The sequence below is a fragment of the Strix uralensis genome, chromosome 5 (assembly GCF_047716275.1).
Source record: "Strix uralensis isolate ZFMK-TIS-50842 chromosome 5, bStrUra1, whole genome shotgun sequence".
Taxonomy (NCBI): Eukaryota; Metazoa; Chordata; class Aves; order Strigiformes; family Strigidae; genus Strix; species Strix uralensis.
This window is the reverse complement of record NC_133976.1, coordinates 3,804,882-4,049,896: the sequence shown is the minus strand read 5'-3', so window position 1 is coordinate 4,049,896 and position 245,015 is coordinate 3,804,882. Positions and strand designations below refer to the sequence as shown.

The window sequence follows — 245,015 nt, the reverse complement described above, 5'->3', positions numbered from 1 at the left end:
AAGAAAGAAGAGGTTGCCTACTTCTTTTTTATTACTCTGCTTAATAAACTCGAGGTCTTTCTCTGCCCAAATGTCTGCTTTTGGAAGCTCCATATCATGTCATAAATGCTACTTGTTTGAACAAACAGAGATTTATTTACGGTGCTGAAAGGACTTTTTGTGCTCCCTGCCTCATTTGCAACATTGTTACCGATTGATTTCTGCTGTACCTATTATTGACTTGCCAACAATATTCCAAAGTAAGGTTGGGTGTATGTCAGAAAAATTTGTTGCCTTACGCTGAGCTTTTTTCGGCACCGTTTACTCAATATTGTTCCTCTACCCAGCTACTGCTCCAATAAACCAAAACAGCTAGCTGTTGTCTGAAATGAAGAATAATTGGAAACACCATGCCTGCTTCTTTCAGCGCAAGTAACAATTCGGCCATTTAGGGCTCCTCTAACACTCCTGAACAGTGAACTGCTGAAATCTTGGCTCCCATTAGATGGTAATATTCAAACTTACAAACTCCTGGCAGCATTTACCTCTGTGCTGCACAAAGACGGACTGGTCAGGCTAAAATAACACGCGGGATCTGAATTACCGCATGCAAAAAGCTGGCAGGCAAAGTTGCAGCATCTTACCTGAGTGCTTCCTAGCCAAGGATTTGCCTGGCGAGTGGCAATTAATGAAGCTTTAAAAATATTCTCTGGGAAATATTTGCAGTGAGTCCACCTGTGAGCTCTCCGGGGTTGCCTTTTGTTCACTGCGGTCATGCAGACCCATCACAGTGTGAGCTCCAGGATGCTGCTCCAGCATGAGCAGAGGATGGGGAATAACACCCCCGTTAAACCTGGGGTGCTGAAGCTCTCAGAGGGTTGGACGTGGGACCCCGGAGGACACACAGGGTGTCAGGGGTAAGGCTGGGACAGATCCCACCAGGGCTGGACTGTAGCCTCCTGCTCAAATACTCAAGTCCATATCTACAGAGAGAAGATTTCAGGACCTCGGTAGTTGATTATGCTGAGCTAGCTATAAACCCAAGTGAAGAAATCCTCTGCCTTAGACACCAAAGGGGATGCAGACCCTGCACAAAGCACACTAGTGTTGTCTCCTTCCCCAGCAGCTGGCTGTGACTCACCCTTGGTTTCCCCTCCTAACCATGACTCGTATTTGCAGAGTGATGCACCTGTGATGCCACCTTCTTCTTGGCTTTGACCACCTGTCCATGACACGTCTGATGGCAAAAGTCTCTTCCCAGCTTCTGTCTCTTTGAACTTCGAGCTCTCTTCTGTGGTCTCTGTATCACAGGGATGCTGTGCCATCAGCTCTCTTTTGCTTGGGAAAAATTATTTCTGGCTTTAAACACAAATATCTCCTGCCTTTTCAGGAAGACATGGACATGACATGCTGTTCAGATAACGCCTCTCCCTTGCTCGTCCAGTTGAGGGGGTGCAGGGCACCCTCAGCATCCTTTGATTTGAGGGGATTTTCAACCACCTTGAGTTTCAATGGGGAACCATCTGGAAATGTTTTTTCAGACACAATTCAGCTGAGGCAATTGGCAGTGAAGATCTATGAAGCTTGCCCAGAGAAAACTCCTCCAGCACAGTCTGATTCCTGGGTTTGGTTTTTTTTCAAAGATATAAGCCCAAGGTCCAGGAGGAAGATAGAGCAATAGTGACTTGCATGGTGAAAGGGTCTAAAAAAATATATATGTGGTGTTTATACTTTGCTTTTGGACCAGAAAATGTAGAGTGGCAGAACCCGTGAGTTATCCAGAGGGCTAGTGAGTGGGCAGATGGACCCCCGTGTGAAAATGGCACAAGGTTGGCACCCCTTCTAGCCATCCTCACTGGGCTAGACTACACCTGAGCCCCAGGCAGGAAAAAAGAAACACCAGACCCTCCAGGAAAAGTCACCACTGATTTCATTATTGATATTTGTTGGCCACAGAAGGTGCTTAAATACTGTAGTGATAGACAAAGCACAAGGATGGAGAGAGAGAGATGCAGGACACCATTAACAAACTGGGATGCCACTTGCAGGGCATCACATCTGATGGCACAGCACAGACTCAAGCATGCATCTGCCTCTAGCCTTTATAGCATGGGCAGATATTCAGGCAATAAAGACAATAATGAGGTTATTTTGACTCTTTCAACAGGCAATCCCCGTGCACCATGCAAATATGGGTGAATTAAACTGCCTAAGAGCCCTATGAGTAAAAAAGGTGTTTCTGTGTCCTTTTGATGGATAACATAGCAGGAGACGTTGGAGACGGACACACAACCCAGCAGAGCCAGCAGGGATTCTCAGGGGAGACGTCCTGGCTCTACCAAAATGGATGAAAATCCTGCCACCGGCTTTACTGGGATTTCAGCCCAGGACTTTTGGATGCTTTCTGCACACTTCTCTTGCTGTCTCTGCATGATATAGTGAAGCTGTAAGAGGCATCAGGTTGCATCATTGTTTGGGCATCACATGAAAAAAGCCTTGTGCAATGCTTCTCCTGTGCTACTGGAGTAATTTTTGCCATCTCATGTGGCACATCTCTTACTTTGTTTTAAAAGTATAACTGGCTGGCATTAAGGCATTTGATATTATACGATATGATATTATATTAGTCCCTGGAAGTCCAAAGTGGTACCAGGAGAGCAGTAGGGCCCAGCTGGAAAATGTGTTACAGCCCATAAAACACTGTCCTTTGAGTGTGAAAGGTTAGACTGAACTATCCAGCTATCTCTTCATTATTTAGAGTGGTTAATTACAGGATTAGATCGATGCACCGAAGGCCTTCATCCTCCACCGTGCTGGGTGGTGCCTCCAAAGAGACAGCACACAACCTGCCCGTACGGGACAGAGAGAAAATCCCCTTACCTTCCTCATGGGGACTGCAGAGAAATTGCACCTGGGTGGCCATGTATCCAAAGCACGCCTGAAGAAATGAGCAGGTCCAGCCAAGAAGATTTGGAAGAACAAGACCTTCTATAGTCCATGGCCAACACATTTCTTTCCTATCTCACCTGTAAAATGCAGCTGTTATATCTAGCACTTTTTCCTGGGAGTCACTGTACTGCTCAGGTTATGGCACCAGATTTTATAGAAAAGGAAACTGAGGCATGCACAGGGGGACAAGCATACAGATTTGCTACTACCCAACACATTGGACATAGCAAGAATGAAGTGTGTTCCCTCCACCTGACCATGACATCTCATGCTATCTCCCTCCCCTACCCCTGCTCCATAAGCTCCCACTCACACAAAAAGCATCACTTGACAGTTTATATACAGCACTTCCCAAAGCACCTGCCTTCTCCTCGAAGGTCTCCTTTCCAAGTTGTGAGGAGGCTAAATCCCACTTTGTAAGATGGACCTGCCACCATCTTCTGAGCTATCCAGTCCTTCACGCAGTGAGAGAGTCCTGGGGGAGATCACTTTGAAGAGCATCCCCCCTCCTCAGCCTGTGCTCAGACTGGAGGTGGCATGGCTCATCCCCTGCTGAGCTGCGCAGTCATGAGGAGTCATATGGCTGGCAACGAGACAGGGGCTGGCAGCACCGGTTGGGGTGTCACCACCCCAACCACAGGCTGCAAACCCCAAAGTTCACCACTGGTGTGGTCGACATCCTTCATCCCAACCACAGCAGTGCAGTACGTTGCCAAACAGATGTCGGCGTTGAAATGTCTGCAGCAGCCGCTGGCAAAAGCAGCCGGCAGGATTCAGGAAAATATTACATCTGAAGTCATAGGAGCCGAAGCTGGTGCAAGGAAAACATCCAAACCCTGAAATCACCAAGCAGTCATTAGATACACATGAGCAACGGGTCAGGGAGGCAGATGGAGTCATGCGCATGAGGTACATCCCTTCGTGAGTCAGGTCCTTGTCAGAAGCGTGTGACCGGGAGCAGGAAAATGCTAAAAAACCCAAAGTACTGGAGCAAATCCCAAAAATGAGTGGCACACAGTTGGCTCAGAGGAGGCACTGCTGGCTCCACATGGCTCGTTTTGCTGACGCAGAGCTCCCCTTCGAGGGGAGACCGGCTTGGCAAGCGCCCTGGCCCAGGGAGGCATGCGGGGAGTTCAAAGTCAGAGTCATACATGGTGCATGAGATCATCTGGTTGGACCTTTCTGAGATGACGAGCTGATGCATTTCCCTGGTTCATCCGACGTGGGAGCCATAGACGTGCCCAGCGAACGCACATGCTCCAGCCCAGAAAAGCATCACGCAGGAAAGGAGCCACCATTCCCTTCGCTACTCATTCCAGTGGTAGATCAGGTTTCCTGCTACAGTGTTGAAGCTTTTCTCTGATTTGAGTTTGTCTGGCTTCCACTTTGAGTCATCGGTTCTTGCTATGACTGTTTTGATGTTTAAAGAGCCCGTGAGAGCCTAGTATTCCACATCATGTGGAAGTACACATGAAGAGCAATCTTCTGCCTAGCTTCTGACCAGCTAAAAAGCCAGAGCTTTCTGCAACTCTCCCTCCAAAGCTTTACCTCCAGCCCCTGAGCAACACTGATCATAGAATCATAGAACCATTGATGTTGGAAAAGACCTTTAAGATCATCAAGTCCAACCGTAAACCTAACACTGCCAAGTCCACCACCATGTCCTGAAGTGCCTTGCCTACATGTCTTTTAAATACCTACATGGGTGGTGACTCAACCCTTTCCCTGGGCAGCCTGTTCCAATGCTTGACAACCCTTTTGATGAAGAAATTTTTCCTAATATCCAATCTAAAGTTGCGCCTCCCCTGGAGCAACCTGAGGCTGTTTCCTCTCATCCTATCACTTGTTACTTGGGAGGAGAGACCAACTCCCACCTCGCTACAGCCTCCTCTCAGGTAGTTGTAGAGGGCGATGAGGTCTCCCCCGAGCCTCCTTTTCTCCAGACTAAACACCCCCAGTTTTCTCAGCCGCTCCTCGTAAGACCTGTGCTCCAGACCCTTCACCAGCTTCGTTGCTCTTCTCTGGACGCGATGTTTCTCTTCTGTTCCTTTTACCCCTTTTGCAACATCCTTTCACAACCACGAGCTGGGCAGAGCTCCCCACCATGTGCAGAGAGGAGGACGTGCTTTTTACAGAAGGTTTGCATTAGCCGTTTTAACCAGTGTCACACAGGGAGATCATATTGAGTTCCTTGTCTCCTGAATGATTTCCACAGTTAATCTTTTCAGAGTACAATTCTTCAGTAGATGGGGATGACCTGCCGTCCTTCTCCCTAGGTGGAGAACTTGCCACTGGTGAGTGTTTGAATGAGCACTGTTTGCATGGGGAGACCGTGTCAGACTATTCATCCACCCACGTGTCACCTGAAAGTGGCACATCACCGACAGGGACTTTGTATTCACCATCAGACCTCCTTCTGATCCCTGTGACACCTCACCTTCAACACTGCATTTGGTGCTCACTCCCAGCTGAGGCTGGTCTTTGAGGTCTGCCAGGCAGACAGTTTTTAATCCATTTTACAAACGGTTCTTTGATAATTTAGAGTGCCAGTTTTTTAATGGAAACGTATCAGCAACAAGTACGTATGGAGTATGGGGTACGAGGACAAAAGTCTGAACATATTGTACAGTCATAACTGTCTCTATCAAACAAATCTGTAATCTCATTCAAGAATGATAAGCCAGGCTCATTTGAAAATACTGTTTTTCTATCAAAACCAACTTGATTGTCATTGATTATATTCTTGCCATTTAATTCCCTGTGGATTGAATTGTATGTAGCGCTTCCACTGTTTTGCACAGAATCTGTTGTCATGCCTATAGTTACCTGTGCTGTCCTGCTTGCCTTTTCATCAATGCATTATCCTTCTCCTGGCCTTCAGGAGCACCTCCATATGCTAAGGCTTGCAGTAGAATCAACACGAGCAGTCCAGAGGCCTAGGGTGGCAGCTCTTAAGGACCCCTTGATGCAAATTTCCTAGATGACTGATCTAAATATATTTGTCTGTAGTAGATATCCAATATCCTCCTTGGTTCTACCAACAGATGAGATTCATCTTACCTAATTTTAGCTGCCGAAAAGTCAGGTGTTCAGTGTGAGCCAAGTGTCTAGCCTCCCCCTCTCTAGTCAATGGAGGGAAGCACTTTTAGAAAGCGACTCATCCCACCCATCTCTGGAATGACTGAATCACCCTCCAGAAGAACTGTCTCTCTCCATCAACTACTTAGAAAGGCAAAATAGCTAGCTGGATCAGACGCTGATGCTTGATAGCCCTCTTCCCTTTTAGTAATGATTTAACATCCCCATTGCAAGGAACCCTTTTGCTCCTCATAGACCTCAAATACTTCTCCTTATCTTCCTTATCCTCCTCAGCCCAACCACCACCATGTTGCCTCTCACAGCTAATTAGTTTCCCTAATTATTCACCACATGACGCCTTCTACCTAGTATCTTTATCCCCTCTTTCCCCTGCTTTTTGTTCTGCCTTTTATTTCTTCTTGCTGATCTCATCTTGCTGTTCATCCAAGATGAGCACCATGATGAACACTGTAGCTTTTTGACATTCCCAGAAAACTTCTTTGCAACCTTCCCATTTCCATCCAGGGGGTTTCATCTCAAACTTTTATTCCATCTCTCTCCACAGCTTTGGGAAACCTACTGTGCTACCAGCTGCTGCATCTCTCTTTGAGTCTGTTCTCTCTTAGCTCATACCAAATGCTGTCGCAGGTGATGTTCACAAGTCTGTGAACAGCCACCAGCTTCCAGTCCAGTGATAAATATAATTTTATCTGTCATAATGAGGTTTGAACCAGTTGGCTCATATTTGGTGCAAGACCATTTATGTCAGAAATGATCTCCTTCAATTTTTAGAAGGGTTGCGGATGTTTTTTTCTGCTGGCTGCCTGAAACTTGTCACATACCTGACTCACACTGACGTTCCCCCTAACAACAGCTGTATTTTCTGAAACATATTATGAAGATGGACTCACAGAAAAGCTTATTTTACTCTGTTCTGTAACTCCATGACCTGTGTTGATTCTCAGATGCTACAAATACTTGCTCTTGAGCTTGATTACAATCACCCTGACTTGTTTTTAAAATTGAGAGGATATAGAAGGTATATGTGCCAACATGCCTCAAGACCAAGCTTCTAATCATGTTTTACTCACATAGAAACCTTGAGATACCACTTTTTCTCTCTCTGCCTCCCCATCGTTATACAGGAAACTATCAAAACTGCTTTGCAAAAAGTTCTGAATTTCTCAGATGCAAGAAGTTGCAAAAGTACAGACAGTTACTACTGCAGACTCATGCTCATAAGAGATGTTTTCAGCTTGGAGAACATTCAGATCTAGTTCCCCCTTTAAATAAACTGCCTCACATGATTGCCTCTGTAATGAGTTGGGACCCACAAAAAACACGCTATAACAACCAGAGTTCAGAAGAAGTGTTAGTACAAGAGAGCTCCCATAAATGCCCCGGAGCCAGATTTACAAATAGAGATAAGACATGGCCTGTGAAAAATCAGACATCAAGTCCAAATCTGAATTCTCCTAGGACTCATATGTATTCATTTCTCCTCCCTCTCTCCCTTTCCTCCTTCCCTGCTGCTTTTGCCAAAGTAGATGAGCTGGCTACTGCTAATGGCATCATCCTGAACGTTTCTCATGTTGCAGCACCGAGACTTGTTAAAGAAAATGACCGTGTAATGGCATTACTTTGCACTTTTATACAGTACCTTTCATCTGGGAAATCCAGCGCCTTCTACAAGCACAAATTGATTAAACCCCACAACGCGCTGCCTGGCAGGAGCTATCACCCACCTTTGCCAACCACCATGCAGAGCCTCGGTCTGCTTTGCTCACCCCATGCTGCAAACCCATGGTGGAGTCAGATGAAATCAAGGACCAGTTCTCCTTCTTCTCTGACTGGCACAACCTGGATGGAAGTGGCCAGCAAGGGTTTTTTTTGCAGTTCTAAGGTACTGGTGGGGGACAGCTACACAGTGGGGGGGAGCTTTGGCATGTTCCCTCCTCCCCTCTCCGCCCAGTCTAGTGCACTGGAAGGAATAAAAAATGATGGTCCATTAGTAGAGAAGAGCCTTCTGCATGTGCATCTCGGTGGTGGGAAGTCAACCGTGCAATGGGTTGAGGGCTGGACAGCTCCTGTGGAGGTGAAGGTGCCCGGGCTCCCCTGGGTCCCACCTCTGCACACCGAGCCTTCTGGGATGGGGGAGAAGCATCCCCCCAAGTCCTGACCCACGAGCTCCTGCTCAGGCCACCGGGCTCCTTCTCTTCCACCAAGCACCGGAGGAAATGCTTGTGCCTCGTGCAGGAAATGTTGCAGCTGAGCAAATCCTCCCTGTCCCTCCCTTAAATTATTTAGTGTCCTACAGGAGCAGATGACCCCTGCTAAGCAGACTGTCAGGAGAGCAGCAGCCTTTGATGCAGTAATTGGAAATTTCCATTCTTTGCTTGCAGCCTTGAAAAACAGAAGAGTCTAATATACTGGGAAATCTCCATGCTGAGCTAGGAAATTTCCATGATGGAAATTTTTAATATATTCTCTGGCTTTAAACTATTCAGGTTGATGAGGCTTGGGGTTTTTATTTTGTGTTTCATGTTGTGTCTGGAGGTTGTGGTTTGGTTTGTTTCTGTTTGTTTGTTTGCTTTGCAATTTGCTTAAAAGAATCAATGAATGACTGTGGGAAGGGTTGGAAAAATTAGCCAGACCAAAGGAAAGTAATGCATTTGCAGGAGAAACACGTGCAGGACTAGCAAGGCACCTGTAACACTCCTGGCCAAGTCAGAGATAATGGGAACCTGTATTTTAACGAGACGATAGCTGCCAGCGATGTGGCAGAGGACAGCAATGACTCCGCAAGAAGCTCTGCAGCACAGCTTTGAAAGGTTGGAGCTTTTGATGCTCTTTCCATGAAAAGCCCAGGAGCCCAGAGGGTGAATATGCCTTTGCCCACTTACATACTTTGCAGACCATACAAAAAAAGCAGGTAAATAATGGAGAAACAGCTCTTAAGAGGCACCTGTGTGAGCCTTTGGTCTAAATACCTGGCAGTTCTCGCTGGTGCTTTGAACAGAGAGTTCTCAGAGACAGAAAATATAGGAGGGAATTGTCAGCTGTGCTGTAAAAATTATGATGAGTTGCTCGTAGGAACGAGGGTGGGAGGACAGCAAAGGAAACACATTGGAAGCAGAGCTACCGCCTTTCCTGAATGTAATACTGAGACGCTGCACAGGCTCCCAGTTGGCTTCTGCGAACCTGTCCCGGGCTGCAGCCTCTGAGGCTCTGCCAGAACTGGACCCAGCTCCCTGCCTGTGCCTCGTCCTGTCACATACAGATGGTGGGGCTCTTCTGCTGACATCTAGCATCAAAATGCAACATGGCCTTGACATTTCAAAATAACAACGTGAAAACAAAACCCTATCAAAACCTAAGATCCCTCAGTGTGCAAAGGCCCTTCCATCCGGTGGGACAAACCAGCAGAAGTGGTCGGTCTTATCACCCACAGGGCCATTTATTTACATAAGCAGAAATTAGGGACTCATGGAGATGGAGCCATTGCAACTTCATTTTGTCAGCCAGCTTTTTGCTGACGGCCAGGACGGGGAGGAAGGGAGACAGCCTGACCTGCACCAGGGGCTCTGTCTTTGGTCCAGAGTTTGCTTGTGGGGTCGAGGCACAGGCACAAGCACCTCCACAAAGCCAGCCTAATGCAAAGGCGGTGGGAGTTTCATGGCTGGCTTCTTTCTAATGCCCCAAAGGGTGTTTTCTCCCTTTGGCCACGTGCCAAGTGCATTCAGGATGTCCCCACCCGTTCCCAGTGTGCAGGAGCTCAAAGGAGACACTGAACGGGGATGAATGGGCAGGAGACCAGTCAGTTCTTCATGTCTAAGCACACAAAACCAAAAAGCAAACTTGTGGCATGGCAGGGAACTTCACCTCTCTTCCAGCTGGAACTGCACGCTGCACAAAAATATCAAAGGCCTTATTTAACTGTGCTCCTATGGGGCCTTTTAAGCTAGGAGAAGACAGTGGCCAGGTGGCAGTGGGTGAGAAGAGGTAGGACTGGTCCCTCTGAGCACCTTTTGCCATTGGTTCAACTCATGAGAGTATCCTGAATATCTTCTTTGCTTTTCCATCACTTAAGCCCTAAATACAAATGAACCAAGACACCAAACCAAGTTTTCTCTAATGGGGAAAGAGCTAAATTGTTGAGCATCTGCCTGGGACGTGTTGACTGTAGATGACAAAATCAGAACTAAATCCTGCTCTGCTTTTGCAGTTAATGCAGAGAAGAACATACCCCTAGGGCACAATTCATCTCACCATAAAGCAGACACCACACTCAACCATAAGTAAAATTACTGAGCTTAGAGTCTGGCTCTACAACACAAGTGGGTGGATCCAAGCCTCACAGACTACAGAAGTGGGTGACTTTGGCTAGACAGATGGCTTTGTCACTGAAATCTCGTATTCATTTATCTGTCCTTAAATCTGAGTCCATCTGCTGTCTCCTGTGTTAAACACAAAAGGTAAAAGCCATCGTTGGGGTAAGGTCAGTCCTTTCGCTCTGGATTTGTACAGCTCCTTGCACAGCCGAGTCCTGGTCCGTACATACAGTCCCCAGGTACAGGAAGAGTTCGAACAATGTGCTGCTTCCCTCTGGGTTTGATTGTTCAGCTGGGATAGGGACCTTACAAAAAAACCCATAAAAACTCTGCTGGGATTTCACTGTCCTTTTCTAATGACAGTGTCTTTTTTATTTTCAAGGATTTCTTTATTATTTCCTCTTTGTCGCTGCTGCCAAAGAGTCACTTGAGTCATTTCCTCCATCCTGGAGGCGAGCCAAGCTCAGGATCAGGTCTCCAAAATCAGGACCACGTCTGAGTGGGAGATGGGCCAGAACCCAGGACCTGGTGTCCTGGAGCCCGACACGTGGCTCAGCTACTACTCCAGGATCGGGGCACTCAGAGCATGATTTCAGGCTGCTGCTTGCCGGGTTTCCCCACTTTGCAAACTCAGCTTGACCTTAGAGTTCAATTCACCGCTGGCCAGCTTAACCCAAGCCAGGTTTCCTATGAAACAGGGCTCACACCTGAACTTTTTGGGCTCGGCGTGTCGTTCAGCCCAAGCAGGGAATACTCCCCCAGGCTGGCTAATTGCTACTTCTCACACACTGCAGATGGAGAGGGCAGAGGGAGGGCGGGTCGCTGCTATACGTGATGGCATAGCAAGCAGTCTGACTTCTGGACCTCTTTCTCAGTGGTTTTATTCCTCAAAATGATTTATTAGGATGATCTGTTTGATTTAATACACGATGGAAGTGCTCTATGGGTCACAAAAGTGAAAGCTGATGAAGGACCTTCAGCAAATGCTGCCAACAGTATTTTGCCCATATTTCCTTCCATGTTCCAAGAGATTTGCTGGATTTGTGTTTGAGTGGGTGTGGGTTTTTTAGCTCATTAAGAGTTTTACTGGTCTAGGTCAAGTTTTACTGGCATATAGAAACTGTATATCAAATTTACAACCGGAATATTCACAGCCGAGGGATTTACATGGAGGCTGAAGCTGTTTAAATAATCAGTCAGTCAAGGAGCAGCCATACTTTCTGGCCAGACAAAACGAACCCATCCAAATGGGATCAGCTCCAGAGCAGCGCCGGTGCCTGGTCCGTGCAGAGTTAAACAGTTGAACCGAGCGATTGCGAATGCTGAACACCATCAGAAATTGTGATTTCTCCATGTATATTTCATGAGCATAATAAGGAGCCACATTTGTTAAAGAAGCCGATGCTTATGAATGATGCACTTTATTGCTCCGCTCTGGTTATCTTAGCACTTCTTCCAGCCGCTGGAAGATTACCCTCATTATATATTCGACAGGATTTGTTCCAGCCATTTTCCAAAGTGAATTTTCAGTGTTCCCTGTTAGCTTGGCTTCCCAAGGAAGCAAGGCTTATACGTTCGAGCACCGTGTGTTTGGGTTCATCCTTATCTACCTGTCTCTCCAACAGCTCTCGCAGCTGGTGAACCTGTTGGGCATCTTCAGCTGAATTTGACAGAGAGATGGAGAGCTCAGAAGTGCAAAATTTCTGGAATTTTAATGAAAGCAAGCAGGCAAAGGGGACCAGAAAGGAAGAGAAAGATTGAAGACTGACTGCAACTCCCCTGGGAATCTAGATAGATAGAAATAAAGTCTTGTAAGACCTTCACCCACAAGCAAGGTGAGCCTGAACCTTCACCCTACGAGGCACCAGAGAATCCACACACAGAATGCATCCTTATTGGGGACCTTATTTGTTGCTAGCAGAACCACTGGGTTTTTTTTTTATTTAGAAGTTATTATTTTAAAGGAATAGGTACCTTGTTGTTGTGGTTTAACCCCAGTCAGCCACTAAGCACCACGCAGCTGCTCGCTCACTCCTCCCCAGTCCCAGTGGGATGGGGAGGACAATCGGAAAAAAAGTAAAACTCGTGGGTTGAGATAAGAACAGTTTAATAATTGAAATAAAATAGAATAAGAACAAGAGTAATGAAAAGGAAGATAACAAAAAGAGAGGGAAATAAAACCCAAGAAAGACAAGTGATGCACAATGCAATTGCTGACCACTCAATGACCGATGCCCAGCCAGTCCCCGAGCAGCGATTGGCCCCCCTGGCCAACTCCCCCCAGTTTATATACTGAATATGACGTCCCGTGGTATGGAATATCCCTTTGGTTAGTTCAGGTCAGCTGTCCTGGCCATGCTCCCTCCCAGCTTCTTGTGTCCCTCCTCACTGGCACAGCATGGGAAATGGAAAAGTCCTTGACTTAGGACAAGCACTACTTAGCAACAACTAAAACATCAGTGTGTTATCAACATTATTCTCACACTGAATCCAAAACACTGCACTGTACCAGCTACTAAGAAGAAAATTAACTCTATCCCAGCCAAAACCAGGACACTTGTGGTGCAGCATCAGAAGGAAAACACAGCGAGAGACACCATTACCAGGTGGAGCTGAGCAGAAAGCGCTGCCTCCCATTGTGATGCTGTGCAGTACTGAGCAACGGAGAAAGAAAATATTAAACAGAAACAGGCTGTGATATTGGCTCGTGGCCTGAGCACAGGCCTGGGGGTTTGGAAATCCCAGGATCAAATCATGTCCCTGATAACAACTCCTTTTATTGCCTACAAGCACTTGGGTTTTTGGCTACCTTAGTTAAAAGAAGTGGGCATAATAGAGCCTGTCTCACAGGATTGTTCCTGTCCAGCAATATATAATCACTTGATATGCTCAGAGGATGAAATGTACCCCGCAGTGAAATAAAAGGCACCAGCTATCACTCCTGTAGGCATTCAAAGCTTCTCCCTACCTTTGACAGCTGCCATGCTACGGCAGAGATTGTTCTGCTCAGCCCCAGCCTCAGAATCCAAATTTAGAATGTGTCCTATGACAGGAATCATTTACATGACAAAATCTGCCTTTCTCCAGATTCCTCTAATTAAGTCCTGCCTCCCTCGCAGGCGAAGCAGTTATCACGCTGGTGGAGCGTTGCAGGAAACCCACTGTAGGAAAAGCAGAGTGTCCGTCTGTGGGATGCTCTCCTGAGCCCATTGAGACGTAGGTGGGGGCTGGACATCTCAGGATCAGCCCAGACAACCAGGAAGGGGGTGAGGGCTCCTCATCCTTCTGCGCTGGCCACAATCCCACCATCGAGCTGCAGGTGTGACTAGAGCTCAGGAGCCAGAGGGGAAGACTGCCCTTGGGACAATGTTTAGGGCAGATGCAGATGTTGTTGTAAAGCTGCGTGGTTATGGGTGCCTGAACGAGAATGGATGTTGGTGAATTTTCGGCATCTCCCATGTCTCCACTGAGCATCTGGGGCGGGAAGACCCACCGTCCTCAACAGCAATTGCTGTCCTCCAGTGGATGTGCTGAGCTGCTAACATGCCTGGAAGCTCGGGAATCAAAGCTACGTGGTCACACAGATGAGTATGAGGGTGTCCCTTGCAGATGATTTTAGGAAATTCCACGTATCCTTCAACCTATTCAAGAAAAAAAATCCTCCTTACATATTCATCATGGGGTCACTGAGGATGTCTGAGTTACTTGCAGCAGAGTACGGTTTCAAAGACTTCATTCTTGAATAGCTGCCGTCTTCCCTGCTGGGAAGATCTGTATGTATAACCATCAGAGGAGCTTCTTCCTCCCATGGGAGGGATGTGCGTGGAGCCTTCATGGTACTCCTCACCTTTGCAGCTCCTGAGAGGATCAGACCTCACTTCAAATCTTCCACACTGCAAAGATCCCTCTGCTGAGGCACCCAGAGCTCTCCCAAAGCCGACTTGCTGGCTGCTCTGTGTCTACACGCTCCGCACGCTGACACGGCTCGGTTACATGGCAGAGATCAAAGGGTTCAATGTGCCATCGAGACTCAAAGCACAGGGAGAGGGTGGCCACGGTCATCAGTAAAACACAAAAGGAAGGAAGGGCGGCACTGGGAGCTTCAAGTGCCACAGCTTGTCTGGCTCCAAAAAGTCTCGGTGAGGTGGGTCAGTATTTGTTATCCGCTGGTGGCACACCGCCATCCCCGCTAGGTCTGGGTGTGATTCGATATTGCCCGTATTTCTCCAGACAGGGGCACACAAGCATCTGGAGCAAGAACACCAAGGAAGCTCCAGGAACCACAAGACCATTTGCCAGTGATGCAGTTGGAGATGCTCTTCCCAGGAAGCAGCTCTTCTTCCAGCTTCCACATGCCAGGACAGATCGTCTTTCAGATGAGTCACAAACCGCATGTCCTCAAACCCAGGACCAGCTCCAGCAGTGATGTTCCCATGTTCCTTGTGAGGACAGTGTGTTCTTCCCCATCACCCATCCAGGTGGTGACCTGAGTCCTTTGCCCTCCTCTTCATCCATCCCTCCATCAACATCGTGCTGAGAGCTGTGCACAGTGCTGCAGTGGGGAGGGGACATGTGGGATGCCGTGGCCAGCAGAAACACCTGGGGCATGCTGGGTGGACACAGGGACTCCAGTGTGCTTATCCCCTTGATAAATGAGATGCTGGACCCTTGGAGGCTCAGCCACTCTACCCACCGATACGTGAGGGTTCACAGTGTATTTATTTATTGGAAAATGCCCTTGAACCTCCTTCCCATGAACCTGCTAACCCCCCAGCAGCACCTTTTCACGGTGCAAGCAGGTCTCCCCTGCCCATCAGCCCCAGCGTAGCACTTTGGGTAGCTGCCGGCACTTCCATCGACACAAATCTCCTACCAAAGGCAACCTGTTATCCCAAGTAGGAGCACATTGGCTTCACGCTCTCAGACTCTGTGCAGGAAAAGGGGTCATTTCACTCAGCTATTTGCCAGTTTCCACCAAAGTGATCACAATTCAGGGTCTGTTTCTGTGCTGGGTGCCAACCACATAATGCTCTTAATCTTGGTAACTGTAGTTTATAAAGGTTCTTAGAAACTGTCAAAATGGCTTTCAGAGGAATAAAAAAATTCCCAAACTCCAAATCGGTGAGGAAATTCCCTCAGTGGATCATGGCTGAAAACAAACATGTTTTTGTGCTTCCAGAAAATCAGCAAGACTAACAGTGCCATTGTTTGTGTAAGGGGGATTTCCACATTTCAGGGAACAGCTTGGAAGCCGATGCAGCGGCTGCCCTCGGGAGAGCCGAAGATGTGAACCAGCATCGGGAAAAATCACAGCAGGTTAAAAATCATGGGATTTTATAAAATGACTGTACAGATTTGGGTTGTGTTTTGGTTTTATTTCTTTCTGTGCCTGCTTTCTGAACCTTTAGGGGGCATATTTTCTTGCTTTCCTCATAGCATGAGGACCACAAATATACCAGTCTAATTTTGCCCCTCATAAAAGCTCCTTGTCACAAAGCCACGTGATTCCAGGCACCCTTGAGTCAAAGACAGCATGAAATATCACAAGATTTATAATAAAATTACACGAGTCAGCAACGGTGAAACCTACCATGAGAAACGAGTACGCTGCCCAGATTAAAAAACAAGCCTGGTTTTTAAAAGCTGTGCTGGGCTACACATTAGGACAACTCAATTTTCTTCTGCTGTGTACTGGAAACAAAGGGGTTCATCTGCAAAGTGTCTGCTCTCGCCATCCTTCCCACCTGAGCAAGGAGGGTCCATGCCAGGGAAGCCTGGGGGCTGCAGACCGTGTCCTCTTCTCCATCCAGCTGTTGCGTTGGAGGATGGGGCTGATCTGCCAGCAGTGTGGGTGGGTCCTGCCTCACCACAGCTGCCTGCTTTGTGGGAGCTGATTTCACCCAAAACGTGATCCCACCACAGAGGTTTTCATGGTGGGACAGTGATCTCTGAGGCACTGGTGTCTTCTGCATCTCAAGAGAGCATCCACCTCCTGCCTGGGGCTAAAGAAGGTTGAGCAGCCCAGCAAGACCCGCTGATCCCTCTGGTCTCTTGGCAGGACTTGTGGGATGAATTTTTGCTCTCCCAGTGTCTCCATGTTGCCTTTGTACTTGCTACCTGGGATTGCAGTCCCTTTCCGGGTGAAGGACCCCATGGACACCACCTGTGTGCTGTATCACCCTGTAAGTGCCAGCAGAGAGCACCAGGCTGATCCCATTAACTCTGAAAGCTCTAAAAGCAAGGATCCTCAGTATGCTGCTCTTGGTCTGGGAGACAGGGACCACATCAAATCTAGGCTTGGTCAAGGCAAACCCAAAGCTTTCTCCTATTGCTGGCCAATATTTTATTCTTTTTAAATACCACAAGACCAAAAACCATCCAAAGAGAGACTCAGCATTTCTTCAGGTCTTCAGGAGTGGAGGGGACTCAGGAGGCACTTACTGCCTTGCTGGACTCTGCCCAAGGCAAGGACTAAAGACCAGGCAGGGACAGAACCCACTGGCCAAGGACAGAGCCATGGGGATGGCAGACAGGGAATGAGGGGAGGTGAGAGGGGGCAAGGGAGCCAGAAATCTCTGTCTTGTCTTGCTGGCCTTCATCAGTCCATGCGGATGGATTCTAACACCATAAATGTTGCAGTGAGATATTCCAGCCTCAGCTGATTGCCCTGTCTGATACCATTTGGGAGATTACCATATCCCTTGGCTGGGCTGCCTGCCAGGAAAACATGACTGAGAGGGCGATAAGAAGGGTGCTCTGCGAGGAAGGTGATGGTGTCACTGCTGACAGAGATGTTACCTCATCCCCTCTGAGTAAGCACTGTGTGGCCACCCCGAAACTGGAGCAGGGGCCTGGCATGGGGTGACACAGGGGGCCCTGGGGAGTGAGGGCAGGGTCACATTAGTCCTGCCACTGTGGATGAACTTGTGACAAATATTGGATGGGATGAGGCAGGTGCTTGGGATGTGCTGCTGGGACATTTGCTCTGTGAGGAGTGAGGAGTGTGGTTGTTCTTGGGTTGACAGCATGAAACCTCTGCCCAGCTCTGTACAGTGTTTCCGGGTGACACAAGGTCCTTATGGGGCATGGGGAAGAAGAAAACATTGCTTACTATCACTTGATACTTACCAATAACCAATGCCTATATTCCCTTAATTTTAGTACTTTTTTCAAAAATGATAAGAAAAACTCAGCAGATAAACTCTGAATATTCAACCCAGGCCTATTTGCAGTGCAGCATCCTAGCCAAGCAAAGATGAGCAAATGCAAGGTGGGAAGACCCTGGCTTAAAAATATCCGTGCGACCTGCAACGATGCATCTTGTGTGGGTGAGTCCTGGTAGCCCTTAATTACGCACTCCCATGCTATTTTTGCACTGAGCTGCTGCCTCGTTCAGTGCTCAGGATGTGCGGTGCTCACTTAATGAGCAGCTAATCAGTGTTGTTCTTTGGCTGCTTGCTGCCAAGCCCCACAGAGCTGGCCAGAGGACCTGACAGCCCTGACAGTACAGGGATAGTCCTGCTCTGTCTCCAGGTGGAGGAAGGGCACCTGATGTGCTCTGAGTCTGCTCAGGGTTCAGCTGCTCTCATCAAAGACATCTAACCTGAACCCTGGCCAGTGGCCATTTTTTTTATTGCATTCAAGCAGATATATTCACAGGAATCCAAAGGACAGTCCCACTCCAAAGCTTGAATCTAGAGATATTTTCTTAAAAGAGAGAAACATCTTACGTTTCTCTACCCCTGTTCTTAGAAACGGCTGAATGATTTTGGCTGAAGGTTAAGCAGAAGTAGTACAAACCAGGGTAGAAAACTTCCGCCTGAGTTTTTCAGAGTTGACAATATTAAAAGCAAGATGATGCATCTTGTAATGGGAAGTTTTGGGTGATTTACTAACCCATCCTGAAATTCTACCTAGAAGTTAAAACACATACATCTCCATCATTCAATAACATTAACTGCTCCAAAGGAGAGAGTAGTTTAGCTCAGCTTACTGCCAAACAGAAATGGGAACACTTCAAAAGACCCAATTTCCAGATTAGACTCAGGGATGTTTCCCTTGTTCTTCCCCAAAAACTCTTTTAAACAAACAGTCCATCAAAGATACCAGAAAATCATAGCATTTGGGGGTTTTTAGGGTCTCTGAAGAGTTCAGGAGATGAAAATAACTACAGAAATAACAATAAATCATGACCTCAGCCTGACGAGATGAAGAACAACAAGGCAATACTGAAATTAGAAATACCTACAGAAACACTCTGTGTCTTTCCATACCCATTATGACCACACCAGTCCAGGGTCTTAGCTCAGAGGGCGAGGCTTTCATCACGACATTAGCTAAGAAAAAGAAAACTGAATGAAAAGGGCAATTGATGTATTATAGCTTGCCTGAAGAAAGCTATTAGATCCTGACATGACATCAATGACTCTAAACAGTTGGACTAGATGATCTTCAAGGTCCCTTCCAACCTAGATGATTCTGTGATTCTGTAAAACTTGATAATACAAATCAATGTCTTCTCACACTTCCCAGCACATCGGATGTGGCCCATGAGAGTCCTGCTGGGCTCCCTCATTCAACACCACCCTGTTCCTCCCCTGTGTGATGTGGAAATGAAGAACCAACATCACTGCAATACAGAAGATGCCTTGGACAACTTGAGGGATGCCAGGAGAACATCTGCCAACAAAACCATCTTTTTTGTGATTCTCCACTGCACAGTGTAGATTGACCAACATTACGTCCACTGTGCCTGAGGCAAAAACCAAAGCTTTGAAGGATATTCAAGATCCTTAAGAACTATTTGGGGCAAAACATAAACAAAGCCATGAGCCTTGCTTTGCAGAGGTCTCTGGTGAGCCAGGGTAGAACTGGCTCGTGGACTTTCTGATTTATGGTACTATACCAACAGATTTTTGAACTGGCCATTGTCATAATATATAAGTGGAGGTACTTCCCCCAGCAATGAAAAGCTGTTTTAGAGATTATCTTGATACCATCCCCTGAGCCCGACAGGCACATGGTACCCCTTAAATGGATGCCAGACTTTGACAAATTAAAGGACCTGGATATGTTTATAGGACAAGTAGGACCATTTATGCAAAAGGTCAGGTTCCGCAGGTGGGCTGTGGAGTGTCTCACTAAAGCGCCTTTATAATTCACAAGAAACAAAGGTTGTAGCATTATAAATGCCAATCACATTAGCAGGGCTTGATCTGCTTCATTTTAAGGTTGGCATCAAAAATGACAGACCAATCTCTAGGTGCACCTGCGTCTCTCCATTAGCAGGTGGCTAAAGGGAGCTGAGGGTGATGAGCGCAGTAGATGCCTGCAGTTAACACCAAAGTTAGGGGAGATGAGTGCTGCACCTTTGCCTGGGGTCTGGTGTACTCCTCCTCGGATGGAGGAAGGACGTTGCTTCCTCATTGTGCAAAGGAAGAGGTCAACCGTCAGGCTGCAGCGGATGATGACCAACCGTGTCACCGACTGCTCCTGCACCAGGCTTCGTCCCTGTTGTCTTTGCCAAAACTCAGCCACTGCTGACTTGCAAAGAGCACCCAGAACAATCCTGTTTCATTGCCAGTCAGTCACGTCTGGACACTGAAGCTTGTCCTGGACTGGTTGCAAAGACAGAGCAGGAGTAAAGTCCTTCCCCTTGGTGTAACTCCATGACCTTGGGATCTCACCGAGAAGTTGTCTTCACATGACTGCAAGGGAAGAGCCCACCGGGGGCAAGGGGCAGTGGCTCTGCCATACAGCAGGCGCCTGGAAAACTAGCATTCCTCGTGCCGCTGTGCTGTGCCATTGGCTCGAGAAGAGCTGACGCATCGTTCAGGCGTCGCTGTCGGCGGCAGAGCGACCTTCACCGACCTTGGCTCTGCGGATGATGTGGCTCCTGTTGGTTAGTCAGCACACCTGGAATCTGCGCTTGGACGCTTTGAGGCAAAAGCCGCCAAACTTGGTCTCTGTTTCTCCTGGATGAAGACCAAAGCTCAAAACCTGGCAGCAGGACAAGTCGTGCAGAACATCCAAGTGAATAGCTGTTCTGTTGAGGGAGTTGAAGAATGTATTTATCTCAGCTTGGAGCAGAGCTCTCCAGGCAGGTGTTTGCTGGATGTGCTGTAGAGCGGTGTCCTTGATGGGCTTGCTGAGGAGGGTATGGGGATAATACAAGTTGTAACTTGACATGAAATCCAGCAGCAACAGACCTGCATCCAACTGTGCTACTATATATCTCCAAGAGAGAGATGCTACTGAAGTGACTCACAGGTGCTCAAGGTATTTCATATAAATTGCCAACATTATTTTTCTGCTGTGTTAGAATATGATTGGTTAATTGTGTGAAGTCAAGCACATTTCAGGATTTGGAAGGAGGCAGCATTATGCAGGCACTGGAGCAATGATTCACACTCTTGCACATGTGGCATGTTTGGGTGAACCCACACAGTAGACAACACCTTAAAATTCACCACTGACATCTGGCCAGGCTAGACCCAGCCTAGTCGAGAAACTGTGCTCAACCTTGCATGTGCCAGATTCCAGAAAAGAGAAGTCAGCAAAGCGTCACCTCCCCCAGTCAAAAATCTGAGAAAATACCATTCATGGAGACTGCATCGTGGCCCCATGGATCTGCCACCACAGCCAGATCTCAGCGATGGGGGTGACATGGCACACTTAATTGAAAAATAAAGAACCTGAGATGGAGACCATTTAAGCAACAAGCCCATAACCCCAGCAGAAGGTAGTTTCAGGGCTAAGTCATGGTCAGAGGGAGGCTGCTGGTCTGGTGGTTGGCATGTGTGTCCACACTTTGAGAGCATGAAGGTTCAGTTCCCTCCTCTGCTGCAGGTTGCATGGGTGCCCTCTGGGAAGCAGTCCTGCAAAGTCAAGCTTCATCATGGCTTTTGAGTCCACGGTAGGTCCTCCAAGTCTGAGAAATATGCTTTGGAGCCTGCTATGATAACAGAGAAGAGCAAAGTATCTCAGAAGGGTCCAAGCAGCTAGCTTAAAGGAGGAACTCTGCACTTCACTCAATCCATGTTCACAGCCCCAATCCTCCTGCAGAGTTAGATGCTCTCATGCATTGCCTTTATAATGCACCAGAGTACCTTGTTTTCTATTCCATGGATGGTTGGGGATGTAACTCCCTTCTTTACGTGCCCTTCCTCCCTGCTATGCAGTGGTCCAGCACCTCCTTCAGGTTGGCCACGGTCAGTGCAGTCCTCTGCCGACTTTCCCCACGTCCCAGGGGCGTGAAACTTCTTTGGCCATTTCTCTGGAGGGTACACTGCATCCCACCCAATGGTGAAGCAGTCCTACCTTGCAAATTGTGGCTAAGGCCCTTAGTCTCTCTTTGGCTCAGTTTCCCATGTGCAAAACAGGTCTTGGTATTTTCCTACCTCTGCAGAGCAGCACGAGGGTAAGTACATTAAGAGCTTGGATGTCATTCAGGTCCTAGAGTACTGGGAGACATCAAAGTGACTTAAATAGATGGTTTAAAGCCAATTAAAGGAAAATATTTGCCCTGAATGTAGAGATAGAAAAGATATAACAGGTCACCCAGTCCTGGTCCCTGCCAGTGTATGGTTGTTCCGTTTATTTACTGGTCTTCAGCCTTGTCAAAGCATACATGCTGTGAGCAACTTCCAGTACTTCCACCAGGAATTCAGCTTTTAACCTAAACACTTGCTCTCTTCATTTCACCCTTTTATTCCCATTTATCCCCTTGGCAATCCATCTTAAAGCTTATTTCCAAGCTAATAACAGGCGAGTTACAGCAGCAATGAGATAACCTCACATTAAAGGGATGACTGTGCTAATACCTCTGTTTGGCCTCTGTTTGCTAATGCCTCTGTTTACCCATCGCCTGGGTAAATTAAATGCTCTCAGGTGCCTGAGCTGATGCAGAACAGATTCCCTGCATGAGGTCCCCTCCTTCTTCACGCCTCTCTGCTCGGCCAGGGCATGCATGTAGGGTTTTCATCCATCGTTGGGTGAGGCCGGTCTCCTCTGGGTTATGCTTTAAGGTGGAAAAAGTGTGATAAACACACGCAAAAGATAAATATTTGTTGGAACGCTCACTGCCTGGAAGCCCAGAGTGAAAACACAGCACTGACTTCTTAAAGTCAAGCCCTCCCCTCGGTGACTGGGTCCCTTGGGTGTAAATCGCTCTTCAACTCAACCTGTTTATTCTCATTTGCCTTCTCATCTCATTTTTACTCTGACCGTACAGACACAAACTTATTTGTATTTCACGTCTTAACAAGTGGTGTTTTATTCAAAGCTCTCATAAGGTGGTTTTTGTTCGTGGTGTCCCTGAGGGCTGCTGGCTTCAACAGCTGAGATGATGCTCTTCCAGCACCACGAGATGCCGAGGACTTCGCTGCACTGCTTTTTTGCAGAAGATGCTTTGCTTTCCCTCCAGTGACGTGCATCTTGCACCAAGGGATGAAAGCGAATAGGATATTTTCATAGCTTTTCACTCTTGTAAAATTAATAAGCTCCCCAGCACCGCCCTGGGAAAGCATTAGCTCAAGACGCACAAGAATATACACACAGGCAAAACTTTTTATTGCAAGGAAACCTTTTTCCAAGCCCCATCTGCACGTGTATTTCTGCCAATTACTACTTTGTTTAAGCCCTGGGTAGGACTGTTACCAAAATAGCCAAATCATTGCAATCTGCATCTGTTAGGTGGGCTTTGATCGCAGTCACGGGGGGCACAGGACCAGAGGTGGGGGCAGGTTCTGAGCCTGGTGTAATATTTCTTGCTCCATGCTGTAGGCTGGATTCCCTGGGGTGCCGCTTGGCAATGTTGAAGGGGTGAATATGCTCTGAGAATTCTTGGTGCGAGGAGCCCAATTCTGCTTCTGCTGCTCCCTTTTAGCCACATTTCTATTTTGTAAACATCAATCAGTCATGGGGTTTTTTTGTTTTAATCAAAATCTTTTCATGGCAGGCTGGAGCTCTTTGTGCAGCCTTAGAAATGCCGATGCTTTTATTACCAGAAAGCATTATTTTGAGTCACTCTCCTTCAGTAGGGCTTCTGAGAGAAAGCAGTCTTCGACCGCTAAAATGGAAATAATTTTTAAAAACAATTTGACTTGTCACCGTTTTCGTTGAACTCACTGATGACTTGATCCTTTTGCCTCTATTCGACCCACCCATTCCCTCACATCTTGCGAGGCATTTCCATCAGCTCTGGTGACAACAGCAGGTCCAGCTCCTGGCAAAGACAGAATCTGGGGCTGGATGAGGCCACAGACTTCTTTGAGTGGGCTTTTCTAACACTGCCGATGCAGGCGGTGCATGTTGGGAAGCTCAGCTCATTCCCCAGTCGCACATTTATCTCAGAAATTATATTCTTCAGTCAAGCTCTAAATTCAATTCAAACGTGCAACTTCCCCTGCCTTCACCAAAAGCTGCCCTTTGGCAAGTCCAAGCTGATTTTGGCCCTTGTCTGCGGCCACACAAGCCAAGTAGAAAGACATTCCATGGACTGGTGTAGCTGTTTGCTGTGTTCCTCCATCTGAAGTGATATTCAGTCCGTCGGTCAGTCTGACAGTGACTGCTGTTGCCTCGTTGAACCCAGCGTTTCTTCGCTGGGTAATTTTTGCTGTCAGCTGCTGTTGAAGAGCACATGCTCTTGCATTGATTGGTCCTGAGCGCTGAACACAAAGGGCAAGAGGGATCCGGGAGTCTCACTCATGCTCCAGCTCCGAGCATCGGCAATTAGCGGTACAGCAGCCCAACTCAGTGAAGAAGAAGGATACAGGCTTGGCGATCTGCTCTGCCATCCAGAGCCTCCCTTGCCAGCCTGCGTGCCATTTTATTCTGATTTACGATTTGTAAAGAGGCAGCAACACAAAGGAACAAGACTCCCGTGGTGCTGCACAAAACCAGGACAAGGCAATGTCCCTTGTCACAGGCACTCAGAACCCTTCTGGGTCACATCCTGTCCCTTGAGTCTGGTCTAGCTGACCACTGCCCAGGATGAAGGATTTGCATGCACATCCCACGGTTCATAGCCTGTCCTACAGGTCTTAGTGGATAGAGGACCAGTGGGCTGGCAGAGCTACCTGTAACAGCAGAGACGGTGTGAATGTGCAAAAGCAGTATTTGATTAATTAAGGCTTACAAAGCATGTTGAAGACCATAAAAGTCTTCAAGTGCAGGCAATTTGATATTTGCAGGACATTCTGCTTCCCTTAGAATAATCCCCGTCACAATAAACTACAAGAAACCTCATGCTTTTAGGAACTGGCTTGTTGCCTCATCCCCTTGGGGGTGGTAACATGAGTACCCAAATACAGAGCAGGCACACAGGGTCCAGGTATGGGACCCAGCACATACTTCCCACTCTGGAAACACCATTTCTTGGATTCTGTACCTGAGATCCTGAACTCCAGATGTTTGGTGCAGCCAGCTCAGCATGGGCTGTGCCATGCCTCCCCTGGCAGGAGAGGAGTTGAAGCTGGTTGGGATCTGCTGCGCCTCACACTTCCCTCCCGTGCTGTTCATTTTCCAGTGCAGCTTCCAAAAAAAGATATATCATTAAAGGATGGCATGAGAATTTTGGGGACCATAACCAAGCCCGCTTCCTGACGTGGAGGTGCAAGGGTGGATGTGGGAAAGGAGCAAACAGTCTCGCTGTCTGCTGTCACCATCTCTAGCCGATCATGCTGCCTTTGGTTTTCTTCCCTTTACCTCTGCCTGGAGAGCCAACCCTCAGCTGTGGAAATTAAAGGCAGCTGGAGAGAAAGAAGCAGGCTGTGGGAGAGGGTGAGCATCCCGCCCACTGCTCCCTCGAGCCGAGCTCCTCCTTGCCTGTACCATTCTCAGAAGCAAAACTCCAGCTCCCCAGCAGGTCTCCCAGCACTGACAGACCTTGCTGCTCACAAAGCTGCACGGATGAGACTATGGATGTGGGGAAAAAAATGTGTCTAAGAGGGCAGGTGGTTTCTGTCCTCCGGCCCTAGATCTCCACCTCTTCCTCACTTCTCCCTTGTCTCCATGCCCCTGCTTTGCAGGCTCCCACCATCACCCACGAGCATCCAGTGCTGCAGAGCATCTCCACTCCGTACGGAGCAAAGCTGCTGAAACCCTGCCCTGAGCATGGGTGATGAGACATCATCTGCTCTGCTATAGCTCCATCCCTCCCCATCGCTTTTTTCCTCAGCTTCTTGGGGAGGAGGGGAATGTTTTTTTCAGTTTAGCAGTTGAGGTCGCATCTCGGCTGGCCTGGGGCTGAAGGAAATAAAAACACAGCCAAAAATGAAGTCCCAAGATCTCTATCAAGGCCCCTAACAGCACTGCACCTGCTCTGTGCCACACGTGCCCATGCTCTGCTGTCTGTAGGCTCCCAGGCTGCAGCTCCTTGTTTTCTGGACTATAAAGACCAGGAGGAGAGAAGATTTTTTCCTCTGTTTTGCTCAGCAGGGATGCTCTAACAGAGGTTTTGGGTACTCCCAAGCCATCCAGCATGCCCAACAGGAAGGTGCTGGTTTCCCAGCCCTCATTTTCAGGATGCTTTGGCGCAGGACCCACGCTTACCACAGCATTTCTCTTCCCTGGGCACAGTGGTAACAATGAGGGCGTTGGAAGTAGGCTGATGTTTCCTAGTGACTAATATGTTTTTTGAGGTCTGACCATCCTCTGTCCCTTCTCAGCAGCTCCGGCCGGTGAAGGAGGGGAAGGAAGGGCTGTTGTGCTTCGTTTGCAAGCGGCACCTCCTTGGGCCACCAGATGAATGTGCTTTACCCAGGAGAGGGGCTGTTAAGGCTGCAGAAGGGCTGACTGCCTGCCGCAGGGAGCAGGCAGGTACAGCTGCCACGTGCCCAAACATCCACGGCCGCTGTCTCAACGCCCATGTACGCAACCCGGGACAAATCTGGGGCAAACCCAGGTTCACATCCAAACCACAGGCATTGCTTTGCCCCTCTGCCCCTAACAGCACTAGCTGCCCCCGGTTATGCCTCATCCTCTGCCTTTTGCATCCCCCACCAACCCCACTCCTTGCAGTGAGGATTTTTATTTTCCAGCCTAACCTTTGTCTCGTTGAGCCAGTGAGTCATCTCACTCATTAGCTGAACTTTGAATATCTCTTTATCCGCTGGATCCCTTTCAAGCTCGTTCCCTGGCAGCGGAAGCGGCTGCTTGCCTTCACTCTGCTCTGGATTGCAGAAGAACCGCCTGCATTGCTCTTGCAGCGGCATCTGTCTCCCCAGCTAAGGCACGCTAATAAAATCAGAGGGGAGTGAGGATGGCTTTCAGCCTGAGCGTGCCTTCCTGTGCCCCAGGGGTTAATTGCTAGGAGGCAGCCCTGACCATTTAGTAAGCCCCCAGATTTTTGGCTGGTGCTCGGCCCCTGTTCTTCCACCCATCGCCTCTGTTATTGCTGCAGTTCGTGTTTGCAAAGCAACAAGGACACTCTGCAGCCTCTCTCAAAGCTGTTTGTGCTCACAGCCAGCTGCTGACAGAGCCCGACAAGAGCCACCTCGAGGACCAGTCTCCTTGCAGCCTTCTCCAGAAGGTCCAATTCCTTCCTTAGTTGCCTTCTCTGCTTTTTTCCCCCTCGCTCCATGCGCAGACCTCCCAGAGAGCAGGGATGGCCACGTGGTGAGGAGAGGAAATTTCAGCTCTTGTGGCTGAACGGCCAATCTCAGGGGAAGAGCAGGAGAGGGTATGATGGGGCATGGATGAGTTAAAGGTTTTTAAAGGTGACCTCAAATCACTGCTCCTGATGTGCCCCTGGCTGCTTCAGCATGAGTGAAGACTCGAGGAGCCTCTCACTTGATCAAATAAGAGGGAGGGTTCTCAGTCAGAGGGAGAAACCCCTTCCCCACTGCTCCCTTGAAGGTGAACAGGAGCTGACTTTATCTCCTGGAGAAGACCAGCAGCCTTCTCCGTGACCCTGCTGCCTTTCAGCCAGTGCATTTTGCCACCAATTTACTTTTTTTTCTGGTCTCATCATTCAGCAGCGCTAATTGCCTTTCCAAATTGCTGGGCATGTGACCGAGAGCATCTCCTTTGGCATCTCAGCTCTCCTGTGCCTGCTTACGTGCACGCCGGTAATTTGTGTCTCTCCAAGCCGGGGAGCTGGAGAGCTCTTCCCCACGAGGAGCTGATGATTCACGTCCCCAGAAAAGGGAATCAATAAAGCATGACTAAGGCAGCCCTACATCAGGATGGTGATTAGAGACTGCCTCCGCATCTTTGTCCGGAGTGGCAATTTACTGATTGTCTTTACGATTTTTGTCTTGCGGGGTCTTTGCCAGGCTTCCAGCAGCCCTTTTTATTTATTCATTTATTTTTGACTCCGGTGTTTCACAGGGTTTGGATTTGCTGCCTTGCGCTTTCTGGGGATGAGGAGTTGTGCCGACCTACAAATTTCTCGGCAATCCGTCGAGAACGGTAATTCACACTGCCCTAAACCAGCCCCAAACAGAGAGATGGGTGTTATTAATCACTGCTATGGGGCCTCTTGGGGATTGCTTGCCCACAAAAACGCTTTGGGGCAGAAGACTTCTTGAGAGCTTTTGATTTATGAACTTGCCACCAAATGTGCCGAACACACAGACAAGATAAGTGCACACTGGACACGAAACTAATTATATACTATCTGCAGCCAGCCGTTCACAAGAAGGTAAATTAACGCTTGGCCATGAGACAGAGGATACTTTACACCTTTTGCAGGCCAGGTCCCAGGAGTACACATACACACAGGTACTCCACAGCCTGAAGTTCAGCTCTCGTGTGGCTTCATGCTGTTTCTCAGTGCTTCTCCAATTCACCCTGTGTGGAAACCTTCTAGGAGCAACGTGTGGTTGCAGGGATGTGCCTGGTCACCAAACCAGCCCCAGTCTTAATGGCTTTGGGAGCATTTCTCTAGTAGATGTGACATCCAAGCATGGTCTGGGAAGGGTTTCTCTTTGCAAGGTCATTTTGTGCTGGATCAGTTCCCCAGCTCAGGTCGTTGCACAGTGCCACGGCAGTGAGGCAAGGGATTTGGGGACTGTTAAATAGGGTATGGCAGCCTTAGTGACAGGTGAGGTGAGGATGGGGCTTGGAGATACTGGCTGGTGTAGGAGACATCAGGAAAAGTCTTCTTGTGAGGAGGTGCTGCTTGGAAGACCCTCCATAAGGCTCCTGGAGGGGGGGCACAGAGATGGCACTTGTCACCTGATGGCATTTCGTGAGCATCCAGGCTCCAGAAACACCACGGGGAGCGGAGACCCAGTCTCGGAGCAGTCCTCAAAGCCTGCAGAAGTGATGACAGGGAAGAGGAAAGACAGGAAGGAAGAGGCACTTCCCCGTGCCCATGCCAGGAGGATGCAGCACATAATTCCTGGCACAGAGGTTGCAGTTTCCACAGCAGTCCCCGAGGCTCAGCCTGACCTCCCTAACCACATGAAACTAAAATATATCTCTAATCCATCTGCTCGTGAAGCCTGTTATTGTCGTGGTACCCAGGTGATGCCTAATGGGAGAAAATGCTCCTGGGATGGATGAGCACAGGAGGACTGGGACACGCCTTAGCTTAGACACTGGATTTAGGATCTGCCTCATCCCATCCCCAGTCTAGCATAGTCCCACTTACCTGAAAGAGCTGCTTCCACATCCCAAAAGGGTAGATTTCTCCCTGCAGCCCTTCAGACGTGTCTAAACTTCTCCATCGGCTCACCCTCACACTTGTTACTACTAGAGTCGTTTTTATTACCTCCATCAACGGTGCGAGGCGCTGCCTCCAGGGGGCAAGCCAGGATGCCTAAATTAGCTAAAGGGAACCTGTATAGGTGACTTCAGTCTGTCCAGGACCAGCCAGGTATCCCCAGCAGAGACCAAGTCTCCCTGCTCTGCTCAGCCTGCCGGAGCCCCTAGCTCTATGGGGCGCCCTGGGAGAAAGCATCTCCCTACCTGGGCATCTCCCGTGGGTAAATAAACAAATAGAGGAGGTAACGGCAGTGCTGAAGCACGATGCTGATGGACACCTGGGGTTTTGTTGGCCGCAATCCATCCCCCTCCCCTTTGCATGGGTGCTTTTCCAACAAAAAAGAAAATATAAGCCAGATTCCAGCCATGTACCACAGGTTTGGGAGCTCTGCTGCACCCGGCATTTGCTTTCCCAAGTGGGGACACGCTTTGGCTTAGCCGCCCTGGTCCTGGCTCCAGGTCCTGCTGGGGATGGCGATGCCACGGGCAAGGGTCTCGCTGGGGATGGTGATGCTGTGGGCGAGGGTTCTGCTGGGGACGGCAATGCCATGGGTGAGGGTCTCGCTGGGGATGGTGATACTGTAGGTGAGGGTCCCACTGCAGATGGTGATGCCATGGGCAAGGGTCCCACTGGAGACCCCCCTGGCCCTGGCGATGCTGCCTGCTGCTCAGACGCAGGTCCTCATCTCAGCCTGCCTGCGAGGCTCCCGTTCCTGGTCGCTTCCCAAAACCCAGTCAGATGACAGGGTTATTTACTAAGGCTGGCAGGAAGGAAAGGCCATAAATTCCCCAGATATAACGGCTGAGTCAGAGAACGAGGCGGCCGCGGCCAATTCCAGCGTGGCCTGAAAGAGCAGCTTAAAGGGAGGGGACAGGGTCAGCTGTGGCTCGTGCTGTCCCCCCCTAACCCGGGAGGCTAAGAGGGACGAGGAGGTATCAGACAGCAGGTCCCGCCAGCTCCCAGCGGTCCCAGAGCTGCTTTTGCTGGGCAGGCCACCCTGCATTTGCTTCCCGTGCTGGGAGGCAGCAGTTTTCTTTGGTCTCCTGCCCTGCTCGAGGATCATGGTTTGGTTGAAAGGCCTTGCAGACAGCCTGCCCTTCCACCCCAGGGATCACTGCTTCTCTGGCAGGAAAGCAAAAGGTTCAGTCTTCGGGGCTGAAGACCACGTATTATCTTCTGCAGGGTTTTTGCAACCCCTTGGGTTTTTTTAAAGAAAATAATTGCACATTCCTAAAATTAGCCCTGACGCGCTGCAAAAGCAAAATCAACACATTTCATTAAGAAAAAAAATAACCGCCATAAGGAGACATTTGGATCCATTCACATGCATTTCTTTTTCCTCTGTTTGTTTGGTTGTTTGGGAGCAAATTCTCCAGCAGGCTTCAAGCAGCCACAAACCAAACCGGATAAATATTGTCTCTCCAGAAGGCTTTACCCCACGCTGCCTGCTCCTGCCCCTCACAGCGTATGGCCTCCACAGTTGACCCACCCAGACCCCAACCCTGGTAATTTTGCTCCTGGTTCCCTCACCAGTTGTTGCATCCATTATTTCTTCTCTCTCCAGGTTTCTTCCTGCTCCATCTCGGGGGCACTCTAGACCTCCTGGGAAGGACTTCCAGTGGGTCATGATGGAGGGTCCTACAGTTTCCGATGCCCACCCCCCATTTAAGGCTTTACAAAAGCTCTGGGAATTGAAAAATGCACCACTTGAGGACCAGATCCCACCACATCTCCAGACCTCTCAGGTGCCACCATTGTATTGACCTCCCCCTTCAGTTCTCCTGTTCCTGGTGTGGTGCTGGTGTCTCACACACCAGCATCATGGTGCTGCAGCCCCAGGGACAACTGGTGATGCTCCGATCGTGGCATCTGCTACAGGCAGACACAGCCAGGAGAGAGGACAGGGTGCTGGGACCTGCCATAGAAACCTCAGGTGAAAACAGCCCGTCTCCTGCTGTCTCCACCTCTTCCTCCTCCCCCTTCAGCCTCAATCCCCAGCAGATCCCGAGAAGGTTGACAGATGAAGGTCTTCCTTTCCCACCGCTTCTCCTGGCTCTCTCACTGAGGGTAACACTCTTCCCATCGCCAGCCTGATTTCCTTGCACTATTGAGATTTATCTGCGAGGAAAGACAAAAAGTCATGAAATCAGCCCCAGCAATAGCCCGTGTCCTTCCAGCCTGCTTAGGGAAGACACGAATGCTCCCAGGTCTCTGTCCTCCGCTGCCCCCTCTCTCCTGACAGCCAGGAGAGCTCAGCTCAGCGCTCCAGGGACACGGCTTATGCTACTCGAGCGATTCACGGCTGTTGCTCAAGACCTCACGGATGGAAAGGTCTTGAGCAACAGCCGTGAATCGCCCAAGTAGCGTAAAGAGAAGGCGGTCAGGGAGCATTTTAGGTGCCAGGGGAGCGCGTAGGCAAGCACAGACCTGGGAGATTTCTGGTGAAACCAGTTTAAGCCACGCTAGCGAGTTGGAGAACTGAAGGTGGTGTAGAGATGGGACACACATTTGAATGCACAACGCTGTTCTCGGGTGGGCTGCCGGGCTGCTCATCACTGGCCTTTCAAGTGGTTTTTGTTGCAGGTGGGGAAAGGAAGCAGGTAGTAAACCTGGAGAAGGCGGCTATGTGCACCGGGGGACACAGCTGCCCTGTTTGCTCCAGAAACATATCTCTAAATATCAAACCAGCTAAGGATGAGGAGGGCTGGGTCTGCAGAAATACCTGTGAAAGACACCCGTAAGTATATTCAGAGGGTTAAAAAGAGACTGAGTGGGCTAAGTGGTGAGTAATGAAGATATCACTCAACAAGATGAGATGTTTCAGTGTATTCAAAACCGCTTTACATTGGATGGAAATTTCCAGGTGTTTGGAACAAAACCAGAGAAAACTCTTTATTATTTACCAAACTGCTTCAAATTTACTATTCTCTGTGTATCTCATTTTATACAGGAAGACATCGTCCTTCCAGATCATTAGCAAAGATGTTAATGAAACTTGATCTTTAGCCCTGACTCTTGTTCCACCCTGATAAATGTGCCTTGCTCAATGTAGCACACTCTTGTTTAGGATTACTTACTGCATTTCAATGTGTTTTCAGTTTGTACAAACCACATTTCAGACCAATGCATTTTTTTTCTAATTTTTTTATTTCCTAAGACAAAGAAGCAAAATACATTAGTCAAAATAAAAACACATGTTCATAAAGGCTGTGCTGTCTTTATCCTCTGGCTGTGCCATTCTCTAACAGCATTCCTCTTCGCACCAAAAAGAGCTGGAAAAGAAGAAAACCTGGCAGTTTTCTGTGCCCATCATCCCTCGATTCTGACTCTTGTCTCATGGTAATTTTATTCCTCATCTGGCTTCTGCAAAGTTTCTCCCCATGGACACTATTGTGTGGACAGAACCAAGCTCTAAATATTTCATCATGATTTTTTCTTAAATATTCATTCTATTATTTTTATAGGCTGGTGATTGCCAGAATTATATTCTCCCCCCTTTTTCTAAAATCACCACCACATTTCCTTTCTTCTTCCTCTCAGGATCATATTGCCCAAGATTTTAAAAGATAGCCACCCAAGGATCAATATGTTCATTAACTAATCCCGTTATTAGCACCTGAGAATGAGTACTGGATGATGTCTGCAACATACACAGATCGATTTCTTAAATATAAAATTTCTCAAGAACCCATTTTTTGTCTTTATCATTCACCTTTCCTTTCTCCCTGCACTTGGAGGACAAGATTTTAAGGAGTGCTTACAGTATTGGCCCTTTTGACCTGTCAGTAGTGTTGTTTTCCTCCTCATTCACCTTCCTGCGACATTTTTGGGTGAAAAAGGCCTTCTTAATCCTTCAATGAAGTCCAACTTGTTTTGCTGCCTGGCTCACTGTCCTCCTCCCAGCAATCCTGAACTGTCTCAAAAGGCTCCCGCTTGGTTACCTCCCTCTATTCTCCAGCCACGGGCAGATGTTCACCCCGCAGAGGGCTGTGCCAGCTGGAAATGTCACCGTGCCCCAGCTAATTGTTACCGTCCTCAGCTGGAAAGGACATTCTGCACCACTCTGTCAACGGCAAGTATCATTCTGACCCCAAACCCGCCGCATCCGCTCCAACGAGCGGTGCTGCTTCATGTTAAACGGGCTGGAGCAGCTGGTGGGTGGGGAGGGGCGGCTGGAGGGGGAGCACGTCCAGTGGCACAGCTGGATCCAGGAGCGCACATCTGTCCACGGCTCCCCATCCTTGAGCCTCTTGAGACTCAGCCTTGGCCAGCTTTTACATTGGACAATCTTCTGGCCTTCAGCCCTGGGTAGAGCCTTGCTTGGGATTTTCCAGCCTTTTCCCTCACTACTGGCTTTTACTCTTCCTTCAAGCACAGATTTAAAAACCTCCAAATCCCTGTTTTGCTTTCTAGTCCTATGCAATCCTCTCCGTGGCCCTGCTGAACTCCATTCACAAGCGGCGCGGCCAAGGTTTCCCATCCATTCCTAGTCGGTAAGAAGCAGATTCGGGAAGGTCTTCCAAAGCGTAACTCATCACACGAGTGCATGTGGCAGACTCTCGCCTTGGGATGAGCAGCTGAGTTGGAAAGAAGTGGAGAGGGGGTGGAGGATTGGCTGTAAAAATATGAAAGCTCAGTGCAGTCTCGAAGCAGCAAGACAGCAGGACCCAGTAGTTTTAGGGAGGCTGGGGTGGTCCTTCAGGCTTACGGCAGGAGCTGCCTCGCGCTGTCGCTGCGGCGGATGGTGCCGATTAGCCACGGGCTCCTTTTCAAAGCATCAGGCCATCCTCTAGCTCCAAGGAGCTGGCGACTCAACCTCATGCCACGCAGCCGTAACCAGCTGTGACAGCTTTGATTTCTCCTGCGCTTGCCTTGCCGCCTCCAGGCTCTGCTACAGCACCCGGAGGAATCGGCCCTTGCTGACAGCTTTGTCACCTTGGGCTGCCTGCAGCTCCGTGCCCCGACGAGAGACGCCGGCGAGGGCTGCTCCCAAAATAGCAGCGAGGCTCCTGGCTTTGGGTCAGACGTCCCCTGTGCTGGCCCTGTTGTGGGGAACGCACTTTGTACTGGCGTTTCTGCACTCACTGTCCAGGCGTTCACCTGTGGAAGGGGGAAAGGAGGAAAGTTTCAAGTGCAGAAGCATTTTGGGTGCCCCGTCTTATGCCTGAAGCATCACCCCATTCCATGGAAAGCACAAAGAATAAACCATCCCACTTTAATCACTGTCGTGATTAAACCAAGAACCCACCGGTGATTTAGTATCAGATTGCAGCCCTGCCATGGGGAATAATTGCTAAATCACAGGGACTCGATGGTCATCGCCTCGCAGGGCAAATGGGAGCGACGGCGTCAGCCTGGGAGCCTGCGTTCCCCTGTAGGCTGGCCCTCGGGTGCTTTAGCTTTCAGGTCTGTGTTCTTCCCCAGGACCAGGCTCCGAATGGATGTCCCCGAAAGCAACTTAGAAACGGGGTGTGATTTTGACTGTGTGCACCCAGCAGATCCTGGAGCACGACATGCACGAGCTAATGCAAAGCCCTTGAAGGTCTTACTATGTTATCTGCTTATTGTGTAGCTGGAGGAGACTAAGCAGTGAGGGAAGGTCACTGGCTTAGGGGATCCTGGGGCTGGCAGGGACAAGCCTGGAGGTTTGCTCACTGCCACCCTGGCCACAGCTCTGCAGAAGCCATCTCTGGGGGGAACCACCAGAAATCGCCCAAGGCAGGATCTCTACAGCCTTTTTCTCCTGAACAAAGGAGTCATTTCCCATGGAAATACCCCAGACAAACTCCAGACACCTCATCCCTTCTCCTTGCAAACTCAGCCATGGCAGGGATGCTTTATTATCTTTCAAATCACAGCGATTTGCCTTTCCTCTCCCAACTCCATAACAATAGTTGGTGTTTAGAGGGCATTTTCCTTACCTTTACCCCCTGCCAGTTTCTAGTAATTTATACAGAGGGAAACTGAAGCAGAGAGACAAGGTAAGTTCATTTTTCAGTGCTAGAGCTCTCAGGAGTTGTGGCTCCTCTGGACCTCCTCCCTTGCCAGCCTGCCAGGACTGAAATTGCTGGGAAACAGAAAACAGAGATATTTGGGCAGAACTTTCCCCAAAAAACAGTTAAATCCTCACCCTACCTTCAAAGACTTTCCTCCCCTGCCCTGGGCAAGCCACCGAGTTTATTTGTGAGTCAGAAATAATGACACCTCTTCACTTAGCAGCGTGAGGGTGCAGAAAGGAAAATAATGCTGAGCAGCGCTAAAACCCTAACACGCTCCTATTAACCACGGATTTCTGAACCTGCTTCTTCTTTGCGCGCTTTATCAACATGTTCACAGTTGCTGTTTATTTGGTAGAATTATTTAGCAGCAAAAGCTCTCCTAGTGGTGTTTTGACATCTGCCTCTCCTCCAAGAAGTTCGCATCTGAGATGCAGATGTGCCGGCTGCGACCTGCTGCAGGCAGACGTTGAATTGTGGAAGGAGGTTCAGATGAAACAGTTTTGATATGTAGAGCCCGAGGGCCCAATGTACCCCACCTGTATTCTCCAGGCTGTAACAACACCGTTATTTGTACTGAAATCAGTGGTAAAGTTTTCATCGAGTCTCACTACGCTGAATCAAGGCCTACAGATGGCACCAAGCCGAAATATGATTGATGATTTTGCAAGCGCAAGCCAAAGGTGGGTGGAAAACGCATCTTGGAAACCAGCTTGGTAGCACTTTGATGCCTTCTGAAGTCTTACCAGAATGCGAAAACGTACCTGGCATTTTGCAGCTGTAAATATGGTCTTCACAGCCACGTACAGCACTTCCAGCTGCACAGATGCTACTTATCTTTGTGTTCTCCTGGAACAAAACCTTGCTTTATTTTTCTCACTTCCAAAATAAACTTCCTTTTCTGCACTCCCACAGAGAATCGCCACCGGGAAGAAAAGCTGTGCAGAGTTTTCTATCCAGCAGATTGCCTCTCTGTTCCCTCTACCCTGAAAACCTGAAAGCAGAGCAGGGCTACTGTTTACAGAAAACCGAAGAGCATTTAAAGATGTCTTGTTTCTAAATACATCCATTTCTGATTGAAAGAAGCTGAGCTAGTCACATTGAAGGAGCTAATTAAAATGTAAACAGCATCGCTTTTAATTGCTAGCGCTAAAAATTGTCATTATTTATTTTAAAAGTCAAGGTGCATAAGAATATGTGTTTAATTGCAAAAAGAAGGAGGAGGTGAATTTTAAACGTACTTTGGAGATGCTGCAGTCTGAGCTCTGACTGGTTGCTTCCATGAGAAAATGCAGTGGGCTTTTTCACCCTGCAAATCCTTCGATGCAGACACACAGTTTGATTTTTTTTTTCTCTTTTAATGCATCTGTTTGTTTGTTTGGCCTTTTTTTTTAAAAAAAAAAAAATCCTATTTCCCATCTTCTGCAATTCTCGCTCTTGGAGGAGTCTGGAAATCAGTCCAACACTTCCAGATCAGTCATTATTGGATGTTTTTCTGTTCACGCTGTTAAATGGCTCGATTGTGTGTAATTAGTTAAAGATGTGAAGTGCCGACTAAGTGCTAAGTAATGTTACATAAGTGTAATGTATGGCAGACACACTGTGCCACAAAAAGCATAATACTATTTTGCACTTAACTAGCACCTCTTACCCCAGGTTGGCAGAGCTCCTCACTATCCCTGCTGGAGGTTGTCAGCACCCCGGAAAATTAGGTTATTGTTTTAATACGCATTTACAGCTGAGAAAACTGAGGCACAGAGCAGTTAAGTGCCTTGTCCCCATTCCTCTGGTGACTCAGCAGCTGAGGGACATCCCAAGTCCCACTGCCAGCTCTGGTTAGGGGTGACGCTCCATAACCCCTGGCTGCACGGCTGCTACCACGCTCACTTTCGGCAAAACCCTGGGGTCACAGCCCTGGGGACAAGCTGAGAGCAGAGGGGGAGGATCTTTGCAGACACTGCAGCCCGCCAGTGGGTGGGGAAAGGACCACTGGGTCGGTGCGTGGTGATGGGGGCCGGTTGTAGGTGTGCTGAGACAAGAGGCTTGTGTCCTCAGAAAGGCTCCCGTCCTAGTGAAGGATCGAGATCCCACCTCTTGTCTCTCCTCGGTCAACTGCTTGTTAGAAAGATCCATTTCCTTTGAAGGTGGCAGGCTTCTGCTTCCAGCAATGCATTTTTGTAGGGCTTGCTACATTGAGGAGGGAGAGGAAGAGCAGCTTCACCTCTTGCTGCCGAGCTTAAGTCATCCCATGGATACACACTGGACAAAGCTGCCTGTTAACTCGAGGACTTTCTGCCTGTGAAACCCAAGCAGCCATGCAGTGAGCCAGCACAGGTCGGGACGTGGTTGAGCCATGGCAGGCCACTACTCTGTGCCTAAGGTCACCAGCCACGAGCTGGGAGTTGCCACCTCGACAGATTGCTGATCCAGACCCAGCCAGATTGGCCCCGGAGGGCTTGGGGCAGGATGCGCATCATCCCTGCTGCCCGGGCACCCCCGCTCTGTCCCCTCTTGCAGCATCACTATGTTCTTCCTCTTCCTTTTTCTGGTGAGCGGAGTCCTTGCAGACTCTCTCTCCCTCCCCGGGGTGTCTTCTCCAGGCCTTGAATTGCTGTTGTAACTGTGCCCTCCTCGGATTTTTAACATCCTCTGGAAAATTTAATTTCACACCGTATTTGTATGTTTAACAAAAATAATTCCAAACACCAAAAACAAGCCATGCCCTGACTGGCATTACGTAGCATTTGTGATAATTGGATTCTCGGAAAGCCAAGCACTTTCTGGGCTTTAATGAGATTCAAACTTTAATTACTGCGTCCCTTTCCCAGGCATGCAGTGGAAGCAGGGAGGAAAATGACCATAATCAGGTCTTCGGCATGTTGCAAGAGGTGGCCTCGATGGGTCGCGTTTTGGTTCCTTAATGAGGGGCCATTCTTGCCACGCACAGTTGGAAAGCCAGTTTCTCTTGCATCGTGGCCTACATTTACATCCCTTAGGATTTTGGCCACAAACCACTGCTGCATCTTCTCAGAAGAAGGCACTTCTCCACAGATGGAAAGCCAACAGAGATGGACCTGCAGGACAGGGAGACGAGAACGTGTTGGGGGCTGGTGCAGACTTTCATTAAGGTCTTGATAATGAGTGATATAACACAGGGTGGTCCTTGGGTGGGGCCCAGGGTCCCTGCAGGACCAGCATCACCTTCCCGCAAACCCCTTGCACGGCTCTTCTCCTCCTGCACCGTGCAGATCCCAGGCAGATCTTGCCTGTAAGGCTGGGATGACTCATTTGCTGGCTTTCTCACTTCCCCGCCTCCATCCCGGAGGATGCGGTGTTTTGCCGAGTCTTATCTGCACTGAGGTTGGAGGAGGCAGATGAATGCAGTGGTTTCATGTCTGCAGAGGGATGGGCTCATTAACAGAAACACTTAAACTTTATCTGGGAGGAATCAAGATACCGCGTGGTCATCTGAGAGGACCTTTAAATTGCAACGTTCAGCCTGTGTGACGATGTTCAGATCCGAGCCAAGAGAAAATAATTACAAAAGAAAGGGCTTTGTTAGACACTGCATCAAATGCTTCATAGAGTTAATATATTGCCTTAAGGTGTTCCCACATCCACTCATTTTGTAAACTGATAAGAAATCTTTCCATCTATGTGTTCTTGATAGCCCCACAGCTTAACTTTTGTTACTCCATGATTCTTTAGATGGTCAAAGATTTATGTCGCGCCCTGCCTTTCCCCTTGCTGTGTTCGGACCAAAGTCAGAATTGCCAGGTAAAAATTTCCAAGATTGCTCTTCTTTCCATTTCCTGACCTCTTTTCCAAGTTCCCATCTATCACCCTGGTTTTCCATCACTTAAAAAAGGTCACCGCTGTTGCTTCTTTTCCTCTCTCAGCAGTCTGAGTACACGCTGTCCTTGCCTAATACATGCAAGGATTTTCTTAGAATTACCTTCTTTTTAATCGCTAGCTGGTTTTGTATTCAGTCATGTACTCTAGATGCCTACACAGCGAGACGTGACTGCTTCTTGCTGGCAGCAGGGGAAGCCAAGGTCTAAGCGGGCAGGAGCAGTGGGTGGCTTGAATCACTCTTGACATGAGACACCCCAGCAGTCACCGTGGGCAGGCGTCGTACCTCCAGTCTGCCCGTGGCCGTGATCTCCACCAGTTCCTGACATTACTCACGCCACTTTCTCTGTTGGTTGAATGTCGGCAACTCAGCCAGCTTAGGAGGAGGAAACCCTTCTTCACGGCCATGGGGTCAGCAGTGAAGGAGCTGCATGGGGAGCTGGGGCAGGTGCTTGGGGTGAAGGAGCTCAGAGGGGCTGGTGCTGCAAGGGGAAAGCCTTACACAGGGCTCAGAGCACCCCTGGGGATGTGCTTTTTGCAACCAATTCCTTCAACATTGCCCAGGGGATGTCAGGCAGAGCAGGTAGGCATCTTGCAGCCCTCCTCCTCCAGAGATAGACCTGTCTCTCTGGTACTTCTTGGTCTGGCATTTTTGCTGTCCTGCTGGAGGAGGCAGGGTTGTTCTGCCTCCCCTGGGCTCATTTTTAGGGCTCTGCAGCAGGCATGGGTGGTAGGTGCTCCCCAGACATCCAGGACAAGCAGGGAATTGGGAACTGTGAGCAAATCTGCAGCTTTGGGGTACATGTAGGGACATATTTTGTGAGGTTACGGCACACCCTTGAGCTTCTTCCAGGTTTGCGTGGAGCCAGATTCCCCATCTTTGACAGAAATGACTGGATTCATGGCAAGGGGCTGAAATAAGGGTCTTGGGGAAGATAAAAGGGTGAACTGGAGGGCTCCCATGGGCTCAGAGCCTCACCTTGCAGAAGGGCACAGGCAGCCTTAGGCCCCATTGAGACAAATCCCAGGAACAAAGTGCCCGCATAAAGGCTCTTACCCTGGGGCTTATGCAAAGCAAAGTCCTCTCCCTGCAGTGATCAAGGACCTTGAATTTCCTGTATGTAAGTCTGGACAAACATGAACACATCAGCAGGTAATGCAGGATGACCTGTGCTATGTGTCCAGGCTGGAGAAGGGCAAGGTGCTTCCTGCAGGTGTCCATCCTGTAACACCCAGGACCCGAAGTAATTGGAATCTGCTTGGCTTGTGGCATGCAGCACCACATCAGGACATGATTTGAATGTTGTCCTGTGTTCCAGTGTAAACCAGCAACGGAAAATCCATGCTGGATGGGGTTAGGAGGGAGCTTGTTTTATTCCAGCATGCATTGGGCTGATATTCTCTGGACCGTGCTTTTCCGGGTGCCCATGTTGAAGGACATGGTGAGTTGGGTCATTCTCCTATCTCTCTTCTCTGGCTTTGGGTAGGGTATCCTCCTCCTCTGGCACATCTGGAGCAGGACTCCTCACTCTCAGCTATGCGGGGAGGACCCTGAGCCCCACAGCCAATCTATGGATGTGGGAGCAGGTTGGGAAAGCAGCACGGATGGCACTCACGCAGCCCACAAACCTCTGAGCTCTGGCTGCCAAGCCCACACAGATGACTGCCCGTAAGCACGAGTCCATCCCAAGCCTTCAGCAGTCACAGGACTGTTGTCTCCCTCCTCTTCCCAGGAAGCAGATTGCAAAACCATGTAACCGCAGAGACTAGCAGTGTCTGAACGGGCTCAGGCACCAGTCCATGCCCATCTGTGGCTCCTGGGAAATTGTCTTCTACAGGGTGGGAGAAGCTGAGCTTGGTGAGAAACAAAGCCTCCTGCTGGGTATACAGCCCTTCTGTCTGCTCAGAAAATGGAAACGCTCTCCTGCAATGGACTGAAAACTTCTGGACCTATAAGAAAAAACAGCCACATCCCATGTGTCACCCCAACCTCCCCAAAACAGCCTTTCAGGGAGGGCAGCTCTTAGTGTCGGGCTCTGGACAGTGCAGAGGGGGCTATTGGGGTGGATTTGCTGCTGGGGCAACCTCTGGAAAAAATAATGCAACTTGAGATCCCCTGAATGTCTTGCACTGAGAGAATATGCTTATTCCTTCACATAATATTACTTCTCTCTTTGGTGGAAGGAAAAATCGCCCCTCTTCAGTGTGTTCCCCTTATTTTCCACTTGAGCCTGAGGGTTGAAGAGGGTCTTAAGTGGAGCATCTAGCCATGGCCCGAAGGGTGATCTTGATGAATAGGTACATCCTTCCCCAAGCCCTGCCCTTCCCAGAACTGCTGCCAGTATTTCCACCTACTTAGTACAAAACCAGGAATAGACACAACAGGAAGCGATTCTCTAGAATGAAGCAGCCTCTCTGAGACTTCAGAGATTGGGCACAACCTCTCCCCGGGGAGTGCTGGGATGGGGCGGCGGGTTTGGCACAGTCTGTCTTACAGTGGGCAACGCACCACGACAGCACGTCTGCAGATTTTCATTTCATCGGGCATGGCAAGTGAAAGGATGCTTCCTTTTCCGGAGGTCAGGCATCACTCCTCCTTATGGACCTCTCCGCAAAGATGGGGAATGCAAGTGGTGGAGAGAATCAGTTCCAGGTTATCCGTGGTTTCTTCTCTCCCTACTCCTGGCTGTGGAGATCCTGAGTCAGATGTCTGTGCAGGGCGCAGAGCAGTTGGCAGAAGCTGCTGAGACGGTTTGCGGCTGGCTAACCACCGCCGGGGAAAAGAGAAGGGAGTTGGCATCATCTCCGCGTGGCCTGTGGCTGGACACTCAACAGGAAACAGGGAGAGCCCAGCAACCTCACTGGAAAAGTCATCTTCTGCACGGATCAAAGCATGAGACTGTCTCCAGGACGAGAAAATAAGTAGAGAGCGTGAGAAACAGCGGCTCATTTAAAAAAAGAGGCAGAGGGAGAATGTGCTTCCCTGGCTTGGCTGGAAAGCAAAAGAGCCAGGCTTGCAGAGGTGGAATGGCAGATCACAGCAGCGCTACCAGGAGGGCACTGGGACAGCACTGACAGTTTAATAATTTTCATATACAACAAGAAGAGGTTAAAAATATTTGTTTGCAAAACCAGAGCATAATTAGTAGTGAGTCATGGAAAGCGTTGTTCCAGCTACTGTGAAAACAAGGTGGTGCTGAAGGGTTTGCTGGTCATTTGAAAGAGTCGAGAGCTTCAGCCCAAGATTCCTTCCTTAATTGCACCACTCTTGGCCACTCGCTCTAAATTAAGCAGACAGGAGCACAAGAGAGCTAATGCAGTGCTCTGAAAGGCAAACTATTAACCAAAGTGTCTCTCAGATGTTTAACTTCAAGGAGGCATGATTGAAATCTCATCAATTATGATCAGCGGACATGAGAAGGGCTTGAAGTTCATGCATAACGTAATTTGCAGAATAATAAAAATTAAAGATGTGAAACCTATTTTAGGTTGAGTCTACTTCAGTGCTCAGGGTGAGTTAGATAGGTCTCTGTATTATGCTTCCCGCTGTGCTGCACGCATGCAAAAATGCAGTGCAAGAAAAGTTTCCCTGATCCATTTTTGTTACTCAGAGGATGTTGCTATCTAATATTTACACTACAGTTACAGACATAAGCACTTTCTGTGCAGTCCCAGGCATATTCCCTGCTTTTGTCTTCATTGGCAGTTTTCTCTTTCCAAAACCCACCCAGTTATTCTCACAGCTCTAATCCTGGATCGCAAACAGCTCTCTGCTGTCCCTGGCATCCTCTTCCTTTAATCACTTTGCACAAGTCCCCTGCCCTCAGCAGACTTGTCAATGGGAACAATGAACTTAGGGGAGACCGTGACATTCCTGATTGAAAAACAAGATTGAGTCCTTCACTTCCCACTGTGCTGCTGACAGCAATACTACTTAGCACTCCTACCCTATGACGCATTACCCAAACATTAGCTAATTATCCTGCCTGACTCCTTAGAAAGTAGGCAATTAAGTATTTAGCTCCATTCTCCAGATGGGGAAACCCAGGCACAAAAAGAGGTTAATAGGGGAAAGGCCAATCCTACTGCGTAGGGTGGAGAGCATCCCGATGTTTGGAGGAGCAGTGTTGAGCATGGGGCTTGTCTCACCCATCTCAGCTGTCTGCGCTAAAGCTGAGCTTCTTCTAGAGTTGGCATAAAGGACCAGCACCTTGGGAGAGTGATTCATCCTCACCCAAGACGTCTCCCATTAAACTGGGCTGAATCATCCTCCAGGAAGAGCACCCAAGGCGTCCATCCATCTTCTCCATACTGCCAAGGGGAAGGGGAGCACCTGGGAAGGTTCGGGTGCCTCAAGCAGACGGTGAGAGTTGTCTCCAAACCACAGACAGCAATGTTTCCAGAATCAGTGCTCAAGAGCTCCTAGATCCTGGGAAATGTTTCGCTGGTGTCATTTAAACCAACTTTGATGTGCACCTTGGAGCACCGTGGCAGAAAGCAGGCTACAAGCTCCATCCTCCCTACTATCAGTTTGGTGACCAGTGCTCCATTGTAACCGTGAATTGGGGCTATCTTTGGAGGGAGAAAATGCTGAAATAAACTATTTTTAATGCAGACAGAAAGTGTTCAGCAGAAAGGTCTTTAAAATAAAGCAACAGAAGGAGTCCAAGCCTAATAACAAGAGTTCTAGCTATTGTGACTAAGTACTCCATAAAATGTGTAATTATGGCACTATAGCAACTATTGAATTCCAAGGCACATTTTGCATCTGAAACACAGGGCAGAGCATCCTCTTTGGGTGATTCAGAGAAATAATCACAACACCCAAGCGCGGCGTAGAAAAGGGAGAAGCACCGAACTGCAGCACACCATCAGCAGCGTGCGCCTGGCATGCAGGCGCCGTCCCCGTGGGAGCAGCCCTGCCCAGGATGAGCGCACCTGCCTGGGGGGGGGAAGAGAGGAACAAATATTTTTAGCCCGTGGCACAGCTGCGCCCGAGCATCTCGTCGTCTGCTTCCTACGAGCTCTTGCTGAATCGTGGAGCGGAGCCGAGCACGGGGGCGCGGCGCACGGGTGGGCACGGAGACGGTGGCACGGGGGTGACGTCGGAGAGCGCATTTTACCAAAGCATGGAGGGTGGGACTATGATTTGTACCACCGCTCCCATCTCACCCGCTCCTCCTGCCCTCGGGTGCCCCGTTTCAGTTCAGACGGGGCCAAGCACACAAGGGTACCAAGGAGATCTTCTTTCCTTGGCGTGGCTCAGAGCCACTTGCATCCCTTAAAAGGCATCTTCTGACTCAGATACACTCTCCTCCATTGTCTGGGGCATGTTGTTTTGCAGCTGGAGACTGGTGAATGAAGCTGAGTTACTGACCTTGATTCGAAAAAAATGCATGCTTGTGCTTTGTAAAACAAGCCTTTTAAAGCTGGCTTTTATACAAAGAATTATGCCAATGTGAGTATGGAGGCGCTGGTATTTCAGGCCCCTTTCAATCTTCTGGATTGCCAGGGAGCTCTTTCACAGATTTAAGGCTTTAACCAAAGGACGGATGCTGCAAGAGGTGGTGAAGAGGACTCAAGCAGGTATTTAAGTGCGTGGCCTAGGAGCAGATGCTTGGATCAGGGCCTAGATCAGAAGAGGTATGTTATTATGCTGAAGGAGGTATTGTTTTACTGTGTTGTAAGGAGGCACAGATGATCCTTCTCCCTAAGTGGAGGAAAAAATAAAATAACCTGTCTTTGAGGCTTGCTCTCACCCCTTTTTGGTGTGGATATGCACTGCAGCCCTGGGGAAAATGGGTCTCAAACAGCTTTGTCACTTTTTTTTTCCTTTGTGTCATCAAAATGAGAGATGATGATGAATGAGGCCAGTTTGGGGTTTTTTTTTGAATTGTCCTTGGTCCTGCTCCAGCCTTGCCCACAGGTTAGAAGCATTTTTCTTTGAAGACGCTATGGGAGGCAGCACCTTTGGCTTGGGAAGATGCTCTTCAGCCGGGGTCCAGCGCCGGCAGGCGGGTTTATCCCCCCTTGCATGGCGTACTGAGTTAAAATGAAGCCCTGGTTTTGCAGAGGGAGCTCGGTTAGGTGAGCATGGCCAAAATCTGGTACGACAATACCCCATCAGGCCAGCGCTCTGCTTCCGCTCCGAAAACAATAGGAGTTTACACAACTGCAGCCCACTTGAGGTTTTCGCCTTACTTCACAGCTAAGCAACGAGACCCCAAATGTTACAGCTCTGCCTAATGTCCTTGGCTCTGTCCTGCTTTGGAAGGAAACATGCTGTGGCCTGTGCTGCCAATGCTATTTCCTCTCGCTTGTCTTTAAAGGTCTCTTTTTCCAACAGCTGATCGGCTCTGCAGCTCCGGGGAGTACGTGAGATCCGGCTGGCCCACGATCTAGCTGGTATGGCCGCGTGCCATGTTGTTGTTTGTATTGCTTTCATTTTTTTGGCGTTACTTGGCTCTTCCACGCAACTTGTTTTCATCCTGAACTATGTGCTCATTACATATCCAAACACCCACGCAGGTTTTGCATGAGGAAACTCAAAACACACGCGCAGTAGAGGAGCAAGTTTGTGATGGGGGGGAATGAGATATTTGTCTCGAGGCAGACGCAAACAATTGTCAAATCCCCGAGCTGCCCATGACTGGATTTCAAGCTTACTGACGACAAGCACTTGAATGCCATGTGCGCATCCTCCTGGCAAAGAGATGCGGGGGACATCTCTTGTGGTCACCTTGTCCTCTCCCAGAAACTCCAGCTACTGTCCAAGACACCCATCCAGGGACCTCCTTGTTCTCTGGCAGGCTGTGCCCTGAACGCCAAAGGGACCCATTTTTGCTGCTGGGAAAGCTCTCAGTTCCCCTCCATGGCACCGTCCTCACCAAGCAGTCAGCCACAGGCAGCACAGATCTATCCGGCCAGTTCAGGTCTGGCAGGCACCAAGTCATGTTGGAGGGTTTCAGCAAGGTCCCAAGCAAGGGTGTCAGAAAAAGGACTGTTCTGCATGGTATTTGCTTCATAAATGCTCTCTTTGGGGTTTTTCTCTAAAGCAGTGGGTGTGAGTTGCTGTTGGAGGTAGCGTCGGTGCCATTGGGCCCCCCAGGTTGCATGGATCTGGTGTTGCATTAGCGCAGCAAACACAGCATGGCCCTGGACTAGCAGAGTGGGGTTCAGATACTCATGTTTTCTGAGTCTCTCCCATTTTTATGGCCCCACCAGCATCGCAGTTGAGCTCCGGCAGCCGCCCTGATCGGGATGCAGAGAGCTCAGCTGGAGGCTCCAAGCTGTCCAAATCTGCAGCATGCCGCTCCCCTGCACATCGCGCTCCTCCCCACTGTGCTCGGCCTGCTCAGAGCGTGGAAAAAACCTCTCCCAGCAACTACCGGTAACTGCACAGTGCTGGGCAGTCTGAGCCTGAGAAACTGGGGGACTCGGTTGGCAGCTCAGAATTGCTTTGCTTCCTCACAGCCTTCCCTGCTGCCTATGCTGCAGAAGAATAAAAATTTTCCAGGGCTGTCAGTACTGCGTATTTCATCAGCATTCACTTCACTTTAAGTCCAAAATGTGCTAAAAATAAGCTGTCTCGGCATTCAGGTCTTGATTCAAGTGGTAACAGGATACCGAGCAGAGAAACTCCTGGGGTGGTTTGCACTGTGCAGCGCTGAGCAGGGGGCCGTTGGCTCTCCCTCTTCCTCCTCCTCCTCCTCCTCCCGGCTGCTGCGGGGTTGTTGCCCACTGCTCGTTCATAATCCCCTAAATTTCATATTCAAAGGTCACAGGTTTTACAGCTCCCCTTGGGCTGGTTGTCAGCGAGGCTCCAAATGCTGAGGTAGCGTCTCTTCTTCTGGGGTTGGTAGTGTATTATTAGCGAGATCCTTAGTAAACTATTTCTTTTAATACTCCTGCAGTAACTTTGGGATGGGGATGCCCGCAGGCAGAAGTTTGGACAAGTGAAGTCTGAAATGCCACGGGAAGGCCACTAACTTCAAAAAGCCTCATTAGTGCAGCAGTGGAGGGAGGTGTGGACGTTTGTGCCTCCTGCATGGACTTTACTGGCTGTAGCAGAGCTGTGTGGCTTTGATACCAGTGAAAATGCTGCGAACCCCCCTCCTGGGAAGGGGTCCTGAGATGAAGCGCTTACTGCTCCCCCTCACTTTTAAAATGCCCAGTTGATGTTCAGCCTTCAAGGCTGCTGAACGAGTTTTTCATCCGCAGTCAGATTTTACTGCCACATTCTCACTCGCTTTCCTAAAATAAAGGGGAAAAAAAAAAAAAAATCCTTGTGCTAATTTAATCTAGCCAGGCATCTTGCTGTCCTGCCTGATAATATCTCTCCAATCTGTCATTTCCAACAGACAGCTGTTTATTTGTTTGGCCTTTTTTTTTTTTTTTTTGCTTGGTCTTGAAGTATCTCCTCTGCTTTCTCAAGCAGCCCAGAGCTGCCCCAGGGATGTTCCAAGCCTCCCCCTTGCTTTGGTGGGGGCTTTGGCTGGAAACATCTCCCTTCTCCAGGAAAAACCCTACAACCACCTCAGACAGAGAAACATGTCAAAGAATACGTATCTTACATGCTGGTCCCTAGTAGGTGTTTGGGGTTTCAGAGCCAGCCTCCTGGCCAGCAGCCATGCAGTGGGCCAAAGCACTGAAAACCAACCTGGTGCAAATCTGGAGATCCCGACGGGAGCTTCTCTCCAAACTGAGCGTGGCAGAGGGACCAGTGCTGCCGGCGAATTATTCAGCGGGATCAACTGCAAAGGAGGAGATGATTAATATTTTACTATCTGTTCAATATCTTCTTAAGTGATCTAGATGGTAGGATCAAGCGCACCATGATGAAGTTTGCTGACGATACCAAACTGAGTGGGGCAGTGGACACTTCGGAAGGGAGAGCCACCCTGCAGGAAGACCTGGATAGGCTGGAAGAGTGGGACAACAAGAACCTTATGAAGTACAACAAGGACAAGTGTAAGGTCTTGCACCTGGGAAAACATAATCCAGGAGTGCAGCACGGGTTGGGATCTACCTGGCTGGGGAGCAGCTCTGTGGAAAGGGACCTGGGGGACAACAAGCTCAATATGAGCAACCAGTGTGCTGCAGCAGCAAAGAAACCCAATGGGGTGCTGGGCTGCATCAACAACCGCCTCACCAGCAGAGATAAAGAAGTCATCATCCCACTCTACTCAGCGCTTGTCAGGCCACACCTGGAATACTGTGTTCAGTTTTGGCTCCTGCTATACAGAAAAGATGTGGAGAGGCTGGAGAGGGTCTAGAGAAGGGCCACAAAGATGGCCAAGGAACTGGGAAGCCTGCCACGTGAGGAAAGGCTGAGAGAACTGAGTTTGTTCAGCCTTGAGAAGAGAATGCTTAGGGGAGACCTTTTCACCATGTTCCAGTATTTAAGGGGTGGCTACAGAGAAGATGGAGACTCCCTTCTCACAAGGAGTCATGTGGAAAAGACGAGGGGTAATGGGTACAAGTTACTCCTGGGGAGATTCTGATTGGACACAAGAAGAAAAATTTTCACAATGAGAACGATCAGCCACTGGAATAATCTCCCCAGGGAAGTGGTGGATTCTCCCACACCGGACACTTTTAAGATTCATCTGGACAGGGTGCTGGGCCACCTTGTCTAGACCGTACTTTTGCTAAGAAAGGTTCGACCAGATGATCCTTGAGGTCCCTTCCAACCTGGTATTCTATGACCCTATGATTAAACACAAGTTATTTCCTAAAATCCACAGTAAAATAAAAATTATTAAATACAACAGCGTGCAAGATGTGGGAAACCACTTGGGTTCCTTCCCACAGCCCAGGCCGCCAGGTTGCCTCTCCATGAAGCACATAGACGAGCTGTTGTATGGACTGAAAAAAGGACCCCAGGAAAAAACCCTGATTAATTCTGGCACCCAGCACCCAATTTGCAATTGCTTTCAAACAGGGTTGTCGGTCAAACACTAAATCTGGGCACCACACAATCATCCGCATTTTCATTTTACTTGTTATTTACTTTTATTTATCTATTTACTGTTATTTATGATGACTTTAATAGTTTTAACTCCTTCTTGGGAAAAAAACCAAACCAGCCAGCATTTAAAAATTCTTGGGAAGTGTAAGAATACGTGGTCAAATATTCAGCTGATAAAATGGAGCAAGGGAGGATAACTGTGCTACCCATGGCAGGGATTGGTGCAGGAGACAGCATGGGATCAAACCCCACTGAGTTTTCTTAGATCCCTTTCCCAAGCACCCACCCATGGCCGCTGTGGGGTCAGGAAAGGAGACGTGCCCTTAGGCAATCAAAACCCCACTCCAGTCCCATAGGGCATCTCCCTGAGCCCCACAACCCACCTCAGTCCCATGGGCATCCCCCTAAGCACCACAGGGCATCCTCCTGAGCCCCACAGCCCCATGCAGCCCCACGGGGCAACCCCCTGAGCCTCACCTCAGTCCACCTCAGCTCCACCACTCATCCCTCTGAGTCCCACGGCCCAGTGCAGCCCAGTGGGTTATCCCTGTGAGCCCCACAGTAGCCAACACAGGGCATCCCCCTGAGCCTCCCCTCAGCCCCACGGGGCAACCCCCTGGGCCCCACAGCCCACCTCAGCCTCACAGAGCATCCCCCTGAGCCTCACCTCAGTCCCACAGGGCACCTCTCTGAGCCCCACAGCCCACCTCAGCCCCACGGGGCATCCCCCTGAGACTCACCTCAGCCCAAACGGGTCATCCCCCTGAGCCTCACAGCCCACCCCAGCCCCACGGGACATGTCCTTGAGCCCCACAGCCCATCTCAGCTCCACGGGGCTACTCCCTGAGCCTCACAGCCCACCTCAGCCCCACAGGGCATCCCCCTGAGCCCCGCAGCCCACCTCAGCCCCACAGGCCATCCCCCTGAGCCCCACGGATCATCCCCCTGAGCCTCACCTTAGCCCCACAGATCATCCCCCCGAGCCCCACCTCAGCCCCACAGATCATCCCCCTGAGCCCCACAGCCCACCTCAGCCCCACAGGGCATCCCCCTGAGCCCCACAGCCCAACGCAGCCCCATGGCACACCCCAGCCCCCCGGGTGTCACACCCCACTGTGGCCCCACGACCCGTTGTCCCGCCCAGGCCCTACCTCAGCCCATGACTCCCCCCGCGCCCCCCAGGCCCCGCCGTCCCCCCTCCCGCGCGGCCCCTTTAAGAGCGCGGCCCCGCCCCCCCGCGGTCGCTGCCGGGGCCGCGGCTGCCGCTGCTGACAACAAGATGGCGGCGGCGGGGCCGGCGGGCCCCGAGAGCCGGGTGCTGGGCTACACCCTGCACCGCTGGAGCAGCTTCTCCTCCACCTACTTGCCCGAGTGAGTCTTGGCCTCGGCTCTGGCCGCGGCCTCGGCCCTAGGCCGCTCCGCGCCGCGGCGGGCTGTCGGGCCTGCGCCGGGCCTGCTCCGTGGCCTGCGCGGGGAGGCCGCGACGGCGGCGGCTGCTCTGGGGGGGGGCGCGGGCCCGGCCACCGCCGGCGGGAGGGAGCTGGGGCGGCCTGGGCTGGCCTGAGCGCCGGGTTGGTGAGCGGAGGGTCGGCTGCGGGGGGGTATGTGTTTGTGGGGGGGAGAGGTTGGTCAGCAGGGTTTGGGGGGGGCTGTGTGGGGGAAGAAGTGATCGGTAAGGTTTGGGGGGGCTGTGTGTGGAGGAAGGGCCTGGTCAGCAGGGTTTGGGGGGGCTGTGTGTGGGAGGGATGGTCAGCAGGGTTTGGGGGGACTGAGTGGGGGAAGCAGTGATCAGCAAGGTTTTGGGGGGCTGTGTGGGGGAAGCAGTGATCAGCAAGGTTTTGGGGGGCTGTGTGTGGAGGAAGGGCCTGGTCAGCAGGGTTTGGGGGGGCTGTGTGGGGGAGGGATGGTCAGCAGGGTTTGAGGGGGCTGTGTGGGGGAGGGATGGTCAGCAGGGTTTGAGGGGGCTGTGGGTGGAGGAAGGGCTGGTCAGCAGATTTCGGGGCTTCAGTGGGGGAGGGGGTGCTCAGCAGGGCTGGGAGGATGTGTGTGGGGAGTTGAGCACCAGCACTGGGGAAGATGTGTGTGTGCTTGGTGGTTGTTGAACAGATTTAGGGGGATCTTTGGGGTAGAGGGTCTGGGTGGCAGGTTTGAGGGGTGGGGAAGTGGGGAGGGTCTGGCTGCCAGGTTGGGGTCAGGTAGGAGGGGGAGGGTTGAGCACCGGGCTTGAGGAGGAAGGGCAGTGTGCATGGGGGTGGTGATCAGCAGGTACGGGCAAGGGGAGGGGGGCACGTAAGGAGGAGCAGTTGGCCCCAGATGTGGGGGAAAAACAGGCACTGTGTGTGAGAGAGGCTGGTCACCAGGTTAAGTGGGGAGAAGGGTAAGTAAACCTTTATCCCTCCTGCCCTGCAGGTTTGGGTATGTCAGGTGCCTGTGAGCAGTGTGGTTTTTGGCAGCTGGGCTTCCTCTCCTGGCCTTGACCTCTGAAACACTGGGCCACTGTCACCTGCTCTGTGTGGTGTTGGGGGAAGGGGGTCACCTGCTGCCCTCTTCTCGTAGGGATTTGGGGTTTGGCAAAAGGAGAGTGGAGCTGTGTTTTACAGTCATCAGTTTGCGCTGCCATGCTAAGGTGAAGCCATCCTGAACTTGGCTGTGTGGCAGTCCAGCTATGGCCTGTTAAATTCCTCTTTCATAGTAAAATTTGGAGTGACTAATGTGGTCTGGGTGTGCTGTTTTTGATACACCTTTTCAATAAGTCAGCATCACTGTTGGTCGGGAGGACCATTAGGATTACAGTGCTTGGACACCTTAGTCATTGCAGGCTGTAGAGTCTTGTCTAATCATTGATTGTGCTGAATTTAATAACCTTTGATTGAAATATCTTTGTCACCCACTATCAACAAACGACAGGGATGCCTTATTTGTTAATTATTAATGTCATGAATTATCTCCACTTTCCAAAAGGAAGTGAACCTTTAAAAAAAAGTTTTTCTGACTAAACTCCTAGTCGTATCTTTCTGTATATTTGCTTTGTTAAATGTTAAAAAGAATTGGATTCTTTTATAACTGGTAATCTTTGGTGATTATTAAGTAATCCCTTTACTGTTAAAAAGACTTGACTTTAAGGTGTTTCTTTCAGGCCTGTGATCATGCTTGTAGTTAGTTCTACCAGCATTTCTGCCTTTCAACATCGTCTTAAAGTGTTGGTCCCTGAATAGAAGGGTGATGGTCCATTATTGATCTCACTGGTGCAATATAAAAAGATAATACCGTCTTTCTCCTTGATACTCCTTTTCAAGGCTCCTGTTAGTCCTTTTTGCTACAGACTCGTGTCAGGAATTAATGTTCACGTGGTATCTGCAGTGCTGCCCAAAGTCCTTAATGTCATTGGCTTCTGTGATACAATTCCCTTTCCTACAGCAGGGCTGGTGTTTTACAAAAACATGACCTTGCATTCGGCTGTTTTTTAAGATACTGTTTAAGTGGGCTTATAATCAGTAAAGACAATTTTAACGGCTTTTAAAGCGGTATTCAATAATCCCAGTGATGGGGTTATTCTCTGGCATGCTGACCTTGCTCTGAGGGATGCTGGTCCTAACGCTTGTGTGCTGTCTTCTATGAAAGTTTTGGTTTTTATTTGCTGTCTGCTAACTTTTGATTCCCTTGTTATGGGAGAGAGAGATTAAATGAGATCTGAAAAGCAAAGGGGAGGCTTTGACCTGCCATTTAAGATCAGATTCTCAAAAGGAGAAGCATATGGGAGGGTGGTTTTTTGGGGATGGAGTGAAGATGGAAAACTTTAAAATTGCTGGGACAGCAACGTAACATACTGTGGGATGAACACGCAGATAGAACTAGAAGTTGTCTTAGTATTTAATATGTGGAACAGAATGATGGTCTTCTGGAAGGATACTGGGAATTCTGGTTATACTGTTGTTTAAATAAGTTTGCTACGGTAACTAGGAAGAAACCACTTTAACCTTGAAGTTGAGGGATGCTGCCATAGTGTGTGTAGGAATACACTACTTATTTAATAACGTTGCTTGTCGTGGGGAGCTGCGGTATTGCAAGCAAAGTGCTTGTGGAAGAGGAACAGAGTAGATTGCGCGTGTTCTTGGTCAGCTAAATATAATTTAAACACACTGCTTAAGTAGTTGTATGGTTTTGAATCTAAAACAAAGCTATGAAATATAAAACTTTCATCACTGCTGTCCAGGGAAGAAATGAAATGTCTAGTAACTTACATTGCTTATGTGATGCTGAACTGATACCGAAACTTTTCGGAACACTGAAATCACCTGATAATTGCTCTTTTTAATTTAAAAACCCCAAACAACAAGTGTTTTTCAAAGACCTTTCTGGTTATGTTCTAGTTTAGGATCAGTAGTCTATTGAAAAACACCAGTTTTCTTTAAATGACAGAATTTTTTTCTGGTGAATGCCAGTGTCTTTTCTGTTGTGTATGGTGGTGGTACTAGGGGATTAGTTAGTGCTGGATCCCATTTCTGGCTGTTTTACTAGTGCTGCAGCTAGCTGCATGTTTGCAAAGACCTTTCCAAACATTAAATGAAGATTGTCCTTCTCGAGTCTGCCAAAGAATAGTTCTACTGTTTTTCAAACTGCTGGAGTTGTCCTCTATTGGCTTGTAGCTACCAGCAGGAAGACTGACTTGGATATTTATTTTAAAAACTCTGTGGGTAGAAGTGAAAGAGTTGATCTAGTAATAGTGTCTAGTTCAGTCTGCGTTGTAGGGGAGGTTGTACCTTTGGGAAGAAAACTGATCCAAGAGGAAATTTGTTCTTGAAACATCTGGTGTTTTCTGAGACACTCTGCCCGTGCAGAGGCAGCGGGGCATTGAGAGGCTTCAGCTTGTCCAACTTGGAAAATGTTCAACCCAGCACATTGCCTGAGACTCCTCCATCGGATCCCTTCCTTGCCTCTCTGAGGTTCTTCCCCAAAGGATTGGAACCGTGTGGGAGGCTGCTCCCTGATGTCTCACAAGGGACTGGCCTAGGGATTTCCCCCTCCTTCCCCCCCAGTCACTTGACATGAGCTACACAAAGGAGTAATGGTCTCTTTTGACATATGCTGAGAAAGAGAGCTGGACTTTATTCCCTTCTCTCCTCTGGCCTTCTGCAGAAAGTTATGAGCTCAGTCACTCCTGGTTTGGACAAGGCGGGAATACACAATTTATAGAAGATGTTGTAACCCTTGTTCAAACTTGGTTGGTTTGGTAAGGAAGAAAACCAAAAGTTACGGTTCTGCATTCTGAGGGAAGCACTTGCTGTTCTGATTTTGGTTTTTAATGGCCTGTTTTTGTACCTGCTTCTGTTTAAACTGCCTGCTAAGGTGACTACGAGGTGAAGTATGGCCCTCCTGTACCCTTTTCTATTGCCAAATTACACGCTAAATTACTGTATCCTAGGACCATGGTTTCTAGTGATTGCATCAGACCCGTGACTGATGATCTCTTGTAGATGGCGGTTGCGCTCGGGTCCTTCTGTCACTGTTTTATATAGCCGAAATCCGACTTCAGAGACTAACAAGAGCTTTTGACTCTGTTATGCTAGTCATGTACCTTTTGAGGAAGTTTCATCCCATTTCTATTGCTCAGATCTTCAGAGTCACTCAGGTTTTCCTGTATGGTGTCTCTGTAGAGGAAGATCAGTACATTTCCTAGATCTGACTTTAGTTTTTTCTATTGGTATTTTGTTCAGTTATTTCTTGTGTTAAGGTTGTTATTAAGAATATAAAATAAGATTGGTTTCTCAGCTGATAACTGAATGCCATTAGCAACCTGCTAATTGGTAGTCACTTTTTCATTGCAACACATTTTCATCTATCTCACCGTGGACTTCAGTAATTCTGATAATTCCAGTCTTTTCCAGTTTGACACCTTGTGTGGTATTGCATCAGATGCTGAACGCTGGAATGTTGTCTCTTCTAGAAAGCACTCTGGAACAGAGAAAGATCCAGCTGATTTGTTACAATACACTTAAAATAATTGTGTGCGTTTTTGCTGGTTTTCTGTATTTCCATCAAACAAGGGGAAGTAAACTCAGTGAAAGATATTTTGATGAGTGACTTGTAGACTTCCGAAGTGAGAATGCAGATTTTTTTTTTTTTTTTGCTTTTTAGTTAAGAGGCTGTGACAGTAATTTCCTGCCCGGTCTAACCAAACATCTGCTGCTGCACTGTGTTTACTCTGAAACAAAGGTGTACTCTCCCGTGTTTTTTTAATCTAAGGTATTGCAAAGCATTAGTAAGAAGGTACTGAGAACATTTATAACAAACTTTTTGGGGTAAAGTCCATAAGGATTTAAAAAAAAAAAAACCCGAACTGGAAAATAAGCCAAATTCCAGCTACCGTGTTCTCTGAGATTTCTGTATCAGGAAAAAAGACGCGTTTGTGGCTAGTGAAATGTTTTTCTCAGTTTCTCCTCCTACCATGTGAAGCTGATGATTCAGATCTGTACCTTATAGGTTCGCTGATGCATCCAGGTCTTGAAGAATCTCATGTTCTAATTGAGCTCAGTCATGACTACTGAAAAGGTTTGTTTTTTCTGTTCTGTTTTCTGATAGCGAGCTCTGTTTCCTTGATGAGGTGAAGATCCCTTCTGTTGAGGTCTCAGCAGTTTAAAGCTATCTAAACGAGACCAAAACGCTGGACTAGCAAAGTGTGCTTTTCAGCTTTTCTGGCAGGGTGAACTGTCTTATCATCCATATGCTAGAATCACAGAATATCACAGAGTCATAGTTTGGGTTGGAAGAGACCTTAAAGATCATCCAGTTCCTCCTCCGCTGCCATGGAGTCTTAATGATACTGCTGCTGTTCATGGTCTCTTAAATAACTTCAGTTGCATAGCAGTGATGACTTCCATTCTAGTTTTAGAACAGTGAGTTTGGGGTTCTTTTGCACATATAAGCATGAATGTAGTTTTTTCAGCTTTAATTGTCAGCATTAATAGTTTTACTTGAGTATTTTCATGTAGCCAATTCACTTTCCTTGCTCTAGCTGCTTTGCCTGTCGGTAGGGGCAGATGAACCGGCACACCTGCTGGCTATCTGTAATTATGTGCTTGTGATGTCTTTGCAATATTGATCAATACTTTTAATATTTACCAAAATGAGCTGGGAATGCAGACATTGGCTAATGAAGTATGCTGACTGACTGTTCTCCGCTGGTGAACCCTGCGGATAGAAATGGTCTTGGTTCTGCTTTTGTCCTTTTCAGTGTCCAGTGGAATTTTTTTTTTTTTTTTTTTCCCCCACTTGTTTGTGTGGATTTTCTGGATGTTTCTAGACAATCTCATGTTCTGACAGGAACTTTCCCCCTAGTTTACATCACTTCTCTAGCTTAGGATTTTTCTCTGAAAGCTGAAATTTGGTACTTAAAAATCAAAATATTTCTGTAGCAAATAGTTATCTACAGATTGCATACGTAACTATTGGGTGCTTCTCTAGTGTCTGATAAGGTGAAGTGGTGAGGAAGAAAAAGGTCAGAGAGGTAGAGGGAGTGAAAACAATCACAAAATTATGAAGTTGTTCATTCCTTACGGTATTGGCATCAGAAATCTGATAGCTCTTGCTTCCCAGGTAAAAGCATAAATGCTGTAGTATGAGAAGAAACATCTTTAAGCTCCAGTTAAAATATAGCCATTATTTAAGAGATTAGACAAGAGTCTTATTCACTGGCAGAAGGATGAAGGCGAAATGCTAATTGTTCTGGTTCCCTGGTGTGACTAACCTGGCAGAACCTGTATTCCTCCGACATTCAACCTTTTCTGGGATGGCATTTTTTGGGGAACATTAAGAATGTAAAATTTTCACAGGATGTGTTAACATCATTAGATTATGGATCATTTGTTCTGTATGTGGCTTTATATCCTGCAAGCTTAATAAAGGTTTTCTAGCTCCTGATTACTAATTACTTGCTTAAAGACTTAAACACTATTTCAAACGGAGCACGTTTTCCTTGGGATAGCTGTTGTTATTGCTCAGACAGCATGTACAGTCCGTTTGATTTTTTTTTTTAATGACAGAGAACATAGTTTCTTATTCTGCACATTCATCATCTTTTTAGCAGATCGCTGTTAGAATGCTCAGTTAGGTTTATCGCCACCATTGATTTTTATGATGTGTTCCTGATTTTCCTGTTGAGGTTAAGTGGTGTGTACAGCATTGATTCAGTCAGATATCCAGAGGTCAACATGTTCTAAACTTCCAAAGCAAGCCAGTGCTTGACTGACTTTAATTGCATGTTAATATAAACTAAAACCAAGTGTAGTTTTGCTTTTTTGACTACAGCCTGTTGAATTTTGTAGGAACAGTGGACTGTAAGTTCTGCTAGGTCTGAATTCAATAATATACTAGTTACTGGAAGGGGAGGAGGGAGCGCTGAAGATGTAGAGTGGTTTGTAACCTTAGGTAGTTGCCATTTCAGTCATTACTTGAAACTCAGTATGCATAATCTTTGAGAAATTATTTCCTGGATCAATTTAAATCAAGGAACACAACCATATATTTAAGTTGAGGATAGCAGCCTGTATGTCTGAATTTAAACTGCAAAAGCAAACTGGTTAATAGTGCTTGCTCCTCCTCTGCTGGTGTGTTCTGCAGTTCCTGGAAAATGACATGATCTCGATAATGGAGAAAAATTGTGCACTGGTCATTTTGAACTTGGTGGTGTTTTCCTCAGCCCTCTCTGCCTTTTCTTTCCAGACTGACTGCTGCGTTCATAATGTCACTCTCAACCTCTGGAAAGGTGCCTGAAAAACACTGAAACTCTGCTTAGGGGACACTGCCTGTATTTTTCTTGAATGCTTTTCTGTAGGTACATACTTTAAGCAACATTTGGATCTTAAGATAAATATTTAAATATTAATTTGCTAGCCTACTCTCCATTTTAAAATTGTATTAGTAAGGACGCGCTCTTAACACAGAGCGTTAAAATGGAAGAAGAAAATGTGGATTAGGTAAATTGACCTGTGGTAAGGAATTGCTGAATGAGTTCCCACGCCGCCGCACAAGGGCGTGCTGTTGCGAACTTATGCGTTTTGTCTCCTAAAAAACCCACTTTCTGATACAGGGTTTGGAAACTGCCAAATATCTAAGTAATGTTGGCTTGGGAACTGGTGTACCCTTTAGCATGAGTTATTTATATTGCCCCAAAATAAGGAATTATTCCATAATGTAGCTCTAGGGGCAAATGTTTCTGACTTGTAACGTAATTCCCCAAATAACTAGTACTTCATGACAGGCTGATATGTCTTTATTTTCCCAGGTCAGTATTTTGTCTTCAGGATTGCCTGAGCAGAGTTAGAGTTACAGTGAGAGAACCTTAGTTTTGAAAGGAAAGCTAATAAAGTGAAGATGGTCCCACCTGGAACCAGGAAGCATTTTCTGGAGAGTTTTGGTGAAAAAGCTCCGTACCTGGTGTCAGTTTGGGCATAAGGGGGCTTCAGTCTGTTTTATTGAACGTAGTCTGCTTTGAATTCTTTTACAAGCATCAGTTTTTTGGGTGAACATTTTACTAAGTGTGAAGTTACAGTGGTGATGAATATTAAAGATGTGTTTATGGCTTACAGTAAGAATTTATATCTTTATATGTGATCGCTTAGTCTGTTTTTATGGATTCCTTGTTGAGTGGAAATATTACTAATATCACGGCATGTAAGAGCATTGTTGCAATGCTATGAAATCATGGAAGACCTAAATCTACTCCCTGGCCTTTGTAAAATTTTTCCATGTGTGTGTTAGTCAAACAAAAATACTCCAAGTTTGTGATGCTTCCAAAATACAGCGCTGGGGACTGACTTAGATGTGTGCTGGACATTGCTTTCCTCTGGTCTCCTTGTAAAGGGTCTGTCCCTTCACAAGCAAATGCTTTTGGAAATGAGAAGTGAGAGCAGTGCAGTACTGAGGTGTGCTACACCACCAGTGCTGTGGAAGATTTGGGAAGTCTACGTTCAGTGTCTTTTCTGGTGGTTGCTGGCAGTAGAAATCCCCATGTTCACACACTGTCTAAACTCTTTTCCCACCATGAAGTGAGATTTTTTTTTTTTTTAAATGAGAACTAAACTTTGTTATAAAGTGGCTGTGGCTGGTGACGTCTTAAACTCTGACAAATTTTACTACAATATTTTATTGGCTACAAATCCAGCGAGCTGAAGAATCTAATATCTTCATTTTTTTCCTTGAATATTGAAGGGTAGAATTCATCCTATTCTTGGTCTTTTTATCGAGCCAGGTATTGATTTCTGCTCAGGGAACCTTCTGGAACCTCACATAAGCTAGGTTACAGGCATGCTGTTGCTTGAGTTAGTGCTTTGTGGATCAGTTAAAAGGCTGGATTTCAAATATGCTTGTAGAAATGAGCACTGAGTATGAAAAGAAATAGGCAAAAGAAAAGGTTCCAGATAATCTTATATTCACTAATATCAGTTCACTAAGGTGATCAGGTGAAGCAGTCTTTATAATTGCTGATTTCATCAGCATTTTAAGTTATTTTCTTTTCAAAAAAGTAGATAGACTTTAAATACATGGAAAAGATCTGTTGTTTCAGTGATCTAATAATTCTTAAATTTAAAACCAAAGCTAGTGTGGGGGGAGAACAAACCTCGATAAATTTTAAGTTTAAAGGTCACTTAACTGGTAAGTTTAAAGTAAAATTCCTAAACATTGGGACTTTAAGGCTCATAATCATATGTGATGTGTGACATTACTGTGGGTGCCAACATACCTGAATACGCCTGACTTTATTTTTTCTACAATTTGTTTTTCTGCTGTGCTAATACTGATATTACCAACCTGGAGCCAGGAGCTCTTGCTGCTAAGGATTTGGGTTGCCCAGTGCTGTGATACAGTCAAAAGTTTAATCTGTGATTTAGAGTTGTTGAGTGTCACTGGAATAGAAGTTATTTACCAGACTCTGATAACTTCCTGGGAATTCACTATACTGCTGCAGTTTTAGTCACTGTTGGTAACATTTAATTCCTGGCGTGTCAGGAGGAAGCACTGATGAATCAAAAATACCTTGTTTAAAGAAATCTTAACTAGATGGGGCGAGTGAGGAGGAGTACTTTGTTGTGTGTGTTACTGGAAATGTCTGCAACAGTGTCATTTCGTGTTTAAGGAGCGGTTTGTTTTTTAGTAAAGGCCTTTGGGTATCATTGGACTGGCAGTCATGAGAGGCAGCTTAAAAAAAAAAAGTAAATTGTTCACTGAAAGAGATAATTGAGAAACCGATTTTAATGGAGCTATTTCTAGGCCACAGCTAAGCGATACCTGTTTTGTTGTCCAGTATAGTCAGCTGTGATCTGATAAGTATATTTCTGTAAGGTGATTCTAAATTCATCAGTTTATTTTTGTATGCTGTACTTGCTTAGCTGTTTTACTTCTGATAGAATTAAATTTATAATATACTGGATGTTTGTGTGAAACTGCTGCTGAGCAGATGGAAACAAATTTGAGCAGTAAGTTGGCAAATCTTATGACAGTATAGTATTTAAAATAGCACACTTGTGTACATGTTTAACTCAAACTTTACTTCACCATGCAGGAGGTCCTCCTGTACTTTATAGTAGTGGGGTTAAGAAGTCCTGTGTTTTAAAAAAGGTAAAACCGAAAAATGACACTCAAATCCAAAAAAATTTTGTTTCCTGAATGTATCTGCATACTGCATAATAATTGTGCATGTTTTACTGTGTTTCAACCAGGAAATTTTCATGTCTTCACACCCTTATGCCATTTTAAGCAGAGAACTTTTCCAATAGAAAAGAGAGAAACGTTATAACAAAATCTAAAAAGCTTTTTTTCTTTTTTTCCCACCTGCTTTAGGGGAGAGCAATAGGTATGTGTAGCTTTCTAAACATCGCAGCCAGGCGGTTTGACATCAGCATTAGCTGCACTGAGTTTCTGGGAGTTGCAGGAGAAAAACTTCACTAGTTCTTTCCAGATCCATGGAATAGGGATTTTTGGTGGTGGTTTTGGGTTTTTTTTTTTTTTTTTGCTGTTTTTCTTGGTTAACTCTGTGTGTACATCCCAGTGTCTAGGCTGGGCAAGAGTATCTCTATTGATGGTTTGTACTGGCTGGTGTGATGGTTCCACAGGTTTGAAATAGTTGGCCCACCACATCTTACAGTTGTCTGTAAAGTGGACTTCGTGGAAATTTCAGTCCATGTATTCTAGTGGCTGTATCCTTGCCTAGTCTGTTTTGGGATGGCTGTAGGAAAAAAATGAAAAAAAAGTTGTCATATGGACAAGGCTGAAGAAAGAGCTTTGTCTGTTTTCAGTCAGACTGTGTTTTCGTAGCACTCCAAATGCTTTTTGCAGTGTAATGGCGTGGTACCTCGGCAGTTTTCTAGAAGAGCAGCATCTGAGTTCCAAGTCCTCTTGGAGACGCGTGTGCCCTTTTCTGCACAGCTGCTCTCTGAAGAGCAATCTGAATGTGCCAAGCAAAGCTAGTGTTTTGGATTTGTTTATTCTTAAGGACTTGTTCCTAAAGTCATGGGTTCCTTTAATAGCAGCCTCATGAAAATATTTAGGTTAGATGCAAATTATAGCAGCCTTAAACCTAATTTGCAGTATATTCTGCAAAGTCATCTTATTTCTCCCTCCCTCCCCCCCTGAAGGAAAGAAAGCTCTCCCTTAGTGATTATCATGCTTGAAACCACAGAGCTGTTTGCACAGAGAAGTCCTCTGGTAATACCAAGCGTGGTGACATCTCTAATTCCAGCTGAGATCAGCCAGCAGTTGGTACAACGGATATGACGGTTTCAGGGTTGGTAAAAGGAAAAATTATCTGCTTCCAGCGGTTGCAAGACCAGTGTCTGCATGGGTAATAAAAAGAAACTTCCACTGTGTTCTGCCAAGAGGGCTCTCTACGCAAAGCAGCCAGAACGATCCACTTCTCTTATTTAGTGATGGGAACGCTTACAATAAAGGCTTAGATGCTAATAGCCACGAAGGAAGCTGCTTTATGAATTTAAGGCACACCAGTACTGCCTCTGGACATGTTTGTGGTGCAAATAAAGTAGCTCCTTCTGCTTAGCAGTTAGTGTGGGGTAGGATTGCTCACAAAGTAGCAGAGGTACCATGACATCTAATTTTTTTTAGTAGTTACTTGCCAGTGGGAGAGTGGTATTGGGAGTTCACTCGAGTATGAACCCCTAGTCCAGATCCAGCTGCTCATCTTGTTTTCTCCTTTTGTGCTGGCATTAGTAGTAAGCTGAATTGGAGAACTGATCTGACTAAAGAAGTTATTTATGCTAATCTTTATTATAGCTGCTGGTGTAGGGAGGGGGAGGATCAGGCACGAGTGGGTGGAATGGTCCCTCTTGGCAGTGGTGTAGATTTATGCTAGACTAGATCTTGTATCTACAGTTTATGATTATGAGTTATCTCAAACCGCGTTTAATGGGTTGCTTTTTTTCACAGGAAAAGCTTGCGTAAAACTATTTGGTGCTTGCGGTAGCTCAAGGGCTTGCAAATACTTTTTTTTAATGCTTTGTGAGAATTACATGGAAAATCATCAAGTTAATGGAATTTTCACTTCTAGAGTTTCTCAGAGGTTTTAATCTAGGTATCGTATCGGAAAAGCCTGCCTCCAGGTACTGTGTGAGAGTGGTGTGATGTCCAGAAAAAGGGTTTTATGTGGAAAGAGGCATCTGTCACTAGGTTAGGCATTTGTTTGTTTCTTACTGTCTCGTGACTGTTGGAATGCGTGAATTCCTCCAAGCTTTTGAGCCCATAAATTTTCCTAACCATTGTGGTAAATTGACTTTGTACGTATGTACTTCTGTCTTCAGTGTTTGTTTAATCTTAATAAATTAACAACCCATGTATTTTTAAACATATTTATAACTATATGGACACTGTTACCTTCTCTTTTACATTTCTTTTTAGCCTTAATTTTGTGTGGGCTGCCCACCCCTTTTCTCTGTCTTAGCAGAAGGATTTTTAATCTTGCCTAGCTGTACTGATTGAGTTCGTCTTTGGTTGTGGCAAACTGATCTTTGACCTGGAGAAGCAAACAAATCTACTTCTAAAAATATGATCTTTGGGATCTGTCCCAGGTACAAAATGCCTCTTTCCAGCAGGGCATTATCTGACCATGTAACAGTGCCAATTCCTGCAAATGTTGCTCAACGTATGAAGGGATCATCGTCTAATGTTTAAACAAATGTAATAACATCGTAAATAAAATTTATTCTGTAGGGTAAATTGTCTTGCACACTGCAATAAAGTTTCATAAAGGAGGAAAGCTGTATGGTGTTATCTGGTTTTATCTGCCTTAGTGTCCCTTAAGTATGTAGTATAAGATACGTATCTTGTTTAAGTTTAGAAGTTTTTTTTCTCTTCAGATATTAAAAGGTATTAAGAAATTCATAAATATCCTTTTGCTTTGCCTCTGGCATGGTATAGGAGACTGCAGGTATGATTCTTCTCAAAACAAGTGTGTTTTGGTTTCTAGTGGTGACTTCGCTTTGAGACTGGCAACTTTTATTAGAAATCTGTCTCATCAGTTCCCAAATTCTCCCCTTTGGCTGGTTCGTTTTGTCTATGTTGTAATTAAAGACAGGGGCTAGGTTTTCTCTTGGAGTTGAGCCTCTTCGTGCTGCAAAGTAGATGTGTTAGTTGGATGTTTAATTATGCAGACCAATGCATGACGTTTCCTATTTTGATGGGGTTGGAGCAGGAGGGTAATGCGTGTCCGTGTGCTGTTCCAACGCGTTTTCCCCATTGGGGATGCGTGAATAAACCAGCTGCAGGCCTGGGCCGGCGCTGGCATTGCTGTGTTAATAAATGCCGTGCTACGATGGAAGCTAGTGAAAGGGACAGGGAACCTGAGTTTTGTTCCTACGCTGTGTAAAAATCATGACATGTCTCATGTAAAGCACACAGACGGACAGCCTCTAGGCCAGCTCTCTAAAATGTATATTTTAAGGGGCCACCCTGGTCTAGCTCCTTGCTGTCTCCCTTGCCATGATGCGGGACTGCTTGGATACCGTTGCTAGTGTGGTGATTTTGGTCTGCCCAATGTGGAAGGAGCAAGCTAATTTCTCTGTCTGTTAATGCTCAACCTCTGACTTAACCTCTTTCACTTCTGAGCTTTTATATGAGCGCTTGTTCCTCCAGTCCTTTGTAGTAATCCAGATGCTCGTGTCCTTTTCCTCCTACACAGCAGATGGAGATGGCATAAGCCTTTTGATGACTGCTTCCTTCTTTTTACATAAGTTTTACGAGCTGGCGAGTTCATTTGTTGGATGTGGTAGAGCTCGTAAGCCCTGTCCAGCAGGTGGTGCATCGTTACCTCACCAATAATTATATGTATTTTAGGGATTTTTATTTTTAGTTTTCAATTTAATCTGGGAGGTGAGTTTTACCACATGGTTATAGGAGAGGGGAAGGCAGATTCCTCATATGACTACCATGACAAATCTGTTTCATTTTAGCCAAAAACCTATGCTGAATTTCTGTTAATTACCTGCATGCTGTGCTATTCCAAACTGTAAGAAAGCAACTCGAGGGTAATTTTGCTGGTTGAAGAGTTGAACTGGTGCTTTTTGGTGTGTTGTTCTAGGCTTGTAGCTCGTATGAAAAATACTTGCTAAAATTTGGCGTGAGTTAGATGGTCATCTTCCACACTCCAAGAAAGCTTAAGCAGGTTAGCAGCTTGCTCTCTCCATTCCGATATCGCCTGTCTAGTAACGGGACAGTTTTTTGGCTTGCTAACTGTTTTACTGCTCATCATTTTAACCTTATTGAAAAGTTCTTACCCCGTTGAGGTGAATGAGACTGTTTTTTCCACTTCATTGCGGACTTGGGCCTACGTAAATTCATCTGGTTTACATTTATTTCACAATTTGAATTTTTTTTATTTCGCAACTTGGAGCTCCGTTTCACAACCACAAGGCTCAGAGGCATATATTGATGGGTCCCGTAAAATAGCAATGTAGAAAATTTTTAATAAAAGAGGGGGAGAACCTTAGTCTGTGTCTAGCGATTTAGGTAGTTGCATGAGAGTGTTGCTGATCTGCATGTATGAAGATCTTATTGGAAATGTGAAATAGAATGTGGCTGTTACTTAAATTACATCTGGCTTCTCACTTTTAGGAATATCTTGGTGGATAAGCCCAATGATCAGTCCTCAAGATGGTCTTCAGAAAGCAATTATCCTCCCCAGGTAAGCATCTGAATCTCTGCAACTGTACAGCTGTGTTGTACAATTTAGTATATACTGGAGTTTTTATTTTAAATGTAGGCTGCTACTATTTATATTGACAGCCTTTATAGCCTACCTTCTCTCAGTAAAATGCAGGTTATTGGTACATTAGGTGTTTACATTTCCAGCAATGTATTTATGATCTTTCAAGAAATGCTTTTTCGCGGGGGTAGTTTCACGTTTCATCCTTGACAATCATGGTTGTGCTGGAAATAATCTAACCTTATGGTTAGATTAAGCTGCTAATGAGGCATGCAGGTCTCCCTTTGTCAGCACTACTGGAAACTGTTGTAGATTGCTGGCCTTGAGTCCTAGATCTAAGGAGCTTGTATTTGTTTCCCCTAATAGCGCATTTAGAAATGTAGACTCTGTTTAAAGAGACATGAATGTCACCTCTTCTGCTGGTTAAGCAGCTTATTAAAATAAGATTTGTATTGATTTTAGCATCTAATTTGCTTTTTCACTATTAATTAGATTGTTAGATTATCCAGAAAAAATATGCTTATCCTTTTACTTTTTTTTTTTTTCTCCAATAAATGTGTTATCCTTCTCTTTATGCTGGATCTATACCTTATTACTGATACTGTTTGATTAGCTTCTATATCTCCTATGCTGGTTGTTTTAAATTCTTTTGTTTAAAACAGCGATGCACAGCAGTGTTACGCAGTTGTTTCTCCCATGCAAAGTTCTTCTGCTTATCTACTTATTTAATCCAAGTATTCCTCATGAGTTAAGTCTCACAGAATTTTTGTCTAGGTAAATTTTAATACTTTGCTTTGATAGCGTGTTAAATATCTATAGTCTAGACTGGTGGCTCCCTATAGCAGCAGGTCACCTCGTCCAGCTGACTTTCATTTTAATTTTCATGATAGTGTTCTATACTGTTGTATCTGTAAAAGTGGGGTGGGTTTTTTTTAGGATGAGAGGGAAAACCACCCTGTTTATTGCATTAACATGTTTCATAAACCTGCTTGTGAAGACTAATTTTGATCCTCTTGATGCCTCTGTGCATCTTCTGATTTTTTTTTTTTTACATATATGTATTTTGATAAACAGCATAGGAATTTAATCCATAACCTGAAGCAGTTATAGTGTATCTAGGAACTATTGATTGCAGGGTAGTGGGTATTGAGCATGTATTGTATCCCAGTCTGTGCCATCCTTTAATTCCTTTCATGTGGGAAGCACATGTTTCTCTTTACGGCTATCTTGTTCCCAAGGCAAGGCTGATCTGTGTTGTAGCTTTGGGTGGTGTTTTTCACCTGAGGTGCTCTGAGTTGTTGCTGAGTTGTAGTTCTTCAATTTTCTGAGCCACCCTGAATATTTTCTGCTTTTAAAAACCTGATTCTGGCATGGGAATGCATCTCTTGTAACTGGATGCTTTAGAATATTCCCAACCTGTGCTTAAAGCTGACAAGTGTGATATAAGTTATATTCAGGCATGTAGATTAAGCAGGGAATAGTTAGGGTGGTGGACTTCTGTACAAACCACATGAGCTTGTTAAAGAGATGTCTTCCAACAATTTAATGTGTATTGATTGTGGCCTGAATGAAGACGCTGTTGCAGAACTACTGAATCCAACCCTGGAGAACTGGGCATTGCCCTGCATGCTAAGCAGATAATTTAAACCAAACATTTTAATAGGAGAGAGATGAATTAACATTATCACATATATATACACCTACCTATCTCATAGATATCTAGAGATATCGTTCAGTTGACTTGTCTTGTGGATGTCTACAGATATATGAGGTATCCAGATTTGAGGTCTTTAGATCAGGCTTGGAAAAAGTTAGTCTTTGTAGTGGCAACTGACGTTGGCAAGACAGTATTTGAGTTTTATTCTGCGTTATTTAAAGACGAAACCAACAGCAAACCTGGCTGTCTAAGTGGAAAAGGCCATCCTGCTGGTTTCCTCTTACTTGTATCTCTGTATCCAATAGTGAGAATATAAAATGCTGCGTAGTTGCTCATGCATTCAGCAAGCCCACTCCTGAGTGCTGAGTGAGAGATGATGTATTTGCATTGTCTCTGACATGTACTTTAGCTAATTCTCATGCTTCTAACTCGGGTTTTTAATTATTCATGTAAAGCATTTTTTACTGTGTAACTTCCCTGTTGAAAAATTAACTGGAAAGAGGGAAGGGGGAATTAACATCTGCATAAGAGGCCTGTGTTCAAAGAATGCAGTTTTTGTTAATTCTCTGTGTATAGAGAGAAACAGTTCCAAATTGTGTTGTCTCATACTTGACAAAAGAACTTCAGATTTGGTTGCATTTTGCTCAAAATAGCTAGTTCTTGCACCTTGCCAATTGAAAGACTGCCACATTTTAATGCGGGTAAAACTTTTATACAGGTTTTCTGCTTCCTCATTTTTGCAGATGGCTGAAGTTCTTAAGGTGGATTCTTAGCTTGGAAAACTTCAGTTGACATAGTGGATGACCGAATTAGAAGTGTGGTGAGGAGAGAAATTAGGGGGAAATCAGTTGCTTTGTGTTAAAAGTTGGGTGCTTCATATTCCAAAAAACGATGATATATACATACGTGACTTTTAATGCCCAGAATAAACATCATGTATACTATGGAAAATGAAGTTACAGAGCATTTTATGGCCTGTGTGTTGGCATCACTTCATTGAAAAATTGGTCGCTTCTGTGGTGACGCACTTGTTAAAATGTGTGGGCGGCCATAATAGTCCAGGACAGGAAGTGAACTGAAACTTGCTGAAATAAAGCTTTCCTTGTTTCCAGCTTTGTTAGCTGAAACTAGGGCTGAGACAAGGACTAATGTCAGTCATGCTCACTTGAACATGCTGTGAGATATTTTAATAAACTCTGCAGCCCTAATTTCTAGTGTTTGTCTCATCAGAGTGTCTCACCTTTATGTAAGACTTTAGGAATTCCTTGCTGAGGTTGCAGTGCTGTGCTGGCTTAGAGGTAAAAATATGAGCGAGTCCCTAAACATAGAATTATTGCCTTCCCTTGGTGATGAAAACAAAAAAACCTCTCCAGACACCTTTTCTTTCAGAGCATTCCTCTTGCCCGGATGAGCATGAATGAGAAGAACGTAGGTAAAAATCTGAGAATGTGTTCAGTAGCTCAACGAAGATCCATGCTTTGCAGTAAATGTGCTGGAGTCTGTGTTAAACCTTTTTGAAAAGGGAAAGAAAATGAAAGTGGAAGTCTAGACACTTGAAATGCTGCCACGTGACTATATTTAGTAAAGGGTTTTCCTAGCTTCAAGGGTATGGTAGAGTTAAATAATTCTTGTGGCCATGAAAGCCACCAGTTGGTTATGAATGAATGCCAGAGAAAGGAAATACATATGGCAGCTGTTTTTCTGTTTATTAAACTAGATGTCTTTCTTGAGTCTTGAAATAGAATGACCCAGAAATTATATATTCAATAACAAACCTGTTATGTAGTAACCTATTCAGGCAGAAGAGGGCTGATTGTTCTATTTTTAAACTAGTTCTAGGCTTACATATGAAGTGTGAAGCAATAAGGCTGGTAATGCTGAAGACCACGGCTCTGTCATAAATGCTCATCCTGATGGCTCCAGCGATGGTCTGACTTGGAAGAGTGCATGCAGAAGAAGATTTAATTCCCCTGAGTGGCTTGATTAATGATGTGTACAACAAAAGGATAGATTTTTATTTAGCCACAAGCTTAACTGCAAAGCAATGTGTAAGTTTGTGTAGTGGACAAGGGCAGCCCCTGTTATTTTGTGTTTTTATTTTCACATGCAATACAAGTTTCTCTATTCCCTAATAAAAAAATGCTTGAGCATAAATGGTTAAAGAGAAAGAAATTAATACAATGTGATTCTAATTGCACAAGGCAGTTTGCATAGTGCAGTTTGGAATCTGGTCCATCGTATTTGATGTAGAGATATAAATTTTGAACAGTTAAAGAGCATATGTACAAAGTTAGTTGGCACTGTCCAAACAATTGGTTTTGGTTTTACATTTGAGAAGACCAGTTTTCCTGTCTTGATTTCCATCCTGCTGTGTAGATTGTATCAGGAACTAATTTAAAGTACATTAGTAAAATTTACACTCAGTTGTGTGATGCAGAAACATGCATATGGTTGTCATCAAATGGTAGCACAGACCAGAGCTTCAAAAAAGTTTGGAATTTGCTGTGGCTCCCAGTGTGACAGAGCTGGATTTGCTTTTTTTTGGGTGTACCGTAACACGCTGTTGAGGTGCTGAAGTGCCATACATGACTTACTCTGCTCTGTGCATCTTCACTCACAAATGTGTTTAATCATAAACCAGAAGTTCTACTCTTCTCATGTTTTGTAGCATAACAGTTAGGCTGAGGTTTTTGTGCAGTTACACAAATTACTGTCTGTGTGCCATGCTTCTAATGAAGCAACACTTCAGTTTATAATTTGGATTTTTGGAATACTTCATGAGTACTTGGACAGTAAACATACTGATGTTGCTTATAGCAATGGGATGGAAAAGCATCAGATATCTTGGTACATGTATTTGTCTGAAATCCCATAGATTGTTCTCTCCAGGTTGAATAAATCACCTGATCTTACGTACACTTCTGTTACATCTTTCAAAGCTACAGAGAATAGTCTGTCACATCTAAAATCCTGGTAGCAGTCCAAAAATACCCATGCAGCCAGCTGTTTTCAGCTCTTGAGGCAATACATTTTTTCAACATCAGTGAGATTTGTAGATAGTATCCACTGTGGCAGCAGTGTGTATGTTTGTATGTAAAAACAAAAAGTATATCTCCGTATGTCTTTTTATATATGTGTGTGTATAGCTATTAAATATAAATATGCACACATAGGTACAGGTATTATGCCACGGGCTTTAAAGCAAGCCTGTCAGAATTCTGTTTCCGTATCAGTCAGCAGATGAATTCAGAAAAAGGGTGGTGTTTTTAGCTTTCGTGTTTATATTTTCCGTAATGTCTGCCTGACTCAGCAGGTGATGGGATGTGTGGAAGCAGGAAGGAGGGCTGCAGTTTCTTCTCTATCTGTAGGTTTATGAAATCGCTGCTAGCCGTGTGGAGTAATTGCTATGCCTTGCTCCCTTCTAGGCATGTATGCCAAGATAAAGGATTTAACTGCAGTCCTGGTTTCCACTCCCTTAATTTAGGGTAAGAATTGAATAATGCAGGATGACGTTTGTGCCAAGCTTTTGCAAATCTTGTGTGGTACTTGAGAAAGTATGTCTTCATGACCCAAGCATTAGCCTTGTGATTCCAGCAAGATTAAGAATTGCAGTTGCTGATGCTGGTAGTGCTAGCTTTACTTTTTCAGCTTCGGGAGAAATCTGCAGGGAAGATATGATGGTGTAGGAGGAGTTGTTAGCTGTTGTTGTGCTCTGTCTGTTCTGCATGGGAATTTTGGCAGCGGGCTGTGCCATGTATCAAGTCCTGCCTTGCTCATTACAGGACCATCCTTTTTGCTCATTCCTCCCTTTTCTCTTCTTTACAAAATCTATTTTCTGTACAGAACTTTTCTTTTAATGAATTTCGGGAAATGCTTTGAGACAAAAGCATGGCTTGCTGCTAGTTAAACTAACAGCGGGTTCAGATAGTTGGGTGGATGGTGTGCTTCACAAAACTAGAAATTTTTCACTTAAAAAAGAAAAAAATCTGGAAAAGCACCAAAGCATTCTTCTGTTGTGCCCTAGCAGTGCTGATTGTGGTTTATTTTTTTAATTCTGAAAAATTTTGACTTACTGGAAACATCTTTGGCAGTAAATCTTCCTTATTTGATTATACCGATCCAGTCTGCATTATCATCTCTAACTGCTATATATATTTCTTTTAAGCTAAACTTTTTGTAAAGGTAGTGGGAACCAGCTGTTGAGATCACATGTTTATCCTGATGCTCTCTAGAATGATATCAGTACTGCTTCTAGATTGAGAATTAATTGCTTTATAGGGTCATGACAGAAAGACTGAGAACTAAATGGATGGGGAAATTTGTTCTGCTTCTCACCCAAAAGATACACTTCTAGGGTAAGATTGTCCTGCTGATGAAGCTTCTTAGCACAAGCATAGTGATGCCCATGGCACTTTATGGGGAAATACTAGTCTCTACTCAGGAACCGTAGGAAGCAGCCACATACATGCAACTACTCAGCGTTGAAAGACTTAAAATACTGCGTCATGCCTGGCTTGGCAGTGCTGCTGCTTGGAGGAAAGGGCCACCGGCAGTGCCTGCAGTGGGAGGTGTCCTACAACGCCTTGCTGATCTGCTTGTACTGTAGCCTTGATCACAGGGTTTTGTAACAAAATCCAACATGATGAGTAATTGTGATTTTGCACTTTGTCTCGTTCCTCTGTTTTGTACCGCTTGTTTCTGAGAAGTTAGAGAAGAGAGTGAAACACATTGTTTTCAGGTATAAAGCTTGTTGTATTCTGCAAAACAGGATGTCTCCAGGCTCCCTCCAAGACCTGTTTTGTAGGGGAAAGTTAAATAAACTGGGTGCTCGGATGGTCCCTGATGAATGATGCAAGCACTTCTCTGCATGTGCTTTTCCAGTGGAACAGATCTTTTCTTCCAGCAGTGCTGGTGAAGCTGGTAGCTGGGGCCTGAATATAAATAATCTGACTATTCATACTCTGTGGGGGGACGACATCTGTGTAAGGGGGGGAGCAAATGTTCACAGGGGAGAATATTTTCATTGTTTTATGTGTAAAGCCGCTTTATTGTCTGTTAAGTGGCGTGGTTTTATTTGATATAGTTAATAAGCAGTTGGTTCCTAGGCTAGCCACACATCAAACCTAGTCTGTGTTCAGTGGTTAAATAGTGTTAGCCCAGAGAGGAAAAGTAATTTGATGTTCTCTTAGCATGTTGAATATGCTGTATTTATCTAATTGTGTATTCAGTTTAGGTTTCATTTCAGGCTGTAGTGGGCGTTTGAGTCATCACTCTCCGTAGTTTGATCCTATTTGCCAGATTTCAGGAAGTCTTGCATCCAACTTGAAGGAATGTATGTAAGCCCTGAATAGAAATGCTAGGAATAGGAAATTCAACCAAATCTTTCCTGGATAAACTGCTTTTAAAGTAATATTCCTAAAAAACCTTTGCTTCATTCCAGGAACAAAGAAGAAAATACAATAATGAGGAGGGATCATCTTAGCTTCCATTCTCTGGCTTGTAAACTGTTTTTTTGAAGGCTGTAATGCTTCTCCCTTAGTGTGTTTTGCAGCCTTGGCTTTAATATTAAAATTCACTGTTCTCTCTTCCACAGTATTTGATTCTGAAACTTGAAAGACCTGCCATAGTCCAGAGTATCACATTTGGCAAATACGAGAAAACGCATGTCTGCAACTTAAAGAAGTTTAAAGTCTTTGGTGGGATGAATGAGGAAAACATGACAGATCTCTTATCCAGGTAAGATGTGATTTCATCAGCTACGGTGATCTTAAAGGCTGGACCAAAATGCTCTTCCCCTTCGCTCCCAGGCAAACACATGGCTAACAGAGCTGTGGTTGTGATCCTGCAATTAGCGGCCCTTGTGTTTATGGTCAGGTCAGAGAGCAGCAATCCCAACAGTCGCTCCAGGAAGCCTTCCTTATTCTGCTCTGACCACAGAGGATTTGTGGAGAGCAAACTCCTGGGGATTTGGAAGAGCTGAGAGCAGGGTGCAGTGTTGCTGGATTGCGATTCCTTTCTTCTGTGTGCTTGAGGCACAAGGGAAATGATTTGCCCATGTGTGGGTAACTTAAAGTAGCTTTTAAAAGCCCAAGTAACCTGCCTATGTCAAGAACCTTGTTGCAGCTGTAAAGGTCTGAACTAGTCAGCTGCTCTGCCTTTCTTCAGATGGGTAAATAAATCAAATAAGCAAATACAAAACCCGTGTTTTCCTTTGTTAAGTTCAATTTGGTAGTTGTACTGATAAGGACTAAAGAAAGAGCCTTTTGGCTATTCAAGCTATCTAGAGCTTCCGAGTAGTTGCTAATGTAAATTTGCAAAGGCCTTTTAAGGAGTCTTCTGTTTCAGAAAGCGAAATGATATTTAAATATCTAGGAGTACAAGAGAAATGAGTAGCAAGAACTAGTCTATTTTTGGAGGCCTACAGAAGGAAGGTCTACCTCCGGGGAACGTATGGGTGTACCTCATCTGTAGTCAAGCAGAATAGCCATGGAGAAACACGGGAGGTTCACTGTTGCATGTATCCTTCAAGACCATATAGAAACTAGCCTCAGCCCTTCCCACCCTTTTGCTCTCTTTAGATAGACCAGTCTTGCAATTTGACTTTATTGCTACTAGAATTACAGGGGAAGAGGTCTTAGTAGCATAGTAATTTTTGATATCTAATGTCATTTCACTTGTACTGAAGTTTAATAAAAATTCTTATTCTGGGACCTGTACTTGCATCTTCAATAAAAATGGACTTAAGATTTTTGATAAATTATACTAAATATTTGATACTGTTATAAAGTAATGCCCATAAATGGATCATAAAGCACTTCGGCAGTGTGATAATTCTGAGCGCTGGTCCATCTCCCTCTTGAAAATGGAAGAGAGCGGTTCAGGCAGATCAGTTGCTGAAGTCCCAGGGTTACAGGCGCAGACGAGCAGCACTGATCCGATGTCAGTTCCCTCCTGAAACCACCAGCCAGTGCTGCCTCCCAGGGTGATACAAGATGGTGGATAGCAGTCCAGGCATTGGTCCAGCATGCGTACTTATGATTCATAGTAATATGAAACAAGCTTCGCATTTCAGGCATGACCTAGATTGCGTTTATTAGCTAGTCCTAAAATACAAGGTAAGATTTAGTAACCTTATTTATTTTTTCCCACAGTGGCTTAAAGAATGATTATAACAAAGAAACATTCACCTTGAAGCATAAAATTGATGAACAGATGTTCCCCTGTCGATTCATTAAGATAGGTAAATGCATTTTTTCAGCATTCTGAGTAGAAAATAATCTCTTATACTTGTGCCAGTCTTGGCACTTGTGACTTCATTGTACTCAGGCAAAGTATCCACAACAGCTATTCCATTTCATGATCTTTTAGGCTGGTTAGATTGGAACACAGTGAAGTCCTGTTACTAAGAAATAATAGCTTCATAAGTTAAATCTTGGGGAATGAAAGTGAAATACAGTAATTTTCAGAAATAGTTGTTGAGTCAACTAATTGCTGGAGAAGCTGCTTACTGTCCTACTATAAATTGCTATATAGAGCTTTAGAAAAAATCATTAAGCTAAATACTGGTAAAAGTTTCAGCATTGACAACCCTAGAGTTTGAAAAGGATTTTGAAGTCTTTTGTTCTCAAACATGCTTGCAACACATAGAGCAACAGCATAAGCCTTTCTTGTTCTCTTCCTGCTACTCTAATCGTTATGTCTGGAGCATCTGCCCTGTGAGGACAGGCTGAGAGAGTTGGGGGTGGTGTTCAGCCTGGGGAAGAGAAGGCTCCGGGGAGACCTTAGAGCGTCCTCACAGTACTTCAAGGGGGTACAGGAAAGGTGGGGAGGGACTTTTTACAAGGGCATGTAGGGATGGGATGCGGGGTAACTATTTTAAACTGAAAGAGGGTAGATTTAGTGAGACACTGGCACAGGTTGCCCAGAGAAGCTGTGGCTGCCCCCTCCTTGGAAGGGTTCAAGGCCAGGTTGGACGGGGCTTTGGGCAACCTGGGCTAGTGAAAGGTGTCCCTGCCTGTGGCAGGGGGATGGACTAGATGATCTTTAAGGTCCCTTCCAACCCAAATCGTTCTGTGATTCTGTGATCTCTGGCTAAAGTTGACATCCAGGGGCAAAGAAGAGTTACGCCCGTTGATGTCTAGTCTTGTTTCTCTGGTGAAGCTTGCTAAAGGGGATGCTAACGAAGGTTGATTATTGTGACTTGTGATGGGAGCAGGTGGGGATCTCTCTTCCTTGCTTCATGCAGGCCAGAGAAAACAAGTGTCTTACAGTGGCCATCAGTGTTACTGGTTGGATTTAAGCCAAGAATTTAGAGCCTTTCAGCTTTTCATAGCTCGGTAAATTTATCTTCCCCTTCCGACCTACTGAGATAGTGAAAGAATGACTGGTTTTAAACTAACTGGTTAAGGTTAAAAAAAGAGCAAGGAGGTAGTTGCAGAAAATTGAGATAAGAGCCTGTTGACTAATTTAGATGGATTTAGGAGTGTTTTGAAGTGTTGGGTAGTTCCTTTGCCCAGGCTTGGATGATAGTGGCTGCGTAGGGGCTCCCCTCAGAGCCCTTTGCTCTTGTGTCTACACAGCTTTCTGAATCTCCTCTCATGCTTGCCTGAGGAATTGAAAGCCTCAGGCTGGGAATCAAGTAATCATTTGTGTGCCATAAATGGTGGTGTTTCCCTTTCTTAGAGAAGTGGAGAAATTGGTTGTTCATTGGATTTGTTTTTGGCTACATCTTTTGAAAGCATCTGTAACACTTGGCTTCAGGAAGCCTCAAGAGGAGCTGAGGAATAGTTAAAGGTTGACTACTTCAGGAAAGCTAAATTGATTTTTTTTTTTTTTTTTTTTAAAAATTGTATTCTGAAGCTTCCTGCATTAGGCTTTTGGGAAATGTTATTTTTCAGTGGCTGAAAAACGGCGAGTAGTTGCTGGAGGGCTAAAGGGGTGAATGGAAAGATTACGAGCTACTTCTGGTCCAGCAAAATGTATTCTGATGTTATGAACTGTAACAGTAAGTTGAAACTTGTTAGGAAAGTGAAATGCTGGTTAATTTCTACCACCAGGATTTTTTCTTTGACATGACATGAGTAGTATTAATAGTTACATGGCTTGTTTTGTTGGGATGGGTTCCTCATGTAGCAGTAAGCATTCAGTGTTATATGTATTAATATTAGATTTATATTTAACTGTCACTTGCTCAGTAGTTACGGCTTGAGAGGAGTTTTCCTTTTTAGCTATATCTATAGTCTTTTGTTTCTTGAAGCTATCTTCTATGAAGGAATTCCTATGCAAGGACAGAAGCTAGAATGATCTTTCCACCAAAACCTATTAAATCCTCTAGTTGACGGCTAGCGTAATTTTGTTTATGAAGTTGGGAGAGTGGTGTTTTGCTGTAAAACAACTGCAAAACGATGTTACGAAATTCTGTTATTTTTCAGATTCACAGCTTGAATATGTTTTCAGTTTGTTAAAATTTCCAAGCTGCTAGCCAAAGTAACTCAAAATTTGAAATACCGTGCTGTGTTCCTTGTAACGCTGCCAGTAAACATGAGGCCAAAATCTGCCCTTTTGGACTCTTAGAGACTGACACCACAAAAGTTACTGCTATCGGTGAGGTCTGTGTATTTGGGGAAGGCGTTAGTTCGGCAGCGACTTGCATCAAGCATTTGCTTTATAATTCTGCAGATAAGCATACTGAGCTATACACCACTGTTAATGACACAGCAGTGACGTTTATATGGTGGGACAGGACAGGAGGAACGTGACACGGGTAGATCCATGAGAGGGGAAAATACTTCCTACAACTTCCATTGCTCACGTATTAGAGGAAGTTTCAGACTCGTAGAAAGCAGAAAAAATAACTTCTCCTTTTGTCAAGAAAAGACTTGCACTTCTTTTAGTTTAATTAGTTCAACTTCAGTTCCTTAGCACTGAAGTGCCCAGTTGTGCAGGCTTTTGACCTACTTGACAACTAATTTTTACATCTCATGTAGCACCTCATTAAAGAACTTGGAAGGGGGAAGAAGATATTTATCCGGACAAAATATCGAAGAATAATCTCTTTAATGTCTGTGAGCTTTGTTTCTGGCTCTGTTTTTGTGGTTACTCCGAACAGAGATTTTTCTTTGTATGTTGTCCTTGAAAGCAGAAGGTGTTGTAAAGACTGATTGCCATGAAAGAGTTTGAAGAAATGCCGGGTGTAATTCTCATGCCAGTTTGTTACTAGCATGGGAGTTACTAATAGGCTTCAAGATTTTTAAGCTGTGGTGTAATAGAAATGAGCAATACTTTCTTTATGGATGTTTCCTGCCTGTTTACAAATGTATGCCGTTTGTCTGTCTACTGCCTGAGGGACACGGAAATTAGCTTGAGAGAGGTATTTGCAATTATTATACTGTGTTTAATGCCCCTCCTGCTGTCCTCTGTAGCATACAGGGCTGCAGTCCTTGTCTAGGCATAGCTTCAGATTATTGAGAAATATCCTCTAAAATCATCCTTATTTGAGTAAAGAACTCTTTAAGTGACCTAAATACCTTCTGCTTCTGTTAAAGGGATATTGATTTTTTTATTATTATTTTTTCTCTCTTCTGGGCTCCTCTTGCTGTGGAGTGACAGTTCAACTGGTCTGAACAGTTATATGTGTTTCGGGATGTACATGCAGCGAAAAACCATGCTGAGCTGGCTTTATGGTAAAAACTGGAGGAGTACTGTAGCTTTAGGCTTCAGGTTGAACACCTTTAAACGTAGTGTATTTCCACCTCGAAGGTGTGTGTGTTGGGAAAAAAGCAACATAGCAAAGAGTAGACGGCATAAGGTATGGCCTCTGTGACTGTACTGCAGGATAGGGTGTACACTGATTTTTGGAGGGGGACATTTCTCAGCTCTTGCAGAGGCTCTAGTAGGTTTGTGTTTGCCTAGGCTGTGGTGTGAAACCTGAAGTGGGTGAAGGGGAGGACAAATAAAAACCAGCTATTGGGAGATCTGAAAAGAGAGAGTTGCACCCAGGATCCTAGACTGCTGCTACCACCAAACTTTGTGCAAAAATAAAAATGAGATTTTTTTGTGTCCCACTGATAAGTAATGCTTATCACTGTTGGCGTGACTGTTGCTACTTCCATGCTGCACTTAGCATCGCCTTGTTCCAGGTCTAAGTTAGATTGTGGCTGCTCTACAATGAGATTTGTCTGAAGAGCCAGGTGTGCCTTTGGAGGCTTCAAAAAGGAGAGAGCAGCAGAAAGAATGAGAGGCATCTCCTTCCTGTAGTCTGGGAGCCAGCGAAGAGGTTCAAAAATGGGGAGGTGATCCAGCAGAACACTTGGTCTTTGCCAAGGGAATAGAAATCATATTACAGTTTAAAGTCTTACTCTTTGTTTCTTTCATACTCCTGTGTGTTTAAAAAAATGAAATTCAGTTTTCTCTGCCTGTGCAGCACTGCATTCCCTATACAACTTAATGTCTGTGTTTTCCTTTAAGTAGATGATTGTACCATGAAAATCTTGATGTTTAAATCACCATTTCTGGTATTTTGTTTTCTTCATGTAAGCAAGACTGTTGAAAGTTCTGAGTTAACTTGGGGAGGAGAGAAGTGTTAGCAAGTTGATGGCTGTGCATTTTTTTTTGTGGTGATAGCTACCCAGGATTCTTACGCATGTCCTGATATGTCTTTCAGGCTGTAGTTGGCTACCAAGATAAGAGGGTGAATTGTTAAATTTTTTCCAGGAGAAGTTCGTGTAAGTTCTGAGAAGAACTGCTGAAAAGAAATAGAGGTGGACAGCCCTGTTGTTTTTTCAGGAATGAGGTGGGAAGGTGGTAATACTTAAGTTTGGTTTTTCACCCAGTAAGCTCGGTGTTATGAGATTGGCTTCAGGTTCACAATCAGGAAACTTATGGTCTTGGTCCATTTGAGGTAGTCTGTGGTTTGGTTCAGTGTTTTGGTGCAATAAGCCGATGGATAGGCTTTGATTCTTTATAGCTGAGCAAATACCAAATTTAACTTCTGTTTGGTCTTGGTCTGTGTGTTCAGGTCTGAAGACAGATCAAAGGTGTTACCCTTACATGTAGAATTTTGTTAGTCTGATGCCATAATAAGTGGGATATCTGGAATTACACTTATTTGTGTACTTGGATTTAAAAGTAGTAATGTTTTATGGTATTAAGGTACCATATTGGCAGAACTCATCTTGTGCAGAGGACAAAACTAAGCAAAAAAGTTTCTTGGGCAGAGCATATGCAGTGTGGATGGAAGACAGGTGACTCTTGTTTTTTCTGTCCAGTTCACTTCTCTCCTGTCTCCACAAACACGCACCTACTAGGAAGTGCTCTGAAAGCATCTTGCTTTGTATGCTGAACAATTAGGTAGAAAGAAACTGTTTGAACAGGATGATTTCAGAGCTGTAACATGTAACGTACCTACTTATGGATATTAAAATCAGTTAAGAATTGCATATTCAAAGTCTCTTTGGATCTTTTCTAAAAATCACTTTTCTTCATGACTGTTCCCAGAAGTTGTCATCAGTCTTTAGCAATAGGTTTGTAGAAACACCCTTTAAAATTTAGAAAATCATGTGTTTGAACATATGCTTTGTGCCCAAACACATTGCAGAAAAATAATAGATCTATCTTGTTTGAAGTATAAATGCTTAAGAACCTTTAGGAGCTCAGGAACAGCTTTGAGACAAATTTTGGTTTTTATTTCCTCAAGGAGTAGGTCAGAAAACCCTTAGTTCAACAAGTTAATCTCAGTGGTATTTCATAGTGGTTTGAAAGACAACAAACAATTTCTCTGTGGCAAAAATAGTTTCTGTGGCAGGGGGGGAAGTAGTGGACTCCATGCTGTTGCTGGTGACTACTCATTCATCTCTAATACTATCTTTTCCTGTTTATCACTTATGGTCAAATAAAAAGGAAACAAAAGTATTTGAAATGAAACCACTTGGTTTCACTGCAGTTTTAAGGAGTCAGAGTTCATGCAAAAGTTTTCTGGGAGTTGGAGTTGCTTCAAAAACCAGAACCAAGTCTTAACTGCAGGTTAATCAATAGATCAGTGCAAGACACAGAGTGGTAGAGAAGCCTTAGGTGAGAGGCTGCAGTGTGTTTCACGGGTCTTTTAGTATTTTAAGTCTGTTTGTTCCAACACACAGATAAAACAGTGTTAGCCAAAAAACTGCACAGATTTAAGTTTTTAAAATAAAAAAAAAGATACAGTTTTTAAATTGGAAACTGACAGTTTTCCCTCCCTCCCTCCTCCACAACTTGCAGACGTTACTAATTTTGTAAAATTTAAAATACCCAAGCTTCTTGTCTTCACCATTAGGGAAAATAATTGTTGCTGACAAATGTGGAAATAAATGTACTATGAGGAGCAAATACTGTCGCTAGTATGCTCGTGATTCCCATCCATGTCAAAGCTTGTTGCCTCTTTGAGCTGTTTTAAATGATAGTATTTTTATTCTTTTGTTGAAAGCAAGCTTCTGCTTTGTAATGATCTATCTGCTGTGTTAGTGTTGCTCGGCACAGTTTGCTTTAACGTGACAACTTTACTTTAATGTGCTTTAAATGACAACTTTAACGTGATGTATTTGGTAATTTTTCTAAGCTTACTTAAATGAACTAGAACTTATGTCAAATCAGAAATACGGAATTTTGTGTGACCTTTAAAAGCATTCTGTTGAAATAGTATTATGTATAGCCTGATGAGACTAATGCACTGGTCAGTTGATGTTTATGCATCCTTTTTCTCCTTTTCCTTTTTTCTCCAGTTCCACTCTTATCCTGGGGACCTAGCTTCAATTTTAGTATCTGGTATGTTGAACTTAATGGCATTGATGATCCAGATGTGGTCCAACCGTGCCTCAACTGGTACAGCAAGGTAGGCCTGCATTTTAGATGCCTGTTTGAAGACTTGCAGTCTCAGAATCTTGTGAAACTTCTCTTACTGGAATTACGTGACCTTTTCATTCCTTGAATATCAGCTATTAAGACAACAAACACGCATAGTTAAAACTCAAACCACATGGCTGACTTCCACTCTTAGTGAATCTTTTTGAATTGTATTGGCTTTTTCTCTTGGAAAAAAAAAAAAAAACCCACACCACAAAACACGCCAAAAAATCCCAAAACCACTGCCTCCAAAAACAACTCTAACCTGCTAAGGAGACATCACAAGAAAAACATAAAGGAAAGGAACACTGAGTCAAAGGGGACAATATTAGTAAAACAGTATTTGTATTGGAAGTGAAACGAATCTTGACAAAACCAGATTCTATTTCTCCCTCTTCTAGCCTTTTGATTAATCATTCTTTACCATACCAGTCCTTCTGTAGAGCTATATGTGAGCCTTTTGGGTTACATATGCAACTTTTATTACAAGGTATAAAAATGAGCTTGTTTTAAAGAGAATCCATGTTGGTGTCTTTCCTGTTGCAGCTCCTTACCCTTCTAATGTTTCCCTCTTACTGTCTTTTTGCTGAATACTCTGGAGCAGAGGGGAGCTGATGCCACTGGACTGTGAGATGAGATGATTTATGCTGTTGGTCATTGTGATAGACAGAAAGTTCAAAGGGTTCTAAACATTATTTGTATAAACTGTATTTGAGTACAACACATGCCTCTCCTGTGGGAGGGAAGTGCACATCGACAACCAGAATTCATTTTGTTGCTGCTTTTTATGCATAGATCTTCTGGAACAATTAATGAAATTCATATTGTGTTGCAGAGAAGACATCCTTCCCAGCTGAATAAGACTGAGTAGTGGAGCAGCGTATCTCTGCTTCCAGAAGGAAAAACTTAAAAGGGTATAAAGATTGTGCTTGGTAGTACTGAGACTCCCTCACCAGTTTATGGTGCTGCCAGTGTGGTAAAGAAACCTTGTGGCCATGCTATCTGGCTCCTATGCGTTTATACCAACATCACAAGCTTCTTCATGGAGGATTTAAAACCAGCACTAACAGTCACAGTGGAAGTTGCCTGTAGCTGCTTTATGATTAAAGTGTTACTGCAGTCTTTAGTCTGCTGACTGCTGATGTCCGGTTCTGAAAAGTCCAGTTGACGGAGGCTGCTGATATTTTTCTGTGCTTCTTTCTGTTGCCTCTGCACATGGTGATGTTTCTGGCATTTTTGACCACTTGCTGCAACCAGGAAGCTCTGATTTTTATTTTGTTTTGGTCAGGAGCCATCTGATGATGATGTCAGCATCTGTTTTGTTCCATCTTAGCCCATGGAATCGACAATTTTAATGGTCAGCATGTATGTAGTGACAGCTTCTTCAAGGGGTGCCAGCATTGTTCTTCTAAAGCTTAGAGCCCTAAAGCAGCAAGGCAGAGACTTAGTCATGATTGTTTGGGCTCTGCTAGGATCAGTTGCCAAGTTTTTGGTGATGAGCACATGTCTCGCTGACGTCCTCCTCTCTCACAGTCCTGAGAGGCCACTGTTGCTGGATCCACGTAGGAGGATATGTGTTGACCCATATTTGGGGAGAGGCAGAAAAGTTGACCTGTTTCTTCCAGTGCTTTGAGATGGTGTGAATTTTTTTCATGCATATTCTTGGAAGTCTCAAAGACTTTGAAATCTAATAATTCTTTATTGCCTGAGACATCAGATGGAATTGCCCATTGCACATTGTTGTGTGTGCTTCAGCCAACAAAACCTCCCGTTCCTGAAGGGAGCGGAGTTGAGGGTAACAGATAAGGACTCCAAGCAGCAAGCATGCTCCTCACTTCCCTCCCTACTGCTTTTTCCTTGCTGTCCAGCTCAACCTACTGCCTTCTGAAAGCCTTCCCATTTTGCTTTTACTGAAGAGTGGGCATACTTCAGCAACGAAGAAGTGGCAGTTTATCGATGGCTGTCGCTGTTGGTTTTGATAATGAGCGCTTCAATATTTTTAATTCTACTAGTGTATTTGACATTGTTAATAACAGTCTCATGCTCTTGTTATGTTTTTAACCATAGGAATTATTTATGGCTTCAGATCAAAGCGTATTATTTGGGTTGTGATCTCTTTAAACCTGTATGACAGCATTTAAAAAGGAGGCTTTTACATACTTTTTATACACCTTTTTGCATAAAAAAAAGTTCTTGCATTTAACTTCCAAAGTGCTACTATGGTGTCACTTAAATACCAACTTTTATATTGTGTTAAGTGGCCAACCTACGTTCAACAGTCCTTTCATGTTTTTATAAGCCAAGTCTATCAGTCATGAGAGACTCAATGGAAATACTCCAAGTCTGAATTTTGTCTGATGTCTAAACTAGGGGAGCTGAAAGTGCAGAAGCTGGTTATTACTGGTGCTCAGCTATCCTTTTGCTTTCTATCCCTTTGAGCAACAAGGAATCTAATGTGGTTTTGGCCTTGACTGATGTAAGTGAACATTTGCTTAAAGAAAGTGGCTTAGGTGTCTCTTAGGGAAAAAAAAGTTTATTTTATTCTCCAGTTGTTCTGTAAAACTCTGTTTTAGCTTTAGTATTCCTTTGCCACAGTCTCGCATTTTTATTGGTACGTGTCCTTGGCCTTTTTCATGTGGGCTGGGAACTGATTTTCTAAAAATGCATAGTTCTGGCTATTTGCAGCTGTGAAATACTGATGGATTAAGAACTAAAAATATAGCACGTAGCCGTGTTTCTTTTTAGCTGCTTCAGTTTGAGAATCTCGCTATAGAGCCATTATTTCGAGAACACAAATTTTTGTTAAATGTCAGTGTTAGTTCCAGATTTTCAGAAAAATTCTGTTTGTTTGAATACCATAAACTTCTCTTTTTAACAGTGGTGTCCGTTTAGGAGTAAAATCTGTTGTCTAATTTGATCAGTCTTATAGATGCTTAAAGTTACATTTGCTTTTTACCACAGTAGATGTGTGTTAAAGATGGAAATTGAGATTTTTTTTTTTTCGTTAATGTCTTAGACTTTAGGTTTGAAGAGTCTATTTATAATAACCCGTTCTGCTACTTATCAATTTAAAAATCTGTGTTACTTATGCATATTGTTAGCAGCTTTGAAAACGCAGTGGATGATTTGGTGGGTTAACAGCACAAGCTGTAGCTCTTACGCAGAGTTTACTATTCCCTCATGTGTCTGTGCCTGGGTGTTTGATCCAGCGTGGGTTTCTCTAGCTTTTCTCACCGCTTCCCACAGCTGAGTGGGAAATGGGCAGCTTTGGCTCACCTGTGGTATGAAAGCAGGGGTTCTGCTTCAAGATGCACTACTCAAGGGAGTATTTTGAAAGCAAAACTTTGGTGTGCGTGTAAATCCTTGCTGCCATTGATCCGAAACCCTCACAAACCCGCAGGATTTGGGGTCAGCCCAGCCTTCTGCCTTCCCGTTGCAGGAGCAGTGGTCATTGCAAGTACTACTATTCTCACGGTTTGTTTTTTTTCTTTTTTTTTTCTTCTGCTTCTAGAAAAGCTGTGACCTACTTACTCTTCTAAATTATTTTGTTATATAAGAGTCATACAATCAAATTATGTAATGCTGATAGCGAAGGCTTTTTCCTGCTCTGTACTTCGTGCAGGCCTCCAACAGCAGGGCCAAGCAGATGGGGGGGAAATAATGGTCACTCCAGAGATCTGGGACACCGTGCACTCCCTTCTTGTATGCTTATTAAATTGGCTGATACCAAGTTGTATAATTTCTATACTGTTGGAAAGTAAATGCGTGCACAGCTTGTCATGTTTTTTGTACAGCGTTCCCCTGTAAGCTCGTGAGTAATTTATGTGCAGCGTATATAAGGGATCCTGCTGCTGTCTCCAGACAGGTTCACAGGTAGTGCCCAGCAGTGCTAGTAAAAGAAAAATCTACATGTCTCATAGGTTTTCTTGTGTTCCAGTAGTACCGCGAACAGGAAGCCATTCGCCTTTGCCTAAAGCATTTTCGTCAGCACAACTACACCGAAGCTTTTGAGTCGCTGCAGAAGAAAACAAAGATTGCTCTGGAGCACCCCATGTTGACAGACCTGCACGACAAACTGGTATTGAAGGGAGACTTTGATGCTTGCGAAGAACTGATAGAAAAAGCTGTGAATGGTAAGAGAATCAGAGGAGTCTCGTATATTAATTTAAAAAAACTATTGAAATAGTACTGCTTTGAATGTTAATGTACTTAGTAGTAGAATTGGCTAGACCACTGTTTCATACCTCGTGTGGTGTACTGTCAACTTTTGGACTTGTGAGTATGTGTATGAGGAAGGCTAAAAATTCAGTCATGAAATCTCTTACCACTGCTACTTTTGGAGACTCTTTCCCCCAGAGATGACTATGTGGTGCACTTGAGGGGGTAACGATAAGTTCTTGGAAGTGGCTGGCAAGCTGAAGGTGGGCTTGACTATCAGAAAAATCACTGGAGTGGTGAGCAGGGAAGCATAAAACTTGAGTTCTCAGTAGTGATCTGTATCATGGTTTCTGGTTAGAGCTTACCATCTAGTTGGAGTTTCAGCAGAAGTTTTCAGTTGTATTTGAGAATTCTGTCTTTGCTTATGGGGAAAATACTCTTTGGAGAATGGTGTAGAAGTCGCAGTGGAGGCAGAGCCTGTTTTCCCTTGTGGAGCAGGCTGTTGGCAGCCAGTTTCATTGTAACTACTATTAATTTTTTACTTGGAAACTGTCAGTGTAGAAGCACTGTGTGTAAACAGCTCTTGGCTCCTAAAATGGGGGAGATGTACTGTCTGTTGATAGAATGGGATACAAAAAGAGTTGGGCGATTGCACTGAAGTGTTTCTTGAGACCTGTGCAGTGGTTTTGGATGACAGTCTGATAAAACAGAGGTGCCGGTGACTGTGGGTGTAGTCAAGAAGCACTATGTGCAGACGCTTTTTATGGGAAACTTGTACTAGCTGAAGAGAACCTTGTCTGATGCCAGCAGAGTTAGGGGCTTAGTGGACCAATTTCATGGATGTCTGGCACCAGAGATGTTTTTTTCTAATTCTGGGCTAATCAGTCATTTTATAATACGTTTTGGATAGATGCCAGCATACCTGCTTGACTACATCAGTGTGGTTTGTACCACTCAAGTTGGAAGTGGTTCTCAGGATATGATAGCTTTAAAATCAGGGTTTGACTTCCATGAAAATCCATCTTTTTGTGAATAAGCTGTTCAATTAAGCACAATGTTAGGGAGCTTATTGCACCGGGTCATTTAAAAACTGCAGTAGATGGCTCGCTACGGGTTTTGGCTCAAGGTTTCTCGACTGTATAGATAGAACAGCTGAGCTGTGCCTGCGCTGAGCTCTCTGAGCAGCTCCAAGCATTGAGACTGAGAGTTGCCAGCATTCATCCTCACCCTCCTGAGTGTTGTCTGCCCTCCTGAGACAACGTAGTGTTGTTGGCTGGGATGGGAGCGTGAACAGCTTCCTGCAATGCAGGGGCATTTTGCAACTGGCAGCTTCCTCCTGAATCTTAAGGGCAAGGGAGGGTTGCAGGATGAGAAAGCAGCAGGGAGCTGTGCCTGGCTGTTACTGTCTTTGCAGTGTTTCTCAAAGACACGAGTGCCTGGCGGGAGCTGATGTGACCACCAATATGAGACAGGATCTGCTGAGAGCCAGAGGAGTACTGTATGCTGTTGGTGATGATTTTATCAATGCATCGGTCTGCTGCCTTGGCTGTGGCTTAATCTCATCAGTGCCTAGAGGCCGTCCTCTTTCCACTTCATTGCAGGCTGTAGTAGAAACTATTTCTTGAATGGAATTTCACTAGAAGTCTAGAATGTGCTGAAAAATTTCCCTCAAAAATGGACTTTTTTTTTTTTCTTGGGCACTAATGAAGTGAATGTTTGTACTCTCATTTTTTTTGAGCTGTTGCATGTTAATTTCTCTTACTACTTAATATTTAACATACTGCATTTATTCTAGCCAGCAGTTTTTGCCTAGAACTTGAGCTGACGTGGTGTTGCTGTTTCCCCTTATATGTTGAGAGTGGGTTGCTGTCTGCAGCGCTCAGTGTTCCCAGGTGTGGAGGTACTGGCAAAGGACTTGCCTGGTAGAAAACTGTAGGTCTTGTCTTGTACTGTCTGACAAATGGATACTTGCTTCTTGTCAGATTTGATGTAAATAATCCTGCTTCCCCGGTTCTTGTAATCATGTCCCTTTTTGGAGGCTGAGGAACTCAGCATCACTTAAAGAAACTAGAGAAATAAGCTGTAGCTTCTTTTATCAGTCCTTTGTTGTTCCAGCAAGTACAGAAGCAAGTATTTCTGGTAATAGACTGTGGATAACTTAGCGGGAGAGTCTTCAAGTAGCATCATTAAGTTTTGTCACTGCTTCTGAGGGACAGAATAATATGTGTGAGGATATTTATGTTGGTTCATTTTAACCTGGCACCTGACTAGCTGAAGTTAAATGTCAGTGTACACATCTCCCATTGCTCTGTTGCTCATCCTTAATGGTTTTGCTTGTCTTTGAATACATTAACCTTCCTTCTCCCATCCTCCTGCAATTCTTTATGCTGTCTTCATTTAAAGCTCTGTTGTCTCCCAGCACCCTTCAGAGAGAAGTGCTATCCATCCCGACACACTAAGGCTGTATCCCATATTTGCGTTAAGCTGACACAACTGTGGGTTTTTACTAACTGGGTCAATCCTGCCCTTACTCAGGACATTGTGTCCCCTGGCCCCTCGCTTGCTGGCACTGGTGCTCGTGCTGCCACATGGGAAACCAGGTCAGGGAGCTGATTGGGCTACGCTGGGGGAGAGGATAGGACAAACCTCTTCCGATATCTACAAAAAACCTGAAACTGCAGCTGGAATAGTTTGTCCAGAGTTACACAAGATGACAGTCAAGTCGAGGTGTTGAATGTAGCTGGTATTTGACAGCTAGATCCTTCTTCTTGGTAGGATGGGAATAGATGTTTTCAGCCTTCAACACGTTCTCCTGTAGTATTGTTACCATCTGCTCCGTGTGGTCCTCCACCATTACCTGTCCTTACTCAGTTCTGCGTCTCTCTTGAGCTCCTCTGTTTGGAAGAGGCTTGTTAGCACCCAGCATTTTTCCATTTTACTTTCTTAGCAGCTTTGTTGTGAAGTTTCCATAGCTTGCTGCTTAGTCTCTAAGGTGTGGGTGTTCTTACGACTGAACTTCTCTCTGATGCGTTGTTTTTCCAAATAAGAGCAGATTAACTTTAGTCCTGTGTATGGTCGGGGTAGTGTAGTTGAAGTGTAGAGTTAATTGAGACATACAGATCCTTAAATTATCCCTGAAATTGTTCAAAGAACGAACTGTTCTGTAACAGACTGGATATGAATATGTGAACTTCTGACCTCCTGCTGATCTCGGAGTTCATTACTCTAAAGGAACAAACAGGAGTGCAATGAGGTTGACAGAGATTGCACACTCAGTTCAGCCTAAAACGTCTTCTGTAGAGGCTAATATTTGCAGTGGTAGGTATTGAAAAAGTGAAATGCGATGCATCTCTTGCAGGCTATTTCCATAGACTTAGTCATGTAGAAAAAGAGTAGGTGGTCAAGAATTAGTGCTAGCAGAGCTAACTCTTGTTCTTTTGCATTGCTAATGATGAACGCTGTCTTCCACCTCACATCACCAGATGATTTCTTTTGAGAGCTCAGTGGCAGGCAGCCACACTTTTCCCGCAGATTCTTTTGACTTGTGCATTACACTTAGAAAACGGGCAAATGGAAACTCTGGCAGCTGCCTGACTTCCTCTCAAAAATAAAAGGTTCCCTAAATCTCAGCTGGTTCACAGACTTGGTTCAAATGCTTCACATTTGGATTCATTCCTATAGCTTTCAGACGGCCTATATTATTGAAGAAAAAAAATCTGCTTAATATTCCTACAGAGAGTATGCGGAGTGCAAATTACTTAGTTGAGCTGTTTGCAGCTACTGTAGACATAGAAAGCTGCATGAAATGGATTGAAGATCTGTTAGTTTCTTATTAGTATTCTGGGGACCGAGGTGCTCCTTTGACAGTTCTTGTGTCAGTATGTGATAAGTGTTTATCTGTTGACAAGTTGGCCCTGTGCGACAAACAAGAAGTTGTGATACACAGACTGCAGGCTGAAATGGCTCCCAAAACTTGGGATGCACAGGAGCAGTTGTATTCTCCTGGAAGCTCTAGACAGACATATATACCTTAATTTTACTATCAAATATGTTTGGATTCAGTTCTGGGAAAGTATGGATGCTGGCTTGCTGCTCTGTGGTACTGGGATATACAGAGGGGAGAGGCTTGCTAGGGATCCAAAGCCTCTGGTAAGTACACGGTAGGGTTTGTGTAGATGTAGGAACCTTGTAGGGATTTGAAAGCAAATCTTGTTTTGTTTTTGTTAAGAATAAAGTGCGGGAGAATATTACAGCTTTGAGGCTGGAAGTAATTTGTGCGTTTCGTCGTTGCTCCCGTGTCTTGAGGAAACCGTCAAGTGATGGCTGGATTTTTATCTGGTGTCATCTTTGTTTTCTGCTTCAGCTTTTCTTTAGAAGGAATTTTGTGACTAGAAAAACCTCAATTCGTTTAGGTGTTTTGAGTATTTTTCTTTGGTTAAAGAAAAATCTTGAAAAAACAAACCCCAACACCCAGAAATTATGGGCTAAATGCCACTCTGAAGTTTTTTTCAGCCACTGCCAGTGAAGTGAATAGATTTTAGTACTCTGATCTACAGATGTATATTGTCTAAAAAGAAACTAATACAACTTTTACTTGTTCCCGATTGACTTCAGCAAGTTAAATATTTTTCTCCGCTATGTTTGTCCTAATCCTTTCTAGGTAACCTGTAATTGGCTGACAAAATAAAGGCTTTGGTTATCAGGGAGGTAGAATTTACTAAGCTTTAACCACTGTGAACTTCATGTTGTTACATCCAAAATGCGTCACAACTTGCTGCGAAGGGCTTGAAAATAGTACAAAATAAAAGTACTGGTTTTGGCAGTAATTTTAGAGAGTAAACATGGACATTGAAATGAGGCCTCCGGAGCGAAGGAAAAGACTTCCTTTTAAAAACTTGCACTTAACACTTTTTTTTTTTTTCTATGGGAGTCTTGAAATGTATTTTAAACTACTGATTCATTGGAAGCAGCTGACAAACATGAGCAGGCCTAGATCTGGTCCTCAGTGCCTCGCAGAAGCTTTGGAGACCTTTTGGTCAGCAGTGCTATCCCAGCAAGAAACGTAAGGAGTGAGCTAGAATAGGTCTGGCATCGGATACATAATCCGCCTAGAAATCCTCCTTTTTTTCCCTGGTGGTGTCAGACAGGTGGTGATTCAGCTTCCAAAACAAGCTGCTGCTGGTTTGCAGTGCAAGTAGAATGAATGTGGAACTGCTCCCAGCAGAAAGAAACATTTCTGGGAAGCAAGCTGGAGTCTTTCCAAACCAATGTCCCATGGAAGACAAGAAGCATTATTAAAAGAGGCTTGAAGGCACAGTAGGGGAGAAGTGTCATATCTTGACAAGTGCAGCCTGTGGGTGTTGAGCATGGGAGAGAGGTTAAATCACCCTTTCAGATCATATGTGGTATAATTCATCCTCTTGGGCTATTTATGTCCAATTATCTATTGGCTGCCATAGGGATAAATACAGTTTTACGTTCTGTCTTGAAGACTGAACACTCTAATGGTAACCAAAATGCTGGATTTCTGTCTAGGTTTGTGGCTAGAAAAATCTGCTTGAGTCAGTGTGGGATTTCTTGCAGCGCATGCATTTGTCCTCTTAGAAGTTGGCTTTTCTGAATCGGAATTCATGAAATCTCAAGCTTAAAGCCTCTCGTGTCTTGTCCCAACTTCATAAATGCTGAAGAACTGGGAGTTAGGAACCCTACTCTTAAAACCAAAATAAACCACTTTTCTACATATGTTGAGCCAACTGTTGGCTTTCCTCAATTACCTGATGTGAGGAGAGAGCTGATGTTTTTGGCTCTAAGACAGGTGAAAGTAAATTTGCCCTGCTTCCACAGAGTATTTAATTTGAAAAACTTGCGGAGCTGAGTTTATGAAAGTTGAAAGCAGTTTTGTATTTTAAGACCAAATTCAGCACCTTTCAGGAGCTCTTGAGTGCCCTTATTTTCCTATTAGATAGTCTCTAAATAGAGTATTCATCCTCTCCCAGGAAATACTTGCTGGCTTGGGTTTTAATTAAAACCTGGATTTCAGTCACGGCAAACTACAGGATGCCAGGAAACACTTTAAAATATTCTCTGAACATTGTGTCATGCTTAACAAAGATTTTTACCTTTTTGTAAATAAATAGGGATGTGTGCAGTAAGGATTATTCTTTTTTGTCTGTATGCCTACCAAGGGATTTTCTATAAATAAATGGAGGCTTTCATAATCTGTTAAATTCTTACCTCAAAGCCACAATTACTGGGGTCGGAAGAACGAAAAAGTATTAGATGCAATTTAGTAATTTTGTTTTTCTTTTCACTGCTGCGGAATGTAAAGCTTGATTCCTGAGCAAGTTTGTGGGGTACCATTCTACCACAGAGCATAGCTGTTGGGTATTACGTGATTAAGGGCCCCCCAAATGCATCCTACGTCTGAGCAGTGTATGTGCAACGTACCGTTTCAATACAAACCTGTGTAAATCTGGGATTCAGGTCCTCAGTCTGCCTGTGGTAGTTATCACTGTGCTAGTGATGTAAACTGGGTGTCTGAACTCCGTGGGTTTTTTTTGAGACAATGAATAAAAGTGAAACAAACTCTTGTCACGAAGAGCTTGTGTCTTGAGATGGTGGGGTGATGGGTGGGATATAGCCAGTGAGCAGTGGTCAGGAGGCTAGTTGAATAGTTTGTTGTGCCTGCAGAAGGTAAGGTAGGTTTTTTAGAGGAGGCGTTTGAAGAGCAATAGCAACAAGTTCTCCAAATTCTTGCTAAGCCCTTCCCAGACTGAAGAGCAATCTCGGAGATTGTGGGTGATACAAATCTCCTTATCAAAAAATAACGTTTGCATGATAGACTGATCGCCTGTAACCGGAATTGGGAACTGACCTCTCGATGCTGAAGAGGCAAAACGTGGTAGGTGTACAGAGGGAGAGAGGAAGGCACGAGGGGAGCCTGGAGAGTGCTGGAGTTAATACGTCTTACAGAAATGCTGCACTTGGCATATCTGGCCAGTGACCTAATGCGTCTTCTGTTTCTCTTCTTGCTTAACTCTCTGAAGAGAATGTAAACTATTATTTTGTTTTTCATCCAGTGCTTGGTTGTCCCATATCGTAGCATTTAAACAATCTGCTTTTATTCCCTCTTCTTAGAGGAAGCTCCAGAGATGCTGCCTGACCTAGTTTTACCTAAACATGTACTAAAATGGTTGAATTTTACATGCACTGACAACTTCTCTTTTGCTTAAATAAGGGGGAGGGATTCTATTCTTAATTAAATACACCACACTGGAGATTCATAGACAATTGGCATGACCTGGCAGGCAAACTGGGTAATTCTTCATTGATCTAGTAAAGAGTATTCTTTTTATTTTAGTGCTTACACATTTAGTTCATTAACAAGTTTAACAAACTAAGTGACTCGTATAGAAGATTTACTTAATTTTAAGACTTTGAAGTAGCATACTGGGTTGAGTTAGGCTGAAATTACCTGTATTGAAAGTGATTTTGCTATAATGGAAGTATAAACGTTTCATACAGCAAAATTTTTGTTTTACAGATGGCTTATTCAATCAGTATATCAGTCAACAAGAATACAAACCTCGCTGGGGACAGATCATCCCCAAAAGCACCAAAGGTAAGGACATTTCTTAAGATACAACCCATGTACTGCCAGTTCTATCTTGTTCCTTTGAGGATATTGAGCAAGAAAATGATGCAAGAAAGCCTCCTCTAGGACCGTTGTTCTAGGGAATGGTTTCGTGTATGAAAAATTTGCAGTTGTCTGCAAAGTTAGTGAAATGCAGCTTGGTTTCTGGTTGAGTAAGGAACACTAGCTGTAACTACAAGGCTAGCTAGTCAGTTCAGAAACAAATCTCAGAATATAGGTTAAGCATGAGAGCAGTTACCTATATGACTGAATTTAACACCTGTACAGCTAGGAGTGGCAAATAAATATGTTATCTTAACAGGGAGTATTTTAAATTTAAGATGCATCTTTTGAAGTCTTGGTCTGTTACACAGTAAATTTAAACTGCAGAGTCTTTATCCGTTGCTTTCTGCCTTGAAAGGAGACTCATAGCAGCAGCTTTGTCTGCAAAGTACAAAAATCACTGTCATACAGCAAATGTGGGGTTTGAGGTGACAGTCGCCAAACGTGGAGCATCGTACCCAAACCTCTTGGGAAGGGTTATGTATGAATACAAGCAGATTTCTCTTCCAGCAGAATGCGTCCCATAGATGACACCTGTCCTGAATGCCTAAGATATCTAAAATGGTTGGAAAGCTGCTTTAATTGGGCAGTTGGAATTCCCTTATATGTGAGAATAAGTAATTGTTGCAAAATTAGCTATGCTATATCTATACCATTACCTCTTTGCTTCCATCCCATGGGTGCGCTGCCCTGTTGTCTGAGTATCTGTTCTCACTGCTCAGCCTTCAGGCAGCAATCAGGTGGTGAGAGGTGGAAGGGGAGCAAAAGGTTGTCTGTGTCCTCACTCCTGGAGAGCTGCAAAGATAGCTCAGACCTCATTTGTGTGGACCGGCATGCTTCCGGAACTCTCAAGCTCCTTTCCAAGGCTCTCAGAAGTGCAGTAGAGTACTGTATTCACTGTAGCTATCTGTACTATCAGTCACTAGATAATTTAATATAAAACTCTGTGCAGTTTTATAATGCACAAAAGAATACTACCTGGAAGAAGTGTTGTGCTAATCTTTAAAGAATGGTGAGTTGCTAAGTTGCTCTGCTTCTCCGTAGTATTTAGGCCATATGTGAGGTTGTATCTTTCTTTGGTTTAAAAATCTTATAATGGAAAACTCTCTCCTCCCTCTTTTTAAAGGTGATGGGGAAGACAGCCGACCAGGGATGAGGGGTGGCCATCAGATGGTTATAGATGTTCAGACAGGTGAGTAATTGCTAAATTTCTTAACTCAGTTATTTAATCAGATATTTTTCAGATAAATATGCAAATGTGCTATTCTTCAGAGGCTGTCTTAACTTCAGGTTTCGAGGTTAAAAATGCACTTTATAATAGTTGGATTAAATACTCTGCTTTTTCTTTGGAACTATACTCCAACTGCCTTTCCCACCCCCCTTCTTCCCTATCAGTTCTCTGTTACGCCTTAGTTGTCGTCTTGTCTTAACTAAGAAGCCAAGAACAATTGTTTTTAATTTTTGTCCCTCCTACCCTCTTTGAGCAGGAGCTTAAACAACAGAAGGGAAATTATCATCCCTAATTTCTCTTATCTGCTACATACTATGCTATTTGGAATAGTGCTTGAGGAATAGATATGATGTGTTGGAACCTTCTTTGTATTTTGGTTGGAGTGGCTTCTAATTTCCGTAGTGTGCAAGAAACTCCTGTTAAATATAATTTGTTAGACATTTTTTTACAAAGATGTTTCCAATAGCAGTTTAAAGAATGGTTCAGCCTCTGTTTCAAACAGCCTGCCGAGAAAAGAAAGGGTGGGGGGTATAAGTAACAGTTTAGGTGACAGTTGTTCTCCATCATTTTCTATATCTTTGTCTTGCTTTTATTTAATCAGATTTCTGTGGTATGTCATTCCTTACTAAAAAAAGGAATGCATCTGCCTGCATCTTTGCTAAGTAAATGATTTGTATGAGTAAAAAGATTGCTCTTAAGAAAGGAGAAACAAGATTGGGCTGTGACTAGCAGAGAGGAATATAGGGTGGCATTGAGGGACTTGGCAAAAAAATTACCATGGCCGTATCTGTTGTGGTCATACGGACGGGGACTGAAGCATGTGACAGGATAGTACCTTCAGGAGTAATTTGCTAAGTCATAGTGAACAAGCAAAAATGCAGCAGTAGCTGCAGTCTTTGGCTTTTACTCAGAGTGTAGTTACTGCTCTAGAGGAAGCACTCGAGTTATTTTGTATATGAAAGCAAACTTTTTTTTTTTGGTCGAAGAGGTTTGAGATTCATGAGAATGAAGTGCTGCTGGAGGGTTGCTGGTGTTTGCCTGCAAAAGCAGCTGTGAACGCTCCCTAGTGGCCTCGGCGAATAAGTAGACAGGGACTGTTTCACAAGCGCACCAAGAAAACGTGAGGCTTGTGAACTTGGAAATGACAGTTCTTTAGACCTTCTGAAAACAGTATAGTCATGGTAGTGTGAGTCTTTGTTTCCATTCTTGTTGGTTTTCTTAAGTCCTAGTAAGCTTATTATCTCTGCCTTTGACTTAAGTTTTCACTCTGCTTTAACAATGTAGTGAAAAGCATCGATATAGTTTGTTTTTACTTGCACAAAACTGGCTGGAGAGCACCCACAGAAGTAGAGCCCTGGTGTGGGAGAACTGGATCTCCCTCTTGTCATGCTAGTCCTTTCTTGCTGCAGCTCTAGCCAGTGGTGGTGGGATTACCTTCAGAAAGCTTCTCTGTGGGATATTTGGGAAATTGCTTAGTTTTGCTTCCAGGCCCACTGAGGCCTGTAAAAGCCTAAATGTTTTTGAGATTATCAGTTGTGCTATTTGATTTGGCTCATGAACAGGCCGGGGGAAGTTCTTGGTGCTGTTATTCTTGAAACCAGCTGTTGCTGATTGCTTGAGTTTTCCTTTTGAATATAGGTGGTGTTTAATGAGACTGTGGGAATTCAGCCAGTTGTGTCAGGATGTGTTTTACAGACTGGAGCTGTAAAGCTCCCTGGCTAACCTTGAGCAAATCCAGTATTAATGGAAAAAGGAGCAGCAGCCTACTCTTTCCTCCAAAGACATCTTCCATCCTCCCTTCCTTACCCACATACTTGTTGAGTTGTTTTTTCAGAAGTCTTTGGCAATTGAAGAAAAATACATTCGCTTTGAACTCCTTGTTAGAGGGGTGAGATCCTTTGCAAAAAATAATATTTTCTTCAACTTTTATCTTTTAGAAATGAGGTGAAACACCAAAATCATACATATAAGGAGGTTTTGAAGTTTCATATCACATAGAATAGGTGTTGGAAGCAAATTTTAATCTCTGATGTCCAGACCTGCTGTAGCTGTAACTGAACTTATAAATGGTTCTGCTTTTTGATTAAGCTCAAGGAAATATTAACCAGTTGTTACTGACTACAAAATTATAAGTTCATTTTTAATAAGCTTTGTAATAATACCAAGCCTGCTGGACGTACGTGTGTTAGTGCTAGGATAGAGGATACGGGTTAGTAAGCAGTTGGAGATAGATCTCAAGTTACTGATAGTGTGTTGTGTCACTGACACTCTGTTTATGCTCTAAGTTTCAGGTAGAATATAATTTAACTTGGTCTAAACTGCCTTTTAGCATGTTTTATCTTCCAATTAGGATAGGCTGAAAGTAACTGGAAGAGCAATTCTGGCATCTCTGCTGGCAGCCAGTGACTTGTGCTGTAGTCCATTTCCATCTGATGTTCATGTTCTTAATACCCGCTGCAGCTGTCGTAGCATAAGTGTAGTGTTCTTCGTGCTTTGAAAAACTCTGAAAGCAGTTGGAAATGAAAGTGTAGGCATTTTGGGGTACAGAACTGAGAATGCAGCCTGATACCTTCCTATAAAAAAGAAAAATAAATCGGGAGTTACTGATTCTCACAATGTCTTACATGCTTTTAACCATATTAACACTCAGACTGGAACGACTCTGGATGGCACAGTTAGCAAGTTGGTTTTGGTATGCATGTGCAGAAACATTTACTAAGAGGCATTCCTGGTTATAGTTGGAAACCACTGTTACATCCTTTAAAGCTTTAGACTGTAAATGAAAACAGAAAGTTTATGTTATTTCTGCTTTTTTCCTGCAAGGTACATGTCTTTTATGTAGTTCTCCATTTGGGAGGCTGGAGAGTTTTCTGCCCTTTTCTACACGGAAGTATTTGGGTAGTTACAACCCAGGTGCATAGATTAAAATGAAAGTATCCCCAGAACACCAAAGTAAAAACAACCCCAGTGTTCTTGTGTGTTAAGTGTGCTGCATGTCAGTCCTGAAAAGCTATACTGCTATTTATGTAGGCCCTGATGAAATAAGCAGTAAAATGCAGGCCTGTATATACTACTGTGTTGCCAGACGCATTACGCCCTAATGCAGTTTTGGATGAGGATGTAGGCATCTAGCTCTGGTACCTTGATTAACATACCTTTGATTATGCCCTCTCGGCCTTTTTATAACTCAGATGTGGCATGCGTTTCGAAATAGCAATGTTTATTCTGGAAGAAAGTGGGAATGGTTAAGTGGATTGCCAAATTTGAGTTTTAAGGTATAACATCAGTACTTGAGAGGAATATGTGTACTGTGTTTTGGAGATTTGGTTTATAATTCCATAGTTAAAGTGGAATTGATCTCCTCCCCTCTTACAGGGCAGAGACAATTTTATGTGAATGACAGTGTAGTCCATAAAGCCATGTAATTTATTTTGGTAACAGAATTATAGACTGTATAGAAATCATTCTATCAAAAAAAAAATATAATCTTTTGTGAGATATCCTGTTTGTTTAAACTTTCATATTTTATTTCATTTTGCTAAAGCCTTCTGAAGTTTTCTGACGAGCCTGTTTTAGAAAAAATAACTAAGCAACCAGGATGATTTTTTTGTCTGCAATTCTCTTTGGCAAGAGAAACATTTTTCTGAAGGAAAATATTAGCAAAATAGTCTTTATTGATGTTATCTCTGTTCGCTCACTGAAGTGAAGCTACTCTGTTATTTTGGTTGTACATTACTTTGCTTTTCCTTTCGTAGGAAGGAATTCTGCTTACTTCATTCTGTTAGATAAGTGAGAACAAACCTGTAGGTTGGGAACAGTGGGAGATTCAGAGCAGTGGGCACAGTGTGCCCATAGTATATGTGGGCAACACAGTAGAAGTGATGAGGCTGGTGCAAAAGCAGCGTGGAAAGATGAAGTGAGAGCAGCAGACATGAAGGATGCTGTTTTGCCTGAGGAAAACACTGCTATCCATAAGATATTTAAAGATGGGACTTGTGTACAAGATGAAGAGATCTCTGAAACAAAACACAGATGGCTTCTAAGCTCTGAAACACAAACAGCTGCTGGATCCTGGAGGTTACTCAACTTTGTGGTGCATTCACATTTGAGAGGAAGACTGTATGCCTACCCAGGCCATCCCTGGCCTGAAAAAAATTAGATCCGGCCACTATCTACGCTGAACCGTGATTCAGAAACTGAGTGGTGTGATACTTCAAGAAAATTTAAGGTCTGGCTTTATAATCGTGCTCTAAGTGCTCCTTTATGAAGTGGACAAAGCTGCTTGCAGAGAACTAAATCTATGGTTACTACATAAGGAAGTGACATCCTTTCATAGAAGACTTTTGAGATATGATACACCTAGATTTTTTTACTTCTGAGATGAGTCCCTCTTAGTTCTAGGGACACTGATTCTCAAATACACCCTTAGCAAGTTTGGGGTGGTAGCTAATTGGGAGGGCAGTGGCTGATGACCTACAGAATAGGGCTGGGAGTCACAAGGCTGCAGGGAGAGCCTTGTGAGGTTCAGCCAAGACATGCAGAGCCCTGAACCTGGGATGTAACAGCTCTGTGCAGTGGTATAGTCTGGGGACTGACTGCATGGAAAGAAGATTTGCAAGGTGGTAGACAGCTGAATGTGCGTCAGCAATGTGTCCTTGTGGCGATGAAGGCCAACCCCCTGCTAGGCCGTATTAGCAGAAGTATGGTCAGCAGGTTAAGGGGAGGGATGATGTTCCTCTGTTTGGTACTTGAGGCCACGTCTGGAGTACTGTGCCCAGTTTGGGCTGTCTGGTACAATAAGGATGGTGACAGTCTGAAAGTGAGCCCAGTGAGGGGCCACTGAGGCGGTCGGCGGCTGGAGCACAAGATGTATGAGGAGATGCTCAGGGGGCTGGTTTTGTTCAGAAGAAAGGGCTCACGGGAGGATCTTAGAGCTGTCTTCAACTAGCTGGTGGGGGAGCGTGGAGAAGATAGCCAGACTCATTTTGGGGGGTACAGAGGGATCGGATGAAGGGCTACGGACACATTGCAGCAAGGGAAATTCCAGTTAAATAAGTTAGAAATTAGGAAAAAAAAATGAAGGTGATCAGTCATTGGAGCAGGGGTCCAGACAGTCTGAAATACCCATCTTTGGAGGTATTCAAAGTATAACTGAATGCTTCCCTCTGCAACCTGGTCTGTTGCTGAAGCTAGCCCTGCTGTGAGGGGTTTGGGAGATGGCCGATGGACCGGATGACTTGCAGAGTTGTTTTAGGTCCATAACTCTTTCATATTCTACCGAGAACTGTTCTAGCAGAGACATGGAAATACCATTTGACCAAAGTATTTAGTTAAATGTGTCACCAGGTTTGGAATGTATTCTTTGTGCCTGTTTGTTAGAAGTTAAAAACAGGGATGCTCAGATATGCCAAGCATCTTTTATCAGCCTGGCTTTAACAATTTGCCATGTAGCATCCTGATCAGATGAGGAAGATCCACTGTACCAGAATCCCACCAAGGACTTTGCCACACAGAGGAGATGGAGTAAAAAGAAGTAGAAAAAGCTGACTTGGAGAACATATGTGAACCTCGACTGAAACTACCTCAGGATTTTTGATATTTAACAGGGATTGGAGAAGGCTGCTTTGCGTACTCTTCCGAAAAATGGAACTTAAGGAGAGGTTGACAGGCAATATGTTAATTTTTGTGAACATACGTTCTCTAATAATTTGAGGAGTGTGCTTGAGCCTTCTAGTCTTCCAGAGAGTACGGGAAGAAAAGAACTCAGACATTATAGAAATATTTTTGACTAAGCAAGCAGTTCAGAAATATTCACAGAACATATTTAATTCAAAGTGTTGAATTTGTATTCAAAAATAAACGTAGAGGAGATAAGGTTAAGATGCTGGAGGAGAAGTTTGACTTCCTAAATGTAGCTGGTAAAAGCTTTAGATAAATATAACCGCTTTCATGTTTTTCTTGTTGCCTTGCAGGTAGGTTTGAAAATTCTTCTGCTCTGTCCCTAAGGCAGAATAGAGGCTTGCTTTAATAAAGCAGCATCAATATTGTCCCGTTACATATTGCTCAGATACAAAGGAAGAATCCTTCCCTGTGCCAGAGCAAGATGCCCTGCTTGCATCTTGAGTTCCCTAGTGCTACTAAAGTAGAAATAGTTATATTGATGTGAGACTGCTGTGCTCCCTTCAAGCTTCCCCACTCCTGCTGCCTGGAAGTTCATGATCTCTTCCCTGTGTCTGTCTGCTTCTTTGAGTATTTGCTGATAACGTTGTTTAGATGGCAATGACTGAGTGCTAGGCATGCATGCTGGGTCTGTCCTGGCTGGGTCTCTGCAAGCAGAGTGAAAAAATAACCCTCCCCACAAAATCTGAATTGTGTAGAAGGTGTGATACTGGTTGGGGAACAGACTGAAGTTTGACTTGGGGGGGGTGGGGGGAAGTAAAAAAAAAAAAAAAAAACCAAACCAAAAAACAAACCATCAACCCGCACAACCCAAAAAAGCAACCAACCAAAAAAACCCACCAAACAACTACTTTTTCCTTATATCATGGGAGAACAATTGCGAACTTTAGAAGAACTATGAGAAATTATTTTCTTGAGATTACCAGCAACAGATGCATTTATGCCTTGAGAAATGTTTCTTTAAAAATACAGAAATTTCCTATAAAAATATGTATATAGTTCCGTAATGTCCTAAGACTAAAAAATGACTAGACATTCTGAGTCTAGATAGTGATGGAGCCTTTGTTTCATTCGAGCTACAGTTTAACATCAAGATGAAAAATAAGTTTGCTCCACTGTTCGTGTGCGCTTCTGTTATCACTGTTGCTCTCGGACTCTGGGGATGCTCACAGTTCGCACTAGCTGTATGATTGTACTCCTCTTTCAGTGCTTACATGCCATTTAATTCTGACAGCTTGATTTAGGTAACTTTCAAAATCTGAGTTTTCATCAGATTCATTCAGGTTTGCTATTAAATTTCATCTGAGACAACAAAGCCTTTACAGGCAGGCATGACGTTTTGGCAAGGCCCCAATAGGATACTTAGCTGGTGCCAAATCTTTTATTTTTCTCGGCTATCAATGAAGCTGTTGTGGTAATGTGGGTTTTGTGAGCTGTGAGAATTTATGTGCACAAAGGGACCTGCTCTTTGCAGGGAACACTGGGAGCCCTGAGTCCAGGAGGAAGGGTAATTAAAGTTAATGAACCAGGGTAACCTTTCCATGGTGATGACCACTATCCTGATGGTAGGTAAGGGTCAGGGACTAGTCCCATTTTATAATCATGCTTCTAACCCTGCTCTTTAATTGGTGTTGGATTAAAAATTGGCCATTACCTCCATAATAGAACTGGTTTGTGGGTTTTAAAGGGGTTTTTCAAACTCTGCAAGTCTTCAGTGGCTTGTTCTTCTTGGACTTGGCTTCGTGTTGTGTTCTAATGCAGTCTAAAAATGAAGTATTTTTAGCATTTGAGACCAGATAGTGATGTTTCTATAATAGGAGCAGCTTAGTTACCTCTCCATGTCAGAACAGAGACTTCTTTCTTAAATGCTTCCCATGTTCAGAGGCTTCATCTAGTTTTATCAGTGAGTCTGAGAAGCCTTCGAACTTGCTGTGCACAGAGCAGTTGTGGGTCTAAGGTGACAAGCTCTGCAGATAGGCCTGAAACACTGACTTACATCTGTAACTCTTCTACTTACTTGCTTTTGTGACATCAGGTAAGTTACTTTATGTAAGGCATTTCCCTTGAAGAGGATTTCATAGTTGAAGTAAATTTTTCTTTCTAGGGGATGGACTAAACAACAAAACAAAGCTTTGCTGCTGCTATCTCACAAGTCTTTCCAATATATAGATCAGGGTACAATCTGAGATGTCATTAATAGACTAAAATGCACAGTATCCAAAATGTTAATATTGTTCATTTGTCTGTCTTGAATTTTAATCAGAAGGCTGTGGATTTGATTGCCTCTTATGTAAATGTAGAAATAGAAAATGACTCCTTGAGAATTGGCTGTCTATCAATCCTAAAAACCTCCATTACTAAACCAAATCACATTTCTTTGTCTTGGTGACTGGTTCCACTCAAAGAGGAGAGTTGCTTTAAGTAAGAATCGGTTTCAATTTCTCTTCTGATAGTCTGTCTCTTTGTCACAGGTGTTTTCTAGGCATTAGCCTGTTTAAATGCATTCTTCTTTTAAAATAAAATTAACATGTTCTTCCGTTTTTTTTAATAGAAACTGTTTATTTGTTTGGTGGCTGGGATGGAACTCAGGATTTGGCTGACTTCTGGGCGTACAGTGTGAAGGAAAACCAGTGGACCTGCATATCCAGGGATACCGAGAAAGAGGCAAGTTCTGTAAACATCTGTATTGTTAATAAAATATGACTTGTTGCACAGAAAATGCCCTTCTTCTGAAGTTCTTGTATTGATATATAGCAGGCAGTGAGAGCCACAAAATTCAGACCTTCCAGTTACAAAGACTTCTGAAATGCTTACATTGGGGAAAGTGTGAGATGGATGTGAATTTGAAGTGTTAAGGTTACTGGAGGAGAAAGGTTTATTTCTCAAGAGCAGAGTGATCGGCTAAAAATCAGTTCAGTGAGTAGAACATGAGTTAAGTAATTTGGTAGGACTGAGCAACCAGACTTGTTAATAAACATTTCAGACCTGATGCTGGTGTTGAGCTTCAGAAACAAATTGTTTATTTTTTTAGCTTTTGTCAAAAATGAGTAGAAATGGACAACTCATAGACAGAAATCTAGAGGTCAGGGGTAATAGCCAGAGGCCACAGAATCCCAGGAGCTTTCGTGGAATTCATTTGAGCCATTTTCCTTGGCCTGTTTTGCTCAGTATTTGACGTATGAAACCTCTGAAATGAATGTCGCTTGGGTTGTAGGAGGTAACAAAAAAAGTCCAAGACCTTTGGATTGTGTAATTCTACTGTATACTGTGAAATGTTCAAGTTCCTTGTGGTTATTGTGTTTTGAGTTCATTATTTGTTTGTCAGAGCATAACTTCAGGAAATTCATGCAACCTCTTCTTGACGGTATAAAGACTTTGAGATTCCACCACTTTTTGACAAATTCGGGAGCCGATTTCCTCAACTATTTGAAAAAAAGTTTAAAACAGTCTTATTTCTCATTTGTATTTTTCCAGTTTCTTGTCATAGCTTGTTTTGTGAGCTTCCGTACCAGATAAAAGAACACTTAATACTCCCATTTTTTCCTGGCAAAGGTGTTTAGAGGTTATAATCAAGTAGGACAAATAGCCTGAGCTGGAAAAAAAAAAAAATCTCACAGCAAGGCACTTCCCGTAGCCTTCAAATCTCTGTGTCACGCACTTACTGCTTCTAACATCCTTTACAAAACGGACAATAATAAACTGAACGTGATATTCTGGTTTCTATCCTAATAGAGCTGTATAAGGGTAAAGTTGCCCTTACGTTTTATATCCTTCTAAGTTGCTTTTTTCGCACATAGTCCTTTCATCACTGCTCGTGGCTACTCGGATTTTTACTCATAGGATGCTGAAGCCGGATTTAGTTTTCCAGGGTCCAGTCCTGTAGGCTGGGCTTATGTTGCTTCTGTTTGTCTTGAACTATGGGTTTTACTGTTTTTCTCACTGTTTACCTGACAGGTTACCTCCTTAAGATAAGGAGGGGTGTGTGAGTGTGACATAATACCAAGGGGAAATTGGGACTCATCTCTTTTATCAACTATATGGTAAAGATAAGCAGCTAGACTTTCCTTTTCTTTGTCTCCCTTTAAAAGCACTTTTCTTGCTTTATAGCCACTTAGTGTGTATATTTATTTGTCTAGCTCAGGATGCAGTGAAATAGGGCTTTTCTGTCAAAAAGGGGTTACCGTGTTTTCTTCCTGCACAAACCAGTGTGTGTAGTTCTAGTGTTTAAAGGATTCATTTCCTTTCTTGCTGGGATTCTGCAGCATCCAGTTGAGCTTCTGTAAAGCTTGGGAGGCCTGGCTGGGATGCAAGGCATCAGCAATGCCAGGAGCAGTGTGTGTTTTCTCTTCAAGTTCCTCACGCCTGACTCTAGCAGGGTAACGCTGGGATGGGAGAAAGATGGGATATGCAAAGGAGGGCTGTGGAGGAGACACAGCAGAAGAGTTGTGAGTTGATACAATAATGCGGCTATAAAAGGATTTTTGAGGATAAAACGTTACAGGGCGCAGTGGAAGGTCAGAAAATTCAAATGGAAGATCGAAAGGGTCTTGTGCTGAGAGGAACTAAGATAGGGGAATTTGAAGAAAAAAAAAAAAGGAGAATGGGTTGAATGTAGAGGGAGTTTTGAAGAGACATAACAGAAGTGCGAAGAAGTGTGTGTGGCTTTAGAAATGGAGTTGTAGAAGGACTCTCTGTGTGGCTATATTCTGCAGTGGAGTTCAGAAGAGGACCTGCTGAGGCATAGTCCAGGGTTTTGGTGATTTACTGAGGTACGCTGAACTGGTGGCTGCTGTACTTGCAAACTAGCAGTGTGTTGGTTTTTTGTTGTGGTTTTTTTTGTTTGTTTTGTTTTGTTTTTTGTTTTTTTGTTTTTTTCTGAAGAGATCTGGATAAAACCTGATTTAGAAACGAAGAGGTCAGTCTCAAATGTTGAGAAGTACATTCAAAAACAAAGTCTCCAGATGTTTCTCTAATAGAGACATCAACTGTTCACAAACAATTTGCTAAAAGGAAATGTCTGTTGACATGGAATTTTAAAAAATATTCAGAGTAGATACCAGTAGAACTTAGTGGGGTTTTTTGTTTCGTATTGTGCTGGTTCTGCTTTTAGCTCTTTTGTTCTAATTAATGAGTGACAGTGGTTAAATTAACCACTCAATCATTTAGCTTGGACAAAGGCAGAATATGGTAAAAGTTGCATCTTACCCAATGTTATCGTAGAGGTAACACAGAGTAATGGTTTTGGGATAAAGGTACTGGTAGCTTCTGTTGCAATGCATAATTCACACACAGAATTGTCTAGGTTGGAAAAAACCTTGAAGATCATCCAGTCCAACCATTAACCTAACAGTGACAGTTCTCAACTACACCATATCGCTCAGCGCTATGTCAACCCGACTCTTAAACACCTCCAGGGATGGGGACTCCACCACCCCCTGGGCAGCCCATTCCAATGCCCAACAACCCCTTCTGTAAAAAAAAGCTTCCTAATATCTAGTCTAAACCTTCCCTGGCACAACTTGAGGCCATTACCTCTTGTCCTATCGCTTGTTACCTGGTTGAAGAGACTCATCCCCCCTCTCTGCACCCTCCTTTCAGGGAGTTGTAGAGGGCCATGAGGTCTCCCCTCAGCCTCCTCTTCTCCAGACTAAACCCCCCCAGTTCCCTCAGCCGCTCCTTGTACGACATGTGCTCCAGACCCTGCACCAGCTTCGTTGCCCTTCTTTGGACACGCTCGAGTAATTCATATTTGAATAATGAAAAGGTTGTGTGAGCTTTTTAGTGAACTCCATTGCTGCTGTTTTTCAGAATTTGCCAGTGAGCTGGAGAAATGTCTCTTTGTCACCTGAAATTGCATTTGTGATTTTTGAACAGTTAGACTATCAAAGCTAACTTTCCATAGCCCTTTTTATGCCAGGAAAAAAATGGCCACAGCACTGCTGGAGTAGCTGATCACTTAAAGTCTTAAAAAGGGGGTCTAGAGGACCTGCTTGCAGTGTTGGGCTGAACCTGCAGTGTATGTACCACAGCTGCTGATGGACAAACAGACCTAAATTAGAGCGTCCCCACCATCCCTTCAGTGTATGGATCCGACAAGGCTCCCGCAGTCCGTGTCAAACCATCCTCCTCCAAGCCTGCTTCCTTCCGAGTAGTTGCACCATGGAGCAGCTCATGACTTCTCAACTGTACCCACAGCTTCTGTCCTTCTGTCTCCTTTGAAGTGTTTGAGTATGCAACAGCTCTAGGGATCAGCTGGCATTAGGCACAGCCAAAACATGTTTAGTCTAAGAGCCTTTACAGGTTTTTACACTGAACCAAGTGGAATATTCTGACAAATGCCGTTATCTCCAGCGTTTATTAATGGCTGTAGAGCAGTAGACCTTTCCAGGATTTGGGAATAAATAGTTTTGAAAAAACAAGCCTTGTCATTCCTTGGGCATTTTGATCCTAGGCCAGTGTCAATTAATAGAGAAATGTAATGTGTGTGTTTTGATGTCTAATATTTCTAGTTTCCAAGCAGCAACTTTCTTTTTTCAAGGCTAATTTAGTGAAATTCAGTATAGGAGGGCAGTTTAAGAGAACTGTAGGAAAGACTTTGCTTGGTGTAGTGATGTGGATTTTTATATGGATAGTTATGTGGATTTTTAAATAGCATCAAAATGCTGAGGGATGTTGATGCCTCTGGAGATTTGATAAATGAGAAAAGAGAAGCGTGATAGTTGGCATATTTTGTATGTCACTAGTATTTCTGTACCTTGTTTCAGTATTTCCTAGAAACATGAGAAGAGATACAGGATCTCCCTTCAAACTGTGTTACTGCACAAATTGGTAGCTTCTGTGGTACATATTTGTAAATATGCTATGCTGACTCATTCTCATTCTGGCTCTTTTAGAGGAAAATCCTGCTTACAAATCAGCTCTGTGAAGGACGTGAAACTTGTGTAAATGGGCTAGGTTTAGGTGACACTGTGTTTCTCCAACTTTTTAAGTGTTTCTCGCCAAAGGTAGAAGTGAAGGTCTTGTCATGGGTTAGCTGGTTGAGAGGGTAAGTCATTTCTCACAATGAAGGGAAGTGTAAGTCAACAAGCTCCTACTGTTCAGTAGGTTCAAAATGATCTAGAAAAATCAGTGTATTGTAAGGTGACAGTTTTCTGCTTAAGACCAAGTGCTTTTCCAGGATATTGAAAGTAAAAGCTGACAAGTGTAGAAAGATCTCGTAATAGTGAGAGCCAGGGCGAATTTCATCTGCTACTGTATTTCCAGTTAAACTTTTTACGGTGCCTGCGTGCATGTCTTTGTTTGTTGACATGGATGAATTTATCCAAAGCTTTCCAATGTCATGTTACCACACAAGCGTTTTATGCATTTGTAAGCATTTGTGACACCTATGACTGATTTTTTTTTTTTTTTTTTTTTGGGTGTGATGCAGAAATATGCTTATCTATGTAAAGCTTTTACCCTATGCTGTTTCAAGTGTAGGAACTGAACTAGTCTCAAATATTGACTCCTTCCCACAGATGGTGATATAGTTTGGAAGACGCTTTAAGTAACTTGAGGGTTTTTTGTTTCAAATACTGTGATGTTTATGGACTTGAGATCTAATATGCTGAATCTGCCATGTCCTACTTCTGAGTAGTTTCAGTTGTACAGATGCTCGGTTGTACGAGATGCCTGGTGCCACAAAAGCACATAGGGAGAAAGCAGCTGTCCCCAAAAGCCTCCAATAGAAACTTGGATACTGCAGATACACCTCTGAGCCAACTTCCTAAATAGTGTAAATGCCTACAAAAGTAGGGACAAAGGCGGCAGATGCTGAAGTGAACCAAATGAAAAGTATTCTAGGCTGATCCTAAATAGTGCATGCTAATGTTTTATTTTCCTCCCTGCTTAGTAGCATAATGGTTTTAAAATGTTCTAGCTGGTATTCTTTCTCCAAAATATTAAAGACTTATAGATATGCCTGACTAACTTCTCCAATGATTTTCACGTAGGCAGCCTAGAACAAAAAGACCCTGATGAGGGAGGAGTACCTCGTCTGTCTGTCTGTCTGTCTGTCTGTCTGTCTGTCTGTCTGTCTGTCTGTCTGTCTGTCTGTCTGTCTGTCTGTCTGTCTTTCTGTCTTTCTGTCTTTCTGTCTTTCTGTCTTTCTGTCTTTCTGTCTTTCTGTCTTTCTGTCTTTCTGTCTTTCTGTCTTCTTTTTGGAAAAGCTTTTTAGCTTTTAAAGGTAAATTCTTATTTGCTTATGATACCTTGTGCGCCTAAGGAGCTCTGTCCTCTTAACCATTGTTTGTTTGTCTTTAACTTGACATTTTTTTAAAGAAAAGATCATCCATGTTTTAAAAAAAAGCACTGGGTCTTAAGTTATTCAGTTGCATCACTAGGAGTCCATAGTTCTTGCTTGCAGCATGAAAAAAGCACAGAAACCCAGCCAAACTTCCGTTATTTCTAAAACCAGATGTTTCAATGTGTGGAGGTCCATTTCCTCCACACATTGATATTGAAGTCAGTCTCACAGAGGAGAGAGTGCTTAAATAAATGCATTATGCACGGTGTTTTGAAGGCTGCAAAACTTTGGCAGTCATGGAGCTTGTGAGTGCCAGCCTTCAGATTATACGTGGATTTCCAAACCATCATAAAGCCTTCAGCTGCAAAGGGTGCAGCTTGTAAACTACTTTTACACCTTGAAGTAATGCATCATGTATAGTTGATTTGTGGTGTTCATGTTCTGATAAAAATCACCACTTCGGCTCTAGCTTATGATGAGTTTACTGCAGCGATCTCTGATCCGGAACGCAGCTTTATTTTACTTATATGACTTTAGTAGGAAGTTATTGCATCATCCAGTTCCCTGTAAATTGCAGATGAGGCAGTATACAGAGACACGCTAGGGTGGCTGCGAATGCATCTCGGGGAAGATGACACATTATTCAACTGCTTAAAGTATTACAGAATTTTCAGGTAAGGATTTAGGGAAACGATGGATATTGGTGTAAGGAACGCTGATTTATCTCCTTTTGGGTTTTAAAGGCACAGAAATACGCACCTGTAAGACAAGAGCCAGCTGGAATCCCTGTAACCTTGCATTTCACACTGAATGGATGGGGAAAAATGATTTTAAAGAAACAAGAGAGTATGCGGGGGGTAGAAGGTGGGAGGAAAGCTTAATCTCTTGCCAGCAAGGTGAGAGTAGCGTCACACACCAGTCAACTTTGCCTTGGGAGCAGTCTCTTATTTCAGCTAGTCTGTGAAAGACTTCCGTTACATTAACGCTCTTCAAGCTGTACAAATACAGAAATCCCTAAAGAAATATCAGTTATCCCAATATGGTAACGTTGGGGAAGCAATCTCAAGTAGTATCATAGACAAATCCTTAGCTAAATTGCCTGGATAATTACATCCTTGAAGATGTAGTAAGTTTTTGTGGACTTTGCAGCTAATAACGTGTTTCTGCCACTGGGTTTTGGAGGTTTCTGGACTGTCTCAAGAGCATATACTGACAGAATGGATAGTGCATTAATTTGTTGAGTTCTTGGACCTGAGAGAGCTTAGTATGTTTAATAGGACTTAATCCATGAATTTTCCAGGACATGTATGTGATGGAGATTTTATTGATGCTGGGATTTGGAAACTGTTGGGTTCTAGTCCTTGCATTGCCCCATTATTGCTTTGTCTTCAGAGCTCTGTCTTTAAAAGCTCCTCCTCACGTTCTTGCTGCCATGCATTACGCTTCCTCTTCTTAATATAAGGAAGAGGAGGGTTTAGCATGGTGCTTCACAGACCTCCCGTGAAAATACTGGCGCTGTTTCCTGGCTGATCTTCCTGTGTGCAGATTATTGCAAAATTGAAGATGCCTTGTTGCTGAAACTATGACACAGCAAAGACTAGCTGTGGGCTGCATTTCCAGTGGTAATCAATGCAGTTCCTGCAGCTGGATAACTAAATTATGTTTGGAAAAAGCTGAAAGGTGATATAACCAAAAATTTCAGAAGCTACATCTTTCCTAATCTGTCACTCTAGTTCAAAAGAAGGCATGTCTCCACAGTTCTGTTTCTTTAATGCTGAAAATATTCCTTTCTGAAATGTATCTATGTATTTGTTTTCTCTTGCCATGTTGCTGTAATAGCTAACAGAGGAAGCCTACATTAAACTGTACTTCGTATCTGTATCCTTGAGATACATATAGATGGGTTAGCCTGAGGGGGGAAATTATACAGCCGCTTTTATGACTTTCTAACACCTCTGGGTACAAACTACTCCTTTGTCATCTGTTTAAGACTGTCTTTGCTTTCTCAGGAACATCTGAGAGCCTGTGGCTGTCAAAGTATTTAGACTTATAATTTCATGTTTGTTTTATCACCAACCTTTCAAGAACAATGAATTTAAAAAAACCTTCAAAAATTCTCGTCTTGCTACAATCCTCATCTTTGTGGCTAAACAGTCCATAAATGACTAGTTAATTTTTTTTTTTTTTTTCAGTCTGCTAGCCTGTTGGTCTGCAAGTAGCTAAGCTGAATAGTTTGCATCTATGGAAAAATCTCTCTTGGCTGGACCTTCACTAGCCATTGTTACTGCTAATGAGAGGACAGCGTGAACTTATGATGCATGCAAAAATGACCTCATTCAACATCCTGCAATTGTTAATGGGGTTAGTTAAATTCGGCACACGAGGGATGTTGTCCTGAGGGCCCATCTCTCAGAGCTGGTGAAAGCTCTGGTTCTGTGGTGGGTCGTCTGTTATATTTCATCAGCGTTACTGAAAGCAAAGCTGAGCAGCTGATGTGTAAAAAAGCAACAACCTACTTGTTAAAATTTAGGAAGAAACAATTTTACTCACATTTCATCAGTGTGAGTAGCGCTTGGTTTGCAGGTAAATTGTGCCTTTGGTTAGAAATAGCACAGTACTGATGTCCTTTTGCTGCAAGGTTGTCTTGTACTAGGGTATTACCTCACTGCTTCTCTCGTTTGCATTTGTAAGCTGAATCACGTAGGCTGGATGACTTATTTTTGACTGTAAACTAAAGCCTAGACAAGACCTTCATATGCATTCTTGCAACCTGCTTCACACAAATTAAAGAATTATTTCATAGTGTTTGCATGCTTGAAGCTCTGGGAGTTTTTTCCCCTTTTCACTATTCCACTTGGTTGCCTAGAAATTCTCTTGATTATAGGATGCCTTGGTTTACTGCAACGTGAGATCCAGGGTGTTATGCATTGCTGGAAGGCCTTGATAGCTTGGTGTGAGAGCAAGCCAAGTGAGAGAGCACATAGCTTAGAAATGACCCAGGGATGTGGCTCCCTGCACTGGCAGTAATGCAGACATTGGTTGCCAAAGTTGTTTCGGCGCTGTAGGTAAACTCATACAACACAGCTGTCGAAAGCAGAATATCGGTGCTTTGGAAAGTTCACAAGTCAATTCATAGGGTGCACTTTATTTCTTTAGAGGTACGTTAATCAGGGCTTATCAGAAGCCGGTAGATCATGTGCTAGTTCATTCCTTTATGAAAATACTCTGAAATTAGTTGTTTCTGCAAGCGGGCCTGCTGGGATACTAATTTTTTAATAGATAATATCATGGGAATAGAACATGAAGCAGCTCTTTGTTTTCATAGCAATGTTCATGTGCCGCACTGAGTCTGTGCTCTGCTGTGCTGTGCTGAACCTGCACTGATCCCTGAAGGATGGAGCAAACAGTCTGAGTAAAGTTTTATGTAGGACTGGAAGGGATGGGCCCCTCATGGGTCATCAAATCCAGTCCACTGCTATCATAAGGATCACGTCGTATGATCGCTGAGCTTAATCATTTGACTTATTAGCTCATTGAACCAACTTTCAAAAATAGAACACTGGGCCATTTACTTTTTACTTCTAGTCTAAGCAGCAAAAGTCTCCTTGTGGAAGGCTCAGCTTGAGGCCATGAAATATCAACAGCGAGAAATTAGGAGTATCCCAAATGTGCGCATCCTTTTAGGAAATAAAAAACCCCTTTCCTCCCATTTAATTTTTTCATTTTCCCACCTTAGAGTTGAATCAAAATGTGTGCTAAAAGCTGCCTCTGACTTTAATCTGTTCCATCATGTCTGAGTCAGATGCCCAGAAAGGACTTTGCAACTAAATCTATTTAGTTACATTGCTGTAGGAGGGTACTTGTAAGCAGATTAGCCATAGCTCAAATACTATGTCAACTGCCTGACCGAAGACTATCTTCCTTGTCTTAGTTGTGGCTAGACTTATTAGTGGCTAATTATTTGCAAATAGTTGTCAGAAACTTTTGGACATCCAAACCTAATATTTGTTGTAAGATATTTAACTGTTTGTGTGAAAAATTATGTAGACCCATGGTGTTCCAGTGCTGGTCCTGGGGAGTTTTAACCATTATGATTCTTAGCCAGGTTCTGATCTATTTAATAATCCCAGAATATTTATTGGCAGAACATATTTAACTTGCATACTCGCAAATAATATTCTTTATAGCTGGTACTGCAGCTGTAAAAGTAAGTTGGAATATCTGTTAATTTTCATAAATAGTGACAAGGATATCTTAAGAGTGGAAATGCGTGGCTGCTGACCTAGTGTGACTGTTAAGCTTCATATGCTGCTTTAAGCTTTTACTTGAGGCAAACTTGCAGAGTAATTGAGTGAATGGAGTGTGCATTCAGCATCCAGAATAATTTTTTTGGAGCTAGACTCCCATCTTGTACTCCTAGAAACATTTGCGATCCCACTTTAATCCTTTTCTGCGTCTACCCTGTGTGACGTTCGGAGGTTTAAGTTTAGTTGCTAGAGCTGTCAAGTCTTGGACATCAAATGTCACGTGTAGTGCTGGTTTCTACCATCATACAGAGTATGAAAAAGTAGCTGGGATATGCTATTTATGGGAGGGCCTTGCACACTTAAACTCTTGCAGACGGCGCACACGCCTAGCTGTGTGCCCGTGCTGGGCTGTTCTCACCACGAGCACTGTCGTGATGCTCCTCTTGTGTGGCTGAATGTGCAAGACCCTTCTCCCTCTCGTGACTTGGTGATCACATGGGCGTTAGAAGCAATGCATCAGCCTCTGTTCGTTTTCTTTGTGGTTTGGGCTGATGGGCAATACAAATGCCCTAAGCTACCATAAAAAAACATAAGTTCAATTCTTTTTTTAGGTTTCTGGCACCCCTAGGTTATGAGAAACTTAAAATGCCTTCTGTAAGCAACTTGTATGGGATGAAAGTGTTCTATTTTGTGTATGGCCGTAGTTGTTTCTCTTGCTAAATTTATTACACATCTAGAGTAAAGCAGATCATTTTGAGCTACAGTTTAAACATTTTGGGAATACGCATTAGCTGAAGACTGGCATTGATAATAAAGCGCTAACAAGCTCTAGTCTTAAAAAGCATGTAGACTTGAATGAGCGCCAAGAATAATATGCATTTCCTTTCGTTTTCGAGTTTGTGGAGACTTTTCCTTTTTTTTGAGGGGGGGTGGAGGAGGAAATATATTCTGAAACTGGGAAATGAGAGCAATTAATCTCTGCAGTTGTGTGTAGGCAGGAGGGACTATTTGTTGTATGACAGCTTGCTCTCAGAGCTGGAAACAAAGTAGGTTGTTTGTGTCTTTTTATGTCCTCGTCCTAGTTTGCTTTAGGACAAGAGCATTTACCTCATGACGCTTATTTTTGAACTTTATACTGGAGGCAGTGTTCACATTCCATTCAGTCTTTTACAGCACCAAGAAGGGAGAATTAGTCAGCTGTTCTTTGTTTTTATTTCCCTGACTCTTGAGCAGGGTCCAGGCTTGCTCCTGAGGTTTTTCATCTGGATCAGTCTGAATAAAACAGATTTTCTTGCAACTGAAAACCCTTTATTTGCAAAAGGTTATGATAACCAAAAGAAGCCAAGCTCCCCCGGTTTTTGTTTGGGGGGTGGGATGGGGAGTGTAACCGGTTTTCTGCAGCCCCGTTCGCATTAAAGCGGGTTCGTATTCATTTGTTTAAAAACAAAACAAAAAATGAAGGCTATCATGTTTGTGCCTTAGCGGAGCATGCCAGGATGCTGTTGCTAAGATGATGCATGCTGATTTTGGCATAAATAGTCATTTGAGCAGACCCTACCCTAAGGAGTTGAGTCCCAATCCTTTTGCTCCTGTATAGGAACAAATAAATTATTCTAAGGAGGCAGTGTTGTCTCTCAGTGCTGTTGTGTTGCTTTTTGAAAACGTTTTGTAAGTTAGTCCTTAAGTGGGATAATTGCTTTCAGCATTTGCAAGTTAAATGAAGAAAGCTCTAATTAGATTTTATAAAGTGGCTTAGCATGTTGAGAAGGCTTTTCATAAAGTATACTGTGTATTCACTTGGCGTTGCACAATTGGATTTCGTGTAGCACTGACGAAACCAAAAAATCCTATTTGGCCTTGGTCGTTCCTGGGTGCTTAAAGGATTGAAAGCCTGTCTTGGGTACTCCGAGCTATACATACTCTATTCCTTTCCCCACCATCCCACCCTCATCGGGGCATTTATCTGGGTTTTAGAGACTGGAGGAGACCAACCTGTTTGAGGAAGGATATTAAGAGTAGAGCATAGAAGCTTGGTATTTTGTAGCGCTTTAAAATGGGGCCATGGCACATACTGTTTAATCGGTCTTAGCCGTTATTATGCTGTGCTAATTGTACGGTGGTGCTGGGTGGCAGAGAGCCATTTTGTTCAGGTTAGTCTTAGCTCTGTGTGGGCACTTATTGAGTTCCACAGAAAGCGAACAGTGCCCATGCTTAGTAATCTTTGGTATTGTTTGGTGGCCTGTAGGTTAGAAATGTGATATGCTAATGCTTTACTATTGCCATTGCAGCCTTGGCATGAGTGGAGGGACTGGCCAAAGCAGTGTAACACATTGCTTGCCATCTGAATAAGGACTTAGCCTAGTCACAAGCTGCTTTCACGTGTGGTTTCTGCAGCGTGTGTGCCAGGAGCTTCCTGATGAGAATTGGAAAGAGTCCCCAAAGCCGGTGTTTGTTCAGATCATTTGGGCGCTGTTGCTGGTGTGACTTACTAGAGTCTATTTTAACTCTGTTCGGGAAGTAGTATCTCAACTAAATCAGTCAATCAGTTCTTGAAGGTTCATCTGCAAAAATGTAGATCGCACGTGCAAACAACTTTGAAGACAATTCAATGAATCTAGATCTAAAGTACAAGTACTTAATGAGATCTTGCATTGATGTGGGATGAGTTCAGATAACCACAGGAGCTGATAAATGGGAATTGGTCAAAACTGTATTTTCCTTCTGCTCTGCTTGAGAAGACTTGGGCCTGTTTAATCTTCTCTTGTGGTTATCAGTGTGCAGGTGAAACTGTCTTTATTAGCTGCAAATATGTTTGGAAATGGCAGTTAGTGTGTTTAGAGGGGTAGCAAGATACTTTTTGTGTGTCTGCAGTTTATCTTTGGTGATAAGGCCCAAATTTGAATAAAGGTACAGAGATCTCTAGTAAGATCCACTCACCTTGGGATGCTAACTCATGGATCGTCAATCAGCCTCCATCCTGGTAGGAGGGGACAAAAGGTCCCTCTCGTGATCTAACCATACTTGATCTCTTCAACCATAGGTTAGAGAGTCAGGTCTATCAAGGTCAGTTTTTCTCACTTGCTGCTTATAAGGGGTCAAGGTCTTTGAACGCTTCTGGAATCAACAAACTCTGTCCCATTTGAGCTTGGTGGGTCACTTTCTCCATGACAAGTTGTGGCAGCGCGTTCTTTGTCTGTACAACAGGCTTGCTATTGTAACCACATGAAGTACACGTCTTTGGATGAACATTCGCAACCGCCCACGGGCTCTTGATTCACTTAACCACATGTGCCTTGAACTGTTTTATTCATTTTCAGCGTCTGCCCGTATCTGTCTTTGGACTTTGTGTCCCCCTTTGAAGTATATAGATACTACAAGGACGTCCATGGTCAAATTGAGTAGCTCTCAAGTGAACTCAGATTTAGTCCTTTCCCTTCTGCCTCAAATGTCAAACCAATGTGTACCACTGTTTGATGGAGTTATTTACTCATATTGGTACACATGTAGACTAATTTGGAAACTTTTGACAGCTGCCATGTGATCTTGTAAGTGATAGGCAGGAATAACTCTGGTTTTCTTTGAGAAAAAATTACAAATTGGATGAATTTTTCTTTATTACAAGAGAGAGTTCATGCTATGGTAGGTTCTGCAAGTTGATGAAATTAAGTGAACCTGAGGTGATGAAGTTTCTGTGCCTGCATAGATAAAATGGTCAATCTTAAAATCTTTAGTAGCTCTTTAAAAAAGCAGATATTGTTGTGTCAGATGTGGCCAATACATAGCTCAAGAACAAAGATACTTTTTCCTGAATTCTTTTCTCATTTTAGCATAGTCCTAGGAGCTGAAATTTGTATGTTGTATACTTAGTGAGTGTAGTACCGGTGCTCTTGACGCTGATGGCTTGAAACTGGTATTGTAGGTTCTAAGTGTCTTAGACTCATGTCTGTACTTAGACAAATTTCAGTTGAAGATGCAGCTTTTCTTCAAGGCAAGGCAGGTCTGGAAATTGATAAATTGGTGATTTACTCCTGAAAGTGCCAAAGATGTTACTTGAGCAAATTTAGTAGTATTTACTTTAGCCCATAGAGTGTGTAGAGCTGAGGGAGTGGGGGAAGATACTTAAATCAGCAGGTTCAATTAAAAAACTGCAATGACCTGACAAAGAGGGGAGAGCCAGGAGGCACAGGCAGGTCTTACTGTTTCGTCTACAAGGCAGCTGTGCCAAGGCAAATAAGTGCTCTTTGGTGGGGAAACAATGGCTTATCCTTAAGTGTCCCAGCTGCATAACTAGAGATGGACTTTGTCTACTGGGGTTACTTTCTTATGAATCAGGGGCAACCTTTGTGACTACTCAGATCGGTACTTTTTATGCAAAGAAACTACCCTTTGTGTTTGGAACAGGGTCCTTTGGAAGATACTGATTTATATTTTCTAGGAACAAGATAAAGTATATCGTTGCCTTCTCTGTCAACATCTTCCATGTGACCAGAGGCAGTGAATGAACTTTTGCTGCATTTCAGGATTTTATGCTAATGTTTCACTTCCATCAGTATTTTTTTCAGAAAAGAAAATTATCCTAATTAGCATGAAGTAACTAATCCTCAAAGCTGTAATCTTTGCTGACATAATGCTTCATATTTACAAAATATGAACAATTCAGTTCACTACTTCAGATTGACGTGGGAGTTACTTTAAACAGTTTCCTGTAACTCTTCTTTAACCAAGAAATTGAATTCCATAATGAGTAGTAAAGTTTTGACTACAAAAATATAATGTTTCCTTTATTTTTTTATCCAATTTAATGAAATGTGTTCCATCAGTGTATTTTAAGTTTCAGTAATAATTTCAGTGTAATTTTTTACATGAAATGGTACAATTATGAAGATTTATTTTCTGTAAAGGTGGTATTTGGTAGCACTTGGAGCAAATACTGTGCTGATTATTTGGTGTGGCATAACTACTTTTCTTTAACTGTAAGTCTTCTAATAAATGGTGATTATGTTACATCTTTGCCTAATTGCATAATCTTTAATTTTCAATAGACTTTAGTAGATTTTTTTTTTTTCTTTCATATCTCAGTCTTTTGTACATCTGACCTTTTTTGGTCTCTTGAAATCTTACAAGTTTTCATGTTGGTTTACAGACTCTCAAAGTTAGCTAGCCACCCTTGTTCTGACATCCTCATTTCTAAAGTGCCAAAATTATACAAACTAAGGCCAAATAAACTGTAGGATTTATCTATAAGCACGATGCTGATTTCTTTCTTTCTTTTGTCTGATCTTTTGCAAATAAGGCTTTGCGCATATTGATTTCTTGTATTTTGAAGTATAGGAATATCACTCATGCTTCAAGATGAGTGTACGACGGCTCTCAAAATTAGATTTGAGAAGCAGAAAGGACACTGCCCAGTAATGCATAGCATCGTTGTAATGTTACTGAATCAATTACTGTGTGATTTAAGTTGAGCACTCCTGGGTGGATAAGCACGTAATAATTTGACAGGGGCCCTCTGTGTTTCTCTTGAAGATCGTAACTCATGGCAGTTTTGCTTACTGTGGGGAAACTTTCTTGTGGTCAGAGGCTGGAATGGTCATACCTATTTGTGAAGGACAGGGAGTGCTTTTGTTACCTTCAAAGACCCATTACGGGATATGATTGCTTGTGGGAGTGTCTTGTTATGATCTGTTAGAAAACAGCCTATTAATAAAACAGAGGCTCTTGTAATAGAGCACTTCTTAATCTTCTTCCTATGTAGTTATTTATAGGCTGTGACATCTTAATTTGCCTCTCATGTGCATCAACTTCTGTTATTTTAAAAGATCAAGTAGCTTTCACATGCCTCTGAGAATCACTTCTAGAGGAAACGGTCTGTTTTCTGAGGCATCTTACAAAAAAGGCTTCAAGTCATAAGTTTGTGGTAAAAAATGTACTAAAGTTTTTGCTGGTGTCTTTCTAAAGGACAGAAGTTACGGAATGTCCTGTTATATAGATACTTATCTATTAATCTTGTATTTGTCTGATTACAAGCAGATTTTTCTTGAGTTCTGAAAGGATTTCCAGTTCATGATCATACTTATTTACCCTTAGGGAGTGTGCAGTGACCTACCTGGAGCAATATTAAATTTATTATTCTCTTTATTTTTGTGGTCTTTTTCTTTATTAGAGCGGTCCTAGTGCCAGATCTTGTCACAAGATGTGCATTGACATTCAACGAAGGCAGATCTACACGCTGGGACGCTATCTGGATTCCTCCGTGAGGAACAGCAAATCTCTGAAAAGTGACTTCTATCGCTACGACATTGACACAAACACATGGATGTTACTAAGTGAAGACACTGCAGCGGATGGAGGTCCAAAGCTGGTGTTTGATCATCAGGTCAGCTCCACTGATACTCTTAGTGCAAGTTCTCAGTGTTTGTGAATCAATTTTGATCGTAGCCTCCTGCGATGTAGAAGTGCTGTACCAGGTAACACAGCAGTGATGACGAAGGCTGTGATCTGCACTAATAGCCTTGTTGTCTAATGCCACTGACTACTGGTATTCTAATCCAGTCGAGTCAGAAGAATCATAAAAACCTTTGCAAACAAATTCATTTTATTAAGACACATTTTATTAAAGCTCAAAGCACAGTTCATCTGGTTTTAATCAGTTGTGTTGAGCTGGGTTTGCAGATCTGCCTAGTCAGAGGGCGTTGGGGAACAACTTGCAAAGCTGTGTATGGTACCTTTGGAAAAAGAAGCAAGTTGCTGAAATGAGGCCAACAGGATCAGGATTCTTTCAAATTTGGTTCTCTTTTAAAATTTGTAGAATGTGCTTGCTTTGTAGAGATTGAAACACCTTAGAGGAGTGGCTACTAATCTTTTAAAAAGCCACACCTATCCATGTGTTCAAACTGAGTGCTTTTTTACTTAATGTGGTGTGTTAAATGTTTTTTGTGTACTTGAAAAAGGTATTTTGTTCTTAACTGATTTTTATAAAACATGGCCAAAACCCAGCACATCACTACTCATTTTTAAAGCAGCCTAAGAACTGTTTTTATTGGTGCTAGCTGTTTTGTAACTAAAGCTGTTGTTTGCCAGCACAATATTTGTTTCTGCTGACAGTGAAAATTAAAGATACATGTTGTCTGCAGAACAAAAGCCAATCAGTCTTTCTGTTCTATTAATAACAAATACCAGTCTCCCAGGTGTTGGGGAAAAGGTAAAAGTAAATTGTCAGCTGGCAAGGCTACTCTGAGTACCTTGTTTGCCTGCTTCTGAAATTGTTTCCTTTTTTCCCCTGCTGTCTCTTAGGAAAGAATGTCCTCCCTCAATTCTTTATCAATCTGCAGCTGCTGCTCTTCTCTCCCTCAGTACCTACTGTGATAGCGGTTTTTGTTTAACCTTCACAAAAATGTGCTGCACTAGAAGTGTTTTGTGTAGGCTTTGCTGAGTAGCATCTCTATCTTACTGTTATCTTGTCTGGTTTGGGGTTTTTTTTTGTTTGTTTCCCCCACCCCCCGGCGTTTTGTAATGCTCTGCATTGTACTGTGTCTGAAAACATCACCTGGAGTCGGGGAGTTTTGTTTGATTTGTACTGCAGTGGATCTCTTGTGTGTCATAACCTGAATTCAGGTTTTGGGAATAAACATATTTCTGCTGCAGTCTCATCAAAAATCCTTGGCCAGGTTATGCCCCTACGTTATGTTGAAGTAATGGAAGTAACAGTAAAGTTGAAGTAATGGAAGTAACAGTAAATGTATACTGAGGATGGAATCTGAGTAACAAATCACAGTCTGTTTTTTGGATTGATTGAGTGGTGATCAGTAAATTAACAGTGATTTTGAATTTTTCCTTTTCATAGCCATTGTCAAAGGTGATATTCTGTTAACTTTCTGGCAGAATTAGCTATGGATCCTAGTGAAAGAATCTAAAATGGTTTTCCCTGAAATCAGCAGCTAGAGGCAAGTTTTTTAGGTGATGAAGGGTACATCCAGTCTTACTTTTTTTATTATTAAATAGTAAGTTGAAATTAGACTTGCACTTTAAAGTAATTTTCTGAGATTAATACGTGCCAACTGTGAAGACACATGTGTTCTTTTCTGTTTATTTGAGGTTTGGGAGATGTGCAGAGTACTGTCTAACTTACCAGGTATCACTTGCAAGGGAGGGATGTTTAATCTTAAATCTTAGAGTGTTCAAGTGTTAATGTGCTGGCTGAAAACTGCTCTCATTCTTACAGATGTGTATGGATTCTGAAAAACACATGATATATACCTTTGGAGGCCGAATTCTGACCTGCAACGGCAGTGTTGATGACAGCAGAGCCAGTGAACCGCAGTTCAGTGGACTGTTTGCTTTTGACTGCCAGTGTCAGACATGGAAACTTTTGAGAGAGGATTCCTGTAATGCTGGACCTGAGGATATCCAGTCCCGAATAGGACACTGTATGTTGTTCCATTCTGTAAGTATCCACACCATACTTTGATTTATGATGCCTGACTTGAAGGAAAACATCTGGTTTTGATTTTTTCTTGCAAGTTTAAAGCTCTTTAATCTCCCAAGCGATGTGTTGTCTCATTTGATTTTATGTTCGCTGACTTTCTGATGCTTCTTTGGTAAGTGCAGGTGGTATTAATTCAAGTCTTGGAGCTTTCATGACTTCAACTGAATAAAGTTTCTACTGAAAAGCAAGGTGAATTTTAAATAGTTGTTTTTATTAGAATAATGGTAAATAGGCCCAAAGACTCTGCTTCAATTTGATCTAAAGAGTTTTCTTTTAAAGTTAGTAGAGCAACTTAGAAGCTTCTGGTCTAGTAGATACCCAGTGTAATTACTGGAATGGTAAATTTGACTAGTGTAGGGGCTTACGGGGTGTGTGTCGAGATGCATGGGCCTCATATTTGTTTGTGCTGAGCACCCAGCTGCGGCTTGGTGTCTTGAGTTAACAGCTGGGCACAGATGGCATCACAGGCACTTCACCCAGAGCCTGATGGAAAAGCGGAGGGGTTGGGGGCGGGGTGTGTCTAGCACTTTATGTGGTATTTGGTATTAAAAAACCACCTTCCGTTGCCTTTCCATGCTTGTCAACCACGTGTTTGCTTGAGTGCAGAACATGGGAGATGCAGGGTGAGGGTGGTAAAGGGAGAATGGTTAGTGTCATAGATGTTCTGGACTAGGTTTCCATGTAGGTGTTTTCAGTGGAATAACACAATAAAGAGGGGACCAGCATCAAGCAGGGATACTTGCATAGGTAGGTGTGGTGCAGTGGCAGTTCTGCACTGAATTTACATGGCAGCGTCTAAGTGGTAGTAAGTGGAGCTTGTAGAGGTTTGCTGACATTAAACTCTGACTCGGGGGTGGGGAAGAAGAGAATTAAAATGAATGTTGTGGCATTCAAGTGTATACTGATACCACCAATTCAAAACTGAACAGTTTGGACAATTTACTGAGTTTATTTCTCTTTCCCTTTCAAATGAAAGATCAGAATTTTTGTAGTGAATACTGTGCTTTCAGAGCTTTCAATATTTTTGTTTTGAATGGCTCTCTAAAATCTGGTGAAAAACAGATTGCCACACAAAATTTTGCACTAAGTGCCTGAGGATTTTTCAAGTATGTGTCTGTGGTAAACGTAGGAATACTGGTTTCTGTAAGCATGGGCCATGGAAGTTTAGGTCCTTTGCTGTTTTCTCAACCATTTGAAAGAAAAATAATCTGCCTCTTGCGGACTTCCCACTTGGCAAACTTGAAAGAAGTAACAAACCATTATTCTTGGCTTGCTGCTTGCCATTTGCCTGTTCTGAGTTTAGTAATGTGCTGGTACCTGGATGATTTCTCTTACAGTCTGTCTTTTGTTCCTGTTTGGTTTTTTTTTTTTTCCCCCACAGTGAAGTTATGATCTAATGTATTTTAGACATAGAGCCTGTTAATTCTTTAGTATTAAACTTGAAAAATGAGTTGTTGTTTAAATGTTCTGAAGTTATAGCTTGATCAGGCAGGGTTACAATAGTTACGTGAAGTCTGCCTAGTCACTTTGGAGCTGAAACTCTGCTGGATCCAGGTTCGTGGCCTCATACAGATCACGAAAAAGAAGTCTTTAAAATTGTATTCGTAAGAGGCTTTTTGAGGTGGAGAAGCTATGAGCCCTTAATGGTTTAGCTCTTGAAATGGAGAAATCATAAATTCAAGAATCCGATCAAGAATTCTTAAGTTTTCACTGAGTTTGAGAATAATACACTGTTCTGCATAATTGTTCCCTGTGAATCTTTGTGGAGATGACCGTAAAAGACATTTACCAAACTAAGACTGATGGACTTGATAGTTAAGGCATGATTTTAAACTTACAAGAAAATGTTACTCTTTGATTCATTAATGTTTCTGTTAATGATCACCGTTGGCCAACATACTTTCCTGAGCTTTGTAAAGACATAATTTTTTTTTCCATTCTAGAAAAATCGCTGCTTATATGTATTTGGTGGCCAGAGATCAAAGACTTACTTGAATGACTTCTTCAGTTATGATGTGGACAGCGATCACGTGGATATCATATCAGACGGCACTAAGAAAGATTCAGGGATGGGTAAGAGTATAACTACATATTAATTTCTTCCTGTTGGTACAAATGAGAAATATATTGCTAAGTAGGTGAAAGGCCAGCTTCAGTGTCCTGTGGTGTCAGGTTAGCATCCTTAACTAGCCCTACGTACCCACGTAAACTCCACAGTATATAGGTTAAACTTATGCCAGCTCTTTTGTCCTTCCTGTCATTTGAAACTCACCATCTTCAGCACAATACAAATAATTGATGTGTGAAACCACATAGCACCTCAAAAGAAAAAAATTTCAGCAAAATAAGATCTAAAAATATCTCCTTTGAAATCCCAGCAAAGACAAAAAAAAAAGGCTGAAAAAAATTATTTTCTTTAAACCAGGAAAGGCAAATGCAACTTTTTTTTCTAGTGTTCACCAAGTAAAAGATGCCATAAAATAGAAATAATCTGCTTGGTTTGAGATGCAGAAAGGCAGGTAGGATGCTCAGAGACAGAGAATTGGAGTAGAGGGATAGAGGTTATTTTGCCTGGCAGGAGCTGACCAGAAAGATGAGACCTGTTGTCCTGCTATTCTTGTGCTAAATTATCAGGGAGGGGCAAAAAAAGCTAGGAGGAGGGAGCAAAGCTTCAGTCCTGTTTGGTTCATACCAGTGGAACTATATACACCAGGCATAGCTCTGTATACCAGAAACCTTTAAAAACAACCTGAAAGCATTGTAACATAACCATAAAGAACTGATTTTATACCTTTTCTCCTTAAATGACATGGAGAAGTGTTGTTCTTTTCCAAAAAGGATTTCTGCATGTATAAGCACATCAATTTCCTGTTGCAAATACCCTGATTCTCAGCATACAGCTCAGAAGTTGAAATTTGTGTTGCACTGTGTACTACTATAGAACAGAAGTTATGGGTATTTTTTATATTATGTCTATCTAGTCCTGATCTTGTTTTCTCTTCTTCCAGTTACCAAAATCCCAGGAAGCTAATTTATCTTGAATTTAGGCTGCCCTCCTTATTTTGATCAGGCTTAATTTTTAGCAAGTAATTTTGCTGAACTTCTGAAGTGAATTATTGATGCTTATGAGTTATTGTTTGCTCATTAATTTAGTTATGCCAGTGAGGGAGAAGAGTACCCAAGCTCTTATTCTCTGGAGTAATTTATTTACTTGAGTGCTTCCAAGAAAGAACCAGCTTGTATTGTTGACAGTCTCCTTTATTAAGGTGCCTGCATGCTGCCTGATGCTGCTCTACACACACCCACGCACCATTTGTTGTCCTTAGAGCTTTTCAAGAATTGATTTTTTTTTTCTGTGAAATTGCTAGCATTCTGCCATATTGCTTTTTTAAAACTACATGTCTTTATAGCCAGAAGCTTTAAAACATGTGGCTTTAAGCTTACACCTGTGTCTACTTCAGATTTAAAGATACTGAGCTTGCTTTATGGCTGAAGAAGACACCGAGTGCTGCTTCTCAGCAAGTACATGAACTGCAAGGTTCGGTTAAGCAAATAAAACTATAATATTTAGCCCTCCTTCCCATTCCCCCAGGCCCTGAAGTGGTGAATACTAGACTTTGTAAGAAAATGACTCATTGGAAATAATACACGAGTAGATTTTCAGTTTACTGTTCTCCTGTGTGTAGAAAGTAAACAGATATGAACATTTCCCTTGCTTTTGAAAGAAAATGCTAGGAATATTTGCATTTTAACAGGAAGAGAACAAAATGCTTGTTACATTCAGACAGCAAATGCTGACAGCACTGTTTTCACCCAAAAAAGCAAGTCATTATTGTGATCTTATTAGGTAGTGATACACCATTTTGATCTGTAGGAATAAAGTGATTCCCTGACTGGTCGCTGTGAAGTTTTAAGCTGCTCGGAGTGATGAGTCAAGTTGAGGATGCCTGACCTAAATGTTCCTATAAAGTCCTATGATTACATTTTGTTCCTGGCTCGCATGTGGCATTCAGTTCTATTCTTAGTTGAGCTATTTTGATTTTTACCCTTTCTAAAAGAACTTAATTGTGCATTTGGTTAAAATTTCCATTAGAGTAGTGAGAAGATTTTTTAAAAAGTAGTAAAATGGGTAGTTAAGGATTATCAGTAATATGGATTTCTTGCAATGCTATAAAACTGTGGTAATGATATGTTGGTTTTGCTGCTCTCATCTTCTGCATGAGATATTTATGTTCTTTAGTGTTTCTTCGCTCCTAGTTGTGCCTTTGATCCTGGAACCGATTCCTTGTATAGGTGATGTGTTTGAGAATATTGGGTGATAAGTATCACTTAAATTTTCTTAATTTGGAGTAAAGGACAATAATTGCAGCAAGTTTTGATGTGCTTTTTTATTTTGGGGAAAAGTTCAGATTTGATCAGGTACAACTTCTAAACATAGGTTTGCACACAGCTTTGCCTATTGAAAATGTCTCCTGACTCAATTTGCTTTGAAACCACAGGTAAACCTTGGAGCTCTTTGTGTCTGGGAAATGCCATTTGCCACTGAGCATAGGTGTTTTCTCCAACTCATTGCATCAAAATGGGTCTGGATCATGGATCTTACAAGGAGCAGCTGAGGGAACTGTGGTTGTTTAGTCTAGAGAAGAGGAGGCTGAGGGGAGACCTCATCGCCCTCTACAACTCCCTGAAAGGAGGGTGCAGAGAACTGGGGATGAGTCTCTTTAACCAAGTAACAAGCGATAGGACAAGAGGGAATGGCCTCAAGCTGCGCCAGGGCAGGGTCAGACTGGCTCTTAGGAAGGATTTCTTTGCAGAAGGGGTTGTTGGGCGTTGGAATGGTCTGCCCAGGGCAGGGGGGGAGTCCCCATCCCTGGAGGGGTTGAAGAGTCGGGTTGACCCAGCGCTGAGGGATCTGGTGGAGTTGGGAACGGTCAGGGTGAGGTTCATGGTTGGACTGGAGGATCTTCAAGGTCTTTTCCAACTGAGATGATTCTGTGATTCTGTGAAAAAAACTGGTGCTTTCTCTTTGCTGTCAAAGGAGGGCACTACAGGGAGATTAGGCCATTAGGAATGGTTATCTTTCTGCTGTGTGATAACTGTTAGGAACAAGAAATTTGTTAGTTCAGCTAAGAATGGACAAAATGGGACTGAGGAAAAGAGACTGCAACTGTGATAATGAGTCGGATGTGAAGAAAAGCAGTAGTGGTACAAACTGGAGGAAGTATAGTACAATTGAGTAGAGCCTGTGGTTGGAGGAGAGGCAGAAGTGTGTATGATGATGGACATACCCTTTTAGAGCAGTTGTATACTTTTAATTACTTGGAAAATAACCCCAAAACCAAACAACAAGAACAAACCCCACAACCCCAGACCCAACATGCATATGCCAGAGTGTATCTGTGAAGCATACACGTGGTCTAGAGATGCCACCAGTATCAGATGTCTTCAAAAGGCTGTACTGACAGCTTGCCTGACTTGCTTAGCACACAATCCATGACTAATCACAGACAGTCATTTCAGGTCTAAGGGAGCTGATGGGAACACTTGTGGTCAAGGTTCCTGTGATAATCCTTTTTGGCCCTGACTCAGGTGGTGTCAGAGCTGTTGCTCAGGGGAAGAATTTCCCTTTGCAAGAGAATCAAGATCATCTTATATCCCTTGGCATTGAGTAACTTCCAAAGTCAAATGAGAACAAGCCTTCAGTGTTCTTGTGGGTCCTTTTAATGGTGAAATAGTTCTTACAGGCAAACTGCAAATATTTTTTTTTTAGCTACCAGTGAAGACCCCGTGTCTCTTGCTTGGGCAGGTGCTCATTCCAGATACAGAACTGTGCACGTGGCAGACTGGAGGTTTCATGGACAAGTACCACGGACAGAGGCGACAGCCCAGTCCAGGAAATCCTGATATAAAACAAGATGTAGTCAGAAAAACATTATCAAAATAGATAGCAAAGCTAGCTCAACGTGGCCAGGATCCAACTCGGACAAGCAGTCTGAATATCCCATTTTGATCATCTGTTGGTGACACCTGACATGTTTTGCCCTTGTTCCGTTTAAGGTCTACCTTGCCAGTGGCCAGTGTGTGTCTCTTGTCATGGAAGCATTTTATCTTGTGAGGGACTTTATGTGCTCTTCATTTTATGAAGTGTCTCTGAACCAGTCTCAAAATACTTTCCTCTCACTGTGAAGGTGAGGAGGAGAGCGGGCAGTCACCAGATCCTAAGGATGTTTTACAGAAACCGCAGAATTCCCCTCAGATTTATGAACTGACCTGTTTTTTCCAAAATCTCAAGTTGCTTGGGAGAGAACTGAGCATTGGGCGTTGGGTTGTTGCTTTTCCAACATGACAACCACACTGTTCACATGGTCTCCTTAGCTGCTCCTTGGCTGACTGCCAACCGCAGTCTCATCATGAAAAATCCAAGAGGATAATCATTATCTTGCTGTGTCAACAGCTGGCCTGTATGCTATCTCTATTACTCATCAAGGTTTGCTCCATTAAAGTTCAGGGGAGATGCTGCTTCAGTTTTATATGGATTACAAGTAGCAGTATGGAGTAATTTGCTGACCTACTGCTTTTTTTAAATTAATCTATCAGGGAGGTGCCAGGTTCTGGTGAACAGCAATATCCGTGTGATGGAGCTTTCTCCAAATTTTTAATCACAACACATCACAAGGAGGGAGAATACTTGCGAGTCACTTGTAGTGGGATTAGCAGTAACGTGTTCTGAGGGTTTCATAACTTAGGTGGCACTAAAAGGCTGTCAGTGAACTTGCTTCCCTTAATTATCCTTCACAAATCCTTCAGAAGTGGTCTGTAGACTCCCAAGTTTTATATCGTTATTTTGCCAATGCTGTGTTTCAAAGCATGTTTAAAAACATGCTGTAGTATCCCCTCAAATGTGAGAGATGAGGTTTAATTTCCAAACTTCTGTCTAGTAACTGTGAGAACCACATCTGTGAACTCCCGATTTACTTCTCTGCAAACTCTGCCTCTGTGTAAAAGCTGTTTTCTTGCTTAGCTACTGGCAGCAGCCAACATTGTGCTTGAAACAACTGTAGCTGTTTGCACGTACGAGCCAAAAAATATTTAGCTTGCTGAAATAATCACTATGACCAAATAAATGCCGATAAGTAGGGGCTGTGGTAGTGGGAACATACCCATTTCACAATTAGGTGTCACTTTTGTCGAAAAGCTTTTCCCATGCGTTACATTTAAATGGAAATTATATTGTACAGGGTTACACAGCATCTTATCGAAGCTTTCTCAGGAATTGCCACTTGTTTATGTAACTGGCTGCTAACTCAAGGCCTGTGTGGCTGAATATGGTTTTCAAATACTGAAGCCACGAGCTTTTTATTTTTGCTATATAAAAATAAATTAAAATGTTAAGTTCTGGAGAGAGGATTCAGACCTCTTATTTTCAGTTAGTTACTGCCCTTCTACCCTGGGCTGGTTAATGAGATTAGGGGAGGAAAAAATGCAGTAGCACAAGAAAAGCATTCACCATCTACTAGAATTTTTGGGATTGTATTGTGTTTAGTAACTTCTCTCTACAGCTCCTCCTCTTCAATCAGTAATATATTGTCATAGGAGCCAAGTTAATATCGCATAGCGGCAGGCCAGTGCCCTGTTCAAAACACCAGGGCTAAGTCTTCAGTTGCTGCTTTATGTCCTTCAAGCTGTCTGCCCACAGCTGGCTGGCGTGATCGCTGGACCTGAGAGATGCTCTGAAAGGTGTGAAATTGGTGGAGATTTGCTCCAAAGCTGTTTCACATCTACATCTATGCGAAGAAGCAGAAAAGTGAGGGAACTTCTATGGAGCCATTATTACCACTTTTTGCACCCCTTGGATGTAGTACATTGGAAATAAGAGTTCTTGCAGCACACTGGCATTACCATGTCAGATTCTCACCCCTTGTTGTTTATGGCATTTGACTCTGAGTCTTAAAAATTAAAAAAAAAAAAAAATTCCTAAGCAATCGGTTACCATCACAAGTTCAATTTTGACTCCCACGCAGAATTAAATTTCCTTCCCGACGTACATTTTGTTAGCTAAGTATCACAAGTACTTTTCACAAGTTTACAGCCCGTGTCCCTCTCTAATATGCTGACCGCAAACATTTGAATTATGTCCAGCATTTACTGCAAGTCTGCTGCACTTGCGGATTATGAAGCTCTCTTACCCCCTAGTGGAAGTGTTCGTCAGTCGTGAGGAATTTATGTAGCCCTTTTGCTCTGTCAAGGATCCGACTTCCTTGGCAAACATCTTTTTGATGTTTCTGTTGTGTTTAAAATATCACAGTATCTCCCTCTTACTGTGTAGTAGCTTTCCTTATTTTCTATTCATTTTCAGGGACTTGTTTACCAAATTTGTTGTCTTGCGTTGTTTTTTTTAATCATATTACATCTAATCTTCTAGTTTGGTCTTCCTCTACGAACGACTAGATGACAACTTTGTCTAGCCTAAGGCAGTACTTAAATTTGGTTTCTACACAGTTGCTTAGATAGGTCAAAGAGTTTATGTAAGTTGCTCTTCATCTTAGGCCCTTACTAAATGTAGGGATATATAATTTTTTTAATGTTTTATTTTTCTAGACTTTCTGCATTGCAAATAGTCTCAAGAAGAGATTGATTTACAACTGAGGGAAGCCTGAAATTACTTGAACTTGGTTTTGATTGCAGGTGCTGCAGATAAATTCTATTCTTACTATCAAGAGTAAAAAAACAGAGGCGCTGAACTTTGGCAGCTTTTCCCTCCTTCATTATTTAAATAATAATTTCAGCTTCAGGAAATCGAGCATAAACTAGATACAGAATTCATTTATTTAACAACATTTCAGGAGGAGGGATGGGACTTCCATAGACAAGTTTCATAAGCTTTCTGTATCAGTGGTAATATAGCAACTGTATTCCTCATGATTATCATTTTCATTTCAATGAGCCTGAGGTATTAATGCTCTGAAGATTTGCATGCTTTTTTTTCTGAAAACCCAGCCATGGTCTTGAATGTTCAAAGCAGCAGATAGGGTTGCAAAGACATTTTCCATGTACATTAGCATTGCTGATCAAATTTAGATGGCTCTCCTGCCAGAAATGTCTCAAATATGCCTTGAATTTAATCCTTTTGGGTCAATAATTTAGTCCCTGACTATGCAAGCAAACACATTACATGATACTTTTCAAAAATTAATGATATTCAGTCTGTAATTGTCTTTTTGTTCTCAGTTTCCTTATTGGGTGACTTTCACAGTGCTCGTTAGTCTTATTTAAAAACTTCCTTGTGGTTTGTAGCTAAAACAAGGTATGTAGTTGTTGTTGTGCCAGTATTGTTCCCTGCTTTTTTTCCTATATCCTGCCACCCATTTGCTTATAAACTAGGTTAGTTTTCCTTTGAAACTTCATGGCAAAACTGGAGGTCAAAAATGGGGAGGCTTATGCTGGTGAGGGCTCCAATGGCTATGCCTCCTGCTTTTCCTATAAAACCATAAGCAAGGATTTAGTTGACAGGACTCTGAGAATGAATTATCTAAATATATTTCAATTTCTCCTTAAGTTTACAGAAGAATTAAGCATCTTTTATTTTTTTTTAAAGAAATGTTTGGGGTTTTTTGGCTCTGTTAAACATTTCGGTAGGGGCTTAAATTGTAGACAACCAAATGCTGCACAGAATTTTTTTAATTGATTTTTATTACTTTCCTGGCCTACCAAATGAGAAGAGTGAAGTACGAGACCAAAACCTATTACAGAATGGGCTTGCAAAATACCGTTTTGTGTGTTCTTAAACAGCAATATTAAATGGTTTATTAGCGCAGGGCTTGTTTTCTAGGCTGTGTGTGCAGTTCACAGTTAATTGCAGGGAAGAATTTGCAAAATACAAGAGTTCTGAGAATTTTTCATGCCAAAATCTTGATCGAAGGCCAGGAACCTTTACCAGCCTTTGTAAACTGACCCAGAAAGAAAAATGAGACAAACAGGATCTGTAAACAAAGATCACGTGCCCTTCACAAATACATTTTGGAAGGATGGTTGCCTAGGGAAACAGGAAATAGGGAATTATACAACAAACAAAAAGGACTGCCAAACAAATTTGCTGACCTTTTTTCGGGGAATTATGATGAAAACTGCTGGAATCCTCAGTATTTCACCATATTTCTAAATCTGAAGGTGGAACGGAAGAATAGCTTGGTAATTATACCCCAAGTATGCAGAAAATACAGGAAAATTCCTTGACCTCTTTGTCCTAAAGGAAGCAATGCAAGGTTGTGAGCGATGTAATTTTGAGTTCATTTTGAATTTTTCTGAATTTCCCAGATCTTGCAATTAAACTTTTTGGAATCAATGCTTCTTTTGCGGATGAGATTATAACAAAATCACTCCATTCATATCTGCAAGGGTCATCTAGCTGTAACTTTAGGCAGCTTAATTCTCATTTCTGAGCTGGTAGTCTCCCAAATAGCTCTGTCCTTACCTTTCCCTAGGAAACAGATCTCAGAATGGCTTTTGTGCTTCCGTGAGTCACAAATAGGAAGGAAAGAAGAGAATTTGCATTGGACTTATTCTTAGCAGGGAAGAAGTCAGCCTCTGGATGATGTTTGTTCTTCTCCTCCCTCTCACTCTGCTTTGAAGGGCATGTGCAAGGAGCAAATTGTTTGCTTGGTGACTTCTGCGCACCTCCTATTTTGAGATGTGTCATTTCAGTTTTAAGTTGTGGTAAATAACGAGATCGCTGTGCAGGAGTGGTCATAGAAAATACCAGTTTGGGATCACTCAGTCTGTTGGGCTTGGTTTTGTATGAAAGATGAAGAGGTGAAAGTAATTAAAAAGAAGAAAATGGGGAAACTAGGTAGTGAGGTTAAACTTGATGCTCTTTATCCCAGAATACTGAAGAGGTAGTTATGTGAAATCTCATGCTTGCATCATAGATATTGGAAAATCTGCTGAATTGCAGGGGAAGGGAAATGCATTTGTCTGATGCTTGGATTCTTTCTTGTATCCTCCACTGTTTTCAGTGTGTAACTTTTTTTTTTTGGCAGTTCCAATGACAGGTTTCACTCAAAGGGCTACCATTGATCCAGAACTGAATGAAATCCATGTCTTGTCAGGGCTCAGTAAAGACAAGGAGAAGCGTGAAGAGAATGTAAGGAATTCCTTCTGGATTTATGACATTGTGAGGAACAGCTGGTAAGTCGATGAAAGGGGTGCTATTTCTAACATCTAGGCTGACTTTCTTTAGAAAGCAATCCTACATGATCCTATCTCCCAGGTAGCTCTATAACCTCTTATAACCATGGAATAGTAATGTTGAAGACAACTGAGTTCCCTTGAAGTTCCCTTCTCTTTTACCCCTAGTCTTTAGAGACACCATGGCAATAAGCCAAATGAGGGAGAGAAATCTTGTGAACTTCTTTACTGGAGGCAGGTGAGGGGGGGATGAGGGAAAGTAAGCCTTTATAAGAAGTTTTTCCTGTAGGAAATGTTCAAGACCAGGATTCGTCATCAGTGCAGCAAACTTAGTCAAACATAGGTTAATAGCAGCATACATGGTACTAGTTATTAGAAATTAAGGTACTGGTCTGCTGTATGAATGGTGATGGAGAAGTCTTCATGCTAGATCTGTCAGCTCTTTCCAGGCTGCATGCAGTGGTACTTTAGGTAGCTGGTAGATCCAATATTCTGAGAAAATACCTCCTCACCTATTTATTGTATTTGGTGGCTGGTTGCCCCTGTCCCTTTCCAGAGCTGGCAGCGTTTTTGCATTCAAGGTCTCTTCTAATGTGGGGCAAATCTCTTTGAAAGGTGTGAAATTTTTTTGTAATGGATTTTCGGTTACAACTTAAGTCTGCTTGGAAATCAGTGATTGAAATACTAGCTTTGCTGTAGCCTGTGGCCTGTAGCTCTACTGTGTATTCTCCATAATGAAAAATACTTCATGCTGACAATTCTGCTAGCAAATAATACAACATCTAAAGATACCTCCAAAGCTCATGACATAACATTTTCTAGAATTTTTCTTACTTGACTTGTAATTGAGGACTGTGTTCAGCCAAGATGACCTTCTTTGATTGTTGGATGGGGTTCTTTGTAGAGCTAAGAATGGGATGGGATAATAGAGGACAATATACAGAGAAGCAAGAGAATCTTTGGTGTTATACGCCAAGCAGTTCAAATTGACATCAGCTGTACCTTATAACCTTTCAGTAACTTCTACTTCCTGTAAGTACTACTAATCATCACTTACTGCTGTGTATTTCAGGTCTTGTGTCTATAAGAATGACCAAGCAGCAAAAGAGAATCCAGGTAAAAGCCTTCAGGAAGAAGAGCCCTGCCCAAGGTTTGCCCATCAACTGGTGTACGATGAGTTGCACAAGGTATGAGGGTCCAGATACATAGACAGGATTTTTTTTAATCTTACTGCTCTTAGGGTGTAGTTGATTCTTCAAAGATGATATAATGAATATAGCTTTTTGTACAGTGTTAATGTTTGGGTTAATGTGGTGGGTAACTTTCATTGAATTTATTATCTTCTTTTGAACTAAGGTGCTAAGCTACTTTTTATGTCGATGTGAAGTAGGCATGATAACTCCTAGATGAAATCAAAATGCAGACAGTGGGATATGTTAGACCCCTACAAGGTTGTCAAGTGGCTAGCTCCTAGCTGTTCTCGTACTTGAGAAGACTTGAAGCTTTGTTCGTTATCCTCGGGGACTTAATCTCATGATTTCTTAGTGACTAAATATTCGCAGATAGTTACCAACATTTCTAGGACAAAGTGTGTTTGAACTAATCGCTGTTAAGAATCTGATCTAACAGAGGTGTCTTACTTTGCCCTGCATGTCAGAAGCAACTGTCATTCTTTAACACTGTGACTTTGGTGGACACATTCATGCTTAAATAGACTTAAAGTTGTTTATAGTGTACATGACTGCTCAGTAAACTTAGGGCTTTGTGCAATTAACCAGTAAAGCACAAACCCATGGATTAGGTTACCATAATGTCATTAACCTATGAATTTAAATTAGACACACTCACTCAACCTTTCAAGGATATTTTGCAATTAAAATAAACTTTTTCTAAATTTTCTTTTTAATCTGAAACAGTGTGAACTGAAAAAGACAAATACACTTTAGTCTTATCATTCCACAGGATGTTTATCACTTTTGAGAAACCTAACTAGCCCAAATGTTTGTGGATGAGGGGGATTTTAAGGAGCAATAGGTGCAGCTTCTCTATGGAGAACTTGTATTGTTTGTCATCTTCACATGCTTTAAGGATAGACTGTAAATACTGTTCTGCCTTTAATGGCTTACTTCTAAGTGTAAGGTACCATGAGATTGAGAGTAGTATTTTATAAGTTATTGTGACGGTTGCTAAATCATGGCAGTTGCCCAGCTTTATCTGAAGGGCTATTTGATGTGCTTGTTTTGAAGAGTCTTATTTTTAGAAACTGCTGTTCAAATGACCTTTCTAAACTCCTCTGATATAAATACGGAGAGCCTACATCAATGGGATGCAGAATATATTGTTTTGAGTGATTATTTTTAAAGCTGTGGAGAAAGGTAGCCTGTTGGATTTCTTGAACCTGAGTATTTGAAGACCCTTTGTGGCATGTTTAATATCAACAGTTCAGAGTCTGAAATACCAAACGATGTGAAGAAAAAAAAAAAGTGAAGAAATAAAGAGTCCTTTTTTAACACTTCCACTTTCCTTGAGGTTTGCCCCTCTCTGTAAGTCTGGCCTTGCATTTCAAAGGTGTTGTATCCTGAAGCTATCAAAATAGATGTTGGACTACTTCATTTGAGCTACTCTGAACAAAAAATGAATTTTGCATACAGGTATATTTAATATTTCCATGATTGGCATCTCAGGATTGCTAGAACTTCTTCTGAAGACAGTCACAGTAATGGTTGTGACTTCTGATTCTAGATAAGATTGTTTTCTTTCTCCGATCTTCGTAGCATTACAGTTTTGGCTTTTTGTTTTACTCTGTATCCAGTTAGCTCTTTCCTTTGTGCCCAGGTAGTGTATTGAGTGTCTTGCAGCTAGGCTGCTATATTGAGGTGAGACAAATCTGCCCTTCCAGAGAACCATGGAAACACTTTTCTCTGCAAGGCAAATTCAGGCTTTGTAGAGCTTATGGGACATGTCGGAGACAGGCCTGTTGGTCATCTCCCAAGATTATGCCGGACTGGGCTTGTTGTCGCTTTACTTTGAGCATCTTTAGGACTTCCCCCTCACTTTGCCAGTGGCCCTTGTCTTTGGGGAAGGTAATGGTCTTGCTGACTCAGGGAAAAGGCTGCTTGTCTGAACTATGGTGCTTTAGGAGTGCAGCTTCACCAACAGTGCTCTGACAGGAGCCAGTGCATCACTCTACAAAGCCCCTTTTTTCTGAGTCTTCCTAACAAGCATAAATGTTACTTCAAAGAAAATGTGTGATTGCTGGAGTCATCTCACAATTATGTGCAATCTACTCATCCCCAAATTAGAGAAAGGCTTAAAACAGGTTCCTTAATTTAGCCTCTCATGACAAAGAGAATTTGGAGTCTTTGAGAACAAGACTGGAGAAGAAGCGGTTGGTAATCCATCAGTTTGAGTATTGTTTACGTCAAGTATTTTGAACAGGGCAAAACGAGTTGGTTCAGATTCTTCTTTTCTGCTCATATCTTAAGGATTTATCATGCTCATAGGTTTTTCCTGAAGAAAGAGATCGTGTGATTTGTGGATTTTTCTTTATAAATATCTTGGGAATCTGCTAGAGGGAGGTTCTAACAGTGCAGCTTTTCTTATTATCTTAAAATGTAAGCAGTTTAAGAGAACTTTATTCATCTCCTAGGGGACAAAGTAAGGCTAATAATAAGATGGAGCAGCTTGTCTAAAAGGCAGAGTTTTCTCCCTCTAGAATAAACCTCCCCAAAGATGCTGACATAGTAAACAGCATTTGTTTAACGGATGTACACAATCAACTTTTTGATCTGCCTCTCATTTGCTTAGGTTCATTACTTATTTGGAGGGAATCCTGGTAAATCCTGTTCTCCAAAGATGAGATTAGATGATTTCTGGTCTCTGAAGCTCTGTCGACCTTCAAAGGAATACCTGCTAAGACACTGCAAATACCTCATAAGAAAGCACAGGTTAGAAACAAAAAGTGGTTTGCAATTTTCTTTTCCAAAATGTCTTTTGTTTAAGTTGCTAAAACTTCAATATCTTGTAAACTGTTTTGGGAAATGTCACTTCACTGCTTATATGATGGCCTGCTGGTTCTTGATGATTTTTAATTTTTTAAAAATTATTTTAATAATAAAAAGCAGGGCTAAACTGTAAAATTGAATTCATTCTGGTTTTACTATTTTATTGTAAAACCAGAAAAATCTGGTTATTGTGTGGGGAGTCGTGGGGAATTTTTAGATTCCCTTTTCATTCTGCTGCTCATCAACATGTGTTTTGGTACTGTCACCTCCCAAGGAAATGGAGTATGTTTCTGAAACACTGCTAGGAGATAGTAACAGCTCGCAGGGATGCTAATGAAGTCTGGGGGCTGGATGCCTTTGCACATCTGAGACTCAACTCTGGTGAGGTCATCACAGTTTCTCATTCAGAATCGCTTGGAAGATCTCAGTTATGTAGAATTCAGCTACGCTGTGATGCTTCTTGCACTCTGGATGTTTCAGAGCTGCCTTATATTTGCTATTTAGGGCAATAGCTTTTCAAAATCAAGCTCATGGTGTTGCCTTAGGCAAGAAATTGCAGCAGTGAGACAGCCTTTCAAGACCCAGCAAATTATTTGAAGCCAATAAATAGCTCTTTCTGCATTCTCAGTGAGAATACTTTGTTATCAGGTTCTGCCAAGAGTTGGAGGTCGGTTTTTACTGATGGTATTTTACTTCTGAGGCAGCAAGCAAATTGCTATACTCAACACACAATCACTGTGGCTGGTGAGGCCTTTTACAGATTAGCCACGCAGTTAATGTGAATACCTACAAGAATGAATAAAGGTCTTGTCCAGTAATCTGGGAGGCTTATTAGACCCGCATATGGTTGTATGAAAATACAGTTGTACAGCCTCCAGAGACAGGTCTGGATTATTTGTTTTTGGTTCGCTTAAATTGCACTCAAAGGAGACGTTGCTGCCTGTTGTCTGGCAGTAGTTTGGGGTTTGTGCACCATTCTCCCATTTGTTGGCGTCTATATGAGGAAGCCAAACATGACCAGCCAGGGGCTGGTATGCTGGAGTTCATGTCCCTCTTGGGGCTGGAGCTGAGCTGCTGTGGCATCACTTGGCTGCCTGTTATCTGCGCTCCCTCAGGCTCTAGGTACCAGACCAGGTACTTGGCTTGCATACACAGCAAATCCACTGCATCAGCTGGTGTCCTGGTCAGCCTATTAACTTGTTTAGTACCAGTCAGCTGTAGTGTAGCCGAGCTGGCCAGGTGTAGAAGAGCAAGGTGTCAGTGGTTCTGCTTATTTAACTCTTTAGGCCTTGGCAATATCATCTAAGAAAACCTATGTGAATGTTTGGAAGAAGTCATGCTTCATTACCAAAATGTCATGTACTGGCACAATGACTTACATCTTTAGACAATTTAAAAATTTGGGCTACAGATGTCCACTACAGTATAAATAGCCAAGTAGATGACACACACCCCCCCCCCCCCCCCAAAAAAAAAAACCCAACCCAATACTATTAAATCTATTCAGTGTAACTTCTTTCAGTTTGACAGCTATATCCTGTTAAAGGTAACTGAAATATCTTATGAATAAAATGTCTTGCATTCCTGTAAGACAGTTGATACAAGGCAGTTAAGTAACTGAGAACGTGGTTTTTAGGGTCCTCATCTCTGGAATCTGGAATTGTCTGAGCTGTTTTCCTGGGAAGGCTTGATACTGTGTATTGGTGATTCAGAAGATGACAGAGTGTGATACTGCACTCGATGTATAGGTGACAGGAAAAAAAGATAATTTTAAAGCTCATCCTTTCTAGGCTTAGGCACCCAACTCAGTGCTGCAGGGAAGTAGCTCTGCTCACTGAGGATGCTGAGCCCAGAATAATTTTCTGAGGGCTCTATTAACTTTTTCAGGGAACTCACAGAAGTTACAGTTTCTGCTCATTAAAAGAAAACGAGAAAATAATGGTGGTGGTGCGCAGGATTTTTATGTATGTGTGCTCTTTCCAAAGAGGCACAGTATTCATAGAATCCGGAGGTTTTCACCCCATCATCCCTTTCTCTGTTGAGTGGCAGAAGCAGGGAGCGTTCTCCATCCCTGTGCTTTCAGTTACGCTTCTGCACAGTCAGGAATGTAAATATCCCTGGGACTGAAGTGCTCAAGGCTTGCCTGTGTCTGAACTGTGCTCCTCACATGAGGAGGATCATACCTTACTTTATTTGTGGAAAAAGAACTGTACTAAATGTTTTACATTTATGTATTAAGAAGTTGTGGTACATACGCTTTTGAATATTTTTATTAAGAGAGTAATACTTTGCCCTTGTAACTGCCTTGCACCCCCAAAAAACCCTCCTCCATGTTTCAGTCTGGTTTGGAAGTGTCTACTCCAGTAAATAGGAGGCTGAACTGCCATTAATATTGTTTTGTTTAGAAGTATTGGGCTGAAGGTTTTGCTAGATGGGTTTTGCTCTTTGTAGAAATAGTAGTACTTAGGCGTGAGGGAAATGGCTGTGCTCAAGTTTTCTGTCTCTTCTGTGCAGATTTGAAGAAAAAGCTCAGACTGACCCTCTTAGTGCACTGAAGTATCTGCAGAATGATTTGTATATAACTGTGGATCACTCGGACCCTGAGGAGACAAAAGAGGTAATGATGAACGATCCTTGTCTCTGTTATAAAGAAACATATACTGTGTTTTCATGTGAAAGTTTTGAGCCTCTTAAATCTTGTTTTTATTCAGTTTGAAAAAGCTCTACAGGTGCATGAGACTGCTGTATCGTGTATTTCTCCGCACTAAATATACTGCATTAGAAACAGTCATTTTACAATTGCAGTTCCAGATAAAATATCTTTTGTACTCATAATAGTGAAGACTAGGCCTTTGTTTTAATTCCAGTGTACTGGTGTGTATTTTGGGAGCTTTAATTGAAATGTAAACTCTCTGAAATGTCACGAGTCTGTAGTTGGTTGCGTGGTAGAAAGTGAATAGAACTCGTATTCATGCTGCCTTTTGGCTTGTCAATATCAAATAGCTCTAGAGGAGAGGAAGAGGTTTTTCTCTGGATTATAAGTATTTCTGGAAGTAGATTGTATATATACATTGCTTGCTAACCTTAAAATCTTGTTTCCTCTGCCTTCTGAATATTATTCAGTAGGCATGTTCTTTTATTTGTTCCAGGAATTTGTTCCCATTTCCTGTTTTGATTTCATTACCGCAGTACGTGTCGCTTTACAGAAAGGATTAAAGAAATAGTGAGAGGTGTCAGCTAAGGTGGTTGATTTGCCTCTGCCATTAATTTCCACATGAAGCTTGGGGCAGCCAGCTAGATGTACAGGCGTTCAGCTCCTGATGGGTAGATAAGATGACCATGACTCTTACGCTCTTCTTGTGTTAATGACTTTGGAAGTGTTTCGACAGCTCCTTCTGCAAAATTGCCGTAGGAGGATGGGCGCTCTGACTTCATGCTGAGTCTCTGGATTAAATCACTTAATCTGGTGGTTTTAACTTGTTACTTTAGATAAAGAACAAGATCCTTACACAGATACTAAAAGCTTTTGGGAGAGAATGTGCTTCTTGCATATGCACAGTATAGAATTGTAGGTTAGAAGAATTAAGACTAGAATTAAGTTGTATAGAAGAATTAAGAATAGAATTAAGAACTCATATCAGGATCTTGGAACCGATCACATTTGTCATAAATTCTGGTTAGCCTCTATAAACATCTGATCCAATAAAACATTTAAGTGCTGTGCCTGTAAATTCTCTGTTAGATAGTTCCTCATTTAAATAGTCCCATATCAAGTACTTTCACATCATTTCTAGCATAGGAAAGACAAATAACATAATCCTGCTTTGCTTCAGGTAGAAAAGGATGTGTTTTGGTTGTGGCTTTTATTTTCCCCCATGCAACATGCTTCAAGGGGGCTCAGAACAATTATGCTTCATCTTCGCAGTGTGGTAGCACTTTCCTCTTCCTATTTAAACCTGTAGTAACCTATAACATACAACAACCACTCTGATGCTCTCTTCTCCCCTTTTTCTCCCTCTCACCCACTGTAAGACTATGTCTTGTGTTCTCTGATCTTTTTTTCTTCCATGTCATACCATGTGTGCTGGTAGCCCCCGTCATGCCTGAGAAGGCCATGTCTCTTTTTGCCCTGTTACTCCTAAACAGATCTTGCACCTCATGGCTGGCTGTGCCTTTTTATTGCCTGAACAGAAAACATTTGTGGTGTGATCAGCAAGCTCCTTTCCTTTTAGTTCACGCTGCCTACTGTCACCAGCAGACCAAAGGAACTGCCATAATGGCTGCACATTGTGCACATCTGGCATAGGAAATCCTTTAATATTTTACATTTGATTTTCCCAGTTCAGTGTGTAGTATTTAACTTGTCCACCTTGTAAGAATGAAGAATTTATCTGACTGCCTGAGCTTTGAGATTTTGGGGAAAAGTAGTAGCTTTATCATACAAAGTAGAAACAGAATAAAATGTTTTAAAAAATAAATTGTCCCTTCTCCCAGAGCATACTGTGTTCTGCACATTAATGATCTAGCGTATGAGCTTAGGTAGCTCAGTCCAGCTGAGTGAATATATTGTGAATCCTTTCTCTGCAGGCCTAACGCCTCATCCGAACAAAATTCAATAGCTTCTGTCCGTCATGCTGGTCCATCAGATCAACGCAATACCATTCAGCAGATTTAAAGCTTCCGTTCCAGTGGCCTCCTAAAATCATTTAACAATTTCTGGGAGGCTTTTTTTTGTTTGGGTTTTGGGTTTTTTTGGTGTGTGGTTTTGTTTTGTTTATAATTGTGCTGGTCAAAAAGCTTTAACTTTCAAAGCTTTTCACACTGGAATGTATCTGCCTGGTATATGGCACAGAGCCAGCTACCGAGCTGGTACTGACTGGGTTTATTTCCAGTTGACGTCAATTTATCTTCCGGTTATCACATTGAGTTGGCTTTTTGCTCTGGCATTACATCTTCAAATAGCTCTTGTGCTTTCCAAAGGACTGACGCAGGCTTTTTGGATTCCATATCAAATTTCAAGCACCAGTTTGATTGTGTATCTCAGCCCAGACACCTACATACTCTGTCTTTATTTGTCGTTGAGATCGTCTTAATTAATATCAAAGGCTATATATCTGATCAGCTTGCTCTGTGCTGGCTACAGCCATTGAACCTTGTAAGGCTTCTTGGTGCGGCAAATCTTAAGGAAATTGCCTGTTCTTTTCCCTCTCTTTAGGGCAACTGTTAAATTTGGGAAGGATGGAGCTGCATGGGTTTATCCCTAACTTTGTACTACAGTTCTCTTGGAGACTGGTCTATGTGGTTTTGTGTTTTATGGGTTGAGATATGGGTGGTGTTATATAGTATTACAGGCAGAATTTCACTTTGAGGTAAGGTTTACTTGCTTTATAATAGAAGTAATTTCTTCTAACTTAGTTAGGCAAGTCTCTTCAGCTGTTTTGAGTTGGATGCCAAAGAAAATAAACAGACTGTTCTTGAAACTTGCTTTGGCATTAGTAACCAATTTTGTTTAAAGTAGCATGAATGATTGATAGTAGGAACATAGCCCCAGATTTTCATTTCTTTGTTGTGAATTTTAGGGATGTTAATAGTATTATAGTTTTATTTCCTTTTTTATTATTCTAAAGTGAAGTAGGTGCCTGCAAGTTACAGGTATCGCATGGGTGCTTGTTTTAGTAGCCACAGGCTATATGCCAGCTCTGTCTCGGCTGTTGCCCACAAATGCAGATCCAGTTTTCTTTAGCTGTGATTCTGCTTGAAATTGCTTAAACCTCTTCAGTTAGTTCAGCGTGTTCTGATCAGTGAATGTTTTTTTACTGGCTGTGGGTTAATAGCTCCAACACTGTACATAAAGGAGGGTAGATCCCCAGAGTGCGTGGAAGTTTGTCCATGTATTCTAGTTCGTGGAAAGATTCAAGTTGTAAAAATGACTGGCATTTGTTGGTGTAAAAATTTCTGGTGGCATGGGTGTTCTTCTATTTCATATACACACAGATGTGTATTTGGTAGTTTACAGCTAGAGGCTTTTAAAGATAAAAGGATGGTCAAAATAGAAAATGAAAATTAATTCCAAGTTTTGTACTTATATCAAGGAAAACCAGGTGCTATTAAAGCACAAAAACATCAGTAGATCACATATAAGGCTAAAGGTGTTGTTACTTGAACACCGGAGTAATCATAGCTAGAACTTCACTGCTTCTTAGTGGGCTATAGAAGAAATCAAGATGATACTAAAAAAAAAAAAAAAAAAGGCCAGCGCTGTCCAAGGAAAGGACAGTAAGATGATTTTGTATGTTGGGATTAAGATTCAACTACTAGTGAAGTAAAACAGATACAAAGTGCAAGTAAAACTTGCAGTATGTTTTTCTTGGAGCATGGTAGGAGAAAGAGCAAGGACCTGGAGGCCAGTTTGAGGCCTGACTAGCTTGTAGACTGAGACTGGAGGCCCCTGTTCAAGGCTGCTTCATACTTTCCATTCTTAAGACCTTGTCTTTAATAAATTTGCCAGATAAAGCCAGCAGGGCCCAAAAGTATTGTTTGAGTCTGCATCATTAGACTGATATTTCTGGGAAAATTGAAGGCCAAATGGGAAAAATAGTTCTAGGAAGGAGCTAAGAAAAGCATGCTTCTTTTCTTCGTGTCCTGCTGTGATTCTTTGTAAAGCCTCAGAGTCTGAATGCTGCAGGAGCAGAGGCTTTGGAGCCAAGGAGCCTTTACAAAAACAGCGTTCAGCCTTCCTAACTTCAGCTGGTGATGGCTCTGTCCTCAAAGAATTTGAGCTTCTCTTTGCTTCTTTGAGCCTATACTACAAGGCACCATCCCAACAGACCTGGTCAAAGCTGAGAAACTGTTTTACGCTGTGACCTGAGCGCTTGCCGAACAGACATTACGGAGGAGGAATTATGTCTGATTCATACAACCTGCCGGGTATCCCAAGCAGGAGTTACTCATTCCCCCATTAGTGTTAACCTTTTCATTTGTGCAAAAGGCAGAGGCGTGCAGCAAATATACTAAAACTTGCATGGGTTGCCACATGGCAGAATTGTTTTTTTGCTGTAGGTAGAAACCTTGATAAAGTACACACAACTGATAAAAGAACAATAATGTTGGAAACATGAAGGTCATAAGCTGGAAAATGCCAGAATTAATGTTACCCCTGTACTCTTCATTTGGCCTCTCTCTGAACGTTGTTGATAATGTTAGTTAACCTCATATTAGTTAGCCAGATATATATAACTAATGCAGCAGATACGCAACAAATATAGCCTTATGTTAGTTAACCATATATATTTATCTCTAAGGAACCCCTGCCTCAGTCCAGAAGGTGGGTTGGATCTCCGAGAGAGAAGTTAATTGTATAACGAAGGGGAACTGTTATCTTTTGAACGGAGGCTTAACTTGGAATGGATGAAGCCAGTGAGCCAGAGGGATTGTCAGAAGAAAATGGGTGGTGGTGTCATTAAAGCAGTTGGACGCTTCTGCTGGATAATTGAATTCTAGTCCTGCCTCTGTAACAGAGTTGCTATGTGATGTTAAGCAAATTGTTTTTCCTAGATGGTCATTAATTGGGTTTTTCATTCTGGTGCTTGATGGGAGAGATGTGAGGTGTGATTTGCTCGAGGGCTTTGCTCTTCTGGCTGCAAGTGAATTTGGAAGCTGCTGCGTAATACTATGTAATCTGAAAAATCAAATTCTGGTAGTTTCAAATAGGGGACCCAAAATTAGTCAACATTTGAAGTGCTGTCTGTTATGATAACAACATGATAGAAAAACTGATCAAGAAATTAATTCCTTCTTTAGAGCAGAGTTTAAACTTCATGAAGAAAATACTGCAGTGGATATATGCTGTGAATGGTGTGTAGGAGACCTGGTCTTGAGTAAGCAGTAACTGTCCTATGCACTGGTAAAAAAAGCATGGGTCCTTTGGGAGAGCATCATACTGTTAGCTGGCATTGTGATGCAAATGCAGAGTGAGCCAGTTTAAGCTCAGTGCTGTCCATAACTGATGTTCCTAATTTACGTGCTTGACTTCTCTACCAGAAAATGCTTTTTTAAAATGTGACATGATACATAAAATATAATTTAAAAACAAACAAACAACGCACCTCAAGGTTAGCTGAAGTGCAGTGTCATCAGTGAAGGAGGAGACAAGGTACTCCTTCCCCGCAGAGCTGGAAAGCAACTCGTAGCCATGAAAATCCATCATGCCTAGTGCAGATGAGGCTGGAATACTTGGCAGAGGGTCTTTTCAACGGATTTTTGGTCTCAGTTCAGCAAGTTACTAGCTGGATCCTGCTTTTATGGTCTCATAGTTGGGCATCCTGAGACCCAGCCTCGAGCATGGCTTGCTTTCTGTTTACAGCAGGATGGCTGCCGGCGTTGCTGGGGGAGGCAAGGGAACCCCTTGAAGCATGTGGCATCCGCTTTGTCCCGGCATAGCCGGCTTCATGTGCTACCAGGCAGTTGGCAGCAGGCCTGTAAGGCAATTGTGTGGGAGGGAAGGATGGCCAGGACATGGCATTTGCTATCAGAAGCAGCACAGATTTAGCCACTGGTTTTATTGGAACTTTTGGAGCTATTTATGCAGGGCATCTGTTTAAGTACGTTGCTGATTCGGAGCCAAGCAACTCGTACAAGTTACGCTAGCAGTGAAATACACGTGTAGCATTGCAATCCCTTTTGATTTCATATAACCAGACCTCACACTCAAGAGGGTACTTAATCAACCTCTTCCCCCTGCCTGCAGTTTGTCAATCCTATATCTTTCCAACCTGTTCTTAAATACCTCCAGTGCTAGCTTCTCCCCAAAAGATGCAAACTTCTTCCAGTGCACTACAGTCCTTATTTTAGACTGTTTGTTTTGCTTGATGTCACGTTGAAACGGATCTTGCTGAAGTGTTTTTGTTGCTTCTTGCGCTTAGATGTAGATTTACCTTTTTGTAGCAGCCTTCTGCATTTGTGACATTTTGCAGTTTTGTCCTTGGACATTATTCTGTGCAGGCTCTGCAACCCTGACTCCTTTGAACTTTCTTTATAGAGCTTGATTTTCAGACTACTTGATTTTTTTTCCCTGTGCTTTCCTCATACGTTACTAATTGATACAGGGCATCCAAAAGTGGTTGCCTTATTGTAGATGAGACTTAAGAGCCTTGATAACAGCAGTACTACTTGATTTATTTGAAGATCCTACTCGTTTTCATGCATTTTCTACCCATTTTTTCTTTTTGCAATAGGATTATACTCACTATTATAACTCCTAAATGTGTTTTCAGAGCCTATGTACCCCAACCTGTTCTGTATATCTGATTTTTCCTGTCTATGTTGATTTGCACCTGGCCCTAGTGAATTACACCTTGATCTGTCATTATAAGCTGGATGAAATGGAAAAACAGTCTGAAGCCTCTCTGCTACCATGCTGGCAGCCTGTCTGAGCATGGTGTAAGGTCTGTGGACTCTGTGAACGTGTCCTGTTCTGTCAAGCAGGTTATCACTGAAAACCCAGAATGATGCAGACCCCGGGGCACAGATGAATCACTTCTGATTCATGGCTCCATTTTGATGTCAAACCATTGATGGCTACCCACAGAAAAGTTATTTGACCTATTTGCCATTCCCTGTTAGCTTAATCTAGGTGATGCCTTGATAATTTGCCTTAAATATCGTATAAAAGCATCAAAAGTCTATGAGAGTTAAAATGGACAACTGTCTGTTTCCAAGTCCCATCCACAGGACCTGCTGCCTTGTAGGAGAAATCAGATTGATGTGATACAACTTGTTGCCAAATCCACACTGGCTGCTACTCACCACCTTCACCACTCCTAGATGCCTGCAAATTTTCTGTGTTCCCGTTTTTTCTTGAAATTGAAATTAAACTGATGGATATGTAATTCCTGGCTGTTCTTCCCACTCCTTCCCTGAACATATTTGCTTCTCTTCTGGTTTCCCCCCCCTCCTCCTTCTTTCCTTCGGGCCGTGTGCTGTAAAAACACACAGACAGGAGACAAAAGATTACAAGCCTTTAAGGGATCGGCTAATTCTTTAAGGAAACATGACAAAGCACTAAGCTTTGCAACGACATGGGTAACTGAAAACAGCAGCCAGGGGCAGAGGAAGATACTGTGTTCACCGTCTATCAGTAAGACATTAAGGGAGAATAAAACTGAATTACTTAATTAAAAATACTTAATTAAAAACCGTGTTCCTTAAAACGTTTTTACTCATGATTCTGATGTTCCCAAGCAAAGAACTCCTTTTTTTTTTTTTTTTTTTTTTTACTTTTTAGTTAAAAAGGCATTGCCGTAAACTTGTGATAAGAGCTTCTCTGGCAGTTCAGAAAGGCTCTACTTTACTTCTGCACTGTGATATCTGCCAGAGAGGCAAAAAAAGTATATATAAAAAATTGGGTTTTAGGGCTCCCAGTCAAGTACCTTTCTTTGTATCAACACTGCTCTAATTCTAGGAAAAACCATCCAACTTGCTCTGCCAAGGTGACAAATTGTATTGCTCTTATGAAAGTGTCTGCTGCTGTTATTCATATGTATGGCACAGTAGTTCTAAGGATTGTGCAAAGAAAACCCAGCAACTCTAAAGCCACTTGGACTTCTATGAATCTTTTGGGTTTGTTCCTGTGCCGTTAATAACACTTTTTTTTCTTTTTGTCCCTCCACCTCCTCTTCTGCAGTTTCAGCTTCTTGCCTCAGCATTATTTAAGTCTGGCTCGGATTTCACGACTCTTGGTGAGTATTGTGTATCAGAAGAACGATACTAATTATGTTCCCTCTGATAAAGATCATTGCTATTAGTTTATACTGGTTTTATATGAATTCGAATAGTTCATATGGATATTGTAGGCCCTTTTCGGTTCGCATATGTGAAGTGCCCCTACTTAGGCATTTGAGAGATTATTTATAATGACCAGTGTCCAATGCCTCGGGCCCATATTTAAAACATCTGTCACCAGAGGGTTTTAAACCCATGCCTCCCAGGATCATTTTATGTCTCTTATTACATCTGATGCTTCGCTGTTACTCAAATAAACAGAAGCTTTGGTCAGAATAAAGCACCTCCTGTCATGTCACTTTGGAATCTCACAGCATGGCTACAGCTCTGTTTGCTGTGATAACTGCAATTCCTGGAGTAGTTTGGTTCGCTCTGTTCTTTGCAAAACTAGTTCTTTGGGCAGAATGTCAAGAGTGAAGAAAACAGTGGCGTGTAGGGCTGGAAACAGGAGGTCTGAGCCAAAGCCATAATTTGTTTCACTGTTCTGTCCAGTTAACTCTTTTAAACAGTTGAGAGATTAATCCCGGGCAAGCTGTAGTTCGGCTATAGGCATAACTTACATTCTTGTAACGATGTGTTGTCCTCAAGTTACCCAGCTCTCACTAGGAGCATGGATGACTTCAGTTTTTAGACAAACGCGTAATTCCCAGTCTAAGGAATTGAGGGAAGGAAAAAGCCCACTGCACTGTCTTCCCTGCTGGATGAGGAAGCTCTGCTGAGCTTGTGCAGTTTGGAAGATGTTATCTAGTTGATGCTGTAGGATGAATTTTTTTAAAGGAAGAAAACCCAAGTTTCAGAAAACTGTTTTTCCCCAAGTTTTAAGTGGTCTGAAAGATGAATTAGTTCTTAAGACAATATAATACTTTCCTCGAAGGTTGGCTTTACAGATAGAAGGATGCATTCATCAAGTGGTGCTTCTAAAATAAAACAAAAACCCAAGCCCTCCTTGATTTGATTAACACGGTTGACTTTGATTAACTGAAGAGCAAGTTCACTGAATTATAAAAAGCATTCCTTTGAGATACCAGTGATTGAAGTAATACAAAGCAGAGGAAATCGTTGTATGCCCACTCTATTGTTCTTGCTGTTGATGGTTTAAGTATGGGGATTTGGATAAACAATGCTGCTGCCGCAGACTAAACCCTCCCCTGTTGGGACGCAGCTCTTCACAAAACTAGTTTACAAAGCACCCTTGTGCCAAGATGCAGCCTGGGTCCGCGGTGAAAGTCCAGTGATTTAAATACCAACTCTGACTTGGGACTCCTACCATCAGCAGAGCTTGTCTCAAGAAAAACTGCACGCAATACGAGTACCAGTTTTGGTTAAAACCAGTAGTGAAGATAATGAGGAAAGCCTGAGGACAGAAGAAATGAGGCACCAAATAAAAATAGCTACACAGATTTTTGTTTTCTGGGACATCGGAGCAGTCCCCTGGGGAGTCTTGCTTCCCCTGTTTCTTAGGACTGTCAATGAGCTTGACAGCCGTTTGCTTATTAATTTTTATGGCATTTTGATGGCAGCGTTGGCTGGGGGTGACGTCATCTCTGTGTGTATATGCGCGCAGTGGTGGGACGGAGAGCTGGCAGCCTTGTTAGTTATTTGAGGCAGAAGTAGCAAACAGTTAACATCTGTCCCAAATGGACAACTGGCATATTCCACAGCTAAACTGAGCGTTTAAAGTAGTGAGCACTGACTTGCTTTCCCCTTTTCTTCCTCCCCCAGGATTTTCAGATGTTGACCACACGTACGCGCAGAGAACTCAGCTGTTTGATACGCTAGTTAACTTCTTTCCAGACAACATGACCCCTCCTAAAGGCAACCTGGTGGACCTCATCACGCTGTAACGGAGCAATCACTGGACATATGGAAGAGGGGAAAAGCATCCATTTTCAGTATTTTAATTTTTTTACTGCATTGATTGACTGCTGGGATGAAGTAATATAGTAACCCCTAGGTGTTTGAAAGGGGTTTTATACTTGTATGGTGAATCCCTGAAGCTTTTCCCTTGGAGTAGGTTAATAAAATGTAACTGATGTACTTCTGACTAAATATATATATTTTTTCTGACTTTGGATTTTGAGTTGGCAAATGTAAGATGAAAAGGTGGGGGAAAGAAAAACAAAAAAACCAACAAAACCCAATCATGCAGTAATCGTTTTTGCCGGTAGGGGAAAATTGAGATTTGTGGGTTGTCTGGAATTAAAGATGATGGGTTTTATTTTGGGGTTTGTGAGTAAGGGGGGGAGGTTTTTCTTTACTCATTTGTAGCTAGTCATGGTATATTGCTTTACCCTACAACTCCATCCTCAGCAGTTGAATAACTTGGTGGCAGGACACTGGCACGCGTTGAGGTAATAGTAATGTGTGTGTCTTGAGTCTCATAATCGCAGTGTGTCGTGTGAAGGGGAGCACGTGTTACAAATTATCTGTCTCCTTGCCCCAGAATTGGGCTGACAGTCGTGTCTAATTGCATCTGATACCCGATCTAAACCTGAGTACCTATGCGCCTGTCTTCTGTTCTCTGGAGCCTTCCACTTAAACCTGACAGACAAGTGGGAACCTCAGAGAAACCGCTGGAAAACGGGAGTGCAGTCATCATCTGCACAGGCCCCTTTTCAGGGATTATTCTGTTTTCACTGCTGTGCTCTTCCAATGAGAAACCGTGCAGGTCATCTCAACTGGGTCTTCCACCGCACGCACACCCAACCTCTGCAACCCGATTCCGGGTTGGGTGTAGGATTTCTGAAGCAGATTGTCTTCGTTTACGTGCGCCTGTGCTTCTGTGTGCGTTTGTCAATGTGTAAATGTAAAGAGGATTGCTCCGAACAGCTTGTCTCCTTCCTATGTAGTGCAGCTCATTCACTTTTAAATGCATTTTAGACCTAGATCTGAATGTGAGGGAGGCCTTTTTAGCATAAATCTCTTTGAAAGCAAGCTGATGCATATGTATACAAAATATATTCTTCCTCGCTGAAAGCCTTCTTTATAAATAAGGTAAGGGCTTGGTGCTGCGCTGTGAAGTGGAATGAAGGATATGCATACCCAGCATTAGAAACTTCTCGCATTTGGTGTCAGTGAGCATTCAGTACAAACTGGCAGATGTAAATATTTATATGAAACTGCAAAGCTTTATGTCCAGAAATGTTCATGCCGTTAGGGTATCATTGCTGCACCCACTGTGGCTACACGACTCCTATTGAACTTGATGGAAGTCTTGTGTGTGCAAAGATGATTTGGACTCTTGAAATAAAGAGTTAGTGAGTGTCTTTTTTCAGAGCTCAAGTGTCTGCTTGCTTTGATTGCATTGTATTGCCTCTTTATCATGTTCTTTGTGTGACTTTTGTAGTCCTGGTACGTTAGAAATAAATTTGAAAACTCATACTAGTGTTTAATCACTTAGAAAGGAACAATATGTTAGAGGCTGGGCTTTGCTGTCTTCAGGGAGGACTGTACAAATACAGTGTTTTTAAGTGACCTGTAACTTGAGACTGTTTAGACATTGTATATTTTGGTGGATGGCAAATCAGATGTCTGTGGAAGAATCCACTCGGTACATAGTGCAGTAAATGAAATCTGATGAAATTGTTTCTTTAAAACATTGCAATTTTTCTTCCAGTGACGCGGAAAGTTTTATGTCACTGCGAGGCCTTACGATGGGCTACCTTTGACACTTTGTTGACTAGTTAAAATAGAGCTTATATGGTATGAACGTCGATACTGGTGGTGCTATACGGGGGGAATATTCCAGTTGAGGCGTTGCTTCCATTGAGATTGAACTGAGCACTTTCAATGCAACCAGCCAAAATGCTGCAGCCCTCTAGTACTTAAAATTTTACTGCTGTTGTGTTTCCTTATCATTGATCTCATTGCCTGTCTATTCTCCAGCTTCAGTCAGATGATTAATTGCTTTTTGTGACAGTTTTCTAATCAACCAAGCTCTTCATAAATTTTTATGCGTACACCTTTGACTACGTGTGAACACAAAAGATACCACTAGACTGAGGAGCCACAGCGAACAGACAGTAGAAGTTTAGGAATGCCAAAAGCTTCGTGAATGGTCTTGGTGAGCAGTGCATTGTGACAGGCTTGACTTGTGTTATAGGAATTCGATCAAAACTCATTGTTCTCTGCGTCGGGGGTGTGTGCAAAGCCTGACAGCCTGGCTCAGTTTTTCGTAGCATAGCGTGAATGAATGATTTGTGTGAGCGAGGTGAACGTTGCTTCTGCAGGACTGACATCCCAGCTAATGAGAGCACTTCAGGATGATCAAATATTGACCTACCTTTATCCTGAGCAGATCGATTTCAGCTCGCATGAGTACAGTTTATGGATTACAGCTGGTGATTAACCAGCAGAAACTATGTGCTCGGCTTCGGAGTATTTGTTGAGCAGCAGAGGCACCCTGTGGCCAGAGAGGTTAATCTGAAGTGAAGGTTTCTTGTGCCTTTGCCAAGGGTCTTTCCTGGTTCTGTGTCCTCAAAGCTAGGAGTCAAAATTAAGTGATTTCTTTGCATTGGTGTATGCTACACTACCTTGACTTAAAAACTAATTAAAAATCCTGAGCAGTGAAGCATAAATTTCCTTTCAAAATAAGCCAGTTACTGACAGGCAGTTACAGGGAGAGTTTTAATTTAATTACATGCAGATCTTTAAAGATACTGGTGATATTCCAAGAAACCATTAGATGTGATCATTACAGAAATAGTGAAGTACAAACTGAAAAAAAACCCCACTTGATCTGAAAACAGCCACCTGAAAATGTTTCACAGCACAGTGCATGCAATGTTATAAATATACAAGCTCTGTATGAAAAGTCTTCAAATCTCACCCTTATGGCTTGCAGAGCAGAGACTGCTTTTTAGTTTAGACAAGACAAACGTACTGTATTTGCATTTACCTTATAAGGTGACTGTGTATGGATTTAACACTGCATAATCTTTGCACTACAGTAGTTTAAATTATGTGTTAACTTGTAAATAAGGTATTGCAGAAGAAAGCGTCATTACTTGTCAGAGGGATTCATTATGATGACTGGGGTCTTTAAAGCCAAAATCAGTCTTGATTTTTTTTTTTTTTTTTTTTAAAAATCCTTTTGAGATCCATAGGTTTGGTTCTTCACTGACACTGGCTTTCCGCATCGTTGCCCTTCCAGTATTATTCAGTAGATCATCTCTTTGGAAAATGTGCAATCATTCCTTATGCAAAGTTGAGCCTATTGAGTGACGTATTTTCCTAGAGAAATAAAGCCCTTCAGATTTGATTTTAGGTCACTTAGGTTAGGCAGAATTAAGTGAGTTTCTTAATGTTTGTCTTGTATGACCCCTTAGCAGGCAATGAGGCAGAAGTCCTTGAGTTCTCCCAAAGCTACTTCTCCAAGCAAGTACTGCTATCACAGTGTGAGCCAGCACGTTTTCTTGTGGCGGGTGGCAGAAGGACCTGCTTAGATGATATTGTTAAAAATGAGGAGACTAGCTACCTTCCTGCCTGGGTTTTTTGAGGAGCCCATTAATTAATATCGATCCAGGGAAGACCTAAAGGGTGATACAAAGTGGCTATTGAAATTAGTTGTGTTTTGTCTTCTGGCTCTTTTAAAGATAACATTTGTGACGTATTTATTCTTAAGCATCTCTTAATCTTGCTGAATATAATGAGAAAGGAGAGCTAGGTCTTGTAAAAGTTTAGTTTGTACTTTCTCTGGACACCATCTTGTATGTGTAGTTTAAGTAGTCATATCCAGTTGTGTAAATAAATGTCTGGGATTTGGTTCTGTTTGCCCAGGATGGCTCTGTGCACACAGGTGCATGCTGGGACAGGCTGGAGGTTTCTACCGGAACATCAATTAGCAAAATCATACTCTCATTTTAGAAAAAAATCAATCTGTGAAGACCCAGTTTGGAAGGCTTTTCTAAGGTATTTGCCTTGTGCCGTGGCAACTCTGATGAAATGAGGAAACTTTCCTAAAGAGCATACTAAAGCTTCCCTTTATGAAGATTGTACTGGAGCGAGGATGCAGTGACGGGTTTAAATTAAATTGCTGAAACTTTTTGGTCACTGATTGTAACAACCTAGCCTGAAAACTTAATGGTTGAAGAGTCAGTAAGCAAATTAATTGGACCCACCTATTTGCAGGAGGGCAGGCTCTTTGCAGAGGTATGGGGCTAGTGGCAAGGGACTGTGGTAGCTTCATCTGCGTATTTCTTTAATCAGCAGCCACAAGTGTCAGGGTCTCCATTAGCTGTTTCTTCTTCCAGAAGAGCCTCCTTCCAAAGCAGGGTAATGACTCTGGGAGAGCATTTTCCACAGGGCTTTGTGGAACAGCTGTTTTCTGAATCGTTTTCCTGATGTGTGCAAATTTTTAGAAGGGAGTTTTCTTTGTGACAAAGTTGTACGCTGATCTTGCCCTGCTGTGCAAACCTGCACTCGTGAGTGCCGCAGACGATGAGTGATAAATTCAGAGCAGTGTTCTGAGAAACACTTGAAGCCTATTTGCTGCTCTTACTGTAAGAAAGATTAGCATTAATGCTGCTTGTTTCAAATGCAGGAGGGTGGCAGGTACCTGTAACGCTAATACTATTAATTCTCTTGCTGCCTCCTGTATTTCGGAATTGAGAAGGAAATACTTTTGTAGAGCTTATCAAGTGAAACTTTTAGTATGACTTAGCTCCGTGCAACCTTAAACTTGAATGCTCCTACATCTCTGTACATGCAGTAATTCTGTTGATGTAATGCTGTGCCGCTTCTGGGGAAAATGGTGAAAATTACTGGATACGTTTCCATTCGGTATCTTTGTTTTTAGAAGTGGAAAAATGTCTTGTGAAACCTTGAGTCCCAGTGTATGCTTCGAATTTTAGCTTATTAGTTGTGGTTGGCTCGGGGTTAAGGAATGTTTGGCTATTGTCAAGTGAAGTCCTGACAGTAAAAGCAATTCATATATGTCTCTGGAAGTGCTTGTGTTGTTTTATAGCTGTAGTTATTACAGAAACAGAGGTGGGCCCAGTTAAAAAAAAAAAAAAAAAAAAACCAACACAAATTATTGCTGTTCTGACTAGGGGGAAGATTATAGAAAATCTGAATGAGCTTGGCCAATTTGAATTAAGTACACGTGGTAATTTGGAGATGGGTCTTACTTTGTGAAAGAGTTTAAGAACAACTATATGACTCGTTCTTGATATAAATTGATAGTAGTATATAAGCTGTAAATAGTGTTGAAATGTAAATGTACTGTCAGAAGCTTGTTAGTGTATCTAAACGTCTATGGGTATGGTAGACCTGATCATATCCTGTCATGGAAAAGGTTATGCTGGAAATTATTCAAGTTGTGGTAATGACTTATAGGCAAAATCCCTGTTTTACTGAAAGCCTCTTTTATAATGAAAAGTTGGAGTGGAAAAAGTAGGTTTACTGTACTGGAACCATTATAACAGTACATGGCTCAGCGCTTGGACAAATTGACTCCAGATGCTTTTATCTGTAGGCAGTGGATCCAAACGTGGTTTTAGAGTGGGAAGCCAGTTAATGACCTGCTTATTGCCGTTTGAGAGTCCCACAAGAAAACGTCAGGATTGATGCCAGAAGGTATACTTTTGGCGTTCCTGGCAGAGGCCAGAGAACTGGATGGAGTTTTGGATTATCCACGTATGCTTTGGTTATATACGTACACCTCCGAGGAGGACAGTGGTTGCGTGGGTTGTTTATAACGCCAGCTGTATGGCTTATGTGTAGAGGCCTGCAAGGCAGCATCTTCCCCAAGCACAGACCCTAAAGGTAACATATTGCTGCTGTCTCCTTTGCTTTCATATACTTGAACTCGATTTGTTAGCGATGAACTCCGGATACTTGCTGTGACCCAAATTCAGTGCTCTGCTTCTGCGGACCTACAGCCACAGACTTTCTTAAGCTGCTGTCAGTGTATCACTTCAGTACCCAGAAATCTTAATTTATACTTGGTCCAAAGGTACGTGTTGCCTTGGCTTCCAGCTGTTTGCTGTAAGTCAGCACAGATTTTACTGACGACCTGGAGACTGTAAGTATTTGAGTGCTGTCAGAAATCAGTTGACACTTCAGCCCTAGCGTGGCATTGCAGCTCATTCCTGGGAAGAGTGGCGTGAATGAATAGCTCAAAACTGGCTCCATCGAGTTAGATTTTTGGTTTTGCTACTAATTTGAAAGGAAAATCTATCACTAGCATATATGCTGTCCAACGTGATGATCAAAGCGTGGTCCCTTGGGTACTCCCCCATTTATTCTGACTTTTTCTTTCCCTGTGTGACTGTTCACTGCTATTAAAATGCTGTGCCTTCGGACTTACCTGAGTTACGGAGTACTTGCTGAAGAATTCAAGGTTAGAGCTGTGTGGTGGTTATCGAGGCATCAGTTTCTCCACGTCACATCATCATACTCTTGTTTCCTTTGCAAAACTCCTTACTGCTGCCTCTGAAACAGTCAGGGAGAATCCTTGTGATTTACGTTGATCTCCCCAGGGGCTGTTCCTCCTGCAGGGTAAGGACGGGGAAGCGTGGGAGCTGATTTCCCAGCAGCAGCACGGTGTGCTGTCAGTGTAGCAGTGCAGCACACACCTATTTACTTGTGTCCCTCCATGACCCTACGTTCAGTGCTGTGGTAAGCTTTCCCTCCTGTCTCAGCAGGGTTTATTTTGCGTGGCCTCTCAGGAGCGTGATAGCTGTTTGACAGAAGAAAAAGGTGACGATATCAACCCTCAAGTTGTCCTAGCTTTCTACCACTTGCTTTCATCGTCCCAAACCTTTCAGCAGTGGAGGCAAACAGCTAGTAGTTGGGGTGTGGGGTTTATTTCTGCAGTGTAGCAGGGCGGAGGGAATGGGAAGAAAAATAGGCTTGAGGATAATGTAGCGGTGGCTCATGTGAGTATGTGTTTAAGATGTGGTCTGTCTTTTTTGGAAGGACTTTGAAGACTCTTAAGTAGATTCTCTGTTCAGAGCTTATTTTTTTAGGTGAGCTGGATTCTCTGACTCTCTTTCAAATGGCAGTGATGCAATACCAGGATCTTCTAGTCCTGGAGCTTCACCTCGAGCTTTGTCCCTCTCCACCCCAAAGACACCAGAGAGACTAATACAATTGTTGTTTTTTTTTTTTTTTCTTCCCAGTCTCTCTGCAGCAATTGTAAGGAAGCCAGCTGGGCTTAACACTGTTTAAACATACTGGATGGCGGCTGTGCAGCACAATCAGCTATCAGACCAGGTCTGGCAGTCTCAAGAGACTGTTAAAACCTAAAAATGTTCTGAGCTTTCTGATGAAAGCTGCTAGTGAGATTAAGGGAGATTAGCTGCTTTTTAATTAATATGATGGTGGGGAGGGGAGACCACAACAGTTGGCTCCAGTGGTTGCAGTCTTCTCCACATCCCGAATACCAGTGGACAGGTTTTTCTCCTGAATGATGAGAAAATACACTTTAAATATCCCAACTTTGTAACTAGCCACCCAAGGGATTCAATCAATTACGTTGTGTTTCACTAAATAGAAGAGTGCTGCAGTGTGTGAACAGAGTCTGTTCGCTGAGACTGAAAAGTGATTTTTTTTTTTGAGGTTTTGACAAAAAACTCAGCCCTTAAAAGGGGAGAATGGCTCTTACCAACCTGTGTGTTCTTAGTTGCAAGTCAATGATTTCACTGCAAATAGTCCCATCTGAAGAGCAGCTGATCCTTCTACCTCTGCTTACCCTGCAGTAACATGCGCTATTCAAAAGGCGACAGCCTGTTTTCCTTCCCCAGGCAGGGCGGAGAACACTTTTATCTACCCGTGGAGGAGATAACTATCGTGCCACTGACTTGTTTCCCCTCTCTCTTGTTTCTCTCTGCCGTGGCAATTGGGAAGGCGGACGAGCAGTGGAGGCTGAATATTGCCTTCATCTCTCCCTCCTCAGTCCTGTCCTTCCTGCCCTCTCTCCCTCCCCTTGATGTTTTGATATGCAAAACACTTGTCACTTCAGAAGCTGCTGGGCTGGGTAGTGGAAAAGAAAACAAACCCCTAGTTATTAGTAGCTGTTACTATTTACTAAAGCTGTATTTTCTGCTATGTCTTCCAGCATACCCTCCTCCACAGCAGGAAATGAGGGGATGCTGGGGAGACTGTAAGCCAGAGAAAAGAACTTAATTATACAGACAAATGTGTTTATGGGAGTCTTGAGCCTTGGAGGCCTCAAACCTCACAGACCACTTTGCCTAGGGGCAGAAAATTAAAGCCCCTTGGCTCGTTCTTATTTAATGGGAGGTGATGTTCCCATCCTTGTGGGCTGGTGGTGATGTGCGTCTTGTACAGTTAGATGCTGAGCTGCAACGTGCCTGATTTTAGAAGTATTGAGCCTCGGTAAGCTTTTTCCCTTCAAACATTGTACTTTGAAACTGCTGAAATAACCTCTCTTTTAGACGAGTTGATAGCGCAGACAGCGTCTGGGTGGCTTGGGGTTAAACACCGATAAGCTGGCTGGCTGGACACCATCACCTGGTTAGGGGTGCTTTTTCAAGCTGTTTCTCTGAGCTGTTGCCTCTACTTTTATCGTAGTGCTATACTGTGTGATGGTTGGTTTGTCTGGACCTTCAGTGTTCGTTACCTTGTCCTCTCCACCCTCGTGTGGTCCCCAAAAGCTGGTTATCCCTATGTAGTGCTTGGAGTTGTGAGTGTCCATGCCCTGTCCACAATTTGGCCTTTTTTTCTTTTTTGGCATCTGACTCAAAGCATTTGCACCTCTACAGCAATCCCGCAGACTCTGGTGTCTGTCTGAATTCCCTTTGGTGTCTGTCCTGCAGTTGTTGTCTTGGACACCTGACCCCAGGAGAGCTGAACCGAGAGGCATGAACAGCCCCGGGCTGGGAAGGGGTGTCCGTGGGGTGATGAACGCTGTGAACTGCACACGTGTTTTAATAGGCAAGTCAAATACTGACTAGTCCTGTGTTGGAACGCTTGGTGGTTACAGGCATCATTCCTGGACTCTGGTGATTCCCCATCCTGCCCTTTTCTTTACTGATAAACGGATGATCTTTGTTCAGCCCGGAGTGTTAATTTTCTTCCTTGGCATAAATCATCTTTGGTAATTTCTGGGTTGATATGTAAGCCCCATGCTGTATATAAATGAATGAGTGATATGAGGAATATCTACAAATGTAGTTATGTTGTATGTAATGTACATAAGGAGAGAATGTATTTTGTTCATTTTTTTCTTAATAAAAATGTATATGCTAGCAAGGGCGTTTATTTAAGGTCTGTTCCTTCTAACATCGCTTGCTTCTGAGAATGGGAAAATGTCTCGTAGCGGTGCAGAAATTGTGAAACCGGTGGTGTGTGATGCCTGGGCGGCAGGCCCTGTTCCTGCTGGAGGAGCCTGCCCTGTCCCTCCGCAATGCAGAGCAGCTGAGAAAATATCCTGTTCCCTGAAATCAGTGATGGGCTGGGTCAGGATCACATAAATCCATCGTGCGCTTAGCGGTTGCAAGAACTTCTACTGGGGAGGATCACGGAGTTAAAACATAGGGTGATGCAACCCACCCACTTCTAATGTTCGAATCAAACCAAACTCCTTTTTTTTCTTTTTCCTTCCTTCTTTTGCATAAGTGGAAACTTAACCTGGAACAAAATGTTTTATTTTGGGCACTTGAAGGCAAACGGAGATGCTGAACTACCCACGCTGCTGCTGACCCTGCTGCTGCCCTTGCTTGGCAGCTCTCCTTCGTTAGGCTGCTTTGGCTTAGGGACGCGAGGTTTGATTCCCTCCTCCACAGCCTGACGGAAGTGCAAGGGGAGGCTGCAGGCTAGGACTGAGTTAGGACGAAATGCAAAAATAGGGGCGAGCTCCCTCGCCATCTCCCAACACGAGCCTAAAGCCACAAACAGTTCAGGTAGGTGCTCTGGCTGTGGTGGGGGCTGCTCATGCTCACATCAACTGAGCATCCCACGCCTCTGGGTTTTCTATTTTTTTTTAATTTTGTCACCTTTCTGCTGCATGGGAACAATACAAGCTCCTCCATGGCTAGCTACCTCTGAAAGTCTGGGTTGGATTTACTCCCTCTTTTCCAATAATTTTACATGTTCTTGCTAGCAGGACCATGCAAAACCTGTGCTGTGTTTCCAAATAAGCTCAAACCATCAGCAGTTGCCACATAACAGCTAGTTGTGGCTCGCAAGCACGCGCTCTGCTCCCCCCATCCCTTTTTACTCAGCTGAGAAACAAGTCTTTTAGATAAGAAGGTTTATTGACAGAAATACATGATGCTTTCAAAATATATTTGTAGGAAAATGCAAGAATAATCTCTACAATCCAGTTCCTTGGTAAATTCCAGTGTAAATCAGACTCCTGTCCCCGTGAGAGATGCTGCTATACAGTACATAAGAGCTCTAGTATATGGGCAAGGTTCAATGGGTGGCCGCCTTGGGAAATAGGTTCTCCCTCTGCAGTCCCTCATGGATTATGTCTTCTGCTGTACGTCTTCTGCAGGCAACAGTCACAGTATCAACCTCATCAGTTGGGTCATGGCACTGTGAGCGGGAGATAAATGGTCCTAAAGTAGTTACACATTCCTCGTGAATCCGAAAATAGAAAAGTCTCTTGCAAGGACATCTGAGCTGCTTGTAAAACTCTCACCAAAAGGTAAGAGCAATAATCTCTTTGTACAACGTGTAGGATGTTAAAGCTGTTTTGAGGGAGAGGAGTGCAGGGAAGGGAGGTGAGGCAGGGAGGGAGGAAAACGCCTGGGTAGATTTATTTTTTTTTAATTATTTTTGGTCTAACTACTATGGCTACAGTCTACAAAGGGAAGGGTTAAGGCCAAAGATGCTCATCACTGCATTTCCTACCTGATTTTTTTTTTTTTTTGCAAAGAGAATGTTCTCAACATAAAAAAAGTACTGTTTTTCCCATGGAAATAGTTCTTTAAATAGGGGAAGGAAAATCTACTATAAAATATTAGTGGTTTAAAAAAATGGTGTCTGGAAAAATAAATAAATGTACAATTCCTATTCAAATATAAATCACTATAAGCACTTGCTGAGCAGTTAATATCTTCAGTGGTCTCTGCTCGGAAGATTTAAGGTTGCTTGATCTCAAGCCTTTGTAGGGTTCTCTTGGAAAGTCTTTGGACCTGATTCATTAAAGCACTTTGGCATCTCTTCGCTGGGAAGGGGGATCTTTAGGCACATGCCAAAACCTGACTGCCTGGAGATGCTCTGCCAGGGGTGTCCTTACAGCAACGGCAGCCCCCGAGGCCAAAGCCTCGCTGCTGCCCCGTGTTTTCACCACACTTATTCTCTGTGAAGGGTAGAAACGTGAGGTCACCGACCTGCCGATCATCTCTCGGGGCAACTGGGAAGCAAACGCGCTCACAAAAACAATTGCAAATGCCGAGACCGGTTCTTTGACCCTTGCTGCAACGTTAAAGAGCTGAACTTGATGCTGCCGGAGTGGGGACAAAGCCATGGCATGGGGTTATCTGGGCGGGAGGTGTTTTCCGGCTTTGTGTTGAATTTTGATCCCCTACCAGACTGGCCTTTAGCTTTTTCTTTCTTTTTTCTTTTTTTTTTTTTTGTTTTAAATTCCCTCCCCCCCCTCCCCTACAAAATTACTTCCCCATAGTGCAGTGCACAGGTAAGCGAAGTGTGCTGAATACATTGCTAATGAATAGCAGGAATATTTACATACAAAAATATATAGGTTTGAACCCTTCAAACTCTGCCCTTGGGTACAGGAGAGAAGGGAGAAGAGCCAGTCCCTTTGAGAAGACGTATCTTCTGCCAGCTTCTGTCCTGGGGCCGAGCAAATCACCCCGACCCTTTCCTTTGTGAGTACTCCTGAGGACTGACTCGAGCTGGGTTTCTCCAAGTTTTCCATTGCTCAGCTCTGCTTCTCCTCTTGTTCAGAGCAGCCATGGGAGCAGATCCCCACCGTGTTGACCTGGTGGCAGAGCCCGAAGGAAATCACCCCGTTGTGCATCGAATACACGGTTTATGGAAAGTAGGGGAGAGGAAGGGCTGTGCTCGGGCATCACTCTTCATCTGCAGCTCCTCTGGCTTGTCGAGGGCTTGGGACCATCACCATCCTCATGTGATGGGACATGCACTTGCCCAAGTGACCTTCTGGTCCTCTCCTCTCTCTCCCATGTGCTGGAGGATGGAGCCCTGCTCCGATCCCTGCCTCCACGGGGGCTGAGCTGCTTCACCAAAGCCAGAGCAAAGGTGTGAAACTCTCCCTATCCTTTTAAAGCCATTTAGGAGCTGTGATGGGGAGCAGAAAACCAGAGACGGCCTCAGTCCAGCCACTTCCTGCTCCCGCATATTTTTCTTTTCTCTTCCAAAGACTTAGGGCAAAGGGAGAACTGGGTAAGAGACCAAGGGCTGCAGGACAAAGCTCAGTCTCAGCTTCGCTGCTGAGCTGGAAATGTCTTTGCAGGTCTCTGTTACTTTACTGGCTTTTGAAGAAGAGCTTGAGAGTGTGGACTGAGCTTATAAACCTCATGGGGAGGAAACACCAAGGGCTGTACCGATGGAAAACCCTGAATGCCACCAAGCTATGTGGCTCATGCTTCTGCTGCTCTTTCATCTCTTCTGCTGCTCATACAGGAAAACATGACCACAAAAATCACAAACCATTATGGTGCATGTAACCCACGGTCTCAGGAGAGGATGGCTGTGGGCTGTGAGATTCTGCTGCATAATTACTGAAAGGCAATCAACGCTTCTGTAGGGAAATGCAGCAACAGAGCTGGTCTGTGCTGGAGCTGCGCTCCTGCACCGTGAGACCCCCAACCTCATGCATGGGCTAGCAACCAGGCATCGCTCTTGGTCTCACTAAACCCTTCCTAGGAAGAATGAACTCAAGGAATAACTCCTTTTCCTCTCCCTCCCCTTTGCATCAATACGAGAAGCTGCTGCACCTCTCCTGGTCTCCAGCCAGGTGCAGGATCCATCCAGCAGCCCTTTGTGGCACAGCTGGTGGTGGCACGGGACTGAGCATCGCTTGGCACTGCTGCATCCCTCCCGTCCAGACGGGTCTGGATGCATTCCTGTGCCTGTGGCACGACGCGGGCCTCTTGTGCGTTTCAGCCGGCAGTTTATGGGGAGAGGATGGAAACTGGATTAAAAAGGAACAGGCTGTTCCAGATTTTTCCTCTTGATACCTGGGCGTTTCATGTCAGGGAGGGCAGAGCGATGACTAAACTGTGTGGACCAGAGGATTTTTCTAGCTCTAATTGCCAGGTGCCGGTTTGCTGTTGAGAGTTGTGCTCCCTTTCCCATCCTATTTACATCTATTTATTTTTGGAGTTGCTCTAGAGCTGGAGGATGCTGTTGGCATGGTCGGATGTGGGACGGGAGGGGACACATTCAAAGGAAACACCAGCTCTGTGGGAGAAAAGGCACCTCATTCTCCCCTGGCTGGTCAGGTCTGGTGCGGTAGGTCCTGCTGAGCACCCGCGGGTGATGGAGGATGCTTGTCTGGATGTGGCCACTGTGGTGGCTTGTGTTGACGATGCACCCCAGAGGTGTCTTCTCGTGTCCCTTCCTCTTCCATCCTGCACCCCACGTCGTGGCACGAGGGGCCATGATTAGTTCATTAAGGAATTTTCTGGGTTGCGTTGGGACTTTTGCCTTGTTTCGGAGTTGTGCGCGTGCGTGTGTGTGTGGGGATTATGATTTTTTTTCTTTTGGGGGGTGGTGGTCGTTTTTTGCTTGGTAGAGTTCTGTATCCTATAAATGTGTGTCCTCCTCTTCCTCCAGGTCCTCCTTCATGAGGGTGTCAAGAGGAACGATCCAGCTGTCCCCCAGCTCACCGTTGAGGTTCACCTTCTTCTCCTGCATTTCGGAGGAGGTCTCCATCACCTCCAGTGTGGGGTTATCGTGGTAGCCGTTCTCCATTGTCTGCAGCTCCTCGGTCAGGCGCTGCTGCGAGGAAAGAAAACCCAGAAACCCCAGTGAAAAACAGCTTGGCCCTGCTGTACGTGCCACCCCGGGGCCATCACCTGTCAGCCAGCCGTGGCCACTGTCCCGTATAGATGTATATAACTACATAGAGAGACTTTCACAGTGGGGCTGAGGCTGGGGGCTGCAGTCAGCGCCGGCACAGCGAGGGGATAGCGTGGAGCTGGTAAGAGAGAGACTCTGCTGATGGTGGGAGGGAGGAAAGAACAGCCAGAGACACGTGGAAAACCTCCCCGAGCAGCTGCCAGCTGCAGCCTGGCCACCACTTGGTCCCGCTGGGACCTTGGGGAAGAGGCTGAGCATCGCTGCCTCACCCCAACCCTGCATCCCAACTCCTGCCTCCCTTACTCGACTCTGTTCTTCCCCTCCCCTTTCTGTCCCTTTTTAGCTGCTTTATTATTATTCTCCCCTTTGACCCGGAGGGCAGCTCAGACCTTGCAGATGGTGCCCCCCCTCCCATTTCCCCTCCGTAAACATCATCCTCCTCATTCTGGAGCTCTCTTAGGCAGGCAGCGATGAATCAGGCACTGTATCACCCGGCTCCTTTGGTAGGCCAGGCTCCCATCCAGCCCTTCATCCCCCTGGCAGACCCCCAGCCCATCCTAATTTTGCATTCACCGTGGCAGCTCCTTCATCCCTGTCCTGCCCTGGAGGGATTCACCGGGCAACTGCAGTCCTTGGTCAGCCCTTTTTGGGGAGCACAGGACTCTCCATGGGCACCCCTATTAAAATCTGCCTGGATTTACAGCTTGATCTATTACAGTGCTCCTAATAAATGTCAGGAGACAGGCGTGGGAGGGAATCCATGGAGAAGGAAAGGGATGGAGAAGCAAAACCGCAGGGCTTGGTGCTAGCAGGGGGGGGGGCTGCAAAGGCACTGCTGGGGGTCCCCTGGGTTGCACGTGGCAGGGGGCTGTGGGCAGGGGCAGCGGGATGCTCGAAAGCAGAGGAAGGCACCTGGGCTCTCGTGGGGGTTGTTTTGTCCTGTGGAGTTGCTGGTACAACTCAGATGGATGCTCAGGCAGCACTTTCTCCCCCTGTGGCAAAGCACCCCCCCTCCCCGCCCTGCAGCAAGGGGAAGGGGTTTTTTAAGCTGGGCTTTAGTAGGCTTTAGTCCTGTTAAAAGCTACTGAACCCTACCAAGCACTGGGGGTGAGAGCTGGGGGTGTTATGGATGCGGTGCCCACCCCTCCAATCCCTGTGTTGGAACTCACATTAAAGATCAGGGCCACATGTCCATCATCAAACCCGGGGAGATCAGGGTGGATGTGCTGGTTATTTCCAAGGTAAAACAACAGCAGGGTTTAAAAGGTGGGGGGGGGAGGGGGAGGGAAGGTTGGAGAAAAATAAAAATAAAAAAAAAACTTTCAAGTCATTTTTAGAAAAGAAGCAGGAGGAAAACAAAAGAAAACACCCAAAAACAAATCCAGAAAGGAGAATGTATTTGATTTTTTCTAAAAGCCTGTTGCAATTGCTTGGAAAAAGATATTTTTTTTTTTTTTTTTTTTCCCCCCATGTTCTGAGCAAGAGCTGTATTGAGGAACTGGCAGCTCTTGCTCTGGTTTCACTGCCTTTCCCTCTGGCCAGCAGGTATTTGCCTCCAGCACATCCAGACAGGGCTGGTGCCTGTTCCTCTGCACCATATTACTTGAGGGACACACATTCCCATCACTAAAAATACCTTATTTCTACCTGCTTTCTGTACAATACAGGGCAAGTGTTATGCTGCTCACTGTCCCTGCTGGGATGTTTTTCACCTCAACCAGGGAGATTTCAGCCAAGGGATGGCCTGGCTGCAAAACCCTGTAAGCTCCAAGGGGCCTGCAGAGGAGGTCAGATACCTATTGAGGTCTTGCATCCTCCCCCCTTCCCTCCTGAAAAATCAAGCCTTGTAAAAACAAGTCTGACTCCAGCATTGGTTTGTTCTTCCCTGCCTCCTGTGTTTGTCTCTGTTAAACTGCAAACGTTTAAAGCAAATCCCTCGCCTTCACACAGCTCCTGGCCCGTGGGGCACAAGGTTGGGACCCCCTGGGAAGGGTGAACTGGTTTGGGAGGAAACAACTTGATATAGTATGAAGGGGTTTGCTTCTCCATCGAGAGGGTGGTTTACCATAATTGCATTCATTTTTTTTTCCCCTACTTTCTGTTGCTGTCTCTCCTCAGGAGCTAAATCCTCAGCAAGAGCAGCAGGGGCTGATGCCAACCTCGGGTACATGGCAGAGCTCTCCCCGCCGGTGCCACAGGGCGTGGGAACGGCCTGTCCTTGCAGGTGGGCACTACACTAAAATCACTCAGAATTGCTTCCTGAGATAAAAATGATACTATTTTTTTTTTTCCATGTCTGTTCTTCCTTAAATCCTGCTGCTGCTGCTCTGAAATTTGGCCCTGGGCCAGCTCTCCTGAAGGCTGAGCCGTGTGGCATAGATGCTCCCCTGCAGCTGCTGTCCTCCTGCCATCCTCCCACCCTGCAACACCCACAGCCCCTGGCACCCCTGGGAAGGCATCAGGGTGACGCCGGGCACCCAACCCTGCTCCTATACTCATAGGAGTATTTTGAAAATTTATTTTTTGAGAGGTGGGGGTATAGATGGGTTTGGAGGGGAGTTTTGGGTTGAGAAAGCCTTTCTTGTCAAAATTATGAGCCAAGGATGCTGCTCAGCTGCCCTGTGCCCTGGCTGGCAGCGGGGATGCTCGTCGCTGTACCCCACCACCACCAGCCCCTTGTTTCTCTGGTTTTCATCCTTGCTTCCCCCCAACCCTGACATTCCCAAAGGGCAGCTCCTGCCCCTCCGGAGCATCCACAGCACTTGGGCACCCCTTGAGCAACATGCAAGGGTGGTGCCCACTGGGCAAGCTGGGATGTCTCCACCAGCGGAGATGGCAACATTGATGATCTTCATCTCCTGAAGGTGCCTCTGGGACAAAAAACTCTTGGGGTACCTGTCCCACCCCCCTCCCACCTTACCTGGTCCTTCTTTTGGGAGAAGCGCTGGTGGCAGCAGCCATAGATGGCCGCAATCAGCAGCAGGGAGCCAGCCAGGGTGACAATGGTGATGATCAGGGGCGTGCTGAACTCATCGTTGATTATCAGGTCCCTCTGCATTTTGTCGTAGGTGATGTTGGCAATGCCGAGCTGCCACAAAAGGGATGGGTCAGGCCCCGAGGAGGGTTTCCTGTGCCACCCACCTCGGGGGACATCCGTGGGGAAGCCCCACTGTGCCTGGGGACCCACTTACCTCCTCTAACTTGTCCTTCTTCTCCTTCAGCTCCTCGAGGACTTTTTCAGGGTCCAAAGGAACTGGGGGAAGAAACTGCAATGAGCACGGGGTGGGGGGGCAGGTTGTGCCACCACCTCCCTCTCCATGGGGTGACCCTGTCCCTGGAGGAGGTGGATGAAGAGGTGCAGGCATGGAGCCAACCCTTGCAGATGCCTCCACAGCCAGACAGGATCCAGGACTTCTTCTCCTGGAAGGGGGACAGCCCCAGAGACCCCAGCCCCCAACAGCCCCAGGCTGTGCACACCCTGGGGTGGGGTCTCTGCTTCAGTGGGTGATTTACTAGTGAGAGGGGGCGAGGAGCTGTGACCAGCTCCTCCAGGCCGTGCCGGAGCAGTGCAGAATTAGTCCCCAGGGCCCAACTGCCCTGCCCGTGGTTGGGTGCCGGAGGCTGAACCCCCTACCCAACCCTGATGATCATGAGGAGGATGGAACTTAGTCCTTCCTCCCCCTTGTGCTAGGGTAGCGTGATGTCTCCATCCTCCCAGCACCCTGGTGCTAAAGCAACACTTGGGCAGCCCCAGGCTGAGCTGGATTTCCCCGAAGGAAGGGCTCTGACTTGGGTGAGAAACTCCCCTCTGTGGTCCCCTGGGGAAGGATTTGAACTGGGTGTTGGATTTTAACCACTTGGGAGGAATTTTTCCTCCTGGAGCCTGGTCCTTGACTTGACTCCTCATGGATGGGAGAGGGATCTGGTGCATTCATTGGGCAGCAAAGGTGATTTCTGCATCATTGTGCCTCTCCTGAGCCATTGAGATGGAGCAGCCCAAGGAAAGGAGCCCCTTGGCCAAGCTCCAGCAGACCTGAGGGCTCTGCCAAGCTTCAGGCTCCATCTCGGTACCAGGGTCCCTGATGCCACTCCCATCCTGTCCCCTTCCAGCCAGGATAGTGGGACTGTACTCACGGTGCACGACTGCCCGCACGGCCCACTGCTGGGAGGGGGACTTGGGGGAGCTCAGCGTCACTGTGCACGTCTCCCTGCTGGCGTTGAAAGCGTGCTGGCCTGTCGAGCAGAAGCTCTCGAAGAAGGAGACATTGATGCTGGCGGTCTTCCACTCAGCCTGCGGTGACAGCAAGGGCTCAGCACTGTCCCCCCGACCAGGGAACTGCTGAGGAGCATCCTGCCCCATCCCCAGGGATGCTGTGGCCATCCTCATCCTCCCCTGTCCCTTCGCACCACCCAGTCGCTGCCGGCCCTCCCAGGGAACAGGAAAAGTTTAAAAGTAGTTTCTTTATGAGAAGCTGAGCTCTTGGCTGCTGTTACTCACCAGGGCCCTGCCGGCCTTATCTGAGAGCCGCAGCTTCTGGTGTTACAGGAATAGCAGGTCCCAGAGGGAAGCGGGGTGGAGGGAGCAGGGGAGATCGAAGGACTATGGTGGGAGCAGGACAGGACTGTGCAGCCCCCCTGTGCCCCTGTGGGCATCTGTAGCCTCCCCCCCCCCCCCCCCCCCCCCCGCATTTCTACCTTCTGTCCCCACTAATGTGGGTCCCTGTCCTCCCTAGAGCTTCCCCACATCTCTGTGGTTCTGCAGAGACAGGAGAAAAAGTTTTACTTTTGGATAAACTGGAGCATCCCGGGGAGGGGTTAGCCTGGACAGCACCAGAGGGATGGTAGAGGGGTTGATGGAGCCCATGTCCCCTCTGAGATGTTCCTGAGCCTTTTTGCATCTGCTCGTTGCTCTGTAGCAGCTGGGAGCTCACTAAGGTAGAGATGATCACTCTCCTGCCTGCACAGGTCCTTTGTGCAAAGGTGCCATACATCCAGCTCCTACGTGCACAAGTCACGTATGCACAGGTGCTGCACACACAAGCACTGTGTGCATAAGTCCTTCGTGCACAGATTCTGCATGCATAAAGTTTTGCCTGCACAGGTCCTGTGCGCACGGAGGATTTTTGCGCACTGAAATGAGGTGCTGGGAAAGGCTCTGCTCCTGCCTGCTCCAACTCCCCGAACCTTCCCCTCCCTCTGCAACACCATCCTCCCCGCGTCCCGCTCGCAGTCACGGCCAGCAGCATCCCTCTTGCTCCACTGCAAGGGCGGGAGCCACCCAGCCAAGGAAGGCACCTTATCTCACCCCATCTTATCTAAATATTTGGGAAGCAGTGCTCGAGACAGGATGCACTTTCCGGGGCGGAAGACCAGTCCCCGGCACAGAGCAAGGGTGAGCTCAGCATCGTGAGGCCCCGGCCATCCCTGGGAACTGCCACTGGCCCTCGCCTGTCCTTTCACTTTGCACGGGGAGAAACTTCCCCCAGGCCCCTCTCTTGAGTCTGCACCATCCCGGCTGCATCCCTGTGAAAAGGGCTGGGTGGGAAACCTGCTCCCAGCCCTGTGCCAGGGCAGCCCATGGGCAGCCAGATGAGCCCTTGGCAAGGCAGCATCCCCCAGAAAGCTCATCCCCAGCGGACAGAGAGAAGAGGGTTACAGCTTGGTCTGGGCGATGTTTTTATCATCTTCAGACGCTGGGTTGTGCTCCTACGCTTTAAATGTCCTGCAGTTTATCAATCCCTGCCTGTGAAACATTTTCTTCTTGGCAGAGGTATGAAAAGCCTCTGCTGCCTCCTTGCATCCTCCCTCCCCAGGTTTTGCTGCAGCTCTGCCTTCCCCCACCCCTTAATAACCTACTTCTCCTCCTATCACCCCATGGGGGAAATAAAAAAAGACCTTTAAAAGGCCTTTTTTTAGGGTGGGAAGGGAAATCAGACACAACGCTAAAACGCAGCTGAGCACCGAACCACTTTGCTGCTGGATGGTGAGCAGTGCCTAAACCATTTTCAAGACTGAACTGGAGAGGGGCACGGTAAGGCCCGCTGCAGCTGGCAGGGATGCCCCGGCAGTGGTGCCGCAGCCCCAGCAGCTCTCCCCTCCCGCCGCTGGAGCCGCTCACATTCCTTGGCCAGAGTTGACAGGCGCTGCCGAGCAGCTCGAATCCGGTTCCCACACTGGCGGGGACCTAAAACTAACATCCCCGAATGAGGTAACAGCACTTGAGTCAACAAACCACCCCGCCAGCTGGACAGGGTGAGGGGGACCACAACCCTGCTCGGTGAGAGGGTCCCTCAGCCTGCTCCAGGGGCTGTCCTGCTGTCCCCAGAGGGGTGGGTGTCACACAGCAAATTCCCTCAAGCACCTGGGTGCAGGACAGGGTGATCCTGTTGTTGATTTTGCATCCTCTGGCTGGAGCAGGCTCTGGTGCTCCCCAGTAGCCTCCAACTCAGCTCACTGGGCATATCCGCATCCCGGCTGGGGACACAATGGGGGAGGAATGCTGGCCCTCTGGGAGGTGGCCACAGGGTTGTGTGGCTCAGCCACAGCTCAGGGGATACCAGCCACCTCTGACATCGTCACCTCTGACATCGTCACCTCTTGCTTCACTTAACGCATTTTGGGGTTGGGATGAGGAACAGAGCAGTCATCCATCCATCCATCCATCCATCCATCCATCCATCCATCCATCCATCCATCCATCCATTTATCCCAAGGCTGAAGCACCTCAAGCAGCCAACGAAAACCCAACTGAAGATGCATTTGTCATCCAGACCTTGGGAAAGTCATCCTATGGAATGCAAGGCATTGAGCTAATAAGCCTAAGAAACTTGTTAAGATCCTGCTATAATCGAAGGGTTGGGGAACATGGACCAGTTGGGGTTGGGGAACCAGTTGGGGTTGGGGAATTGAAGGGTTGGGGAACAATGGTTCAGTGCTGGTTAAAAGCTGGGAACCAACCAGCCCATAAAATACCTTCAGTCCACCATATAGGTGGATACCAACCATATATTTGGCTTTAGTTTTTAAGATTTACAGTTTAAGCGTGGATTTTTTTTTTTTTAATTTTTAAATTTACTGCAGCTGGAGAAACTGAGGTTCAGCACGGTCAGTGCCCTCAATTCCTGGGTTCAGTCCCAACCATTTTGCTGGGGTCCCTGTGTCACCAGCGCTGCCCCATGAGCCCAGCTCCGCATGGGGTGGGCTGCTCTGCATTGCCCTCTCCCCTGCCATGTGTGATCTGGACACGTCCCCCACCACTGGCCCCCACGTTGCCCTCGATGCTTCCCTGGCTCCTCTCTGGAGCGGAGCTTTTAGCACAATGCTGCCCTAACTCTGGCTCGTTCTTGCGGACCAGGATTGAAGCCATTTCTGGAACACTTCTCCTTATAGCGTGCACTTTCCTGTTTTCCCACGGGTTGTGAAATGCAAAGGATTTTTTCACTTTGCTGTCAAGATTTGGCTAGAGACTTGTTTACCGGGCCTACAAAGCAGGGAAACCAGATAGTGCCATTTCTCTGTTATCTGCTCAGCTTGGGAGGCATAAAATTTGTTGCAATTTTCAGGAATACACCGAGTGGAAAGTTAACGGCAAGCGGGTGGGAGGTGTTTTGGCAGCCGAGGAGAGCGATGCTATGGGAGGATGCACCCTTGCAGCCCTTCTGCAGCTGTTTCGAGGCGTACTTGGCATTTTGTACTAACAATGCTTCGGCTTGTTATTATGCCCAGAGGAACCTAAGGGAAACAGGGCGGCAGACTTGCTGGCTCGCCAGCTCCAGCGCCACCATCGCCCAGCGAGGCGGGTAGAGAGGAGCGATGGATGATGCCAAACCATGATGTCTGCCCACCCCTTAGCTGGCTGGCGCATCGCCATGCACCAGTGCTTCCCAGCCTTACCATCCCCGTTTCCATAAAGCCTCCTGGCACAGCTCCAGAGAAGCTCCGGGGAGGACAGCAGCTCCATGCAGAGCATGACTGCGCCCAGAAGGGGAGGGAAAGCATTAAACACCAGCACAGTCATAAGTCGCCCAGGTGGTTTAGGCTCCAAAATTAGATTTTGTCAATCTGATGAAATATTTTTATATATTCAATGTAAAATTTGATGAGAAGCTTTCCCAGCGTGGACACGGCTGCAGGTTCAGACACTGTGCAAAGCAGGGCAGGGGATGCTCTCAGAAGAGCATCTGGGCCACAGGCATCATGGTAATAAGGTCCCTCCTTGGAGTCATCCTCAGCGTTAAGGGCATTATGGGTAAGAATATCATCATTTCTGCAGGTGTGCGGGCAAGGAGCGTTTACACCCAGCAGCAGCCAGAGTAGGAAGGTGATGATCATGAGATGGCAGCAGACAGGCGCTTCCCCTTCTCCAGGAGCGTGGTGGGTGCTATTGGGAGGTGCAAGCCCTCTCCAGGGCTGGCAGGCAGGGCCATCACCAAGCCGCAGGAGATTTCAAGAGCTGCTGTGGTCAGTAGGAATGATCGTGCTTGTCTCAGCACGTATCTCAAGGCGTTTTATGAACACAGCGTGGCTTTGCTTTGCGTCTTGCCACTGTAGGGTGAAGTCAAGTCAGTCCATTTTACAAATGGGACAGCAGAGGTTCATGAACCTGGGCAGTTATTTCTGATGCTGTGCAGCATAGGCTGTGAGAAGGTCCCTGAAATGCCAATTTCCTAATGCTTGCGCTGCCTTGGCAGTGCTGAGATGCAGAAACCAGAGTGTTATAATGACAAAACCCACCCCTGAGCCCTACCCACAGCTCAGATAGACACAATCACTGTCAAGGTCTCACCAGACATGTGGTATTGTCTTTTCCTCTTGGTCAAACTTAAACTTCAGCCTATTTAGAAGTTATCAATATATTGCATCTTCCCTGTTACAGGAAATTCACAGTTTCCACACGAATAATTTTGAAGATGAATATCCCTCAGAAAAGCCAGCAGACAGTACCCACCTACCAGAAGAAGGGGTCTTGGGTTGGGCTTGTCTTTCCCCAACCTTGGCACTACATTTTACTACCCCCTGGTCTTGTAGAGGGTTTGAAACAAATGAAATGGAGTTTTTTGCTCTCACGTCAGGGTTCTATGAGAGCTGATATAGCATCGAGGTGCACAGTGAGTCCCAAAATCCAGGCTGCTGTTCTTCCCAGTTGCTCTGCAGTTGGATGCCACCCTACCCCAGCTGTGAGGTTGCAAGATCTCACCAAGTACACGACTGTGGAGAAACTCCACATGTTTTGCTTGGGTTTTGGGATGAACTTCTGGCCCCTCTGCAAAGGCAAAAAGCTTTCCCGTTAGCCTTTGCAGAGGGCAAGTTTCACCCTCTAAAATTTCCCATTGCTTTCTCTGAGACCTGGGTGGGCTCAGCTGGTCCTTTTAGTTGAAGAAGACCACAGAGGCCTCTCCTCCTGCCGTATCTCCACCAGGTGATACTGCTGAATGTGGGTTTGCATTTACCATTTTACATCCCAAAAGGAGTTGCACCTTATTTTGGTGAAATTACTCGAATGTCTGTAGGTTCACATGCTCAGAGTACCACAGGTTAAAAGCAACAGAGCTGCTAATCCTACATAGAAGTCCAAAAGGGTGGTACTTACACAGGTTTTAGCTTCTTTCAGATACATGATGGGCCCATTATTTTGCACCTGGTCTTTACAGATGAACTGGAAAGACAGAAGAAAAGCAACTCTCAAATCGTTGATATAGGTTGGAAGGACAATTGGTCACTGATACAACAGATTGCCCCAAACCAGGAGACATCCCAACCAAAGCCATGATCCATTTTATAGAGGTAAGACAGGCCTGGGAGCCCTTCACTCAACCCTTTTTGTGTGGAAAGGGTTTACACATGTAACTGACATGGTTGCTAATGCACTTTCCAAACTAGGCTTAGGATTTGCAGTATGGCGTAAAGCAGGAATTGGTTTAGGCAGTAGGAAGATCCATGCCAGTGGGCCACAATGCAGTCCCGCCCTACAAAAGCCAAGCATCTAGAGGCAGAATCCTCTTCCCTCCTTCCTAGCACTGGAGTTTTTAGTTATCGTGGCTTGTGATTTGAGACCCACTATACTCCCAAACTATTTTCTCCTAATATCACCCATGCATGGTTTATACCGAATTGTGGTCTTTACCCTCTCATCAAGTCCAAGTCCACCCCAAGGCAGTTTCTACTCTCCATAATGTTTCTCTCCCTCTTCCCAAATTTCACTTCTTCCCTGTTCAGCACCCAGACCATAATGCCCATCACCTTCATCCTGTGTGTCTCTTCACTGGAAAGCTACAGGAGAAAAGAGTTGGACTAAACGATCTTTAAAGGTGCCTTCCAACCCAACCCATTCTATGATTCTATGACCCAGAATTATTTTGCTGCTTCATGTTTTCCTAAGGCAGATCTCTCTGACACCAACTTGCACAGTGAGAAGGGCTGCAGACCTCACACGTACAGGGGATGCCAGCTAAATATTCATAGACACCGCCACAAAGTGCCCACCTTCCCGTAGGCGTCATTACCTCATTTTGGAAAGAAACGTTAGGGTGCTGGTGTCCAAGACTGCTGCTCACTGTCTGGTCACCCGGGGCTGGGGCTGATGGCTGTGTGCTGGCGGGGCTCCAGTCAACACTTGCAGGTTCGGTTGACACAGATCTGGTATCATGGCTTTTCTCGTCTGGGTCCCCAATACACACCAAAAAAAAAGCAGACAGACACTGATACAGTATAGAGGTACAGCTGACACAGCTCTGTGCACGCCTGAAAATAAGTTTTGATCTCTAGACCTGCCTTGAAGCTCATTGTGTCAAAGCTTGGAGAGGTTTTGGGTTGCTCCTTTTTTAAAAAAAAAACAACCCAACTTTGATATGGAAAAAATATTATTGCTGATTTTATTTTCTGCTGCTGAAAGTCATCAGATTGTTCTGGAGAGATGAACCCAAAGGCTATGATGGCTGTGTGTTGGTAGCTGGGTGATCACTTAAAAAAGGAGTATTGCTGGGTAAATGGGATGGCCCTGATTTCACATTATCTGGGGTGACTGCCATGAAGGTTTCTACAACAGAGGTAGAGTATCTGAGCTGGCTATCCAGGAGCTCCCAGTGAATGGAGCTCATTGTGCAATCCCACTGACAACTGCAGCCGCCTCTCTTAGGAGGGGATGAAACCCCATAGCCCCTGTTGACTGCATCTTCATCAGCTATGGAAGAAGTCCAGGGTGACATGCTTAGAAGTAGCACCTGGTACCATGGGAGACAGCCTGGGGTGTCCTGCCTGCCTGCTACTCCAGAAGGGCACAAGCTCCATGTCTACCAGCCCCATGCAGGCATCTCAGATACCTGAGATCATCTCAGATGCCTTTGTTAAGGTCTGTAGCATGTATTCTTGTGCGATGGGATTATAGCAGGTTCCTGCCTCCCCAAATCCTTTTGAAGAAATGGATCTCCGTCCCTGGGTTCCTAACCAATCCCTAAATGGTGACAAAGAGAGTTAAAACACCACATCCTGTTCACAGCCTGTTTGCTTTTGGGACTCCTGCCTTTTCCACATAAAAGATGAGGGATATTTATCTCCCAGACACATTCTGAGGGCTCCAGGAGAGAATTAATTTCAAAACCATCTGTATATCTCACATTCTCTCACCTATTTATTAAATGTAAAGGTTTTTTAGACCTCTTCATGCTCAATGCTTGAGGTCAAATTTGAATTAACATAATTTCATATATCATCCTTTAATAGAGAATAGCCCTGTGGAGCAGGAGGGGAAAGAAACATCCTTCATGAAGATACCCATTTCACCTCCTCATGCCTGCTAACATGCTCAAAACATGACTTGGGTGAAGCCAGTGAAGATGGTCTTGACTTAAGACCTTGGCCTATTTAGTGATGCTGAGAGCTGGAAGACTGAGGGGGATGGAGATGTTTTTTTGAGTGGCTTCTGTATTACAGATAACTGGAAATTGGGTCAAAAAAACCATTCTCCAGAGGAAGATAGTGAAGGGTTTCAGTGTCATTACAGCTTTTATTCAGACCCAGATGTGAGCTGAACCCACAATCTCACCCAAGTCTGGAAAGCTCCATGGAACCCTCACAGTCCCACAGCTTGATTACTTCCCCATAAACACTACCAGGCAAAATTCAAGCCAGGAGCCTAAACTGTGCCTCACCAGGACACTTATGAACAAACATGACTCTGTAAAGCTCCAGAGGTCTAGAGAAAACATATTAATGGTGTTCAGCAAGATCCTAAACACCACATGGACACTCATAATGCTGCTTAGACAGAAGTCAGCAGCCAAATCCCCCGCAGCAATGATGCATATCCTACCTAACTGCTTAGACTCTTTAGAGGTTGTAGACTCAGAGTTTAGCCACAAAATCTCCTTAGTCACCTAAAGCTTATTTTCTGTGCATGCCCAGACAGCCTTCACTAAGCTGTCAGCCATACTAGGGAACTTCTACAATCAGCACTCAGGGTGTTGTCAATCTGTTTCACCAACTCTACCATGTCAGTCTCCACCTCTGAGCTCATCACTGTTGGCTCCCTTTTGCAGTCACTGAAGATCGAGTCATTGCAGTTGGTGGTGCTTTGGGCACAGTTTGGTCCATCCGAAAGCCAATGTCTACAAATTGCCAGTTGATTCATGCCTTGAATTTCACAAACTGCATTGACTCGATCTCCACCAATGACAACAGGGACCTAAACACCCAGTTGTCATGGAGACAACTATGCTGGAAAGTCCTAAAATGAGACAAAGTGATGGCACCACATAATGACAGGAGGTGTTTAGGGTAGCCAAAGGAAAAGACCACAAAAGGCCCTCCCAGCATGAGAAATCAAGGTTCTTGTCTTCTGGTACCTGCTCCAGGAGTCGGCGTGGTGGCTACCTCTGAGACCTTGTCGATGCTGCCAGGTGGTAAAGACAGAGACACTTTACTAGTGGTGAGAAACATGGATCCATCAAAAGGGGTAACAGAAGCACTGATGTTTCCAGGTCTGGTGGAAGAGGCCAGCCCCTGAACTGGAGAACTGGAAGAAGAGTGAGGCTGCTTGGCGACAGATGTGGTAGAAGAGAGAGCATTGTCCTTGACCCCAGGGGGAAGGTTGCTCCCTGGGACTCCAGTACTCGCAGTGGTGTTGGTCACCTGGTCCGAAGGCTGGCTTCCCTGGGTGGCCACGCTGGTAGTGGGTGTGACAGCAGTCTCTAAACCTCCTGGGTTGACTGGAGGGCTGCTCACATGAATGGACACAGGACTTGCAACAGTGGTGTTTGCCGGGCTTCCCAAGATGGCTGGAGGGGTGGTCTTCTGCTGGGTGATGCTGGAAGTTGCAGCTGGAGGGGTGGCTGTTGAAGCTTTGGAGCCAGTTGAAGAGCTGACCTGCTGAGACGGGCCAAGCAATGTTGTGAGGGCAGATGATGGGTTTCCCGGGTTGTTTGTGGAGGTGGTCCCTTGAACTGCAACAGATGGTGTTGCAGAGGTGGAGTGTGGGTTTCCCAGGTTGTTTGTAGAGGTGGTTCCCTGAACACTGGCAAGGGACACCGCAGAGGTGGGTGGTGTGTTTTCTGAATGGCCTGTAGGTCCTGTGGTCCCATTTGTCTTGCTGCTGGCTGTAATTGTGATGTTCTGCCCATTTTCTCCTGGGTTTTCAGGGAGTGTGTTTGTAACATTATGAGAGCTGACACCTAGGGAAAAGTAAAAACACCAAGATAAACTTTGAACTAAGGAAACTACTCTTGGTTTCCACCCAGAACAGGTACTAGTAGAAATAAATGCTGACCAGAAACCAGGAGTCATTCACTCAGGGCTTGTCTCATGCTCTCTAAACTCATACCAAATGCCACGTTCTGGTATTGCCCTGTCCAGCAGAAAGCAGAGCAGAGGAAGAGGAGAACGAGAAGGAGGAGGAAGCCTGAGCAACCTCCACGACAAACATAGTCAAACTCACATGACTTCAAAGGGGTCGGAGGGTGAGCAGGAGGGCAAGACCTGCTGGTTCCCAGAAGGCAGGTCTCCCTCAGATGGGGGGTGCACCTGCTCCCATGCAAAGCGCTGCAAGTCATTCCCAAAATAAAGTAGATCCAGCCCTTGTGAGGGGGAAGCCAAGGGATGTGCCGAGTGCTGTTTGTCCAACCCTGTTATGAGGTCCTTCACATCTCTGAAGTGGTGAGAAGCCTCAGATAAATAAGGTGACATATTCTTTTTACAAGCTCAAGCTTTGTTTCCTTAATTATTCACATTTCAACTTAGGTTTTTCTTCCCCTCTCCAACTCAGATGATTACTATAAGAAGTCATAAAAGAGGCGCTCTCACTTAAATCCAGAGAGTCAAACCATTGAGAGTGGTGAGACACTGGCACAGGTTGCCCAGAGAAGCCGTGTCTGCCCCCTCCCTGGAAGGGTTCAAGGCCAGGTTGGACGGGGCTTTGAGCAACCTGGGCTGGTGGAAGGTGTCCTTGCCCATGGCAGAGGGGGTGGACTAGATGATCTTTAAGGTCCCTTCCAACCCAACCCATTCTCTGATTCTATGAAAATTTGTACACACTGAAATTCCCAGCTGGGTGAACTGTGAAAAAAATATTTATTCTACTTGCCCTTAAAGAATGGGTCAACACTGGACAGAGTTTGCAAGTAAATACAAAAAGCATTTACTTGAAGCTGCGTTATTTTAATGTTCAGTTCAGCTGCCCATTGCAAATATTATTACCAATCTACAATCACATACTTGTTTAGCTGATTATTCTAGTATTCTGAAAAATCCCAAGAAAGTCACATGAAAATGTTTAAAGTCAGTGTTCACTTCCAAAGGAAAATCTTAAAAAAAAAATCAAAGGATGCATTTAGAAAAAGGAGAAGGAAGCCAGGAAAATTAAGGGCTTCGTCTACATGTGCTACACAAATCTCTAATGCCACCGCCCAAACCATGAAATTCCCATGTTTTTCCACGGTCTTTACCCTGCATTTGTATGTCACATAGAAACGCTACTTTCATCATGGCTTATTTGTTTTTGAGGAAATCCATGAAGTATTTCACTGAGAGTTGACATTACCTAAGTGGGAAAAAAGCTCTGCCTTAAAGCAAAGAGGATTGTCCATTGATCAATTATCTCACATTATCATACATAAGGAGACCAGCAGTTTGTTTCTGAAGAATACTCTAAATTTTCAAACTATGAAGCTGTTTCTCAGTGAGGGATGCAGCTGAAGGACAGCTTCCCTGACAAAAGAGAGCTCTCCGACAGCAGAGAGCTCTGCAACATCCTGCAATGCTAAACTGTGGTACATTCACTACTATATGGGTATAAAAACTTGAGTCCAATTTTCTCTTTGTAATCACTGCAGGAGCTCCATCAATTGCCACAGAGATAATCGCACATGGTAACCACCAGCTCTGGGCTCTTGCTCAAATTCACCCTAGGAAAGGTTTGACCAATTTTTCACCTTTCAGGAAGCACGGGGTGCACTGAGACACTTCATCATGGATCTGTCTGGAGTCAAGGCAACAACCTGATTTGGAGGGGGAAAGTTTCTTCCATTTGATGACTGTGCAGAAGAGGGCTATTCTTTTGCCCCGTGAAGCAATTGTATATTATTTCCAGTCCTCCAAAACAAGAGTCACACTTTCAAGGTTTGATTTTTAGCCATATCCTAATGCTGCTCTGCAGAGATCTGCTTTGTTCCTCCATGCTGACATACTGGCAAAGCATTTTCTCTTATGAAGCCTGTTTATTAGCACTGGTTGTGCTTCAAAGATCTGATGAAAGCTCAAGTTTCTGAGATTCATACTGCTGGGGAAATCTAACCCCATCATGTCAGGACCTGGCATGGTGGAGGTATGTTGGAGACAGGACCTGGGAAGTAGGATTTGGAATGGGGAGGCTGCAACAGGTTTGGGGTTCCACAGGAGCTGCCTGGGAGCAGGGTGGGTTTGGAGGAGTCAGAGGGGCTATGGTTCTGCATAGACATCCGAATGGAATGGAATAGAATAGAATAGAATAGAATAGAATAGAATAGAATAGAATAGAATAGAATAGAATAGAATAGAATAATTTTCAGTTGGAAGGGACCTACAATGATAATCTGGTCCAACTGCCTGACCACTTCAGGGGAAATGCAGAGCCAGGAGAAGCAGACACCCTCCTGAAACATGGCTCCTATTCCTGTTTCCCCACCAGCTGCTGGGGGCAGCCAATTCTGAAAACACCAGTAAGATGTGAGTTTAACAGAAACTAGCAACACGAATTATTTTAGGAAACCCTGGGCTTGTAAGAAAACATCTCCGCTGCATCTGCAGAAAAAGAATTTTGTGGAGATAAGTCGTATTTCCTATAGACTGACCACTGTCTGCAGGAGAAGAAGAGGTAAGGAAGAAAAACACAGGCATGGGGATGTAGCAGATGAAACCCAGGTGCAAAAGATAGGAGGGAGTTTTCATCTAACCACCTTCTTAGCTGTATTATCAACTTGCCTGGCTTGAATCCTCAGTGATGGTTGCACCAAGCTGGAGACCAGGCACCCAGTCAGGCACAGAATGGGTCTATCCCATAAATGGGGCTGTACAAGTTTGACAGTGGTTTTGACAACAAGGGAGGTAAAAAAAAAAAATCCTCTAAAGGTAGAAACAATACAAAAGAGACATAAATAAAGAAAGGGTTGGAAGGAAGGTAGAGGAAATCCCCCACGGCTCTTGCTTCCTTTTCATGCCCCAGCTCCATCCCAGAGAGTCAGGAAGTAAACATGCACCAAAGGAGAGGTAGAAAAGACAATTCAATTCAACTTGGTCCAAAAGAGAAAGGGGCAGGTCCATGTTTTGGCTCTGGGCCAGCCTCGGTGGCCAGCTAGGACTCCACAAGCCAACAAACTGGTGTCCCAGCCCCAGCACTTCCCTGTCTACCCCAGGGAGCTGCAGATACATTTTTACCACTTTTAGCAAAATTTGGGGGAAAAAGCCCAAAGCAAGGGGTTGCTCTGCTGATGGAGAAAGAGGATATGATCCTCCAGGCTTGCCCTGGCTGGGGTAGTAATAGGGCCTCTTTTTAGGGACACAACGTGACACAGCCCAAAAAAGCAACTGGAAGAACCAAGACTCAAATTGATGCCCACAAAGCTTACTAGCATTTTGTCTTTCCATATCTCCACACCCACTCTTAGCACGCCTCTCCTGCTAAGGTCAAGAGATGTTAAAAGATCCATTTATTCTTCATTGTTAAGCTAGGCCCAGTCGTTCAAGCGGGCTCAAAGCAACTTGGGGAGCCAGCACACGCCTGCTTGGAAGTGGTGAGCCACCATGCAGGGGGAGGGAGGGGGGAAGGGAGCGAGGGAGGGAGGGAGCGAGGGATGGATGGATGCATTCAACAGGTGCTGACCATGTGGGCACTATCCATCCTACTACATGGGCCTGACTGAGGTCAGGCAACACTAAGTGCCACAGAGGTAGAAATCACTCTCCTTTGGTGGGTAATGACATGCATGCTTTTGACAAGTGGCAACACAAATGATATATGAGCTAGAAAACACTTCACCACACCATTCCCTCCCTACAAGCCTGTTCTTGCTGTATCAGGCTGGATGGGACCACTGGGAAGCCCTTTCCAAAAAGCTCCCGTTCCAAACTTGATCTGAAGGTGATGTTTCTTTACTAACCTCCACCCCAGCTCAGCTGGACTGCTATGAAATTTTTGCTTTCCCCCTTTCTTTTTCCACAGCCAGCTTTTCTCAAAGCAGAATATTCTGAAGAATTATTGTTGCTGGCCAAAATGCAATGGCTGTGGTGAACAGCAGCCGTGGAGATGGCCATAGGAAGAAGAAATCCAGGCAAGTTGCAAACCTGACTCTCTTCAAGATAATGTGCACCACTGTGGGCTGGACCTACAACATGCCAGAGGAGAACAGCCACGGCTACAGCTGGGTGAGATCCTACTTCCACAGAGCATCGGTGCCCTTATCCATCCTCCCACCTCTCTCACAGATTTTTAGGCACCCATCTGCCAACAAAATGTACCTTCTCTCTCCAACTGCATTAAATTAGACTGTTTTCTCACCACTGTTGCACAAGGAGCCAGAAGCTGCTGCAGTAGCAGGGCTGCACACCTTTTTGCAGTTTTATTGCTCTGGGCTTAATACTAGCTGTTTGTCCAGGGACTGTCTCACTGCAGCATTGGGAAAAAATATATTTTATTTAGACTGGGGAAAAAACAAATTGCATTTTTTTGGTGTCTTGCAGGTTCACCACCCACAGAAGACCTGACTTATGCAAACTCATTGCTCTCATTTTCAGAAGCCTAGCAAACACTTAATTCCAAAGCAGAAACAAATGCAGAACAAGCAGTGAGAGCACTGCAAGCCCAGGAGTCGTGGTTTTCCTTCCACATGGGCCTTATCTCTTTCAAATGCTGGAGAGCTATTTTTTTATCTCTTCCTCCCTAACTGGCCACCCGTGCCAAATCTCAGCAGCAGACCTGGGGGTAATAACTGGTAATGAGCCCCTGTTTGCCTGGGCTGGTAGCCAATATTGCCTGATGACTGTCCTCAACAGAAGAAATGAAAAAGATCTGGTCGAAGGAGGAGAAAACCCCTGCAACCACAGACTAGAGGTAATAACAGCCAGACAGGACAGGATTATGTTCAGTGCCCCTTTAGCATGAAAATTGCTCACAAAAGATACAGTACATCCTTTTACGGGAAACAAATGACCCTTTCACGCCATGAGTCCCAGAGATAAAAGGATTTAACGCATGCTATGAGAGAGAAGAAGGATGGAGGAGAGGTCCTCTAAGCTATCACTCCCCTACCAGGAGATTCTTTCCAAAAGAAAGTTCAGTTAAATTTCAGCCAGAGTCCCTCACCCTGTTTTCTAAAAGGCAGAAAATACTACTTGCCCCTAACCTTCCTGGCTGGATTTTGGCAGGGCAAGGCCACTTATCTGATTTCACTTCTGGGACCATCATCAATTCCTCATTTTAAGGAAAATAAAAGCAATATAGCAGCTACTGGTGTATTTTGACAGCACTGGTTGCAGTGAGTCTAATGCTTTGGTCTGCACCTCTTCTCTCACATGTATCGCTCAGAAACCCCCAAACCTTTGCATTTCTGTGCTGGGTGTGGGGCAGACCCGCAGGAGGAGCGTGCAAGCCCCCCACACATGCATCCGTGCACACGGCAGCCAAACAACCCAGAGGAAATGAGTCTGCTGCAAAAACATGATTTCATTTCCGGATATGTGTATCCCATGACCGTGCCTGCGATACGGTGTCTCCGCGATGGGGACAACCCCAGAGGGGAGAGAACTTTCCCTTATTGCTAGCTATCAAGATGGGTTTATTTGGCCCCCAGTGAGCAATATTTGGGAGGCTGGAAGCGCCACTGTTGGTCCCCCGCTGCTGTGGGCCCTCCTGGACAGGGCTGGTGTGGGAATACTCTCGTTGGGAGCTGCTGGGATGTGAAAAGACACCCAAAATGTAAAAGGAAAGGCGTGCTGGTTTGTGCCAGTGCAGCTCCTTGCAACGTCAGTTGAGGGCCACAGTTTTCAGCTGCTGTGCACCACCACTAACCATGCCATGAAGTGATGCTCTGGTTGTAACCTCGTTGCAGTAGATGTGAGGTATTTTGCAGGCTGAGGAAGATGCTTGGGGGGAGTAACTTGTTTGGAAAGGTCACAGTTTGGAGCATAAAAAGATAAGAAAATGGATGCAAAATGCAAAGCGAAAGGACATGTCCTGTCCCTCCTCCCATTAGCCCACCCGAAGTCACCACCTCCTCACGCAGCTCCTCTGATTAATTCCCTGCCCAACAGCTTCCTGCTTCCGATTTCAGTACTGCCTCCCACCCCGTCCACCTTGTTGAAACAGCTCAGATTGGCTGAAAATCTATTAATAGTGAGAAAAGGAAACCCAAAAGAATAACTTAGGAAATGGTGGGTGACACACCCCATGCTGCGGGGCTGAGCACAGCTCAGAGCCTTACGCCAGTCGGCTCCTGCTCCTCCCAAGGCGGGATGAGAAAGCTAAGGAGTCTGAGCAACCCAGGGAAGGGGAAGGGATGTGAGCCAGGCCTGAGGAAGTTCCTATTTTCCTTCCCTTTTTTGTAGCCTTTCCTGATTAAAGAGGGGCAATGGGTTGAGTTTGTCAAAGGGAAAGCAGGGGCTGAGGCTCCAGGGGTGGCCTTTGCTGGGGAAAAGTGTGTGCCAATGCCAGTGAGGAGGCTCCTGGTCTTTTCTTTGCCTCGCAAGGGGCTCCTGGGCAAAACGAGGGTTTTTATCCACCCGCTGCAATGCAGCCGTGTCTGAGCTGGAGCAGAGACCAGTCACTGCAGATGACAGGAAATTTGTCACCTCCTTTTAAAACTGTGAGAGTGATCAGATTGGCAGAATATCACAGAACGACATTATTCATCCTGGATTTAAGCTGGGCTACAGAGCAAATGGTTACCTCACAGGGTTTTTAAATTTTGCCTGTGTAGAGGCTCTCTCCCTTCCATCTGCTTAGGGAAAGTCGGGGTCCAAACACCCTCCCTAGCTACCTGCCAAGATTTTGGTGAAGGGTGTGGTACGAGGATGCTGTTAATGTACATACTACCCCCTGCCCTTGCAAAGAGGCACTCTCCATGTCAGAAGTTGCACTTCCAAACTGGCATCACCCAACCCCTTTGCTGCCAGTCTCATCATCAACATCATGAAAAGGTTTTGCTGAGGCCAAAGACCAACTTGGCTTCCTGAGTGAGAAGACGGGGAAAAGTCCAACAGCTGCTCTCAGATCATTTTCAGACTCGAATTCATCAGTCCAATTATCCAGTGCAGGGATGACTATTCTCTCCAAAACGCTGCCAGAATAAAAACTGCTGCAGAACAATCTTGATAGAATTGCACTGCAAAATATTAAAGATGACACCTAATGACTGGATCTAAGGAATGGTACAGTATCCCTTGGGAAGGAAACGAGTATGTCTGGACTCTTGATTTAAAGCCACTAGGCTTGTTTTTAGCAGGGAATCTCCTTTACACAGCTGTGAAAATGCTCTATTGAAAAGACCCCCCTCAGATCGGTGCTGTTCAGATCGTGCATGCACGTGACAGTGAAATCAAGGGAATAATACTGGCAAGTGTCCTCTTCTCTTTGGTCAAATGAAATGAACCTGCAGCCACAGCCTCTGTTCCTGAAGGATGTACCCAATCAGCCCTTACTGGCTGGACATGGAGGGGAAAAATGGATGTGCTTCAAGCCCTGAGGGGTTTTACTCCATCTCCAGATGGAGACGAGCATCCAGGGCGTCCTCCTGCATGGCTGCGCTGCCAGACCAGAGCTGCCCCTTGGCTGGAGATTTGGGGCATGTCCCCTCAGCACCTTAGCATCATCCTGAGGACTCTTATCAGCCTGCAGGATTTTGCAGTCACTCATATCCCTGCAGTAGCCAAAGCCACTCTGCTTTAATTCAGTCCTGGGAAAATTTTAAGCTGTCCCTATTTTACCCAGGGGAAGTAACCCCGAAGCTCAGAGAGCAGGACTTGAACCAAACTTCATGCAAGCTTTGGCTGCTCCATCGCTTCTGTTAGATCTGCCTCTTTATTTTAATCACACAACAGCCTTTAAACCTCCTTGTTTTCAACCAAGAAATCTATCCGCAGCCTGAGGCGTCTTTCCTGCCAGGACTGCAACACACATCCCCAAAACACAGGTTCTGATGAACTGGCATTTTCTGATGAGAAACTTGCTTCATTAACAAATTCCCCATCAGCTTTTTCTGCAAGTATTTGAGCCAGCTCAGCTTGTCTGCTGTTTCATTTGGAAGTATGACAAATATTAAAAATAATCATCCCAAGGCACATCTCCCCACTTGGACACACTCTCTTCCCCTGCAGCCCTAACACATCTCTGCCTTGCTCCCTTGGTCCCTCTAAGCACCACATTTGGGGAGGCCGAAATAGTTTTATTTAATGTACTAATTAATGACCAGCCGGTGGATTTGAGGGAGCAGAAGTATCTCAGCACTCCTGACTCCCATCTTCTCAAAAATATTGTTGTTGAATTGTCTTTCATGCCACGCTTGGACCTCTTCTGAATTTCTCCTGGAAGACTGGTTATTGCTAGAAAATTGTGATCAGAGGCATCTTTCACCCAAATGGACCCAACTGATCCATCCCAGATAGTGCCATCTGCACAGCCAGCTCCAGTCAGAGGTGAGGGGTGCCAGCAATGGGAGCACTGGTCCAGCCTCTCTTATAGATAAACATAGGACATTCCATTTAGGATTGAGTCTCCACGTCTCTTCCCATGGAAATTCTGTAGCTATCTAAGAAGTAAAGGGGAAAAGGCAAAAATAATCAAAAGGACACAGGAAGACCAATGTGGAAAATTAAGGCTCCAAAATCCTTCACACGAGGTTGTCAAGGAGGCAAACAAACACAGACACACTGACACACCTCTATCCACGCCGCCCCCCCCGACATTTTTCATCACTGCGCCTGGAAACATCCTCTTTCCGCTGGGGGCTGGCGGGATTTGTAAGGGACCTGGCTTCTGCCCCACATCTTTCCCAGACTGCAAAATGAACTGGGGACTCTTTGCAGCCCCAACAGAAGTGTCCCGTCGTGCAGGAAATGGCAGCGGAGCTGCTGGAGTGGAAACACAGGGAGCACGAGCCAAAAAAGCTGCATGTCCCAGCCCGACGAGACCCTCCAAAGCACAGAGCATAGTGATGCTCCTGTCCTTATCCTTTCTCCTTTATGTCATTAGCATGGAGTTATCCTGTGACAACCTTGCTGCTTCGAAGCAAGATTTGTGGCAGTGCAGCCTACTCCTGTATCAAGTGAGCATCAATCACCCATCAGCTGAAGGACACAATGTCTGGTACATTTAGCACTGAGACCCCTCTATTTCTGCAAAAGTCACCCGGGGACTTTGGAAGAAACTCAAGGTTTACACTGAGTAATGGGCCACAAAAGTTGTTCTGCAGCAAGGCAAAGCCCAGCTACCCATAGCCCTAAACAGTGGCTGTGAATCAAAATGACACTGAAAATCACAAGAATGCCATAAGACCACAGGACTTTGTTATACACCGAATATTTGGGGTTTTTCTTGTATAATTTCCATGTTGTAAGTTTTAAGATACTCTTTCAGGCTTTTGTCTGCAAACATGAGTGCTAAAAACCTCCTTTTAAAAAAAAAAAAAAAAAAAAGATTAAAAGCCTAGGTTTGTCTGAATTTGGAGAGGAATTTCAGGTCTACAGGAAGGACCGAGAGACTAAGACTACCAGACTGGCAATGCCACCTTGACTCCTGAGGAGACCGCCCAGCTTCACCACCTCCCTCCAGCCAGGGTTGAAGGCTGGCCCATAAATTGACTTCAGCATTAAGGAGCAATGAAGCTGACAGCCAGGTGGTGGGAAGGAGACCTTCAGAGAAGCCAACACTAAGAGCTGCTTGGGTAAAGCCACCAGTTTGCTCTTGAGGGCTGAACTGTCACATCACAGCAGCCCCTCCTGGAGACCTGACATCCTTTCTTCAACCCTGCCCCAGAGCTGCCTCTCGCCATGTGAGGAAGCCCAGGGGGACAGATTTATTCATTAAGACAGAGCAGAAGTTCCTTCCCATGCTTCTCACCCCAGAAAGATTAATCATCCCTTGTTGGCTTCTCCTGGAGGACTACTTCAGACAACTTGAGAAGGCGTGAGGACATGAGCCTGCGAGAAGGGAACTGATCTTTATTCAGTCTGATGGCTTGTCTACACAGAGGTACTTGGCAAAATTAATCTAAAATTAAACGAAGGTATGATTTCAGAGTGGATTAGTCAAAATGCACACAACCCACCAGGTGGCCACTCTTGTTGGGCTTTAAATCAGCCCTCATTTAATTTAGCCAAAATGAAGTAGGGTAAATCAAATTAGTCTCCTTAGCTCTGAAAGCTGACAAGGGGGAGCTGATGCAATGTAAGAAAGTTAATTCAAGAGAAGCCTGGTGTCGGTCCACAAAGAAACAAGCCCTCAAATATTGCATTGGGCACAGGCACTGACCAAACATCAGGGATGGGGCACACCTGCCTCCCCAGCTGAGGTCAGCCTTTCCTGATTCTTGGACATGGAAAGCTCTAATTGGTGTCAGATTTGATGTCACATCAGCAGCTCTTGCTATTTGCTCAGTTTTTGTCATGGAGGAAGGCAGGACAGTAAGTAGACAATGGACAGACCACACCACAGGACTGGGGAGTGGGCCCATGGTGCAGCAGGCAGTGGGGTCCACCCCACTATCTTCTAGGCCAGGCTAGGCAAGTGGACAGAGAGGCAAGCTGGGCTTGCCTATCCATGGCGAGAAGCAGCCTCGTTGGGTGGCATGGGGAGACTGAATTCACCACCTTGCCCTTCTCTCCAGCTGGCTGGTTTCATATTTGGGTTCATGTTGAGCAATGTGGGGAAGGAGTTGGCCCCGAGCTACTCTTTCTCTGCCAGCTGGCCAGCACTGGGCAAGAGTTGTCACGTCTAATGTCACTCAAGTTAGGTGCTGTGCATTGGCAATGTGTCTAGACTCTATCCATGAGAGATGAGGGCCAAATGGACAAACATGCAGATCTACTGTGGGTAGGTTTTGCAGCCAAAAAATCCCCCCAAATTTTGTAAGAATCACACTGACTCTTGCAATGAGGAAGGGGAGCAGAGGTAATATGACTCTTCTTGTGGTGGGGGCTCTTCCTAAAGGGAAAGAGTCAACCCCAAACCCAAACAGGGACTATTGGCTTCTCTGGGTCCTCACAGCCCAACAAGGCCAGACCACAGAGGGGCATTAAAGCTGGCATTAGCAGCAGAGACCTAATGCTCAGACTTGTGCCATCAAAACTGAGGATGCCAACCTCAGCTGGAGGCTGACACTTGCTGGAGGTCTGGCATGGAGGAGGTCCAAGCTGCAGCCCTAAGGGGCGGAAAACAAGAGGAGAGTCTCCAAACCCAAAGGAATAAGGAGACCTCATCCTGGTCATGGGCAACTCCAGTACAAGGGGAAAAAAAGTGGAGACGGGTGACTGGAAGGTCAGTTTGTGCTGGCACACAGCACTGCTGCGGCGTTGCAAAGCGTTGTCCCCTGCTCCATGCACCTCCCTTTCCTCCCCTGAAGGTTTACAGCAGGAATCACCCTCCCACAACAGCCTCTGCCTGCTCCTGCCACCAAGGCATTCGTTTGGAGGGGAGGCTGCCAGCCCCTGGCAGCAGGGCCATGCTCAGGGCAGGACTCGAGGATGCTTGCCCACCCTGAGGGCAAAAAGGGCCAACGGAAAAGTGATGGTGAGGAGGTGATAAGACCGAAGCCTCACCCTCCTTTGTGCACCCAGCGCCTTTGATGAGTCACCAGTCAGCCCAAATTTATGCCCTCCAGCCAGCGACTTTATTTTTAAACTTTTCGGGGTCGTGAGTCACATTGCCTCCCGCAGCCCATCCACACACTGCCCACCAACGAGCCAGGATAGACCCAAAGACAATGAGCTGAACACGCCTTGGACTCGTTTATCCTTATAGGTCCCTTCCAACTTGAGATATTCTATGATTCTATGATCTCTGGTCCTTTGAGACTTAAAGGTGCCGTGATGTGAAGTGGCTAAAGACACAGGTGATGTCAAGTGACATAGGAGCCACCTCCAAGAGCTACTGGTGACTTCCTCAAGCATCCCAACCTCTCTAAGTAAAGTTTTGGATGATTTCTAGTTAAATACTCACTCCCCAGTGCCATCTGCTTTGCTGCTCATTCAGGCTATGCTGGGAACAGGTTCCTCTGCAGGCACGTCTGGGACACCTGCAAACTTTCACCAATATAAAAGCTGCCACAGCATGTCCCTCACCCCATGTTTTTGCAGAAGAGCCAAACTGGATGGCAGGATCCATCCCTCTGCCACGATCAGTCCCCCATGACCTTGGCTAGCTGGGGTTACCAAGCCAGCAGCCTGGAGATTTCCTGTTAACGCCACGAGGAGAGCTCCACATTTCCTTGGGATCCTTTGTGTGTTGGTGCTATTTCGGGTCCCACCTTTTTTTCTTCAGCTCCCCACCCACACCTCCCTCAGGGTGGGGTCTTCCCGGATAATTCGGAGCTCTATATATACACATATATGTATGCACCTACATATATTTATATAGCTGTGCATGTGAGTTGAGCCTTTGGGCATTGACTGGACACGGCGGACTTGGCAGGAGGCTCGGTGCTATTCTTTAGGTGGGGAGAGCCTAGGAAGGGAAGGACACAGCTAACCCTCCCTCCTATTCAAAACTATTTAAAGACTGTCTGGCACAGTTTCTTTCCCACCAAATGGCTCCAGTGACGATCTGGCTTTACAGGCTGTGTAATCTGATCAACTTCTATTGTTGGCAAATTCATAATTGCCTCATTATTTAACTCTCCTGAAACAGTCAGTTTTACAGAAAAAGCATATCCATTTTAGCTCTTTTTTTTTTTTTTTTTTGGTTTTATTTTGTTTTTCAAGAGCATTGGGACTCAGTTTCAATTTGAAGAACTTCTGTTCTTCAACAGGTCCTGTTCTTCCTCTCCTTAATATAACACACATGATCACAGGAATCACTGATGAAAGGCGCAAACAGTGAGAGACGACCTTTTCCACTGCTGTCCTAGTGCAGGATCCTCCAGCACAGCATATTTATTACCCAGCGGCATCTTATATGTAGCTGTGAGCAGCACAAGTAGAGGAGCCTTAACCATTTCCTCCCAGAGATGAAGGATGCTCTTGTAAGCACTATGCTCTGACTCACATCCTTGCTCAACCACAACGCTCTGAAACAACCCTGGTTACATTTTTTTAACCTCTCCCTGCCTCAGTTTCCCCTGTCTCTCCATGTAAGAGGAGATAGATTTCAGATAGAGGAGCTGTCTTCATTTAGGGGCTGGTCCAGCACCTTTCTAATGGGAGCCCCAATGTTGGTTAGGTGCCAGAGCAATACAAATAATTACTAATAGTAATCCCCATGGGACTCTATCACATTCTGGTTCAACTTCCTCCCAAACAATTGCTCCTCTTCCTTGCTTTGTATGTTCTTCAAAAGAAGCGGCTGCTGTGCTTTAGGGCTGGGACACCAACCACAGTAAACATACACCCAGCGTTCCTGCTCAGCTGGGCCTGGGCAGTAAAAAGAAGATAAATCTGATTTAAGACAATTACACTGTGGGCAGGAAAAAAATTGAGGGTTTAATGGAAATGGCAACCTAACAGCACTAAACAGCATTTATGCTGAGAAGTCCCTTAGGGCACATATTCACTATTTACAGGATGATCTTATTCAGAATGGCAGTAAAAGCTAGAAATGTTGAGAGCAGAAGTGCCCACTGGTCTCGGGGCTCAAAACATCTTCATTCAGAGAGCGGTGAAGGTCCCGACACTTCATGAGCACTCAGTTGAGGGAAGCAGAGATTTACTGTGGACACATAGCTTGTCAGTACTTGGACATTTCCCTGCTTTCTGCCTATGCTGCGGGCAACCTGTCTGCACCACCCAAAAGGTGCATAAAGGGAACAATGACACATAAATGGGAAGAAAAATGCCATTGGTCCATAGCCAGTCCTGGGCTGAAGTTGGCCGATCCACTGGGTATGTGGGCCAGGCAAATTGTCCTTGCAGGGTATGCAGGGTATAGGAGCATCCCATAGCCTTAGGTTCAATATCAAACTCCTGTGGGAGCTGGGAACCCAAAATAACAAGTGTCCAACAAAAGGTGGGTTGGTAATGCAGAGAGGCCATCCCAAAGTGGTTTGAGCCGGGTCGTGTTAGAGCAGAGTGGACTTTGGGTGGGCTCTCTTGAAGTTCAAACAGTTAGCTTGCTCTGAAACACATGGTGACACATCTCTGAGGAGGTTTTTCCATTGCCAGGACCAGGAATTTAGGCCTACACAACAAGTAGCAAGGTGGAGAAGGAAGAAGGGTCTCACTTATGAGCTGGCCAACTGGTCTGACGATGCTGATGAAGAACAATGTGCATTTTGGTCACCCTTTCCAAGATGGAGCCTGCAAGGGCTTTAATTAGTCAATTAAATGTGGCTTTGTCATAGGAGATGAGACATAACCGGGATCAGCCAGCTGGGTTCTTGGCTGCTGAATGACATTGTCTTTCCAGGCCAATGACCTCATTGTTATGACTCAATAGGGGAACAATGTTGTCCACCCAGCAGCCCAGCAAGGAGTGAGATTCCTGCGTGGTTACAGCTGAGTAGAAGAGCATGGGAAGTTGTGGGATGTCACCGGGTCGGGGATGCAGTGATTTGCACTCAGTGCAATCAGGCTGCGTTAGGTTTTAATGACATGGTTGAGTGCTGAGAAATTCCAGCAAAAAAAAATAATATATAATACAAATATAGCATGCAGCAGTGGTCATATTCAGCTCCCCAAAAACTCGCTGGACAGGTAGGTCCAGGTAGTGAGCTTGATCATGAAGAGACTCACTGGTTAGGGAGGACAATCCAAAATGGTGTCTAGTAGAAATGAAAGCTTGCAGTACTTACACCTGGGGTGGTCTGGATGAAAAAGACCCCCATCTGTATCACCTTTTGAGCTCAGAGCTTCACTGACATCTCCCTACCACCAAAACCCTTCTCTCCAGAGCAGTGTCTGGCGGTTGTGGTGCAGGGCAGGCCATGGCAGGGCAAGGGAAGGGAGCAAAGGAAGCAGGAAGGAAGAAGGAGCTGCATCCCCTCCCTGCCATTAATCATCCTCCTCTTTCTCCTAAGAGAGGCCGGCAAGTCTGCAAACCCCATGCTGGGCTCCCACCTTGGAAGGGACCCAGGGAGGTGACTGGCAGCTCTGGGTGCAGGAGGGGAACATGGCGCTGGGCTTCATGATAATATCCAAATTACTCTGCTCCCAGGATGGTGGAGACCAGATCCTGCTTTTGGCTCGTCAGTGAAACTTGGACATGTCAGCTTGGACATTTCATTTAGAAAACTGAGCTGGAGTCGTGGGGTTGGAAATGGGAGGAGAGGGCAGGGACTGCAGGTCAGGTCCGTGATGGGACCTGCAGAAAGCCATCAGCAGAGCAGAGCAGAGTGAGGGAGAAGGCATTGAACTGGGATTCAGTGGGTTCTGCTGGTTGTAATCCTGGAGCTGGGGAGTAGGTATGGGGAGGGTGAAGGAGAGCAAATGCAGCCCCATGTTGGGGGTGTGCTACGCTGGTGAAGGCAGCAGCTACATGAACAGCCCTGTCATGTTTGCAAGTGATCACTGCCAAATCAAAGCAGGGCTCTGCTGCAAAAACTACCAATTTTACAAGATACAAGAAAACTAGCATCCCTGATTATAGACAGGCAGAAGAGACAACTGAAAAATCCCCACACAGACTTCAAATCCACATTCAGAGAAGCACCATCAGATCTGCAAAAAGATCCTCCTGTTACTCTGAGCCCAGTCTCATCCAGACATCTCTGGAAATTATTATCTTGGGCAAAACGCTCTTTCATTCCAGTCAGGGCAGTTCTCAGAAATCAAGCCCTGAGCCTGCTGACCATGGATGCAAAAAAGAGCTGAGGCATCAAAAGCAAATGGTGACTTTTAACAATGCTTATTGATAACTCTCAGTAATTGATTGTTGTAGTATTGCTTTAAATAATTAACAACTAGCAAGCCTATCTACTCCAGACAATGCTCTCTGGTGCAAGTGTGCTCCTGGCCCCTGTTAGCTGGGGTCACTTTGCACTTGAGCATCTCTGCTTGTCCATCACCCGTTCCCTCCAGTACCCAGACCTGTTTATGTGGGTCACAGTGTCACAGATTAGAGGCTGAAATGCTCGAATGATGCAAAACAACAGCACCAAGTCCTTCGCCAGCGAGCTTCTGCACAGCACAGCAGCCCAATAAATAGGACACAAACGCTGGAAGCCAGGCATTGCACTTTGACACTATGGATGCAGCAGATGGCCAAGTCCTTTGCTGCTGCAGGATTTAAACCTGATCTCCCAAACAAGAGCAGAACAGTGTTGGAAAAAAAGCAAGAAGTGGAGCAAATCCCCATCTTGCAAACAGCCCAGGCGCATGGAGGGCTGAACGCACCTGCAACGGAGATGAGTTACATTTGGTACCGTGCTGTGGCACACATGCACAGACTCTCATCCAGGGGAAGCTGGCTCAGTCCTGATCCAACCAGATCCAAAACCTGATATTTATTACTACAAAACAAATGCATTATTCCTAATCTATATTATCAATGAGAGGGCTCCTCCTTTCCCTATTCTTGGTAGTTTCATGGCAACAGCCATAGATTGAGCAGGATGGGACAATTTGCAACTCATTGACTTTGGGAAGTCCTGCGAGGTGCAGGTGGCACCAAGTTGCTATAACAAGCCATTCCCTGACTTTTGTGGGGAGAAATATGGGAAATCTGCCCACAGGCAGCTCACACACATCTGTCCATCCCAGCAAAGAGCAGTCTTGTTGCTTAAAACAGGAGCTGAGAGATCTGAAGGTCTTTCCCTGCCTCTATGAAATAAATTCCTGCAGCACAAATACTTTTACCTACTTCAGAGATAGACTGTGAGCATCTGCTCTTGTCAAATTTGGGCGGAGGCAAAATCTTATTACCCCTTGCTCTCTCCCGTCCCTCGCCGGGTTGCGTGCCTCTGCTCAGACTGAGCCAAAATCCTTGCAGAAACAGCTTGCAGGCTGCACTTTTCTTACCCTTCCTTTCCCCAAGCCCCCCTGCTGCGATGAACGTCAGCCTTGAGGATGTGAGCAAATAAATAAATAAAGTGCAACCCTAAAAGCGCTCTCCAAAAACCAGCTTCAAAGCCAATTCACCTATAGGGATTTCCTAGCGCTGGTCCCATTCGCCCATCCGTATTACCAGCCCCCTTCTTCCAGCGCCTCAGGGTACCAATTTTCCCAGCCAAGACAGAGATAAACCCCAGTCCCAAAACTGCTTCTGAGCTGGATTAGAAGGAAACTCTCCCTCAAAGGCCAGCTGGGTTGTGTTCACTGGCTCTGGGCAGCCCTCGGTGCCTGCTCCTGGGGAAAGCACCTTACATCCCTGTATTGCTGCTGTCAGCCCCCCGAGCAAGCCCCTTCCTAATCAGATTGGAGCGGTCCCGCCAGACATGCAAAATGCTCTCACGGAAGACAAAGCGTAGAGCTGCAACCTTCATCCGCCAGCTCAAACACAAATACAGTCCCGAAATAGCCAGCATTCCTTTGGCATGGCCATCCCCCAAGTATTTCTCATCAAATCTGCAAGGCACACACAGCTTCTTCTTTTGGCGGTTTCCTGATAATTTTTTTTTTTTTTTTCAGGGGGCTTTTTGCAGGTTTTTATCAGGACTGTTAGTGGGATTTTTCTGTGTGAGAGCATTGCTGAGATACAGAGAGTCATATGCAGTGGGTCCTCAGCAACCATAAAGCCAGAGCTTGGCTTTGGGTCTTGTCTAAAATGCACCAGCTCTCCACAGTTCCCCTTTGACTTTCTTACCACTAAGCATCGTGCTGGGGCTCCGCCCCCATCCTGATGCCTATCCAGATGTTCACACCATGTCCTGCAATGATGGGAGCTTCTGCACTGGCCGGGGAGTGCATGCAGAGGGTCCTGCAGGAGCAGGAGCTGCTGGCAGGGTAGAGTCACTTTGCTTCCATCAGAGATGCTGATGAGATGCCGTAATCTCCATTTCTAATGTGATCAGGGGAAGGAGAGCCCTGTTTCCTCGGGGGCTGTCTGTGCCACAAAAAACCCTTTAAAACACCCAAAATTTTACCATGTGTAGCTGTCAGCTACCCATGGCCAGACTTCATAATAGGAGCCCAAAAAATATGGAATTTTTTTTAAAGCAGAAAACCATCTCTTTGCTTTATCAACCCATCAGTTTGGATTTCTTCATTTCCTTCCCTAACCCTTCATAAAGGGCATTTGTAAAGGACCATACAAAGTACACATTGACCACGAGGTCCCCTACTTCTCTTGCTGCCAACGCAACCTTATGTGCCCACTTTTGACCACCCCCCTCCCACCAGTCCGCCCTTCTTCTTGTTGTGCCACTTTCTTTGCCAAAATAACAGCTTTCTTTCCCCAACTTGGCTGCCTTAAATCACCCTCTCAGCAGCTGAAGCCATGATTTGGAGGAACACCGACATGAGGAACGTGGACAGTGATGGGTGACAGGCTTTGTGTTTGGTTGTGCAGCCCACAGTGGTGGTTGTATTGGCCATCCTTGTCCTCATTAGGAATTGCTTAACACCTGCTATCAAACTTCTCATGGATGGAAAACTCCACAGAAAACAGGGGTTTGGGTGAGATAGTAAATTATAGGCCAGACTTTGAGAACCACTCACCAGCAGAGCGTCTCTGGAGCATGGCCATCATGGGACACTGTTCCTCCCAACAGCATGAGAGGGACTTGGCCTAATGAAACACAGTGTGAGGGCTGCAGGATCTGGCCCAGGGTCTGAATGATGTTAGTACATCCTTGAGCTGGGCCTAACTGCAGCATATCAGACAACTTTAGCAGCCTTAACTGATGTGTTGTAGCAGAAGCAGATGTGTCCACACCATGGAGGTGCTACCCCAATAGCTGTAATGGCTACATGCAGAGAAATGATGGCAGGAGTGGCAACTGCAATCGTTTTGGTGGCAATGATTGCTCTTGAAGCAGCTTCCTGCCTAATGAAGATGTCCTTTGAAAAGGACCTCCTATGGTGAGGAGCTCAAGACAGTGCACCAAGGACGTGTCAGTTGTCAAGATCTTTTTTTTTCCCCTTCTTTTCCCCCCCCCTGTGATTGTTGCCTTAAACTGCAACATTTTATTTGTCAGGCTTGTTGGAGAAAATGCTCTTATGTTGGATCAACATAAGAGATGCACCTGAATAGGCTGGATGAGGGTATTCAGGCTTCACCAGGTGTTGCAGAACTGGCTATTAATACTATTTTACTTTGGAAAGAAGAATTGAGTTTATCACTCCTATCCTCCCCAGACTCCCATGATAGGCATGCAATGTGGATGAATGGAGATACACCAGGATCTGCCAGGCTCCATTGCTCTCCTGGACACAAGAAGGATTGCTCCAAGCTGGTCTTCTCCCATTGGGAAAGTGTGTATGCACTGCCATCGGCCACAATCCATCAAGGCCAAATTCCCTCCTAATTTGTGAAAGGCCAAATTTTATTGTCTAGCACCAAAGAGAAGATTAAATATATTGCAGCAGGACTAAACCCAACCAGGACACCCATGGCATTTGGAGAATTTTGATTTTCCAACGCTAGATGGGACTGGATTTGGATGTGAGACAAAAACTGGGTAGCCAATTAAAGGAAAACTCATTAATTCTTGTTTTTCTTCCCTTTAATTGCTATATGCCCACTCTATGGGCAGGTATCCAGGGTATCCAGACACTAAGCGTGGGGTTCCTCTGTATTCATTAGACAGTCAAAAGTTATGCATATAAACCTCGGCTAGCCATTTAAATTTCCTCTGCAGATCAAGGAGAGACACATTCAGCTGCTCCATCACTAGTTAATTCTAAGCTGCGAAAACAACTGGAAACTGGCAGCTGAAAAACAAAATTGCTTCCTCTCCCATTTTAAACAGTAAAAGTGAGTTTTAAGAGAATGACTCCTGTTTATTCAAAACCCTCGGGGGACACAAAACAATTCATTTCAGTCACTAACTCCATCAAAGATTGACGCTTGAGATTTGCTCAATGAATTGCTTAGCATTAAACTCAAAAGCATGTTGAAAAGTTTATGCGCTAGGTATCCAGGCCCTTGGTTACTTGATGTATCTTAAAGGAATTTTAAATGCTGTTTTGCATCTGTCAGTTTAACAGAAATATCCTCTACAAGCAAAGAGTGATTGCCACCAATAAGCCCAAAATTAGTATTATTCATTATTACCTAGGAAGACTTAACAGATAAATAAATTAGGAATCAAAATAGAGCAGTGGCAGGCTATATAACTGCTTAAACAAATATGTTCATAATGTGTCCACCTGGTTGGAAAACACAGCTGAAAGGCAAGAGTGGGCTGTAAATCTCCAAGTTTTACAATGAGCGAGCGAGGAGAATCAGCCCTGCTTAAGGGATATAGCTATGAATTGTAAATGAAAAACATGATTAAAATCAGATCGTTCAAATTAAGACTTTCTTCTTCTGTATTTTAAATCGTGATTAAAATTCATAATTTAAGCCACATCAATTTAAATCAAAGCACCCTGCCATAAAATGAGGTTTTGAACCCTTTGTGAGGCTTTAATGAGAAAAAAGGACGTTCTCCTGTTGAATGCAGTTAATGGGGATTTATTGGTCCCATTCATGGGTAGGAACTATCTTAAAAGCCTACAAAATTGCACAGACTGAAAGTCTTGAGGTCTTTTTTTTAGCTGTCTGAGAAAATTTGAAGGGAACAAAATAATTTTCTATACTAGGGTGTTCTAATAAGCTCGAAACTTACTTTTCCACAATATTCCACATGACTGTTCAGGACAGGAAAATTTATCACTTGTGCCAAAGAGGTCAGCATCTCTCATTGCTTTTATGGCATGGGAATTACCCCAAGGCTCGGGTGAGTGTGGAGGTGATGGTGGGCTGAGATTAACTCCTACACGCTTGAAAAATGGGGTCAAGGGTGTGATTTTCACTTGCTGGCTTTGCAGCTGGTGCGATGCCATGTCCCATTTTGCTTATGTGTTGCCCTGGCTGTCTCTCAGCTGGATCAGGCTTTGCTGGGAGCCCCACGGCAATTGCTGGTTCATCCCATTTGCAGTACACGCATCGCTGCCGCTCAGCTTTTCATTGCCACATGCAATTTTGGTGTGCTTATGGCATTGCTTTGGTTTGGTATAAATTCATGTGCCCTTGGAAAGAAGCAGCGGAGAGCACAGATGCTTCATAGCATTCTGTCAAACCAGATCAGGGGACTTCTCCATCTGAAAACTAAACCAATATAAAAAAAAAAAAAAAAGAAAAAATATAAAAAAAGGAAAATAAAACAAGAGGGGGTCATTGCATGTCTTCACTGCGTGTTGCAACCTTCTCCACTTTGCCAAGAGAAACCCACAGGAACAAATTTTTATTTGTTTATTTGTTATTTTTATTTGTTTAGGCTCCAAAACTGAATCAAGTCACCACCAGCTAGAGAGTGGGAAGAACGCTGAAAAACTGCATGAATGAGAATGCTGGTTTTGGAGACATGCAGTCGCAACCTGGTTTGAGGGTGCTCCTTACTAGTTGGGCTAGCATCTGGTACAAAACTTGCTTCCCTTACCTGTGCTTTAAACATTCCTTCTGTTGCTTAATAAATTAGAAATGTCCAACAAGGACAACTTTAATTGCTTATTTAGTATATATATATTTAAATATATACTATATATATGTTTAGGACCTTGCTTACTTGTTGTTATTCCAGTATAACCACTGCTAACTGGATCCGTGCTGGGAAGCACAGTGCATCGTTTTAACTACTCTGCTTTTTCTCATAGTCAAGGCATACAGTATCTTGATAAGCAGCATATAATAGTCACCCTGAGAGCTATCCATTTTCCGCAGGCTGCAGCAGTATCATTTAAACTTTTCCATTTTTTTCCCCATTTGTGTACGTGGTGGAATGTCTTATCTCACCCTCCTGCCTTTAGACTCCAGGGAGGAGAAAAAATAAAAGTGGCCTTTGCTATTATGTTTCAGAGAAGGACTTTCTAAAACACAGTTTCTCCAAACCCTTCTGCAGAGTCTTTCAAGTCCCCTTTGTCGAAGTTACAAATCTGGCATTTTCTCTTTGCCTGTATCTAGCAGAAGCCACTTAGAATAAATGTCTGACAAGGTTGTCTCCTTATTTCTCTACAATAGATTTAATATATCTTTAAGTATTACAGCTTAATAACTCTAAGCCAATTTCTGCCTCCTCCTCAAGTTAAATTTACTAAAATCAATTAAGGCTCAGAGAGAAAATTTCAGCCTTTGCCATTAATAACTAAGGCCTTATTCTTCCACTGCAAAATGACCTTCCTCCTCCCTTTCACCAGTCTCATGAGCCATGTGGCATCAGACCAAAGCCCCCTGCACACAGAGCTTGTAAGACAGAGAAAAAGCTGCTGGATTAATCCAATTTTTATTAAAGATGCTAAGAATATGAGCCAGACCTCAGAGCAACATCTAAAATGGGACTAACTCAGAAATAAAAAATTACCTTTTCCATTTTGGAGGAGGTTTTAACGCAGATCCTGTCTGCCTATTTCTAAGGCATCTGTCCTGCACCTGGCTTCAAACACACACTTGGTTTTTAAACCCAAAGTTCTTATCTGCCTTCCCATTTTGCAGACTTCAGAGTGTACTCCTGACCCACTACCAAGAAGTTCTTTTAAATCCTGAAACCCACTTTTTTTTTTTTTTTTTTTATGTTTTTAAGCAAATACAGGTACTGTTAGAGAACATGAGGGTTTCCAGGGGCAGATCCTGGATATTTTTGGTGTAACATCAGATCCTGTTGGGGAGCATGTATGGAGACAAGCATCTCTAGGGGCCAAATCATCCCAAGGCAGATCTGAATTGGCTTCAGAAGATCCCTCTCTCTCTCTACACTAACAGCAGCTGGATTCAAGGACAACTCAGCTCTAACCTTAAACACCTTGGTTAAGTACCTGAACGTCCATGGCATTACCTTGGGTCCTTCAGTGGGAGGAAAAAGCAACACGACCACAACTGCAGAAGAGCTGGCAACACCAGGACTCCCGATTTTCCCTTCCTCCGCGAGGCAGCTCATCCCAGCTCGACCAAACCTGGGCCCATTCCCCTTCCACTGCCACCCAGCCCCAGCACTACACTGAGGCACGGGACCTTGGACATTACCCACAAGTCGAGCCGTGCTGAAAGCCAAATCTTAACCTGGCGTCTTGCCTTCCCGCAGCTGGTTTATTGTGGATGCACATCTAAAAGCAGGTGCTTCAGCAGCGCTAAATTCCCATCACCCAAAATAAAGGCTCATTCCCCTTTGTTACCCCTTCTGCTCTATGCTGAGCACTGAGGCATTACGCTGAGTTAATTTTAATAAGCCATTTGCATTCTCCCTGTCTCCTTGCAATACTTTGTCACCAAACTGTCACCGGCGTCTGCCGAGCACTCCTGGCCTGCGGCCAAGCAAGCTTTGAGATGTATGTTATTTACGGGACAGAAAAGGTGCCTGCCACATGCAGAGCAGCGTGCGCTGCAAAGACTCAAAGATTTGCAAAGCAGGCACATTTATTGACGAGTAAAAATTCAGTGAGAAGACCTGAGATGCAATAAGCAAATGATCAATGGAGGATATTGGTGCCTCTGGGGTTTGGAGCAACTTCACTCCACCTCTTGAAGGAGAGAGGGTTTTTTTCTCTTTAGGGTTGATGGGGCATCCTGGCATTTTCTGGTTCCCAATGGCTTTCAGAAATATTCAGTACTGAAGGCTGACTGAAACACACTGTGGCTCAAATCAAGTGAATATGTGCATGCAACCCCCTAAGAAGGTCACCCCAAATAACCCACCACAGAGTTTTGTACTCCCAGAAGGCAGTAACATTACTATTGGCATTTTCCAGGACTCCCCCAGGCCCTCACTATTTCCAGTACTATTTGCAATTCAAAGCCAGCAGCTAACTCGAAGCAGGCTCCAAGTCATCCTCGAAGGAACTTGTCCCTCTCCCTTGGCTGTGGAAGGAGGTGAGGACACTGATTCCCATCACCTGGAAGTTTAGTTAGAAGAAAAATACCACTACATCAGCATGGCCCCAGGTGGTCACATTGTGAAGGGGTAGAAACGAGCAGTGCAAAGTCAGCAGCTCCTCCTGAATCATAGTGTGGGGTCAAGCTTCAAATTTATTAGGTGTCATGATAAAAGCTCTCTAAATGTGACTCCTCCCCTTGCAGCACCGTGAGGTTGCTTCTGGCCATGGAAAGCTGTTGTTGCACTGCAGCCCCCGGCTCACCAGCCCTTCATTGATGCTATTTGTACTGCAGCAGCCCTGGACACCCCAGCTGAGAGCACCTCCCCATTCCTGAACACTCATCACATGGTCTCTCCACCGAACAGCACATGGTCTAAGCAGACACATGCAAAATAGAGAGAGAAACTGTGGCCCAGCCAGTCCTTTAAACAGCATTCCAGCTCTTCAGATCTCAACATATCATGTATGACTTCTGCACAATAACAAGGAAGCTCATCTTTTTTTCCCCAGCTCTGTCTACTTTCTTGGACAGGGCTGTTTAGCTCAAAAGTAACATGTTTTTGTATATAGGCTAGTCTCAATGCTTAGGTACCTTGAAACTGGAGCTGTGATACAGGCAGAGCACGTCCCTCCTGTCTCCACCCAGTTTCAAGTGGATCTACATATTCTTCAAGGACCTCCAGAGCAAAACACCGTGAGACTTCAGCCCAGTGCTACAATGGACAAATATACAATTAGAGCCGTTAAAACCTGACGAAACTCAGATGAACTCTTCCCATCCCTCCCAAATAACAAAGAAGTAACAGGAGAAAGCACCTCACCCTGGGGTGTGGGACACCATCAGGCAGTTTGGGGGAAAAGATAGGGATTTTTTTTTGGTTAAGCACCACTGGCATATGGAAAGGGTTTTGGGGCAGATGGGTGATGTATCCCTAAACCCCACCATGCAGTAGGATCTTCAAGATCCCCATGCAGAATCAGGCCCAAGCCTGGTTGTCTCACAAGCTGGAAGAGGAAGACTCGGTGGATTTTCTTAGCAATCCCAAGACCAAAGGCACTGCTCTGTGCAACGTGGATTATTCAGCAAAGCCCTGGGGGTTGCTGTGAACTGAGCACAGGTAGCTGGAGAACAACAAAAGCCAGATGGCTGTGCGCATCGTTTAGAATTTAAAAAAAAAAAAAAAAAAAAGCAAGGGTTGGTCAGGAGCTCTCTGTGAAGGAAAGGGCAGGCATTGCAAGAATTCAGAAACAACATCCTTAGGTGGAGATTGGCCAGTTATGGAAGAAGCTGTGCACGTAAACAGGCTTTCGACAAGGAAGTTGGCAGAAGCATGTGAAAACACTTCGGAGGGTTTGAGAGATTTCACATGCCTGCACATGGGGAATGGACCAAACCGGGCCACCCGGATTCCTGCAGAGTTCAAACCCTCTCATGGTGTTCGGCTCTTGGCAGAGCTGAGGGTGGACGTCTGTCACGCAAGCGTGCTGCCGGGCTGGGAGCAAGACTGAAGGAGAGGCAGATACTCAGGCTCACAACCTGCACATTTCTGCCTACGTGTCGCTCCCCATCAGCTCAGCAGCTGGGAGGCAGAAATTTCTGCTCGGTCATGTCTGGGTTGTTTGCTGTGTGCTTGGTCCTGCTACTGCTTGGACCACCTGGAGATGGATCTACTGAAGGCACCTGGGCTTGGGGTTTGAGCCCCCTGTGGCACAGAGCAGCTCAGCTGCGTGTTATGGTGGGATCTCACCTCCCCAGAGCATCACCCTGTAAGGATGAGGCCTCACTCACCCCATCCTCCCCAGCCCTGCAGAGCATCAAGGGGATCTGGGTGCTGCGGTGGGTGCTTGGGGATGTGGCAAAGGGGCCACCCAGTCCAGCATTGTGGAGAAGGGGGCAAGATTCAGGGCAGGTGAGAGCAGGTGGGGTGGATGCAGTCCTGCACCTAAACCCCAGCAGCTCCTCTCTGCTCTCACATAGCGATATAACACCCAGAATAACATGGGGGCTATTGCATGGGGGCAGATCCTCGCTGGCTATAATTAACCTCTGTCAGTTCCCACGGCCTGAGCCCCAAAACACCCCAGAGCTCATGTCGGCAGGCTCAGGTCTTCTAGAGGGTTCAGATGGGGAGAAAAAATGCATGATTTATATGGCAAATAATAACCAAAGTGCAACCCCAGCCTCCTTGCAAATGCTGAGGACAGATATTTCCAGCCGGTCTCCCATCACTGCCAACACGAATGATCACCGGCCTCCTCCTCATAAGCCTTTAAAGCAACTCTCTGGAATTAAATCAGTGTATTGCATGGTTCCAGCTCCTTTCATCCAAGGATCTTCAAGTGCTTTACAAACAATTCTTTAATTAAGCCTCCTAAACAGACCCACGGGGGTATCGTTACTGTATCTGCTTTGCGCTGGGGAATCAAAGGCATCGCACTGCTAAAACGGCTTGAAAAAAGGCTGCAAAAATCTTATCGAAGTTCCTCCAACAGCAAACATATAAGAAGACACACTCCGCTTCAATGCTGATTTTAAAACTCTCTGGTTAACAATTTTTTTTCTCCTCCTGTAGACATGGCCCCAATTGCCTGCTCCTGCCCGTGTCAAGATTAGTATTCAGTGGATAAAATGGATTTTAAAAAATGCACATCTTGGACAGCCTGTCTTGGACAAACACGAACTTCCAGTACCAGGGAGCCAGCACAGCTTTGGGACTGAAAAGGAGTGTTTTGGCAACAAGGATTTAAAACCCATCAATCTGTAGATTGCTTTGAGCTGGGCAGAGGGTTGATCTCTGCTAAAACCCCTTCCTGCCTTTTTTGCCCCCAGGACAGGTTTGAGCAGTGGCTCTTTTTAATCATTTGAGGATAAAAAGTATCGGTTTTCTCTTCCTGATGCGATTTTGCTATCATACCCCCTGTGGGACAGAAGATCTAATATGGGAAAAGAATAAATAAAATAAAATGTCCTGTGATGACGCTGTAATGGGTAACTCTGAACCCCTTGCAGGCTGTTTGAATGTTAAAGCCGTTATTTGCCTGATACCACGTTTGCTGCATCTCTCGTACACACTGGCTGTGCCTTGTCTGAGGCTGATTTTATTCTGATTTACAGCAGGGGAATTAAGAGGGAATGTCTGCAGAATCAGGGGCTTGGGATGATACGGATCTGGAAGGCAGTATTTCTACCAAAATCACCATACCCAAATAGCTGCTTTTAAAAACTTTATCAATCTTGGGCTCAATTCTGCTCTGTCCCACACTCAATGTTGTCACCTTCTTATTCATGACACTGAAAAACATGCTCCAAAAACCCAACTCCTTGCTCACCCAACCATTTCACATCCAATTTAAACAGAACTAATCATACGGGCTCCATCCCAATTACTATTTTTTAAGATACCAAAAATCTTAAACTTTCACTTACAAACCCAACTTCTTCCCATTTTAGGGGAGAAAAAGGATGAATTTTGGGCTTTGAGTAACTCAGATGATTGCAGCAGATACCAGCCTTAGAGTTAAGCACTGCTGGGACTCCAAGCCCAAAACCCAGCAAAGAGGGATGCCTATTTTGGCCCCTAAAGAAGAAAATCCTGGTGCCAATACCCAGAGAGCAACATAAAGCGCCTCTAAGAGGCTTATTTCAAAACTTAAGAGCGGCGACGAATGGCAGAAAACACTGTTTTGAAGGATTTAATCAAATAATTTCCAAGAGAAAAGTAATAGGATCACTTGAAAGTGCTATAGAAACAGGTCCCCACCCCCCCCATCCTACCACTAAGAGCCTGTTTTGTACCGATCCCAGCATTTTATCACTCTGTTTTGAAAAACAGAACAAAACCGTCTGAGAAGACAGCGTCAGCTAAACGCAGCTAAATTCTGGCCAGCACAAGAAAAATTGCATTAACAGCTCCTACTTTATGCCAATATTAATGAGTCTAGAGCTACTTGAGTTTTAATGGGAAGAGAAATCTCTTTTGAAGCCCACTTTGGCACCAGGGAGAGACGGGGGCTTCACACCTGCTCACCCCCCAAGCCCTAGTGCCACAGTCCTGAGAAGAGCAGGAAAAACCCAGGCAGGCGGAGATTTCAGCCAGACCTTTGTGAATTCACCCCATAGTTAAACCCCCAGGGCCCTGCCTCCACTTGTGCTTTTACCTCCGGAGGGTCCCCCAGCTTTTGTTACCTTGAATAAAAGCACATTCAGCTCAGCAGAGGCTCTGCTGGGAGACATGACCCAGTGCAAAATTTCACCTCCTATTTTATTTTAATTTTATTTTATTTTAATTTTATTTTATTTTATTTTATTTTATTTTATTTTATTTTATTTTATTTTATTTTATTTTATTTTATTTTATTTTATTTTATTTCATTTTATTTTATTTCATTTTTTTCCCCTTCCCTCATCTCACCTGAATACAGGGAAGAAATACCCCACTCCTCTTCCCTACCTTTATTCACTTTTGAAATAAGCAGTGCGTTTCCTTTCCCTGCTACTTTTCGGTGTGGTTTATGTCCATCTCTCCAATAAAACACCCCACCAAAGAACCAGACCTCCCTCTGCATCCCCCCCAGCCCTTTCCACAGCACCCTTAACCCCAGCACTATCGCAGGACCCAAGACACTGTTTCCACCCCCAAACCTCCCCGGCGCGACGCATCCCCACAGCGAAGGGTCTCCAGAAGTTTATCCTTTTTCCAACTCCACCATCAACTTCCACCAGGGAATTGCTGTCCCCCACCAGCTTTTTCCCCCTCTTTTTCCACGAAGCAACGGCGAGGGCTCACGCTCAATCAGTGCCAGCACCTGGCGCGCTGGACCATGGCACGACTGGCCATACCAAACCGAACCAAAGGTCTCCCCTCGCTCCATGGGACCCCAAAAGAGGGGTGTGAGGCTGAAGGCTTTGCACATCGGTCTCCCAAGAGCCCAAAGCCCTGACCAGGGGCTTTGTGAGGCTGGAGGAGGGAGTGAAGAAGCGGCGTGTTTAGCTCATACCGCTGCATAAAGAAACAAGCACTGCGGCTCTTGCGCCCCAAGTTGCGCTGCCGTGGACGGTTTGATGTGCTTAGTTTCTAAATAAGAGGGTTAATCAGCCTGGATTCAGAAAGCGGGCGGGCACGCAGCATCTCCCAGTTTATTTTCTGCTTTTCAGCCCAATTTTCTTCAAACTAACAGTAAAGGGGGAAAAAAAAAAAAAAAAAAGCGAGGGGGGTGGGAGAAAAAGCGAGGGATGCTTGAGAGGGAAATAAAAGCAGGGCAGCTGAGGGGAGAGAGGCTGGGGGGGCCCGGGGAGGCGGCACTTACCGAGCAGCAGCAGCGGCAGCAGCAGCGGTGCCCGCATGGTGCCTCGGCGCCGCCGTCCCCGCCGCGGCTCCCGGCGCTCAATCCCCGGCGGGGCGGGCGGCCGCTGCCCTCCCCCCGGCCCCGGCCCCGGCCCCGGCCCCGGCCTCGGTCCCCCCCCCCCGACCGCTTCTCCCGCCGCCGGGGGAGGTGCAGCCCGGCCCCGGCCCGCCCTCGCCTCCGCCCCCCCCGGATCGGAGGGGAGAGACCCGCGGGGGGGATGCGGATGGGGATGGGGGGGGGGGGGGGGGGGGGGACGACAAGGGAAGGGGGTGGGGGTGTTTCTCCTGCGTGGGGGGATTTGGGGGTTTCGTCGGGATGGGGGGGTTGGAGGGGGTTGGAGATTCGCATCTGCATGGGTGGGGGGATTTGGGGTTTTTGTTGGGGTGGGGGTTTGGGGGAATTTGGGGTTTTCAATTATATTAGGGGCTTTGGGGGGTCTCATTGGCATGAGGGTTTGGGGGGGATTTGGGGTTCTTAGCTGCATGGGGGGGAATTGGGGGTTTCATTGGGATGGGGGTTTGGGGGGGATTTGGGGTTCTCAGCTGCATGGAGAGGATTTGGGGTTTTCGTTGGGATGGGGGTTTGGAGGGGATTTTGAGTTCTCATCTGTATGGGGGGGGTGTTGAGATGTGGATTTGGGGGTTTCATTGGGATGAGGGATCTGGGGGGATTTGGAGTTCTCAACTGCATTTGGGGGGATTTGGGTTTTTTGTTGGGATGAGGGTTTTGGGGGGATATGGGCTTCTCAGCTGCATGGGGGGATCTGGGGTTTTGGTTGGGATGGGGGCTTGGGGGGATTTGGCATTCTCAACTGCATGGGGGAGATTTTGAGTTTTTATTTGGTTTAGGGGTGGTTTGGGGGTTTTCACAGGATGGGAAGTTGAGGGGTGGTGGGATTCCTCCCTGCATGGAGGGGATTTGGGGTATTCATCAGGATGATGGATTGGGAGTGATTTGGGGTTTTCATCAGGATGGGGACTGGGGGGGTGGAATTTGAGACTCTTGCCTGGATGGGGAGGATCTGGGATTTTTGTGAGGGTGGAAGTTTGGGAGGGATTTGGGGTTCTCACATACATGGGGGGATTTGGGGGTTTCATTGGAAGGAGTTTGGGGAGGATTTGGGGTTTTCGTTAGGATGGGGGTTTGGGGGGGATTTGACATTCTCACCTGCATGGGGGGGTTTGGGGTGTTCATTGGGACGGGAGTTTGGGGGAGATGTGGGGCTTTTTTTGGGATGGGGGTTTGAGGGATGGTCTGGGTCTTGCATCTGTGTGGGGGGACTTGGGGGTTATCATTGCAATGGCAGGAGTGAGAATAATTTGGGGATTCCCTCCTTCGTGGGGGGGGATTTGGGGGTTTCACTGAATTTGAGGATGGATTTCTGGTTTTCAGTGGGATGAGGGCTTGGGGATGGTTGGGATTCCCACCTGCATGTGGGGGGATTTGGGGTGTTTTTCAGGATGTCTGCTTGGGGGGGTTTTGGGGTTTTCACTGGGTTTGGGAGGGACTGTGAGTTTTCATCTGCATGGGGGTTTGTAGATTGATTTCAGGTTCCCAGCCCCATGGGTAAGTCTTTGGGATTTTCATCTGGATGGGGACTTGGGGATCAGTTTGGGATTCCCACCTGCATGGGGAAAATTTGGGATTTTTATCAGGATGGGAATTTGGGGGTAGATTAGAGATTTTCATCTGGATGCAGGCTTGGGGTTTGATTTTGGATTCCCATCTGGAAGGGGGTTACTTGGGGATTTTCATCTAGATAGGGTTTGATTTGGGATTCTCACCATGGCTGGGGGTTGATTTGGCGTTCTTATCTGGGGGTGGGTGTTAATTTGAGATTGCTCCCTGCAGGTACAACCCCTCCGCTCTCTACGCTCTGATGGTACAGATCTCTCCTCTTCCCTTTAGTGACACATGAAGCCCCTGGAGCAGGAGATGATGAAGACCCAGGGGACGCAGAATGTGGGAGCTTGTTGGTTGGGGCATTGCCCTGGCGGGGGACAGCACACCACCACTGCAGCAGCTAAGGTCACTCCTAAATCTAGAGACTGGTCACGGTGCTCACACCCAAGCTCCGGTCCCACACATTACCCCAGCATCCCCTCTGAAATGAAGCTGCTCTTTCAAATATTATTTAAATAAATTAATATACATTTGCATAAAATGTTTTCTAAGAAAGTTTGCACCAATTTGAGAATGTCTTGAAGGTAACAACATGCCCAAAGTACTAAGGACAAAGTTGTTATCAAATCTTTGCATTTTTTGTGGCAAGAGGGAAGGGTGCTGAAAGTTTTTTATCAGGCAAGGAGCATTCACTGCAGCTAGGAGGAGACTAAAAATAAGCTCAGAGCTTTGCACCGAATCCTCCCCCTTGCACTGGCAGATCCAGCTAAACCATGAACCTTCTCAGCCTGGACCCAGATGTGGTAAAAATAACCTTCACTCCAAAAATGGCTCTTCAAATCTGGTTTTCTGGCTGCCTTCAGTTAAAGGTGGACTTTCTTGTTGCAAGGTCACCTTGAGAAGACTTGAGGAGAGGCTTGGGTTGGCTCGCTCAGCCCTCCCTACCTGCTTTGCATGTTGTCCCCAGAAAAGGCTTCTTGTCCTGATTTTAGCTTCTGGGTCAGTGCAGCGAGACTTTCCATGTCCCTCAGCCCAGCCTCACCTCCTCTTGCTATGACTCTGCATCACACAGTACCAAAATCCATGAAATTCAAGTTGCAATAAATGAATGAATGTGTTGATGCACATTATTAATCTTGCCAGTATTAGAGGCAGTTCCTTTTCTCCTTGCAGAATATTTTTAATAACAGATCACATTTCCTCCTCCCCCCCCCACACACACTCTCCCAATCATCATATTTCGGTGTTAACTGCCAAGTCAAGACAGCCTAGGGAAAAACCTGAGCTGCGTCACTATGACAGAGTCCCTGGGATGGAGAGGAGGGTAAACTCTCTGTTTACCGCACCAGCACCCGTAATACACTGCAAAAATACCCCGTGGCACATCGTTCTGGGGTGACAGTGCCTGGGAGACTGGGGCTCCCCTGAGGTGTGTTGGTTCTCCACGTTGAGTGAGGGCTGTGGCAAGAACAGACAAGAGCAGAGCTCCATTGGCCACAGCTAAAATAGACCTAGGGAAAACAAAATGACCTGAAAACCACTTAAAAATCAGTCTGGCTTCAATGGCTATTGGGTTTTTACCACAGTGATTGTACTGAGAGTTAGGAGGGGAAGAAATTCATCTGGCTGGTCTCATCAGCAGACCTGGGCTGTACTGGTCCTTTGGCCTTGTGCTGGGTGGAGGGAACCTCACCCCCTGAGCATTTAATGCTAATGTCTTTAGATTGCTGATCTGGGCTGTAGGTTTTCTCTGGAATGATCACCCTGCCAGTCGTACAGGGAGTTTTCTCAGTTCTCAGCAGGGCTCTGATCTCAGCATGCCTGTTGGACCTCCTTTTGCTATTAGAGACAAGGAGGAGAGCGCAGCCACTGCAGGGGGAGGGTGGATGGTGTGCAGAAAACTTCCTTTGGGGGTTTTGTGGCCATCATTGGATACTCAAATTATAACGGCTCTGCCATCTGTGCTGGGTATTGCTTCTCCCTCAGCAGGGTTATCTCCAGAGGGTTTCCAACCTCCTCTCTGCCTGCTCCCCACCGCACGGTCACACAGCTCCTCCCTTGCTGCCAGCCTTGGCTGCTGGCAATTGCCATGGTGGCTGAAATAATGGCACGGTCCCCGCTTCTTGGGAAAAGGGATTCATCCAGAAACATGGTGCTAAACCTCCTTTTCCAAGTGGGTAGCAGAAGGGACTCACATTATTTCTGCTGCTTTGCAGGGTACAGGCGCCTGCCCACTTCTATCGGCACAGAATCTGCCTCTCGTCTCTCCTGCAAAGGGGATAATTACTAAGAGGGTGTCAGATCAAGACTATGAATCATGAGCAGCTGAAGGAAGAAAGAAAGGGATATTTAGCACGACTGCTTCAGAAGCTGGCTGTCTGTTGAAGCATATCCCACTCCGATGCCTAACCATCGACTGGGGGAAAAGGTCAGAAAAAGCCCTAACTTGGGAAACTGGGCACTTTTATTGGTGTCAGAAAGGCACTGTCATTTCATAGAAAGAGGTAGACAGTCTTTTACACCCAAAGACATGCAGGATTGCTAACTGGGAGCTTTATCATGAGTGTTCCAGCTCTGGAGGTTTTCCTAAATAGCAGCATCACGGGGTCAGGAAATTATGTAAAGGTTTTTGCTTTCAACTCCAAACATGAAAAGGCATGGATTAGAGGTACAGAGAAACCCTTTGGAGAATGATCTGCACATCTGCCTGAGAAACGGGAACAAAAAGATTAAAATTTACTCTAAAATTTATTATGAACATTATTATTATTATTGTAAATCTCACGGACTTAAGTCAGTCAGGTGTCTTTTTTAAGCTTGGTATTGATGTGATAACATGCACAGACTCACGTATACCTGCTTCCTTGTTTCCTAGCTAAATATTTATCTAAGATTGTGAAAGAGCAGAACAGAAAGCCAGTGGTTTTAAGGTATGTAACTCAGCTGGAATGAAACTCTCAGGTGGAGGAAGACTTCACATGACACAATATGTCTTTGTTGAGGAAACCATAAGAGGCTTTCATGGTTCCCCAAAGGCTATAGAAACCCCATTTCTTCTGCTATTTATAAGTGAACTGGACAAAGGAGAAGAAAACCTAACATGGAAGATGGTCTTGTGCCCCACAGCACTGGAATAAATTCCCGAAGAAAGCTTTTTCTTCACTGTACCATATAATACCTTCTCAGCTGTGTTCAGATTCGTCATAACATTTGACTGACATCTTCAGGCATCTTTGCAATATTTACCTCTTTTCACAGAAAATGACCAAGGAAAGCCTATGCGGCATGAAAATCCTTGGGCTGAGATCCAGTTTAGGGTCATTTAACTTGCTGGTAATCCAATTTTATTGAATGTCATCACCTATCTACCTTGTGCAATGGGGCACAAAGTAATAATGTTTGGAATTCAAATATGGGGTTAAGACGGGAAGGTGAACGCACGGGGCTGATACCTCTGGTGTGAGTAACAGTGTGAACAACGGCCCCTGGGGTGAAGATCACCAGCGGCTATTTCAGGAACGAAAGTAAAAAAATCCAACTTCAAACCACCCTCCCTTCAGCAAGAGACAAAAGTACCTATGGTCTGATGTCTGCTTGACAGATAGCCTCAAGGAAATGGGACCACTGATGGAGTGATGCTTGCAGCTAGATCAGAAGTGAGTAAAAGAGGCCGTTCATGAGAAAAAAAAACAGGGGAAAACTTTATGGTGTGTACAGGATGGGGAATGGAGGCAATTTCTATGTGTTTCAGGAGATGGAGAGTCAGAAGTGTCATGTGAGGGCCTGTTCCTTAGCTTGGACCTGATCCAGCAGGAGGAACGGAAATGCAGCTTGCCTTGGAAGCAGGAATTATTTCACAAAAGCTAAAAACCATCCAGGATACCCCTCACAAGGCTAGCTGTGGTTTCCCAAACTCCTGCAAATAAAGAGACAAAAACCCTCTGGAGTTGACATATTAGACAAAGACTTATAAAAGCTAGGTTCAGCTCTCAGCTCTGAAATGAGCTCCTGATCTCAACCGTGATCCTATTTTGAAGGATTTCTGTTCCTCCACTGTGCCATCAGACAACTATAATTCCTGATTCTCTTGGATTTAATTTTCTAAGAGAAGGAATTGAGGAACTTTGTTTTCAGTGAGCTGCTGACCCACCTGCAACATACGCACTCCAGGAATCTCAGACACCTACATTTGTGTGTCCGTGTCTCCAGGGTAGTGGTAGGTATCTCCATTTGAGGTGGTGTTGGATCTGCCGTTATCATCACTGGAAAAGGAGGACACTGTGAAGTTAAGCATAGGTGCCTGGAGGCATCTTAGGTGCTAAAGATGTCTTCATGGGGATGCACAAGGCTTCTGTGAAACCCAAGCCCTCTGGGCAGCAGCTCTGGTCCAGCTGGCATTACACCACAGTGTGCAAAATCACACCCTGCAGCCTCTGTTTAAGCAACCAAATCCTGTCCCTACTCTGAGGAGCCCGAAGAGAAATTATCAGTCTGAAGGACACAAAGACATCAGATGAGCTGAATCACTATCTAAACTCCACTTGGGGTTCAATTCAGTTGCCTAAAACCAGGTATCCTGCTTGGTAGGGAGTCCTTCCAACCTCCACCTGCCAGTCCAGAGGGGCACAGCTATCTCACACATCCCATGTCACACCCACCAGCCCCAGGGAGATGTCTCAGACCACCTAGGACATGTCAGGTGGCTGCAGAAGGTTTTATCAGGCACCTGAATCTGGTGCTGAGCCCCACATACAGTGCATGGAGAAGTGCTGCTTTCAGGTGGCTCAAGAACCAACCTAATCTCAGCAAAAGCCCGTGTTGCACACCAGATCATGTAACTGCATTGGCTTAGTGCCTCCTCCTTGATTCCTTTCCAAATCCTTCAGTGAACCCTGCACAAAAATATGAAACCTGTCTGTCTTCCAGGGCAGGGTCCCCTCTGCGCTTGGAAGGCACCAAGCCCTGGCCACACATCACTGCATCTTTGCAGGGGAAATCTCCATCCAAATGGTCACATTTCTCCTCTGCTCTGCAGGCTGCATGGCAGCCCTGGTTAGACTATTGATGAGATGGAGTTAGGATGGATTGGCCGTAGGTGCCTGGAGACATCTCAGGTACTGGAGATGTCTTCATGGCAAGTGGAGATGTCTTCATGGCAAGAAGCACACTCTCTGAGAGATGTGGAGCTGCAGCATAGGAAATTAATGGCTTTTGTATGGCAGGTGTATTGGAAAGAGCAATGTGGAGAGGCAAAATCTCCCCACTGGGGCTAAGGAGCATTCATAGATACATCTGGAAGTTTCATATTGTCTCTGTCTTGCATTGTCCTTTGTACAGAGCTTGCCTAATGGTTTGTTACAAAAGGGAAGGAGGAGGGATGCAGGAAAGAAAAACAAACAGCCCTTTAGGAGGGACAGGCAAGCAGATAGACACATTTTCCGCTGCTAGAAATAGGCACTGGTGGAAACCTGTTGCTTTGCATGCCTCCAGCTAAATAGAACAGAATAGAATATTTCAGTTGGAAGGGACCTACAACAATCATCTAAGTCCAACTGCCTGACCAATTCAGGGCTGACCACAAGTTAAAGCATGTTGTTAAGGGCATGTTCATTGTTCATAAACACTGGCAGGCTTGGGGCATTGACCACCTCTCTAGGAAGCCTGTTCCAGTGTTTGAACATCCTCTCAGTAAAGAAATGCTCCCTAACGTCCAGTCTAAGCCTCCCCTGGTGCAGCTTTGAACCATTCCCATGTGTCCTACCACTGGATCCCAGGTAGAACACCATCAGCACCTCCCTCTCCACTTCCCCTCTTTGGGAAATTGTAGAGAGCAATGTAAGCATCTCTTTTTTCAAGCCCAGAGGGGAGAATTGTATTGCTCCTGCCCCAAAGTCCCTTCTATCCATATTCCTCACAAACTCCTGCAGAGGTTGGTCTGTGGGCTGGAAAGGACCAGTAGGAGACCTTTAAATAGATTTGGAGTGGATTGCTCCCTTTTGCTGGACAATAGACCATCATTATTTCCTTCTGGATGGAGCAGGGGAACTCCTTGGGGTCCTGATCTCCTGGATTAGGTGGAAAGATGATCCTTTAGGTCTTGGCATTGGGTGCAGCATGTCCCTCCAACCCAAATATCTTCCATGTCTCCCACTTGGGTGCACGCTGCTCTCCAAATGCCATCTCCGCATCTCTTTCCATAGGCTTTGCCACCTTCTCTTCCTTTTTTAACAAGGATTTGCCCTGAAACAGCCTGGGAGTTACCAGGGCAACCTGCAAAGGTCCGGCAGCTCAGATCATTGTTCAGGGCTGCAGCCGTCCTGAGGAATTCATTATTTGTTTTAGAGATAAAAGCTGCAACTTCCACACATTCTTCTTCAATTTCACTCTCCATTAACTGCATTGCCCTGTCATAACAAAGCTCATTGAATTATTAGAGATGAGGCGAGTCATTCGAAGCCTGGACTGGGGAAAGGGATGGGGGAGAGCCTGTTGTATGTGATTTTTTTTGTGGGTCCCCCCCCGTGAAACACCCATTGGTAGCACAGTGGATTTAGGATGTGGTCAGGGCTTTGTGGAGGTGCGCAGGGGACAGAGAGGGTTGCTGAGAGTTGTTGCAGTAAGCTGGGAGTCAGGACAGGAGGGTTAATGGTTAGGTTGAGTCAGGTAGCCTTGGGCAAGTCCCATTTGCTTGTTTCTCTGGTCCTGCCCTGGATTGCAAGTATTTTAGTTCATATCCTCCTGCTTTCCTTTGTGCTATTTTAGACATGGTGGAAAATAAAGGTTAAAGAGGGGGTCAAATGGAAACCTCATGTCCCAGAATAGTGGTTGACACCTCCACCTCCTTCAGTACCATCAAAAAACTCATACTCTCTCCCCTACTCCAATGTCAGCTATGGACTTGATGCTCACAGCTTGTCTTGTGAGTAGTTTTCCTTAAGTCTGTTTGAAACCATGGGTTTTAACATGTGGTTGAAACCACAGTTGGCTTCCTTCATCCTCCAGGTCTCCTCTCTGGGATACCAGCATGGCAGAGCTGGTGTAAATCCTGTGTCACTCCAGCATCTCCAGTCCTTATGCTGGCATTTGCTTGCGGTAGACTAAAGGGAGAAATATGCTTTTTGTAAGGGGAATTCACTTCTTCAGTGGGAACCCAACCTAGGCCAGATGAGTCAGTTGTTGCAGCCAGATGAGCTGAATCCCACTCCTAAGTCTCCTTTGTAATACTGACATTGGTTTAGTTTTTAACATGTATTTTTCTCTTCCAGGGCCTCAGTTTCCCAATGCAAGCTGTAAATTGAATCCTGCATCTCAACAAGATTAATAAGACAGTAGTGGACTGAGTCTATAAAAGGTTTTACGATCTACAGAAAGAACATGCAGTAACTATAATAAATGTTATTATTTCCAAGAACTAAAGTTTTTTACAGATAAACTCATTTGCTCTTCTTCTTGCTTAATAGCTTTGGGGTTTTAAAAAATATTTTATATGGAGCTCTCCTATATTTAAAGACAAGAATAAAACCAAACTGGAAGCTAATTGAAACACTGCCTCTCTTTTACTTCCCTACTCCCAAGTTTTAGTGAAGATTAATTTAAGGGACATTCGTCCAGCTAGTGGAAATGCGTCATTCACATCACCAGTAATGGGAATTACAGAAGGACATCAGTTGCACAAAGAACCCCCTTAAATCCCTGTAGCATTAGAAAGATAAGTACAAATCACAGCACGTTTCAGTTTTATTTGGCATGTTTAATGGACAACAGAGCTAAACTGCATCAGTAAAACATGCTGGCTCACTCCTTGGCATGGATCTTAACAGTAGCTGGTGACTCCTGGCTGGGACAGTGTCTTTCTGAGGAAGGAGAAGAAATTAAGTCTGCCTTAGATGAATGCAGCCTCACCAAAAGATTGATAAGGATGGAGATACAAGTCCTGTATTTCCCTGCCAGACAAGTGCAGAGGACACAGGAAAATTCCTGCTTGCATCACAGCATCTGGCCGAAATACTTCTCTCTACATTAGAAGAGAGCTGAAGATCTCCAGCTCTCCAGCTGCAAAAAAAAAATCCACCACAATAAATAGCTAGAGGTTCACTGAATTTAGCTTGCTTATGAGGACAGAGAAAATAGGAACCAATTGTACCTTGATACTGGTGTAGTCAGGAGTCCTGCTGAGACCAGACCCTGTGTGACATGGAAAGTCCTTCAAAGATTATTTGCATCAGGACACCCCATATATTATTGTCTTCTGAAAGCAACTTCTTCAGGTGCACTTCCAGACACATGACACCGCTGAACATCCAGGTACCCAGCACCACTCCCAGGGGCTGCCAAGCCCAGCTCAGGAGAGGAAGACTAACACAGTCAACAGCACTTTTTTGGGCTGTCCTCCTTCCCTTCACTCCTGCATTGTAATGCAACCCAACCTAACTCTGTACTTCTGTGTGTCCCTGTCCCTTTGCTAGTGACAAATACAGGCAGAGCAGAACTACAGGCAGCACAGCCTCACTCCCCTAGCCTCACCTCTGGTGGTTGCCCTGCACTGAGCAGAGCAGCTACAGACTTTGCCAAGTGCATTTACTAGAAAATATGTGGTGGGGAAAAGGGGAAATGAGGTGAGGATAACAGGGAAATCTCAATCCAGCCAGTCCCTCACTATTCCTGCAGGTCTGTGCAGGTGCCCACATCAGCAGTACCCCCAGCAGGACTATTTTACATAGTGTCTGCAAAGCAAAAGACATCTCAGAGCTTTCCAAGCAGGTGGGAAAGAAAAGACCTTGAGGATGTGAGACCCTGTCATCATCTCTCCTTTGCCTTGTGCCAGGGCACCCAGCAAAGTGCTGACCTGGGTGCATCTCCGGGAAGGTTTATGGTACGTTTCCCTGCTGCAGATGGGTACTGGTGATTTGTGTTGGGTTTAACTTTCTCTCTGGTGGTCAGGTCTACGTCAGGTTAGGCAGGATTTATTAACCCAGATCACCCCAAAATGTGGAGTCACTGTTGATTCAGCTTAAGCCACTTCCAAATCTACTGCCCAAATGCTAGGAAATTGTTGCCAGGAGACCCTGTGCAAACACCTCACCCACTTGAGATCAAGCCAGCCTGGAGGGAGTCTGCTTACAGCCTCCTACCAGTAAAAAGAATTCTTCTTTTAGCCTGGGCCATTGGCAATGAAATGGGACTTATTAGAGCTATTCATTCTTGTGTTTTGGATTGATCTAAGAAAGCTCAAATGAATTCAAAGCTGTCTTTTACTAAACGCTGTGCAAACAAGTGTCGAAGAGCATCCCTGTCCCAGCACAGGATGAAACCACATCCTCTTGGCTGGGTTAAGGATGCTAATTAGGTACCTGGGGAGATGGCATTTTGTGGCTGTTCCCAGGCACTGCAAAGGAGAATTAGCAGCATTCACAACTCTTCACCTTGGTATTTTACATCAGATACAAGCCTGCTTTTTGCAGCAGGTACCTCAGCTCTCTGCTACCTTCAGGAGGAGGGATTCAGCTTGCAGAGGCAGGCTCTGGTGTCGGGGGGGTTGCTGCTTCATCCTAAAAATGTCACTTTTGCCTCTGAAGTTGAAAAGCCTGAAGGAGGGAGCTCTGCAAGTGCATCACTACACTTACACCAGCCACATGCACGCACCCACTTACCCCCTGCTCTGCAGTGTGATGGACTGCAGCTGTACTAAGATAATAAACGGAGGAGAATTAAAAGCCAGGGTGGAGAGAAAAAGAAGAAAATTAGCAAATAAGGCATTAAATGCCCAGTAATCTGTGGCATGTGGCCTGATCTCCTCTCTCTGGGAGTCCTTGCAACAGAGTCCTCGTAATTACATGAGGATTACAGTATGCATCTAGCAACCTGGAAGGGTGTATCACATCCAGCAACCCCCCTTTGCCCTTTGTTGAAATGCAACCACTTCTGGGGCACAAGTTAAGGGTAATGTGGGATTCAAGTCACCAGTTTTTTGGACATTCACCCACAGTGGCAGATGTCTCCTAGTAACCAGAGGAGGCACATGTCCTTTCGCAGCGGCAGCTAGAAACCATGGGGGATTCTCTGGAGCATCTCAAATGGATGCTGAGGGGACCAGAGAGGTATCCTGTGCTCCTGGAGGTGAAAGATGTGGCTGCTTTGTTGGTGTTTCTGCATTTGAGAGTTATGTCTATACAAAGCAACCTGTGCAATGGTGCATGCATGCAGAAGGACGGGAGATCTGAAGACGCTGCAGGCAGACACAGTGGGTTTTGCAGGATTCAGTTCTGTGGCAAGTACAAGGTAGGGCACAGCAAAGCAGACCCATTCTTCCTCAGTCAGTTAAAATAACAGCTAAACAAGGAGGCAGTTTGAATCTCTCCCTCCAGAGAAGGGAATAAACATCACGAAAAAGGGTTGCTGGTTAGAAAGTCAAATGTCCAGAAGAACATTCCAACTGAGGTCTATGTTTCACACTGTTGAGATTAACAATAAAAGGAAATTCCGTGAAGAACAGGGGACTGGCGTGCTCCCTAGCTCTGTAACGAACATGGTGGGAATGTCCCCGTTGTGGGGAGAGCTTTGCTGAAACTTTTGAGACCAAAGGAAGTTGTCATTATGTTGCTACATCCTGTATGTGAGCAAGCTGCGGTCCACTTAAGAGAACATCTGCAAAAGATGCAAAAGATCATGCAAGCCTTTGGCCTCTGTTTATCTGGTTGAGTGTGATTGATTCCCTTGATAAGAAATGACAAATCCACTCAAAGAAAACCTGCAATTCCTTCACAAAAGTCTTGCAAACAGCCAGAGCTAAAACCACCACCGGCAGTGACCATGCCAGAGAGTTCCCATGGCTCTGATGACAAATCAAGCTTACGAGTTTGGCAAATCAGGCATCAGGGGAGAAATAAAGGACGCTTTCTATGCTTTGGCTGATTGACCTAGTCCATGATTTGAACTAGATGCCAAACTTGCTAAGAGCAGGGTAGAGCTGGGATCAATATTGCAGTCTCTTAGTCTCAATCAAAGGGAAAGCTTAATCTCTGTCAACATCCAACTATTAAGTGCTGTATGTCCCACTGTAAAGTTCCTATAGGTCCTAGTTCACTAGCAGCTGGCCATTTTCAAGCGTGTCTTTCCATTCAGGGTCTCTTCACTTAGTGGAGGTGGAGAATTTTCCCTGTATATGACTCACACCACCAGTCTTAGAAGTCTACATTGCCCTCGGTGGAATGAACAGAGAGAGATTAGAATGGATGTTATTCTCTCATGCCCCAGAAGGTAGTGGCTTACTAACTTTCTTGGTATTTGGAGATATTTGGGATCCTAAGTCAACAAAGAAAATGTAAGTCTGCTCTATTTCTGTATTTCTAAGCCCCTGGACAATGGACTCAAGGATTGAGATGATACACAAATTTCTTTGGTGAAGGCAGGGTTGTCCACCCATGTGTAGTGGCCACGCTGATGATATTGATACTCTGGAGCACCCAATAGGAAGGGTGGAAGGAGCAGGATGGTTTCACAAGGGTGAGAAGGGTGCTGCAGCACTGAGAAGTGTCAGGTAACGTTGCAATAACTTCCAGCCCTTTTGGCTCAAAGATCTTGAGAGCAAAATTAATTCCTACGTAGACTCCAGGAACTCCTCAGTTAATATATAAAGCTTCATATGGATCAATGCAAACTGCCTGCTACGTAATGGGAAAAAAACCTCTCTGAAATAAGGATTGTGAAAAACAGCTGCTGTCCTGTGAGAATCTTCCCCGGAGGAGGAGTCTCAGCTCCTTCCAAATAACTGAAGTCACGGGGTAGATGACAAACCTAGATGTTGACTCTATATGTTGCTTTTCAAGATTCTGGATTAAAGAAGAGATTGATAGTTCACATGCTGAATCACAAAGAAAATATTTCCTCGAAAAGAGTCTGCTTGTCCTCTTCAAACTTTGCTTTCTTTGTCCCTTTAACATGTCTGCATGTAATGACATTACAGAACAACATTTAGCCCTGAAAAGTGACCAGCCTGCAAGTAGTCCTGGAAGGCAAACATGGAAAACAGTCTAGGAAACATTACAGATCATTTTCTACAAATGGCAAAACAAAATATGGGAGGCCTGAACTCACCCTCAAACTCAGCTAAGCAGGTTCCCAACTTAGCTGCCTTTTTTGAGTGCTTAACCTCAGATGAGTTACCAAGCCACAGTGATGACTAACCCAAACTGGGGTCTCTCTTCATCTCTTTCTATGTGACATCGCTGAGTTTGAATCGTCTGCTTCCTTGGTTTCTACAACACCAGGCAGGGTAGGACCAACAATTCCTCATTAAATAGCACAGCGAATAATCACAGGAAATAACGAGAAAGAAAATGGAAGCCTGAAACCTCCTCTGGTATATTAGCCACAGACAATTTTTCCTCTCGAGTGAGGTCTGATTTTGATGTGAGACATTCATTTGTTAATAAATGAGAGAATCTCTGTGGATCTCACGACACAGTGCTTGTGCATCTTCTGAGTATGGTCAACAGAGGGGCCAGCTGGCCCTTGCAAACCAGTCAAAAGCAGAAAGAGGAGTAGGGAAGGAGAGGTACAGGAGGTGGTGAGGAGCTCCCTATTTCCTTGAGGTCACTCTTGGCAGGAGATGAAAGCACAAGACAGCGCATATTCAGGGATAAATGAAGTTTTTCCTGCCTCGGTTCCTTGGCTGTTGTCATCTCTTATTTACTAGCCAAAAGCTGAGCTACTGGCACGGCACATATTCCTCCCCACCTACCCGTGCTTAAGAGCAGCTTTCCCTATATTTAACATTTACTATTTTCCATTGTGTTGCTGCAAATACACGTCCTGTCGGGCGCTCCATGGGTGCGCCGAGGTGGGGCTTGGTGATTTCAGATGGACGCTCCCTATTTTTAGCTATCAGATGGCGTGTGGATGAGTTGGCTCATCATAATTCTTTCCATGTGACAGATCTGAACACAGTTTATAGCTCTCCATGATGCAAAATCCAGCAGATTTTTCCCTCCTGGTGCCAAGTGGGTGGAGGAGGGGAGAAGGACTGGGAGACGTGTCCTTCAGGTAGTCTGGGTGGGATAAAGCAAGATCCTTCCCTCAAGGAGAGTCAATCCAGGCAGAGCACGGGGAACTATCTCAATGCTTGGGTCCTATTCATCTTCCCATCGTGTGGATTATAGGAAGACCTCTTATGGGAATCCTCCCTTGTGGCCACCAGAAAGATATAGGCTGAACATCAAGAGTGAGACCATCACTGTGGGCTTTCTGGCCCTTTTGCTGGGCTCTGTCAAAAATATGAGTGAGATGGCACATGGGTCAGATCCAATCTGATTGGGCTGATCCAGTTCCTGGGAAGACTATCCTATTGTCACTATTCACAAACTGCGGTGGATTAATTAAATGTTCAAAGCTGGGAACAAAGAACAGGAATGCATGGCTGATTTTCCCAGTAGAGACGTGATGCTGGTAGGCCCAGCCTCTTCTGGTCTTGTTCAGCTCAGTCTTTTCAGGGGTGATCTGGCAGAGGAGGGTGAGAAATGAAACCAGTAGAGATTTATATAACTGAAAGCTCAGCATGAAAAACTGCAGAAGGATTTTCTAGTCTGCAGGAAGTGAGCAGGAAAAGGGACAGTCCACATTTGATGTTGAAAAGTGTAAAAGACTGCACATGGAAAAAAAGCAGCCTAACAATACATGGGCCCCGAATTATCCATTCCCAGGGCGATACCTTTGTGTCCCTGGAAAGAACTGAGTGAAATGTCATCACTGCACTCAGCCAGAGTCAAAAAGGTCAAATAGAAGTTTAAAGTTTTAAAGTAAAGAATAATGCTTAAACCTCCCCCCACCCCAGCATTGAGTAAATCTCTGGGGCACTGACCTCTTGCATGGTGTATACAATGTTGATCCCCCCCCTCAACAGGATACAATAGGACTGGAAAAGGTAAAAGCACCAGGAACAATTACAGGCCCTGAACGACTTCTGTGTAAGCACTACCTAGGGAATAGACTGGGACTCCATTGTCTGCAGAAGAGAAAGCCAAACAGGAGAACAGCCCCTGGGTCACAATATCCGTAGTGATACGGTGAGTGGGAGGAGGCAGGAGCATTTGCTCCTTCCCGTAACTCCGGCATCTGGGCTGCATCCCTCAGCCAAAGTAAAACCAGGCAGACCTCAGGTGTGGCTCTCGCTGCCTCAGGACACTGTGAAAATGAGAAGCATGAATAAAGCTGAAAAAGAATTAGGAAAATTCGTGGAGGATGGATCTATCAGTGGATGATTAACATGGTGCTCTGAATAGTCATCCTCATGCTGGAGCTTCTGGGGAGGTCACCTACTGCTACCATCCTTATATTCCTCTCCAGGAATATTACTCCCTGCATACTCTCACTCTTTATCCACCTCTAGTTATTTTGGGGACATAGTGGTGGCTTAGACCAGGCTTTGTTCTGACCCACAGTGGTTGTCGTTATGCTCTGAGGAATGTGACTAGCTGGGATCTGACAGTGAAACGAAGCAGTGTAGCATCATGTCAAAAGAAGAGCCAGGGGAGCCCCATCAAACGGCAATTATAAAGCAAAACCAGACAAAAAAGCTGAAGGGATTGAGCCCCCTGGGATGTAGGGAGAAGATCTGAACAGGGCTTTCCCGTGGGGATCAAAATGAGTTAGTGTTATCAAGGGAGATGGCAGGGAGACCTCAGAGTTCCCTTGAGAGCTGTGGCTCCCTCAATAAAACACTGAATTTGTAGGTTTTTTTTTCTTGGAAGCCGACTAGGGAAGGGGATAAAAAGGCCCTCAGTTCTGCGAGTGCAATCCCTTCTCTGCTGGAGGGGGCAGGAGGCTTAATGCAGCTCTGCATCCCTCCCTTTCAGTTCAGCCCCCAGATACAAAGGCAGAAAAATGCCAGGAATTTCCCATCACCCTCCCCAAACCCGCTCCCATCTCACTTTCCCCCCCCTTCACCACCTCCTCTGACTGGGAAGGAGGAATACTAATAAGAAAATAGGGATCTTTAATAGGCCGCTTGCCCGGTCACTTTGAGATTGAATGCTGAAGGGGATGAACGTGACCAACCATAAGGAATGAGGCTTCTTCAGGTCCTCACATTTCTTGTTTTGGCTGCTTTGTTTTGCTTTCCCTTCCCCAATTTCTCCCCCCTCGCTACTCAGCGCTGAAAAATTCCTCTCGGCCCCTCGCCTCTGTTTCTTTCCCTTGGAGTCAGGCTGCAACTCTAATCGCTGCTGGGTGATTAGCATGTGAAGGGAGAGGGGAAAACAAAATCTTTATTGGTCGCTGGTGGAGCAGGAGCAGCTGTGTGGATGGATACTGGCTTCTGTATTATCCTCCCCACCACCACTGATCTCTTTCATTGTGAATGTTTTCCTGTAAAAACAGGCAATACACCAAGGAAGGGCAGAAAAGGGGGTGGGGATGAAAGTCAGAGCAGATGGACAGTTTTTCATGGGGGAAAAAATAATTTTTTTTTCAGCCTTGCACTTGGAGAGAATGAGGGGGGACAGGGACTTCTGCACTGTGCTGAGGGGACGACAGCAGGAATGAAAGGATAATTTGTAGTGCCGACCTCAATAGGAGCGGGAGGCACAACACAGAGCTCTTTGATGAGACAAGACTGGGATGGAGGAGGTGGCTTGAGCTGGAGGCTGTGAGGAGAGAAAAGGCAAACGCTACACATTGGGTGGTGGTGGGGGACCATCCTTTGCAAGCCATCACTCACTGTGAGAGAAGTCTTGGCCAGCGGAAGATGAAGGGCTGGCAGGTAGATGACATCTTTTTTGCTCACCCTCCCCAAGTCCCTCGACATGAGATGGCATCTGCAGAGCCTGGTGTGAAGAGCTGCGTAAGGAGTCTACAGGCAGCCCAGTGCTGGCGGATGGGCCGGCTCTTGCTGCATTAATTACAGCTTGAGGCTGGACAGTGACTCCGAAGGGACATGCTACTGGAATGGAAAACACTATCTATTTGTTATGAGGCTGTGGTGGGAACACCAGTGTCTCTGGGGCGGGTATTCCCTTCAAGCGCCAGAGCTGGCTGTGCTCAGTCCCTCCTCCCCTCACTCCAGGTGTTTCCTTTTTCTGTGCTTGATAATGAAATCTGTGAGCCTGAGCCGGTTTATATTTAGTTTCCATCGTTGCTGGCAGGGGTCTGGTGGTGTCTAATGAACAGCAGCAAAACACCACTGGTGGGTGCCCAGACCCTAAGGTTTAGGAGCTGCCTACGTGGTGGGAGGAGGTGGGGTATGAGGGATGGGGACAGTGGCAGGATGGGGACAAGGAGGGGCAAGGTTGTGTTCTCAGCGTACATCTCATCATGCCATTAGGCACTTCTTCAGAGTAGCCCCCTACAAAGCTGTGAGATCCAGATCAGTTTTGTTTTGGGAACTGTCTCTGGCTATGCAGACTAATCCCGTATAATGTCTGGTATTCCTGACCTGTCTCTGCTCCCTTTGTGAAGAAGCTCTTAGCCGGTGCAGGTAATCCTCCACCTTCCGTGCTACTTGTTCCTCAAGCTGACCTTTACTTTGGACTACTGCCCATGCCACCCACAGTAGGTGGGATTCAGCCACCTAATCGTAGATTTATTGGGCCCTCTGAGTTGTCTCTGTAAAGTATCTGATACATCTGTAAGCCATCTATGTCTCATATATCTTAGAGCATCTCAGCAGGTACTAGAGCTCAACAGGCTTGAGCCCTAAGTCTCTGTTGACTATCATGGGAACTCAGATACCCAGCTCACAAGGATACACCCAAATGCAGATGTCTTAATTTTGATATGGCAGTTGGGATTCTGTTTCCTAAACAGAGGTTCCCAATGCCATAAGACCTGCCTTGTGTTGTGTAAGACCTACAATCTACATGGGTTTCATGGGTATGGCATAGGACTTACAGAAGAGCCATGCCTCTTTGGACAAGCGGCAAAAGACTGGCCATAATACCCAAAAAGACACTGAGTACTTGCTTTCTGAAACCTGGATATTCCCCAGAAAGTCTACTCTGAGGTACAATTCTGCTATTTATGGCTACTTTCCAGAAGATGCTATTGGTGTGCCACCAAACCTACCACACCTTTACTCAATTGTTTTGGGTAAGGTCAGAAGATACTCAGGCATGCGTCATCCTCGATACCTCCTTCTGAAGTGGCACTTATATTTTGGGTTGCTGATGGCTTTGTTTCTGGATGGCAACCTCTACACATCCTCAGAGGTGATGTGGGAAGAGGCTGATGTGGATACTCTAGATTCTGGTTAACATCATAGGGTCATTCTTATTGCAGTTGCTTCTTCCTGAAAATTTTGGGGCATGTGTCCCCAACCTGTACACAAACCCTCTGTCATATCCTTCCCTGACCAAGGGCAAAGTTTTTCTGTTAAAACTCAATTGAAGTGGGAATCATTCAGGACAAGGAAAGTGCAAAGGTCTAGACAGTATTGCCTGTGGGTGCTATCATTTCAAGTTGTATAAAACTGATGAAAAAGAAGGAGGAAACCTAGGTACTAGAAGGAAGGGTCAGAAGTGGAAAGGGAGAGAAAAAAGGGAATAAATTACACACACTTTCTAGAGGTGTCAAGCAGGTAATGGGACAGAGGGAGGTGATTTTCACAGTGAAAGTGAGGACTGAAGCGAGTATGTCAAGCTGGAAGGACTCTGATTCAGGAGTGAGTCATGGATGGTCCAGAAGGATCTTCAATGTCTCCAGAGTGTCCTTGAGATTCTGGCACCTCCTGTTTCTGAATGCTCGTTACTCCTTTGACTTATCACCTGCACACTCCTTACCTGCACTATTCTCTGGATGTGCCCTGCCTTTTCCTGCAGATTGCTGTGTTCCCTGCCTGCTTTAACTCATCCACACTGTGCATCTGACTTTATCCATGCTCCTGGAAACTCCTGGCTGCAAGGCAGTGCAGAGCTCCAGTGTGCCTGTAGTTGGAGACATCCAACTCACGCTTTCTGGAGAGCTACTTGCCACTCATTCTCCTCTCTGCAGCATCATTTTGTCATGTCTGGACTAACACTGGACAGGGAGGGAAGCAGAGGGAAGGAAAGGGAAGAAAGACAAATGTTCATTCTTGGGGCTATGCCCTGAGCCAATTGCGGAAGTATCTTGGAGAAACTCTTCTGATCTGACCACATCACTGAAAAATCTTGAATCATCTGTGAGAAGTTTTGACCAGGCTTTTTCTGGGGACATTGGTAGGGTTGAAAACCACTGAATTTGGGGAGAATACATAGCAAATAGTATTTCTCCTGAATCACTAGGCAACATGACCCTGCTCTGAGCGCCATTTGAAGTCTGCCACATCTCACAAACTCCCAACCCTTACCTGCTCTGTGAACAAGATTGAGCATCTGAATCGCCATCACTTGTAAAAACCAATTAACCCATCTACTGTTTTGCCAAGACTTAGGTAACTCGACTGAATGGTCTCTTGAAAACTGTTTCTAGGGCATGTGTTTATTCCGGCCACAGGAAGCACTTGATCTACCAGCATCCTGTAGGATATCTGGAGCTCACCAGCCACGCAGGACAGAGAGGAAACCTCTGAGAGTTAGATCCCTGCATCTGCTCTTAAATTATCTGCTTGTGGTTTGGTAACTGACTGTCATTTAAGACTGTCTAATACAGGCTTAAACTAGAAACATAACTAAAATTAATGGTCATCATTCAAGGAACTATTGATATTCCCAGAATATTTGTGGCACTGAAAGTCATCTGGAGTGATGGAAATGAATTTTTCAAACCCTTCTGCAGGAGGTAAGCTAATGCCTCACAGTTACAGTGACTTCTGTCATAGCAGATCCTAAAACAAAAGACTATTGGGTCAGGAATTTTGATGCTACTGGTTAGGACAGAACTGCAATGTACTTTAAAACTCATTCAGCACGTGTTTGGTGCAACGGTGACGTGATGCCTGTATGTCTCTATTCGCAGAAAGAAAATTTCAACCATGGGGGCCAAAATGCTATGTATCACCACTTGTATCTATGTACCTATGCACTTGAGCTGGATACTTATTTCAAGGGTCACGCTTCTCCATCGGATTACCTGAATGACACCATGTGGCTTTCATGGCCAAACAAAACATCTGCAGTATCAAATTTTGAATACTGAGCTGTTTACAAGCAAAACTACTACCCCGAAAATTTCAAACCCAACAAAGCTCATCCAACAGAACTAGGGAATTATAAAACAAAGAGTTTGGGTAGTAAATCCCCTAGACCTGCCTAGGCGGAATTGCCCAGCTTAGACTTGAGGCTGCACTAGTTGCACATTGAGACTGCTGAGATCACCAGACCCACTGGAGACATCTTACGCAGGGATCCTTCTTCAGAAGACTTGCTGTATATACAGTAGTACACTGACAAAATGCTACAGCAGACAGCCTACCGAACCTGAAATGGTGAGTGTGTTCATGCATAGCTCTGGTAAAGCATTGGAATTGGGATATTTTATCTTATAATAAGTTCCAACATGTCGCAATTGTCATGAGTTCTCTTGACCTTTGATTTTTCTCTTCAACCATAGCTAACAGCTCCTGTGTTACCATCTGTCCTGCAGCCTGGAATGACTGTGGAGTGCACTGTTTGTCCTCAAAGGCAGAGCTTTCCATGGGCTTGAGACGTACAATGCCACTTGAGTTATATTTTTGGCAGGAGCAGTGATGTTTGAAGGAACATCCTTCTTGATGATTTCTGTAGATACTTCCATTAAAAATAAACTTTTGTTTAGTCAGGGTTTTAAATATACACTCATATCCTCTTGAGAGTTGAAGAACATAAATGCATTGTTAAGTGAAACCTTTGTTTTAATGGAAATTAGTGGATACAAACTACTTGAAAGAAGATTGAAACTGAAAGGTAGTAAGTAGAGTTTTCTTTCTGGATAGACTTAAAGATGCTCTTCCTAGTATAAGAGTACGTGAAAATAAAAGGAACACATTGATCACTGAGACTGGGTCTACACTTTCGCAGATTTCTATTAAAGAAATCAAATAAAATTTGCTTCATGAGGAAGAAATAATTTATATCCACTTCTACACCCCCTCTTTGCAAGGGGAACCTTCTGAGAGGCAAAAACACAAAACCAGAATGAACTTTATGTAGTTAATATGTCTGAAAAGCAGACCAAGGAGAGGAGTTTTGGGATAGTCTGGTGAAACAGTCATCACAATAGCATGACAAATAAAGCCAAGTGATTTCAAAGTTCAGAGGAATTAAGGTGTAACATTTGTCACACACATGTAATACCCCCATGGTTCAACACTCTGCATAAATTGTTGAGGAAAACATCCAGAAGGAACAACAGAGATCTCTTCATGCTGTCAGAGAGCTGAGGGCTTTCTGCCTGGGTTCCCTTTCCTTGTGTTGGCCACACAACCAAGGAGGCCCACAAAAGGGTGGGAGGCCTTTTGTGGCAAGGTAGGCCACCATGCTTCTCTGTGAAGGAGCCTGTAAAATTCTGGGTGAGCATCATATAAATGGCATGGGAATTAAAAATAGTGTGATCAAGCTGTGCTCAAGATACGGGTGTGTATTTAGAATATCTAATGGTGAGGGTCATGCATGGGATAGCTGTGGTTTGACATGGAGCCAAAAAGATGGATAAGCTGGGCTCTCCTCCTGTTTGTGGGATCTGGTTGAAGCCCATGTCCACTCTGGCCTTCCTTTGCCTGTAAATTTGGAAGAGTGACATTTAGTCTTAAGGTGACCAGAATGCTACCGAGTTTGCTGACCTGGAGTTGGAGAAGCACAGCAGAACTGCTACGTGTGGTCTGTCCTCATTAATCAGGTGACTGGAAAGGCTTCATGGAAGCAGCCTCTGAAATAGGAGATGTCCATGTGTGTCAAACTGCCATTTTAAGAGATGTGGGATCTTATAGACCCTGTTGGATGGAGAGGTTCTAGGGAAGGGGACAAAGCCTGGGTAATGAGAAGAGCAAAGCATTAAGCAAGGGAGTGGACATTGTGCAGCAAACTCACCAATGTAAATGAGTCCTCTCTGCCTCTTCCCATAGGGATGGAGCAGCAGCACCCCCATACCAGAGGCAGCAAGTAAACCCTTCTGTTGCTTCACACCTAAGGGCCTCCCCAGGAGTGGAAAAAACAGAGGCTTTGAGGGCAAAAAAATCAAGCTTGGCTAAAGGATCTGCTGTGCTGCCCTGGCATGGGGGAGCTAGCTTTGTGCCAGTGGCCGCAGGAAGCTAAGAGGGTGTGATCCAGCATCACATTGCTCTGCCAAGCATTGTTGCCAAGCACTGCAGTGACCTGCCTACTTTCTGGAATGGATTGTGAGCCACCAGATGGGGAAAGTTGAGCCCAAGGGCCTTGATATTTCTTTGTGACTAGTCATTAAGCACGTACCACCTTATTATCTCTGTGCTAATGCATGAGGCAGGGATTGGGTCTACACTGTGTGCAAGGTGGATGCTAAAAGCGACCAGGAGTCAGGTTCAGAGCAAGAATGTGCACTTTGTTTGCACAAAGATAAAGCAAATAGTCACTAATGTTATGCTCTTTCCAGGCAAATAACATGCCACTTCCATGTCTCTCCCACAGAGCCCTGCATCAGTCTAGGCAGGGAGTGAAAGTGCTTACAGACAACTTTTTTTCCCAAACAGTTGACCATATCTTCTCCAGTAGTACTGCAGTTTTTCCACCACAAGGGATTCATATTTTAAAATAGCTCAAATACTAAGTATGTATTCAGACTATTCTGTTTTCAAAAGACAATAAAGACTTGCCAGTGATTTATTGTGGCAATTCAAGGGCTGGGGACACGGATTGGTGGCACCAGCATGACATTCCTGCTCTCCAGATGGACTTGTGATGTAAAATTTGAACAGAGATTTGTGAGTTTGATCCCAGAGCTCAGGCTTAGTTGCTTAAAAGTGTATGTGAAGGTAACCAGGCCATACACAATCTCCTTTTGGTGCACCTGGCTTTCTTCCTGAAACATTACCTGAAAATCACTTCATCTTTGCAGCTGGACCTGACTGGGTTGGGATGTGAGAACTGGTGTAAGGTCTTTCTTGGAATATAGAGCAGACATGGCCAACAGCTCTGAAGCACTTGCACAATCTTCAGTGCACCTTAAGTGTCTGAAGTGAGTCAACCTATGAGATTTGCTGGTTAGAAATAGTAAATAGAGTCAAATGGGAAATACATTTGAAAGAAAGTAAAATATCGGCTGCTTGGGAGTTCAGTCTCTCTAGTTGGATCAAAGTCTCATCTTCATTTTCAAGGTCCTTTCCTGGAAGACCTTGGAGGTACCCTACATGCGAATGTGCCCATAGAGGGTCACCCATAGCAGACAGAGGGCAAGGGTATGTCCCAGGAACTTAGAAAAGATTTTGATTTTGCTGTTGATGCAGGGAAATGAGGTCTTCCATTTTCATAGATATTTGTCAGAAATACCTACCTAAACGTAGATGATCTCCATAAGAACAAAGAAGCCCTGTCTAATGGTTATCAGCTGGTAGTCTGCATTGAATGGTGGAAGACCATAGTGTCAAAACAGGTTTTATATCTTCATCTGGGGAGATTTTTTGGCTCAGAAAATACAGTCAGTCAAAGTCAAAATACTGATATTGGTTGAGCCAAAATGAAATGTTTTCTTTTTTTTTTTTTCCCTTCACAGAAATAAAAAAGCAAGCAAAAATCATGTCAGGTTGAGTCATCACTTTGGTTTTGTCTTAAAATTAAACACTTCATATTAGAATCAGGTGGTTTTTTCGCTTATCCCTGCAAACTCTTAGGAAAGGTCAAGTTAAATCACCGCCAGTTTTGCAGTTTAACACTTCAAACTTTCAATTTGGAAATGAATCAAAATATATGCTTTTAAACACCTCCAACTTATTTATTTATTTTTAATGTATTTTTTTTTTTTTCCTTTTGAGAGTGTTTTTCTGAGCACTTCACAGGGAGATCTGTGCTACCCTCCAGTAGTACCCTTGCCAGCACAACTCAGTCTGGAGGAGGATGTCTCTCCATGGTTATATTGGACCATCTAGATCTGCCAGCCTTCAGATAAGCCTATAACAAGAGCACATTTTTGTCCCCTCTCCACATACAGGGTGATTTAGGCAACTGGTGAAAGGCAGCCTGTCAGTATTCAAAGCCCAAGTTCCTGGAGCCATGCCAATGAGCTGCCATTAACATTTCAAATTTAAAAAAAAAGAGAAAAAAAAGAAAAACAAAAAGACACATTTTTGGATGTTGTGGTAGCAGCAAAAAAATGGACAAGACTGTAGCTGTTAGAGCTCCTGTCAAGTGTGGGTAAACCCAAAAGTATTCTCTTTGATAGCAAAAAAGGATAATTTAGCCCATCTCATGTCTTTTGGGGATGGGCAAGTGACCAGCTGAGCAATGATGACCTTTATGGTCAGTCCTACTGCAGTGAGAGGCCAAGGGAATGAGAGAAGGTGGAAGGATGGCTTCCCAGGGGCTGCATCGTGCTGCTGCAAAGCAGAAACAAACCCAGGATGGGGATCACGCCTCAGAAGCATGACCTGGCTCAGTGAAGTTCTCAAGGAGGTACGAAGCCCCTGTTCAGTTGATAAGGCTCACACACCTTGCCAGCCAGAGGACTCAGTGTACATATCTGAACAGAGTACTAAGTATACTTATTTCTTTTGCACTGTCAGCCTACCTAGCTGCGAGGAATGTGATACTCCTCCTTCTTTCTTTTTATCAGCACACTATAAGTCTGTAGATTTGTAACTCTCTTGGATTTGCCTTTGTAATCCTGACGCAAACCCATCAGATCTGCTGAGTGAATTATTACTTTGATTGGGACATTCTGCTTGGCTCTCCTTCCACAAGCTGATTCCACTTATGTGAACAAGAGGAACACATGTTTGGGGAAAAAAAGCTACAGTTCTCTCTGTAGTGATGTCTACCTGTGTTGGCAGTGTCCTTCGTGGTGCTATTCCACTCCATCTCAACCACTCATTTGAGGGCTGAGACAGCTCAAAAACAGCCACAGAGGAATCTTCAAAATTAACCAGCATAAACGGATGCGTAGATAGTTATGAGAGAGAGATGAAGGAACAGCCAGGAAGGAATCTCTCTGCTAGGAGAAGCCAGCAGTTAGCTCTATACTATTTGCTGAGCATCCAGCCCAGCCTTGTCTATCCATCACATGATCTTCGGTGATCCATGTGTGGTAGCCAGTGTCTTGGCATGGCCAAAGAGGGGCTCTGCAAGGCAGGTGTGTGGGAGGGAAGTGGGTCACGCCATGCACACCTCTTACATTCAGAGCAGCACTGATACGGACCTGCTGGCAGGTGTTTGGCCTCTGTAGGTAATACATTTCTGAACACTGAGCCTCTTTCATTTAATGAAGGCAATAAGAGATTTTCAAGACAGATCTGCTATGAAGACTTCTATTAAATCTATATATTACATCTTAAGTTAAGTGCACTGCAAACAGACTATCCAGCCATTTAAGACACACACAGACATCCGATTGCTTGCTGTGGGAATCTCTCAGATGAAGGCACTGAGAAGGAATACCATGGGAGGGAGCTGGAGAAAGTACCTGCATGCCAAGGAACTGAGTCAACCTGGGACTGAGTTTACTTATCAGGAGGAACTGGTACATGGTGGAACATTGTTTAAATGTAAAATCCTATCTGTATCAATGAAGCAGAACATAAATTAAAGGGAGTAGAGGGCGGGGAGGGAGACTGGCATGTAGGAAGGCAGAGAAATGAAAGGCAGATTTCACTTTGAATTCAGACCAGAGCCCCAACAGGAGAGGGCTGAATTTAAGGCAGAAGCACTGGGGATGTGGAAAAGAAGGAAGCTCAGCACTGTAGAAAGAGGATCAGATTAAAAATGTATGTATGTTCTTGTTAGTATTGGCCCATACTAGTAGCGACGCCCAGGAGCTCCAGATGTGGTTGGTTCTCTGAGCAAGCATGGGTCAGTCCTAGCCCTCCTCCCAGCCCAACCCTGTGCAGCCAGGTTCTGCTTTGGGGTAAAAGATATATCAGGAGGAAAGTTTGAGTTACACAGAAGTAAGAATCTGATCCTGCACAAAGGACAGACAGGATGGACTGCAGGAACACTCCTTCCTCTGCTCTTCTAGCTCAGCTTTCCAGGCAGTGTATGGTTGTTATACGTTGGGTTTTAATCCTGTAGCATGGGGTAAATGGTAACTGATGGATGAGATTCTTTGTCCTACAGCAGTGACAAAGAGGTTACTCTTCCCCTTGCCCCCCACTCAGCAATATCAGTGCTGGCTGGCCTGTTGGTAGGGCTGTCTATAAACACAGCTCTGCTAACTCCATGACATCTGTGGGAAAGGTTAGTATTTACTGAGCATGCAGCCTTGCACAATCTGTTGAGAAAAACAGCTTTAGCTCCAAAACAAGCAGCTGATATCGTCATCAGATATTCTTTAACTCTGTTCTAATGATGATATTGCACAGAAAAGCTACGCTTGAAAGTGAGTGTCTCTGAAACTGCTCCAGGAAAAGGTCATAGAGGCAGATGCTTTCTCCGTTGCCACAAAACTGTGTGGGACTATATATATGGAAATAACTGAGGTACATAATGCTCTCTTTGTCTTGGTATTTACTGGCAAGATCTTCTCTCAAACTTCCCAGATCTACCTGCCTTAGAGCAGAGGAAGAGAGATACTACCCAGAGTAGAGAAGGATTAAGTTAGGGACTATGGCAGTAAGCTAGGCATGTACAAGTCCATGAGGCAGGAGAGAACATGTTCAAGGGGGTTGAGGAAGCTGGCCAAGATCATCGTGAGGTTTTTTGAATGACTCTGGCAACTCCAGGAGTTTCCTGGTGGAAAAAGGCAAACATCACCCTCGGCTTCAAAGGGGCAAGTAAAAGGGTCAAAGGAATTTAAATCTAGTCAACTTTTCTTCAGTCCTTGGGGAAATAATAGAGCAAGTCCTTCTGCAAGCTATTTCCAGGCATGTGAAGGACAAGAAGGTGGCTGTGAACATTCAGCATGATTTACTGAGAACAGACTGTGCTTGGACAACTTCTTTGACTTCTGTGATGAGCTGATTGGCTCTACAGATAGGCAAGAACAGCTGATGTCATTTACCTCTACTTAAACAAGGCTTTTGACATGGTCTCAGATAGTGTCTTTATATACAAGTTGGAGAGATGTGGACTGCATTGGTAGACTATGAGGTTTATGCAGAAGATGGACTTTGCTCAGAGGAGACACTTCTGAAAGGTGAACGGTGAGATGGCAATAGACAAGTAAAAAGTTGCAGAAAAGGAGACTGTATGGATTTAAGGTACAATTCTTCACCATGGGCATGACTGACTATTGCAACAGCTGCAGAATCTCCTTCTTTAGAGATGTTCAAAGCTTTACTAGATGAGATCTTGCACAACTGAATCTAACCTTAAAGTTAACCTTGCTTTCAGCAGAAAGTTGGACCAGAGACCTTCAGAGCTTCTTTCCAGGCTATGATTGAATGATGGTCTCTAGATATGCCTCAATGTGCTCTTACCAATGACTGTCAGAGTCCAGTGCTTTTTCTGTTCCCTACCAGAGGTATAAAAATGGTTAAAAAAAGCTATGCAAAGAAAAGCATGATATAGGAAGAATCACAATATTTTATTTCCTTGTTCCTGAAGTCTGTGAATTCCAGCATCTTCCAAAGGCAACCTACACGGTACTGTGATAGTGAATATAATGTACATAAGCTCAAATACTTGCAAAGAGAGAAAAAGATAAAAGACCCCACTAATGAAACTTTAAGTCCAAAAGGGGTTTAACTTAGTCAAGATCCCCTTCTTGACTTTCAAAAAGAAAACTATAAGAAATGGCAGAAGGTGCAAAATGCCTATAGATAGCACAGCAAATACTTTGAAGGTAACAGACTGGAGACTCAGAGGATAAATATACACCAAGTATTAAAAAGACTTTGAAAACGACTAGATCTAGATAATAAGTCAAGTGGCTACTAAAAGACTAAAAGTAATTGAAACAAAAAGACAATCCTTAGAAATATTTAAATGAGAAATGAGGAATAGAAAGGACCTTAATGTCTAGAAGTTTAAGAAAACATCAGTAAAGCATGCCAAAAAGATTTTGAGAACCATTTTACTAAAGGAATGAAATAGTAATAAAACCTTTCTCAAACTTGGTACAAGAATCTGCCAGGGACTCTATGGGACTTAGACATAACTGGAGTAAAAGAGATGTGCAAGGAAGACATGGCCACTATGTGGTTTCATCCACAGCATTAAAGCCATGGCTGTGGTTTCATCCACAGCAGAAAGGCTTGATGAATTCTTCTATGTCAACTATGGAGTAATTTAAGATGGTTCCTACATCAGCATTTATCTTGTGAAGGAAGAGAGAGTGGGTCAATCAAAGGAATGATTCCTAACAGAAGTATCAGTAAAATAAACTTTAAAAAATCAATCAAAAGAAAGGAAACATGATTCAAGAGTTCTAGGGGAATGGAGATACAAAACTACTGTATTATTAATCATGATACGCAACTTGTAACTTCAGTCAGACTTAGCTGCAGGGGAACATAAAACAGTAATTGTGTTGTGAATTTTTAAGAAGGGCACCATGAAGGATCTGGGAAACTTCAGTTCAGTAATGCTGGCGTTTGTAGAGTCTATAAGGAGGAACAGAATCTATAGTCTCAGGGCTAAATGCAACATATCGAGGAAGAGGCAACACTGCTTTTAGAGAAATTATTCCCCACAAATCAAACTGTTTTGAAGGACTTTGTGAACATGTGATAGAATGATCCAGCTGGTGTAGTGGAAATGGAAGAGTTCTCAGCAAGTTCTTTCAACAAAGGACTCAAAAAATTGAAGTGTTGTGAGATGGATTAACCCTCTGGATTATTAATTGATTAAAAGGTAAGAAACAAAGAATTGTTTGGTTTTGATAGTGGAAACCATTGTCAGCAGAGACCTGCAGGGTTTTCCACTGAGAGCTGTATTCTTGAACACACTTGTAAATGATTTGGAAAAGGTTGACAATAAAGGAGTGATAAAATTTGCTGATGACATAGAATTATTCACAGTGATTAAAACTAATATTCCCATCACGAGTTGTAGGAGTGTCTCAAACTCTTGAGACACGGGCCAACAGAGAGATAGGTGAAACAGTGTTAGTAAATGCAAAGTAATGCACATGTGGGAAATGCAGCCCTAAACATTTATACACAGTGATAGTCTCTAGAATAGCTATTTCCACCCAGAAAAGAGATCTTAGCATCAGAGCTCAGGGGAACTGAATGTTAGGAGTTACTGGAAGGGAATAATGAACAAAACAGAAAGTAACAGCATGGAGCTGCTTAAATCTACAGCGTATCTGTATCTTTTGTGCGGCATCATTCCAGTTTCTTTTCTAAAACCACATTTTAGAACTATGAACAGTGAATGAAGAATGGAGAAGGTGAGTAGGAAATGGTTACCAACTATTATTCATAACACAGGAACTAGGAAGTAACAAGTAAAATGATCAGGAGTCAGACTGGAAGACAAATGAAAGGAAATACTTCATCACACATGTCCATATTAATGCAATTCCTTCTCTCTGAGTCACTAGGGTGGGATTCATTTGACCTAACTTTAAGAGTAGATTCACCCCACTTGAACTGGGCACTTTTGTGCTGGAGGCCACTTCTCAGCTGGGGACTGAGGCTCCAGTTGTAGTCAACAGATGGTCAGGAGTGGTAGGCATGTGATTCACCTCAAGCACTACAGATGTTTGTGTTAGTAGAGGATGCATCACACATCATTTTCCACTGACTGCATTGGCTAGCTCCCTAGTGTGTACATAGAACCACGGAATCAGAGAATGATTTGGGTTAGAAGGGACCTTTAAAGATCATCTAGTCCAACCCCACTGCCACAGGCAAGGACATATTTCATTAGGTCAGGTTGCTTAAATCCCCGTCCAATTTGAACACTTACAGGAATGAGGTATCCACAACTTCTCTGGGAAATCTGTTCCAGTGTCTCACCACCTTAATTGTAAAAATTTTCTTCCTTATATTCAGTCTAAATCTACCCTTTTTCATTTTAAAATCATTGTCCCTTGTCCTGTCACTACAGGCCTTGGTAAAAAGTCTTTCTCCATCTTTCTTATAAACCCCCTTTACATATTGAAAGGCTGCAATAAGGTCTCCCTGGAGCCTTCTCTTCTCCAGGCTGAACAACCCCAATGCTCTCAGCTTTTCTTCATAGGAGAGGTGTTCCAGCCCTCTGATGTTTTTTTGTGGTCTTCCTATGGACCTTCTCCAACAGGTCCATGTTTTTCTGGTGCTGGGTACCCCAGGTCTGGACACAGTACTCCAGGTGGGGACTTGCCAGAGCAGAGTAGAAGAGGAGAATCCCCTCCCTTGACCTACTGGCCATGCTTCTCTTGATGCAGCCCAGGATACAGTTGGCTTTCTGGGCTGCAAGTTCACATTGCTAGGTCATGTCCAATTTTTCTCCCACCAGTATTCCCAAATCCTTCCCTGTGGGAGACAAAAGGACCCTAGTGTGGCTAGTTCAGCTGTAGACTCTTAGTGGACATCAGCCTTTAGACAGCTGAACCCCAGCAAGTGTTGTACTGGCACAACAGCTGAGTGGGTTTGCCTGAAAACAGAGCTTGAACACTTGGGATAGGCGCTCCAAGAGGGAGATAAAAAGAAAGCAGAAGTCCCATTCCCAAGTGATTGCCATGATGACAGGCATGTCCAACACCCCCAGGCTGCTAGGAAAAATACAAAGCTTAAAAATGCTGCTTCTTTTTTTTTTTTTTTTTTTTTATTTTTTCAGCAGGTTGACCTTAAAGGGCAACATGCTCCACTCTGTCTGGTTTACAGGCAGATAAGAGCAACATCCTGACTCTGGGTGGATGAAGGGGAAGATAAGTTGCTTTCATGCATGTGTCTGGGAAAAGGATAAATTTTCTCCTTTATGGGCTCCTTGTTGCTCCTTGCCCAATTCAGGGCTATATTTCTGGCAGAGCAAATGCATACTTGTAACAGAATGAAATGCTGTACATCACAGAGGGCCATTGCTCTTCTGACTGGACTGCACACTCCGTACTCATGGCAAATGCCAAGAGAAAATGGATGGATATGGGAAACACAGAAAAAGGGGGTCAGTGGTTTTCTGCTGCTTTTGATATTGGTAGTAGAGGGGAGGTGAATAATTACACTCATAGAACAAAAGCGTCAGTGAGATAAGGAAACCTGGTACTCATGCAAACAGGTGTCCTTTCTAAAAATTACATCTGCCTATTTTTGTCATGTGCTAGCCCTTCCCTTCCTCCAGCTTTTGATTCTGTCAGCCAGAGCAGGCAAGAGCAGAAAGCAATAGGCTGCCAGGAAACCTGGGGTCATCTCCTACCTCTACCAATGACCTACTATCTATACCTGGGTGTGTCATTGCTTTCTCTTTAATCTTTCTTTTGCCTTCTCAAATATGAACAATATTTTTTCTAAGTCTCTAAAGCATTCTGGGAGCAAGATTTGCTTTTATTATACTTTCATATACAATAAAAACATACTCTCTCCTGGGCTACTACACACTCCAGCCTTATGAATAATATTAGTTAGACAAGAAATGCACAATAAAGTAGCAAAGCCCACATCAAATGGCTCCCAGAGCTTCCTTCCTCAGACTTGCTCAGCCTGAAACCTAAATCTTCTTTTCCCAGAGCCTTTCACCTCCCATGTATCTGGGTCACACAGAGAATCATTAGTTTCTGTAAGTCAGAGCTCAGCAGTCTTTTATCAATGCAGCAGTGACAGACGGCATGCTACCCTTGTACTCTTCACTATCTCAATTTCTTTTATGCCCACATACTCACAGTGCTGAGAGATTATTGATCACGATCAGCAGTTATGGTTTTTCATGTGCAGCTGTACTTGCACTGGTTGTATCTCAAGCAGTTAAGTTCTCGGTGGTCTGGTGTGATGCCTTAACCCAGACCATTTCTCTGTGCGTATTAGCAATGGTATTAACCTAGGAAGTGCAGATTGCAGTTAAAATTGAGAGTGCCTTTATGCCTAGTACAGTGTGTCCATACTGATTGGGTGTAGGTAGTACATACGACTGCACATCCTCGATGAGCTTTCTCGATCAAAGGAATTCTCCAGATGTCTTAGGTTGACAGGTACACACAGGGTCTAGAGTGACTGAGGGACCATGGCTTGGAAAGCTATAACCCATCAGCCGAGCCCCCGCTAACTGCTCGTTTGGGTGGTCTGAGCCAGCCCTGCCACAGGTACAGTACAGGCTGATGAGCCTTGGCAATCCATATGTGTTAGGACCACAACTATGGGTAATTAGTTACTGCAGATCAGATGACGGGTTAATGAAAAAGGTTTTATTCATTTATAACATCAGAGCTTGCAAGAGTGACCCCACCCTTCCTAGTATTTTTTTTTTTGGAAACGACTTCCTCCAAGAATAAAGCATTCCTGAACACAGGTCCTCCCAGTAGCCCTGGGAAGGATGTGTCCCTATTAAAGCAGATGATGATTCACCCTAGTGAAAGCTCTTTGTCCCCTACATAGACCTTTCTTAGCCTTATGAGTGCTTTTAACCAGCTCCTGACAAGATATCAGCTGAGAGCGATTCATGCCAATGAGCTTGTGGTTTGACTTCCTTATCCAATCTGCTGAACTAATGCCTTTATAACACCAAACCCATTCATTTTAATGAAAAATATTTAAAACTGAAGAAATATTCTGCCTTGTTCTCCCTGACAGGTAGCATCAAGGGCTACACTGCAACAGACTTCCTAAAGTTATTAGGAAGCAAATGAGCTTTTAGTCTTGGCAGGACAATGGCAAGGTGTTTGCTTTCACTAACTTGGGGCTCCTCCATCTGATCTGGTCATCTTTGCTGTCTCAATATTTAAAGCAGAGGAGCAGGGGGATGAGTTCACCCACCCAGGTTTGGCTATCTGTTGTAGTATGAGATGAATTGCACTCTGGAGTTGCCCATTTTACTCTGTACAGGGAGCCTAGTTGATTGCTTATAGGTCACGTAAAATCCCATTTTAGGTGATAAACAGTTTTAGGGGTGGTATCGGGAGAAGTAGATCTGTGAGGTACAAGACAGTTTGCTCTTGTCTCGAGCTTTGGTAGGTGTTGGCTTACAGCATCACGCACAAGGTTGAGAGGGACCTCATGGAGTCTCTCTGTTCCTTGTGGCATGATTAACTCTAGAGTTTGTTTAAAAAATAGAAACACTGCCAATGGGCTAAGCTTCCTGAAAAAAGAACATCTCGAATTAGTGTATTAAGTACAAAAGCAGCAAAGACTGGCATCCAAGGTCACCACTTTTTCTGAAGGTGATCTGGATGTTTACCAATGGCCAGCAGGACCAACATTCACACTAATGACTTTAGAAGAAAGGACAACACATTGCCTACTAAGAATACAAAGTTGAGGTCCACTAGCATGTTTTATTCAGCACTTTCTGAGGCATAGTCTTACTGTAGCCAATGAGACCTAAGACCCTGATGTCTCTGGGAAGAGGTTGGGAAATTTCTGTGAGCTTTCTCTCTGGCTATCCTAGCACAGGTACTTTTCAAGAGTAGATCCTGACAGCTTGGTCTACACAGGGAGGAATAGACTTTGTCTACACAGCCATGGAAATAAGCTTAAATATGTGAAACCTAATGGTCTCTTTGCTTTCAATCTGCAGCAGCTACTGTTGACCCGGTGGTAGGTCAGATTCAAATGTTTTCTGAGGAACAGAGTGAAGAAGTGGAGTTCATTCAGCTTAGTCCAGGTCTGGCCTAGCAAGAGTACAGACTCCCTGAGCAGAATAATGTGCTCATTACAGCAAGTGGTAATGCCTCTGTTGAGCTCTTTTATACTGCTGTGAGCCACAGAGAGGTATTTAGGAGGGTATCTATCCAACCCAGAAGTAATTTTATCTGCCAGCTAAACTGTTTTGCAGGGGTAGTATCCTCCAGAAGGAGAAAAAAGTGGTGTCCTGGTAATGACACCCGAGTCAGCACTGAGTTGTGAGCAGGGTCAGAAGGAGCTGAGATATTCAGGCTGTGTTTGCTGCCCAGACAGCTGCCTACTTGCCCCAGGAAAAGATGCTGAGACAGGTTTAAATATCTGTGCATTTGCACGCATGGGTTCAGCTTGCACGTGCATGTGTATGTGTATAGATCATTTTGAATGACCTTAAGATTTTCTACAACTTGGGAACTGCTGAGCTAAGCTCTTTCAGTGGCCCCAGACCCTGGAATATCCATGCAGGTGCCAAGGAAAATCAATGGATACAGGCAAGTGGTGGAGCCAGACTTCTGCCTGAAATGGGTTTTTGCCAGCAGGACTTGAGGCTGAAAAAGACTTTAAGTATTGAATGTGTCATGTTCATGATAAAAGGTCTGTCTTCAGAAAGGGCTGCTTCCTCAGAGCCTGACTCCATTTCCTCTGGGTATTTGTTCTTTAACCAGCCCCCTTGATCAGAAACACTCTGCCTGGGAACTCTCAGGCATCTTCTGATCTGCTTTGTCCCACCGGAGAAGGAGCTGTAATCCATAAGATGGAGTTTGGTCTTTATGTAGCAAGGTTGGAATCCATTATTTCCTTTGAAAATGATGACTCTGCCTTTCAATTGGTATTGGAAATGGACTGTCCCTGACTTCAAAAGACTGAGAGGATCTCTTATCAAATATCTTCAAAAGCTGTGAAAGGAAGACTGGGAAATGCCAGCCAATTTCCTCTGTTTTTGTAGTAACTTGTTTATGTTTTTCGAGTTCTACTCTGGAAAAGCAGTTGGCTTGGATTAATATGCAGCGAGTTTGGTTTTCACTGTTCATGTGTATGTACGCTTTATTTGATTCCCGGAGGTTGCTTCAGACTTGTTTTCTCAGAAAGAATTGAATTGTTTATTGATCTTTGTTATTGTTCTGCATTAGTGTGCTCATCTGATGCAAGCTTTCATTTCTCGCTTTGCTGCAAAAAGAGCAAATCCACCCCTTGTATTTCCTATTTTGAAGAAAAGCAGCAGCACTGAATCAGAACTGAAGAGAAAACTGAGAATGGTTGTGATAAAACAGTGTAGGGTTTACCTGGAGGGGTGATGGAGGATGGGCCTCTGACGAAAGGACTGCTTTTCAGCATCTATGAGTACACGAGGTCTTCCACTTCCTGATGAGGGTGTAGAGGGCTTCTTTTTTTTCTTTCCACTGCCCTTCCCCCATATTGTTAGTTCCCAAAGAGATAACTTTTCTAGCTTTTCACCGTGTGTTCTAATTCAGGTTGTTATGTATGGAGACTTCATCAAGACTCAGAAGGGTTACTCCCTCCTAGCCTCTGCCGTAGCTTTCTGGGCCAACCAACCCTGGGAATGGCACTGTAGTGGTGTCAGACCTTCAGAGTGCTGCAAAAAAGTGACATAGAAAGGAGTGTTTCCCACTCGTTATCACCAGTCTTATCCCACAGCCTTTCCCAATAGTTTCTTCATCCAGGATCAAGTGTCCCTGTGAATGTTAGGGTGGGCTGCTCTTCATTTTTGGATTTTGTGCTATCCTCCATTTTGGGGATGAAAGAGAGGACCCAGCCATAGAACTGAGACTCAGAAACCCCATGTGGAAGTCCTCAGACCAGTTTGATGGGACAAACAGGCTGAGGTGACAGAGAAGGAAATCCTCCAAGAAAATTCCTTGAGTTTTATTGTTGAAAAAGTGGGCTGTCCTTACCCCCAAAAGGCATATGAACCATCCTTGTGAAGCCACACATCTGAAGACAGCACTGCTTCACCTGGCTGGACATCATTCACACATTCAGACCAATTCTTTCCTCCTCATGACCCAGGAGGGCTTAATTACATTTGGTAAAAGTATTTGCACTAGTCTAAATTGCATGCTGTATAAACAACAGTATTTCTTCTCTTCATGAGGCAAGAAAAGAAGGAAATGTCTCCAAATTAAGTATTCTACCTAGCACATGGTTCAGCCTGTGTGTCAGAGGGCAGGGCTGGATCTGTAGTCACCTGCCATGTACTGTGAGGATGAAGATCTCCGGGAGCATGGCTGGGATAGACTTTGAGGCTGCTGTTTCTAAAACACTGAATTACCACCTAAATTTCCCCTGGCTGTTGGGACACTAAGGCTTGTGAATATACGTATGGTAACCTACTTCACAGGCTGTTTCTGAACTAGCCTGTTAAACTGTCAGGTCATGGGCCCAGCATGCGAATTTAAGAAGTTGGGTAGTGCCTCACCCTGTCTGCTGGCCACTAGACAGACTTGTGAAATGTTTGGTTTAGTTGTAGCTGTGGGGGTGAGGTTGGTAGCTCACTCATATACACACATTCTCATACATATACACACACATCAGTATATGTATTTCATAGAATCATAGAATAGTTTGGGTTGGAAGGGACCTTTAAAGATCATCTAGTCCAACCCCACTGCCATGGGCAGGGACATCTTCAGCTAGATGAACTTGCTCAGAGCCCTGTCCAACCTGACCATGGATGTTTCCAGGGATGGGACATCTACCACTTCTCTGGGCAACCTCTGCCAGTGTTTCACCACCCTCATCATAAAAAATTTCTTCCTCATATCTAGCCTGAATCTACCCTCCTTTAGTTTCAACCTATTACCCCTTGTCCTATCACAAGAGGCCCCACTAAAAATTCTTTCCCCATCTTTGCACACAAACTTTTCACCACAACCACATCTTTCCATTTCTTTTATATTTTTACTTTTTTTTTTTTTTTTCTCCACAGAAATTTTGTCCCTAAATCTTTCAGTTAAAGTATTCAGCCTTTTGGGTGAAAAACATTTTTTTTTTCCCCTTCTTGGACTTTTGTAAAACAAACAAATAAGAGCATACAGAAAAACTATTATAACAGAACACTTTCACCAACAGAACAAACAAACAAAAATTTGGTCACTTGAAAAAACATCCACACATATTCCAAGGAAAAAATCACTTAAAACATTGGTTTACTTTTGGCAAAATTTTAGGAAGAAGAAAAAAATCAACTCCCTGAGTAGTGTTGTCCAACACTCAAAATAAAAGAGGTTGAAAGCTCACAGGAAACCTTCAGAGATAAAGGTCACCCAGACCCCCCATGAAGGGAATCAAATTTCAAGTAGGTTTAAGATTTATGGTGCTCTGTAGTCTTGCAAGGATTTAGTAAATGTCTTTCTCTGTCTGTTCCATAGCTTACACCGTTCTCTACAGGCTACCCACGTTTTTATACCATACACTCCCATGCAATTTTCAAACTCCAAACTTAAATTGCATTTCTTGAGATTGGTAATGAAGGAACGAACCATTTAATTTTGTTCAGGAAAAACCTCTGCAGAAGATGAGCACAGGATCTGCTTATGGACACGCCAGTGGCTGTGAACCAGCACTAACTCCTACCTGCTAACCTTGTGGGAATGCGTGTGTAAGGGATGGTTTATTTGCTTTCCTTGCAGCCATTTCAAGGACAGATTTCTGAGCAGCAGTGGCCTTCTGGTGCCTCAGACTGAGCAATGCTGCTTTGATATATCACTGTTTTAACACAGTGGCCTTTCGGCATGGTGAAGTGTGGCAGAAGGGCAAGTTCAGTAAGGGTTGCATGGAGGAAAATATGGGCGGGAGTAGATCCTGGTGCCCTGATGAGACGCAAGGTTTGTGAGGAGCAAAGAAGTTCAAAACAGGGGCTGCGAGAAGGAATTATCTGCAAAAAAAGGGAGAGTGCTGCATCTTTCTAAAACACTTTAGAGGGTGCTTTTTCTAACTCACAGCCAGCAATGTTTTAGTTATCACTGAGCTGTGCAAGTGGACTCAAAGGTATATTTAATCACCTAGATGTATTAGCCCACAGCCAGCCAGAAAGCACCCTAGATTGTGCTTATATGGGGGAAAAAGCTCCTGCAGGCCATATGGACATCTTCACAAGATAGTTTGCATCATCCTCTGACCTGTGTCTTTCCTACAGTGCATCAAATGAGCCAGGCTGCAACCACTCTTCTAGAGCTTCTTGCTGAGGTCCTGGATGCTCTTTTTCTTCACCTTTTCCTCTTTACCTTCCTCTTCCAAGGCCTCAACAAATAACAGGATCTCCTTGTCAACCTCAGCCTTGTCAAGGGAGAAAACCAAGGTGGGAGATCCCAGAGGCATCAAGGATGTTTTCTGTTCCCTTGTCCTGTTAGGACTCCACCCAGAGCAATATTTGCAGCCTACCAGCTTCCTGGACACCTTCAGGATCATCTGGGCTTTAAACATCCATTTTTTTCAGATTTTTCCTCCTCTTACTCTAGCTTTTCCCCTTCTTAGAGAGGTCTGTTTGGCTTTGGTAGGGCAGCCTGACCCTGTCTGTAAGAGGAAAGCCAACAGAAGAGTGGCTACAAGTGGACCCCACAGGAGAGGTCCAAGCAGGGTAAGCACATGTAATACCCCCCTCCAGATATTCTCCAGCTTGCAATTATTTTCAGTGGTTTGTCTTGCTAGTAGCCCCCAAGGGATCTCTCTCTCTTCAATACTTGTCTTGTAAGGTATGAGACCAGACATCTCAAGTGGAGACACAACCTCTTAAGCATTCATATTTAATAACACTTATTCTTTAACACCATTAAAGCGTGCTGGAAAGTGGATTCTCTTTACCAAACAAGGGGGAAGAAGTTTAATCGGGGTAGACTCCAGGAGGATGACCATTAGGCAGAGCTCTGCGCTGTGTCGACATGTGTATGTTACAGCTTCATCTTTAACCTCTGTCCTCATGGAGCCAGCTGGGAGATGAGACTGGAATTAACCTTTCCTTGCTGCAGGACACCCACAGCTATCTGCTTACTGGAAAGTTTTCTTTTTTATTTTTTTTTTTTTTTAATTATAGTGATTTCATGCAGCTGTTGGCATCTTCCTGCTCCTCCTGTTAACACGAGATTTGTAAGGAGGGTCTCTTTTCAGGAAGGCAGCTGTTTTTTCTCATTCCTTCACTTAATTAAGATGTGAGCTTCTACTACAAAAGACGTCAGAAGTCACATTGGTCTCCATGTTGGGGGGTCATCTGAATTAGAGGTCTACAAGGAAAACGAGTGATGCTTAGAACCTGCTCTACAGTCAGGGTTTGCACAGTGCAACCAGCAAACATTTGTTGGATCTGGTAGCAGCTTATTACACACAGAGAGAAGT

General features: G+C 44.6%; 2 protein-coding genes across 5 annotated transcripts; one reads left to right on the top strand and one right to left on the bottom strand.

The window, feature by feature from the left end:
• Positions 1-50,119: 50,119 nt before the first annotated feature.
• MKLN1 (muskelin 1) lies at positions 50,120-148,384 on the top strand. Of its 3 annotated transcripts, none has more exons than XM_074869687.1 (18): positions 50,120-50,238; positions 64,981-65,050; positions 72,322-72,464; positions 73,880-73,968; positions 80,480-80,589; positions 84,541-84,733; positions 92,302-92,379; positions 93,581-93,646; positions 101,916-102,028; positions 118,059-118,271; positions 120,117-120,338; positions 122,324-122,453; positions 131,417-131,564; positions 132,637-132,751; positions 135,372-135,511; positions 138,083-138,185; positions 146,250-146,304; positions 148,070-148,384. In XM_074869687.1, exons 1-18 carry the CDS (start codon positions 50,147-50,149, stop codon positions 148,189-148,191), a joined length of 2,202 nt encoding a protein of 733 aa, XP_074725788.1. In that variant the 5' UTR covers positions 50,120-50,146; the 3' UTR covers positions 148,192-148,384. The 3 variants fall into 3 exon arrangements, with proteins under 3 accessions (XP_074725788.1, XP_074725789.1, XP_074725790.1); XM_074869688.1 differs by lacking the exon at positions 50,120-50,238 and adding an exon at positions 64,858-64,875; XM_074869689.1 differs by lacking the exons at positions 50,120-50,238; positions 64,981-65,050; positions 72,322-72,464; positions 73,880-73,968 and having other exon boundaries at positions 84,538-84,733.
• Positions 148,385-158,549: 10,165 nt separating this feature from the next.
• PODXL (podocalyxin like) lies at positions 158,550-205,367 on the bottom strand. 2 transcript variants are annotated; one of them, XM_074869685.1, is made up of 9 exons: positions 205,244-205,367; positions 175,168-175,992; positions 172,831-172,985; positions 171,918-171,983; positions 166,463-166,619; positions 165,520-165,581; positions 165,249-165,416; positions 163,498-163,554; positions 158,550-162,247 (listed from the first exon to the last, which is right to left on the bottom strand). In XM_074869685.1, the coding sequence occupies exons 1-9, from the start codon at positions 205,278-205,280 to the stop codon at positions 162,053-162,055; spliced, it is 1,722 nt and encodes a 573-aa protein (XP_074725786.1). In that variant the 5' UTR covers positions 205,281-205,367; the 3' UTR covers positions 158,550-162,052. The 2 variants fall into 2 exon arrangements, with proteins under 2 accessions (XP_074725786.1, XP_074725787.1); XM_074869686.1 differs by having other exon boundaries at positions 158,550-162,244; positions 205,244-205,366.
• Between the last annotated feature and the right edge of the window lie 39,648 nt (positions 205,368-245,015).

Coding starts and splice junctions, on each gene's coding strand:
- MKLN1 (XM_074869687.1), top strand. CDS start 50,147: ATGGCGGCGGCGGGGCCGGCGGGCCCCGAGAGCCGGGTGCTGGGCTAC. Junction 122,454..131,416: donor TAAGAAAGATTCAGGGATGG/GTAAGAGTATAA, acceptor TTTTTTTGGCAG/TTCCAATGACAGGTTTCACT. Junction 138,186..146,249: donor ACCCTGAGGAGACAAAAGAG/GTAATGATGAAC, acceptor CCTCTTCTGCAG/TTTCAGCTTCTTGCCTCAGC.
- PODXL (XM_074869685.1), bottom strand. CDS start 205,280: ATGCGGGCACCGCTGCTGCTGCCGCTGCTGCTGCTCG. Junction 175,993..205,243: donor GCTGCCGCTGCTGCTGCTCG/GTAAGTGCCGCC, acceptor ACTTTTCCCTAG/GTGTCAGCTCTCATAATGTT. Junction 163,555..165,248: donor TCTCCCAAAAGAAGGACCAG/GTAAGGTGGGAG, acceptor GGAAATAACCAG/CACATCCACCCTGATCTCCC.